Source organism: Hesperophylax consimilis, chromosome 11 (assembly GCF_061612785.1).
Source record: "Hesperophylax consimilis isolate HC1 chromosome 11, BYU_Hcon_1.0, whole genome shotgun sequence".
Taxonomy (NCBI): Eukaryota; Metazoa; Arthropoda; class Insecta; order Trichoptera; family Limnephilidae; genus Hesperophylax; species Hesperophylax consimilis.
Genome location: NC_142846.1, coordinates 21,060,038 through 21,348,395, shown reverse-complemented (window position 1 = coordinate 21,348,395; position 288,358 = coordinate 21,060,038). Strand labels below are relative to the sequence as shown.

General features: G+C 33.6%; 1 protein-coding gene across 1 annotated transcript; it reads right to left on the bottom strand.

Moving 5' to 3' along the window:
* Positions 1 to 129,260: 129,260 nt before the first annotated feature.
* Positions 129,261 to 257,395, bottom strand: LOC149419909 (uncharacterized). Its single transcript, XM_089637080.1, has 7 exons — positions 256,566 to 257,395; positions 213,631 to 213,669; positions 140,476 to 140,657; positions 139,522 to 139,623; positions 132,801 to 132,941; positions 131,675 to 131,836; positions 129,261 to 131,489 (listed from the first exon to the last, which is right to left on the bottom strand). The coding sequence occupies exons 3-7, from the start codon at positions 140,614 to 140,616 to the stop codon at positions 131,304 to 131,306; spliced, it is 732 nt and encodes a 243-aa protein (XP_089493206.1). The 5' UTR covers positions 140,617 to 140,657; positions 213,631 to 213,669; positions 256,566 to 257,395; the 3' UTR covers positions 129,261 to 131,303.
* Positions 257,396 to 288,358: the final 30,963 nt, after the last annotated feature.

Here is a 288,358-nt window from a genome sequence, read left to right as displayed (position 1 = left end):
TATATGACGAAAAAAATATATTTATGCCTGAACATCCACAAAATAAAATATAAGGCACTTTTTGGCCATGTTTTTTTCATGCATAAATCAATGCAATTTTTCATGCAACAGGCGGATGGTGTTAAGCGGGAATTTAAACCTTATCGCCATCTACGTAAGGGTTGTTATTGATAGCGGCTCAATTTAAAATATTACACGACGTAGTGCATCTCCTTAAGCAACGTTTCGATTCTTAATGATAATCTTTCAACATAGCAATACTGAAAGTAATGGTCTATGTCATCTCTGTGGGAAGCTGTGTGAACATTGTTTTTTTTTTAAGTAAGGATGGAGTGAACCTGAATCTTGAAGAAATCCATTTCGAAGGAGGGCGGAAAAGTAGTGGCTATCCATTAATAATTAAGACGTTCATCATCAAAATTAAATTTCACTAATGATAAATACCTATTTTTTTCCAAATCTTTGTCACACATTTTATAGCGATACCTAAATACAAGACTGCTCTGATATTCCAGAGAATAATGATTGGAATAATTAGAAAAACTGAATGACTATCCCAAGTGCAGTACCGCTGAAATATGGTTGCAGGCTAGATAAAGATTAGCCTAATGATGACCAACCTTCGAAGGTTGGGGCATTTGCTGCGCCTTGCACCGGCCCTATGCGTGGTGGGCGGTAGAGGGCGGAGAACAATTCTCTGCAAAAATATTTAGTTATACTGGTCGAAGAGCAACGGATGCGTAGATTCTTTCATGAACGGTCGAATATTAAACTCAAAATAATATATACATGATAGAATTCCAGCTTTTGAATAAAACTATCTTCTTCTTCTTCTTCGTCTTTCGTATGGTAATAAAATAATGATATACACTTACAAGTAACTTTTTGTCATGGCACTAATTTACAATCACTGATGAAACTTTCGCTAGATGACATTAGTTGGTACCTACCTAATTAAAATAAATAAAAATTATTTACTGTGATTTTTTTAATGTTGTTAAGCCTGACAGAAAACAACTGCTCTTCACGGAGAAAACTTACTAGACATTCTTAATAAATTAGAGAATCTTATTAGAGAACTTAATAAATTAGGAATATTTGTATCAGTAATTGTTCTCCATGTAGGAATGCACTAAAATGTTAATAGGAAACCGCCTGCAATCCCGTTTTCAACCGAATTTTAATATATCAGAAATGCTCATTTTTTTCCATGCAATATTGGAGAAAATAAAAACTCACAGTAATATTTAGCATTCAGAACAAACGTAGTCAGTTGGAAAATAATTCAGATAAAATTAAATTTTTTTTTTACTTGGGTTCAAGGTGAAACTAAATCACGTTCTTTGCATTAACTTCATCTTTAGGGGTCAAAGGCATCCTTGAAATTATTACCTTGAAAGGAATCTGGTTAAGGAAATCAACAAATAACGCATATTGTTTTTTTCCGCAGTAAGTCCGATTTAAAACTCGTAAAAGTTTATTTGAAGTATAGCCCGTTAACTCGTAAAGCTTACAATGTAAGTTCAGGCGCTTTTTGTCAGTATGTATTAATGATAGTTCCTAAAAAAAGTACAGTCCATAAAAGAGAAGATTTCTGACATGCTGTATATAATAAATGCCTTTACGCGAAGGGGCACTTTTAAAGTATCTATTTTTTTCGAGTCCATGTATTCTACAATTTGAGGCTGACGTCTGCGGCGTCGACAAAGCCTCGACTTTGGCAAAAAGGAGATTGAATGGCTGTAAAATTAAAAAGAGCGCGAAATTCATTCAAAAATTAGAATAAATTACATGCGCTGACATTCAAGATCTGTATTTTACGATCAGTGTTAAGAATTTTTTGTTGCAATTTTGTATTGGCTTCGTTATAGAATTTTACAATGTGCAAGCGTTAGCACTTAAAAAATATTTCTAGGTGAGAAAATTTGAGCACAAGTATCTACTTGCATTTCTTATAATTTATAATGGAATACGAAAAATGTAATGATGCAGACGCTTAATGCTAAATCACTATTTTGATTAATCTTTATAACGAATTGGTGTGCATTATGAATACAAAACAAATATGTTTTAGATAAATTGAAGGTTTTTCTATCGTTTCACTTTAGTAGAATACAAATAAAATAATAAATCACTCAATAAAAAAATATAAATGTAAACCACTATAAAAAGTATTTTTTCAATAGAAATGTATGAACGCGGAAAAGAAAAAACCTTAAAAAATACAGTATTATATTCGTAGCTTAGATTATCTGTGACAGTTTCACTTGATTAATTTTTTTGCTTTCTTATAAAATTATTTACAAAATAAATAAAAACTAGTTTTGTGCTTGAAATCGAACGTTTTTAGACTCCGTTTGTCAAGCGATTTTAATGCCTATTACCTAGTATACTAAGGTATACCAAGAAAATACACATTTTTGTCTTGTAGCTTCTTCTTAACTTCGTAGACTGCCCTCAAATGTTAAGTGCTATAAAATGGCGAAATCTGTCATCTATGGTAAGTTAGCGATATTTGCGAGCACGGCCAGGATATGATTCCGACAGTCGGCAGGCAAAAGCCGCGGCCCCCAAGGTGTCGGATAAGCTGTCAATATGCATAACTTTTCGCATAATGTCGTTCGTTATGTAAAATAACTGGCTTATTAATTAATGGAGGTAAACTAACAAAGCTCTTAGAATTGAAAGTAAACGTATACATGATCCATAGACATCATTTATTCATCTAAGACGCGATTAATTTATTCCTTTCTAGCCCGGGAAACCAAAAGCTGTAAGTTATGATGACTAAAGGACTGAAATGAAATATTTAACTCCCCTTTAGTGTCAAAAAGTACACGCGGACTTCCAATACACATTAAAGTCATTATTTCATTTCGAAATTGTCAATTTATTAGTATTTTTAAGTTTCAAGTAGCCGACTGACGTTTAAGAATGTCAATTCATAGAAAATACCTATAGTGTTGCCAGCGTGGGTTGATTTATTGCATTGTCTGGCTATCAACAACGCACCTGTGCACGGTTAATCGGTATACAATCATCGGTAGTTACGCCTATTGATCCGATATTGTAAAATTATTAAATTCACTGTACTAGACCCCCGGTCTACTCAATACTCAACTCCACCATCTTTCTCTGTGACAACCACAGCACGAACCATTCATAAAAATTACCACTAGCGCAACTTCACAGAACTGACAATACCCAGAGCCGCCTTTAAGCACACGCTAACAAGGATCCAACCCATGGGCCCGCCCCACAAAGGGCTCCCACCACAAATTGTAAAAATATTTTAATTTGGGATACACTAAAATAATAAATTTCTTAGTTTAAATTCAAATTTCATTCCACTATAAAAGAACTGTTTTAACCACCAAGAATAATGTGCAATGTTTTTGAAAACTTTATAAACTGTTTTTCATACTATTTCATGGTAAAGTCATTGATATTAAATGATTTAGCGAATTAGAATGACGATGAAATCTCAATATTTTACTTTATATATTATTATATAAAAAAACAAAAATCTCTTCACTTTATATGTTTTTATGATTTTTTTTCTCCTATTTATATTACATATTAAGTTTTTTTTATTTTTTTCCCTTTTCACACGAGTTTTTGACTCTTGTAAAGGAAAACATTTTGACTTTTATTTGAAATATGTTCTTACTATGTAAATTTAAATAAATAAAATAAAAATAGCAAATTCATTACTGCTCCTACAACACGCTGTGATCGAACCAATGCGCAATGCCTGGATTGCGTCCGCCAAGTTGAAAACAAATGTACTTAGTAAGTATTTTTCTACAACACTGTTAGTAAATCCGGTTGAATACTTTAATGATTTTATTTTTTTTTCTCATCATTTCGTCAACTTCTAAATACGGTGTAGTAAAATTTTTTACACTATGGAACTTCAGTGAAAATATTATGACTTAAAAAATATATTCATATGTGTCAATAAACACAGATTCTGAATATATAAGTTTAATTATAAATTATTATATGTTGAATTTATAAATCGTCATTCAAAAACAAGTAAAACACCATCACATTAACATGAGTTTAACTAGTAAGACTAAATGCATCACAACCAGTCTATAATATCCTATATACTGTCCAGAATATCCCCAATAGGTTTACCAAATTGTGGAGTGTTTCCCAAATTGCCCGGTAGGGCTCGCAACACAGGTTCAGCCTCGGGGTCTACAGATCCTAAATACGGCCCTGCCAGGCTCGCAAGAGACAAGATACTGACTCTAGTAAAGCGGGTAATGTACATGCATTATACATTAATTTGTGTAATATAAATATGACAATAAACACATAGGTTGCCAGCGAAAAACAATCTTTTCGACGTAATAAGTTATATTATTTTGGAAGGCGGGTTCGGGTACCGCCGTCGCCGTACCATTTATTGGATAACCAACACCTCGGTCATAGTTCACCCCAAGTAGTTTGGTACGTTTGGAGATTTAGAAAGAGTGCCCGGGTTCATCAGGTGAGGTGGGTTCGGGCTTTGGCGGCGTAAGCTCCTGCCCACCTGTGACGCATTTGCTTTGACCTCTCCAACTGGTCTGTCTCGACCCGTCGCCTTGTACCGCAGCGGGAGGTTTAGATTTATACCTCCGTCACTCCTGGACACGCTGATCCCGAGATGCTCTCACACAACTCATATCTTTTTCCTTTCTAGAACTTCCCCTCCCTCCTTTCCTTAAAAATATTCTCAACACTGCATCTCCAAAGATGAATTTGGCCATGAGTAAAATTATTTTCTTCAGGGACTCTTATGTGGGGAAAACCAAAATCTCTCCGTATCTGATATTACTTATGTATATCCACATTATTTTTGTAATGTCTAACCAATCTACCTACCCACTTCCTTTTTCGCCCGATTATTGATATGATTGTACTAGGTTTGTAGAAGCACTATGGGCGTTCAATAAATGAAGAATTATGTGAAAATACGTGTGGTAATTATTGCTTGATTAAAGATCCGTTACAATTTTTTTAAATCTAAACGTAAGCATTCAACAATGTCGCAATTTATTGCCCATAATACTGCGCGTTTCATGAAAGTTTCACCTGCAGACGGATTCTACAACTAAGCCAAAACATAATATTTTATCAAATCTACTCGCCGCTAGATGGCGGTAATAACTTGTTTTATTTCTAAATAAAATGCCGTTAGTTTGAAAAATAAAACGATTTACATTTTCCCTATTATTTCCTTATTGTTCCTGAATAATAAATTTATTTTTTCAATAATTATTATTAATTAATATTGCTACGCCTAAATTAGAGGCATCGATTCGTTGATAGTTTTAGGTATTTATTAGTTAGTAGGCATTTAGGTAGGTATATTATACTTGGAATATTCAAACTTTTTCTAAGTAAAGTAAGTAAATAGTACTAGTTTTATGCTGAGTTTGAATTCCTATTTTGCAGAGGCTGCTTTTCAGCCTATTACTGCAGAGTAGGAATGAAATTATGTTTTTTCCAACTTCACCTGTTATTAGCAGTAACTTCTGGATAGTAAAAAGTACAGTGTTTATTAAATTTAATGAAAGCGAAAATGTAGGAAAACAAGTCCTTATATTTTTGATAACCAAACAATTATTTTTTGGTTTTTAATTTTAACAAAGAAATATATTACAAATTAATACAAAATAGTCATTATTTAGAAAAGATCCTTTTCTAATTTTTGTGAGCATAGGAGCATACCGCACATAGTTTGGGCGGCCGGGCGAAAAAAGCCGACGAATCATGAGGCTGGCCGAATGAAACGTCCCGTTTCCGTGCAAAACCCATAAATTTATTTTATAAACATTATTGTGTTAACCAGGCCATACTGGGGATTTTTTTTACCTTACCTACAAAAAATAGAAAAAATTTAAGTTAAAATAATGTTTTAATGATCTGGGATACAATTAACAATTCTTCGCGGTTTGTTTAGGTACCTATTTCTATGTCAGAAATTAATTCTACGATAAACAGAAATATTTTACGTACAAGGTTAAACGCAACGCTCGTTGTATTCTACGTGTTTACAGATGGCGTTAATTGATTAATTTTGTTTAAATACGCTTTTGCAAGGTATTGCTTTACAGTATTAAGACAAATTATTTGTTTGCGCCCTCATATACGCAATATGAATATGAATAAATAGTTTTGTCCATATAAAAACTCAATTCTATCGAGAAAGGCATACAAATACAATATTGGATTGAATCATCGGTAAAATATTGTATTTGTGTGCATATTGCGTATATACGGGCGCAAACAAATGATTTGTCTTAATATTGTAAAGCAATACCTTGCAAAAGCGTATTTAAACAAAATTAATTAATTAACGCCATCTGTGAACACGTAGAATACAACGAGCGTTGCGTTTAACCTTTGATCAGGTATACAATTCACAATTCTTCACGGTTGGTTAAGGTATTTTTGTGTCAGAAATTAATCAAGTTCTCCACATTTTTTGTAATTTGAAAACTAAATTGCCGACGATTTGGTTCTTTGTTTTTTTTTCAATTCCTAATCCTAATCCCTGCGCTCTGGCCTAGTGCGGTCTTATAGAAACCTATTAGTACACTTTTCACTTTTTTTATTACCTACCGTGAGTGGTGTTTATTATGTACCTACCTAGAAAAAATCGCAAATCAAGTAGCAACGAAAGCTCACTATTGGCGAATCAAATACATGTTTATACCTTGGCCTTGGATTTCATAGGTTGTTTTTCCTCCAACGAATGATCGGGTTAATGGCAAGTCTCAGAATCTACGGTATTTGTTTTCGAGGATGCTTTGCAAAGAGCCTTCTTAGAAAAGAAATAGGCGAAACTAATTAACTAATTACACCGCTTGGAGAAAGTACAAAGAAAATTTCTTCGATACGTTCAATTCAAATTGAGACAGCCTGTAATTGATATCTGCTATAATACATTAATATCTGGTCTAAATCTACCACTTCTTTCTACCCGGCGAACTATTAATGACATTCTTATACTTTTTAAATTACTGAACAATCTCATAGACTGCCCTCAAATGTTAAGTGTTATAAATTTTCGTGTCCCTGTTAAATCAACTCGACTCCACCATCTTTTCCACAGTGACAATCATAGCACTAACTATTTGTATCATTCACCGTTGGCGCGTTTTCACCGCACTGCCAACACGTATACAGACCTTTTTGATATTTTCAAAACCTCACCGTCTTGCATCAAGGCAAAAATACTTGGTTATGAATGTAATTGATATGTTTGTGAAATGTTAAATGTCTGTTTGTACTGCATCATACTGACTGTTGTGTTCTTCTTTATGTGTAACATATATATGGTGTTCTATACATATACATTCCACATATATACATATATGTGAAATGTATATGTATAGCATCAATAAAAACTGCTTGTGGATGTATTATTTTAATGAAAAATGCTATTTCTAATTGTCAAGTCTCTGACAGCCCTGAACTGTGTACTTATAATCCCATGTTTCACATTACTGTAAAAGCCTTTTATGGCGTTTAATAAAAAAAAAAAAAAAAAAGAAACGGTGACCGGATAACTCATTAAAATGACAATTCAGCACACCTTCAAAAAGTTGTATTCAGTAATAAAAAATGATGAAAACAACTAGGTTAAATAGTTTACGTAGGTTTAATGTTGGTTTTATTTCATCGCTTTAAAATTACTTTTTATAGGTGTGTTGAATTGTCATTATTTATTTATTTATTTATTTATTAGGTACAATATTTTTTACAATTCAAGTTTTCCAGTAATGTAGGCCTCACTGGGTGGCTTGCCCGTGCTGAGGCCTTCACAGATTGTGTTTAGTTATCATGGAACCGGTTCGGCTTGCGGAAAATTTGTCCTTTGTATAAGCACTATTGGATACGGAGTGAAGATTGCCCTGCTAATAGCCAACTTCCAATAATAGAGAGGACCAGAAGAATTAAAAGTATAATTTTTGCACTTGTCTGCATATTAATATGACTGTTATTTTCATATATTGGCGATTCGAATTTTAGCAGTAAAAGCAATTAAAAAATGTTATTGCCGAAGAGATTAAATAAAGCAATTTACTCTGGAAATAATTTCGCGTAAGAGATCAGTAAGTACCTACACATGTACACGTGTTCATCAACTTACAGCCACATCCATGAAGCAATCTATATAAGCACTTCAAGTAACAACCGTTTTCAGTATTACCTGACTAAATAAATGTACCTAAATAATATTTTGTTGGACATTTTGAAAAATGCTCATTTTTAATAATGTTGTGATAATACTAGGACTTGCTACCGTATGGAGTTCTGCTGAGGCCATAGATGGTAGGAAATGATTTTTAGATATTTTAATGTTCATCGTAACGTACGTTTTTCGGGGGATAAGCACTGTCATAATTTTCAATTTACGATTTAACGATTTTATTTATTTATGCGTTTAGTTAACTATTCTAAATTTGAACTAATGAATATTGGCTATATATATTTATGTACATCTGATAATTTAGCCGAGTTTTATACCTATATATTTCTAATATTTGTTTATTATGATGGATAGTTATCAATGATTGACGATGATGACGGTGATTGGGAAATATTAACAAATTGGGGCCGATATTCACAAAATAAAATAAATTAATTTTGAAAGATTTTTTTGCATTATTCTTTAGATGTGGATGGCGTGACACATGGTTTATTCATCCCATAGAACATTTGACACATTGCGAATTCTGACGATATGTTAAATGAACACTTTTTATAATTGGAAACCTTTTTGAGGATTTTGAACAGTGATTTTAACATTATTTTGGATACTTCTGAGAGCTGCTTTGTGAATATGGAATATTATTATTATGTATATCTATTAACTTTTATTATTTACATATTTTCCTATACTCTATCTCAAGGTACTATAAAATTACATTAAATTTGAACACACCAAATTTATATTTCCCATGATTGGTTTTTAGTACCTACCTATGTAAAAAAAAACAATTATTCATCATCAATTTTTCTTCCTTTTTATTTTACAAATATAATAATATCATTCTCTCGAGAGTGCATTAAAAAAATAGTTAATTTTTTTGTAGAGTCAGTTTTTTTTTCAAGAGAGACGTTTCCGTTCAGTTTAATATCATAATACACCTTATGTTTATGCACCAGTTTTACCTATGCTACTTTCTCCAGATTATAATTTGTAAAAAAAATGTATTAAAATAATAAAATTTACAGAGTCTTTGCAAACGTTCATAAAAAGGGATGAAAACCCTATAAAGTATTTATGTTTTGTATTAAAAAGACACCTATAAATCACAAAAATAACAATTTCCGTGATTCAGAATTTTTTTCAGTAACTTAACCTAAATTTCAGGTACCCGATGTTTTCCTTTATGCTACATTTATCTAAAAGGATAGTAAAAAAAAAATCTCACAGACCATGACCGCGAAAACACCTTTTCCCAACACTATGCAGCGTGAACAGCTAATTCCACCCTAATGCTGTGATTTCTACAGAATTTCAAGGATTTTTAGACAGAAGTTTGCATCGCCAGCATTTTTACAAAAAATATATAGAATTTTGTTTCAGAGCCAGTCCAAGCATTCTTGATAAAATGTGATGCCGGATTGGTGCACCCTGATTGTCCGGATTCGAATATTACGTATGACTCCATAGCCGCTTATAGCAACCTTCTATACGAACCCCAACCAGTTCGCAGGGTAGCGAGAGATAAAACCCCGCTGTGGGTCAACCCTTGTGGACAGTCATCCGGAGAGCTTGATGTTGCAATAGCAACAGAGGTACCTATTCCAGTAAACTAAATCCAAACGATATTATAAGCCATGCCTGCAAAAGTGGTAATAAATAAATAATCAGAAACAAAGTGCGTGAACAATAGCCAATGTTTGCGTTATTGATCGTTTACTAAGGCAATTATTTAATATATATTTTTAATTATTTTATATTATACCCCCAAAAGCGCCCCATACGGTATAAAGACAGACGAACTATATCACTACCCGGTTGGGCAGCGTTACGAGGTGGCTTAAGGTAGAGGCTGTGGGAAGGGATTTTTAATGCGGGTCTTAAAGGGGAAAATACAGATAACCGGCTTGAATTGAATCATCAATACAATATTGTATTTGTAAGCCTTTCTTGAATGAATACGAATAAAACTATTTATTTATTATCGAAGAAACCAAACACTTTGTGGATGGACAGTATATAATTTTGTTTTTTTTAAACTTAACCACTAATTCGATAGAATATTTCAAAGCATCACTTGCAAAAAGTGTACTTTTATAAAATAATTAAATTAACGCCATCTATGAACGAGTAGATTATAATGTATGTTACAAAGTTCATTTTGGCCTTTATACTCTTTTTGCTATTTATTTAATTTCAGGACAAAGCCATAGCGGATAATAGAAAATTCTTGTTGCAATTTTTTATAGAGCGAACCAAGGCTGCCCTATCGTATATTGAGAGTTTTAAGGAAGATTATGTAAGTATCCGTAAGGTTAGTTTTAAACTTCTCTTCCCAGAGACTGAAATTCTGGTGTTTTCTGTATTTTTGTATACAGGAATGCGAGGATCGTTGAAGACGTTGAATTACGTACGTAAAAAAAAGATGATTAAAATAAAATGCCTTAAATATGACATAGTAAATAAGGAACAGAAAGACATGCACTTATTTTTTCAGGCCCAGTTAACATTCCAACTTTACTTTGATGAATTACACCACGAGTGGCAGCACTACTGCTTTGAATGGCTGCCACAGATCGAAAGCATTCCTAAAAGTCTCGGAATTCCCTTGAATCCAACTTATCTAACAAGCATTGAGGTAATATACTTTATTGACGAGGTAATTAGATAAATAGTTATTATTATGTCTTTTAACACTACGTAATCATTACTTTTGAAATGATACATAAGGTTTCTGTAATACCAACTGATGGCGTGAATAATAATAATAATTTATTGGTCTATGACGGAGGTTAGTGCAATCCCACACATCCCATAGATAATGTCAATACAAAATACATATAAGCAATTAATAAAAATAATTAAATATAATTTAAAATATATAAAATATAGTATTTACTGATTAGTATAGTACGAAAATTTTTAAATTAGTAATATAAATATAGTTGATGTAAATAAATAAATATAATCGATTAACTTTTCTTCGTCGTTATTGACCCACCGGATTGAATATTATTGATGCCACATTGATGGGATTCCGTTATGAGGACACTATTTGTGAAGTTATTGATCCTTTCTCACATTCCGCAACCCATATTGCCAATATGCGAAATCGTTCAAGATACGAGGGTACAAGTTCTTACCAATTTCATTAGAGAATTTCTAACATTATCTTCATTTTATTAACCCTTAATTTTTTTCTGATTTTTCTGTTTCACATTTTTTGCTTCAGATTTGTTAATATATTATCTTCAGTGATTAAATATTACAGTTTGAAGTTTTTCTCAAAGGTTATTCTACTATAAAAATATTAAATACTTTTTATATGAATTCAAAATGTTAAGTCATTAAAATACGCCTTTTGAAAGTTATGCTTTATAATCTTAAACTGAATTATTTCTTGGCACCCGTACATACGCAATATGTATATGAATAAATAGTTTTGTCTGTATAAATACTCCATTCTTTCAAGAAATGCATCCAATACCGACAAAACTACTTATTCACATTCATATTGCGTATGTACGAGCGCAAACAAACGGTTACATCATAACTTGCAAAAGCGTATTTTAATAACTTAATTTAACTAATGCCATCTATGAACACGTAGATTATAACGAACGTCGAAATTCGTTAGATAATATTTCTTACCCTTAGATGATGGACACGAAACGAATTATTAACTACTGCATTTCTTTCAGCATAAAATTTATAAAATAAGTAGATAATAAGAATTCCAAAAAAATAGTAAATTGTTGTGTACTCATCAAGTGATATATTTATACCAAAATATCCACAAACTTTAAGAACGGCCTCCACAAAACTTTCGCAACATTTCAAATATGTTTTAACAATAACATGTAATGATCTGCACTTTTCAAACTTTTCCTTCTGCGATGAATTTTCTTTAAGTTCCATAGGTAACTTTTCCATAAGGCTTTGATTATGTATATATCCGGGGTAGGAATATCCTCACTGCCGTCTGTACAAGCCTTTGCTCCTCTCTTTATTACACACCCCTTCAAGTGTGTGCATCCTAGTTTGTCTACGTGTTTTACGTTTGAACGTAATTATTTCACGTGACGGTTCGGTATAAAAAGGTCTCACCGAACGTTGTGTTGGTTTTTTGTTTCTCGGTATAGAAACCTGATTATTTATTGTTGTTGTTATACGCCCATAGGGGCTTTTACATAGATTATAAATAAGTTTTACATAAGTTATCGAGTTAGAATTTATACTAAGAGTTATAAAAGTGAAGAATTTTAAAAAAATATACAAGTAGTTTTTGAAGAATATGGCGTAAAGAAACATTTTAAACAACATAATATTTAACAATAACAAAGAACAAAATATAATATAAAACATTACAATAACATATCTAATCGTTAAATCTATTACAATAATTTGTATGATTCCACAAAGTGTTGGTTTAATTTGAATTTAAGATTATAAAGGGAATCATGGAATATATCTATAATACCACCAAACTTGTTGCCCAAATCATGCATCCTATTGGTAAGTGAGTTTGACTGATAGTTGGTTTTATATGTGTCGCAAAAGAATGTTGTATTTTGTCTAGTATTTCTTGTCGGTACATAGAGTTTAATAGCAGCAACGATGGCAGGGCTGTCAATAAGGTTGTTCATGACTCTGTATAATAAAATTAGGTCTGAAATGGTTCTTCTGTCAGACAGCGTAATTAAATTAAGTCCATTCATCAAATTTACATAATTAATGTTTTCTATTGGAATTTTAAGCTTGAAATTTAAGTACCTAAGAAATTTGTGTTGAACCCGTTCTAATTTGTTAGAGTGTACTTTATAGAAAGGAGACCAAATAGGTGAATTATATTCCACTTGGCTTCTAACTAGTGAAATGTAGAGTGTTTTCATGCAATCCAATGACTTAAAATCAGTTAGGGTTCTACAAAGGAAGCCAAGAATCTTTAAAGCCTTATTAGTTATATCATCTATATGCGCTGTGAATGTTAAGTTTGATTCGAATATAACTCCCAAGTCACGAATTTGTGATACTGGTGTTAATTTAACATTATTTAAATTATATTCATGTAAGATATGAGAATGAGTTCTGGAAAATCGTATTACTTGACATTTCTCAATGTTCAAAAATAACATATTTTGTTCGCACCATTTAAAAAATTTATCTAAATTAGCTTGTAAAATTAGGCAATCATATATATTTCGTATTCTTTTAAACAATTTTAGATCATCTGCAAAAAGTAGGACTTGTACATCTTTAAATATGTTTACAATGTCATTAATGAATATTAAGAATAATATTGGGCCAAGGTGGGACCCTTGCGGGACACCACTTGTGGCCTCGAATACATAGGATTCTATAAAATTAATCCTGACACAAAGAACTCTATTACTGAGGTAACTAATAATCCATGTCAATAAACTACCTTTGATGCCTAACAGTCGGAGTTTGGATATAAGAATATGATGTCGAACCTTATCAAATGCTTTACTGAAATCGGTGTATATAGAATCCACTTGTTGTTTCAGACTGAGCGATTCAGATATGTAATTATTGTAGATAGTTAAATTACTTAAGGTAGATCGACCTCTGATAAAGCCATGTTGGTTAGGAACAATAATATTGTTGATAGGTTTTACAATGGTATCTAATACTAATGACTCGAAAAGTTTGGGTAAAGCAGACATAATACAAATAGGTCTGTAGTTAGATATATCGCTTTTGTCGCCTTTTTTATGAATGGGCGTTAAATAACTCTTTTTCCACAGAGCCGGAAAACAGCCAGACGCTAAGGATTTGTTAAAAAGTTTATGTAAGGGATATATCAAACTATCAATGCAAGTTATTAAAAATATGGGAGGAATACCATCCGGTCCAGCAGATTTATTACTATCTAGTGCTTTTATGCTTCTTTCTATGGAATCTAATTTTATGAAACATTGACTTAGGTTTAATGACTCTTCCACTGACGTACTGGAGACTGCTTTGATGGGAATATCTTTGTCGTAGACACTTTTAAATGAGTCAGCAAAAAGATTAACTATACCCTCAATACTGTCGGCACATTTTTCTTTAAAGAACATGCTATTAGGATATCCACAGTTGTCTTTTCGTTGAGATTTAGTAAAATTCCAGAATTTTTTCACATTGTGATGATGTACCTCATTTTCAATTACGTTAACATAGTCACTATAGCACTTTATTGATAATTCTTTACATTGTTTTCGTAGTTTAGTAAATGCTATATAATCGTTAGAATTTCTGGTATGTTTATATTTTCTGTGGATACATTTTTTTTTATTAATTAAATTAGTTAGTTCCCTTGTAAACCATTTCGGATAATTAGATGATGTAAAGCTAACCTTGGGAACAAATTGTTCTATAGAGGTATTTAAAATCGAGTAAAAGTATTCTAATTGATCATTTATATTATTTTCCTCATCTAAAAAGGACCAATCTGTTTGGGCAAGGTACTCCGTAATATGATGGTATTCAGCTTTGGAAAAGTTATACGATGGGACACTTGTTTTTTTTGAAGATGTTAAAGGCCTATTTGTTATGATAATGTCCAACGGTGGGTGGTGTTGATCTAATGGTAATAATAATTCGTCGGATAGCTCAACCACTATTTTCGAATCACTTGAAAACACTAAATCCAACATTCGATTGTTAAAGTTGAAAATCTTGTTTGATTGAGTTAGTCCCAAAAATAAAGACATATCACGAATTTCACTACATTTAGCACACTGTAAATCGGCTTGGTTTGTAGCAGGTCCGTTGTCATCTTGGCTGGTCCAGTTAGGAAGGTTATAATCACCAGCAATAATGAATTTTGCTTTAGGATATTTGAATTTGAGTACTTCTATGTCCTCATTGTGATTTTTATACGTTTGCAAATCCGATGCAGGTGGGATATAGACACAGCCAATAATAATTTTTCCATTAGGTATATTGAGCAATACAAAAATTTGTTCAACACTTTTGTGTTTTACCGGTAATTTAGTAGATGATATATTCTTGGATACGCACAGCATCACACCTCCTCCGTTAGACTTTTTGCTCGTAATAGAATTTCGATCAGAACGATATGTGGTATATTGATGTAGGCCTAATTCTGACGAGCTGATATCAGCATTTAACCATGTTTCAGTTAAAAACAGAATATCGTGTGAGAATGAGAATTATCTATGTATGTGGTTTCCCTCGGTTCTTTTGAGATAGAGTGAGTTGAATCCATTACCGCTGTGTTTTAAAGCCATTTCATAAACCTTATTTTCTGTCTCGCCTGCTCTCCAACTAGCTACGTTATTCTACCTGTCGTAGGGTAATGTGAGTATGATAAAGTATTAGATTTTATATATGTGATATACATACGATAAATTTATGGTGTTAGTTGTCGGCGCCATCCATAAGTATATTTTGGGAGGGAAAGGAGAGGAACGGAAATGAATTTGTTCAAGCTAAGTTGGCTCCTCCGCTTACCAAACAAATCTGATGGATGATAATTAGAACAAGGCAATCGATATCTACGTGTCTGGGTATCCGAATCGGCCGGGTCTGACGGGGTCTCTCCTTGTTCCAAATTGGCAACCTTCACGCCAGAATAAAGAAAACCAGGTCTTCTTACCAATTTCAGAAATGCCTCAACCTCATTACACCTCCAGGAAAATCTACTTTACTGAATGTAGAAGGGGAAAACCATGACATCCCTTGTCACGAATCTAGTCGCGAAAATTTGACACATAAGGTCTCAAGTTACATGCCACCTCCAGAAAATGCTGTAAATTCCACGTCGTCGGGAACTTACATTCGTTTCTAGGTCAATAACATAGATAACACACGACGATCTTGTCGAAATTATGTCTGCTTCTATGGATAAGTTGTGTGCTTACCCATTCAGCCAATTATCATGTGAAATATATGTAAGGTTTACTTGAAATGTCAAATTTAGGATGAGGACTGTCTGTATTTTAATATTTAGTTCCAGTAATTATTTTATGAGGTTACTAGTTCCCTCGTGTATTAGGTATGGGTATTTTCTATTAAATACCTATCCTCTCAGGTAGGTAGAAACGGATAATTGGTTTGATTTTGGCATTTAATTTTATGAGGCTCCCTACCTCTCGAAAGGGACCTGATGAGAAAAGTTGTTCGGTTGGTAGTTTTATTTCGGAGGTTACCATCTCCCCTTTTTGACTTTAGATTTGTTCTTGTGTATCCCAATTTGTAGATTAGAAAGTCGAATGACAGATGATAAGTATTCATTTTTGTTCTGTTTGGTTCGCTTTCATACGTCATACGCTAGCAAAACCTCCCTCCCTATTCGACTGAGTGTATCCTGCGTCTTGTCCCGGCTGGTGGTGTTCGCTGTTTCAATTGTACGCCAGTGTTGTGATAGGTACTCTGTAGATAGGTATTTTTATACTGCGAATTTATATTGGTTGGACTAATTTGTAATAAGTATTTAATTTTTTCGTCGGTGATTCAATACCTATCGCAGGGACAACGCCACGATTTGATTAGTAGTGTTTTTAAAGAATAACAGATCGGCAGATAGGTAAATTTTTAATATGACCCCCGGACCGAGGCATTCCCCTAAATCAAATGTTATCGGCCTACATATGAAAGGTCATTGGCCCGTCTCCTTCTTACAGCTGATAGATAATCTTGTCTGGCGCATTCCTTTAATGAAAACATCAGTTGGGTGGCAGGTGTTGTAAACCTGGTTCCTGTTCTTCGGTTGCATCCGTCTTTTAAAGGGTCTTCTGGAATTTAATAAATAATATTAAAAAAACTCACCCTGTTAGCCATCTCCCAATCCCAGTATAAAGCTTACTTGGTTCCACCCTACATAGCTAAATCAGTTTAGTTTAACTTCTCTCTCTCTCTCTCGGCATCCCTTCCTCCTTTTAGCGAAGTCCTTGCAATTTGTTCAGTTTTTGGTCTCCTCCCTATGTCTATCGAAGAGTAATTAAATAATTCTGTAAATAAAATTGTACCTCCCGAAAACCTCTGTCAGGATTCGAACCCGCAGTCTTATGATTTATCTCAGAGCTACATAACTTCCTATTTAATGATTTGTCTGATTCCTTGGTTAACGGTCTCTGAAGATAGGACGCCATCTCGCTAATTATTAATTCCTCCCTAGCTCGATTAACCGATATGGTACAAACTTTCTACTGCTAAATACGTTCACTTTATTTTAAAACGCAATTATTATTATTATTATTATTATTATTCCTATGTTTTAAAGATAAGTAATTTTTTAAGTAACACCTAGTCTTGCAATCACAGTTAATACGAACGACGTACACAGGTACCTAAAAATTGTTTAGATAAACAAGACTAGCTAAGTACGTGAGAGCATTTTAAGAAAGCACTTTTTTAGTTTTTTTTAAATAATGCTTATATAAATTTATAAGTAATACATTTCAATTTCCTTTTATTTCAACAGAATCGAGAAAATGAAACTATAGCGGCATGTTTAACATTTCTACGGTCCTATGCCGTTGCTATGGAGCATGTTACCACCCACATGAAATTAGAACCTTCAAGCTTTACTCCGGAACAACAAATGAAAAAAAAGTTCGTGTTTGTCGAGTACAATCTGAAATCCGTACTTTGCGAATTGGAGGTAACTAATATTTTTTCCAGTTCACATAAACAAATTGATTCTCACACTCTTTTAGGAATCGAGGCGATTGGAAGTGGCTTCATTCTATATAATACATTCCGTTACTGTGTGTATTATTATTTCAGATGAGTAGATGGCATAGTTGCACACGGTGTCACCTCGTCCTCAGATTCGATAAATGCTGGTGTTCCATGGGGATCGGTTCTGACTCCGACTTTGTTATTGTTTACAAATCAATCACCTTTTGAGATGTGTACCAATTCATTCGTATACGGATGAAAGTAAAGTCCATGAAATCTGTTTGTTTAACATGCCCCCAAAAATCATAAAAACTCAAAACGCTCAAAGGGCTTTGAAGCAGAGAATGGACGATTACCTCGAGAGGTAACCTCTTGTGGTAAAAATAAACTCGTCAAATTTAATGTCTGATTACATCTAAAAGGGATCGAAATGACAATCTAGTCTCCTTCGACGAAAGCAATCTTCCAATGATAGGCTTGTTGTGAGTGACCGGCTAAGTGACCAGCTCAGGCACGGAGGTTTCCTCGAAGTCAGAGTTAAGTTAGCCTCTCGAAAAATGCTATGATACTTTAATAGTTCACAACGCTTTACCTCGTGTAAATTGCATTTGACAGCCGCCTCTGGCCTTGATCCTCAAAATACTTGAAAAAACCCTTGACTCTGCAGAAATGGACGGTCACGGTTTAGAGCCAGTTTCTCAATTGAAGATGCTTCGAGGAACTAGCGTCATTGATCCTTTTGTTATCGGTACTCAGTCTGAAAACATTTGTACACATCTGACTTGAGTCACTTGAGAAGGGGTCTTTTATATTTTTTAGTTCAACAGCTCATTCTTGAGTTCAACAGCTCGGCTATGGAATAATATGCCAGCCTCTATGTTTCCTCCCTCCTACAACCTGGGTTTCTTTAAGACCCAGGCTTACTCTTTCTTTTCCTCCAAAAAACCCTCCGCACGGCATTTCCAAAATTGACATATGCCTTGAGGAGAATATTTTTCCCTATCTCAAAAGAAGAGTTCACATTGGTGGAATAATATGAACTGAGTAAAAGCATTAGACCGTTGCGCCTTACTTGCTGATGAAGCTGTCATTTGTTGAACTTTTTTGCTGCGTCGGCGATCTTAAAAATTCTCTAACATCTAGGACATTTAGGTGACAGCCAGCTGATGGTCGACCAAGCAAAATTCACACATCAACCACTTGGGGCCGCTCGCGCTGGCTTTCTGATTTTGGTGCTGTGCGGTGACATAACAGTTAACAATACTGCGCCGTGTATCAGTTCTACTTTATTGAACTCCACACACGAAATAAAAAAATAGTTAATTATCATTTTTAATTGAACTTCACTAATCTTATCTTCCTTGCCTTTTGTTCATAGGCTCTCGTCTTTGAGTATCATGTAGAACATTTAGTCGCACAAACTAAATCCCCGCTTGTTCTTCCAAAAAAAGTTTTATCGAACCTCGACGGAACATTCACAAGCATACGTGATTGGCTAATCTTCAGAGACTACATCAACTTTCTGGAATACCTCATTCAAGTATTCGAATTCTACCTCTCCAACAGCTGGAAAACTAGTTAAGGATTATTATAGAACATTGGAAAAAATATTTGTAAACTGAATGTTACGTATGGATTTATAACACTCCAGTATTTGAAATATTATAACAGTTGCAAACAAAACCGTCCTTTTATTTATTTTATTTTTATAACCCTGGGTTTGTTTTAATCGTGCATAAAAACAATATTCAGATTGAGCTCGGCAAGGGCGTACAAAAAGCGAGGAGGTTGCTTAGGAAAAAAGAGAACAGATTACATTTCTGGAAAATGCATCAATATAATTTGCACCCTCTCTTTTCAATGTGATGTAAATAATATGTACGTTGTGGTAAGTAGAGGTCCCAGAAAACTTTCTAATAAATGTTCTCTCGTGCCCCCTGTCAGGGTCCAACACACCACTCATGTCTCATTTCACCACTTCAAAAATCATAGGACATGAGGTCCATGAGTCCATTAACTGTCAACAAAGATAGTGATAACTATGGTGAATATTTAAACATAACAAAAATAAATTCTTAATAAAATTAATTTATCATTAGCAGTTAAAAATGTTAGGCGGCATTTACTTGGGCTTCGCCCAGTTTAAGTGATGCTAAAAACAGTTACATTTAATAGGTACAGATTAGGTCATTCACAGAGAGAGGGTAAGTATATATTGTAAATAGATTATTACAATATAGCGCCTCTGAGGTGATATCTCACAAAAGCGGGGCTATACATATTGTCCATAAAATAAATAAATATAATGTTTACATTTTATTGCCTACATATGCATTGATATACAACGGAAATAGATAAAATAATGTAATCTTATTAAACTTTATTTCAAACACAAATAACTTTGATTACAACACTTTATTATATACAACCACTACATGTTTCATGAACGAAGTTCACCTCATCAGGAGAAAGTATACTCCGAAATCAAAAATTAAATATAGATTACAGTTGGAAAGAAGAAATGGAAGGAGGGGGGAGGGATTAGAGGGGACGGGGTTTATCAGAATTAGGAATTACAATATCGTTAGAAGGGAAAGACCAGTTGAGTGGGAAAATATTTAAAACAGAGTTTATTAAAAAAAAATCTTGTTAATTATATCAGCTTTTATATATATTTTTTTTATTTTTTTTTTTTATGTGACACCTCACAAGAGTGTCCCTGCCTGTGCAGTGCACAGACAGGGGAACTATGTCACCACCCGGTTGGGCGGCGTTGTGAGGCGGAGTAAGGTAGGGGCTGTAGGAAGGGATTTGTTGATGCGGGCCTTGAAGAGGCTCGGATTATAGGAGGGAGGAAAAACAGATGCCGGTAGCTCGTTCCACATACGAGCCGACTTACACAAAAACGAGTCGTAAAAACGGCCCGTTCTCATGAAGCCAACGTCAACCGTGAACGGGTGTTCAGTTCGTGTCCGTCGAGTTTCGCGCACGTGCACAGGTGCATCAGGAATCAATGCTGCTAGCTCCTTGGAGCAGGCAGCATTGATTATAAATGTTTTATAATTTCTAAAAATATAAACTTTTTATTTTTAGAAATTATAAAAATAATTATAAATGTTTTATAATTTCTAAAAATATAAACTATTTATTTGCGATGCTTTATATCGTGTATGAAGTATTTTGTTTGTCTTGTTAAGGAACGAAATTATATAATTGAACTCAGTCGAGATCTTAGAGAGCAGAGCAGATTCAAATAGTTTCGGGATTGATGACTGCATACATCTAGGTCTATAGTAAGAGATATCCGATTTATTATCATTCTTAAAGATTGGAGACAAGAAGCTTGTTATCTGTTTTTCCAGAAAGGTGCTAATTTCTGGAGATATGTTAAAAAGTTTAATTAGAGGATAAGTATTGGATTAATGTTATCAGTCTATATATTTTTAGGTCAAGGTTTGCTATCAATATATAGATATCGGAGATAATTTTGTCCTTGGTAAAGATGTATTCCCTGGAATATTGTGAATGATCAGAATTTTATCTCTGTAACATTTTCTTTCATTTCGGTGAGGATTTTGCAGACACTTTGAGTATCTGAAACAGACGAGGTGAGCACATTTGGGGTTGCATTTTTATGAGCTGTTAATTGGCCCTCAAGATTCGCCATTTTAGCAGCCAATTTTTCTTAAGATGCCATTGGTTTTCTTTGGTGAATTTATTATTAGAGTCCATAATCATGATGTTAGTCAATAATTTAACTGCGTCCTTTACCAGAAAAAATATATATATATACTTGAGCATTCATTTTGGAAATGTTTATTTAAAAGAAAATTCATATTATATTTTTATAATTATAAATTATAAAAATGATTAAATTTGGTTGCAAGTGTGGCTAATTGGAAAGCCTTGATTTCTCTGCGCTATTATGTGATGGACCAAGGTCCTTCCCGAGGTAGATGATATAAACCGTCATAGTAGAGCCATCTATCGGAACAGACACATATGAATTACAGGGAACTGCATGCAAAGGTGGGAGGTTTCCTTTTGGGTTGCGACGAAAGGGTTGGATTGCCCAATCATGAACATCGGAGAAAAGGGGGAGGCGACTTTCTGACAGGACAAAGGAAATTACAGCTATGGGGTGTGTTTAGGCTTTGATTTATGTGGCATCGACCTTGGAAATATTCTCACCAAATGATTAGGTGAACGAACGGGGTTAGATTCAAGGATAAATCACTTGACATTTTAGGGGTTCAAAACCTTTTTTTTGAGGCGTAGCATCACTCGGACGAAGCGAGATTTGGTGGCAACAGGTCTGTTACTCGAGGTTAAAAGAAGTAAAAGGGTTGTCGATTTCAGACCCTCGAAAATGTTGATTTTGGGAAAAAAATTCGAACATGGTTTTGCATCATTTAGACGGTAATAACAGTTAACGAAGATACTTAATTTTATACGTGGCTTATGGAAGACGAAAATACATTAAAATTAATGGATAAACGTTTAGCAGAGGAATTATGACCAAGTACATACGAGTTTATTTTGGCAGGGACTTGAAACCTCTGATTAATGTGAAATGAGTTGGGGGACGAAGACATAAGATGGGCGTGTGGAGGTATCGCCGGAGTTAACACCCAAAATTACAGAGAGGGGTCGTGAAAATCCAGTGATAATTCTTGGAATAAAACTGGCCAAAGAAATAAACAGGTTATCAAATCGAAGCGGACTTGGGCGAGGGACAAAAATAGCTGACATAATGTGTACTGGGGCATGTCAACTAGAGCGAATACCGATAGGAACCTGAAATAATCGGTGAGAGGTGAGATAGTTATACTAAACCACGGAAAAGAAAGGTGAATAAATGTGAAATGTAAGAGACGACCTTACGCATGGGATTTATCATACGGAGGAATGGGAATGTTTGTCAGAAGTGATGGATTCAGAAGGTAAAGGGAGGGACGGACGTGTACACCATTCAATTCGACAAAAGGCGAGTTGCGAGTTCTATTTTCACACGGAAGAAAGAAGACTGAAAGCAGGCTGTAGGAAATATCCACGAAAACGGAAAGTTAAGAGGAAAATTTTGACTAGTTACGCGTAAGAGGATGTCTTAGCGCACTAAAGGAAAGGTCATCAGAACACACATCACGGACAAAATAGGAACGCGAAAAAATTTAAATTAGAAAAACAGGTCAATTCTGACGGATTAGAAGGCACCTACCAGATGAGGCGAACTTAAGAATTTCACCAGTACGGGCCTGTGTTTTGAAACAGCAAATGCCCGTTTTTTCTGAGAAACGCAGAAGTATAGACCTGATAAGTTTTAAGTGACACAGGGGATATTGGGCAAGAAAGATAGGGCCGTAACGCTTCGATAAAGGTGGGATTGCAATGACAAGCGTAGTTAATTACTGTTATAAAACATCGTGCGCGGGCACAAATCGGGAGTTCGTCACAAGTCGCCGAGACCTTTAAGGAAGTATACGCGCCGCGCTACGGGGAATTATCACTTTGGTAATTTATTCTGGACTTCTGAAATTTTCTGGTCAAAACATACAGTTCAATTCAGTGTTTGAAGAAATTAGTCTCAGTGTCCTAGACGTAATAATAAATTCGGGTTGAAAAGTTTAATTGGTTTAAATTCAGTAATTAAAATTAATAAACATTAAAAATTCCTTCTAGAATAAAATAAAACGCAAGTGTTAAAATCTCTCGTTGGGGCTTCGATGAGGTCTCGGACTAAAGTCAAATTATAACTGAAAATCTATATACCTAAGTATCTTGCTACCGCGTGTTGGGCTCGATCGAAGCCGCGTTACAACAAAAATTTTTCAATAACTACTAGGTTAGGGAGGGAGGACCGAAGTACATTCGTTACGGCAAATAACGAGGGTAACACAATCAAAATTAAGGAAATAAGAAAGGGGGGATATCTCAGGTGAAGAAAAAATATTAGGTATAAACTTAGGGTAAATCTAGTGGTATTTGCGAACACCCCGCCAAAATGGCAACGGTTGTGTAAAACCCAACCTGGATGTTGTTATTTAGCGGATAGGGGCTTGGTAAGTTTTTTTTATTTCCAATTCAATTCAACCAAATTCCCAGATGGACTTGGAACGCGCGATGCTGATATTTGCCGACTGACAGTTACTACTAATCCACTTTAATATGTACATAAAACCAACATGTCAATTTTCAGGATTCCCCGACAATATCAATATAATTACCCTCAAGCCTTACCCCATTCCCAAATTTACCCCTCGACTAAACTTCATAGTTGGGTAATGTCTGATAGTGTCGCTGCAAATCCGTTTCTCACAAACACGGACTAGACAGAAGGATTTTTTTCTCACGCTATCACGTGAGAGGGGTTGCCAACGTGGGCGGATCGGACCAACGGAGCGCTGGGGGGGCTACTCCCTCTGACGGGGCCGTGTTGAAAAAGGGGCGCGAAAGTGGAATGGAAATAGTGATGCCAATTGGTAATGAACGGGAACATGGTCAGCAGTTGGGGCGTATAGTCTCAAGGCACTTTGGACGTCTGTGAAAATCCACGTGGGAGGGCGACGGCGTGAGATACGTGGGAATAAGTCCGCAGCGCTATCACATTATCCAATGGTTTCGACCGGGAAGCTGATGTAAGCCAACTGGAACGCTCCCTTGGCGGAATTACAGCAGCTTCTTTGAGGTGAATTGTAGGTCTGGCGGCGCGTGGGAGATTGAGCTTCATCAGGCAAAACCTACACGACACACTTTTCGCGTTAGTATCATGATATGGGATGCAATTACCTTCCCCATCTAGACTCAGTAAAGTAGTTCGTTCGGAGGAAAGGGCGTTGGAGCGATTTCGGAAATGGCGTGATGACTTAATTCGCTTTCTCTTGGACGTGAACGGATCCGATAGGTCAGGGTACCTTTATGAAATGGGTTGCCAGCTATGGGGTATAGTCTAGCCACGTCGGAGTCAGCGTTTGATTTCTGATCACCATCCACCGTTCTCGTATTTGGTCAGCGGAGGAGCCAACGTAAATTGCAAAAAAAAAATATTTCGATCATATAGTTTACCCTTCCTCCCCCCCCCCTCTCGTCCCTTCCCTATAAAAGATTGAGTGTCGAGTATCAAAATTAATATATGTTAAAATAGATGGAGGCGACCCCGGAGCTGAGATACCGAAAGCCGACGCCCTATGCATTATGCATGTCTATACTGTACTATACTAATTTGTGCAATAACGAAACTATTTCATGTTCTCGGATTTACTTAGGGTCAGGAAGGAAAAGTTGCGAGTGATTACCACTGTATTAGAGTTAGGCGTACTGCAGGGGACAGAAGTAGGCTAAACACGCGGTCTTATAAGAAAGTTTAAAAAAATTTCAATGATAAGGGGATCATTCACTCTAATTTAAACGAACCAGGATTACCACAAATATATGCATTAATAGCCCGTTCATATCTCATATGAATTTCAAAACCAAAAAAAGAAACACAACGCTGAAAAAGGGGCATTATTGCGAATTAAATCTTAAGACCTTTGCCGTATGTTCTATACGGGGGTCGAAAGGCTTAGTTAGGGTTTCCTCTTAAGGTAGTCCTTTTAAAGGGCGCCACCAACAGCTTAGGAAAATCGAAGGACAACGACCAGGATGTTACAACATTTTGCAGATCAGACAAGAGAAATAATCATTATTTTAACGTAGGTATAAATGTAGCAGGACGGAACCATTACAAGTAATACTGTTATAACAGTTCTGACACTGGGCACCATGCACGGCTTTATCTAAAACTTATATGTAGTGACTTACGACTAAGGCCTATAACTACTGACTTAACGACATATATTTACAACCTTGGCTTAAAGTTGCTCAAAGTGGGCTCAAGGTGAGATCTCTTCCAGAAGACTTCAGTGGATGCCGTGGCATCAACCGTGACATTCCAGAATCTTAGACCCACCGAGACGGAGTGGGCAAGCAGAGACCTGATCCAGCAGCAGTGTGCGTGTTTTTGGACTCGCAAGCGTAAAGAAGAGTTCTGGAGATAATTACTTTTGTTTTGGTTTGAGGAAAAAAAAGTTAAATAAAGACACGCGCGCACTTGTGTCTTCTAGAAGTGTGTCGTTCCGCCCGGTAAGAAATCAAATGAGTATAATTCTGAAGGCGTTTGAATCGGTCCGAGTCCGCAAAATATATTAGAATGAATCCGGATTCATTCACACTCGAACTGTGGGTGGATCTGAAATTAAAGCCGGAACCAAACATGTTGGTTGAAGAAAAAGTTTGATTCTACTCGATTCCTTGAGTCCGGCGAAATGACACGGTGAGTTTGATGCCACCGGATTTGGTGAGTGAATAAATAAATAAGTACTAACAACATACTATTATAAATTCGAACGATTGCTTGCAATGTTTTAGACGCATTTAGTGACCAGGTACTTTCCAACCCTCATCTTCTCTTCCCCTTATGTGTAGTTTTGTCTTGTCATTTCATGCACCTAATATATTGTTTTTCTATTCTCGTAATATAAACCTACATACATAATGGTCGCTGGACAAGTGAACGGACGCTCAGTCAGGCAATAGAAAAGTGGCTATAAATACCGCGCCGGCAGCCTTAAAATAACGCCGCCTCAAACAGTCAGCATAAGACCGAGCCTAAAAGGGTTAACTAATATTATAAGTACCAAATTAAAATCATCAAAACAATCATTAAATTACCTCAATATTTGAAATTCGTAGTCAGTTTCAAGCATATTAGTTAAATGATAAAAAAAACTTATCGTGCGGTGATAAAATAATTTAATAAAGAGAACTATATTGTATTACACGAGTCTAATGCAATATTCACGCATCTTTTACGCTTTTGGTACGGTTTTACCAAAATTTTACTCGTTAAAATGAACTTGGAACTTGGGTCTTGGAAATATATGTTGTAGGAGAAAGGAAACACAAAAGCTGGCAGGTCATTTCATTCTTCATTCTCTGAGTAAAATTGCGCGGGTCCTGGGTTGGAGTCCTAGATTTGACCGTATCTTTTTCTGATTTTTCTGTATCACATTTTTGTTAGCGATTCCTAACGCTAATATTGTCTTCAATAATTAAACAAATTTTAAACTGAACTCTATGACTTGAAGCCAGTGTAGGCAATTACCGAGAAGAGGAGTGATATACTAGTCCCAGAGAGAGGTCGTACTTGACTTCATTGTTTTAGTATCTTTTGCCTTTTTCGTTTTCATACAATACGTGTGATAAGGAAGATCATCGATGACATGCGTACGAGCTCTCTATTTGGCTACTTTACGACAGTATTTGGTGGCACTGCGTAGTGACCGGTTGATGGAGACACTTTGACCTCTCCTCGGTCTTGTACCGCAGTTGGAGGAATGTATACGCACGTCTGTCACTCCTGGATGAACTGACCAAAGATTCTTACTCACCACTTATACCCTTTTCCTTCCCATAACTTTATATCGTTTCTTTCCTTAAAAATACCATCCACTCAGCACTCCCAAAGACGAAAAAGGCATAAGCCCTGAATATTACTTGTACAAACATATGTATATCAGCCTGAATAGTTGCGTAAGCAAAATTGCGTAAGCAATGCGCTGTAACTTCAGACAAATGTTACAATAAGTATATAAAAGAGGTGTAAAACTCTGTAAAATATAATATAATTTTTTTATTTAATTTTTCTAGATCATCACAAAACAACCATTGTTCTATCTCTAGTATTATGAACTATGGTGGTAAGACTGAAGATATTTATAAATGCCGACTTTTTCATGTGTATAGATGTAAGAGGATTATGTTGCCGGTGATAGTGTTCCTGAATTTGTCACTGATTTTAACTTCATGAATATAGGTACAAGTAGAACAACCTCTATGAAAGTTCATCTTTTTTTAAACCAGATTTATCCATTGACCCATTAACTAAATATATTTATGATAATACAATTGAATTATGTAGTTATAAAACGGAATATGTACATTTTTTTAACTAGATACAAGTTCCAAGCCTCTCATGGTTCTTCTCCATTCCATATTTTTGTTATCTGCTTGTGTTTTTCTGCGTGATATCATTTCACACAGCAGCATTTACATTGTTATATTTTTCCCACAATACTCAACGCTCTCTTATTGCACAGCCTACAATTGGAAAACTGGTCCTTTCCATTTATGTTGGGTGCTCAATATAAGAACTCACAAAAAGGCAGGCAACAATTGCTATTAAGGCTGCCGTCAATAGATTACTCCTATGTCACAATAGGTACAAAACCCGGGTAAATGGGAAGTACCACCACACCCGAGATGCAGCATAAGGTTCAGCCTAGTAGGCCGATTGATAAGTCGGGAACTGCTTCCTGAGTTACTTAATAGGTACAAGGCTCAAGGAACTGGGAAGTTCATTTGAAACGCCCCCACTACATCCAAGATGCACTCTGGGCTTCAGCCAAGAAAGCAGATTGATAAGTCGGATATTTGTTCCATATATCAGAGTTACTTAATAGGTACAAAGCACAAGGAACTTGGAAGTTCATTTGAAATGCCCCCACCACATCAGATGCACACTGGGTTTCAGCCTAGAAAGCAGATTGGTAAGTCGGGAACTTGTTCCATATATTTAAATACACCTCTTCTTTCCCACCGGCAAAGAAGAGGTGTATTTGAAGCGCTCCCACTATCACATTGACCTGAATAAATTTAGAGTTAGTTTGCCTTTCATCATAATGAAAATAATAGCATCCTTTGTGACGAACAATCTGGATTTAAGAACAATAATTCATGTGAAACAGCGTTAAATTTAGTAATTGATGATTGGAAGGAAGATATAGATAAAAAATTGTATATTGTTGCGGTGTTTTTAGATTTTCAGAGAGCTTTTGAAACAATAGATAGAAAAAGAGTTATTAAAAAATTTAAAAAATATGGAATAAAAGGGAATGAACTGGAATGTTTTTAAAACTATTTAAGCAACAGACAACAAACAACAAAGATAAGAAACAATATATCAAATCCGATTGAAAATAAGCTGGGTGTACCGCAAAGATCTGTATTGGGTCCGATATTGTTTATACTCTACATAAATGATATGGTAAAAATATTAAAACATTGCAAAATTAGACTGTTTGCAGACGACGCACTAATTTATATTGCAGAAGATAATTATGAGAAAGCAATCAAAAAGACAAATAGTGACTTAGAAACATTGTCAAAATGGCTCAAACTAAATAAATTAAAACTAAATGTAAATAAGACAAAATACATGCATATAGGCAGAACAAATACGCATGAGGAACCAAAGGTTTCTATAAATGGAGAAATCATAAAAAAACTGGAAGAAATTAAATATCTAGGTGTTATTATAGACTCAAAATTGAACTTCTCAAAAAATGCAGACTATACAATTAAAAAAATTGCAAAAAAATATCATTTCTTGGTAGAATCAGAAACAAAGTAAATAAAGAAACATGCCAGATAATATACAATACAATTATATCACCACACTTCAATTACTGTTTAAGTATTCTTTTTCTCTGCAATAAAGAGAAAATGAAAAAAATGCAAATACTGCAAAATAAAGCAATGCGAATAATACTTAAGTGCAACATATACACACGGATAAGAGACATGTTAAAGGAGCTGAATATTTTGACGGTGAAGCAAACTGTTTATTTGAATGTACTTATTTTTATACATAAAATTAACATAGGGATGATGTCTAAGGAACTGAAAAGAAAAATTAATTACAATAACGAGATACACGGACACGGGACGAGAAATTCTAAGCAAATTAGATTGCCAACAAGAAAAAAAACAAGCACCCAAAAATCTCTGATGTACCAGGCCGTTCAACTCTATAACAAAATCCCGAAGGAAATTGCTGTGATAGAAAATATTAATAAGTTCAAAAATGAATTAAGAAAATATGTCTATCTCAATTATTAATGTTTCTTTTTTTGTGACTTTATTGAAATATTTAAAGAAAGATTATGTTTGCCAAATGTTTATATGTTTATAAAACTATTAGCACACACGAAGATGTGAGCTAACTTAAGATTAATAAATAAATAAATAATATTAAGCACCTTAAGAAAAACATAAAATTAATTAACATGTTTTTATAATACTACAATTGAATAATATACATAGGTATCAAATGCATTTTCATGCTTAAGGTTTAGTTTTTAATATTTCGCTTACTAGCCCCACCCAGGAATCCAGGAAAAAAGAAAATGCAGGATGCCTAAATCTTGAACACCCCCATATTGTAGCTGTCAGGTGATTAGCACTGTAATTGTTCCGTTACCATTTCCTGCCATTAATGAGATTCCCTGATATAATTTTTTAAAAAACTTAACGAAGAAAATTCTTTCGATTTCTAAACTATAAATAAATACCCATGGCGTTTGTGTAACGGACAAAAGTAATTGATTTTCGACGGAGATAATTTAGATGTAGGTAAAGCGGGGTAAAAATGTGTTACCAATAATATTTTTAATTAAATCGTAAGTCTCAAATATTAGGATATTTTAAATTAGTCCGAAAGCATTGTTAAACTTTGTAGATTTCGAAAACCACTATGGACTGGCTTTGTTGAGATAATAGCAGATTGGTATGTATGAGGCCATTACTGAAAGGTTAAAGGGGGTAGACAGATTAAGAAGTGGAGATACTGGAACGATATAGAAGGGCGTTGTAACTGGACTTTCAAAGGCTAGGGACTAGAGCCGAAAAGGTATATACGACGTACAGGAGATACGATTATTGGATTTTTATCGATATTCCTGATGCATGAATATGTATATATATATTCATACATCAGGTATAGGTATATTTATGTTTATTCAGTTCAGCGGAAGCAAGCAAGAAAGTGGTATTATTTTAATTTTGAAAATAGCATAATATTATTTTGCGAAAAATAAAACTCCCGCTCTATATATATATATATATAATATCTTGTTAAGATAGGTTGAAACCATGAAAGTCAGCGTAATATTAAATGGTGTTTAGGCCCCAAATTGGAATTGAACAAAGATGGATTAGGATAGCTCAAGGTAGACAGGTGAGATTCTATGTTTCGTCAGGGGTGGGAAACTCTCTGTTCAATTCCACGAGCCCAACGGTCAGTATATGGGAAAGGTCACTTCAATTATTACAAGCAATACAAGTAGGACAAAGGTTTATTTGAGTAGAAATTGGAGCACATATTAGCTTTAAAGAACACATATTATATCGAATTTTCTCTCTTCCTCAACAGGATGAATCGGTATCTAGGTGAATTTACGGTTTTGAACACAATGAAAGGGGAATATTCTGAAATTGCTTACTGTTTGCCATGTCATGATGAGTGCTCGTGGTCTGTTTGGGCCACACAGACGATGTATTGGACACAGGCGAATTTAGCGGTAGAACGACTCCAACGGGTCGAATATAAATATTGGATATTGGATGGCATAACCTTTGGTTGGGTTTATGCGTTATATTGGAAATAATACAAGACATGTGCCTAAGGATGTCTTACACAAGACACACATATAGCAAAAGAGACCTTTTTGGTTTTACTAACTCTTTGCTTACAAAAAAGGGTTTGTAGTGGTTTATTTAAGACCTGGTAGGGTTTTACCTACTTAAAATATATGTTACAAATTTAATGCAAAAGGCACCTAGAGACACAGGATGACTTGATATGAGTGAAGTATTGCGTCATGCTCGAGAGAGCGATGTTACGGCCGAGCGCGGGACGCTGTGAGCTAGGCTGATGCTAGCTGTGGACTGTGCGCTGTAGCTGTGTCCGAGGCCGAGGTTGGGTTCTGACTTCTGACTGAGGCGCACGTGCAAGCCGGCTGCCCGTTTGACCATCTGGCATGCGTGCCGTGTCCGCGGAGTGGGGATAAACATATACTGCTTCTAGGGTGACCATAGTTTATGCGTAATAAGGTGACCGTACTTTAATATAAATAGGGTGACTGTACTTCGTAACAATCTCTATATATATAAATATATTTGCAAAGTTAACGAAGGTGAATAACAAACCTTATTTTTATTTTTTGGAAAGTTTTAATGAGTTAAACCTAAAATTGTAATAATTAATTATTGAAGACAATATTAGCGATTCCTAAACGAAAATCTGTAACCGAAAAAAAGGAAAAAAATACGGTCACGTCTAGGACTCGAACTGTTGTGAAATTCATCCTAGACTTGCAGAAGAGTCAATAGATGTCGCACATTAAAATTAAAATAAGATATGTTTATCTAAGTCACTGTCTAGATTACATTTAGTTCGGGTTGAATCTTACGATTATCTATAAAGATAGTTGCCAATAAAAATGTGCGGTAAGAAAAATTAAGATAATGTTGGTAGTTCTTAGTCGAAGTATGATACAGTTAAATATGAACGAAGGAGATAGGGTCCCATTAGCTCAGTTGGTAGAGCGGTGCCCCGGCAAGGCAAGGGTACTTGGTTCGATTCCTAGATGTGACCGTATCTTTTTCCGATTTTTCTGTTTCATATTTTCGTAAAGGAATCGCTTCTATTTTCTCCAATAATTGAATATTACAAACTCTTTTGTTTAGATGCGGTACCCCGCCCCGACTTACCCTCTTAAATTAATGAATAGGTTTTGCAAATTTCATTTAAAAACTCCCTTTAAAACAAAGGACCGCAGTTCATCCATAAACACTGGTTGAGAGTTATTCCAGAATACCGATACATAACACAAGAAAAATAAATACAAAATGAAAGTTTTTAGTGTCTTAGTTTGGCTAGCGGGTTTGTCTCTCACGTCCAGTTCAGCGGAAGCAAGCGAAAGATTTCCTGAAAGTGGTATCTATAATATATTTTAATTTTGAAAATAGCTGCATAATATTATTTTGCTAAAAATAAAACTTCCGTCAAGTTGTGGAGTATATAATAAACAACAATATAAACAACTTAAATGAACTTCAAAAGAAAACGGAAAGGGATGTGGCCCATCCGGCAAACTGGCTAGAATCAAGCTGAGACCTGTTATTAAATAAGAAAAAAAATATTTTATATATTTTATGGGAAAAAATCATGTCTGGAAGATAGTTGAAATTTTTTTATTTTTTATAAATCATGAAAGTGTGTTGATTAGCATTAGGACAGCCATATACATCTTTAAAATTGAGTACCTGTCGGTTATCTGTAAATGAAATTAAGTAAATTTTTTAATACCTACATTTTTTTATATAATACTTTCATTTTGGTCTTCTTGCCTAGATTGTTTAATACATTAAAATTTTCAGAATGTCGAACATTTTCATAAAGCGATGTCACTAGCTTCGTTTAATTTTAATAAAATGCAAGCAATTTTTTTTCGTTTCTGATCTCTGAGTAGAAAAAGCTATTCATAATCATGATATTTTCTAGGCTTGTTGAAAATCCATGCAAAAGCTCATTGGCTCATAGGCTCGGATGGCTTTTGGGTAAAATTTAAAAAAAAAAGAAGGCGATTTTCTTTGGTAAAATTAGTAAGAATTTAATGATTCGCAAATCAAAATTAATCTCCGCATTAATGGTACAAATTATTTTTACAGATCTAAGCGAAGAATCATGTGACTTGGACATGTCTGACCTCTCTTGCGGCAAAGCCTCTCCCGATCAACTGATCGACTCACCCCAAGTGGGCTATAAACAATTTGTATACCCGCCAAGAAGCTCATGGTTTATTGACCCATGCGAAGATGACAACCAACTTGTACAAATTGATGTATGGAGTCTCTTACGATTTTTTTTGATCAATTACGAATATAAAATGCCAATAACTCTAGGTCAAATATAACACGAATACACAGAAAATAAAAATTTTACTTTGGAACTCGAACCCAGATCCTCCAGTCTTACTGGAACAAGTGCCTCTACCAATTATTGAGTTAATGAGAAATAATTTAACGGTCACAAATGGGACTCGAACCCAGATCCTCCAGTTTTACTGGAACAAGTGCCTCTACCAATTATTAAGTTAATGGGACCTAATAACATTCGGTCATTCCTTTGTTTAACGGTCGCAAATGGGACTCGAACCCAAATCCTCCAGTTTTACTGGGACAAGTGCCTCTACCAATTATTGAGTTAATGAGCACACGCTTCGTGGCCAGCAAATAATAATTATTGTTGTCAAACACCCAGGTAGGGTAGCTATAGAAGTACACTTGAACTACAAATATGCCACAGTTTTCCTGCCCTTGACAAAATTCAAAAACTTCCTCCCGATATTAAAACGACACGTCGGAGTTACTCGGGGTTAAGCGCGATTTAATTCGAAGTAAAGTTCGGACATTTTTTACCGATAGGGTGAAGAGTTCTCCTTATTACCACGGTTGTGAAAGCAGCGCTACTGCACTAGGTAGAACTGCGAACCAAGCGTAAATGAAGTTAACCCCCTTACCGACATTTTGGTAAAATATAAATAACTAGCTGACGTGTACCCGGCGTTGTTCGACTTTTCTCTACTTTCTATACATATAATATGCATGTATTATATATATAAACCTTCCGGAAGTAATTTTCTAAGTGATAGTAAAAACTTTATTAAAATTTGTTGCGTAATTTAGAAGAACTAAGCGTACAAACAGACAGACGCAAATAGGGACTTTATTTTACAGTATTTAGTGATATTATGTACCTACATCCAAATTTACAATATTAGATACCCACATTATAGCAACAATACATCTATTCAAGGAAAAAATCATTCTCATTGAAATGAGAAGCTCGCAAACAATCTACTATTTATTACGTTATAACTTTCCGTTATAAGTGTATTTTTTTGATACGCAGGATAATCCTTCTGAAGAAGCCAAAGTAGAAGTGGTCAAACATATCTCCAAGTTAGCCGTCCGAGCCCTCACTCAAATGAAGCACTTCTTACAAAGATATGTACGTACCCTTTTGTTGATCTTTATAACCAAACTAAATCAAACCAAACAATCTACATGTATATCACTAAATAAAACTAATATAAGTCGTTCAGAAAGTTTGGTTTTCATAGAAAATGCCTTGACGAAGCGATTGGTCCATTTGTTTTTTTTTATTTTTTATGTCCATATTTCACCATAAGTCCATTTTCATTTTGCTTACTATTACAGTTTTTTTCTTAAATATGTTTAGTCTGTTTTCTCTTCAGGCTTTCAGTCTGTACTTAATGTGTGTATAATTTATTATGTTGTAGTGTTCATGTAATTGTGATGTTTCTTTTATACATTTGGTGTTCGTGTGTGTAAATCCGTTATGGATTTTGTAGATTAATAGGCATATGTTATATTATTATAGTATATGGTTATAGTATAATTTTATGATTTTCAGTTCGTTTCTGTTTTTTATAACTTTATTCTGTATTATTTGCAAGTAGTAGTTCGATGCGAATGATGCGTGTGTTTCATATGTTTCTATTAGAATTTTTGGATGGTACTGGTAAACGACGAGCTATTCTATCGAATACAACAATAAGTTGGATATTTTTTTTCTTTAAATTTTGTATTTATTTTCCTCGAGTGTTTATCGGTTTGAAGTCTCATGTATTTTTCACTATCTGAAATTGGTAGGTCCTTTCCTTTTTTTGTAATGGTTTACGAAACCGCATTTTTTTCTGAAGAGCGTATCCCTGAGCAAACAAACTTAAATGCACAACTGGCGGGAGAGTTCCTAACCCTGCAAAAATAAAGAGCGACAGTATTGCACCACACAGATGTATGGGAGCAATTTCGAACACACAATCTTCAAACTTCAATGCCCTACAATCTTAGATCACTGTTCTCCAATGATGCCGAACCACTAAACGACATTGAAAATACTTTTAATATACTTTGTCCGCTTGTCTTGGGACCAATATATTTTCATTAATAGCATCTGAATAATCTAGTATTAAGATTTCTCTCATGATTAGCTATAATATCCTTGATCTAACTGATATATTTCCGAGGTGACAAAGAATTCACTTCATCCTACGAGGTTTATAGAAATCAAGATGTTGCTAATGTTTATTCTAACTTGTAAATGTTTTCCTTGCTTGTATACATATACACATACTCGCACGTTCCTAGAATATAATATGATACTATTTTCAATGTCTCCCCTGTTACAGGTTAGGAGCATATTCAATGTGGGTTTAAAGAAGGTACATAATTTTTGGAAGTCTAACTGCTACGATTGGCTGCCAAATCACATTATGATTCCAAAAAGTCTTGGACAACATTTGAGTTCAGAGTACCTAGACACTATCGTGGTAATAATATTTTTGATGCATGTGTTTTTAACACTAGACTATTATTTAAATGCATTTAATTGCAATTATTTTTAATAATATAGTGACGGACTCTTTATTTCTCGGGGGCAAATGTCACAATGCTTGAAAAAATATTATCAAACAATATTAGTTAAATTGTGAGTACATACGTAACATTTTTAACTTCAAATATGGGTAATTCTTATTTCAGTACGTGTAATGAATTTTTTCCGCCAATCTTGCAATATTTGGTGGTGCATAATGGTCAAAATATAATTGCCTTCCAAGCAGTTGATCGGGATTCGTTTATCTGCCGTGGCATTTTTCCTTTTTAAATTTAAATATTTTTACTTCACAGCTTTTTAGGGGTACATGTACAAGTTGTTCGTGGGTAAAGTACACAAACTTGGAGGGGTGAGTCTACATGATAGTATAAGCAAAAAAAATAACACTTTTTTTTAAATGCCAACGTTTTAAGATTTTTCAACGTTTTTTCAGGAAAAAAAATTGTTTGTATTGAAAAAAAATTCTATGGAAAAATATTTTTGTGTGTAATAAATCATATTTTTCTTGTGAAAAATATTATTTGCATGGGAAAATACAATGGAATTTAGAAAAAAACTTATTCATCTTTTTTACTTCTGCCATCATGTTAAATCACCTCCCGAAGTTTGTGCACTATACCCTGGACACCTGTATAGACCCTTGTTTGTCTTCAATTGATACAGCTACAGAATTTAGTGGTTTCAACATTAACTCCTTTTCACCGTTAGTGTTTGAAGTATCTCTACATGAATAAAGCACCCTGTGAGGCCAACATTATCAAATGTGTTAAAAAAGTTATTGTATCTATATATGAAAAATATAAAAGTAGTAATAAATACATAGCTCCTAAGACGGTCCACATGGCCGTTTTTAAGATAGGCTCTAATAAATTTTACCAGTGAAAAATGTTAGTATTTACCTATTTATCCATCTTTTATGTGTCAATAATTTTCATATTGACTGATTGAGTCTTGCCTTAAATCATAGAATTATATTTTGAAGTTTTGACAATGTTTTCTAATCTACATGGTTTTCGGTACCATTTGATAATATATTTATAAAGACATGTAGAACTGCTTTCTTAGAAACCATAGTCCAGAAGAGTGCAATTTCTAGTTTGACGTACTTTTTATTTCGCAGCTTTTGTGTAAAACGATAAATGGGTGCACATTTTTTATTAATATGTCTTTATTTATGCCAACAGGGAACCTTTCAAAAAGTTGTTATCAATGCCAGCCTAATTATGAAGGTCTTCGGTTATGGTTTATCATATATTATGGATGGCTACAATCTGACAACATCCCCTTTCAGATCTCAATTCGTAAATGCTGGGTGGCTCCTGCGAAAACTTCAGTGCGATTTGGAAGTAATAAATTATTTATTATATTTCTATTATAAGGAAATCCAATTAAACATTATGTATAAACCTATGTAACAGATGTCAATATATTTCTAACATATTATTTTAATCGTATAATAGAGGAAACTTAAATATAAAGGCGGGCCATCTTGCGTTAAATGGGGTAGTTATTACTTTTTGGTATTTTGTACATAACGGCGGCCAAGTTAAAGTTAGCACAGTTTTGCTTCGCATCGTCAGATATAGACAGAAAAGACATTAAAATATTCGGTTTTATGGATTTTTGACAAAGTATAATTGTGCAAATTATTTTTGAAACGATCTTCTAGATCTGCAGTCTTTTAAAATGACTTAGCTCCATATATTCGATGAAGAAGAAAAGCGGTTCACAAAAATCCAATTTTCTTTCCTTTTTTAACCGCTATAATAATGAACTGATTACAGGCTTCAATTATGTTTTTACAATCTACTAATATTATTTATAAATGTTGTCCCCAGGCAGTCGTCCTTGTGTTTAATGATGACTTGAAGGAACTCCCCCCGCTCAATTTAGATTTTCTACATTACCCCAGAGAGGCCAGCAAGGATTACAAAGCCGTGCGTGACTGGATACTCCTAAGAGAATACATGAACGCTCTGGAGTGGTTGATTGAAGTTTGTAATCATTATAGCGCCGTTCTACGTCAACAGAGGGACGATCTTATCGACAGTGACTTCATCATTTGGGACTCGTAAAACTCTAGTAAACTTGAAAAACAATATTTTTTTGTAATACCGCGCAACTTGAAGATTTCCTCGCAGGTCAATACAATGTTATGTATCTTCTCAAATGCTAGTTGAGAAATTTAACATATAATACGGAATAGTTTCGTGTCATTATATTGTGCAATATCTTTGTCTATCGATATACATGTAATAATGTTTTTTGTGATAGGCGTATCATTGTCAAAAATGGTAAATATATCAAAATCACCATATTTTTATTTATCTTTGACTCCTCAACACATAAACATTTTATTATATATATTTCTACAGTTTTAAACATGTGCAATACACGAGGCAGTTATTTAGTTTTAAAGATGAAAATTGACTAAGTCTCCCCACTTTACGGAACTCATCAACACATTTTTAACGAGATTAGCACTACGCTACGTATACACATGCGAACAGAAAGATTGCGCTTGGTCCGTTCTTTTCCCACAATTCGGAGTTCTACTCGCGGCTCGAAAGAATAAATATACCCAGCATAATACCCGCAGATCAGATTATTAATTAGCCCCAATCATGTAGGCTGTATTTCCGCCATTTCTTTCGATGCTGTTTAACCGTACAAAAATTAATCCTTTTTCTATAATAAATGATAAATGATTAGTTAAAATTAGTTTGAATACGTCTCCCGATCTAATGAAAAAAAGTAATAAGATTTCGCATTTTTACACCACAAAGGACAACAACCAGTTAATTAAACAAAACCTAAGAACATAATATGCATTACGTATTAAAAAAAAGTTGTTAAATTAAGGAAAAAAAATAGAGAAAGAAAGTTTATCAATACAAATATGTATACCTTTTATAAAAATAAATATTTTAAATTTGTAAAAGTTACAATAGCAATATTTTGTTAGATACGATATCTTTTTTGCCTCACGTTGGTATAATAATAGTAAAATATTTTTTATTCATTAGTGACATCTATACTGTCTGTCAGAAACATTTATGCATTAACTCTGGCGGCCGATAGATGAAACTCCATCAATCTACTAACCGCTATATGGCGCTAGTTTCAATAAAATATTCATTCTGATAACGAGAGTTGAGCTATCTCATCAGTCGTTTTGTTTTGGTTAAACGCTACGTTGGTCATAATCTACGTATACATAGATGGCGTTAGTTGTATTATTTCATTAAAAATTCGGTTTTTGGTAGTTACGCTTTACAATAAATATTATAAAAATACTATAAAAATAAATATTTTCCCTTCAGGAAAGGCGGACAAATACAATATTGGATTAAATTATCGATAACATTTTGTATTTGTATGCCTTTCTAGGAGGAAGTAAATTTTTATACGGACAAAACGAATTATTCAGATTCACATGGCGTATGTACGGGCACAAACAAATTATTGAAATGATTTAAATATCCGTAAGTACTCCGCTTAGGTACTTCTGCCCTAAAAATATCCGTAAGTACTCCGCTTAGGTACTTATGCCCTATAAATATAATATAAATATATAAATATTCTTACTATGCTTAGGTACTTCTGCACTAATGATTTATATATCTGCACTCCGCTTAGGTACTTCTGAACCAGAGATGTACTTTATTTCAAATAAATCCATTTCAAATGGAAATGCAAAATGCAAAATGGGTATTTTCCATTTTGCATTTTGCATTTTAAATGCTTTTCTCAGTGCATTTTCCATTTTAAATGCTTTTTTGCAACATTACTATCTCCACTCATTTTTTTTTCATAAGCCCCAAATATCAGTCGGTCCTCAACCTCGCTATGAGAGATAATTTACATTTGAAGTTGCTCCCTGGTAGAAGCCCTGGCAATTGAGTGATACCATTACAAAAAATACTGATTCAAATACTGAATATGGGGCCATGACGCTGTAATATTAAATGTTAGATAGCAGTTTCTATGTTTTTACGTTGTCAACATTAGTCCCGCGCAAATTTTTTGTGGTTTCATAATCTGTAGTCGTGGTGTTTTTGGTTTTACCATCATGTAATATGTTTGTTCTACATTGATATCCATTATTAAATGACAAAATTGTTTAAAAATTCTATAATTATTTTAATTGTTTAACCTCAGAAACCATTTTGCATTTTCAATGCATTTTGAAAATAGGTATTTTGCATTTTGCATTTGAAATGCTTTTCTAAAAACCATTTTGCATTTTCAAATGGAAAACTTTTGACCCATTTCCATTTTGCATTTCAAATGGTTTTGGGTACCCATTTTGCACATCTCTGTTCTGAACTAATGATTTATATATCTGCACTCCGCTTAGGTACTTCTGCACTAATGATTTATATATCTGCACTCCGCTTAGGTACTTCTGCACTAATGATTTATATATCTGCACTCCGCTTAGGTACTTGAACTAATGATTTAAATATCCGTCAGTGGCGGATCGTGACTTTTGGGTGTACCTACTAGAGTGCTTATATTTCAAAAAATTGCATTATTGATGTTATTTTATCCGAAAATGATTATTATTTTATTTAGATTTTTTTATATGAATATAATCAGGAAATCCGTGAAACTGAAATTTCCTGAAAATCTTCATACAAAAATCGAATTTTTGAAAAATAATTATAAATCTGCACCAATGATTTAAATGGCCGTATTCCGCTTAAGTACTTCTGAACTAATGATTTAAATATTCGTAGTCCGCTTAGGTACTTCTACACTAATGATATAAATAGTAATAAACTATATAAATAGTTTCAATCTAAATGCGAAAAATAAAATTATTTAAATTACCCAAACTAAGAATCTAATAATCTCTTTCGTGCATGCTTTTCCACCTCGTTTACAATAGTAGATCCTTGTAGAAACAACCGTACAAAATAGGGCACAGTATATATTTTGCCCTGAGGATGGAACGGTTGTTCCGAAAGTGGTCGGCGTATATTAAAAAAAATAAATATATACTGGCTTAAACAAAGTTTTCTTGTTTTATTTACTTATAATAGATAACCACAAGGATATAGCTACTTTCTAAAGTTATTTAAATGTTTTGTGAGTTTTTCTAAATTTTGGCCAGTTGCTTCACAAAACTGAAATAATAACAGACCTTGAATAAGAAATTTGATGAATTATTCAATTCCTGTGAAAAAACCAGTGCTTAGTGTTCTTCCCCAGGAAGAGAGGAAAAACCTTATATTTCTTGATGTTGAGAAAGAATAACCTTGTTTGTTTCCCCTTTTGAATACTTACTTGTGAAGGAAATTTCTAACCAAGTAAGGTTTAAGGTTCATCCCTCACTAATCAAACAATAACCTCGCGGGGCTAAACTTAAAAACAGAAATCTAAAGTCAAATCCTAAAAATAATAAAACCATGGTGTGCCATACTTCCTTGGACCACCACTCCGCGCCGCGCCGCGCATTTAGCAATAATATGGTAAAAACCAGTGGCGTGTAGTCCATAAAGACTGAAAAGTTGTGCTAACGCTAAGAAATAAATAAAAAATAATTATAGAAAATAAAATAATAATAAAAATTTCCGACGAAATCCTATATTTTTTATGAATTTAGTAAGGAACTCATGTATTCAGTTGGCCACGACATTCAAATATTCAATGCGCAATAATTCATACCCGAACATGAAAATAACTACACACAGACTACCTTTGGTCATGAAGCAATGCACGCCACTGATAATAGCAATTCCATTCATATTCCCACCAAACCTGGGACACCCGATACAGGACATAATTTAAGGACGAAATATGGCACGGCGAAACGTTTTGATCCTTGGCTTATTTTATTAAAAAAAATATCACGTCTTGACACGTTTGTTCAGACAAAATCACGCCCCCCGCTGCTTTATATATTTCATCATCATCTGGAAACTTTAAATTTCAACAAATAACTAAGGGATATGGAAACTGTGGTACGCGTGCCATGCTAAGATTCCATGATATTATAATTTTGGATTAAAGAGTGATAAAAATGTTTATTGTGTTGTAATTTTTTTTTAATTGATAATGTGTTATGCAGACATTGGGTTGATCTCATGTGAATTAACAAAATCCCCATTAATGAATAAATAATGCAAGGGGATTAATACGCATGATTTGTATAGCGCATTTCTTGTGCAAAATAACTTCAAGTGCGGTGATGCAATAGACTCAAAAAGTACCATCTAATAAATACAAAAGTGATAAAAATAGATAAATAATAAACACGAAAGAAAAAATATATTTACTAAATTGCTATAGAAGGTAATATAAGCAATAAGATAAAAAGTCCAAGATAAATGCAGAAGAGAAGAAGAGAGATATAGTTCTCTTTAGTAATCAAAATGAACTGGATACATTCTGCACATGATGATTGATACTGTTATGTTGTTCGAAAGGTTGGTTAAAGAAGGAGTACTCCCAAAAATGAATCACTGTAATACTTTTGGTCGTGAAAATCTCAAATCAAATCTGGATACTTCGAACTCATATTCTCTGGAAACATAGGTGGAATTTAGATGGAAATAGGAATGCTTAGAAAAATTCTATCTGGTGTATGTCCAATACTCCGAAATCTACTTTTGGCCTAATAAACGAATCCCCGCTTCTTTTCACGTATTCTTCCAATGGCCATGGCAAACGCATTTTGTTATGTTTATTTTATTTTATTTTATTTTATTTTATTTTATTTTATTTTATTTTATTTTATTTTATTTTATTTTATTTTATTTTATTTTATTTTATTTTATTTTATTTTATTTTATTTTATTTTATTTTATTTATTTTTTTTTTTTTTTTTTTTTTTTTTTTTATTTTTTTTTTTTTTATTCTTTTACGAGGAAAATTGACAATTTATGTATGTGAGTGTAACAGGATACATGGATAATAGCATAACTATTTAAAACAAACAATTCAAAAACTAATACAAACCACTAAAACTGAAAACAGGAAAGTAATTTTCTCGTAAGGTAATTTACTGATATTATAAAAGAGGTAAAATAATATCAGTTGTATCTACAGAAAAAAGCTAATTAATAAGTAATGGCAAATTAACAATGCTGTAATAATATCGAATTTAAATAATATGACCTGAAATGGTAATTAATATATTAATCAAGTACTAGCAGTTAAAAACCCGCTCCGCGGGTTTTTTGCTGCTAGGCCCTACGAGCGGCACTTGGTTGGGCTTCGCCCTGTTTAAGTGATACTAACAACAGTTAAATTTCATAGGTAGATATTAGGTCATTCACAGAGAGAGGGTGAGTATATATTGTTAAAACACGGAACAGGAAGGAGTTTATTAATAATAACATGCTCAATTTAGGCATAATAAGAATGACAAATGTTTGAATAAATGAAATTTTACGTATTTTTGATCGATTATTTCAAATGAAACACTATTATTGACTACATGTCTACAATTGATATTAACTGTTATCGTATCTAATATAATATGTTCGTAGGAGACTTGCAGTGCTTAAATATGTGTTACAACCGTCAATGTCTATAAGTTGAATCAATATCGTATAGTTTGTTACAACAATTAAAGATAGTTATAACAAAGTTGACTGAAATAATAGATTATTACATATTGATTAATTGTACCCGTGTTTATGAATAAAAGGAGGGTAATTGTGCAATGAGATTAGCAGTAGGTTTAATTAAAAGGTGTTAATTTCCAACTGATGGTAATTCTTTACCTACAACTGTTACTGTATCTAATAAAGCTTAAAGTTAGATTATATAGACACCTTCATCGGGAGAGTAAAAATCTATATATAAAGGTAGATTAGTAGATTGTTTTTTCAGGTCTTAAAATACTTCACTCAGTATATAAAGCATCGCAAATAAATAATTTTGTAATTTTAGACATTAGAACACATGTCAAAATAAAATTAGATATAATTAATAAACAAAAAAAAATTATAAAACCCAATTTTGAATATTTTCCCACTCAACTGGTCTTTCCCGTCTAACAATATTGTAATTCTTAATTCTGATAAACTCTGAAGAAATCTTCTTATTAAACGCTTGTTAATGGTCAAGTAATTTTGCATAACTATGTGTATTTTTACTGCATATTTAAATATTCGCGCCAGTCATTTGGTTCGTTCTTATACCGCCAGAGGTACGCTCTGTCGGCCATCTATAGCCGCCGTGCGCATGCGTATCGTCTGTATTCAATGAACGCGTGATTTTTTATAAACGTCAAACATAATCACGTAATTGTGGATAATTTTTACCGTAATGTAATTAATCCAATGGATTGTGAACTTTTTAAAACATATTTTCTTCGATATTATCCAAAAATTATATCAGCAGAAACGATGCTTTTGAAGAAATCTGGTGATCCTATTTTAGTATGAAATCGGGTCTTAATTTTCAAGTTAGCGGAATTTACCCGAAGCATATTATTTGAATTCGACCAATCAGAGGGCCCAGATCGTCCAGACGCTGGCATAATAATATTATAGATGTTCCATTGGTATGCTTGGTGTAACTCTGTGACTAGCTCTGATACTAGCTCTGATACTAGCTCAAGTTATCATCCCAATTTCTCAGGGCCCGCAGATCTTAACAATACACAACTGCTAACCACAAATCTTAGCGTCATCCTAGTGCCAAGAAGGAACTAATATCATTGATTCCTTTGGCGCCGGTGCATAGTCGGGAAACACGTCAAACGAGCGCCCAACGTTAGTACACGGTTGTAATTTTTCACATTGCAACCAGTCACGTCGATGACTCATTCTTCAGCTCGACCGCTCGGCTTTGCAACAATTTGCCAGCATTTGTGTTTCCTCTCGCCTGTAACGTGAGTTTCTCCATGTTTACTCTTTCCTCTCCTCAAAAATACCCTCCACACGGCATCCCTAAAGATGAAACGGCCACTGAGGGAAATTATTTCCCTCAGGGCCTCTTGTAGGGAATTAACATTAAAGAATATATATTTAGCTTTGTTTATTGTAACCGTTGTCTAGGTTGTCCACCCCCGTATAATAACATATTCCTCTTTGTTTGCGCTCTTAAAATCCCATATCTGTGTCTTTTTCCATCGCTGGTCCTTTATTACTCTTTGACAAGGACACGTTGGCGGCAAAAGTGGCAAGATCTTAATCAGCGCTGGGAACAAATCTCGATAAGGACTGGAAATTCTTTCTGCTTCAAACGAACAATGATGAAAAATATGTTTTAGATTAATTGAATGCTACGAAAATATGCGTAGGTTAGATAAATTGATCGCTTCAGAAATATTTGCATTTTAGATACATCGATTGATGCAGAAATACGAATTAGATAAATTGATGGCTACCGAAATATGTTTGAATGCATCGATCGCTACAAATAATGTGTTTTAGATATTATTGTTGATCGTTGTAAAATATACGCGCTAGATGATCACTACAGACTCTAACCTTTATATTACGTACGTATCGCTGTACAAATATGTGTCAGATAAAACATTTATTATAAAGCATTTCTTTATGGATTCAAAGAGTTTTGTCTCTCTACATATACTTGCTTGACACATTGTTAGCTGTTTGGTTGACTACCGATTATTGGTTGATTCCCCTAAATGTTAAAATCATCAGTACCTATTGGTTTTATGACTGCATCCGTGACAGCGATGTTATTTCAGATGCATTATTTAAGATCGTTGAGAGATCCCTGAGGCGTATGTGTGGTAAAACCATGTTTGATCGTGTGAGGAATGTGGAGATCCGCAAAGAGTGCAAGGCTGATGTAAGCGTAGTGAGTAAGATTAAGAAAGGGACGCTTAGATGGTTTGGGCATGTAGAGCGAATGAGCGAAGAAAGGAGTGTAAGAAGGATATATGATGCGAATGCGAATGATAGCAGAAGTCGGGGACGCCCGAGGAAGACATGACACGATCAAGTGAATCAGATACTCGAGTCGGGCCATGTCAAGAGTCAAAATAATAGAAGAGTATGTATCAGACGATGTTTGAATGTGAATAAGGCAAGAAGTGTGTGTCAAGACCTAGTTGTTTGGCGGTCCGTCCTCTCTGCCTACCCCTGCGGGGAAAACGGCGTGATGGTTAGTTAGTTAGTTAGTTAGTTGAGCTGCGTCCTTTAAATAACTGTAATCTTGGTTCGGGACATTACTAATTTTTGTTTTTAACCGTTGTTTATTCATTATATTGTCATATGCTGCTTTCGAACAATAGGAACACCTACGTATTGCCGTTCACAGCGCATCTGCCTAGTAAATGTTTTGTCACGAGCCTTCCTATTGCATTTCATAGCAGAAAACTACCGAAAATAAGTTTGTACTCCACGCATCTCCGATAAATGAAGTATGTCGTGAGTCTGAACATATCTCAGGCAAATTAAGTATTTATTTTTATGAAATCAAATAAAAAAAACCCAACCTCGTTTACACTGGTATTTTTAAAAAAATATTACAGTCGTGTTTAAAAATCAAAGGGTTGTTCATCAGGATACAAAGTATGCTTAAGATAAAGACACAATATAAGAATAGACAAGTAAGTTTAAATATACAAATAATTACAGAGACAAAATATTCAACATAATGTATGTATGTGTAGGTAACTACCTAAACGAAGTAAGCGGTGATTAATTAGTTTTTTTAAATGTATAAAATAAAGCAGAATTTTACATAATCATAACATAAAAGTACATAATGAAAGTGTAAATGGTGTAAACAGAGTTGGTTATTTTAATTTAATATTAAATGATGCGACAAAGTAATTTTGCAATTTATTTGTTTATTTATTTATATATATTTTTTACATATTTATCTGTAGAACAAAACATTTAGAGATGAAATTAAATGTTAAACAAACGTTCGCCGTATACAAAATTTGGGTAATGACTATAAAGATGTTGTTGATACATTGAACACATGATTCACCAAATATAAACAAGTCATTAAACAATTTATTTCGGAAGAAAATCTTCAAATTAAATATAATTTAACTATAGAAACTACGTAGCTCTGTTTATCTTACCAAGGCTTTGTAATTTTCCTAGTATTATATTTTTCCATCTTGAATGGTGTAGTGTCTAGTTTCCACTTTATTTCGTTTTTGACATTGTTTTGGTTTTAAAGGTTGTGTTTTATATTTTTGATTTTGAATTGTATTTTTATTTTTTTTATTTTGTTGTGTTTATTTATATGTTCTTTGTGAAAAAAATAACATCCAAAAGCCCAGCCGGGAGTGAAATTATAAATAACAGAAATTTAGAAAAATAGAGTAAAAGTAGGGATAGATTTAGGATAATAGAAGTGATGAGTCAACTAAAATAAATTTAGAGGTGAAAATGTTGAGTAGTATCTACCTACAAAATATGAAAGAATAAACAAAAAAATCTCCCCTTTATGTAATCACATACTCAGATGAATTATTAATGACGAGTTTATTTTCATATAGTTTTGCAAAATAGTTATCGATACCTGGTTGTTTATACAGGCACCTACTGGAATTATAAAAACGTTAAATTAATAGTAATTTTTATTTTTATTTGAAAGCGTCTAAGAGTAACAACTGATCCCAACCGTCAGGAACCAGTGATACTATGGCATCCCAAATTGGGGTATGTTGTGAGGCTGAAGGTAGTGTTGAGGGGAAGGAGATGTGGAAGAGAAACATGAGGAAGTACCTGGCTTTTCAGATCTGGTCATCAAAAAAGGCCAAAGGCATTTTAAGCAACGTTTCAATTCTGAATGGTGGTTTTACACCAAGGCGATACTGAGAGTAACTTCAACTCTGGAACGTGCCGCAGATATACTATGTATTATTTCAAATGCATGATTTGTGAAAGAACACAAATAAACTAAAATTTATATACGCACGCCGGGATTTGAACCCGCGACCTCCAACTTGCTATTCGAGAGCCTAACCCTTTGACCACGGAGGCGGAGGCCTTAACAAAACGAAACGTATACATTGTATGATGATTATAATAATTTGGTATTAGTGCATTGCATAGCAACATCGAGCGATGGATACAGAAGATACGGCGACCTCCCTGGTGGATGATACTTTTATTTAACTTAATTTAAATGTATTATGTTTTTATTTCATGTTATGTTATCATTAGGTATCTACCTATTATGTTTTTATTTCATGTTATCATTAGTTATCTAGCTATCATGTTTTTATTTCATGTTATCATTAGGTATCTAGCTATCATGTTTTTATTTCATATTATAATTAGGTATCTAGCTATCATGTTTTTATTTCATGTTATCATTAGGTATCTAGCTATCATGTTTTTATTTCATGTTATCATTAGGTATCTAGCTATCATGTTTTTATTTCATGTTATCATTAGGTATCTAGCTATCATGATTTTATTTCATGTTATCATAAGGTTATTTTTTATTTTCCGATTTAGTTGTCGGGGTTAAATCTTCCCCAAAGGAAAAACTTAACCCTTCCACTCACTTTTCCACAAATGATCATCTAGTCAATCAACATTATGTAAGTGCATTATATAAGCAAAATAAATACAAAACAATACAAGAACAACACGTCAACTCACCAGAGATCAAATGGGAAAATAATTCACCGACTCCAGATATTTTCATATCAGAGGGTTTGGCTCGGTAGAACTTCTAACAGGGCCTATAAATCCTACTGATCCCTCAACATAAATATTTAAAAAATCTTTTGTTATCCTACATGTATTCAAAATGACCGACTTTTGCATCTTTATATATAATTTTTTTGATAGATCTAATACGCCTAAATTTTTAATTAGAGAGCTAGGTATAATGCCAGTAGCCGAAATAACGAATGGTAATATTTTTATAGTCTGAGAATGCCAAATTCTTTTTATTTCATTTCCTAAATCTGTGTATTTTCTTATTTTTTCACTAACAGATTTTTGAATATTAGAGGAATTTGGAATAACGACATCAATGATATAAGTTATTTTTTTAATTTTGTCATGTAAAACTATATCGGGTCTATTATGACTAATCGCTCGGTCTGTTAGTATAGTTTTATCATATTATTTTTTATGTATTATTATTATTATTTATTTTATTTTATTATTATTATACCTATAATGTTTTATTTTATTTTTTTATTGTTTTTATGTAATATACAGGGTGTTAAGGGACGTACTTGATTTACTTTAACTAGTGTTTCCTGACTTTATTTAGAGTAAAAAATGCAAATTTATTTTTGGTCTCCAGTGACTTTTTGATGTATATTTTTAAAAATTTGTCAAAACTTTTTTTTCATTCTGGATTAAAATTTTAAGTAAATAAATAAAACAGTAATATTCTAGGTTTACCTAATGTGATAATTAAATTATAAACATTAATTATCTTTCGAATTATTAAATTACAAACATTATTAATGTTTATAATTTAATAATCGCGTACTTATTTGCATCAGTTCCATTTTTTTTCAATATTTCTCTCTCTGATGTAGTCACAAGGAAATTATATTATTAGATAGTAATAAGTATTTTCCAAAATTTTATTTCCCCGTTTATTTGCCGACATGTCTAACTCCGCCCGTCAGGGGTCAGCGCGACTGGCCGACCCCAGGAGACGAAAATTAAAATACTTGCCCGTAATCATGGGAGCCCGGAGACTAAAAAAATGAGTCGTTAAACAAAGCAGTGTCGCCACTAGGCTAGAGGAGCCGCGGAAGGTCCTTCGGCTTTATAATGTGAATACCGCACAAGATTTTCAACTGCTATCAACCGTCTGCAGCGCGTGCAACTATGTCGTCCAAAATTGGTGTATGTTTTGAGTACCTGGCTCTTCAGATATGGTCACAAAAAATACGCACGGAGAAAACTTTCTGATAAAAAATATTGCCGATTTATTAAGAACCTCTTCAAATTATTCCTATTCCTTTTTAAAACGGGATTGTAGGCTATTAAATAATGGAATGATATGTATCTTGATAAGCTTTAAGTAATATACCAATGTCTTGTCACGATGTCCGAACACGTGTTCATGAAAATCCTAATATTTTTGCATTACATCATGATTTATTATTAAATCAAACGCAGGTGTATGAACAGGAGTTCCCAAATTATCACAAATTTATTTGAGATTTATTAAAGTCCTAAAGGCTAAGCCATTTCAAGCTAAGTTTTTTTTATTTTGAATCTCAATGTTGGTATGTCTTTCACCAGAGAGAAATTGAAAGTACCCACCTATCTTTCACTCTGAAAGTGTTTTTTCTCAGCATGGCATATTGTTAATTTTTCTATGTGATTTTAAGTTCATAACGCACCAAGGCCTAAATAGGTACCTTGGCCTGCTTCAAAATAGGTCAAATGGACAAGGACTATTGACCTCTCGGGTATAGATATAGACCGGTCAACTGCAAATACGTTGGTGCATTCCATGTTACGTAATGTTCATGTACCGAAACTCTTTTAATAACATCCTGGGACATCATAACAGGACATTGTCTTTTCTAAACCTTTTTGAAATGTAGAAAGTTAACCCTAGAAGAGTAGTCATGTTTTTTTTATTGTTTGTTTTTGGGGTGTTATGCCGTGTTGCGCTAACTCCTTCTTCGGATCTACCGGATCTGCCCTGATGATGGACACTGCAACGCTGTCCGAAACGTCGGTTAAAGAAGGAGTTAGCGCAACACGGCATAACACCCCAAAAACAAACAATAAAAATGCTTTTGGCCGTGAGAATCTAAAAACTTACAGTAGTCATGTTGTTTAAGCGTAAAGACTCATCATTTGTCATTTTGACTAACACTACAATGACTACCACAAAATGCACTTTTTATTTACTAAAGTTTAAAAAGTCTACATATTACTAGTACCTAGTTATATGAACAGTAGTAAGGCAGCTCGCAATAGTCGCAACGCCCATACACTCTGGTGGAATAAAAATTTACTATCAAACTCGGCTACCATTTTGAAAGGATTGACCAGACAAGGAAATCACAAACAAATTTACAGTCGGCAAATTAAAAATTGTCGAGATAAAACATCACTCGCTACGCTTAGTCAATTTTTATTATAGTGACTATTTAAACAAAAAAATGTTGGTGAATAGGTATATGGATATTAAATTATATTTCATGGTCCTCTTCACTATGGTGACATGTGCTGAGGATAACTAAAGTTATTCAGTTCTATTTTATTTGTTTTTCTGTATCGTTTTTAATGTTTTTTCAGAGTTTTTCATTAATCTTTTTTTCAGCCAGATTTTTATTCTTGATTTGTAATCATTAAACATTTCTGTTTGCTTTGTATCTGTGCAAGGATGTTGCGAAGTTTTGTCGCAAAATCGAAATAATTTATGAAAATATAGATAACATGATTATATTAATTAAAACTTTATACAGGGTGGGGAGTCCCACTAGGTAAGTAACTAAGAAACATTCTTTTTTTTCTTTTCAAATATTAAAAAAATGTTTCGCTTGTCATCCGAGTATCCGCTCAAACCCCCATCCAAACCTTACTATCCGATATAATACAAACTAATTTTTTAATGTTTTTAATACTAAAAAAAAGCCACCGACGACCAAAAGGTCATCTCCATTTGTTACTCCAAAGAACCGCAGAAAAGAAAAGTCAAGTCTGGTACGTCTATTAAAACCCCGTACACTATGTGTACCTTGTGTCCTGTTGTGAGAAAACTTACTTTAAAAAACTTACTGAAAGAGTTCTTAACAAAGTATCAGTTCAAAGCGAATGTTTTATAAGGACGGTAGAACACGTGTTCCTACAAATACTGATATTGATACTGACATACGCATTCCATCATGATATTTATTAGAAAAGGAACACGTATTTTGGATATATTCTGAATGACTAATCTTTTATCAAGAAATTGGTATGTTATAACTTTTTTAACAGGATCATTTTTCTCCGTGCAGAAACCGTCAAGACACTTGGGCATCTTGATTTCTATAGGGAACCAAATTGCACAAAATTCTTGTTTTTATGTAAAACCAGGTACATATTTTTACGAAAAACGGCACTATACAATTCAGCTAAATATTATTTAAATTTTCATTCGTCGTGTCTTATTAGTCCCTTTCCTGGACCTCGAAATTATCCTCATTTTTTTGTTATTGCGATCTTTTCTTCTGGGGTTATGTTTTTAATTTGTTGAGAAGATGCCTTGGACTCTAACAACAACAAAAGATACACAAAGTGGTAAAAACATAAATTTGACAAAATCTCTAAAATACACACATGTGAACTAGATTTAAAAAAGTGTCATAGTGCGGTCATTCACTGCAAGACAATGTCTGGTACTGAGTTGGTACCAGCGCGATCGAATCATTATTTTTATAGCTACAGCATAAAATGCACACTGTGTTAGTCGAAACACCCAAGTTTAGTCTTCTAGGGTTAACTTCTTTGAAAGGAAACGACAAATAAAAATGTTGACCCATTGCAGTTTCCTCGGCGGAAAGCAGTTATTTTTCTTGAAACGCCTGGACAGAGCTCATATAGGCGGAATGGTGAACCCGTTGTGTTTTTCCTCATCCGATGCGACTTAATATTGTGACTTGTGACCGTATTATTAAGTTATCAATAAGAAAATACCGTAATTATTGTTTTGTAGGTTCTGAAGAGCTTTGCATTACGTATTTTACTAGCTTTATATTATTTAGATTTTTGCCTAATTTATTTAGTTTAAACCACTGAGCAGTAAATTTCAAGAAATGTGATCATTACTTAGGTAGGTACTCTTACCGATTTAAAAGAAAAGTGATATCGACAATTTACACAATATATTTCCACTCTTAGGTATTGGACAGCGGACAGGCTAATGAAATTAATTATCTGTTAAAATAAAAATTACGTGTGTTTGAAATGTAACGTATCGCGGGCACAGATTGTCGTCTTGACCTAGAAATTTGAGATAGAAAAGATCGTAAAAATTTCATGACACCGGATATTAGGTTCCTTAAATGTTTGAGCCACGTTAATAATAAGTCAAAGAGATAGATGCTATCCAGTGAAAATAATAAATTGATACAATAATACGAATGATGTGAAATTTGGTTCGGTGGTGAAATTGTAAATGCACCAACCCGGTAAGTAGGAAATTCCGTGTTGGATTGTTGGTCGCACTCAAAACATTTTTTTTCGCCGTGTTTTCTAATTCACATTAGGAAAACGTGATTACTTATTCACATTATTGCAAAATAATTAACGTCAAAAAGTAAAGAAAAATATGTTAAATTTATTTTATTTTTTACATACACCGCATCCACAATACGTTACGAAAGCCTCTGTTTGAAAGAAGGCTCCGTGAACAGACCGACGTAATTGAAACGAATATAGCACTGAAATGTACGCGATCCTTATCGGCCCAAGATTGATGTCTCGCGTCTAGAGTTATTTCGGGGTTTGTGGCTTTATCGTCATATTTTGTAATAATAATTCTACCCGCCTGTGAAGAATACGAGCGAGAGACGTCCCTAAGGTTATGCTAAGAAGAAAAATCTTCAAAATCATCAAGATTTTTATAACCATTTTAATATTAAATTTAGTAACTAAAATGTTCGTATTTTTTATTTTTCTGGTACGCTCTATTCAAGAAATATGACAAGATGTAATTCTATATTTTTTATAACTATTTTTATTCCATAGATACTTATATATATTAAATTTAATTATTTATTTTTATTTAATCATAAACGAAAAATAACACAGAACAAGACATATCAAATAGAAAAAGGTAACTGTCGCAATTGGGATTCGAACCTAAGATCTCTGTTTTAACGGTGCAACGTCTCTAACCACTCGGCCACGGTAGCCTAATTTGTTTGTTGTCGATCAGTGAAATTCATTTTTTCCCTTATTTTAAATCTAAGTATACCTTTAAGTCCTTGGGAAATTTTAGAAAACAAATAATCGTATCCACTTGAGCATTTAAAGCATTGCTATAAACCTATTAGATTAGATAATGACATATTTTTTACGCTTGATGTGAAGCAGTACACAGCACACACGTGAGGGAATGCTCGGAACAGAATTTTTTTATTACAACAGAAAGATTTGACCTCAGAAGAGAAAAATAACTTGTATTCTTATATTTTTAACGGTGTTGCATTTTCTTAAATAAATACCCAAGTACCCGATAAATTATTTTTCTTTCCTTACTTTTTAGTAAATACTGTTGAAAAATAAACATAAGTAAATCAATTTTATTGGAATAACTCATTTAAATACTTTCGAAGATTATACCCATCAATGTAATATTAATCATTGAATTAGGAGATAATACTGTTAAACCTCAACGCAACATGAAATATTACATAATTCAGAAAAATAATAAGCTAAAGTTCGCAATATGGTAAAAATTAGTTGAAGATAATGTTGTTAACTTTGAATTTGACATATGAGATTAGCAAAAATTACGTAAACACAATTAGGTCCTAGTGGCCGAATTAGTTGAGGCGTTGTCCCGGTGAGACAAAGATCCGGGTTCGATTCCCAGTTGCAACCGTTACCTTTTTATTTTTCTGTGCCTTGTTTCGTTTCATGATTCGTTTGTGTATTATATTCTTCTTCAACAGTTAGTAAGTTAATCATAATACAAGAATTGACAAACACTTTAACATTGCATCGGTTAGTTCGATCAATTGATTTCCAATGTGCTTGGTATGTGAGATTAATACCTATTTACCATGCGTGTTTGGAAGAACTATTATTACAATGCATGAAACTGCCAAAATATTATTTCAACTAACGCCGATATGTCGGCTCTAAAAGGGTCTTACTACACAAGTAAGTAACTAGGAAGTCAAGCACGACCACAAATTGAATGTCAACATTGAAGCGATAATATTTTTATTTATTTATTTAACTATTCATTTTCGGGAAATCGACAGTTTACATTTAATCAGTTGGTACATAAGTATTATATAGTAAAATAAAACCAATTATGGATTTACTCCTTGTGACTTTACCTCTACTGAGACAGCATAATATGGAAAACATTATTGGTGATTATTTAACATTATTAATATTATTGGTGATTAGTCTACATTCGTCAACATGTCCATTTAATGATTGACAGTTCTAATCGACTTAAATCTGCCCAGTTAACTGTTCATTTTTCTGGAGAATTTTAGCTATTGGTAAAATAGCAATCGGCAATGCCTGAATGATTAATAAAATTTTGAAAATCCTCGTATTGCATATTAATTAAAAGGGTAACTCAGGGTCTCGTATACATTTGTATATTCACACCACGGAGAGCTCCGTCGTGAATTCCCCTTGATAGATGCATCGTTTGTGAGCTTTCAATTTAAGAGGCGGATACGGGTACAGCCGCCATGGGAACCATTGGATGATCACTGCATATTTTTATTTTATTTTTGTTTATTGCAGAAACAAACAGTACATAATTACATGGATGACAATAGTTACAAAGTTATAAAAGTTAGTATAATAATTGGTACCAATGACATGTCGCTGACATATATACATAGGAGGTATATTATACATTTACGGTTAAGTTACATTTTTAAGTTAAGTTAATTAGTGTGCTTGGGAAGGAGAGAGGTGTGTGTGAGTGTTTGTGTGTGTGTACGTGTGCGTGTGTGTCTGTGTGTGGTTGTATGTGTTATGTTGGCGAATTTAGTGTGCTAAAAAAGTTTTTCTTAAATAGAGGGAGAGAATCAAAAAATATATCGGTACTTGTGCTTGTTTGAATTGAGTTGAATGTTTGAAGGATGCGAGAAATAGGGGAATTGGCTGCAGCGTTTGTATTATTACTAGTTGTGTAAAAAAGGTTGGTGTGTCGAGTTCTTTTAGATGGGGTGTTAAAATTTATTTGGGATAGAAGTTCTGAGCAGTCTATTTCGTTGTGTATTATTTTATGGAGAAATGTCATGTCAGCTACCGTTCGCCTGGATTTCAGGGATTGGAGAGTGCAGATATAATTATTGTTGTATTTATAACCTAGGTACTTAATAAATTTATTTTGTATGCGCTCTATATTATTGACATAGTAAGTGTATTTGGGATTCCAGACAGGCGATGCATATTCCAGTGTACTTCTGACTAGTGAGGAATAAAGCATTACTAGCGTACGTGGATTTTTAAATAATTTACTCAGACGCAGTATGAAACCTAACATTTTGTAAGATCTAGCAGTGATTGAAGAAATGTGCGTATTAAATATAAGTTTACTATCTACGTAGACTCCAAGGTCCTTACATTCGGTTTTTGAGATCACGGGTTCATCGCGGAGTGAATAGGGAAAGTTAATTATATGCTTGTTTCTGGTGAAGGACATAGTGTGGCATTTTGAAACATTGAGGTCCAAATAATTAGCTGTGCAGTAGTTGCAGAGCCTAACTAAGTCACTTTGTAGCTCTCTACAGTCCGATAGAGAGATGACCGTTTTATAAATTTTCATGTCATCTGCAAACATTAAAAATTTTGAGTGTTGGAAACATGAGCCTATGTCGTTTAAGTATATATTAAAGAAAAGCGGACCAAGATGGGAACCCTGAGGAACGCCCGAGGTTGCGTTTATTATTTTGGATAAGACACCATTTATTGAGATAACTTGACTACGATTACTAATGTATGACTTAATCCATCTAAATAAATCACCGTGTATTCCAAGACGAGTAAGTTTATTTAAAAGAATTGAGTGAATAACGCGGTCGAAGGCCTTTGAAAAATCGGTGTACATAGCATCGACCTGTACCCTTTCGTCCATATTGCTGTGCAAATAATTGACAAATAGGACCAGGTTAGATGTAGTAGACCGGTTTTTCATGAATCCGTGTTGGTTGTGTGTAATTGCTGTAGCGATAGTCGGGTAGAGTTGGTCGTAAACGATTTTTTCAAGAATTTTACTTAAGATAGGAAGTTGAGAGATAGGTCTATAATTTGTAACGTCATGTTTATCGCCTTTTTTATAAATGGGAGTTATTACGGCAGATTTCCACTTATGAGGAAACGTTCCTTCACTTATTGATTTTTTGAAAATTGCGCTGACCGGAATAGTGATATATTTACTACAGTTACGTATGAAGATACCAGGCAAACTATCTAAACCAGGTCCTTTGTTAATGTCAATGGATGAAAGATATTTGTAGGTGATGTCTTCATTGATTTTAATTGAGTTTATGGCTATATTATTTAGCGGATCAGGTTTGTTAACATCAGGTGCTAAATTTGGGGTATGATCAGTGAAGACGGTAGAGAAATAGTCAGCAAACAGGTCAGTGATCTCTTTACTGTTGTGTGCAATTTTAGAGCCGTATGTTAGGTGTTCCGGCATGTAGGGAGATTTTCTTTGCGTTTTGACAAAGCTCCATATTTTTTTTGTATTATTTTGTATGGCGTGTTCTAAGTGTGAAATATAATTGTGGTATGTGAGAGTTGCGATTTTCTTTTGTCTTTTTCGGAGCAGTGAAAAGGTTTGGTAATCTAGTGGGTTCTTGTGGCGTTTCCAGGCTCGAAAGAACTTCAGCTTTTCTTTTGTAATGTTAATAAGAGCCGATGAGTACCACGCTGGGAAATTGGTTGGTTTCAGAACTTTCTTTGGAACAAAGTCATCTATCAAGGCGTCGATGATTAGGTAAAAGCTGTTAACTGCCGTGTTAACGTCCTGTGCGTTTAAAACAGAAGACCAGTCAGTTTTTGACAGAGCGTCATTGACTAGGTCATAGTTGACTTTATTGAATAACTTGATCGTCTGGGGTGAGGAAGTGGTTGTGGGGGCGTAAATATTGAGTTCAATTATTAAGGATGTGTGATGTGCATCTTCCGGAACCAGAGGAGAGTCAGCAGGAGAGACGCAGACTGTGGTATTACAGAGCACTAGGTCAAGTGTTCTACCGTACCTGTTTGGAATGTGGTTGTATTGTTTTAAATCCGAATAAGATAGACAGTTAAGGAGGGTGGTGGAGCAGATGTCAGTACCACGGGGATGATATGCGGTGTTCCAGCTGATGTTAGGCATGTTGTAGTCGCCAATAAATATGGTTCGCAATGCTTGGTCACTTAAAAGGGATGCCCGGGTCCAAGGAGTAAGGTTTGTTCAGGACTTGCACCGCAGTGGGAGATGGATTCATCAGACACTACCCATTATAAATTTTCTTTTGCAGAATTTCCTTGCCTTCTTTTCCTTTAAAAAAAACCCTCCACATATGATCCCCGTAATAATGAAATACTGTGCAAAATAAAGCTTTAAAAAAACAGCCGTGTGCTTTCAGTTACATAAATGTATGCTAGGAGACATATCTATACACCATGCCGCAATATTATGCCTCAAAACACCATGACACCGATGGCAATATACCACATCTCGAGATGTCAGTTCCGCATAATTGGCGATGCGCGCGAATCGAGCCGAATGATCGGACGGCGCATGTGCAGTCACGTCTTCGGGCACTAAAATACCATGAAAAATGTATGACAACTTTTTGAGTGCGCAAAGAGGTGAGCGGCGGCTTGTTCGACCCGGCAATTCATTGCTACCACTGAAGGGATAAATCGATAGAAGTGTCCTGTAGGCGTGTGAGCAATTTAATTATTGAAGATAAGATTAGCGATTTTTAAACAAAAATTTGAAACAGAAAAAGATACAGTCGCATATAGGACACGAACCCAAGACATTCGCCTTGCCGTTATATTTATGAATGATCGCAAGATTAAACTCGAACTGAAAGTCTTGATAGTCTTGGATAAATATATCCTATTTTTATTTTAATGTGCGTCATCTATTGACTTTTGTACAAGTCAAGGATGAATATTTATTTTTAGAATAATAACCTCAAATTGTAATATTATTATTTTTTTAATAATTTAGCTTTTATATTATTTCCGTCCGTTCATAAGTTATTTTAACAAAATCGGTGAATAAGTTATTGTTCGTAACTTTTGATCTCAGATTTATAATCCATTTACGTTATTTTTAGTACGATGTTGTTTTCTAATAAGATTGACATGGCCCCTTCTCATGAAGGCTGAGAGGACGGACTGCCAAACAACTCGTCCTTGGCACACACTCCTTGCCTCATTCACATTCATATATACATATTCTGTCTCCTGACATGGTCCGACTCAAGTATATGTATATGTATCAAGTATATGTATTTTTATTTTACAAGCAATAATTGTTCGCCTGAAACACTCATCCACATTGAAAAATCTCCTGATAAAAGATACATGACGCCAACGGGACGTTGGATGAGTGTTTCAGGCGAACAATTATTGCCTGTAAAATAATTGTTACCCTTTGTGCTATGCATAAAAAATCTTGTCTTAAAAACATTAGTTTACCAAAAAATAATAATTATATGTATTTTGTTCACATTGCTAAATGTGAGTTAACAATGCTAATTATGCACCCAAATTTTGTAGTTATGTCGTTTACCTGTTCTTTTTGCTCATAATTCCATTTTTACATTATAAATAAGTTCAGCGTTTTAATTTTCATACTTACTTCATAGTAAGTATGAAAATTAAAACGCTGAACTTATTTATAATGTAAAAATGGAATTATGGGTGCATAATTAGCATTGTTAACTCACATTTAGCAAGGTGAACAAGATACATATACTTGATACATATGCATATACTTGAGTCGGACCATGTCAGGAGACAGAATATGTATATATGAATGTGAATGAGGCAAGGAGTGTGTGCCAAGGACGAGTTGTTTGGCAGTCCGTCCTCTCAGCCTAGACCTGCGGGGAAATGGCATGGTGGTTACTTACTTAATCAAACGCCGTTTCTGAATTTTGTCGCTGCATATGAAATATAGCCAATGTGATGTTTTTTGGCGAAAACGAGTTATTGAAGTCATTCATTATTTTTTTCTGTATCGTCTCCAATATATACCGTATGACAAGAATTTACTTAGTCTTTATTGAAGCTATATTATAAAAAGATAATGAGTTGATATCCTTAATTATTGTGTATCCGAATTAAGTTATACCAAAAATAGAAAATCAATTTCAGTGATTTGTGTGGGCGTGGAGTCAAGCAATTTATGATGTATTTTCTTTTCTTTGTAATCGGTATTAATTTTGTTCACAGTAACTAAGTGGGGACAAGACAACCTGAGGAAAATATTTTTGGGGATGCTGTGTGGTGGTTCTTTAGGAAAGAAAGGAGTGGAAGTTCTGGGAAGAAAAATGTATAGGAAGTAGGCAGGAATCTGAGTCAGTCAAGACCCGGACAAACCTCACCCCATAAACCCAGGCTAAATCAAGTAGCAAACCACTTGGGGTGACCTATGGCAGAGGTGTTAGCTAACCAATGAATGGTTCCCGGGGTGGTGGTACCCATACCCACCTCCCAAATTGAATAGACTTTATGAAGATTAATATAAAAGAGTGACATCAGTTTTCTTTCAGATATTAAATATTTCAAGGTGGGTACCTATGATATGTTTCCTTGTAATGTCTCATATGTGTTATGTATATTCAGTAATTACCGGGTGACGTGTGTAGGGTATAGGTATATGTGTGTATCTGTGACTTTGTGTATATAAGAATGCGCATTGAACAGTTATAATATTATTGATATGATGCCACTTTCAAATTTTAGCTGTGAATCCGAAAAATGTCGGTGTTAGAACAAATATTATTGAATGTATGAGGAGCACGGTATGCAGAATTAGACGCTGCATTTGTAATAATGCGTGTGGAATGTATGTCGTATACATCTCAAAAGTATGTTTAGATTAATTAGGGACAGAAGTTCGGTACAGTCGATGTTATTGTTTAAAATTCTAAGAGTTAATACAAGTGGCTTAAAAATTATATGTGGTTGACATTTTTTTACACGAGAACAGGATGTTTCTACTATTGGAGTGGACCACACTTCTACGATTTTCTGTTCAGCGTTTGTTGCCGTGTTGCGTGATGTTACTGGCGACATACACTATTCAGAAATATCTAATGTCTGACTACTTTTTCAATTTGTATATTATGATTTTCCTGCTGATCATGCAAAAGTATTAAGAAAATTAAGATTCATTTGAAAAACAACAAAATAACAGTAACTGTAACAATTAAAGTAACCGTAACTGTAACAACAACAACAACAAAAACAACATCAGTAACAACAACAACAACAGCAACATAAACAATAACAATAACAACATCAACAACAACAAAACAAGACACAATTAAGCTTGGGTCCAGTCAAGTCAAGTGAAAACAAGAGATTCCAGAAATCAATTGAATTTTTAGGGTCCATCGCCAAATATGCCACTACAGTGCAAATTTTATAGTTTACTATTTGACATGAACCCGGTGTTGCTCATGGTTATGAATGGTTTGGAGTAAAGTTTTGAGGTTGTGAATTCTAGTGTACGTGAAAACTAGGACTATTTTTAAGGTGGAAATATTATTCCAAATACTTATTATTCTAAAAAAACTACATTATATTAACTTTTATTCGACTCCGTATTTAATTCCAGTGCAATAAAATAATGCGTTAAGTCTTCTTCGGGCATCTCCGACTTTTTCTGCCATTAAAACTACTCTGACAATTTTTGAAATCTTACGCGAAATCGGTTGAGTAGTGTTTGAGTCTATAGGGAACAGATAAACAAACTACCAAACAAAAATTAATTTATATATCTATAGATAGTCAACACAATCGCACAATAGGTTGGAAGATGGTGAGTGTAATTATTTGTAAAGGAATATGGAGAGCTTCGGGTTTTCTTAGTAGACGGTAATTGATATTGTTTTTGATTGTGGCCAAGAGCGAAGATTCTGTATGGTTAATCATAATTTTGAAAATAAATTTCGTGTCATTTTTGTCACGACGTTTTATACGTTTCTAATTTGAAATATTCTATGGGTTTGTTATATTCGGTATAGATAATGTGAACAAATGTTAATGTTTAATCTATTTTATAATTTTACGTTGTTTAGTCGGTCTTAGGATTGAATTTCAAAGGCACAGAAGGTGGCTTAATCCATTTTACATAAGCACTTTCAAGATATACCATAAATCTATCAGGATTGCAGAAAGTGTCAGAAGGGGAGTTGGTAAAAGGCTTAGTCAGAATATTAAATAAAAAGGTACCTGGACCAAAAGGATGTTAACAGGGTTAACGGTGCCATTTTACAGAAAAAAAGTAATTTTGATAGTCTCCACAACATCACTATTGGGAAAATCATCACAAGAACCCAAGTAATTTTTTTTTCAATTATTGAATTGTCACTTTTTTATGAAACTTGGTAGGTTCCTGTGTATTATAATTGAATTTTTTTTTAAAACAGTGGGACAAACTTAGGTAGGTACGTAATAATAATTTAATTTGATACATTTATACAAAGAGAGATTTTTATTACATGGCAGAATCACTTAAAATACTCCTATATCCTGGGTAATCACCGCGTATTAACGGAATATTTTGACAAGCGAGAACAGCAGAAATATGAGAAAATTAGTTTAGTTATAATAATATACTAAATATTTGAGTCGAACCATGTCAAGAGTCATAATAACATAAGGGTATGTACGAGACGATGTATGAATGTGAATGAAACGAGGAGTGTGTGCCAAGACTGAGTTGTTTGGCAGTTCATTCTATCTGCCTCCCCCTACGTGGAAAAAGGGTGATGGTTAGTTAGTTAGTTAATTAAACTTAATTCTAAAACTTAGGCCCTGGGTCGGTTAAAACAAGTAAATCAAAATTTCAAATCCAGCAGGAATCTTTGAAATAAGTTTTCAATGGAATTTGAGAAGCTTTCTCATAATATATGTTAAAGGGTCTCTTAAATTAGGGATAAATACTTGACAAGATTTCTGGCAACATTTCCTAGTACTAGAAGCTGATCAATGACTTCCGCCAAATGTATTGAAGGATGATTGCTAGTTGGATATATTTGCATTATTTTCTCTTCCAGTTAAGGCGACCACCCAACCCCAAGAGGGCGTGTGAACTGCAGCCAACTATTTGCCTATACTGATGACGCACAAACGAGCGTGAAATACCAAAGAAAAGCCGAAACAATAATTATTCTAGCGGGTGACAACTCTCTTTAGAAAAATAAAACAAGAATGCACGGGGTAGGGACCAACCGACGGCCAACTGCGGAGCGAAAACGTCCACCAGTGATAAATAACTCACAAATGTGTCCAGATATTGTTAGAGCCCCAATTCAGAAAAAAAAATGTTTGACATCTAAATCATTGCTGGTAGGAGGTTAGTTTACTGGCCGTGTCTCGCTTAACTGGGCGGCTCCTACAAACGGACGAACTGTGAAATGGGAACCTCTAAAAAAACAAATAAAAGATTTTCTAAACAAGTCAGCATACTAAAATCCTGGCACGAGCAGGTAGCGTAACTAACTGATGAGCCTGTCAGCAATTGTGGTCCCAAAACACTCATGGGATTAGGGCGCTTTTTGCATTAGAATCTCGAGAATACGATCCATATTTCCTTCACGTGAAGACGTGATTAAAGGCGCCTCTTCAGAAGGATGCCATGTGATCAGATTGCCTTTTCCGCTTCTAAATTCTTGTTCGTTTGTATGGAGACCTCGTTAGCTCTAAAGTGCCATGCGTCAAGGGGCTCAAGTTGCCAAAGAAGTCATAAATATCCGATATGCCTCGCCACTCATAAAAAAAATGGCTTTTTGTTTGTGCACTGTGTGGGTCGAAGGGGCGTTAATGTTTTTGTGAAATAACTTTTTTTTCAATTTAAACTGCCACAATGATATGGCAGGTATTAACCGACGTGTGATGTTTAAGATAGAATTATTCAATTCACACATTTTAAAATTGTGTATTTGCAGGATGTATTATTGTGACTAACTACAAATAAAATTGTTTTAAACCTTCTTTTCAAATTCAAGAAATGTGGGTTCGTGAAAGAAGATTATTTAAATTTCAATTGAATCTTGTTTTGGTCAAGAAAACGTAATTTAGAACATGGACGGATAAGAAAAAAAACTGAGAGATTTTACAGGACTTTGATGTAAGATCTCTTACCTCTGTAATAAGTGATTGTATTGTAATACGTAGCATTCTGTCATCTATGTATACTAATAATTATATTACTTTATATGTTGTATATATACGTGTTTAACGTTTAAGCTTTTGTCGTATGTTCAGAGATATATACCTATATGTGTGCTCTTTGAACATTGTCCGCATTTAAGTGATGACTCGTTTGTGATAGTATTTTTGATAGAGTCTAAGCACTGTTTTTTAGAACAAATTCATTAACAATCAGTGACATGTGTTGGTGCTTATCTCTACTAATTAGTAATTGAACATATTTTGGTTAAGTTGACTTTCTTCCATGCATTTGAGAGGCAAAAAAATATCTTAGTAGCTATTGTAATTTGTGATAATGCACTAATACTCAAAAAAATCTAAATAATTATATAAATATGAGTTTACTTACTCAGGTTTTTATTCTTCCGTTCAATAAATATTGAATGACAATTTATTATCGAGTGATGAAAATGCAGGTTTGCTACCTATATTTACTACCTACCTGAATTAGAAATGCTTGAAAATGGAGGTATAGAAATTGTAATTCAAAAGGAAAGCGAGCATGAATGGTGCGCAGAAATCAAGGATGCCGCCTTAAAACACATTTGAAAAGCATCAAATAGACTTCAGCAAGTATTTTTATAAATAGGCAAGAATTATGTGATTGATTATAGTAAACTTATATCGTGATGGAAATAACACCTAAGCATATAAAAATCTCTTCTCACTTAAGAACTATTGTGTTTTCTGCGCGTACATAGGTACCTACCTACCTCCCAATATCTTATGACTTCTTTGCAATCTTTTTCATCCATTTGGGTGTCAGGAGTAGGTAAAAATGTCTATGTTAATAGTAGGTACCTCAAAAGTTGAACTAAACTTGATTAAATGTCACGTTGTTTTATTTATTATACGTAAGTACTGTTAATAAACTGTACAAATCTCAACCCCATCACATTCTGCGATATTCTAAAATATGTAAAATCCGTTTTCCCTAAAATTAAACACAAAAATTGTTCGTTCTTTCTAAGCTCCATGGCTCATGGCGGAAATAACTTTAGGAGGTTAAAATGTAATGCAGCTTGAATAGTCAGTGCAATTGTAATTTTGCGTACATTACATAAAGAGGTACATTGAACACGATACCCTACAATTTTATTGACGTACCTAATAACACTATTTGTAATCAAAAGCTTCTACCAGATGTGTACGTGTAGGTCGACAGAAGATTAAAAAATATCAAAATAGTAAGAAAATAAATTAATAATACATTTTCAAAGGTATCTAAAACATATCCAATTTTTAAATCATGTCTCTTTGTATTGCCCTCACGTCTCTACATCATAACAGGTATCAAATAATGTTAATGACGATCTCAAAAGAAAATCCCAAACCCGTTAAAGGACACAAATTAATGAATGAATTTTTTCTATTTTTTTCTTGTAGATAGCCTTTAGGCACCTTTATAATTTATTTAAGAAGCGTAATAAAGTGCCGCAGTTATGTGGCTCTATAACAACTACGTGATGAAACGTAATTTACATAAATAATTCTGGAGAGATGTTTTTGTTTTACATGGGTTAGGTTTATCGTATACCTAAACGTAATAATAACACATTTTTATTCGATTTTTGTTGTATGGGGTTTGCTATATTCAATTATTATACAATCCACCATATCAACTAAATACCTATCTTCGTAAATACTCAAGGGTAGTTAAAAAAACATTAAATATGAAGATATCTTTTTAAAATATATATTTGTTTATCAAAATACGAGTATTTATCTTCCTTCATCAGAAAGTTCGTATTCACAACATCTTACACATATAGTAAATCTAAAGAGGAAACATTTTCTCATAAAAACTAATCAAAGTGGAAGCTTGCATCAAGGCGGAACGTTTTTCATTTTATCTGATATTCAATGTCCACATTTAAGATTTTGGTCGACCTCTGTGGGCGAGCGGTTAGGATCCCTGCCTTTAGATTTGACACATTACGATAGTTTGTACTTCCATCACTCCAATATTATATCATTTTAAAATTGTGATACCCTCTACGAATAAATTTTTAATTTGTTTTAATGCATAACAATTCGACTTAAATATATTAGACCACAAATTAACACATAAGCTGTATTTTAATAAACTTAACAATGAGTAAATCATCAGTTCGTTCGTTTATAAATTGAGAAATAGAATGGGACCCAAAACGCTACCATGAGGTACTCCATGGGTAATTTATTTTTATTTTGTCACTGAGGCAGGTATTTTTTTGTTAATATAAACCATTTAAGTGATCAACCATTCAAAAGATTTTTAAGGTTTTCATAAAACAAAATTTGTAAGAATTGTGTCAAAATTCTTTACCCATATTTTTACGCGGTATGTAGATACTTTTTTCGTTAATACAAAAATAATTTGTGTATGTAATTTTTTGTTAAAGTATTAGAAATCATCATAATCAAAAAATAGCTCTAACTTCCCCTAAGAATTCCAGCATTCCACATTTGTTACATCAAGTATAATAAATTATGACTGCTTGTTTGGAAAAATAATATTAACACCATTTTTTATCCAAATATTATAGTTGTATTGATACTTTGTTAGGGGCATCCTCCACGATTGTCTATTGTACTAAGTATAAAGGGGGTTAGACCCAGGCGCCACCTAACGGGAGGTCCAACAGTTCCACAGTCTATGGCCCTCGTCTTTCATCCCTGTTTTATATAAATGCCGCCCTTAGGTATGCATAGATTTTTTGTGAATATTTCTGAAGTATATTTCAGCGTTTTGCGGAACGCGGGAACATTTATTGGCTGTGAGGAATGCCATTGTTAAATGCGGGAGACCAATAATTAGATTTTTATAGTCGATTTTCGTAAAATATACGTTGTTATAGTAAAAATTAAAAAATATATTTTAATCTGTTAAAGGAATAGGCCAATAGTTATTTAACTAAATTAATGAAAAATAAAGTAACCTTATGTAGTAAAACGATCATCATACCCATGTTTTTATCAACCAGTTTGTGGCATTTATATACTCGTACATACATGATCTCGGAACACATGTTCTTAAAAAATCTAATATTGTCGCATTTCGTTATTATATTTATCAGGAAAAGTACAGCTGCATGAACACTTATTCCGATATATTCTGAATGGACTAATATTTTACTAAGAAATGAGTTGCGATCGCGTTTTTAACAGATTTTTAATAAATCAGCCATAATCATTTTTCTCCGTGCAATTTCTTACGTTTTTGATAGCTCAGGTCAAGATTTTTTTTCAGATCTTTTCAAATAATTAAATTTTCATTAGAAGCATTGAATGTTTGATATTTTTATACCTACCCAAAAAAATTTCACAGTTTTTGATTTAATTTTTTTAAAATTTGATTTCAATTCACATATTTTTATTGAATAATAATAAATTATAGCGAAAAAAGATCAACCGAGGTGTTTTACTTAGCCTTTTCACTAGGGGTTCATGCGCCGAGGCCTAAAATAAATGTAAATGAATAATATACATATATTTTGAAGTATAACTACTAATTGAATTATTAGAGTTTCAAATTTGACAATGAGTGTTATTCAATAAGAAGGCGTTCGGGTCCCATTCTCATGGCCTGGCGACCCCTGCGGCGAGGGACCTCACACATTATTTGGCCCAACTCACGGCTGTGTTCTTGTGCTATTGCCGCCAGGGTCCTGTATTGAAGTGGAAACTTGGTCCCACCAGCCAATAGCAATAGTCTTATTAACAGGGTTGTCTTATTTTATGTGTTGGTTAAATTTCAAAATGGTAAAGCAAAAATCAAAAGGTTTTCGCCTTATTTGCATTTTTTAAATTTGAACCGTTTACGTTTCAATCATATTTAGTCTCTTGAACTCGAAAATATATTTTAAAGGACATTATCAAACATAGAAATTTTAATTGTCGATGCATGCGTTAATTTATATGTTCCTATGTATTCGAATTTCTTCGTGAAAAATTCACGTTCAATGAACTTTTAATTTTCAAAATTTGAACATTAAATTTTCATACTTGAACGGATTGTAATTCAAACAAGCCATAAAATAGGTAGGTACCAAAATAATTATGTTATGGTGTAGTAAATTTATTGTTATAATAAATTAATTAATAATTCATTATCTCAATGTGTGTTCCTTTTGTAAAAATTTTAGCCAGATATTTTTAATGTTTACAAACGGTGTTCATTCGAAAGGTTAATTTTCGACTTGTCAACAAACAAATATACCTCATTATATTATAAAGAAATTTGACATTATTTGAGTGTCATTGATCCAGAGGCATATATTTTATAAAGTTTTCTCCCAATCGTCACATCAATGTCTTCCGTATAAAAAATATATTCTTTAGTCTGTGTACCTACTTCCATACATAGTTTTAAATTAAAAATTCCGAAGTCAACCACCAAACTATGTTTAAGACTGCGATACTTATTGTTCTACATAGTTTTAGAATAATATGGCTATAAAATATTTTCGTATAAACGCAACAATTTTGTTAACATTTTTGTTATGTTAGAAACGTTCCTACCTACACTAGTAGTTCTGTGAACAGTAGACCGTGCCTCAAAAAAGTGTATTTCTAATTTTGTCTTGCTTAATAAAGTTATTCAAATCAAAATTTCTTCTGAAATCATAAGCTTTGCAAGTATATACTTACATACTTACATTACTTACCTATTTAATTATAAACCACATATTATAGTTTTTTTTTTAAATTATGAATTTTTTTTCAGCGCCCTTGAGGTGTTTTTGCACAAAAACGGCGCTATAAAAGTCATCCAGGTATTATTATTATTTACAATTTGTCTAAAGAAATATCACCATCTTAATGATGAACTCTTTTTTCATTTTGTTATTTGTTTTTGGGGTGTTATGCCGTGTTGCGCTAACTCCTTCTTTAGCCTAAAGGCTAAAGGCTAAACAAGACAAAAACAAATAAAAAAAATACTTTTGGCCGTGAAAATCTAAAATCTTTTTTCATTCATCCCTTTTTTACAAAGTGCAGGTAAAGATTTGTGGCAACCCTGCTGACGTTCAGTAGAATGTGAAGCTTGTAACAATAATCTATCCGAATTATGTTCTGAAACGAGCTGACGCTGCAGGTAGGATAATGTTAATGTTTTCACAGTGTCCGATGGACGGCCGTAATCCGTGTGAACATTTTATTTATTTCTTGTAATGTGACTTAAACAGTGTGTTTTTATGAGACACTGATAACTCGATTTCATAGCCACATTAAAACATTTTATTATGTGACACTTCCGAAGATCCTTATAATCTGTAACGAGCGGGTTTGAGTTTAAGGTACTGAATCGACAATTTTGTAAATCGAGGAGAGGGAATTGAGACAGATAAGGGAAGGTTGAAATAATGTATCCAGTCAATCCATGTAGGTAGGAGTAAATTAATTAAATTAATAGTAATATCGAACTGCGTTTTGTAACCACCCCAGCTGAGGAGTGCTGTATTTGTAACGAAAAATCGAAGTCGCGTTGTGCTATATCTTTCACCTACAGATGTGTCTTGACGTCCTCGTAAAACTCAATCGACAATGTTGTAAATCTGGGAGAGAAAATGGAGACAGAAAGGGCAAAATTGCTATGTATCTAGTTATTCCCATAGGTAGGTTTTGCATGAGTTAATTACTTAAATTAATCGAAAGTGATGTTTAACCATTTGGGCCACATAGTGCTTTATTTGTCACGAAGCATCAAAAGCCGCTGAGTCACGTTGTGCTATATCTGTTATCAACTGACGTATCCTTACGTCCTCATAAAACGCGTTCTATCTTATTTTATATTACGGTCAGACATCTGATTTGAACATTTTTCAAAAGAGAAGACATCAAGCTTTCTCTTAGCATTTAAAAATTTAAAATTTTATATACTTACTTTCAAAAATTTGAAATTGAATGTCTAGAGGGAATAGATCAAAATAAATCTCTAATCTGACAGATTAGTATATAATAGTTATTATATTGTCTAAAGTTAGACGCTAATTTTATTTTATGAGAAAGTATATACTAAGGGTATAATAGAAATAAACGGAATACCTAAATCGAAAAGTATTTAGCCGAGTTTATTATCCGTAGCCTCTCAGTCTCAGTTCAAAACCATTTACCAATTTAGGTATCACGAAGGCTAATCATACTCTGAACTAATACCATAAAACATGTAAGCAACTAATGACTTTTAACCTAAAACACCACCAATATACTTTATAATCTGCAGTACCTAGTGTGGTTATGCGCACGTTGGAAAGTAGAAATAATGCACGTGAGTCGTACCTCAAATTTGTTTTTAGTCATAACACTCAAGTAAAACGAGGATTATTCTTGAATGAACTCAGTATTGGTAGAGGCCCAGAAGGCAGTAAAAAAATCCTTTCATGCTGAAACCAAATCTATGGATCCTACTCATTCACAAAATGTCTGCCGAAACATATATTATATCGACTAGTAACAAAAACCATCAGCACCAAAACTTTGCCGCGAATCGGTTGAAAACAATGCAATATGTAACCTAAGACTTTATCTGACCACATTCCCGTAGTAATCAGGATGTTGGATATTGTTCAACACGCATAAAAAAAACTACTCCATTCATCGGGTGATGCAAAATCAACTGTGAAACTTAATGGAGTTGGCATCTTGGAAAATATTTGTGAGCAAAGGTATTGAAGGCTTGTTTACTTCAAAAAGCTGTGCAAAAAACAGATTTGGTAGATTTACGCTCCATTTATTCAGTAACTACTTAAGAACTATTCGATTTTGAACTTTATCATTGGTTCCTGGTTAGATTACCGCTAAAGTACGTTTGAGGTTATTGAAAATAAGCTTAGCTAATCTTTTCTTGACTTATCCAATGGGTAATCTAATATTATTGTCATTCCTCATATCTACTAAGATTTTTGAGTTTTTTCCCTATTATAATTCAGAATGTAAATAAGTCTACATCATTGTGTTTGAAAGATAGAGTACGAAAACAGTGTGCAATATAGTTGGGAATGATGAATACTTGGAGCAGGTGAATGAGTTTGTGTGTTTGGCAAGTATGTTTACGTGAGATGGAGCAGCCAATAAAGATAAAGAAGAAAGGGTAATTGCAGGAAACTTCATTATTGGAGGATTGAATGTGTTTGGCGCTAACACAAAATGTCTAAAGAAACAGTGTACAATGGAGTGCTGGTATCTACCCCTGATTTATGGCAGCGAGGCATTTAACTGGTAGAGGGTGGAAGACAGTAGACTGAATGCTGCAGAAATAAGATTCCTGGGGTGTAATCGTAAGTGAATGATATAAGTAGGGAACGCCCGAAGAAGGCATGGCACGATAAAGTGAACCAAATACTTGAGATGGGCCATCTCAAGAGTCAGGATAACAGAAGGGTATGTAGAGACTATCAGACGATGTATTAATGTGAGTGTGCGCCAAGTACGAAATGTTTGGTGGTCCATCCTCTCTGCCTACCCCTGTAGGGAAACGGCGCAACGGTTAGATAGTTAGTTAGCCTATATGAGTATATTCACATATCAAAGTCTTCTTTCGTGTTAATGCTTAGTTTAGTGTGTCTTAATTTCTACGCCGGACGGACGAATACATAAAGTTATAACAACAAATTATTCTTCACTAGTACTTCCGCCAATTTCTTTTCTCGAAGGGTTGGTTTCGGTAATACTTAATTTATCGGTTGCTTAAATGCTTACTCCACGATACTCGGAGAAAAACTTTCATTTACTTTATTTCTACGATTGTAGTGGTAATCTTGCGGTTTAACGAAACTTGCCAAAGCTTATTTGCTGTACGGAATAAACGGTTTTCCCAGGGATCTTCCAAATAACCAGAAATCTTGAAAATTAACCATGTTTAATTCATATAGGAAAAAAACCGCAGACTCTCACCTTAAAGTAAAAAATTTCACATCTGAAACGTTCTGAAAGGCTTTCCAAACCACACATAAATTTTTCGGCGGCTGTGTGACGGGTCCCAATTCTCGATAATGCTGACGGAAGTAAAATATTAATTATTATGTGTAAGTATTATCGTATATTATAGTATAGTAGTTTAGGGCCAGGATTTCTGTAAAATAAATTGTTAAAATAATGTGGTTTTCAGCGTTTAGTTTCAGTGAAGCCGTCAAGTATCTACAAGATACCAAGAACTATTAAACTTAGCCCCGTCGTCTCCATTAAAATTAATGAGGTTTTTGTGTATTTCAGTGTAAAACTTGGGTAAACTTCATATTTTTTTACATGATTTGTTATTTACTATTTCATGAGAAATATCACACCTAATTGCTAAGCTTAAATTTCATATGGGCTGTTCAAGACGCTTCCTTCGAAAATGCTCTTTTCTCGATTAAGTTGTATTTTGTAATTATTGAGGGCCTCCGTGGTAAGGCTCCCGACCATCAAATTGAAGCAGCACCCCAGTGTGCGCAGGTAAATTTTATTTCATTAAATTGTGTTATTTCAGAAATTATTAATCAAAAATAATATATTTGAGGAGAGTTACAGAGTGGAAGATACTATCAGTATCGCCCTGGTGTAACGCCAAATTGAAAAGTTGCTTGAAATGGCCGTTTTGCTGATCCCACCTTTGGTCATAGAGCGGTGCACCCCACTGACATCTACCTTCCTAATAAACGAAATAAACTGAAATCGGTAGTATGTACCTAGGTGGAAGTTAAATTATCGTGGGTTGTGACAAGGTTCCGACTTGTGGGAAATCTATCAGCGGCGAAATAATTGAAAAGAAACGGAAGGAATAAATTAGCACATTTGTAGGTACATAGCTTGACTAGCTCTGGCAGGTATATTTAAAAATATATATAATAGCGCTTTTGGATAAGACTCTCTGAAATACGCATTTTGAGAAAGAAAAGATGTGGAATCAGATGAAGGCTGATGAACTCGAGGAACTCGAGGAACTGGGCTGGGATGGATGCCCGTTTTCTAAGTGTTGCAGAAGAACGTGATACTTTCACAATGGGTGTCACTGATCTCCGGTGGGAAGTGGTGGATACCAAAAGAAAATATAACATTATTGGATGAGTCAAGTGTTTTGATGTTTTATTCATCCGATGAAGCGTAGGTCAAGTCTGTTTGGATATCCCCATATCTTCCTTTCGATTCTCTCACGACGAACTGTATCAGTTTCACAAAGACACCATCATCCAGTCCACAGATAATGTGTTTATTTTGCACCTTCATGACATCACTCCAATCTCTATTTGGGTTAGTACAGCGTTCTGATTTTTGCAAAACATAAATAATTCGACGGTTTACGATTATCTTTCGTGAACCGACCGCAGATGAACGTGGGTTAAATTAAGAGTATGCCTAAAGTAGGTACTTATTGGCGCTGAGAATCCGTTTGGATGTGTTTTGTAAAAGCGGTTTTTACCAAATGCTATAAAGCTTAAGCAGAAGCAAGGTGTAGATATCGACACACCAACCTACATGGGCACGTGGGTTGCATAACCAATGCAAGAATTCAGCTAACACCGACTTTTGTCCACTTTCACGGGGGAAATTTGAGGAAATTTCAATCAATTTGGCTCCACTTTGGTTAAATTTATTTTTATCGTCTTATAATGAATCTATAAGAGGCAGTGGAATTTCACAGTAGACGACACATGACGCACGTTTTTATTCGATGAATATTTTAGCTTCCATTACTCTTATTATCTATGTAGGTACTGAGTTTCTCAATTGGTTCGGTATGAAGGTGCTACCTCCCCGGATTAGATTTGGATCCTCTACGCTTCCACCAATATTTGCTAGCCATTCATTTCTAGATTTCAAGTTCTCGATTACCCTTTTGCCATCCTTCTCCAACATTTACTTTAGTGTCATTCATCAGATAGTGAATAGTTGTGTTCGCCTTTTTATAATTAGTTGTAATGTAGAATTTCCCACGTTCTCCATTGATTGAATTTCAAGTGGCACTTGAAATTCCTGCTTCATTATCAATATTGTTCAATGATCCACCTGAAGGTTAAAAAGCACAGTTATAATTTATAATCCTGTTACCTTACCTACAGGAGACTTCCTCTTCGTCAAATCTTCACAAAGGTGCCTAAGAAAGGTACTAATTGTCCACGCGTCGATTTAATTGTCCTCATTCATAACTAACAAGGCCTTCCACGGGGTGTTTTGTTAATTTTGTTTGGACCGAGACACTGAAGAAGGAGATCAGTTAGGTAGGACAGAACGCCCATTTGTTTTATAGCAATAATTCTAGCAATTTTCTCGGACTTCAGCCGAATTCGTTACGTCTCCATATAAGAATGTTAGGGGTAACAATGCCTCTTTGTCCACGGGCGAGCGTTAACACCCGCTCAGAGCTTCGGGGCGCACTGTTTTGACGTTCACAATAAGTGCCGCGTCGAATCGGGCCTTTGTGCGCGGAATGTAGTAAAATGTAGAATTGGTCCATTTGTTGGATTTTTTCAGGTCTTCAAATTTTTCGCACCTTTCAAGCGTTCGTCGCCATTGTGCCCGGTGCTGAAGTTTATTTTCGTTTGTAGCGGATGGCCCTTTAGTGGATCCTTGACAACTCTGTAATAGCATTTGGGTGGGCAAATGGCAGCCTGGTCTAACCTCACCTGCCTATATAATGTAATACAATTACATCGGAGATGTATTTCTTACAACAGTAGCGGTGGATATAAAGCACGCCTTAGATACAGGTTAAAAGCTAGGGGATGAGTTACTAACGTCAAATACACGCATGGCTCGGAACTATAAATACATTATCTATGGTTTCCAGATCAAAGGTTCCCAATATGTTTTTTCACCAATTAGTATAATAGGTACATTATTTTATGTCCAATTGGCGATTGACTGATAATGAATAAATAATGTGTTGAAAGAAAGTTTCATTTTTTACTACAAGCGGTGAAAAAATCTCAACAAAAGGATATAATACGAATAAAAAATTTTGAACTACTGACCATCGCGCTTATTGTTAAATTATTGCTTACCGATTACAAAAAACACCAAGAATATTTAAAATTACAAACATTAGATGAAAGTGGTAACAAAAATGACATCAAAATTATAAATACCCATCTGGAGTATTGTATAATTCCCCCTTGACTTACAACCAAAAACAATATTAATCACGGTCATCTACTAAAAACCTCAGAAATTTTCTAGATTCGTTTTCAAAGAGCCATCTTAACCTTCTCCCAATTTCTTGTGCGAATATAATATAAAACAAAAATTAAAACTTTCAAAAATTTCTTGAATCACTTGTGATAACTTTACTAAATCTTTACTGTCTATTGTTTGTGTTAGATACTAATTGTTGAACAGATGGTAGGTATTTATTCTTTGTTATTTTCTACTATTTTATTTCATGCTGACCCCTCTGTATGTTGGCTGTACATAATAATAATAAAAAAATCTTACCATTTATTTAGCTCTTTTTCTATACTTTCATTACATGATTGATGATTGATCTACCTACCTATAATTATGAGTTTTCCCCCCAAGAATGAAAGGTAATACTATATACGGTAAGATAATTTTATTAAAAAATATAATATACTTGGCTAATTTAGTTACTTGGTGACTCCCCCTCCCCCACCCTCTCTTTAAATTAAATATTTTTCATTCGACAAACTAAACATTATTTTTTTTTAAGTATTTGTAAGTAGGTACTGCAGTATTTCATTGACATTTTTTTTATTCTTTTCTAGGATTCGAGTGCTTAAGATCTAATTAATGTGTGCAGTAGAAATAGAAGTCCACGCACTGTCCGGGGCGTGGTGTCGTTTTAATAGTTTGGGAGCCCTTGCTTTGCGCAACAGCACACTGAACTAAACAATGTGACTTTATTTACTTTGTCATACGTAAAAACAGGATGCAAACACCTATTTTTTACCATTAATTAAAAACGAACTGTTCGTAAGCAACTTTTCGCTGAGAAAAGGGCATTCCTTGGGAAAAATATTTATTTACACTTTAAGAAATATTTAGATTAGAAAATATTTTTAAAAGATTCCTGTCCATGACTAGCAGTAATTTTTTCTCGTTTTCGACATTTAGAGTTAAGTTTTCGAGATTACATAATATGGTTAAATACATAATAATAATTGATGTCAGCGTGATTGCTTTTATATTTTTTAACTTTTGTGTTAACGTTATTGTATCTTTCTCAAATCAATTTTTAGTACTTACCTCTTTATGTTTTTGGGTGATAAAAACACATGTAGTAATTGAAAGAAAATTTTTAAAACGATTATAAACGCACTCGAGTTCGAGACCATTCAACATCCTTGATGATAGATACAAAAGGCTGTATGTACGAGCTATTAGCTCTCAGCAAACCGCAAACTGACCGAATTACAACAAACAATTAATTATACAATACCTTGAGTAGGTACTACGTCAAATGATAAATAATATTAAGATGTGACTACCATCACCCGAAGATTTCTCTTCATATACAAAAATAAACAAGTTCTCTTGAAATTTTTTTGAATCTGCTAGTACCTACCTTTAATGATTTTATTATTGATAATAAACCTAACCTAACTTAATTTGCTCATATTTACATTTTAATTATTACCCACTCTAAGTATACTTGTTAGTATTTGCCTATTTTTATTGTTTGTTGTTATTTTTTGTTAATAATTCATACTATACCTATTGTTATTATCAGTATGGTCACTCTATGACTTTGGCTAATAATCCAAAGCTGGTGATTTATAATACAGCCCAGCTGTAATTTTAGTAATAAAAGCTGTAGTGTTTATTTTTGTAATAAGTAGGTTTATATTATGTTAAGTTATAATAAATATACTATTATTTACTTTTGGATTATATAGTATGGATATTTAATTTATGCCTTATAATAGTTTATAAATAATAAATAAAAATACCGGGTCCGCCATCAATAGGTTAAGGTGCTCCCATAGCCGCTGTGCCCACATGATGCACAGATGGGGCCTTAAAGAGTTGGCGATGTGTGAATATGGTGCAATGCATACCACCGAACATGTGGTCAACGAATGCCCGCTACATTCATTCCCCGGCGGGATTGATGAGGTTCATATGGCGACGCCTAAGGCCCTAGAATGGCTCGCAGACCTAGATGTCCCCCTCTAAACCCCTTCTCCACCATACGAAAGAAGAAAAATAAATAAAAAATATGCCTGTTTTGTACTTGGTTTTTAAATAAAATGTTTTTCCAATATTTTTTTAATCTGGGTAAAATATACCTAATCTATCAAATTTTTCGGTGTGATTAATTTTTTTTCGGGGGGATAGAAAATGTATTACCCATTTGGGGTATATTGTAAGTCTCAAGGGAGAGGGATACATATATAGTTGGAATACACAAAGAAAATAAAATTTTACATACCTACATCACCTACATATAGGTTCAAATAATACCTTTGTCAAATGCATGATTGTATTCCGCCATTGTCATAAGAGTAATTATCATAATTTTGGTAGTTTGTTGTCGTTTAGCCGATGATAATATCCCATTTCCTTCAAACAATAGAAACGTTCTTTTAAAACATTTATTATATTGATACATATAGAGCTTACCGGATTTAAAAAGATAGATACGTAGTTAATATACACAAAAAAAAATATTTCACTTATTTATAAAATCAAATAATATCTTAAAAAGTTGTTTATTTTTTTTGTCTTTTGTATGAACTTTCTTCATCTGATAGTAGTAACCTTTCCGTAGGTACGCTAGACAGCAATGTCGTAATAGTTTGAGATGAAATAAAGCCGTGTTTGTATAATAGCTGTATCGAGTGTAAGGCCATGGAAAGCTGTTGTGTGGAGTGTCGCGGTATGTGGGCAACTTCCGTTCCGAGTCTCTCAGGTGATCGGCGAGCCTCGCTGTTAGTTACGGCGCAACTTGCCAATTGCCGATTGTCGATTGCCGCCTCTAGTTCACTGCTCTCATAGAGACAGTTCACTTTTTATACTTGGTGTCAAATTTACACTTTTTTTGTTAGTTGTAATTATTTATTTTCAAAAAAAAAATTATGTGATTTTTTATTTAATTTTAATACATATATTTATATATTTTTTTTTTTTTTCATAAGAACAAAAGATTATGCATAATGTTTTTACTAGCCCTCTTCTCAATGGGTTCCTGAGGCGGACTAGCTTTTATTTGAATACTGCTTCTTTCAGCTCTCAATATGATGTTTTTTTTCAAAATGTTGCATAGTTCCTCTTCTTTGATTTCTTAAGGATTTGATTAAGCAAGTATATTTAGGCATTTACGAGAGAAGAGGGTAGGTACTACTGGTTTCCGGTAAGTTTAAAACAAATTTCCGCCACAGCCTTACGGCTGCAACTGATACTAATAAGAAATATTAACACAAAATTTAAAAATAATAGAGTTCGAAAAATATACGTATGACCAGTGTTTTAACCTGCGATCTGGGTCACAAGCCAACGAGCTTAGATTTCTACTATGGAAATCTTCTACAATCATTATATCATACGAGACGAGGTACTGCAAATTAACCGTAGTTCGGCAGAAAGCATTCTTATTCGAAATTGTTTTACTTGAACGCTGCATTCAGAGATGTCTCATAAAACCAGGAAAATGATAAAATAAACATTACATAAGCCAGAAATCCACTAGGCTTGTTAAATCCCCTCGACAATATTTGCCACAAGTAAGGTAACCTACTCTTCCAACATTTCGCAACTATTCAACTCGGAGCGTCCGCGTCACACCGACCCGTGTGTTGGCTATTGGCAGAGCAAATATTATAGCTAGCAAGAAAACCACCTGAATCTACTATTTTGTTATAATTTATGCTGTTTTTACTATTACCCACTCAATTAGCTAGAAAAATAACTGTAGTGATTAATACAAATAATAAGTAAGAAAAAAAATTATAAAATTGGAGAATAAAGTCAGTACGTGTCTACAGATCCAAATATGATTAATTTTTAATCCAGCCCGACTAGGAGGATAGTGCAGTCTTAGACTGCTATATCACACGTAAATATGGCACAAATATATAAATACAAATAAAATATATGGTAGGTATTATACAGAAAAATAATTTGAAAATATAATTTATTTTATTTTTATTTATTTATTTAACGCCCAGAGGGCTTTTACATCGTTGGTAGTATAATTTTAATTTGAAAGATACTTTGAAACATAAAAAATAAGAATAAAATTACATTTGATAAAAGCTACGCAACAAGTCATACAAACACAAGAAACAAAAACAGAAAATTACAGCTATTTGTAGGTTTACATGATGTGTTTAGGAGTATTGTTGAAATAAATGTTTTAAATGATCCACAAAACTTGCCAAGTTGGTATTGAATATGTCAACATCACCCAAGTAATGATTTCCAATGGTGTGAAGTCGTTGTATCGGAGAGTGGGCAATGTAGTTACGCTTATGTGTGCTGCTGTAGAATATTGTATTTTGTCGTGTTGTTACTTTGGGTGTATGTATGTTTATAAGTTGCAGGAGTTCACAAAAGTCAAAATTAGAGTTAAGTATTTTGAATAAGAACGTTAAATCGTTTATTTTACGTCTATCTTCTAATGTATGTATTTTTAGAGTATTTAATAAGAAATTGTATTTTAAGTCTTCGACAGGGATATTTAATTTAAAATTTATAAAACGTAGAATTTTTTTTAATAGATATGTTTCAAATGATGTAATAAAAAATCATATTTTTAAGTAAAATTCAATAAAATTAAAATTAATGCCTCCATCACTCATTAAGTGTATAGCTGAGCCACTCGGATGCAGCCAAGAAGTTGACGTTTGTTGAGTTATGTGTCCTGACATAACTCAACAAGGAAGCTGACTGGTCAGTGGCGAAGTGAGGCGGGAAATGAGTGCATCCTCCCTTCAGCGAACATCGCGGAGGCACGGCAGAACCTTGATAGTTGCATAAGTTGCCTGTAAGCATTATTGTAGCACATTTGATGATTGAATGATTTTCTCTAATGACATGTTGCAATTTTATTATAATGATTTCTACTATTGCTTGCTTACTCGATAGAATAAAGAAGAACAACTTATAATGGCCCCAAACGCTAAAAACAGCTGACATTAAAAACTAAAACAATGAACCAATGAAACCAAAAAATAATAACAATTAACAATTGACAAAAAATACTTTTAAAAAAATCTAATACTTAATATTATTAGATTTACTTTGAAATAAATTAAGTGAAGGTATAATAATTAAGCACAGTAACAATAACATCCGTTACATCATTAAAAAAAACTGTAACTTCATTCAAACCATATTTCATCTATCAATGGCTGAGTTGGCATCGCTTTTGGGTTCCATCCAGGCGAAACCCAGGCGTCATGCGTTCAATTCCTCGGCTGGTTAAGTCATCCATCACGACACAAGCAACATTTTACGCTTACTGTGGTAATAGTAGGAAATTTTCAAATATTATCAAGTAATTCGTAACCCTGGATATTTGTCTGTAACTCCTACGCCAAAATGAGGAGCTTGTTCTCTTCATTGGCGTAGAAGTACCTACTTAAATAATATCAAATTTGACATTATTTTTTTGTGCCATTATGTGATTTTTTTTATTTATTTAGGTTTATTTTAAATAATTAAAAAAATAAAACTTTAAAATGTAGGGCACAAAGTTAATTATTTTTAAATAAATTTAATGGAAAGAATATATTTTTAATAATATTATAAATATATTTTATTAATAATGCAAATTTAAGATTATTTTATTTAACCATAAAAATTTTGTAACTGGTGTATATCTATTCTTAAACTATTTTTAAAATATTCTATTGTGTACCTACGTACTAAAATTTAGACTTCACAACAATGAGACATAACTATGTAACTGCAAAACTTTTAGCTTCCTAACATTTAAAGAGATTTCATTTTAAAACCTTTGTAATAAATGTTGTTTTATGCATTGAAAATTTGTATTAGCTAGCCAAAAATCATTCCATTGTTATTTAAAATAAACCTAAATTAGTAAAAATAATCACATAATGGCACAAAAAAATAGTGTCAAATTTGATATTATTAAAGTAGGTAGGTACTTCTACGCCAATGAAGAGAACTTCTCGTAGGATAGCTATGAACTGTACCATTAATACTAACACTTTTTAACATATAATCTGGTAACATTTTCAAATGTAATTTATAATTAAATACTAGGGTATTATAGACTAAACGTTGCCACACATACTTAGAAAATTGAGTAGGCGTTTCTTTGTTTTATCCTATTATATCTGATACATAAAAATATAGACCTCTTGCCTTTGATCTGAATTATTTTCATTATTTAATCTTTTATTGCTCAGAAAAATTACACTTGCGCAGTAATTCAGATGGGATGTTACAGTGGTGTTGTAGACGAATTTTCTTTAAAACCATTATTTTCCCAGAGTTTTCCGAAAAATAGGATTATGATAGTATGTGATTAAAAATATAATTTTGATTGTGTTGTAGAAAATATTTGAGCTATCGGAAAATAAAATAAATAATTTAACACCTCGGTAGAAATAATTAAATATGCGTCAAAATAAATTCATTGGGATAGTGGAATAAGATGAGTTAATTATATTCTAATTTGCATATCGGTATTTCGAGCTATGATCCACGGAGGATAAAAAAAATCAAAGGGATGAAGAAATACATTATATTTCAAAGTATGAAAGAGAATATTTGATATTCTGAAACAGCTCGGAGAGTCCTTGATCCTACGGTAGGTATTTGGAGAGTGACCGATGACGACTTCTCTGAACACATCATAACCCAACTTGCACACTTGTTAGATAGTATTTTTGTATGATGTAGAAGCATTGTATTTTATTTTCCGGTATCTAGGCTTACCTGTCACTTAGCGGTTCTCTACACACTGATAGAGGGAAATGTACTTCAGCTCAGTCTTGATATTGTTCTCAATCATCAAATAATTTCTAGCGCCACTCAAGTTGGCAAATATTCAGCGTAAAGCAATTAGTTTTCCGTCAGTCACTTCCTGGTCAAGGAGCAGCTTATTCGTAAACAAAAACATGAATGGGGATGCAAAGACAGCCGCCCCATTCTTTTCACGGTAAAGAATGCGAAAGGCTGTGCTAATGCATTAATCTGTAAAAAGTTAAACACGGAGTCCTCGCAGACACTCGGTGACTACTCACTACTACTCATGTTTGGATGTCAGCTTATAATACCAAACCTTTCGAGGTAAGCATTCGTGGCTAATACCATTTTAAAACCTTCGGCTTACTATCGAGCTGGACCATCTTCAGTATATTCTTTCTATTAGGAGAACACACCTAATCCTCGCCAATGGAACATAATGCCCAGGGGTAGATCGATAATGTCTATAATAGGGGTGAAAAGATGCAGAGGGCGGCTTCTTTGCTTACATTTTTGCCACGTACCCTGTGGTGTAAGAGATTGGAGATAAGAAAGAAAAGCTGGGATTTGAACGTGGAATCAATGGCAACGTTTGTCAAACGGGTACACAATAATAGATTTTCGCTTTGACAACAAAATCTATCATCCTCGCATGTAGTATTTTACCACCTAACAAAAAAGCTTCAAATTCTTTCAACACCCACACTTCTTAAGTACATTATCATTTAACATTTTTGACTGTGTACCACCATTTTGAGACAATTTTTTTTGAATACTTTTAGGGTGAAAATCCATTCTTCAAACTGCGGGGTGGGCGCTTACAATATTAAGTAACTCACAAAAGATTTGATGCGGAAGAACTAACATGGACCGTCAAAACACTTTGATTCAGTAAAAATGTAAGGCTTATTTGTTACCAAAATCGGAGAAAACTTTGAATGAATTGATACTTTTTACTGATTGCCACGCTTCCTAAGCAGGTAAGAACTTATGTATTGTGGCGTCTAAAATGACCATCCGTGTGCAATGGTGCTTTTAAACATCTCTCTTACAAATATAATGAAATTTTCTATGCTACGTAAACCATTCATTATTTTGTATTTCAATAAATGGGCTTTACATTTATTCATGACCGAAATAAATCACCTCCAAATAAAATTTGCGCGCCTATTGTAGGTACTTATCCCTGCATGCTTATTATTTGGATAGTATTATGAACAGTTATTAATAAACAGAAAATACCTAGTGTTTTTATTTGCTATAATAATAACATTTGGAAATCTCATTTAACGGTTTGGAACTATAGATTAATAAGACGAAGGAATATTCAAAACATATCTAACACAAGACGTGTGTTAAATATTTACTTTAATTGGATATTTCAAAGATACATAGCTCATTATGCGCACTATGACGCCAGCCTAAAAATATGTTCAGTCTGGAAATAGTTGGGCAATTTTTACCATCAGATACGCTCTCAGAAAAAGAAAGAGAGAGAGATAAGATTTCTCCTTTATTTAAAATCTAATAGATTTAGATATATTTTACTTCCAAAATAAAATTTTAGGTACATTTAGCAGAGCACGAAAATAAGGTTAATAATATTATTTTTCAATCCTTTTCAGGAAAAGGATTAGAAATGTCTACTTACAACTATTTCTTAAGTAACTTTGTTTAAAAAAGCATTAGAAACAAGAAGAAAAACATTTCTCATTGTTGACAATTTGAATATCATATCGATTAGGTCCCAAAAAACCTCTTAAAAATCAGAAACCTGTTTTTTCACGAGTATTAGTTCATCTATTATTATTTTTGTTTTCTTGATATGTGTTGCACCGTAGACTGCACATTTCAATACCACGTGGGGGCGACCACAAGGTACAATACAAGATCATCGAGACGATGATTACAATATTTGGAGCGATGGATTTTGTTAACAATATCACTAAGTGGAGAGCCATTCATTTTTATTACAGGGGATTTCAATTCCTTTAACTGTAATTTTGAAATGATCAATATTTAAATAAATATATTTTTGGTTTGATCAGTACATCTGTTTTGTGTAAATCTGAAGTTTGAAATCCCAAATTCAAACTCTCGAATGGTGAGCTCTGGCGTCTTACAGGAGAGACGAAGCTTATCAACAACCCTGAAATATTCACTAATTGTGAGAAAGGCAAGTCTTTTTGAAATTTGTTTTTAATGTTTAATTTTTGTGTTATAATGCTTGATTTTCGTATTAGCAAATTATGGTAAAAATTATTTACGCTAAAGACATTAAATTCGATTATACAAACTGTAGAACAAGCATTTGTGGTTGGGAACGATCATATAATAGTTTATGAAACTTTTCTTTGTCTTAAAATTACGTGTTATACGATATATATTATAGAAGTAAAGAAGCTGTTTTAAGATAGGCGGTTTTAAGACGATCAATTGTGTTTACTGTACGATTCGATTAAGATTTATCTGACTGCCATTTAGATATCCTGCTCAGCTTTTTTTTGAAAAGCTTATTGACTTCCTACATTGATTCTGACAGAAATTTATGCAGGTACCATACACCACTAAAATAAGTAGGTTTTTAATATGCATTATTATCCTGCGGCCTTTTGATGACCTCCCCTGGCCACAAATCGGCCGGTGGCCCGCGACAAAGCAAGAATAAAATAATAAAGGATGGGCCAAACAATGGACCAGACCTGGCGTCACCAGCCCGGACATGGGCCGAGGGCCAGGGCCAACTGACGGCGGGCCCAACAACCCAATAACCTCACAATCCAAACCCAACAATCGCCACCCGACACCAGGGCTGCCAATATGGGAGCCGATTCTGATACTATTTCGATGGCGGAAAACTCTCAAAAAAGACATATTTTTTTTTAGATTTACATTGGGTATAAAAACGAGAATAAGGATTTATATTATTTCTACATGACTAGTTAGCATTTAAAAGTCAACGCCTAAGGGGGAAATTTCATCAGAAGGGAGTCAGTTTTCCTAACACGCGTGAAATGATCGATGTCAAGTACGCAAGTCGAAAGCCAAAAATGTAATACCCTAAACGCTTGTACTGATAGCTGTATAAATGAAAGTCATATAAAAATTAAATTTGTACTTTTTATTAATACGTATATTGCTATTTAACATAGCAATCATGGAAAGTGACTAAAAACGTTACAAAAATTGGTGCTCTGGAAATAGAATAATATCGGTAGGTACGTACCAAAATGAAAGACAGAAAATTTAATAAAATCACAACGTTATTCAAGTAAACATGGTTAAATATAGAAAAAAATCTTCACCAATCGACTTCAGTTCAATCAAAACATAGTCTCAGAATTCACATACATAATTCATGTATTAAATAATACATTTTAAAATTTCTCAATGTAACGTTCTAAAATTAAAAAATACTTTACTATTATAATGAATTTATGCCGCCGTTCATGTAATAGTTCGCATCTTCATTTAAATTTTTTTTTTAAATTTTGTATTATGAATTTTTTAAGGGTGCGCTAGTAATAAATTAAATTATTTGCGAATCACCTCCCCGGACCGCAGAATTACACAGGGGTGTGCAGACTCCGAAGTAGGCCAGGTGTATCGGCAACGCATTGCCCGTTGTGACCACCGATCGTATCAGGGCGCAGGCGCTAGAGCAGATGAAAGCCTCGGTGACACTAAATAACGGAGTGATAGCATCTCTGAACCAGGACTTTGACAGGATTAGAAGGAACGCGCTGAAATCATTGTGCATAAATGAATGGCGATGTGCGTTATATCTCGGCTCTCGGGTTTTCACGACGTTTGTTGTAATCACCGGTGTTTTATAGTAAGCTGATTTAATCCTGGACACTCGGCAAATCATCGGAGATAACAACTCTTACAGTCGTGGCGCCAGTAAGGCTTGTGCTATTGGGCTAGCAGAATTAGTTTTTTTCATCTACAAATTATTTGATAGATGAAAATAACGTTTTCGTAAGTAAAATGCGGAGATTCTGGGTATTTCTTTACTATCCAACCACATGTAAAATAATATATGCAATAATTGTGATAAAGTACTGTATATCGTTTTCTTTCGCAGAAAATTTAAAAAGGCTCTATTTTTAAATTCTGGAAATACGAAAATAACTAGAAAATTAAAAAATAAATTCTAATTCCAATTAGAATTATGTTTTATTTTAGACGTAAAGGAAATTTGGATATCTCTTCATCAGATGTTTAGATATGCCCGAATAAAGCTTCCCTAGTACAGAGAGAGGAATAATTTAAATTTATAGGAATTTGTTTGATAAAAATTTAGTTGTGAAGCTTTTTGATAACCACAGAGTTAAAAAAATATTTAATAATATACACATGTCAATTCTTTCAAAAATAAATAAAAAAAGGTATTTACCAAAATACAATGTTTTATAGGTATTGTGAAAAATTGCCCATGGACGCTTTCCGGTTATTGACAAATGACCAAAAACAAGAACAATTTTTTATCTTACAAGTCAAAGGTAAATAAATATTACAAACGCCGTACTCAATCAAGTAGCTAATACCTAGGTAGGTAAATCTATGGCCTCAATCCAGTTTTCTTGATGGATCAATTTTTCTTGGTAAAATAATAATGTGTTACTGATAATTTATCATTTAATACTAGCGTAGACCCGTGGAAAATCACAAACAGTCATCATCAAATCAATTCTTATGTTGAAAACGGCAGTTTAAATATTTTTTTTTAAAATACTACATTAAAAAGTGGGTAAGTACTTGATCGTTGCATTGACAAAAATCAAAATAAACAGGTATCACAGTACCACACCAATTTACATAATTCACACAAATCGGAAAAGTAGAGACATGATAAAACGTAAAATGCCATCTATATTATTATTTGAATAACAATTGTCAAACAATATAAGTTACATCTATCAATCAAAACCATAATTTGCTTTATACATTTTATCGAATTATGTCGTCTCTTGAAACCTCTCTAAAAAGTGCGAAGATAATGCTAAAATTATTCAAAAATAAACTTGCGAAAATCAATTACTTCTTTCTGAGATATCAATGTCCATATTATATTTTTTAAATATTTATAGTTGGAGAAGATATCGATCAATATACCTAATTACGAAAGAACTTTTTCCGATCAAGTTCCTGTTAGAAATTCAATATTGGCATAACCTTCAATAGCGTGCATATCACACTAAAAATGATAAAGGAATATATAATTTTTTTTTGTTTTTTAAAAAGAAAGACAAACATTCCCGGGTTACGAATAACCTGACAATATTTGAAAATCTTCTACTACCACCACAGTAAGCTGAAAATGTTGCTTGTGTTGTGATGGAGGACTTAGCCAGCCGAGGAATTGAACACACTACGCACGAGTGGGACCCAAGCACGATGTCAACTCGGCCACATAATATCACATAAGATCTCTTTACCCGTACTAGAAAAAAGTATTTCCTTAAAATTTGTGCTGTTCATTTAATCCCAACCCCACCTACTCTTCAACTCAACTTTATTTGTTCTTAACAGCTTAGTTCCAAAATGACAATCCAGGGGATTTTTAATGGAAGACGTCGCAGAGTAAGATGCTCCACTTCAAGACTTCGTATTCTACGTGACTGGTACGAGAGCTATTCCGGACTACTGCCTATAGGGCGTAAGATGAAGATTACTCTGATAATAGCCAACACCAGACAGAAAAATAAGAATCACAACGACGTTTACTTCCGTAACTTCTTAGCTTATTTTTAGAGGTAGATTTAACTGGCGATAAAAATAAAACTGTTAATAATTTAGGTTTCAATTAGGCGCCATTTAAAACCGACAAAGCTGTTACCATGCCTACGCGAACACAACTGCATCCACCCTAGCAGAAAACCACTGGTCAATTCGAAATACAATGCTTTAATTTGCGTCCATTCAAGAACACCCATCCCATGGACAATGTACTCGTACGAGTCCCGATATTGTTAGCAAATTTCCCATTCGGCCTGTGTGTGGCACTTTCACACGTCTGGGGTCCGGGCGGGTCACGACTTTACCGGCCCAAGACAATAAAAGGCCTCAAAACAAAACCAGAGCTCTGGGCCGCTGAAGACATCATTAGGTTGTATTCGATACAAGATAAGACATGCTAAGAGAAAATCGCACACCAAACAAATAATGGATTTTTGTACAACTAGTGTTGTGGGATTGAAAGCTGACTACGTGAAGCATGTTTTATTTTGTAGTCTGCCTATAAATTTTAGAAATTTAATAAAATGCAACTATAATATTTCACTACTTTGGCAACAAAATTATTATTAAATTATTTTATTCAAAATACTTGACTCTAAATTCGACTATTGTGAACTCCTAAAACTTATAAACATACATACACCCACAGTAACAACACGACAAAATACAATATTCTACAGCAGCACACATAAGCGTAACTACATTGCCCACTCTCCGATACAACGAATTCACACCATGGGAAATCATTACTTGGGTGATGTTGACATATTCAATACCAACTTGGCAAGTTTTGTGGATCATTTAAAATATTTATTTCAACAATACTCCTAAACACATCATGTAAACCTACAAATAGCTGTAATTTTCTGTTTTTGTTTCTTGTGTTTGTATGACTTGTTGCATAGCTTTTATCAAATGTAATTTTATTCTTATTTTTTATGTTTCAAAGTATCTGTCAAATTAAAATTATACTACCAACCATGTAAAAGCCCTCTGGGCGTTAAATAAATAAATAAATAAACACTGATTTTAGAACAAAATATTTTGTCAATTGTGAGGTTACGTTTGACTTCCGAATCTGAAAGATGGACTAGGAAAGGAAAAATCACACGACAGGTTACTCGATTTTTTTGTTTTAATGTACGCGCTTCTTCCACATAGTTTATATTTACATTTATCTAACAAATGAATTCCTCGATATTTATTAATTAAAGGACTTACGTCCAATTGACAAAGCAATAACACGACATTTTATTAAAAAAATGATAATTATAGAGTATAGAATGGTATCTTAAAGACAAAGACAGGCATAATCAAAGAAAAAATTTAAAGTGACAAGTCAAGACTTCGCTAAAAGTCAAAATATTTATATATATAATATTTCTTCTCTTGTTTAGTGATAAAAATCATTTAGACTTTTACCGAAAAAATCAAGACTGACTTGAAGTGACAAGTCGAAGCATTCTGGAAAATGGTGAATTATAATCATTTATGTACATTTGAAGAACAAATAAAATGCATCTTTGTCGACAAGAATTAAAAAAAAACAACGAACAATTCGAATATTTAATTTCCTTAAAATATAATCTGAATTAAAACCACTAATTTCTGAACACCTTTTAAATTAAATAAACATTTATTTAATATACTATATGCAACGGAACATATTAAAACAATAATTGAACGTCACAGTTCTCAGTTCAGTCACAGTGACAAGCCTAATAAATTAATTGAAATAATTTGAAAAAATATCAATTTATTGTGGCATTTGATCGCACAATGATATCGGAAAGTAAGAAAAGAATACAAAATTTTGAAGGATATAACAGTAAGAGATTCAAGTTTATGCAAAACATATAAGTAGAGATAGATTAAAATAATGTTGATTAAAAATATGACCGTAGTTAGACAGCGCATTTAAATAGATCCGCCGCATCTGCGTATCTATTACTAACTTAATGTAATCTTGGAGTGTTTGAAATTCTCAGTCCTGATATTTTTATATTTTGGAACGAGTAGCTCTCGTAGGTAAATGAAATTTAATAAGATTAAGTATATCAGGATCGTCTATACTATCATTTACATGTTTTAACATAAATAATATTTGACGTAGATGTGTAAAATATTCGCTTGGACCATAGTGCTCTTTTAAAGTCACAAAAGTTTTCCTACAAACCATTTTGATGTTGTCATTTAAACGCTCGCTGCGCCCCTCAGTTTTGACTACAATTTCTTGACAGATTGTACACTTATATCGATAGAATACTTATATTGTAATAGATAAAAATTCAAAGCGAATCTCAAAATTCTTACCAGAAATAAAGAAAAATTGATTACGACAATGTGAAATTATGCATATTTATGTTTTACAAAAATTTTAGCATAAGCAAAGATTTATAATTACTGTACACAGTCGATTATATTACATAGTCGAATTAAGAATCTAGATATTACTAACAGGCGTGAAATTATAATATTATATTTTTCGTGGTAGAGATAGATATATTGATATGATTTAATCGTTATTTCTTGTAGGTATTTGATGTCGTACACAATAAAAAGTTTATTTTTTATGTTGCTAACTTTATTAATAACATTTATGCTAGGTATCATAAAAACTTTTTGTTTGTTTCTTTACTTCTCAAAAAATACAGCCACCGGACGCCTGGCAGATGTGAAACAACAAAATTATTTTGTATAAAAGAAAGTTAAAATGAAAGTAAACAAGCCTTTATATTTTTGAGAAGAAAAAAACATTATTTTATTATTAATGAGAAATATATTATAAATTTAAAATTCGTCTAGAATCGATCCATTGTCAACTTTAGTGATAATATAAGCAAATATAGCGCTAGTATTAGCGGCCGGGCGGAAAGAGCCAACGAGTCACGGCGAATGAAGCGTCGTTCCGTGCAGAGCGTCGTCCCGTCTTGCCACGCTTACAAGAGTCGGTTTTACTCCCCTAGGTGCGCCAAAAGATATTTCACATCAAAAGGACAGGAGTATACATACATATATTATACTATTTCAACACGATAGTTTTATAGTAAATTTATGACATATTTAAGTTTACAGTGTAGCTAATACAGTTTTACAATTAAAACTTTAGATTTAAATAATTTTAATTAAAATATACATATAGGTAGGTACTATATATGAAAAAGAACAATAAATAATAAATAAACCTATGATAAAAGTAAAGATTCCTAGTTACAACGAAGGAGAGATAAAATTAGGTCAATGGCGATCTTTTCTTCGCTCTAGGAGGTCGACACACATTATTTATTGTATCGAATTATTAAAACAAGCAGATAATTACTCAAGATTTTTCTTGTGTGAACATTTCTTCATTAATTATTGAAGTTTTTCACATTAGCTCCACATAGGAGACCCTGCGGAATAATTTTTTCTCAGGGCCTATATCATCTTTGCGGATGCGGTGAGAATGTTTTTTTTAGAAGAAGGAAGAAGAGAAAGTTCTGAGAAGGAAAAGGTATGAGGGGTGGGTAAGAATCTAAGGGTAAATGTGTCCAGTAGTGACAGACGTACAAATCCATCCCTCCCACTGCGGTGCAAGGTAATGGATCGAGAGAGAGGTCAAAAGTCCTCCTACAACGGGTATCTCCAAAACGACCCCCAAAGCAGTAAGTGGGCAAACGCATCTGCCGCCAAGACTAAGACAAACCTCATCCCATGAACACAGGCACCCTTGCTAAGTCATCAAACGTAGCGAACCACTCGGGGTAACCTATGGCAGTGGTGTTGGTTATCCAATAAATGGTTCTCGGAGCGGTGGTACCCATACCCGCCTCCCAAATCGTTCAAAATCAAAGTAGGTACAATATGAATTCAAAAAAGATTAATCATTATTTTTTTTTGGTAAACTAATGTTTAAGACAAGATTTTTTATGCATAGCACAAAGGGTAACAATTATTTTATAAGCAATAATTATTAGCCTGAAACACTCATCCACATTGAAAAATCTCTTGATAAAAGATACATGACGCCAACAGGACATGAACCCGTGTCCCGTTGGCGTCATGTATCTTTTATCAGGAGATTTTTCAATGTGGATGAGTGTTTCAGGCTAATAATTATTGCTTACAAAAAAGATTAGGTTGCGGCAAGACTTCAACTCCAAAACTTCTTCATCACGTGAAAACACGTATAGAAATAACTATAAAAAAAAATCGTTATTGAAAATTTTGAAATTTATTATTTGAAATACGCCTTTTTGTAAGCTTAAGCTAAGATTATCTTAGTAAACAACTGGCGAATATCTTAGACCCTTATTTAAGAAAATAGTTCGTTTAAGGGGTGGGTAGGTTGGCATTCAAATATAATTCTCAAAATTAGTTTTTAGAAATAATTTGATAAAAGATTCAAATTTCACTGTAATAACTGAATTGATAATAGATTCAGCACAGCCACCCCATCCTACAATACCATATATTGCTACGGATTGGAAAAGTTAATCGTCTATGATAATCACCAAATATTTTACTTCCTTTGATGATCTTAGGGTGAAACATGTGCAATGTTGAAACACACATTATATAAAAACACATATGCATTCGAATTGGAAGGATTGATATTGCATGCATTCAAGAAACCAAATGGAAAAATACAAATATAGACAAGTGCCGCTACCTAGAAACACAGACAAATGATTACAAACTGTATTACTACGGAGAAAGTAGTACCAGAAATGGAGTAGCCATAGTACTACAGCAAAGGTTTCATGAAAATGTGATAAAAGTAATAGCACCCAATGATAGAATTATAATGTTAAAACTGGTAATATGTAACGCTATTTACAATATCATTTGTGCATATGCACCACAAATGGGATGTGATAGAGAAGAAAGAGACAGTTTTTGGGACAAGCTGGAAGAATTAATCCAAAACATTCCAGAAAATGAAGCTATCACGATGGGGGCAGATATGAATGGGCATGTGGGGATGTCAAATAGTGGCCATGATACTAGCCATGGCGGCTTTGGATATGGAGCACGAAACGAACTAGGAGATGAGCTACTAAACTTCTCAGATGCATACGGTTTCACTATCGTGAACACATTCTACCAAAAGAAACCAAAACATCTCATAACCTACAAAAGTGGAAATGCTGCAACACAAATAGATTATTGGTTATGTAGAAACGAAATGAGAAAAATGCTGTGACTGTAAAGTTATCCCTGGTGAACCCCTTGCAACACAACATCGCCTACTATTGATGGAATTACATTTAACTAGACATAAATTGTATAAGGACAAGATAAAACCAACAACCAAAATTAAGTGGTTCAATATCTCAAAAGAAAACGGAAAACAATTAACGTCAAAACTCCAAAACTGGATGCTTGAAAATCTCCAAAATGAAGAGACACAAAACCCAACTGAAATGTGGAAAGCATTTGAACAGGTATGTTTACAGGAAGCCAAACAACATCTGGGAGTCTCCAAAGTTAAACTGAAAATAAAGAAGGAATCATGGTGGTGGACAAACGAGGTGCAAAAATGTGTAAAAGAGAAGAAAACTGCTTTCAGAAACTGGTCACAATGTAAGTGCGATAACGAGAAAGAGCAACTCCGGATAGTGTATAAGCAAATCAAAAAGACAGTAAAGAAAATAGTTGCCTCTGCACAACATGAGGCATTGAGAGAGCTGTATGATGACCTAGAAACACCCAACGGAGTGCAAAGAATATACGAAATCGCAGCACACAGGAGAGAAAGGGCCAAATCTATTAGAACACCCAAATACATAGAAAACACTGACGGTGAGTTGATTACAGACGAAATCAAAATATGTGAAAGATGGAAAGATTATTATTCTACATTACTGAACGAAGAATTTCCAAGAACAATTCATGTGTCAGAGAAATCAGTGCTGGGGCCAGTTGAAAAAATCACTCCGACAGAAGTTAAAGTAACCATATCACAAATGAAAAAGGGGAAAGCCGTGGGGCCAGACAATATTCCAGCCGAATTATGGAAAGAGTGTGGGGAAGTGGGACATAAATGGCTGTGCAACCTGTATAATAAAGTACTGACCGGAGAACCAATGCCAGAAAGCTTTAGGAAAAGCTATCTTCTTCCATTTTACAAAAATAAGGGAGACTCTAGGAAGTGCGACAATTATAGAGGGATAAAGCTTATGTCTCACACCATGAAAATATATGAGAGGATTATAAATACACGAATTAGGAATATTGTAAAAATACACGACGATCAATGCGGCTTTGTATCGGGGAAATCAACAATAGATACTATTCAAACAGTCAGAATCATAGTTGAAAAATATCGAGATGCAAAAAAAGATTTACACATGGTATTTATAGACTTGTAAAAAGCATTTGACAGGGTACCCCGAAGCCTGATATGGGCGGCATTGAGATCTCATAACGTACCAGAAGGATATGTGCTCTCCATACAAGATATGTATACAGACGTAGAAACACAAGTAAGATGCACATCAGGGATGTCACCAACATTTCCAATTAAAGTGGGGGTACACCAAGGATCTGTCCTCAGCCCATTGCTATTCATAATGGTCATGAATTACCTAACGAGTCAAGAAATGAACAGTATTCTCAAGACTATGCTTTTTGCAGATGATGTAGTACTGATAGAAGAAAATCATTGTGATCTACAAAATAGCCTGGAAAGGTGGAGAAAGATCCTGGAGGATAATGGACTAAAAATTAGCAGGAAAAAGACGGAATATTTGTATTTACCATTTGAAGACCCAAATGCTGTAACTCCTTCGATGCAATTGGATGGAGTAACATTAGCCAACTGTGACTCATTTAAGTATCTGGGCTCACTCATCCACAGAGACGGAGGATGTGCAGCGGATGTCAACCATAGGATAGGAGTGGGATGGATGAAATTTAGATCCGTAACAGGAATTTTGTGCGACACGAAAATGCCAATAAAACTTAAGGGAAAGACATACCAGACTATTGTTAGACCCGCGATAATGTATGGCTCCGAATGCTGGACTATGTACAACTCCTACTCTAGGCAACTGGAATCAGCAGAAATGCGAATGCTTAGATGGACGGCAGGAGTATCATTAAAAGATAAAATTAAAAGCTCACGCATTCGTGGTAGCCTGGGTGTCACTGACATAAACAGTAAGCTAGAGGAACGACAGTTAAGATGGTATGGGAAAACATAAGACGGAGACCACCAGACCACACTGTGAAGCAGGCAATGTCTATAGGGCTTCGAAGACAGTCATCCAGAGGTAGACCAAAGAACTCCTGGATGACCCAATGCTCCAAAATCCTACAAAGAAACGGCCTAGATGAAAGCGACACTCAGAACCGAAGAAGCTATAACCTGAGAACGAGAAGAGCCGACCCCAACAGCCTACCTAGGCAATGAGTTGGGATAGTGCTAGGAAGAAGAAGTATTCGAATGCTACGTTGTGTCAAAATTTCAAAGCAATTGGTAAAAAAACTTTCAGACATTTAAGATTTTGAACAAACGACCATTTAAATTTTTATTTATATAGATACATAGATAAGAAAATAAATATGACAAACGCATGATTTATCGAAAATAGAAAAAGAAGATAAAAAATAACAACATTGAACTCTTTTGTTCATTTATTTATAAGCTCATTGGGCTTAAACATACATAATTATATGTTTTTATGAGGAATATAATGGTTATAATAGTCTTATAAACTTAGTAACAACCTGATACGCTGAGGGATTATCGCAAAATCTTGTTGTGAGAAGCAACCACAGTAAATGGAGTGTAGTAGGTAGTTTAAAGAAATTTTTCAATTTATGTTGAAATTCATGTATAATTTATAGATTTAACAGAAGGATTTTTAAAGTAAGTTTGAAAATAATGTGTTTAGTGCTCTATTTTGGGATTTCAATTTTATTCTGCTTGCTGACATATTGAATTTTAAATTAATTATTTTTGTGAATTTGATTAATTTTTTTCTTTTTTTACATTTTGTCTATTGTTGGAACACTGAATATTGTAAAAAGGGTTTCGGTGGAAAATATGGATGATTTTTTGTAATGATACTTAAATTATTAAAATTATGACTCGTTTAGTTATGTTAAGTGAACATTCATATTTAAACTCGTAAGCATAGATGCCAACCTAACTAAACTGCAAACAGAAGGTGTATTGATAATATTGTTAGGTAATTTTTTTTATTTACGACTTATAAATACTTTAATTGAAATTAATTTCTGACCACAGATTGCGACTGGTAGTAAGCTTTATTCATAAAATGAATGAATGATAAATGACTAAGCAAGTGAGTGTTTGGCTCAATGGCTTAGCTTATCTGGTATCTCCAACTTGTTCCCACACGACGATGTTACTTCGCCGTTTTGTTAAACATTGTATCGTATTGTAGTGCGCGGCCCTCGCAGGCTAAATAAATAATCCTTTATCAGATGAGGACAGCGCCTGCTTGCCCCATTTCCTCACCAAATCAAAGAGGTCCCAGGGACCTTCTACACTCGGACATACCTCTAAGGACAAAACAAACAACACTCAAAGAAGGTCCCGCCATAATAGTAGCACGGAGCAACGTAACGATTTAAATAAAACACAGTTTTCTTTACCCAAAGATAAACACATCGCAGACCTCTTGTTTCATGTGAATGGATTGTCACATTTTTTTCACAAAAAAACATAATACACTTTTTCTATTGCCAATTACTAATCGAGGCAGTGTGTATCGTTTATTGAATAGCTGATATGAAACAAGTGTTCTTACCCTGAATGTTTGTGAACTTGTAATTTCAGATTACAAGTTCACAAACTTGACAAATGTAAGAGTGAAATTTAATGTCAATGTTAAATTAGTATGTCTACTCATGGTCACAGATCACGGATGAATAGTATTTATTTGTTTCCAATTCCTGCACACGGAATTATTAAAAATCTAGTCAAATTATTCGATTTCCTGTTAAAAACGGGACTGGAGGCCTTTAACGAATGATTTGACGAATTTTTAAAACAAAAATATTTTATTAGTAATCTTACGCATCACGCATCTCATCCATTATATTTATTCGTACAAGGGCACCTGCGTGAACACGTGTTCAGATATGTTCTGAATTACTAATATTTTATCAGGAAATGGTCATGCAGTCAAATTTTTAACAGTATCTTGATAAAAAAAGCCGTACTCATTTTTCTCCGAGCAAGTAGGAAATGCCATCTCCACTTATGGAATGCTACGTGAGATGGGAAAGGGGGAGGTTGAGAAGTAACTGGCTATTCAGAACTGGTCACAAAACACACTAATGAATTTTTAAAAGTTATCTCGATTCCCACTGCTGGTTTTTAACTAGGACGGTACTGAGAGTATCTACCACTCGTGACTTAGAATTTTTATGTATTAGTTCTAAAGGCTTTTCCAATAAGAGGTGTTATTTTGAATAGACCGCTATTTCAGTAGATGTTACTTTTGAAGCCGGGTTTTTTTGACATTTGACAAGTAGAAACTACGCCATTAATAAAAATGGAACGATACAAGCTTCAACAACGCATTGAAATTATTAAAATTCACTTGAGTGAATCAAATGCTAATCATCTTGAGTGATGAGGCCCATTTCCACGGTGGCTTCGTCAACAAGCAAAATTGTCGTATCTGGGGCTCGGGAAACCCAAGAATTATTGTTGAAAAGCCTCTCTATCCTCAAAGTGCGACTGTTTGGTGCGGTTAATGGTCCAACGGAGTCATTGGACCTTACTTTTTCGAAAATAGGCTGGAGCAACAGTTACGGTGAATGGATCGCTATCGAGAGATGATTAATGATTTTTTATGGCCGAAATTAGATTTTTTTTTTCATATTAACTCCACACAGGAGGCCCTGAAGAAAATAATTTCCCTCAGGGCCTATGTCATCTTTGGGGATGCTGTGGGGAGGTTCTTTTTGTGGAGAGGAAGGAGTGAACATGGGTCTTGAAGAGTCCCATGTTGTAGGAGGGAGGAAACACAGAGGCCGGCAGTTCGTTCCACAGCCGAGCTGTTGAACTCAAGAACGAATCATAGAAGCGACCCGTTCTCATGTGACAAATGTCAACCGTGTACAAATGTTGGGCGCGCGTTTGGCGTGTATCCCGACTACGCACCGGTGCGGAAGGGATCAATGACGCTAGTTCCTCAGAGCATCTTCCATTGTAATACCGGTATTGATCTGAACAACGTTTAATTTCAACAAGACGGCGCTACGTGCCACACAAGCAACGAAACCATTGATCTTTTACGATTGAATATCAAAATAACACCTCTTATTGGAAAACCCTGTATTATTTCAGGCCGCAGGCTGTAGTTTGTAAAATGCCCGGAGACGGTTAATATCAATTGTCAATGCTTACGTGAATTTGCGTTATCGTTTGTTTACAGGGCGATTGAAGCGATCGAAAAATGAGACCACTGACGGCGAAATGATGAGTATTTCGATTTAGTATATTGATAAGCAGCGATTTGATGGTTTCGCTGTGCGATTAAAGATCGTTCGGACCAATCGAACGTTTCAAAATTAAGTTTCATCGAGAATCGAGATATGTTTTACCACTGATTGCTTTTTTTGCATTATCCCCACACAGGAGGACCCGAGGAAAATAATTATCCTTAGGGCTTATGTCGTCTTTGGGTTGCTGTGGGGAGGGTCTTTTTAAGGAAATGAAGGAGAGGATGTTCTGGGAAGGAAAAAGGTATGAGGAGTAGGTAGGAATCTGGGGATCAGTGTGTTCAGGAGTGACGTATGAATATAACCTGCTGCGGCGCAAGGCAAAGGGCAGAGAGACCAGATGGAGAGTTCAAAGGGTCGCCCTAAACAAAACCAGCCTCCCTAACTGGCACGCAATGCAGCTGGTGCATCCGATAAACCCAAGCACCCCTGCTAAATCTCAAACGTAGCGAACCACTTGGTATGACCTATTGCAGAGGTGTTGGTTATCCAATGAATGATTCCCGAGGCGACAGTACCCAAACCCGCCTCCCAAATTCAAATTGCGATTGTCTAGTGAAGTGACAAAAGATTATCACCGTATGTACACACCGTTAATAATGTTTCTGCAAACGTCCACAAAGCAACTGGATGAAAATATTGACGGGTAGATTGAAGTTCCGTCAATCTAATATAATAATAATAATAACATAACATTTATATAGCGCAGTTTTGTGTTGTTTCACTTCAAGTGCGCTCAACTATAATAAACTTAAAATAAAATTTCCTATTGTGTTCCTTTAAAAAAAATTAATTACATAACATGAAATAAAGAATAAACGGTTTACACAAAAGCAGAGCATAAAATTTAACAATAACAGTGCTATTTTAGTAGAGGACAACAATAAAAGACAGTGACAGTGCACGAAAAATAAGAACTTTAAAATTAAAATATTATATAAAACAGGAAAATATCAAAATATTATATAATAGGTGGACATTAAACATAAAAGTATAATAAGGAGGAAACCGAAACCAAACAATTACCGGAAAACTTCAAAACCTGGCTTTTTATAGTATATTAAAAAAGAAGCTTAGATTCATGAGAATATAAATGATTTTAAATTATTAAATATGATTTTTTGAATAATTTTGTTTTTAAAGCCCGTTTAAATTCAGCCAAATTTTGTATATTGGTAAGGGCTGGGGGAAGTTTATTCCAAATGAGTGGGCCAGCTACACGAAAAGAGCGATCATAGTAAACAGCTCGATTTGACCGAGAAAGTTCGATTAAACGATTGGTAACATCTAGATCTGCTGACCTCAGAGTAAGCTGTCTATCGCTTAGGTTTTGTCGGACACATAATTCCGATATATAGGCTGGCGCCATTCCCTGTAATGCTTTGAAGGTCATTAAGCAGATCTTGAACTCTATTCTTTCAGGGCATCGAAGCCAATGAAGACGATCCCTTAGAAGCGGGGTTATACGACAATGCTTAGATTCACCAAAAATCATTCTCGCCGCAGCATTGAAAACGGACTGGATTCTGTTGAATTGTTTTTTAGGTAGGCCAGCATATGCACTATTACAATAGTCCATACGTGAGACAACGAACGAATTAATGAGTGATTTTGCTCCATCAAAGGGAAGGCATCTCCTAATTGATTTTATCTGCCTTAGATGGAAAAAGCCAGCACTTACAGTTTTTGAAATTTGCGATTCAAGAGAAAGACAATTGTCTAAAGTGAAACCTAGAAATTTTATTTCCGTAGAAGGGATTATATTTGTATTCTGAATACGGATTGGACTGGAGTCGATGAGGGCTTGTCTTCCAGGAGAAGCTATCCAAATAAATTCCGTCTTTGTCGGATTAAGTTTGAGTTTATTAACAGACATCCAACTTGAAACCGTGTCAATGAAACTAACCACCTCGTTTTTAAGGACGTCTTTTTCATCCGGGGAGCAAAACTTGAAAATCAAACGATCATCCGCGTAGCCTTGTGATTCAAAGCCAGCTGAGTGAATGAGTCGTTCGAGACGATTAGTATATAGAATGAAGAGAATGGGACCCAGTACAGAACCCTGGGGAACTCCAAATTCGATGGGAGTTTCAGGTGATGTATATTTATTGAAAGTTACTGAAGCTACTCGTCCAGACAGGTACGATGACATCCATTGGAGTACATCACCTCGAACGCCAAATTCGGTTTCAAGCAAATTTAATAAAATACTATGATCTACAGTGTCAAATGCCGCACTCATATCAAGAACAGATACCAAACCCAACTTACCTGCTTCCATCCCGATGATCAAATCTGAAATTACCCGCAAAAGGACAGTTTCCGTTGAATGAAACTGTCGATAAGCAGATTGATTTTTGGCAAATAGACCGGCCGAGTTCAAGTACCCCACCAATTGTTTGGCAACGATTTTCTCAAGCAGTTTTGACAGAAATGGTAGGTTAGATATTGGCCTGTAATTATCCGTATTGTCTGTATCAAGATTTTGTTTTTTTAGAATCGGAGTTATAATTGATTTTTTGAGTGTTCCCGGTACAAGTGAATTTACTAGTGACTTCTGGATAATTGCTTAATTATAGGCGTTATATCCGGAAGACATTTCTTTAAGAGCCAGGTAGGTATGGGGTCTTGTGTGCATTGTTTATTAGGACAAGACATCACAGCACGCGTGACATCTTCTTCCGTTACAGCTGCGAAAGTAGTGAAGTCACCAGAGAGCGGACTTGGTGCTGCGACAGAAGGCGATCCTACTGCACTGAGGGCCCGAATGTTTTCAACCTTATTTCTGAAGTGTGTTGCGAGGCTGTTTGCTTCAAGGGAGGAATCAACCTTGATGTTGCTCTCTCCAGACAGAGTCTTTATGTTTTGCCAGAGCTTTCGAGGGTCCTTTTCTGACTCAATTTGGTCACACCAAAAGTTTGATTTTTTCTTCGTCACTTCTTCCTTATACACTTTTTGCTTTGCAATCCAAAGCTGCCGATTGCTGAGAGTTGGGTTCCGTCTGTAAGCCCTCTCCAATTTACGCATTTCCCTTTTCCTTTGAAGACATTCTGCATCGAACCATTTACTGCAATTTCTAATGCGGCAGATCTTTTCTGTGAAAGGAGCATTTTTATCAATTAATGCCAGTAGCGTAGAATTATAGAGAGTAACTAACTCTTCTACCTGCATTTCGCAATACTTTTCCTTATCACAGAGAGGCGAGGTTTTTAATTCGATGCAAAATGTCTCGAAGTCGAATTCTCTCCAATTTCTGGAGATAATAGATTTAAACTCCAGTTTTGGAGGATCGAAGGCAAACACGGATGTGACGAGACGATGATCTGATAGTCCAATGTCCGTAACATCTACGATTTTCGGAGGAAAACCGACCCGGGAAATTATTGCGTCACTATAATTTCCTACCACTATAATTTGACTACCCGTCAATTGCAATGGATATTGATCGTTTCCAGCCGCCAATACAAAAGATTGTCTTGGAGTACTCAAACTCCTAAAAGGAGAAGCTACCCTAAGCTAAAAAATGAATAATAACATTCTAAATTTAAAAATATATTGAAAATTTGTGTACTTTTCTATTCCGGCAAACATCAAAACTCCCACGAAATAAGATATTGGTATATTGTTTCTTCATTGAGTGGAAATCCAAGAATGAGTTTCGTGTGATTCAAATACACGAAACACATGTGCCTACAAAATGACACCGTTAAAGTGATTCCCATTCAACACATTGGACGTATAGTAATTTATGGATCGTTATCTGATGCTCACATCATATTGTTACGAATATTATTTTCATTACAAATTAATTAGCAATTAGTTTTAACCACTTTAATTGTTTAAAAACAATCATGTTTTGAAAGCAATGCTTACTTCTTCACGGTTTGCTGTGTTTGAAGAAGTAAATAATATTTTATTGTCAGTAATAAGCTAAGTACCTACCAGTTTACCAAAACCCACGGAGAAAAATGAGTATGGCTGATTTATTACAATCCTGTTAAAAATGTCATTGGCACACCATTTCCCAAAAAACTGTCAGTGCATTCAGAATATATGTGAATACGTGTTCACGCAGCTGCGCTTATCTTAATAAATATAAAGAGAAAATGCGAACAAATTTTATGAATTCCGACATCCCACATCCTAAACCGTATTTGTGTTTTACTGACAGTTTGTTAGAAAACCTGTTGATTCATTTGTTAAAGGTCTGCAGTCCCGTTTTTAACAGGAATGCGAATAGTTTAACCAAATTTAAGTAATATAAAAAAATATATAAAGTATTATTATTAATACAATAAAGTATACAATAATATACTTAATACAATAAAGTATTATTATTTCATATCATAAAGTTTTTTCTTGTTGATTTATATGACGTAACAATTGATAATCCCTGTGGCAGAGCTCATTGCCTTCAGGATCAAAGAGAGAATTAATAAAAAATAATTCATTGGAGTAATTTCACATAAAACTTGAATTTTAAAATACACACTTTGTTGCACCCTATTCCAGAATAATAATAATAATATTTGGATGATTTATATAGCGCCGTTTTTGTGAAAAATCAACTTAAGGGCACTGTACAAATGTATTATATATTTCTACAATGATCAATCTCAATGGAATAGACTCATAATACGCATACCATGGTTATAGATCATTACATATTCTTAATCAAAACGATGTTTGAAATGGCTTAAGCTATTTTTGATTACCGTATCTTAATAGCTAGATAGGTACTTACCAACCTTTCTCTAAGTACCTCTTCCCAAAACCTTCATAATCCAACTTTTTTCCATTGATCTGCTTGGCGTAAATAAATTATCAATTATCGCAGGCATAGGGGCACAAACAAGAGTCAAGCTAGCATCTCAAAAGTTGGGCGAACTGTACAGGGCCCATAGATCCTTTAATAGTTAGCAACTGCTGACCCAGTACAAACCTCAAGTGCGCTCAAGTCTTAAATTTGTAAGCAACTGCTGACCCTGTACAAACCTCAAGTGCGCTCAAGTCTTAAATTTGTAAGCAACTGCTGACCCTGTACAAACCTCAAGTGCACTCGAGTATTAAATTAAGCAGCCACCTCTGATCTGAAGCCCTAAAAAACCCTTGATTTTGTACTAAAACGGCAATCCTTTTGATAGATTCCCCTATCTTAATAAACGATTAACAAATATTTTTACAGCGTATGCGTCGGGTGGGAAAGCTGTCTTTCTTTAACCGGTATTTCAATGGAAGATGCACCTAGGAACTAGCGTCATTGATTCCTTCGGCAACGAGCTTCCAACATTTATACACTGTTGAAATTTATCACGCGTAAGCAAATGTCACAAGAAAACGACTTGTTTATACGTATCGTTCTTGAGTTGAACAGCTCGACTATGGAACGAATTGACGATCTCAGTATTTCCTTTCTCCTACAACATGGGTGAAGACTCACGTTCACTCCTTCCTGTCCTCATAAAGGACCTCCACAAAGCATCCTCGAAGATGACATTAGAACTTGAGGGAAATGATTTTTCTCAGGTTCTCCCGGGTGAAGTTAATGTTAAAAAATTCCATAGACCTACTCGTCCGGGTTGTTAAAATTCTTGTGTGGTAGGTACCACTTAAAACAACGAAAAATATATATCGCGTTAATAATCAGGTGATAAGATATTCATAACTGTCGTTACACCTGAATGAAGGAACCCTTTGCTTTATTTTGACGTTTTTTATAATATGTTAATATTTGCCGCCAAAAAGCCGAAATGGGAGTGAGAAACAAATAACAATGGTGGCGTCTAGAGGAGTTTGAGAATAAAACAAAAAGGTTAACGTTTTTTTGTATTTGTTTTTTGTGATTTTCAGGTTATGTTAGTTGTAGACCACGTCTAGACTCGTGTTTCTGTCATGCTACAATTTATTAAACAGCGATTTGTGGCGCGATCTGACTTACCGACAGAGGGCTGTGTTTGTGGAAGATTTCGTTTATTACTTTATTATGCAGGGCCTTATAAATAATAATGTGATTGTTTATGGATTTTATTCGGGATATGTGATTATTGTTTGGAAAGAAGACGCGGGAAAAATCGCACTACCTTCATTCACACTAGCTTCCCAGTACATTTGTACGCGAAAATGTATAGGTATGGTATACACTGTTTTATCAGAAGGTCTATAGTACTTATGTACATATACATGATTACGTAAATATTATAACTTGTTTCAAGAGATATCTCCACAATTTCTGTGCCTAAAAAAAATACAAATAATGTTTGTTGATTTTTTATGATTTCATATTTTGTATTATATACCTAATTTAAACATATTTAATTATGTCTTGTAATTTTGTAATTTTAAGCTTAGTCTAAAAACATACTGATATTGTTGTGTTCCTTCAGTGAATGTGCAAATGTGAATGATGCAGACACATTAGTCTAGGGACATTTATATTTGTATGTTAATTTATTTTCAACTAACAACAAGAATGTACTTTAAATGTCCTGTTTGTGTCTCAAATAAAATAAAATACCTATAATAGGACAGTCAGCAGGCCAATCAGTAGCCCAGTAGTACCTATGTACATATACACGATTAAAGCGGCTTCTAGAAATTCACTCCGATGTGAAATTCTCAAAATGCCACACACACCATGTCATTTTTTTATTATTTTTTTTTTATGTGAAACCGCACAAGAGTCCCAACTGCTCCCAACCATCTGGAGAGAGTGAGATTATAGCGTCCCCATTTGGGGTATGTTGTGAGGCTAAAAGTAGTGGGGAGGGAAAGTAGATGAGAAAGAGGAAGGTGGGAAGTACCTGGCTACTACACCAGTAATGGTGGTCTTACACCAGAGCGATACTTAGAGTATCTTCCACTCTGGAACGTGCCGCAAATAATATATATATATATATATATATATATATATATATATATATATATATATATATATATATATATATATATATATATATATATATATATATATTATAACACAAATTAATCAAACAAAATGTATTTTCGCACGCTGGGATTTGAACCCGCAACCTCCAGCTTGTTAGTCGATAGCTTTACCTCTCGACCACGAAGGCTGTCGAAATCGCTCTTAATCAATATTAACAACTATCCCAAAATACAAACTTAAAATGCCAAATTATTGGACGAAATTATTTCAATATTAAATGCACGTAGAATGGACATGGAATATTAAAATTAATTTTAACAACGTACCTTCCAGTACTTATATGTTGCTTAAATTACACAATATTGTTAACATAAAATTACAGAAGATCCGCATGGAAGAAGGTTTGGTTGGTCGAAACCGGTTGGCGTGTTTTAATAAATTAAAAGACGTACCTACAAACAAAAAAGGTCTTAAATACGTATTTAACATAAATGACTGAATGCGCTAAAATGTTCGACGTGACCTCGATAAAAAATATAAGGATAAATTCGAAAACTTCCGGAAGTCACGTCCGTCAATATTGGATACGTCAAACATAAAATATAATAAATCAAGAACTCTATTTCACAGAAACGTCAACGCTTTGTGAATAAAGCGCTATGCCAAAAAGTGCAAACAACCAGTTAGTTTTATCAGTTTAATATTTAAATGACATTATTATGTACTACGCATTAAACGTAGGTACAGGATCTATCGCTTTTCTCGACTTCACCTTAACTACCTCCGACTAAGAAATTGGGAGGATGCGGGTTCGAATGCGGTCGCTTATTATTTAATTTAATTTAATTATGATTTCATTATTTCATTCAATTCATATTAAAAAGGTATAATGTTATATTGTGGAGGAATGTCTTCAATATCGGCAACCGTTAAAAATTTAATTGCACTAGCCATGTTTATTGACCATATAGGAATAATCAAGTACTTCCCAACCTTCCTCTAACAAATCTCCTTCCTCTCCCCACCCCCTCAGCTTCATAATATACCTACAGCGATTCGGCCATAGCTCCACTGGCTCCGGACAGTTGGGAGTGGTGCGGACTCTGGTGCGGTATTCAGATAAAAAATGAATACATTAAGGCGAAGCTTAATGCTAAGTCACTATTTTGATTAATCTTTATAACGCATTGGTGTACATTATTAATATCAAAAAATATGCTTTAGATAAATTGAAGGTTTTCCTATTGTTTCGTTTGAGTAGAATACAAATTAAAAATAAAATAAGTTACTCAATAAAAAATATAAATGTAAACTACTAAATTTTTTTTTTCAATAGAAATGTATGAACGCGTAAAGGAAACAACTTTTTAAAAATACAGTATTATATCTCAAATTCTCTGTGACAGTTTCACTTGATTAACTATTTGCTTTCTCATAAAATTATTTATAAAAAAATTAAAAACCAGTTTTGTGCTTGAAATCGAACGTTTCTAGACTCTTTTTGTCAAGCGATTATAATGCCTATTACCTACAATATAAGTTATACCAAGAATATAAACATTTTTGTCTTGTAGCTTCCTCTTAATAAGAATTTTATTGAAATTGCTTGATTCGGCTGATTCCACTACCAAAATTCAGTTCACCGGTAGTTGTTACTTTTGTACGATACAATTTTATAGTGAAACACGTAAAATAAGAGTTTGTCCTTCACCACAGTTCTATCAAATACCCTGTTATATTAATAATACGTCCAACAACTCTGGTCATTAGAGGCGCTAGTGTAGCATATTGACGTTGACGTTCCTTTCATTGGCCGCAAATTGAATTCATTTAGCACTTGGTGGCGGTGTTTTATACTTTCTAATTTATATTTTGATTAATATTGATTAAAAGAATGTATAAAATATGTGTGTGCAGTGTTTGGATGTAATAATTGCAATAAAAAAAACACCCCAAGTCGTTTTTCAGTATGCTTAAAAACGTTAACAGTTTAGTTATAATTGTGGGAATTGAAATGAATTAATAATAAATAATTAATGACAGTAAATAATAAATACCCTATAATCTTATTTAGTCTTCGTTAGAGCTTATTTAAATAGAATTATCAATAATACTTGTTATATTTATTTATAAAATATTTTATTACCTTTTAATAGCCGACAGATTTAATAGCCACTTTAATATTTTTTTTATGTATGGGCTAACTATGTAGGTTACCTATTTCATTTTTTTATTTTAATAATATAAACGTAAAATAAATAATATATTTCACAAAAAAAATTATCTCTTGGGAAGCGCTAGTGTATGTAGCAGAATGTTGCAATCAGAATGTATAAAAATTTCAGAAGTTGGAGGTATTATAAATATCACAGAGTATTAGGTTTTTCCTACTCAACGCCCTAAAATATGCTCCTAAATCTAATGTTTATTACCACTTCTTTGCACTTAGTAGCTTAAATCAATTACAGAAATGTGCTAGAGAAACGGTAAAAAATTTAACTAATTGTGTTTTGTTAATTTAAAATTAAAATTTGTAATTACAACGATTTATTAGTATATTGAAGTAGCACCTGTCCAAGACAAGCCCACCCATTGGAAGTTGTCTACACATAACTAGTATCTCGGAGGTATTAATACCCGGAGCGCAGAAACTAAAAGGATCATTGGTATAAAATTATTGGCAATAAACAAAGAGCACTCAAACGACATCACGAATGACCGATAAGGCAAGACGAATGAGTTGGTTTGGGACGAGGCCCATTCATTGAAATCACTTAGCATTTTGATTATGGTAGAAATATATGTGGGAAATTGATGATACGGCGTAAAAAATAGACAATGTTGAGGTTCGCGATGAAAAACAGGTTGATTTTTTTTTAATCTTATTGATTTTATATGTATCTAATCTATATGCTCATCAACAAAGAAGGTAATGTTAAAAACTCTTAATGAATTATAAAAGAGCAAAATAAAAAGGTAACGGTGACAAATGAGGCTTAAACCCAGATCCTCTGGTCTTCAGGGACCAACACCTGTTGAGCTACCAAGACCTAATTATATTCGGTAATTTTCATCGATCTAATATATTAATTTAAAAATTCCCACTAAAGTATCTTTGTAATTAATTATAAATTTTAATATTCATAATTACAAACACAAAATATTCTACATCTTGATACTCGCAACTCTTCTAGACACAAGCGCCAGCTTCTATAGAAGAGAAATATATATGTTTCAAGAAATATCTCCACGATTTCTGTTCTTAGAAAAAAAATAAATAAAAAAAAAATTGTTTAGTGGTTTAGAATTTTTTTTAATATATACTCTTTAAATTTTTCTACTTGCTTCAATCTTTGTAATTAAGTTTTAAGTTTTGTATATAAATACTGTCATTGTTTTACATGTTTGCGTGAATGTGCAAATGTGATTGCTGCAGACACATTAGTCTAGGGATATTTATAATTGTATTTTTTTTATTTTGTAATCCATAATTAATGTTTTTATAAACATCTTTTTTATGTCTCGAATAAATAAAATAAAAAATAAATAAAAATAAGAGGAACATTAAAAAATCAAAATCAGTGAAAACTAATTGTATGAATTATCTTTGTAAAAAAAATTATAATATATTTTATATTTTGCAGTAAGATGAATAAGCTTCAATAAGTTATTCCTAATAAATTATTCATCATAAAACATCATTTTAGGCAATTGCATTGACTTGTATTGTCAATTTTATCATCAACATAACATTGACATTAATAGAAATTTTCTCTCCACAGTAAAACTTAATGATTAAAACTATGCGATAAAAAATACTGCTAACTTAACAAAAATCTGGTCAAATTATTCGTTTTCCTGTTAAAAATGGGACTGCAGGCCTTTAACAAAGAATTGACAAGTTCCTAAAAAAGTATTAGCTAAAAGCAAGTGCTTTATGAGGACGCTGGAGAACAGGTGTTCATACAAATACTGATAATGATTTTGTCGCATACCGTCATGATATTTATTTGGAAATAAACACGTGTTCTTGATATATTCTGAATGACTAAAATTCTTTCAGGAAATTTACATCACTTTTTAACAGGATCAATTTTACCCGTTTTTTTTCATTATTATATTAGAATTTATTTGTGTTCTATTTTGTCACTCTTCTGTTTAGAACGGTTCTCGTCTTTAATAAGACTTGTGCATATTATATTATTTCTTTAAAGATACTATCATTAATTGACTATAATACAAATAAATAAAGAAATCCATGCTCTTTCGTAAATATCATCACCACCAAAAAGCCAACAGCGCCTACATTATGAGAGTTAACTACTATTCTAACACATAATCTAACTTATGTGTTTACAGAATGGTCAAATAAGAGAAAAGAGTTAATTATTTCTGTCAATATTAGTTTCCTGCTTTCTGACCGCGAACGGTCTCCCTTTATTCTGCTTCTCTTGACAAACTGCATTATTGGATGCGTCAATAAGCAACCCGAAATTTAATAATGTATTTTAGATTTTTTAGGGAAAGAAACGTTTTTGATTTGTTGTTCTGTTTCATTTTTTTACAATACTCAAAATGTAAGTGTTCGTTTGTTAAAATGTTAAATCTCTGTAAGAACAGATTCACCCATTGCCTTGACATTGGAACTGAATTTTGCACAACGCTGCATTCGAATATGCGTGTGTTTGTATATACTTAAATACTTATATTATAAAGATGTCACCTGTAACAGTTAAAGATATGCTTTTTTAAAACAGAGATCTAAAAGCAACATGTGCTATTGTTTTTCTATCTGCACAGATAGACAATGCGTGGCGGGGTACACCTAGTATGTAATTTTTTATTACCTCAAGAAAATAATTATTGATATCATTTAATGAAGTTATCATTGAGATATAATAATTAAGAGGAATGTTGTTAACTCGACACACTTCGCGTTCCTGGAACGATTTACTCTAATTAACAGTTGAGTATAACTCGCTCACATTCATAATGACAATGTTAACGATGACTTCGTGATATCGTACGTAAACCGCACCATCTACTAACTGATGTTGAAAGCATAGTTTTTACAAGAATGCACTGAAAAATATTGTATGCGTTCAACTCAGAGAGAGACTTCAATTATCATTTGTACCGGCCAATTTTCTTCTCAGATGTTGACTGCCGGCAGTAATTAACAACTCAACACCTTGTTTTTAATTGTAATTATGTACCGTAATGATATACTTCATATTGCGGATGTGCATAAGTTAATACACGTGACAGTGGCGTGCAGTGAAAAATCCAAAATATATCTAGAGTTAAGTAAGAATTTTTACTAAAAACAGGTAAAGATGAAATTTTCAATTTTTCTCCAACTGCACGGAGAATACTTACTGATTAAGGAAAATAGCACATGTTCTCCATATATTCTAAATGACTAAGATTTTAACAGGAAAATGGGATTCTATCACCTTTTTGACAGGATCATTTTTCTGCGTGAGGTAATCATCTCACCTCTTAATCTGAATGTAGTTTTTTGGTATGAACACGATTATGGGCTCTCTCTTTGCTCAAGTGAAGAAATAATCTTTTTTATCCCGACCTACACTTTCCTTTTTGAAAGCTTTATAACGTTTGATGTAGTTGCAGTGCTCTACCAAACACCTTCCAAACAAAAATAAAGTAGTGTTTTCTGTTCCTACTGGACTCTAGTCCATCAATGCTACAGTTTTGATTTATATTCTGCCTATACATCATCTTTTCGTTACCAACTTGATGACAAATCATTATTAAATTATTTATGAAAAACAGTTTGCATTATTCTAAAATTAACTTAATTATATTCCCATTGTTAATCTGAGTCGGTTTGAAGAAAGTCGCAACATAACTAGCCCAACGCAGCTTTTATGTGCAAATTTTTAAATAATTTATTTATTTATAATTAATAAACCCGATGCAGGTAACTCAAAACATTGAAAAATGTTGCACGTGGGATGTAAAAATAAGTTTTTGAGAAATAGGTAATTTTAGTATTAAAGATCTCTTAGATTTAATATATTCCCGCACGCCACTTGCGTGCACTCGTATCATTAAGGTAAATAGTTATAATTGTTTCTTAGTGCATAATCTTACAGAGGCACATAAATAAGAAAGTATTGGAAAAGAAAAAGTGAGAGCAGTGGCGGCTGGCGGTAAAAATATCTAGAGTAGAATATTAAGTCAGACAATAAATTTAATATTAGGGACACACCTATTTATACAGAAGCTATATTCTCTGCTCCTTTATTTGGCGAAAACCTCTATGACCATCTTCTTGAAACATCGTTGCAGTGCTTTAATAAGCTCTGCAGCGAATGGTTGCTGACAGCACAGTCAACCGCACAACATCATAATTGATGGAATTTAAAATGAAAGGGACACCTACTTGTGATTATTATTATTTTTTAATTTTTATCTATGTATTTTATGTAAATTTAATCCTGAATTTATATTTTATTTTATTTTAAAGAAATTTGTATTTATCGATTTATAACACATTATATTAAAGGCACTGCTGAAAACCAGCTACATTCCCGGAGAAATCCGGAATGTACAGCTGAGCAGTTGCCCTTTTGACAATATAATCATCTAAATGTATGTGTACAAACTATATGCAAACATGTAAAAAATTATTGTCAAATAAACGTTTTTATTATTATTATTATTATTATTATTATTATTAAATATGGATACTAAACAAAATGTATGTTTATACCACTGCTCAAATTTCACTACATTTCTCCCCTGTTTTTCCAAAAAACTTTTTTTATCCCTTTAATATTCCATTCCCCTAACATACATTCCCCTATGACTTCTCTCCAGACATAGCATCACTGTGAGATAATGTTGCTTGAAACAACTCTTCACTCATCACATAATGAGATTTTTTTTTTAAAAGAAAGACAAACATTCCCGGGTTACGAATAACCTGACAATATTTGAAAATCTCTTACTACCACCACAGTACGCTGAAAATGTTGCTTGTGTTGTGATGGAGGACTTAGCCAGCCGAGGAATTGAACACACTACGAGTGGGACCCAAGCGCGATGTCAACTGCGCCGCCGACCGGTTGTGGTATGTTGTGTCTTGTATCGAAGAAAGCTTTAGGTCTTAGACACATTACGCTACAATATTATGCGCGTATAAATTGGGCGCTATAATCTTCCGCGGTCAGATCAATTGGGGGACTGCCGTGGAAAATCATTTCTTTGTATGGGAGCTGTCACATCTTTGACATATGACAGTCGCAAATTGTTCTGACCCCTTCTCCTGCCTTAGGTAGGAGAGGGGATCGCATAATTTTCAAATGTAGCCCGGATAGCAGATCACAGCGCACATCGTCGCCACGCCCACACTTATAGCACATCGTATTTTGGGTGTGACAGGTCTATATGAGATTGTATGGCGAGCAATATGGAGTTATATAAAACTATTTGAACTTATAGCGTAATCTGTCACCCCCTTTAAGCGGAACATTGGTTGAAAAAGAGTAGATTTTAAATTAAAAACACAATATCGTCAACAATATGCACGTTCACAATATAATATATAATATTCACGTTCATGTTTAATGTATTTTTTGATTATTTTTATTTCTTGCTAGGGCAATCTAGATGAGAAACAGATTGAAACAAATAATATGCTACTATATGGATACGATACTGAACAAACCTTTTCTATATGGTGGTAAAAGTAAGAACGCCGTCCGCAATGTTCTAATATTGGGAAAGAATCGTATATATCCAAGATTTCCACTGTTCACAGATTATGCAAATAAGGTAGTAAAATTCTGGATCACGAAAACGAACTGCTACGAACACAGGCACAGTCGCTCTGCATTTACTTTATAAATAAAAACTTTCTTTCATTTCTTTACCTAACTAAAACACGAGAAACGTTTTTCTCTATTGAATTGGGTAGTTACGTTAAAAAGGAAACATTTTATTGTAATTAGTTTTTAGAACCATAATATGTTTTTCTTCTGTAAATCCGCTTCGGTGGCATTTCACGCCGTTTGCGGTTGCTTCGTTTCTTTCCCATAATTCGAGGCTCGGCTCGCCGTAAATTTCTCCTTTTTATACGCAGCCTTAAACACGATTAGTAGGTACCTAGCGTATGAGATTTTATAACCGAACCGACTTTCGTATTGTGATTAGGCATGTCGTGATTTTTTTTGGTTGTTCGGCGCTCGTGAGTACTTGGCCGCTACTGAGACTGAGCGTAACAAATATTAACAATGTAGTCGAATAACTTGCATATTATATGGAATAATATACGTTTTTGGAAATAGTAGGATCAGAATACAGAAGCTTTATTTTTCCTTTGGTGTCCTCTCCTATCGAAGGTCAGATATTAGCAGAGAAATCTTCACTCAACAGACTGCAGGCTGCAATAATGGGCGTTTTACACGATGCTTTTTTTCATCCAGTTTCTATTGTGGTCCCGATTTTAGTACGGTTTAAGATGGTGGACATTTTTTTTATATCTGTTCTGTCATCTATCAATATTTGTTACTTACCATTACTATCTTATGTGGAAATGTTAATTTCTTATTTTATTTAAAATATTTATATCGTATTTTATTAGTTCAATGTAGAACACAGCACAGGTTCCACAGTTACACAGGGCCGCCGGTACTCACACCTGCTTCCCTGCACGGAGAAAAATGAGCACGTATTTTATGTCACGATACTGTTAAAAATGTGACTGCATGACCATTTCCCAACAAAATATTAGTAATTCAGAATGTATCTGAACACGTGTTCACGCAGGTGACTTTGCGAAGAGATGCAAACATATTATTATTATTCTCATAACATATTCGTGGAGTAGTCACCGAACCTCGGTAGTGTGCAGTCGTGTTTACCAGTGCTCTGTGTTTGACGGCTTACTTTGACGGCGGCGCGGCGTACAGATAAGATTTATTTATTGTTACCTTTTCGTATTCATTATTTTTGTTTGTGTTATTGGTTTGCGACGAAGTTGCGTGTATTATTTCTATCATTTATTATTTCTAAAATAATAATTATTGTTTAATTTTTTTTTTAATTTGTTGAAATGGAGGAAGATGAAAATCGACCTCCGGACCCTGAGCCCATTTCTAATATTGTAGACGACTACGATACTGATGATACCCAGACTTCTGTAACCCTTCCTTCACGAAAACGACGTCCTCCGCTTTGCCTTGATGTACCTCCTAAAATTAAATCTCTTTCACAATCAAACGAAGCCCCAATCTCTCATGGAAGTTATAATGATACAATTCCTCCAGAAGCAAAAGCCATTGAGCTTATGTATTCTATTTCATCTTCAGCTCCATTTATTGTCAATGTCCAAAGGACTGAACAGGGGAAAATAATTCATCCCCTGGATTTTGGTAAATTTATTTTTAGCTCAAAACTCAATAACCTCGGTATTATAAATGGATCAATAAAACCGGAAGGTCGATACAAACTATCCATAGAATTTAAATCAGCCACATTAGCTAATGATTTTGTTAAAAAAATAGGTTCTCTTTCAAATAATAAATTTAAATCTTTCATACCTACATTCAATTTAACCAGAATGGGCAGAGTAAGAGGTATCCCAACCGATCTATCAGAAACAGAAATAGTAGATGCTCTTAATGACTCTCAATTAACTCCAAAAGTTTTAAAAGCACGTCGTTTGAATTTCAAGGATACTTCCACCGGCACCACTATATGGAAACCTTCACAATCCGTTGTTATTACTTTCGAAGGTCAAACATTACCATCCCGTGTATTTATTTATTATAACGCTCTTCCCGTTGAAATATACAGATTCCCGACTATCCAATGTTTCAACTGTTGCCGTTTTGGCCATTCAAAACCTATTTGTCGTTCCCCTCCTCGTTGCTTCCATTGCGGAGAGAATCATCCCTTTGAACAGTGTCAAAATACAACGAATAACCCTATTTGTATTAATTGTAAGGGCAACCATACTGCTGTTAGTGTGGCCTGTCCAGAGTTATCTAGACAGAGAAATATCAAACAGTCAATGGCTGCAGACAATATTTCTTACTTTCAGGCCTCTAAATTATTCGCTCCTACAAAAAAATCTTTTGCAGAGATAACGTCTAACGCTTCTCTCTTTCATTTTTCTCCCCCTAAATCCCCTCTATCATCTTCCCACAAAGAAACAATTTTCAAACCGATAAAATCTAATCCAAAATTTATTCCTTCTTTCGATAAAAAACTACATAATGAACTTTTACTTAACCCGAATGGGAATAATAAATCCCAGGCTCCCAATGGGACTGCCTTAAAAAACTGTTCCACTTCCGATATCTTCCCTAAAGTCACGATTGAAAATTCTTCTTTTATTCAAACTTTAATTACCCTATTAATTACGATCCTTTCAAATAACAATAAAGTACCGTCCAACGCTGCCGATTATATGAAATCTTTACTCTCTAGCCTTCCCGATGTATCCGCAAATGAGCAAAATACTTCAATGGAATAGTAGAAGTCTATTCGCCAACAAAATTGATCTTGTACAGTTACTTGATGAACATAATATTTCAGTTGCTGCCATCTCCGAAACGTGGTTAAAACCCTCATACCAATTTAATATTCCTGGATATCATTGTCTAAGACATGATAGACTGGATGGAAAAGGTGGCACTGCTCTTATTATACATAATTCTATCCCTTTTAAACAAATTATTTTCCACACTCTCTCCAATAATTTTCAGATAGTAGCTGCTGTTATATCTGATATTACATTACTATCAATATATATCCCTCCCTCTACAATTTTTGTTGAAAACGAATGGTCAACATTTATATCCCAGATTCGTCCCCCGTATATGATACTTGGGGACTTCAATGCTCATTCTCCTTCTTGGGGCAGTGAGTTAACAAACCGTTCTGGCCATAATCTATTAGATTTTATGGATACCTATAATTTATGTATACTAAATGATGGATCTCCAACTCGTTTCACTGCCCCTCAACATCGGAAAAGTGCAGTCGATTTATCTCTTTGCTCATCTTCGGTGATTCCCATATGTTCTTGGAACATTCTTAAAGATCCCCTTTCCAGTGACCATTTTCCTATAATAATTACCTTCCACCATATATCTTCCACGCATTCCTTTTTGATAAACAATAGTTTTAAATTTAAAACGAAAGACGCGAATTGGAGAAATTTTTCTTCAGAATTAGACTCCATTGTTCAAGAATCTAAGTCTTCCGTTGTTAACACTAGTTTACAATGTGAATTATTTCCTAACATGATAATAAAAGCTGCAGAAAAAACACTTAAAAAACGTAATATTAACATTAAGATAAAACATTCCACCCCATGGTGGGATGAAGAATGCACTAGTGTCGTTAAATCCAGAAGAGAAGCAATTTCCATTTTCCGTAAATGTATGTCTTTCGAAAATTACCTTTCTGTGAAACGCGCCCAGGCAGAAGCGAAACGCGTTTTGAAAAACAAAAAGCGGTCTGGATGGCGAAAATTCTGTGAACGCTTGTCTCCTGAATCTCCCCAGTCATCCGTATGGTCCAATTTAAAAAAATTCGGTTCGTCATATACTCCGCAGCGTTCTAAAAATATTCCAGAAGAAATTATTATAGGTTTTGCTGATAAGATAGCTCCTCCGTCAGTTGCCAGATGTGAGGAAATGCCTTCATTTATTTCTTATCCATCTCACTCTAGCTGGCTGGACTCTCCTTTCTCAATAAGTGAATTAAATCGAGTAATCAATTCCCTTCCAGACTCTTCTCCTGGCCCTGATGGAATCTTATATAGTTTCATTAAAGCATTCTCAGACATGTCGGTTGAATATTTTTTATCCCTAATTAATTACATGTTCGAAACGGGATTTATTCCGGAAGTCTGGAAAGTTCAAAAAATCCTTCCGATTTTAAAACCTGGCAAAAATCCATCTGAAATCTCATCCTATCGTCCTATTGCTCTTTCGTCATGTTTAATGAAAGTAGCAGAACACTTGATAAAGAACAGATTGGAATGGTTTGTTGAAAATCACAGAATTATCTCTCCTAATCAATATGGCTTCCGGAAAAAGAAATCAACCATAGATAATTTAAGTGTGTTAACAACAGACATCCGTATATCTCAGTCCCTTAATTCTTGCACTCTGGCCACATTTCTTGATCTTTCGTCAGCTTACGACGATGTATTAATTAAAATTTTGAAAGAAAAATTAATTAAAATAAAAATTCCCTTAAAACTAGTTCAATTTATTATAAATTTACTAACAGACAGATCCATTACTATCCACTTTTCTTCAAAAACTATAAATCGCAAACTATGGAAGGGGTTACCTCAGGGGTCCGTAATCAGTCCATTATTATTTAATATATATATAAGTGATTTAGACAGTGTAATTCCTTCATCTATCAAGCGACTTTATTTTGCTGATGATTTCCTTATATATTTATCACACAAAAATCTATCGCGCGCTGCGAAGGAATTGAATTTGGCTTTACATAATATTAAAGTTTGGTTGTTGACAAATGGGATGAATTTAGCTACGTCTAAAACCAAAGTAGTGGCTTTTACGCGCAAAAGAAAAATACCCCCCTTTTCTGTCTGCTTTGATAATGTCCCTCTTCAAATCGTTAAGCAAATTAAATTTCTTGGACTACTTTTGGATCATAAACTTTCCTGGCTCCCGCATATTCAGAACATTTCGGCTAAGTGTGAAAAGGGTCTAAATATTATGCGAGCTGTTTCCAGAGTGTGGTGGGGATCTCATCCTACTACTCTTAAATTAATGTATGGTGCTCTAGTGCGAAGCCATTTGGATTATGGAACATTTCTTTTTGATCCTCTTCCTAAATATTTGGACAAAAAACTTGAAAGAATTCAGTCCAAAGCGCTCAGAATAATTATTGGAGCGATGAAATCTTCTCCAATCAATTCTCTCCAGGTAGAAAGTGTTGATCCCCCCTTAATTTTAAGAAGACAATTCCTAGCTGATAAATATATTTTTAAATCTTTTTCTATATCGCGTCACCCTTTAGAACAAAGCCTTGATTATTTGTTCAATTACTTAAATAACGAAAAAAGATCGACAGATAAAAATCGACTTCCTCTCCTTCTAAAAAGTTTTCTTTCATTCAAATCTCTGTCTTCTTCCCTCCAAAATCTACAAAAAGATCCTATCCTTCCTATTTTCACCATCCCATTTGATTCTATCAATTATATCCCCAACGTTATTACTTCAGACTTCCGAACTGATATTTTAACCTCATCTAATCAAAATGTTGAGGAAAAATTTAAAAACATTACATCTTCTAAGTTTCCAGAATTTTCTCTCATTTACACAGATGGTTCTAAGTCTGATAACAAAGATTGTGGAGCTGCGGTACACATTCCCGAATTCGATTTAGATTTGTCTTATAAATTGCCTAAAGAAATTTCCATATTTACTGCAGAATGCTTCGCAATTGAACAAGCTTTGAGCCAAATCCAGCTTTTCAATATTCGACGAGCCTTACTGTGCACTGACTCACTAAGCGCAGTGTTGAAAATTTCCTCAAATATCCATAAACCAGAAGACTATATTATTTATAATATCAGAAACACCCTTAAATCTTTAAATGAATTAAATTTCGAGACAATATTGGTTTGGGTCCCTGGCCATTTAGGAATTGAGGGTAACGAGAAAGCCGATTCTCTAGCTAAACTTGGAACAATTTCTGGCTCTAATCCTTTAGATTTTAGAATTCCTATCTCTGACGTCATCCCAATTCTTAAATCCAACATGATCCGCTCCTGGGAAGAAAATTGGACCAATACGAAAACCCGAACTGGTGCTTTTTATGCTGGAATACAAAATCATATTCCAAGTAAACCTTGGTTCCACGGCAAGAAAAAATCCAAAAGATTTATATCCTGTATCTCGAGAATGAGAATTGGTCATTGCTCCATTGCATCCCATTTGTTTAAAATCCGGGTCCTAGATAGTCCACTCTGCCAGTGCGGCATGGAAAATGAGACTCTTGATCACGTTTTCTTTAATTGTAAAAATCATTCATCCTTCAAAGGCATTTATCGTTTACTTATAAAAATCACCCACCAATCTCCCCTTAGTATTCCTTATTTACTTTCTCTCAACAATTCTCGCATTTTCTCAGTTCTATACAAGTTCATAGACTTGAATGACTTCAATATTTGAGATTTCCTATTCCCGTATAGATTTCCCATAAAATTATAACCATCTCCCTTAACTTTAACGGCACATAGCACTCTCTTTAGGGTGAATTGCCTAATACAAAAAAAAAAAAAAAAACATATTCGTGCTTTACTGATTGTTATGAAAATTGTCAATTCATTCTATATAGAACTCCAGTCCCGTCTTTAACAGGAAAAATTTAATAATTTAATTTGACCAGATTTTTAATAAATTTAAAATATTTCATCATTAAGTTTTCTTCGTATTGTTACGTAACCTCTATAACCCTGGTTGAGTTCAAGATGTTGCCATTTTTTTACGATTTAGTATCGTCCCAAAATATCATTTATTCTGTAATAGCAACCATCTTTTTGAAATCATTAGTATAAAAATGATGATCGCATAGAGCAAAGATTTTTCATATGGGTCTGGATATAGTGTCGAGGGAACGGTATGAAAAAAAACATCGTACGAAATGTCCATAACTAGGAAATGTACTCGTCACAGTCACGGAAAAATTGAAGCCGTGCGCTTTCTTGTACAAGTCTTCTATTGCAATCTTTCTTGGATCATCCAAAAAATTTTGAAGACTTTTTATTCAAACCCATTTAATGTAAGTAGGTACCATTTCACAATGTGATCGATAATGTAATGTAACCTAATTATGTTCACATTTGAAAATAATTTGCAGTTACTACAGCATTCATTGTATTCTGATGACAACCAAACCACTCGAAATCACCTGCTGCAATAATGTCATTAATAACAATCAGATACTTTAATTTTATTTCCGAAAATACGGAGAATCATAAATCGGTTAAGTAATTAACGGGATATAATCCTGCCAATGCGAGGCCGGAGAAGGGTTCATAATTGTTTCTTAACTCCCTCACATTCAATACTTAGAGTAACCTGTCGCTTGAATGAAGAATTTATGAGATTTTAATTATACCTAATATAATAATGAATGAGTTTACAAGAATGTAGTGTTCAACGCTAATATAATATTCAAGTGAATTTGTTAATCTTGTTCGCATATGAGAGGTGTACTTAAGAACAATTTTATGAATTAGATTATAATTTTTAATTGATTCGTGCTAGCTGTAATTTGAATAATTTAAGTACAATATAAAATACTATTTTTTTAATTAGAATATATGTCAGGTAATTGCTAACAGTTTTCAATTTTATTATTAAAAACATTTTTTAATTCATAGCAGTTTTTTCACTCATGAACCTAACTGTTTATTCCCATTTTTAGATTTCAATTTGGGAGGCGCGCATAGGTACCGCCGCCCCGGGTACTTAACTAAAATGGAGGTATGACCCCTAATTCATACTCATCCTTGATATCTTTTTCTTTAACACAACATATTTCCTACGCTTAGTAATAATAATTTAATCATTTGTACAGCATTCCTGGTGATTTTTTTTTTGTAAAAAAGACACTCTACACAGCATCCCCGAATATGAAATAGGCTTCTAGGGAAATTATATTTTTCTCTTCTCTGAGTGTAGTTAATGTAAATTAAAAGATAAAACATTTTTTAATTGATTTGAAATCTTCTGCAGGGCGCGGCCTAGCAAGAAAGCTAGTAGTTTTATAACTTAAATCCTAAATTTCTAACGTTATAGTATGTAACGTCGAAGTTGTTATAATAGTATACAACTCAGTAGTTTGGTCTCCCTCTTACAAAATTCACATTAATAACATTGAGCGAATACAAAAAAAATTTCTGTGTTTTATAAATTTTAAATTAAATATCCCACTAGAAGACTAACAATATCATTTCTTATTAAACACTCTAAAAATACACACATTGGAAGACAGGCGTAAAATAAACGACTTAAATTTTTTATTCAAGATTCTAAACTCTAGATTCGACTGTTGCGAACTTCTGCAACTCATAAACTTACGAATACCTACAATAACAACACGATAAGATACACTATTCCACTGCAACACACATAAGCGCAATTACATTGCGAACTCCCCGATTCAACGGTTCCACACTATGGGAAACCAATACTCAGGTGATGTCGATATATTTAATATTAACTTTGCGAATTTTGTGGATTACGTAAAAGACTTACAATACTTTTCCCAAATTCAATACTTTTCCTAAATGGAAGTTATATTTTTGTAAACCAATCAAATCGCTGTATTTTTTAATTTATGTTCTTGCTATTTTTTATGTAATTTCTTACATATATTATATTTTAATGAAATTTTATTTATATTATTTCTTTCTTATGTTTCAAAAATGTCATTAAAATTGTACCACCCACATGTAAAAGCCCTCTGGGCGTTAAATAAATGAATAAAATAAAAAATTAAAAAAATAGTTCATTACGTTCAGGAGTTTCACTCATCTTCAATTCAGATGTCTTCATAAAAACTCTCGGTGAACTGGTTTTAGGGGGTAAGCATTTGATCTGTTCCCTGCCAGGCTAATTTCAACGCATATTCATATTCATGATGGGACAGCCCTGCGATATTGAATTAAACTGCCCTAGCTATCTTCTTATTATTTTTTTATGTAGTGTGTATTTTCTATCGATTGTAAATATGTACTAGTATATGTAGTAAAAAACGCCGTACACAGGGGCACTGGAGGGTCCAGATAATATTCCATAATAATTAAATTTAATGTGTCTACGTTTCATTAAAAAAAATTGAGTCATGGTGTGTACGATTATGGTGGTAAATAATCAGTTTCCTTATACCGTCGTTGGGAAAAAGGTGGGCCCCTTCAATATAGTTCATTAAGTTATTTAATAATAATTATAATGATACGGACATATTTTCATTTAATTTAAGAACATTTAAAAAACCATAACATTGAATGATTTATAAATTTTAATAATTTACCGCAAGTTTGATAACTTAAATAAATATTACAATATAATTTTTGCTGATATGAATCTCGTTCAGTTGCATGCCATTCATTTTATAAACATTTGTTCAGTCTAGTTGCAGTATTTTTTGAGATAAACATTCCCGGGTTCCGAATAGCCCGACAGTATTTGAAAAGCGGAAAATGTTGCTTGTTTTGTGATGGAGGACTTGGCCAGCTGAGGAATTGAACATACTACGCCTGGGTGGGACTCAAATGCAATACAAACTCAGCCACTATGCGGTCGAATATATATTAGTGATTATTGCTGTTAAATATTTGATAATAATTGTTTTTTTTTGTGTGTTCTTGTATCTTATTTTATTATATTTTTAATATTTACAATTTTTTTTTTTTGTAAATATTTTAGCCCACGGGTACTGGACCCTTAGTTTTTTTTTTTTAATTTGATGTTTATGTGAAAATCTGTCATTAGATATTTCTATGTTTTTTTTTCCGACATTATGTCCGGGTTGAATCTTCCCCACAGGAAAAACTAAAACCTTCCACACACTTTTCCACAAATGATCATATGATCATCAGTCAATCCACATTATGCAGGTGCATTATATAAGCATAATAAATACAAAACAATACTAGATCAAACATGTCAACCCACCAGAGATCAAATGGGGAAATAATTCACCGACTCCAGATATTTTCATATCAGAGGGTTCGGCTCGGTAGAACTCGTAACTGTAATCCTACATGTATTTGATATGACTAAAAAAATAAGATTATTATTTATGGATATAATTTTTTTTTTTGTTTTTATTAAATTTAAAAAAAATAAAATATCAGTTCATTCATTTTCCGACCGCTGAAAACTCCAATGAAACACTTGTTTATTGATTCACTATACATTTACAAGAAAAATAAGATGTTGTAAATGAGTAATCAGCGGTATGCTTATAGTAATTATTGCCAGGCGTACATAAAATGGAAATAGGTACATATACCTGAAAAACTTTCAATGGAAATGATCATGTCGTCGTTGTGCTTTTATAGAATACTGAAAAGTAGTGAAAAGGTGTAATCCATTCTTATCGCTAGCCCGAAACCGTAATCCTTCTGTAGGAGCCGAACGCGAAACTTACGGTAGGCACTCCGCGTTGATCTCATTCAAGGAAACAATTTCAATTATGGATTTCGAAAAATACACTGTTATATTCGAGAACGTGGGTAAAACCTAACAAGTCAAATCTTCCTTTCATAACCATAACCATAATGATTGTGTTGGCCACCTGCATTTATGCGGAACCTTACACACCCAAAAATAAAACACACGCAAAATAGTTTATTAGCGACATGTAATTGTATTATGCCTACACGAAAATCATTATTTATTAACACTATAAATAGTACAATTTAACTATTGGCAGTGATAACAAGCGTTCCCAACAAATATTTTTTTTTGTCTTGACCGTGCGCAAATATATATGCATTTCGATTATCGACCACATTCGCAATACTGTGAATGATGGATTTTCGTATCTTATTTTATCTCGTACCGGATAGATTTTTACTAGAGGTCGGACTGTCTTTTAAATAACATCGATTCTTTCTTAAAGTCGGTGCATAATTGTAAAAAACTAATGGTGAAATTTATCATCTTTTTATAAAATCGGGAATGTGTCGGAAAGTTTAACGTAATTTTTTTCTTTATTGCAGATTTTTTTTTTATATTACCGTTATAAATATACCATACACTTGTCACAGAAAACAAGCATAATCAAACACTAGTAATAATTTTAACAAAAATAACAATTAAGTGTGGCGTTTGATCATAAAATGACGACAGAAAGTATAAAATTAATAAAAGCTCTAGAAGGAGGTACAATTACACACCAAATATTATACAGAAGTATGAGTAGACGTAGGTTTAATTAATAATGATTTAGAAGTTTTGATAGTATAGCCTTTTTGTACCTAGCTTCTGTGCAGTAAAACAGATTCGCTACATCTGCATACCCATTACTAACTTCATGTAAACTAGGTACAAGTGAGTGTTTGAATTGTTCAGTTCTGGAATTGTTACAATTAAACAGGGTTTTAAAACGAATATATCTTATGGGTATATGAAATACAATGAGGTTAAAAATCAAGGCTGTCCACTCTATCATTTACAACGTTGAACATAAATATTAATTCGGATATAATTCTTCGATCTGAGAGTTTAAATAAATTTAATTTTTTCATTAAGTAAATAAAGTGTGTAAAGCATTCTTTCAATGGGAATACCGAGCTAAAATTAATGTGTCTTAGGATGTTTAAGATTACACTATTTCTAATTTTCACTGCTACGATGCTTTCAGGTTTTTGTGTTGCATTCACCTTAAAATAGTCAAGTAGTTAACCAGATCACTGTTCCATTAGACAAAATTTGAAACACATATTTGTACAAAATAACGCTACCTGCAGTAAATAAATCAATTCATTGATTAATTTGTAAAGGTTCGGTTATCTTTCCCACTGTACAATATTGATTTTAGAATGCGCGGCAGAAGTGTAACGATAAGATTCCAAGTAACAAAACCCATCTACAAAATTATCATATAATAATAAAAAATTAAAAGAAACTAAATATCTTCCCAAGAACTAGAAATGGTAGTGTACTAATTGCTCTACCTTCGAGTGTGCCTGGTTTTCCCCAGTTCCGAATGTCCCCGCTGCTGTTCCTATAGGCATTGAAATATTTATAATCGTTTTACTGAATAGGTATTCTAAAAAAGTACTTAAATTAATAAATAATGCATAGCCTGATTCTTACGAATACGTAGGCATTTGTGCTTCTTTAATAAATATGCTCTAAAACTTGGTTTGGACGCATCTTATCATTCATGCGACCTTTCGATTGATCAAAATTAATGAATGGATCCAATAGTTTTTTTTTTCCGATAGTATTCACAATATACTTCATCAATAATCCTGCATTTACCGGTAACCTCAGCCTAACCACAGAACAAGTGGAATAATACCTGCCTAACAACCTGTCGGTAGTCTTAATCTGCGATTATCGCCAATAAGTAAATTGTCTGTTGCCCCTTCGATAGGTAGGCAATTATACTCCAATTCTAGGATTTTACGCCTAAGTGATGTTCGACAACACCTTCTTGAAAGTGTACTTAACGAGGGTCATTATGAACACTAAGTACTCCAGTGTAATTTTAAGTAGAAAAGCTTCCCTGTCGCCGGATTGATCAAGTGTTGCTAGGTGTTTTATTACCTGTGCTTCTGTGAAACAATTCCCCTTTGTGCAGGCGAATGGAATATTTATTGCGGTAGTAAGTTGTTTCTTTTCACTTTTGATCCGTCGACAGTACAAAATTATCAATAAACTTTCTATAAAGAAGTGAATCCTACAAAACATTTTAAGTCGATTTTTAGATACTTACAACTTTTTTGAGTTGTTCCAGACAAACGCGTTGATCCGGCTTCAAAAGATTTGTTAACCCTTTGATTGCTGAAAACAAATGGAAAAAAGTAAAAAATAAATACGAAATACTCGGATCGAAAAAAATATAATTTTGTGTTAGTTATGTGATGTTGATTTCCCAGTTTACCCTTTATACTACGAGTGTCCGGATTCTCCCCCCCCCGTGCTGTTTTTTTGTTGTTGTTGATAATTTGTATAGCGCCGTTTTCAAGACAAAATCATCATTGACTGCTCGGGACCCGTCGGCCTGGTGATTTAAGCCCTCCTGAACCCTCCTCCCGGCGGCCTTTTCTACGGACATGAATACCTTTTCTACATAAATATATAAACTAACCGATAGTGATAAACGTGCAAACTAGCATTCAATGCTGTAAATTATTACGGTAAAATCATAACTAACAATTATTAATAAATACAAAATGAAAACTTACTTTAATTGATACAAAAAAAGACAAATATGTCAAGTGTCTACTGCTATATCCTTTTTTAATATTATAACCTGTTGCTGGGGGAGTGGGGCGATCGCCCTGTCAGCAATTAGGGGTGCATTGCATAATAGGGTGCAAATCACTGCACCGAGAGAGGAGACTTTTTGAAAATATTAAGAGCCCCGGCATACAGTCGATCACCCGAAATGCGCGCTAGGCTTCAGCATAGTGAGCCCAATGGTAAATCGGGCCTTGTGTATAGGTCCCAACACCTTCTACTAGAAAAACGAGATTTTCTATGCATTCCGAATATTTATTATAATCCTTTTATACTTGCAAATTTTTTGTTACTTTAATTTAACTGGTATTATTCTCATTTTCTTAAATGTCAATTCCCAACTGTCACAGCTGCCCAAAGCCAGTGGGTCTCTTTTTTCTCCATTTGTGGTATATCGTGAAAATCAGCAGCGTGTAAAGGAGAAAGAGTTGGTAAGAGGGAGGTTGGGGATTACCTGGCTATTCAAATCACGCCACTTAACACTGCTAAAGTCATTTCATGCAACATTTCAATTCTTAATGACTCTATGAATCTATTATATATGGTTACTGACGGCCTACGTGGTCGAGATGTAAGGCTCTCGACAAGCATTAAAGAAAATTTTATTTGTTGAATTCCCGTTACTTTTTCTTTGTTAAATTAAAATAATATATATTATACTGGCGGCACATTCCAGAGTGGAAGATACTCTCAGTATCGCCATGGTATGACCACCGTTCAGAATCGAAACGTTGCTTGAAATGGCCTTAACCGTGTTTTGTGACCAGATCTGAAAAGCCAGGTACTCCCCCACCTTCTTCTTTCCCATCCCCTTTCCCTCCCCCTACCTTAAGCATCACAACATACACCAATTAGGGATGCTACAGTCTCACTGGCTCCAGATGGTTGGGAGTAGTTGGGATTCTTGTGCGGTATTCAAATTTTAAAAAAATCAAAAAGGTTATATACCTATCACTTTGAAATGTCTCAAAAATATTGTTTACATTCTCTTATAAAAATTCGAAATAACTCATTTCAATAAATTAACCAAAATGTATCTTCGCACACCAGGGATCTTAACCTTCCAGCCACGAAGCTACCAATATTACATATAAGATATTTTTCATCTCATGCAATCATAATTATTAAAACAATAGCGCTTGTTGCTTTTACGTCTAACAGATGGAGCATTTTTTTCAAAATGCTTGGTTGTCCAATACGCACTCTGTTTTAAAAAAGCATGTTTTTACCTGTCACAGTTGACATTTATATAAAATAGATAAAATTACACGCGTATTCGAATACAAAGTTGTGTCAAAATTTCAAAGTAATTGGTGAAGATCTTTCGGAGATTTGACATTTAGTACAAACGAACATTAAAATTTTTATTTAGATATTAATTATTTATATTATCGTCCTTGAAAATCATTAATCTGTGATTCAAAGTAGGTACCTACGCCCAGGAGTCAGGTGATGTAACCCGATGATTTCAACAAGTACATTTGATGATTTTGTATAAATCATTATTGATTGAGTGGTGCCTATTAACAACCTGGCAACACTGGGACGGAAAGGTGACTAGCAAATAAATTGTATACAGTAATAATAATAAAATTATGATTTATTCTTTTTTATATGATGACCACACTTACAGTCTCACCATCTTGAAGATGGCACCTTTCTCACCAATTATTGTTGCAGGATGTTGCGATGCGTAAGACAATTATCGGAGATCTTTGCAATTCAGATATAGACACTAAAACACTTAGTTAAAGATTTAAGGCGATGCTATACGTCATGTAATATTTTTAATCGAGCAGCCATCAATAACACTCCTTATGTAGATGGCGATAAGGCTTAAATTCCCGCTACACACCATCCAGCTGTTTTGATTTAGGCAAGAAAAAAATATGGCCAAAAATTGTTTTTTTATTTTATTTTGTGGATGTTCAGGCATAAATATTTAAATGTTTTCCGATCATTTTATAAATAACTTAATTTGCAACATTATACAATAAAACCATAACCAAAAATGGGTTCGTAAGTAGGAAATTTTGAACTTTAAAGCAGTTTTCATGGGCCTTATAAATTATTTTTTTCTGGGCTTATAAAAAGACTTACGTAAAAAATACTCGATTATTTCAAAGGCCAAAATGTATTATACTCGCGGTATTTATTTAAAGCATCTGAAACATTTCTAGGCGACCAAATTTTCAAACCAAAAACACATGATTTTGCATTACTACGTATGGCATTGCCTTAAAACCTTTTTTTTGGTTTACTGGTTGATCCTGTCGCTGATAGCTCCACTGCAACCTCTATTTCTGTAACATTGAGGAGTAAAAGGATACAATTATGTCGCTACTAGCTGAAGTCCCTTCGTTGCCCGGGAGCATTGTTTTTTTTTAAACAAACATAGACAATAAATTTTCAATAATCTCGAAATGAAAATGTAGATTTGTATAAAAATCAAATGCATGTTGCCCGACTGATATCCGCCGCACTGCCGTCCGCCTCTATAACTCTTCTTTAAATAAATAAATAAATTAGCAGCACAGTTATATCGTCTGCTCTGAACATCGTATATTTTCTCTAGTACAAAATATATTTTATGAAGATCCTAGTAAAATAAAATTTGATCTGTGAGCTCTTGCATAAAGCAATTTTTACAGCTTTATCCACTTGAAATAATTGCTAGGTTACCGCAACAATTTTCAGTCCGTGATTTCCATCGAAAAGATTTTTATTTGTTTCACATAAAAAGTCGGGTGAAACTGGGTAATATGTTCCCAACAATTATTTTATAATTCTCAAACTCTTTTCTAAAACTCACTTAAGAGCTGACTTCCACGAATGCTGTTTATCAATTTTGGTCGCTTGTTAGAATAGTTGTAATGTCAGCTTACTGTACAAACAATACAATTTTTACATTTGATCTGACCACTATATTTTTTAGGCAATCATTGTGAATTCAATACGATGGACTGCGGAAGGGAAAGGAGTAATGAATAAGGAAAAGAAATACGGAGTTGTTCAAGAAAAAAACTTTGTTTTACGAGGAATAATCTGTCTTTGGTTTAAAATTATACATCTCATTCCAATAGTATATATCAATTACATAAAATAATTTTGTTTAATAAATTATATATTTACAAGGGTTTTTATAAATATTAACATAAATTGTATTAACGTCGAATTATTTATCCATTCATCAATAAAATTTATTTAGTTTATCGGCTCGATACAAAAAAACATGGAGGAGCTTTTTCCTTTTGCGCACTAGTCATATAATGAACCAAAAAGAATATTTAAACACACAAGAATAGTAATTAAGATAACATAGGAACATTACGATTTTGTAATGGAAAAAATTTAGATCAAAGAACAAACAGTTAATTTAACATTAAAAATAATAAATGAATTATATATCACAGACATAGTTAGCGAAATCATCGATAATATTCAATGTTTATCTTTTTATAGAAATCATTAGATAGGTTGGCAGAAGGAAAAATATTACATAAATTTAAATTAATTTAAAAACACTTGTGCACAGCCCGTATAAAACGATGTTTGATAGTTTAATACAATACAATGATTCGAGTTAGCCCTTTCTGTTTAGACTTTCCTTAGCTGCCTGTGTTTGCTAGTATTTAATATGTGTATTATCAGTTAGATGCAAGCGAGTATTTTCAGGGGTCTAATCAAGGAAGCAATTGAGAATAATACTTTAAATTGGTCTAAATAAAGCAGCCGTATAAATACTGATTAGCATGTATGGGATAATAATCGAATATTACATATAAAATAAATAACCTAGTAATAATTTATTTAAATAACATCTCTAAAACTATCTTAAAAGCGAACAACTTACATTTCAATATAAATAAATCGTTGAATTTATAAATGAATCAATAAATATAATTAATACAATCCATAAAAAATGAAATCAAATTTATAATAATTATGGCCATGTTTCGATGTTTTAGTAGGAGATTGACTAAACATATAATTATATTTAAAATACTTCAATTTGTCTATCGTAAATTACCAGTTATCTATAATGTTAACGAGACCTGAGTTCGTTTTCATTGAGGAGTGAGTCCTTAGGTCTATTCAAGTCTCGTCAACTAAGTACTGCGTTTTAAAACGAGTATGGCAAAAAATGGCTCAACAGTCTAAGGAGTAAAACAAGTTACCGAACGACACAGTCCATTCAAAATTTTAATAAATATCTACACTAAGGCATAATTCATTACTGTCAAAAGGATGCTTCTGAAATGAACGCCTTAGTATGATCAGTACATACATGAAATATTAAGTAGCATTTCGATACATTTGTTATAACACCGATTCACAATAACACTACATACATCAATTAGTCTACAGCCCCAGTCATCGTTTCCAGACAACCCAATATTAAAAGTCTCTTCCTGCTAAATTCACACCTTATTAAATGAACAAAGATCTAGTATTATGCTAGTATATTATTATTTTACGAATCTAACACAGAAATAGATTTGAAAACTTTAATGACACCCGATATAGAATTTAACACTAGCACTTCTGCTAAAATATCTACAATATGTATTTACAGCTACGTTTCATAACATGACACGTATATTTTTTTATAAGACACCATAATAGTAACTTTAAGTTGAATCGGATTAACAAAAAACTCTTTTTAAGATTGGGAGAAGTACTCGAATCAGTTCTAATTTTTTTAACTATCTTTGTTGCATGATACATATAAATATATATATTTTAACATCTACACGACATCAACGGTGAGAGCTAAATTTCCACACTTATTATTATATGTACTCATTTTAAAAAGGGTTGTCCATTTTAATATGCAAAAACCAAAAATGAATTGCATTCCAAGCAAATCAGATTAATAGAGTCCCAATATTTTATAGAATAAGCATTAGTTGTTCAAAACAATCTGGGGAATATTCTACAAAGGGAAATTCGGTTATTGTCATTGGACTAATCCATGTAGATGAAACAGTCCAAAAATTTCAATTTAAAACTGAGAGAAGGATGATTGTGTGTTAGATCCGCCTATTTTTCTGTTGTTTTCAAATCTGGCGTTCTGGATGAAGTCACATCAAGAGAAGAGAAACTGAGCCTTGTTGCTTCGATGAATGATTTAAGGCATTTTGGAGCTGTAGAATTCGAAGACCTTGATGACGTACTCCAAAGCGTTCATGTAGTCTCTGTAGATGAACCAGTCACGCAGGTTCCTGTAGGAGTCGTCCAGATTACGGAACTCGTCCTTCATGATGTCGCGAGTGATGTCTGGGCGGCGCTCTGCATTGCGCTCAATGATGGCAACCTGGAGAAAAAATAACAATAACGTTAGTGGAATGTCAAAATAAAATAATAAGTGAAACATAAAAAGAAAACACGTCAAAATGCTTGAGAGCGACTAAAACAGACGTAAAGAGATAATCGAGTATACATCACATAAGTTAACTGCGTAAATGATATGACAAAAACAAACTCGTTAAAGATAATTACCTGAATTTCGCAAAGCACAGCGCGCAGTTTGTACTCAGCTCCAGTGAAAAGGTCTTTGAATGGAGATGCGTTGTTGCGCTGATCCCTGGCGACTTGTTCCAGACCCACGGCAAAGGTCTGGAGATATTCGTAGGAGTCAGCTAGAGTTCCATCGAGGTTGTTCTGTAGAAAAAAAATTGAAATAATGTTAAAGAGAGCTAAAGAGTTTTTAAATTCAAATATCAGAATGCTTGTCTCGTGTGCATCTCGACACGATTTCTTTGAATATTTTTGTGATTCCTATTAACTATGGTTTAAGTCCGGCTGTTGCTTCGATAATTGCATTATGATTGCTGGTTATACGCAGACTGGAAAATGACAAGTGTCTGAAGTGGCATTGCGTGACGGAATTAATGAGAAACAAATCGTACAAATGACGGATACGGAGTAGTCATGTTGCATCCAAATGATACTCGGGATGCATGCACCACTCATTCAAAAAATAAACTAAAACATACATCCAAAGAGTATTCCAGCCAAGGTTACTGGATGCACACAAATAATAGCGTGATACCGATGGCGGCGAAAAATTTGCTCCTCAACGCTGTTAACCATTGATAGACAAAGTCAAAATTTACATTTCAAAAGTTTGATGTATTCAAAGCTGAGGAGAGACGTCTATAATTATTTTTGACGGAGATATGATGATAGAGATCGTCATATACCGTCAAATTGTCTAACACTGCACGCACACCTCGCAGACATCAAATTAAAGTTTCCCAAAATGTTTCACGCCACAGTCAATCGGAATATTCACCTATCCATATGAGACTAGGAGATTTGCAGAATGCAAACGGTTAATCGGTGCCGAATTTATCTCTGATATTCGTCACGCTATTAAAGTTATATTGGTATCACAGCCAAGGTCAAACTAAGTCAGGTCAAAGCCTTGTGCCATACAGCCCGGGGCAAGGATCACCCTCCACACTTTTGTGCTTCTTTATGTTCCCCAGAGACAAAAAATGATTACATCTATTGCTCATATCATATGAATTAGAAAAGCTGCCATCATTCCAGTTATTCTAATTAGATAATCTACTAACATTTATTGATATGGGGTTGGCATAAAAGGGTAAAAAATAATTACCTCAATTTTTTGAAGATGATCGGCTGGCACTTCTTCTCCCAGAACTTTTGGGATCTTCTCGTGGCTCGGCAGCCAGTCGTAGTGTTGCTGCTTCCACGACTTATGATGTTCATCGTAGTCAACTTTGAAGGTTTTCTTAACCTGTAACAAAGAAAACAATAAATTAGTTTCAAATAATCTAATAAGCGATAATTATTTCCAGGCAAGCCCGTCCCATTTTAACAAGAAACTGTGAATAATAATAATTCTTTTGATTCCTCGGAAATTTGGTTAAAAAAACTTTTCAGATTACTGGCTTCGGTGAAAAGTAATCAACAGATTGAACCCTGGTAGCAATTTGCCAATTTGTAGAGTATGGTTCACTGAGATGACTAACGCTTTTCCGCTAAAAGAGTAAAACAATATCCAGCAGACAAGCGTGACTATCGCTGAGCTTCTGCAGATTAATTTACTGATGCACTTTATGTGATTCCAATGCGTCAACGCTCGACGCCAGTTAAATTATAGCTTGGGTATCATGCAATGAGAACTGTCACAAAACATAAATTTAAAACTATTAATTAAGCTTGGTGAAATACAACAAGTTTTGTATTTGGTATGCGCATAAAAGATTTCACGGTGCAGGTTAGGAATGAAGGTAGGTAGATACCTGTACAGTGACACGGTAAAAAAGGTAAGGATATAAAGCGTTCATATAATATCGCCTAAGGCTTCGAGCATCGTCAGTTTCCGAGAAAAATCCGTCGATTTCAAACGAAACGGGCTTGAATTAAGAATCAAACCTCCGGTCGCGAGAGAAGGTCGCGGGTATACGTAATACTAGGCAACAAAATAAACACTTAAAATGTTATTATGTGAAGTGTGTGCCGTACGTGCGTTTTTTGTTTAATTTTCCCAAAACCGTGAAAATAATAAACATTGGCCATGTGACCTAAAGCTACTCACGCCAAGATTTCGAGACAGTTCACGTGGAAAGCGAATAGCTGTTATTATGTTAGCGGCGTGTATAGGTACCACGTTACTTGGAAAGTATCGATTGTAGTTTAGTCACTCTCTTTATGATGTCATGGTAGTGGATATCTGAGAAACGAGGCCTGAAAACGCGAGCGGATAAATAAAATCGGTTCGATGGAATCTTTAATATTCCCACATACTTTCTTAGCCTAGGTTTGGGTGATGTTGTGATTTGATAATTCGCTTTGCTGATTATATTGAAGCGTATTACTCAAGTAAGTATTACAATTTTACTGTAGAACATATCTACTTATTTGCATCAATAACAACGTCGTTAAAAGTTATAACATTAAAAAACTCGAAGGTAGATATCAAATCTTTCTCACTACTTCTCGCCGACTCGTAATACTGAGAAGCCTGCCTACATTCTATTCATTCCTAAAAAATTATCATTTTTACTAATTGCTAATAGATAATAACAAACATAAGCATTTAAGCATATTTCAGCTTTAGCCTGTTGTTTTTCTTCTCATTTCCAAGTAAACGATCTACAGGGGATTTCTTACGAGCGTTGTTATCCTTATCGCAGTCCGAAATTCCACAGATGTTTTCTAAAGAAACGCCTCATGGCACTATCGTGAACCTGTGAATGGAATTCTCTTGTTCGATTGTGCGTGGGATTTGGTGCCAAGCAGTCTGCAAGCGTCTGGCTGATAAATACAATGTTTTGCTCATACGATTATCTCTACTGCAACTCAATGAAATTCCAAGCGAGCGACGAACACATTTCCACGAAGCACTTCAACACATTTAAATCTTATATAAAATGATACATTTTCGTGGATAGACTCTTGTTTATACTGGTGTCTTATAACGAGCGAATTGTAATTATTTAATAAAGTTGTTGCGAATGACCCGAAATGATCGTGTGTGGTATTAACGTCGCTTTCTCAAGACAATGCAGAGTTCCGAATAGAATTCCTCCCGTCAGCAGTTTGGTTTCGGCTGTTAACACCTGCAACTGACAGTGCTAAAATACTATGGCAGAGCGCCTGGCTAATTTGGCATCTTTGAAGTAGGTACTTAAAGACGAGATTGTTGGCGGTGAATTTTACTGTCATTTATGAACTGCGATTTATAATTTATAATCATTTACACGTGCTTTAGTAATTTTATGTATTATGCCTTATGTAATAAAACATGAACTTGAACCTAATACATCTATTGTTGATCTTTAAGTCAATTTTCAAGATGTGAGATATTGAGAGTTTTTTCTTCTGAGCCTAAGATTCCGAATTATTTGGTTACATGATAAAGAACTTCTAAATTAGTCACCCTAACTGTCCGAAGCATTCTGAGATTGCGCCGAATAAAAATCGTTAATACCTAATAATATTAGGTTCCAACTCGATTTTTTGTGACTCCACACATAAGATATATTAATGAAAAGTGTTTACTCTAATCAAAAGCGAGTACGATGAATCGTTTTATCAACAACAATTATACGTATGCAGTGTTTACATTGGGTGCCGGGGTAACAGAATATGCCAAGAGATAAGAGCCCACGTTTGTCGTTCGTTCTGCCAGACGCAATGTCGCCATGAGATTCGCGGCACACAAACATTCACACACACACACACGCACACTCTCGCACACACCACCGCGTGAGACGGCGATAGATCAGTATTTCAACCGACATACCAATATTCATATCACATCATAATACAAGCAGTGCTTAAGTTCGATCATTGAGTAACTTTATCGTTTCTTACTCATACTAATAACAGGCATCGTTCCTATAAATCCACCTTACAATGTGAAGATGTTTGATCGATTTGTGTAATGACTAATGACTAATGAGCAACATTCCTCGAGATATCGTTTACTTGTAAGAATATAACACCAAGGCAGCTATCATCTAGATTAAAAAAGTGTTAAGATAAAACAAACACATTATTTTATGCATTCATGCTGGCCCTTTGTACATTTTATACTCATGCATTGTTGAGATTATCGTAATATGCTTTGAAAGACGGTAGTCACTAAAGATTGAAACAAAGTTGTCAGTTTTTTCTATGGGAACGGATGCGTTAATATTTGAGCGCGTCGACTTGTGCATTATGCAGGCGATATAAAAAATTCGCAAGTGCAATCCCACGAAATATAAGATAAAGATAATAATCTATAAATACGCCACGATTGACAAGTCAATTTGCGAAATGACAGTTTCCTTTAAAAGTCAGCGCGTGCGGAATATCAAGTAAGTACAAAAGTCTGTAGTCTGTACCTTGTCTGAAAGACTGAACTGTCTTGGGCCATAGCCGAATATGCCCAAGTCAATGAAGTCAATGATTGCACTCAGCCCGGCCACACGCGATTACAAAACAAAATCAAATAAAGCAGATTAAAGGCGGGCATTGTGGAAAAAGATCAACGGGCGTTACGGCGACATAATACCTAAAACAATACTTGTTGGTAATTAGTAGCCCACGTACATGTGAACGTGGTCGCGAGTCGGTGATTATTATGGTTATTCGCGAATGCGTCACCAGGCAGCGTGTACCACATTACAGCGAGATGAAGTGCATTATACATTATTCATGCATGAGGATCTATACACTGGCAGCCAGTCAGCCAGTCAGCCTGTTTCCACGTTGGAAATCCCCACGAGTTCAGCAAACCAATCGTTCGGAGAGGAGCCTAGGAATAATTTACTTTCCCACCTGACAAACGATCATAATTCTAACTCGAAACGTGAAAAAATACATAGAACAACGATTCCAAATATTGGGACATAAACAAATTATCAATCAACCATGAAATTCTTGGTGTTTCCAGGGCAATGTGTAATGTCAATTGTGTACACTGTCATGTAGTGGATGTTAGTTAACTATGAGACGTTGGGGGGGTTTGATCAAGCTAATGGAACGGTTAACATTTATTGGACAATAGAAGCGGGAATCACGTTAGAAGGACAAGGCGTTACATCCTTCGCTACGCGGATAGGAAGCTCATTATCTTTTTGGATATCTTAACGTCCGCGCGACGTGCCGAGATGTGGTTGAGAAAGAGGAAAGACGAAATACTTTGAAATTGCTGCGGCTAGTCTCAGCCTATTGAATTAAATAGAAATCATTAAAATGGACGGAGCCAGCGCGTCACAGCGAGGTGATAAAGACAATCCGAAAATTCCTTCACATATGCGCGCTAATATGACAGGTGAATCGTCTTGTAGACCAGCCTACGTACATACATCACTATGTCTGTGTCGGAAGAAGCAGTGTCCCTTCAACGTAACGTACGTACACACGCACATGCGGATATATTTTTCGGCATTTAATTAATTGAATAAAAAATTACAGAACCGAAATAGAACACATCAATGAGTAACGAAACAAGTTTAGATTTAAAAAAAATACTTCAATGAATCATTGAATTTTATTATTCAAAAGGTGCTTCCAAGCTTAGTGCCAAATCGAATGTCAATTGACCAAAAACATGGACGTCTTGTGATTTGAGTGAGAAATGCAAATAAGAGTCGGTGCGCTTTTGATGCTGGATGCAAAAGAGAGGTCGATCACGTAAAAAATCATGTAAACATAATAAATGGCCTGTTTTTCAGGAGGGTTTAAGATTGGGAATCGCAGTCCAGACTGCGCCTAACCCACGTGGGCGCACGTGCGGCGCATGCACAATCAACTGCGGAGGAAGTCGGGGACGATAGGCTAGCTGTTGGCTGGTCACTGCGAGCTGCTACCAACAAATCCCTAACCACAGCGACCTCTTACTCTACTATCTACATGCAACACTTGCTGCAAGCATCATACTGTTGCACTTGCACGCCAACAATAAATCCACAACCTCAAGTACCTGTCAGTCAAACGAGCTCTACCGCGCTAATGTATCGAAACGGAAACAAAAATAGATCTCAAATTTAGCCCGAGCTATGAGGCATCGGAAGTATGGAATTGACTTCCAGTTTCAATACGATTGAAAAATTTACAGTTTAGTTTGGTCGGAATCAAAGTAATTGAGTTCTCATATTTCTGCGCAATCAAAGAGTTTTAATTACCGTCGGTTCACGTGCTGCAGAAGTAACAGAATTGTGCAAGGCGGAGTGGGTTCACTGCTTTGGTGACTTCCGTTTTGTCGTTCTTTCATTTTTGGACACATTAATCGTTGGCGGGAGGTGTAAATATGATTATAATCCTTAGTCGCTTCCCTTTCTGCTCAACTAGGCGATGGGCGATGGCCAAACGGCCGGTACAGGATACTACGGGAAATGCTTTTCGGAAGTTAATATTTCTTATCATTGATCCGGTTTGTGTGAACTGATTTGTTCTATCAAATAGCACAAATATTAAGGACGTATCATTGACTACCTACAAAAAATAAATTGTGTTTATGATACATTGTTTGAGATTGAGACTAATCCGAGCAGTAATCTGGATTAGATAATAAAATCTTCCAAAAAGGTTTGAAGTACCTCGATGTGTTGAATCGTCAACAACATAATTTTGAGTGACAGAATATAGTTGGGATTCCCTATGCCACAACCGCGAAGTAGTCAGGCAGAGCATACTGATAGCATTACATATGTAGAATCTCAAGAGAGTTTAAATAGTAACATCGAGTCACTGAACAACTGTAACGTACCATTCGCTCGGCGTCTTTCGAAACACCTGTATTAGGATAGTCGCTTTTTCCCGCAGTGCCCGGCGGCTCTACCGTGTTCTGACAATAACCCAGTTGGACCTTCAACACTCGCGGATCCGTAGAAATTCGGCCAAAACTCCAACAAGTGAGTCACAACAACTGGTGGCTGAGTAACGGCTACGGTGACCTCAACTGAATGGAGTCAATCAATATGGTATCATTGTGTAATACTCTTCCGAACCGATTGAAGTAGCTTTGCTGTCAACACGTCTATTTTCCATTGGATGCATTAGCGATTTAAATATCTACGTCGGTTGATAAATGTAAAATGAAGAAGAAATTCAATATTTTGTTATTATCATACCAGTGCACGGTTTTAACAAATCAATGTCCTGGGTTTGTCTTTAACACGGTATGCAAATACAAACATCGCGTGCATACAAATTTAAAACGCGGAAGTAAATACTAACTAATTTTAGTTAAGGTATAAAAACAAGATTCTATTACTTTATCGCTATTTTCTCCCAGCTTTCTAAATGAATTGAATGACGACTTTGATCATACGAGTCATTGCACAATGATTTCAAGTGTGTTGTAGTTGTATCTTCACAATAAATTATAGTGTATATTTGTACAGGTGATCTCGGAATAAAGCTGTGACCGGGGAATTAGGATGAATTCCTAAGTTTCGGTCTGGACAGGACAAGACGCAATAATTAACGGAAAGGAAGCGACTCGCGACCGGATGCGACCGGTGAGAGAAGATAATACCTCGTCTTCCATCCGATGAAGCGAGACGGCCACTGCCTAGACGCCTTGGTCAGGTACTCAGGTGGGAGCGGGACGGCGCAGCGGCTCACGCAAATTAGACGCGATATTATTCAATAGACGGCCGCTGAAACGACCATTGTGTGTCTGACTCGGGCTCTTGCGCGTAAAAACTTTTTATGAATGAACCGGCCGGTAAACATAGCGGACGCGTTTGGCATCACCTGAAGACACGGCTAATTATGTGCCAGTGGTTTACATTTTGGCGGGAATGCTCTCACATCATCTGGTCATGCAGAAACCTGGCCTTTAAACGCTAATATATAATAATCAGGGCACTTACATAGTCTGCTTTGAATCGGTCAGCTTCCGACAGGGCGTTCTTGGCTTGGACGACAATTTGGTTCAACAGTTCCTTGTCGCTAACGTTTGGTATTTCGGCATCCTGAAAATCGAGAAAACAAATCAATGACAGCCAAAATGAAACAATAAATTGTGATAACATTAATTTTAAACAAGATTTGTCATTATAAACATAGGCAACAAGGGGAAACATATAATTCATCAACCCATATGATTATCTTGCAAATTTGCTGGTGATTTTTCGGAAAGATTTAACAATTAATAATTATCGCTTTTCCATCGACATTACATATTGATATTGACCGTTACATGGCATTTTTTTCAACATAGCTCAGCTGTTGTTGGCGAGTTTATTGTTGTGTGATTTCAAGTATTCTGCAACTTGTTGGGACAAGCTGCGGTCGTGTTTTTACTCCCGTGGAAGCTGTGAGGTCGCATCGAGACAGATCACAGCGGAGATAAAAACTACTACTTTGAACATCATCTAATAAACCATTCAGAAAACAAATGTCTCACTCAAAATTTCACCGAACAAAGTGAATGTTTTAACAGCCTTTGTTTCGAGTGATTCTAAAATAATCCATAAATTTATACTTTCATCCTACATTGTCAGAAAACTTTTACAAAATAATTGAATTGAAAATGATGTTATCAGTGTAATTCTGTATGTATACAGTGAGGTGAAGAGTAGTTTAGAAAGAATCTAACTGTTCAGATCTACGCAATAAATACAGATAAATTCAGATTCTGAAAGATGATCTCCTAAGAGGTTGATGGTGAGAGCAAATTCTACATAGAAAGAGTTCAATGAGTTACGAAAGTAATGTCTAATTGGACCGTGCCGGACTATGATCCTGTGAGCTCTTGGTCTATATCCAAGTACCTTTACTGTTTTGAAGGTTTTTTAAACTAACAAATTTAAGGGTCTGCATACCTGGGGCATCAAATCTTCCGCTCCAATTCCGCAGGGGTTGATCCACAAGGCGGCTCCGTTTTGAACCTCCATTTTGCCGGATTTCAGGGGACTGAGGGCGGGATGACGAGTGGGGGCCGCCCTTGCGCAGGCGGATTGCATCAACCCTAGGAGACACCCCCACAAGATGACCTCGCTTAGCTCTGCAAAAAACACACAAAAATGTTAAAAATTAGCTAATTAATTGATGACAAATATTCTAAATCAGTTTTCGGAAGATTTTATAAATGGAAGACAAAGTTCACCCAATCTATCAATATCACGGGGTGGCGTATTTGGTAGGGAGAGAGGAGCAGAGTTTATAAGACGGGTTGAGTGTCTTAAGAGAAATGCCAGTTTGGATGAATGGGAGACGCTAAAAATCGACAAAACTGGAGTTATTTGACTGAGACCTACACCTAAAGTTGGATGTCTGAAACCTTTTGAAGAAGGGTAAGATATTTCAGATAACGTTTTTGTAACTTAACCTAACAGTAGAAACACAAAAATAGCCGATAAAGTTCAACATCAATGAAAATAAATACATCACAAGGTAGGGTTAGAGCCAAAAGGCTAACAATACCATCGACCCAAGATGTGTCAGTTTTTAAAACAGGGTTAATTTTTTTTAATCTAAACCCGAAGGCGGTATCGAAAAGGATCCGAAAACAATATTTAAGATTCCAAACAAATAATGTACCAATTAAGACATCACCTTGTTAAGCGGTCGGAAATATACCATTGTAATTAGCGCCACCGCACTGTAAACTGTGAGGGGTTCTATGTTAAGTGAGACGCTGCAGGGCTACCACAATTTATAAAATGTATGAAAATAATTTAACAGTAAGAAAAAAATTTTAAATCACAAAATTTTTCTTTGTTTATTTACACGAGTTAAAGACTATAGAACGAAATATATCGATAGTTTGAAAAAATTTCAATTTATTTTTTGCTTTATTTCATTTTTATGTTTTCGAAGCCCTGATATAGGCTGCGGTTGTGTTTCCCTCTCATCCCAGAGGGTCTAATCGTCTTATTAAACCGTGTAAAACAAATCGACAGGCGGTGGGCGCCTTATGCACTAAATTCTCCCAACAAGAGTAGAGGAACCGAGGTGCTGTGTGTCTTTTATTACCCTTTTTTATAAAAGTCAAACAACCAAATAGCTCGAGAGGCCAAACTAGAAAACAAAAGATTGCGCAACTTGATGACGTTGTAAATATTTATTGTGTTTTTTTATTATTTGTTGTTAATCGATTGAATAGAAATTGCTTTAACAGCTAATAGACACATGGCATTATCAAATTGAGCTATAATTATCGACAAAAATATGAGATTTCTAAAGAGTTTTTTAGAACAATGTTAAATTTGCATCAACGAATAATTCATAGTGTCATTTACCTATAGGTAAAGCAAATAAAAATAGGCTGAAGAAATAAGTCAATAATTATTAATGATTCTTATTTAGTTAAATTTATTTGCAATTGTGTTTTGAAGGTTAGAGGTTGTGTCGTAAGTCATAAACATTGTGAGATGCGTTACATAATTTACGTGACAATGTGTTCCTGATGAAACTAATTATTTGCTCAATCTATTATTAGCAAGTATTTGTTCCAACTATTTTTATTATTGTGTAGAGAGGAGAAAATCAAGTAGTGGTCCGGTCGGCCGCAGGTAAATCCGGACACGGGTGAGTTCGGGTCCCACACCAAGATGCCGCGAGGACGCAAAAAGACGAATGGTGTTTTAAAACGTCAACTCTAAAGATAAAAGTGCACCTACACAAAAATACTAAAGCCAGTTAAAAACGAACAACAAAAAACGCATTCTATTTTTAAATCACACATAAATGGGTAATTTTCATAAAAGGTTAAACGTTTTAACACATTGCTGAGAAGTTGTGAATTTACTATTGTACTTAAACACACAATTTTTGGAAATGTATAATTTTTATTCATAAAAATATTTACTGGTAATTATTGGTATTTATGATGGGAGAGATACAAAATGAAACTAATTTCTTACGCGTCCATTTTTTTAAATTTGACACAAATAGCAAAAGATGTAAAATTAAAATATAACATAATAAAAACTAATTTGACACAGTTCGGCTACAAGTCAGCACTAAATATGATCTCGTAATCGTAAAAAAGACAATGACCACAGCTGTCGTAAGACGTATCTCGTATTGTTCTCTTTTTATCGTGAAAACATCAATAAGCTTAACGGTCATAAAATTATGATTCTTTTATCTCCTTTAGCGTCTCGATCACAAACCTCCACAAAAAAATGCACGTAAGACCTCCTACATCAAGCAAACAGGGCTGGAGATCTCTCGCCATTATTATTTATTATATGATGAAAATGACTGAAATTTGTCTCGATAATCACAAATTAATATTAAAAAAAAATTGTTAAGAAATGATTGATTATTTCTATCAAATCATTTCATAACTAAAAACAATATTTTATACGCTACAAACAAGAAATTTTTAAACTTAAATAACTAAGTTGGGTGTCAAAATTTCTTGCCTAAAGTATGTAAAATGTGATTTTGAGTTATGAATCGAGTTGATAGAAATAACAAAGCATTTTTTTACACCCCTAGAAAACAAAAACAGGACCTTACGAAACGAGGTACCTTGTTGGGCATAAAATAAATAAATATATCCAATTTATAAAGCTCAGATGATTGTTAAACTAATAATCTCTACCTATCGTAAAACTTGAGTGCCTACCTACTCGTACGATGATGTTAAAGTCCTGGGACAAGGATGGGAACCCTAGAAATTTTTTACTGATGTTGGTTATTAACGTTAATTTTATAGGAAGTACATAACGACGAACTTAAGTGGTAACCTCGCGATTTATTACTAAATAAAGTAGTACCTAATTTTATGACCAGTGTTCTAAATTTGAAAGTAATAAAGCTGATTTTTATCAAAATTATCAATGTTGATTATGTTTCATGTTGAGACATAAAAAAACTGAAAGTAATTAAAAATATCATTTTCCCATTTAACATTACGGATGTACATTTAATTGGGAATAGTGCGCTTTTTTGTTCTTGCAGAATTAAAGATTAAAAAATAAATTAATGATCGCTATCTCGAGTACCTATGCAGAGCTATTTAAAATGAAAAAGAGCCGATTGAAAACGATAAATAGATCGAGTTACTACTAGACAAAGCAGAACTTCTTAAAATGGAATTCGCACAGTCAGTATAAATCCCTACCGCACACAGCCTTCGGATGTGTAAAAAATCTAATTGGATAAACATCAAGAATAATGCACTTGATCTTAAAACGAGAGCGGCTTTGCTTTGTCAATAATTAATCGTGTGAAATGATTCCACGTTTTTTACATAAAACTTAAAATATTCTCGTGCTAAAGTAAAAGACATTTAGTAGATTCATCATTGCCGATTATTGTATTTATTTCGTGTAATTTTTCATAAATAATTATTACACAATTCAAGCTGAAACGTCTTATGAGTACATGCGATGGCTGCATCAGTTAGCCTGACAAAAGAATGCAACAACTTTAACAGAAGTTCAATCCGCATTTCGATGCGTTTCGACTACATTTCCCGGGACAAATGAAACGGCAACTCGCCTTTTTCACTGTCCGCTTAAAAACCGACATCTCGATCTACGTTAGTGTTAGTGCAATACGTCATGTGCGGGATACCGATCTCTCAAATGTATATCGTAATTAATTTAATGATCGTTTTTAATTGCCAATTCGTATTCCACTGCAGACGGGTTCAATTTTAAGAAAATTCCAACAAGTCATGCAACAGAATCGACTTGAATACTTCCCGGTCCGAACGAAGTATACCTTTACCTACTTGCTCAGTATTTACAGTAGGGATATATCTGCAATACAACATGCACTAACCCTGTTTGTATTGAATGCTTTACTGGTAGAACTAAGCGAATTCGTTTGCTGCAACTTTGATAGATTATTTCTTAAAAGGTGAGAAAATGTGATAAAATTTGATGCATTTATGATGGTAGGATATTAAGTTGGTGCAACATAAAATAATACTCTACTGTCAAGCCAGATGGAGTATGCATATAAAAAGGTTTGCTGGCAATAAAGAATTTTATTGTAGCCTCTTCGCATTGCCGCTAGTAACTAGTGACAACTTTGTACGCAGTAAAATGCTTGTAAAATTGTCTAGTTATGCCTACCTGAAAAAGAGTGAAGAGGAATCGCGCGCAGACCGCCGGGCTAGCGACCGCGGCGTGAGAATATGATCCGTCGTTACACTTATAATTTCAAACCGGGAGAGCGGCATAACCTGGCAGGTAGTTAGCAGTTGTAGTAGTTAGAACAGTGGATAGCCCACACGCGGTCATCTAGCCGCGGCAAAAAGCTCGCATTGCTGCAAGCGCGGAATGCGGAGTATGCCCCGCTAAACAGAGACCGCCACCGCCACCGGCCGAGAACGATCGGTGGCGGGCCCTCAGGAAGGCGAAAAAACCGCGGCTAGATGAGATGAATGTCAGGCCGTGAAAAACCAACAAGAGAGCCAGATAATTATTGATAATACTGCTGTCATTGCACTCGGCTAATTAGATAAGTGCATGCTTTGCCATCAGGCATTTAGCAGTTCCGCTAAAAAGTTAAATCAATTAAACTGGTAATTAACACAGTTTTATCATAATTACAGACAGCTTTTCACACACACTGCTTCTTGGAGACATTTAACTCTTTCACTACAAATAACGTTTTCATAAACCTAACCTAACCGAGAAATCATTACATATTTTTTTTATTAATTCGTATTATTCAAAGGGTAAAACTACACTAGAGAGAGAGGGGTGACTTTCAGTTGCGCTGAAATCCGGCGGTTACGGATCTAACCGCGCGTTGATGTCTCCGCGGTTACCTCATAATATTGCAGTCCACTGAGTCACAAATTTCCGACATAATATTTACAAATGTTATCGTGAAGCATCATATTTAATAATTTATGTGCGTGAGCAATTCGTTTGGTGTTGTAAAATGTACATAGGTATGGGAAGTAAACTAAAGTTAAAAAAATATGTTGATAAAAAACGCAACGCAACTTGCTATTACTGTAATTCATTAATTTTATAATTATATACATATAAATACTAACCGAGTTAAAGACATGAAAAAATATTGCATGTATTGTAAATTGCCAAATTGACATATTTCACCTGCACCTGTTAAATTGCACGGATATGTAGCGAAAAAATTGCGTGACAATATCAATTCAAATGGTACAAATTACTTAATACAGTGAATGGTAACACTTACTTGGACAATAGAATTTTAAAATTGTATGACTGGATCTTTTCGTGTTGGTGGAACTCTTAGTCGAACTTGACTTAAAACTACTACAACTCGTGGAAAATCGTCCAGCTTCAGTCGTGCTCCCTGGCGCTTGTGATTGTCTACAGCTTTCGGCTGGAAACAAGGAATTTAAAGGGCAACAGCTTGCGGAGTCGAAGATCATGCTGGCAGTGGAGTATACTTGGTTATCACAGGTTGGCGCATTCTTTCTCCTGCCCTCTAGGGATCTCGTTGGGGCGGATTCAACTGGTGCTGTGAGGCGGAGAGTCACTTGACCCAGATCTCTCTTGGTCTCTCCGCGGGCCTTGGCCGTGGTGAGGGCGGTCCTCTGCTCTCGGCACAGCATTCCGGGTAGGTGGGCAAAGTCGCACCCCCTGCAGCCTACACTCAGGGGCGGGTCGCCTTCGAACGTTGAACACCCCATCGCGAAACTTATATTTTACAATTTAAATAAATACTATAAAAAATACCGATAAAACACTTATCGCACTTGTTACAAAAATACAATTAATCACAGTAATGTTTGTTTAAATATTAAGTACAATTATGTAATAGATATTAACACTGGATTCAGACTTTCGAAAGTTTTCAATTTTAGCACGGATTGTTTTTTAACTGTCACTGTTATACGATACGAAACGTCAAAAAATATTCAGAGTGGTGGTTTAAGTGTTGGTTTATGTAGTTGTTTGCGTGCTTGCTATGCGCTCGCGGCTCGTGTCCTACTGTGACGGTGTCGAGACGTCAACTGAGTGCCGGTCGGGCCGGGCGCGCGGGATAATCTCGGCGCCCCCCCTCTCGGGCCCACGTGGGCCGGCGGTGACGAATCCCTCGGGGGGATTTCCCCCGGCGACCAATCGCCGGCCTGTGGGAGGGGCGCCGGCTTCATTCATGCCGCCGGGAGCTTTTTGCCACTCGCCCGCCCGCCATCTTACAACATGGCGGGGCACGAAGGAGCCTCCGAAGAGGTCTCCAAGATGAACCGCACAAATTCGCGTATTCATATTTATATATTGATTCTTATCTATCAGCTGGAAAGACAGATTCGCTTACCTAAAAACATTAGTTTATGTCCATGGGCAGATTAGATAATTCCTCAAAATCATAATATTTGACTAAAGCACCCATGGTAAACCACTCACTAAAGCGGTTCATGGAACATAGTATCCGGATGTGGAAACCTTCATACAATTTAAAATTTTATTTTCCAAAAGCAACATTTTTTTAAAAGGTAGGTACTTTTTCGGAATATTTGTAGGAATATTTAAATCCCTTTGCATTTTAATTTTTATTTTCAATGCTAAAAATCATTTTTTGTTCGTTTTGTAGAAGGATTTCATTTAAGTTATCTAAGAATATTTTTGAATATTTTTTTATTCATACGTATCTGTTAGGTATCTTTTTTTCCCAATTGTAAAATAAATATTAAAAAAAAAATTAATCCTCTAGTCCAAAATACGCTATGCTTTGAGCAAATTTCAAACGTAAACATGATCATCATGATTGAACCCTTCTACAGATGCTGTTTTTTGGATCTTGTTCGCGATAAGATTGCCAAATACCTACATGCATCATGAACGCACCCCGATTTAATTCTTTAAATTTAAGTAATGTTCAGTCATGTGTTTTGTTTTGAAAATTTAATCGCCTAAAAATTATCGCTTTTAATTAAATACTCCGATTATAAAACATCTTGGTCTTATATCGGGCGTTTTTCGATAAAAGTATTTATAAGTCTAGAATAAAAAGTGTCAGTTCTAAAAATGTTTTGAAGTGTAAAATATACTATTTACAAACACATTTTTCGAAATTGATTTATTGCATAATGTAGAAAATTAAGTTATTTAAATTGAATACAAAATAAAACGTCATTATAGCGATGTTTCTTTTGTGAGCGATTTCAATGTTACACGTCGAAGTGGATTGCCAAGGATTTCCAGGATTGAGTTGTCAATATTTCCTCTTGACCACCTCCTGTTGAAAATCTTTTCTTCAAGATGGAGCCTGGGCAGATCACATTATAGAACTTACCTAATCGAAAATCACACTAAAACCAGGTGTCCACAATAATGAATTAATAGATAACTGCTTACTCCCCAATGTATCGCTTAACGTATGTAAAGAAGCATGAAAAATATCCATTTCTTTTATTCTTAAAAGGCGTGCAAACTGTAGATTTTACTACTAAAATTCAAATGTATATTTTTTCCACATACATCATTTAATCTTAAGCTTTATACAAAATTTCCTACGATACTACCCATGCATAACTGTGCTGCTTTTGAGAAGCCGTTGCAAAATTGGTAGAAAATTCCAGTGCCGCACTGTTAAGCATCATCGTTAAAGCATTTGCAGTACAATACCTTTATAAGGTCTTAGCATATTATAGTAAAATGTTATATTTAGGTGATGCCATACGTATTAATGCAAAATCATGTGTTTTTGGTTTGAAAATTTGGTCGCCTAGAAATGTTTCAGATGCTTTAATTAAATACTGCGAGTAGAATACATCTTGACATTTGAAATAATCGAGTATTTTTTAGATAAGTCTTTTTACAAGCCCAGAAAAAAATAATGTAAAGGCCTATGAAAACTGCTTTAAAATTCAAAATCTCCTACTTATGAACCCATTTTCGGTTATGATTTTATTGTATAATGTGGCAAATTAATTAAATATTAAAAAGATCGAAAAAAAAATTTATACCTGAACATCCACAAAATAAAATAAAAGGCACTTTATGGCCATATTTTTTTCTTACATAAATCAAAACAGGCGGATGGTGTTAAGCGGGAATTTAAACCTTATCGTCATCTACGTAAGGGTTGTTATTGATATCGGCTCAATTTAAAATATTACACGACGTAGTGCATCGCCTTAATGAAGGTGTGAGTAAATATATATATATCAACCGTATGTGGGTGCTTCATAAACGTAATATTAAATACCTACATTAAGCACTAGGGAAGTCCTCACGAGTAACCTTCCGTGAAACGCGGAAAACGCACATTCGTTACAAAATGATAATAATACCTTTTACCGTGAAATAGGAACGTTGTGTGCCTTACCGTTGACGCAGGCTAAAATCTAGTTCAAATAAATCGTAAAATCATTTCCAGTTTACTAAATTGTTGTTGCATTCTTTTGGTAATCTTGATCAACGTTGGAATTATTCTCAGTTCTTAGGCCCTAAACACCTGGTTTTGCAACTGATAGGAGTACCATCAGTCGTCTTATCTTGAATGATTCATTAATATGTATCAACACAGTTATATAGCGGCCGTCTTATTTTTGATGATTTGCTTGATTGATATTAGATACAGTTGGAATTTTACAGTGTCTTAACGATTTATATTGTCATAACGATTTTAAATATTCAAGATGGTATATAAACGCTTCTATTGGAAATATTGGTAGTATTTTTGTGGTTCGCGTAGGTTTCGTGGATAAAAAAGAACAGGAAAAACGGGATGAATTGGATATTTTATTATGTGACAACGAAAGGAGTTGGTTGAATATTTTGGTTAAAAGAAGGCTTCGTTTATTACCTACGATAAGACATAATTATGAACACCTACTCTTAGGATCGCTCTTGTGAAATACCACCATTCAAAATGGAAGCATTTGTTTAAATAGCAAGAACCGAGTATAGAGAACAAATCTGAATAACCAGACACTCCCAAACTAACTCTAACCCATCTTGTTCCTCTTCCTACTCTTTTTAGCCTCGTAACATATCCCAAGTAAGGATAACGTAGTCCCATTAGCTTCGGACAGATGAGAGTAGTTGAAACTAATTTGCGGTATTAAAAAAAGTTTTTAATTTATTTAATGATTCGATAAAATGATGTTTGGCAATGACATCGATTTGAACCGAAGATAAATTGGCGCCTGCAAGTCAATGTATCCACTTTGAAATTACTTCCCCAGAAACATAATCTTTTCATTCATAAATTCTTCAGATAAGAATAGTTGAAGAATTATCATCTTTCCAGGACGTGACGTAGGATAATGTAAACTCTCGTATCTATTTTCTGTGTGTTGTAAAAATCCAACTGATTCACTTCCGATAAATATCTTACGATTCCAACCTACCTTACTTCATAATATTATAAATAAGTCTCGGATGCCGTAAAAAACATTGTTGTTCTGTGACGATACGATAGAACCATCCAGTTAATCAGATTACGGTGTGACGTAGAAAAAAAATAAACATTACCTACATTCGTATTTCATCATCACCTGGGTTATCTAATGCAATCATAGGTTTCCTTTCGGATCGTGGCAATGACATATTCGAGATTTGATTGCAAGAAAGTTTAAAATGGTCTTATCTGCAATGCAGTTACCCTGTTTATTTATCTCAAGCATTTGAAGTAATGATCAAAAGAAATAAAACCAATTGCTCAACTGTGTCGCGTAGCTCCTAGTTTTTTTAACAGATGCTTTGCTAGTAATTTTTGGAAGACATAATAAATAGCATTTTACGTCTCTAGTCCCGTATCACGAATTTCATCAATATAGTTAACTTCTCTTCCTAATTTATGTTGACACCATCATTGAGGAGATAACGTAATATTTAGATAGTAGATGAGTGTACAAGTATAATAAAATAATTAGCGCTTTATTAAATTCAGCTCCCTTTGCTTTTTTCCTTTCTATGTGTTGTATAACTAGTATTTACACTAAACGTAGTTTTGTAGTATATGCAAACGTTGCAATTTTATTTATATCTAATAGGCATCTGGATAGGTATTCTTTGGTATGCCGATGATTAAATCTTTCAAAGGATACTAACCAACTTGCTAACCAATTCTATGAAGGAACAAAGCAAAGGGACAGACACCTTACTGACCTGTGAAGTAACTAAATGACGTCGGTATAGTTTTCTTACCTAGGAACATTGGCAAAGCCTTTAGCAGTTCATCAAAGCAGGCTTAATACAGGTTTCAGTTACCGAGAATTGAGGCAATTTGCTCTAACTGTAAGGGTATTTATTTTGTTATTTCTTACTAGTTGCTTATTTCGCTAGGAACTGATGGAAATGCTTTGGACGTATTATGCACTCTGTGATGTGGATTTTAAGGATGAAATAAATGTTTTGTAACAAGCAATTGAAAAATTAATCACAGCACTGGGTTGGAATCTTGAAGAAAACTATCGATTTTACACGGAATAAATATAAATAATTAATTTAAAAAAAATTAGGTGTGCTTTTTTTTTTTTTTTACAGTAATACCGCACAAGAGTCCCAACTGCTCCCGTCTGGAGCGAGTGAGACTATGGCATCCCCAATTGGGGTATGTTGTGAGGCTGAGGGTATTGGGGAGGGGAGGGAGATGGGGAAGAGGAAGGTTGGGAAGTACCTGGCTATTCAGATCTGGTCACCAAACACGGCTAAAGCCATTTCAAGCAACGTTTCAATTCTGAATGGTGGAATGCTTGAAGTTTTTATGAAGGCATCAAGGCATACGGTTAAAATGTATTGGTTAAAGATGAAATTTAACACAGTAAGGTCGCCGTGGCCGCCTTGCGATCGGATGTCATCAATTTTCAGAAATCAAATTTTTCCGTTTTAGGTACCTGCAGATATGAAATTTGACTAACAATTAAAACAAATATTTAGGTACGTAGGTGTAATTCGATCCAGATGTATTAAAAGTAGGGATGTAAGATGACATCCGATATAAGAACCTACCTACTAATAACGCTATATTCTAAGTTGTGTGGTGCCTACTGAAAAAAATACCCAGCCGTGTTGAAAACGGAATCAACTTAGTAAAACTTACTTGAAATACGATCATAAAAATGAAATACGCTCATCATTTTAATTCTGAATACGTCTTGAAGCTAGCTTACCCTTAGTTAAATAATCATGTGAATTAATGTAACAGTTTTAATTCCTAAAAGATGAATCTTCATTTTAAATTATCATGAAAGGCATGAAAATATGATCTTTCATGCAAAAATGTGATTAAAAAAATTCCCAGGACAATCATCGTCAGGTGATAATAATATGCAAAAATGCAAGGCTTACTACAAAACACGATAACACATATCTCTGAGTTGGAATTTTTTTAAACCATGAGTTAACATTGACAAATCTCATGCATAATAGCTATTGTCGCCACTATTAAATTCTATGTAAGTACCAAACACAAGACAAAATAGAAAGAGTAGATAGTAGAAACACAAGACAAAATATAATTTTTTTTTGAAATACATACACAACCAACTGTCTGACACACTCACTTACCAATAGGATGCATGATTTATTGAAATATTTACTAACACCATTTATATAACTAAGCGTAATCTATACCAGTATTTTGTTTAATCCTACAAATTATAGTAGCATTCGTAATGTAGTTTTAGTGATTTTTCCAACATGCAGTATTGTTCTAGTTTCCATTTTATTTTGTGTTACTGTTACATGTTTAACAAATACTATTTCATATAAATTTTATCAGTTTAATGTTATTTCATGATTTAAAATTTTAGTGTATAATTTTCGATAGCTCACTAAGTATATTCTGTTCTTATAATCCATATAAAAGTCATATGGGCGTAAAACTAAATACAATAAAATGATTAATTATCTATTTAAATTTAACTTGTGAGATTTTTGCATTTAACTAATGGCTTTTTAATGAATGAAAACTGAATCCCCTTTAGTAACACCATTTTCATACACCCATTGATTACTTTGCCCTTTACTTCTGTAACAGCACCCACGTAAGAGAATGATGTTAGAAAAGTAACATATTTTCATAACCAGATCAAGGAAAAAATATGTCACTTTGAATATTAATCAAGGAATTTCTTGTTAAAGTGAAATAGGTATCTATTTAGCTTTAATCGATATGACGATGACTGATATAATTTTTAATCGTTTGTATTACAAAAATGACGATTTCGCGAATATTCTCCATGATGCAACAATCGGCTATGATATAACTCTAATTATAGGTTCCTATGTGTGTTAAGGATACAAATATTAAACTCTCTGATCGCGTCGGACTTACCGACCGCAGTTTTCAGTGTAATTTCTCGCACCCAACGCCCCGGGGTACTTGGTTTAGTAGGCACCGCGTCGGTACGGCCAATTTTGCTTTTGCCTATTCACAGATCTCGTATTATCGGATGTATCAATCTCACTCGGTCACAATACCTTGGAAAAACAATTACCATTAGTAATGAAAGCACTATCACCGAATTAGCGAATATTCTCGGTAAAAAGGATGCAGGTTGTCGGATAAAAAAATTCGTTTGTGTGGTATGACATTCAGAACCCAAATTTGCATGTTTTTTTTAAATTAAATCTTCCGCACAAGAGTACTTACTGCCCGATGTGAGCCAGAGGGGGACCAGAGCACCCATCATTTTTAGGAATGTGAGGATAAAAAAAATGGCCATGGTAAAGAGACGAGGAAAACGAAAAATTGTTAGTTGGTTTTTAATATGTATCAAAAATTGTATGGAAAAATTGTTGATTCTGTAGATATAAGATGTAAATTATAACTTATAAAAATGTATATGAAACTTAACTTTAAGCACTTGTTGACAAGCCAATTCAATTGGCTTAGCAAGACTTGTTTGTTGATATGTATTAACTATTTATTAAATAAATAAAAAAATAAAAAATAAAAAAAACGATTCCAATCAGGTAACTAAACAATAAACTAACTGAAGCTAAGGGCACAGCTATAGCATACACATGGAGGGGGTTTGACCCTACAGAGAGGTGGGGGGGGTGGCAAGTTTTTTGCAACTTCTACTTACCAAAACTTATTATATACAGCACTTACCAAACATACTTACCAAAACTTATTATATTTTGAAATTCCAATGTTTATTTTTTCATGCAAAAATGTTTTTCCATAGTAATTTCAAATGTTCATTTTATCATACAAAAATCTTTTTCCATAGAAGAAGATCCATAGATGTTTATTTTCTCATACAATTTTAAGATAGAAAGTCACTGGAAGTCGCGGACCGTCACTAGTAGGTAGGTACCTTCATGGGATGAGGGTTGAAGACATCAACTATTTTTTTGAATATACAAATCAATCAAACTTCACGCATACTTTCAGAATTATTTTTTTTCCAGCGAAGTTAAATAAAAATTTGTGCCAAAACGAAATTTCCATTTAAATTTCAACTAAAGCAAAAAGTAGGCACCTAGGTGATACATCCGGATTAAGTTTATAGAACCCCATAGAAAAGATCATCAGCAACACAGTGACATCACAAATTGTTTGTTTAACCTTATTTTGCGTTGCCTTTCTTCACACCGTCCAAAACACTCCCCATAAAAGGTCCACTACATTTCACAGGTCAACAAATTCGTAAAAACGACTACTGTTTGAAAGTGTGCCTATCCTAAATTCTTAACCACATTTAATGTCCATCCTAAATCCTCAGAAGAACTTTAGTCTAACACAAGAAGTTGTAGGAGGTCAGGCAAACATGTGTTTTTGCAAGATTCATAAGTGCGTCGCGAAAATCACTTAATGTTTGATGATAAACGATGCGCCATAAATAGCCGAAGATCAAACGCGAGATAGGAATACGAATGACCATGCTTGGTTACGATATATAAAATTTAATACTAATAATGTGTAAACAGACGTGTGACCCGCATACGAAAACCGTTCAAAAATATTTTTCTTCTTCATTCAGATCTTCTGTGCAGGAAGTTTGGTGAATATTTTTTAAATAGATTTTTGCAAAAGCTAAGATAATATTTAGATGTTACATAAGGTATGTGTTTTAAATATTTATTGCAAGTAAATCAAATTATATAATGTCGTTATTAAGTTCTGCAAGTTTTTATTATTGTGGCAGCTGCTTCGACGTTCAAAACCATTATCAAAGCCAATAATCGAGATTTAAAAAAAAAATCCGAGGAAGTAATAAATTATTTAAAATATCACATGTACAAAAATGGAAGCAGGGAAATATAAAACATTTAAATAAGTTTCCTCAATGTGGTTTAACTACTATAAATAAAAAATAAATAAATTTAGTAAATTTAGTCCTACGAATTAACACAATTCCAATAAATAAAATATTATAATATTGAGGCAGGTATTATTACCATCAAAATTTTTGTTATGGTTTATTCCCTTTACGTCTTATTTGCCTTATTAATTTAATTTCATTTGGTATCCTTCCTTTAGTTTGAAAATGCTTTCAGAACGCGAAACAACTGTCACGTGTTGTAATAATTACATGGTAGAACTTGTTTGTAAATCATATTACTGAAAATATAAAAGAAAAACATTCATAAAATAATTAAAACACTTTGTTTTTACCACGATAATCTTTATTTTTTATATAAAATCAACATGTTTCGAGAACGATGTTCTCTTCATCAGGACAATTAATGTACTTAATTATCGTAAAACGTACATTTATTGTCCTGATGAAGAGAACATCGTTCTCGAAACATGTTGACTTTATATAAAAAATAAAGATTATCGTGGTAAAAACAAAGTGTTTTAATTATTTTATTAATAAAATGGTGCCACAAAGTGAATTTGCAAAATTTGAAGAAAAACATTAAATTCAAATGGAGTTCTACAAATTAAGTATAGTAAAAAAAGATGTTAACAAAAAATTGAAAATCCCCTTAAAGTAAAGAAACGAATTTATTTACTAAAGTAACTAATTAATTTTTGACATGAAGTAAGTAGATACCTGTTTGATTACGAATTTCGGTGAGCGTCCCCATCTATAAGATGCATAACAGCCCAACAACATTAGGTTAGTGATTTACTTCGGCCGGGAGACCTGTCGGTCTTCGGCCCCTTAAGAGGAAATTACAAGCCAAAAATTTGTATATTCTTGGTATACCTTTTATTGTAGGTAATAAGTATTAAAATCGCTTGACAAACGGAGTCTAGAAACGTTCGATTTCAAGCACAAAACTGGTTTTTATTTATTTTGTAAATAATTTTATAAGTAAGCAAAAAAGTTAATCAAGTGAAACTGCCACAAATAATCTTAGCTAAAATATTGTATTTTTCAAAAATTGTTTCCTTTGCGCGTTCATACATTTCTATTGAAAATGTGTTTTTTTTATAAGTTAACATTTATATTTTTTAAATATTGAAGACAATATTAGTGATTTCTAAACGAAAATCTGAAACAGAAAAATCAGAAAAGGAAACGGTCACATCTGGGACTCGAACCCAGGACCAGTCCCAGATGTGACCGTTTCCTTTTCTGATTTTTCTGTTTCAGATTTTTGTTTAGAAATCACTAATATTGTCTTCAATATTTAAATATTACAATTTGAGGTTTTACTCAATAAAGTTATTCCGAAAAATAAAAATGTATATTTTTTATTCAGTAAAGATAAAGTTCTAAATAAATATTAATATAAATATATTATGTGCACATATATATATATTATATATTATTGCCATTATTATATAGGCAGAGGGACGGATCGCCAAACAACTCGGTACTGGCACACTTCCTCATTCACATTTATATATCGTCTCATACATACTCTTATATTATTCGGTCTCTTGATATGGCCCGACTCAAGTATCTGATTCCCTTGGTCGTGCCATGTACTTCTCAGGCGTTCCCGACTTCTTCTCCCATTCAAATTTGGTCATATATTCTCGTTACACTCTTTTCTTCGATCATCTGTCGTTGTTCTCTCGACATGTCCAAATCATCTAAGCCTCCATTTCTTAATCTCATTACGCTTACATAAGTCTTGCATTCTTTGCGGATCTCCACATTCCTCACATGATCATACATAGCATTACCCCACATACGCCTCAGGGATCTCGTTCCTACATCATTCAGTCTCATTTAAATATTGTTATATATTGATAAATTTATTTTTTTAGCTGGTATTTCTTGATGTACGAAAAAAACTTATACTAAGAAAAAAAATTGCAATATGAATAGATTTCTTAATTTTGTTTAAAATCCGTGATGCATGCTATCCTTGAAAATTTTTTTTTGTAATGTAAATTTAGCTTATTTTTAATAGTACCAAAATGATTATATTTTTTGAAATATTTAAAGGTATTAACACCATTTTTATAAACCTATTTATTTTTTAATCATTTTTTTTTATTTATACAATACATATATAAAACAGGACACACAACTTCAACCTACATCTACTTATTCGTGTGTTCCATATCGCTTTACTAGAACTACTAAACCAATTCAAAGATTCTGCTTGACAAAATTAGACAAAGACTGTTTAAAAAAACAGTAGACACCAAAATGTGTGTTAGCCAGTGAATTGATCAAACTTTTATTAGTTGGTTCCCAAACATTTGATTTAAATGTTGAAACGGTAGTATTCATTCCCCATAGTAGTCATAGTAAAAAATATGTCACTGCTCATTAGGTTGTTTACTCGGAAAATTCAATAGTGTATGAATAATATAAAATAATGTAATTGCAGAGATGACAATCAGTGGAAAAAACAATAAAAAGCATGTGACGTATTTCGTCACAATGCTTCAATTGGTTGAGTCAGCTGTTAAAAAATCTCCAGCCTTGATCGCATTTTTCAATTTTGTTACGCTGTTAAATCACTGAACATTGCATAAATTGAATAACTTATACTGGTATATTATTATATTTGCAGGAAAACGTAAAGCCCCCTGTATCGGAAACGTAATTTATGTTTACGTGATGTCACACAATAGCTGCACAGAACTGATATACAGTTACACAGATCTATTCCGCCCGATGCACGTATTTGGGGTTTTTCAAGTGCATAGATAAGATAAAGCTGTGCTTTTTTAACAGGATATATTATGTTTCTGTACAAGGTTGATATTTATCACATGAGAACGGGATATTTCGACTTGTTGTGTTAACTAGCCTGAATGTGGAATGATTTGCCAGCCTCTGTTTTTTTTAATCTTACAAAATTGGTATGTTTAACCTTGGTTCACTTCTTTCCGTACTTGAAAAAGACCCTCCACACAGCATTATCAAAGATGACAATTTTGATTTTCATTTAAAATGTCTGTACTATAATTGTATGCAATTGCACTCTCCAGTTAAAAAAATAAATATAAGGGACTGAAGCTTGCAGGAAGAAGATCGTCCTGAAAAAAGTCGGCTATAGATAAAAGAGGGCAATATAAAGAGAAGGAAATGAAAAATATAGGAAAATTTGGTGATTCTAGAATGTGGGTATAAGCCATTAAGGAATACGTGGGCCGTGGAAAACGATTAATCTGACAAAAAATGTTAGTGGGCCGTTGGCCCTATGCCATAATGTGAACTTCTCACGTGCTATAGAAATCAAAACGCTGGAGTAAAATCCATACTACGGCTTGCACGTTACAAAACATCGACGTTTACGTGAGTCACGCAACTGGGCGGCGGTGACGTAACGCCGAATCTGATTCCGGGAAACTCAGCGACTAGCGAAGGCTTCGCGGGAAACTCGCCGAGTAGCGGAGGCTTGCGCGAGGGCGGCGCTGATTTACGAGCTTTGGAAAGTTTCGTCCTGTGTCTAGACCAATGCGTTGGGTGGATGGGGGGGTGGGGGCGTGGGGGGTCGCAACGTGCCGACTCGAACTTGACGGTTCCGGAAGTTCAAGGGCGGCGGAAGTAGGCTACCAAGGGCGGGTCAATGCCTCATCACCCCTATTGTTTTCGTTGAAATGCTCCACTGCACTAAATTATAATAAAATGAACACGTTATATTCCAACATGTAATATTATAATCAGTACTAATACCTTATATTACGGTATATTAGGAACCCATACATCTGATTTTATTTGAAATTTTTTAATCACCCTTATTTAAAAAAAATATATATCCCACACCCAAGAGGTGAACTGTTGGCGTGAAGGAAATTTCATATTAAAGAAATATTTAAAAATGTAATCATTGAATACAATATTAACGACTCTCAAACAAAAAAAATGTGTTATAGAAAAGGCAGAAAAGATTCAGTCTCATCTAGGAATTGAACACAGAACCTCCGAAGTGCTCTGACCACTGAGGTAATTTGACCATGTAAATATTTGTCATTTATATTTTAACAAATATAAATATTTTAACTGTATCATACTTCGACTGAAAGCCTTCAACACTATCATCGTTTTCTTAACGCATATATAAAATTTCAAGAAAAATCAACCTGCAGAAAACAAAGTTTTTTTAATAATGTATTTAAAACTGATTTTGGTTTGACCGAGTATTGAACATTCCTCCCCAGAAAAATTGTGTTATGCACCTTTTTTTGGTTTACTCAGGATTGAACTTTCCTCCCCAGGAACTAAATTCAACCGCGCTAACAACTTCGTCAAATTCCGATCGTGTAGGACATTGGGACGTTGTGAACTGCTGTAATATCATCCGATTTCAGAGAAATCATTAATTATTTCCCGCGTGAAATCGGGCGTCAGGAAGTTGGTTATTTTCCGCTTTCAAGATTTACATTCAGTCATTACCGAAAACAAAAGGGGACATCGAATACACGAATTTAAAAAATAATCAAACAATGGCAAATTAAAAATTTGTTTACGAAGAAAGCAATGACTTTGTCGCTCAACATAATATTATTAAATAAAACAAACCCTTTTTTGTTTTTAATTTATGATTTTTACTAAAATAGTTCTATTATAATATATCTGTGTTTTGTAGGACATGTTACAAAAGTAATTTGATTACTTTTACAGGAAGAATTATATTAATAACACTATAAGTGTACATAAAATAAACTTAAAATTTATATTAAAATTAACCAAGACAAAGTATTTGTTTCATTCAAGAAAAAAGACATTGCATTAGAAGCAATTTACAAAAGTATATATTGTACTTTGTTTTTGTGTAAATCGTGTTTTCTTTATGCTTTTAAACAATTAAATATGAGTGATATTTATGTTATCACGGTTATTATTTTGGTACAATCAATACAAGTTTAGTATCAAGTGGCATCATTATATGATAAATGATGCCAATGTAATTTAAATTACCATCTGATAAATTCAAGCACCAATCCTTAGTAATTTCATATTAGGGTTAAATGCATCTACAATCATTCTTATCTCGTAACGCATCACTAAGGTATGTAGGATGTAAAGAAAACAGATCATTTATTAGTGATAATATTATTAGAACACGTACTTGTGATTACGTCAGTATTTTGCTACCTCTTTGAAGGTGTAATATTTGTTTACTTGTTAAGGAAATCCGGTTAATCTGTAGGCATTAAAACATATGTATCACCGAAAGGAATAAAAATAACTCAAGATAATGAGTGTCATTATCTATGCATAGTACCTGCTTGGGCTGTACCATCAAACAAACGAAAGTTCGTCATACGAATTGAATATAATATAACTGCTATTATTATTGAAATTGATGTGACAATCTGAATCAAAGAAATTCTTAGTAGCGAAACTATGGGAAACAAAATCAATGATTTCAGCGTTCGCGATTTGTGCACAAATTGGAACGGATTCCGGAACACAGAATTAGAGTAGGGTTTTTTTTTTAAATTGATGAAGGTTAATCACTTTTTATTTGATACGTTCAAGGGTCCTTACTATTAAGAGCCAATTGAACATTAGCTTCCCGATCTAGTGAAATATTGGTAGGCTGAAGAAATTGGTTTAGGAGAAAGAGGTGAGAGTTATTTAGATTTGAACCCGCGATCTACAGAGATAAAGGGCTTATCATTAGACGAAATATTGACTGTAGTTCGACAGAAAGTAAAATATTATAATTTTCATTGAATCGATTTAGAGTTAGATTAGTTTTGGTTAGGCATGGTGTTTAAAAAATGCTTAAGTAAATGATTTGATAGATAGAAAGATATTCTATAGTTTTATGTACGGCACGAGTCCATCACGGCACCGTATCATTGTGATTGTTTCGAATAATTCATAGAAAACTGATCATCGAAGTTCGAACAATACGAAAATACCCATGGAATTCAGATGACCTTCAGCTATGGATTTTGGGTTTACTACAGGTGATAGGAACTATATCGAATAAGAGCATTTTAACTTAGTTGACTTGAGTCATGAATTGAAACTTTAAAGATCAAAACAACTGAATTACCTTCAAAATTCGAGTGGTGCTACACAGATTTTCACCGGAACTGCGATGACACAAGTCCGTTGTCTGAAATAAGGTTCTGCCAGCCGAGACGCGAAATACCATGGCACGTATAAGCAGTGATCGAACGCTTTTTTCGCAGAAAACTGTCGCTCTTTCATCACGTACTTACTTGCTAGACAAATACTAATCGGGAAGATCCTAATCCGTAGGAAGGTTTTGTGAAGATACTCGGATGATTCAGGTTTGCGTGAAACGCGAAACGATTTCAATACAATACTCTTCTTTGAATTCAGGTGAATGTGACGTCACGTGCTATGGGTAAATGGCGTACTTTTATTGATTGTTAACCCATACTGCCTTATATGGAATTTAATATGGATGAAGCACGCTTGCGATAACTATTATAGGTATAACAATGTTACGTGGTAAATCTCAGAACCCAAAAGAAAAGGTTAGGTAACACATTATAAATATGGAAGGCGTAGTGAAACCTTAGAAGAGGAACCGAAATCTACCAGTCACCATCCAGGGTTGGACGCTGACCACAATACCTACACCCCTGTTCATACGTAGATAATGACCTACTTTTGTGTCTTGCTTTAAATAGTTAATCGCCGCAAAACGTTTCCAAAAATCTTAATTTACCATCATTAAACTATATAATTTCGGATGTGAGTACGTAATATTATTCTATGATATATACAATTCTTATATCTTCAGAACAAATAATTAATTTTTACCCTTCTTACAATAGTTGGTGCGGTAATGGTCAGCATAGTTGCATTCAAAACAATTTATTGAAGTTCGATTCTCGGCAGTGGGAATTAATCACAGACGGATGGCGAGGGGTAAAATCAACTGTTGAAAAACGAAGGGAGTGAAGCTGACTGTGATTCGTCAATAAATCAATCTGACAGTAAATAGGCATCTCGCATTATAATATCACCATTTACTTCTTAAAAGTAAAATCTGCTTTTGAATGAATAGACATTTTTACATGGGAGCGCAAATTACTCGCCACGTTATGAACAAATTTGCGAAGTCCAAATTCGGCAAAAAAAATCGGTTCTATTTTCAGAGTCGAATATTTCGTTTAAGTATTTAGTTAAGACACTTTTATAAATGTTCATAATTTACTTCCCAGCAACCAACCAGCTTTGTGTTTCGCGTCCAGACGTTTCTCGATGTGATAGTAACAACTGATTCATATTATACGATGTGAATATGCTTAAAATAAAGTAAAATAATGCTTATATATGGAATGTAATACGACAATTGGGTTTATTCTCTTTTTCACATCTATTTTTACAAGTTTTCATAGTACAAGTCAACATTTTGCCTTGTTATTTCGTAAAATGAACCGATGATGCCTCGACCATAGTTCGCACAAGAATGATGACGTCACGTTTTCAAATTTCACTTGAGGCCATACGCGAGCACAGCCGGCTCCAATGGAACCGGAATGGGGAGTGGGGATAATACGCTTTTAATCACTTAGGGCAGGTCTACTAATATTCATATGTCTATGGAATTAATAAAAAAGTGTAATTTTTTTAATGTTATATCGCGCAATTTCGCACGGGTATGCGCTAGTATTCAACAAAGTCACCCAAATAAATATTTTTAAATTTAAGAACATGAAATCCTTGATTTTTTCTTTACTTTTACATTTGTGATAAAAAAATAATTTGGCGATTATTAAACGTCAAAAAACCACATCCGTGTAAAAACGGTTATCTTACTTGAAGTTGGTTAAGAAGGTTTCGCGTTCGACTTAGTTGTATCTTTATAGAAAACTAATTTATTTCTGGAATAATGATTTTTTTACATATTATCCTAAGACTTTGTACAAGAAAAATGTTTTCACTTATTTTTAGTTAGTCGTTTAGTCTGTAGCTCCAGACATCCCGACAAAACGCATTGTTTTGAGAACAGTAATAATAAATACAGCAAGTGTTCACAATTGACACACATAATATTATATTTGGCAAAACAAAGATCCAAAGAGGAGCGTGCTGCAGCTAATGGTAAAACAATCCGTCACCATAATTCCTTCAATCGGAGCATTTAGTTCGTTGTTCGGTCGAATAGCAGCGAAAGAAGGTTTTATTGTTCGGAACTGTCGGTAATTTTGGAATACTATAAGAGTGACAATGGAACAAGAGGCTTTCAAGGGCCTGAAGTGACACAATAAAAGCGCAAAAGCCTCCCAGCAGGCACAATAATAAGTACGGGGACGCGTTTGAAGTCACCCGTAATAACGCCACCAACGGTAGTCTTTACAGAAAAGGGCGATGGCAATAAAACAATAAAAATTTCACTTCCACTCACAGAGGCAGCGCAACACATTTTAGCACGGAATGCTATAAATACAACTTTTTCAAAAGCTAACAGATAATTTATTTCATTAGAAGATTAAGAGCTACGTTAAATCTAAACCTACCCCAAGACTGCCTTCATGACAAGGTGGTAAAAATTACGATGAGTACTGAGAATACAGATTAAAAATCGTTTGACTTATATTCATTTAACTCACAGTCCATTAACGACAGCATAATGCACGCGAATTTCCAAAAATTAGTTCTTCCTCCGGAAACGTAGTGAATCAAAAATACATTGCAAATTAATCTATAGAGAAGAAATCGGAAAGATTCTCCAATTAATTCATTGTTTATCTAAAATACGATTTAAATTATTTATTGTGTACCTACCTACGCATAGAAGTTTTATTTGGTCTCAAGTTTGTTCGGTGGGTTTTTAACCCCACGACCTCTGAGTTCACCTCTCACTTGCCGATCAGTTAATTTAATTAGATATCATACGCTATTATTAATATTATCTAATAAATTACATCTTTATTTAATGATGTCAGTAAAGTCTGCATAGGTATACTTACAGAGGAATGACATTTTTCTTATGCATAACATGTGATCTAGTGAGTGAAATAAAATAAGTAGGTAAATATAATTAAAACTCGTTAACAATAAAGCACGCCCCTGAACGATGTTATCTACATCCAAAGTGAGAAAATATCCAAACAAGGTGTAAAGACAATATAAAAATATTTAGAGAAATATACCTCCTCGACATAGTAGGTGTAAAAATTTTATATTCTTGCACCGATGGACCATTCATCGAGAACAATAAACCTTGCTCCTTCAATGGGCCTCATAAAACATTATTGGAGGCTGTCCGAAAGCTCCTTCCTCCGGGATACTTTTGATCTGAGACACCAACCTAGATATTTCAGAATAATATGTTACAAGTAACGGAAGATAAAAATGTTTTTCTTGCCGACCTCGACTTTCACTTCATCAAAATAGTGGATGAATTCAAAATTAGGCAAAAAAGAGTGCTTTAAAGATTTATATCACAAAATATATACTTAACTACATCTCTTTCATTGACGCATGTATTTCGCACTCACAAAATCAGTAAGCTTTATGCCATTTCCCCACAAGGATATACTCGTATTTAGTATGTCGAGATGAAAGAACGTAATAAAAACACATATTGGAATTTACCCTTATTACATTCACATGCACACCTCATCTTATGATATTCCAAATCTTGACACGATCCGACTCAAGCACTTAATACATCGGACCGTGCTCTATCTTCCAGAGTTCTTCGTTCGTACTCTTGCACGTCATATTTTGACCATGTGTTTAGTACCCCTAATTCAACACACTTTCTCCGACCATCAGCACTACACATAAAAAAATATTTAAACGTAACGTTCTTAATCTTGTTCAACTCTTACATCAACCTCTCATATACCTCGATACGTAATTCGCACGATCCACATGTGATAAAGATCACCTTGCATTTAGGTACATAATATAACGCAATATTACCAGTGATAAAATAACTGATCTTTAGAAACCACAGAAATGTACATTATATGAACAAATTTTAAAATCTTTGAAACAGAGGAAGTTTTAAAAAGCGGTAGAGTAGTTATTTATCGGTGGATGTAACACAACAAACGTAAGACCAAATCTTAAACAATGTCAGATATTTGAATGCCACAGCCACACACTACGAAAAAAATGTCCAAACCTGTCTCAGGAGTCCAAATATTTGTAAAGAAAGGAAGTTGAGTGAACGCTGAGGACATAACATTTTTTTGCATTCTCACACGGATTACCAAAGTCCTCGGCATCCTCAAACCGTAGACTTAAGGTTTGTAATTAAGATTATCTCTGCAGGCTACCCGGTACTTGCCACTGTGGGTACCGTTATTTTTTGGAGTTAAAGTCATAATCGATTCAACAAATTACAATTCTATAAAACAAAGGTTGAGGGTGGGTATAATCCTTCTTAAACCTAAGTGGCCAATGGTCGCCGGCTCATAATAAATCTTCGGGCATACGATAAAGGTCTGAGAAAATAGTGAATTATAGTTATTGGAAATAATGGTTTTCTAGTACCTAACCTACTCACCTATAAAACTATAAGAATGACTATAGTACTAATTTGACACCCAAGTAATAAGAACCTATTTCAATGTCAGTATTCACAAATAAATTATAAAGCAAATGCGCCAATTAAACAAATAAATATTCAAATGATATTAACACGATTTTAGGATGCAAAAAGATTATTTCTAATAATTTAAATTATTTTAATCCATTGTAATGGAAGTAATTATTATGCGCAACATTGTTTAATACTAACCTATACCCATTTCACGTACCGAATATAAAATATGGGAGTTTAAAAGAGTAAAGTAAAATAAGATGAATACATATATTTAGGTAGATATAACCACTTAGGTATTCTACTTATCTAGTCATTGGATATAACTACTTAGGTATTCTACTTATGTAATCATTGGATGTAACTACTTAGATATTCTACTTATCTAGTCATTGAATATAACTACTTAGGTATTCTATTTATGTAGTCATTGGATATAACAAACTTCGAAACCTCTTCTGCCTAATGTGACAATAAAGCAAAAGCAAAGTTTTGCATCTAAGGTACAAAACTTAAATCAGCTGTCATGAAATTTTCAGATACTTTAAAAATTTCTAGTTCAGCCTGATCATCTTCAGCTCGGAGCGTAATTTGTCAAATCAAAACAAAAATTTCTATTATTGAAAAACGATGCAAAACTTTTGAGAAATAAGAGTTTTGATAAAAGATCGGGGAATAATTAATACCTAGTCGTATTCGAGTAGTAAAATTAGTGATGAGCATATAAATTATACAGGTGTCTGGGGGTAAAGTGCGCTAACTTCGGGAGGTGATTCTACATGATGGTAGAAGTAAAAAAGAAAAACAACTTTTTTCAAAATTCAAATGTCCATTTTCTCATAGAAAAATATTTATTTTCCTAAACAAACTATTCAACTGTTTTCCTAAAAATTACCTTAAAATATTGGAATTTAAAATAAATTATTTATCTTTTTTAATTCTAAAATCGCGTAGAATCACCCCCACGAAGTTAGCGCACTTTACCCCTAGACACACTGTATTGATTACCAATTCAGAACTTGATTTCTTACACCGAAGTGAATCTTACACCCGAACAACAGAATATGCACTTGTCCAGAAATATCTTTTAAAAACAAACACACCATAAAATCTTCTAAATTACCTACACTTTACAGCAGCTCTCGAAGCTACCTTAGTAGTTAAGCGGCTTATAACAGGAGGATCTACATCCTCCAGGTTTATGCAGGTCCTGTCCTGGGTGATGCTGCCAATAACCGCCTCATATAAAGATGTCATGTTTTGTACTTGTTATATTGAGCGGTTGTCAGGTAGGGATGATTTAAGAATAGCATCATTGTTTTTTTTTATTCGCATAAAATCTACCTGTCACACTGTTAGCAAAATATTCCGATACACGGAAGTTTGCGGTACTCGCTTTGGAGTTACTACTATGGCTTACAGTGTGTAAAGCGGATTATTTCTTTTCAGGGGAAACGGAACAGGTATCTTCATGTTTAGAAATACTATTGGCGCTCTTAGAAAGCTAATCGTGTTTTGAGAATGCGTAAATATGAGTGAATTATTATTTGAATAATTTTCTGTAAGCCACGGTGAACCGAGTTTAAAAAATCGTAATGACCTACCGTGAACCATTCATGTCCTCAATTTTATTTGTAGCTAAAATTTAAATTTAAATTGAACTTAATATTCGGCCATTGATATAAGTATAAGTTGTTGAATGTGAAAGGGAATTGCAGAAGAAGTCTGGGACATACGAGGGAGATGTGGCACAATCAAAAAAATCAAATACCTAATTGAAGTACGTGTATGAATTCCAATGAAGTCAGGAGTGTGCGCTAAGACAGAGTTGTGTGAAATAGCGTGATGATTTTCAATTTAAACGTTTTAACAGCTGATACCTATTTTTTCTTAATTTAGGAATCATACAATCGTTGTAAATAAACGTTTAGAGAATAAAAATTTAAAAAAAAAAAACACTTGTATTATATTGGAGTTATTCTGCTTGACGACAGTTAAAAAGCGAATAAATTATTTATTCACTTTAGGTACCTAATCTAATAAATAAAATTTTATATACTATAATACAATCAAAATTCTAACGGTAGTTTAAGCAATTACTTGAAAAGCACTTGTCGCGATATCGTTAATGTTATTTTAATGATCAATGTACACCTGCCAAATTAAATTTTTATTCTTTACAAGGAATGCATTTTTATCAATGAGTGTTTAAAGCGAATTTAATACAATCGGTAGAAAAATAATGAAATTGGCTAATGGCAGAGAATGTACTAATTACTATCATTAATGCCCCCAGCTACCGATAGATTTCAAATCCGAGAGAAATGCAAACGTGTTGAAAGTAACGCAGTGTAATTATTAGTCTTTTAATCCCTTTTATTTTGTTCGAGTCTTAGAACAGGTCGTTAGTACAAGTGCAATGATTGTCATTTCTGAGCATTTCTTTGTGTACATTATGGCAATATTTATGGATTCCGAAAATCGGATTAGCAGAATATATATTTTGTGAATGGACGGCTTGTTGCCATGCCGCCAATTTCGGGTGGCAACGGCAATAATTATTTCAGAATGAAATTATAATTTAAATAACGACACCCCGATAGTTGAAACTATCAGCGATGTAGGAAGGTAATTAAAATTACAAAGTTTTTAGCTATGCTTTTTTGAACGTAGCGTTATGGTTTAAATTTGACTGCAGTTAGATAGGTACGTGTGGAAACGAATGCGGATAAATTAACCCTTCAGTTACGCGCATATTCTGTCAGAAAGTCAGAGTATTTCCGCTTTGCAATAAAATCCAAATAAACAGAATATTTCTAAACTTATTAGAAAAATAAAAACTGTTTTTTAAAGATGATGTAATATGCTATCATTTTATTATTAGAATTTACCATATAATTTTTTAAATAAAAAAAAACATATGTTTAAAAATAGCTCAGCTTAACTAAAATTATTGATAGTAAAAAAAATAAACACACACACATATATATATTATTGGACAAACCTATTTTATAAACGTTATAGTCACATCACTTTTTAAATATAAATATTTTAATAGGCGTTTAGATTTACCTATGCAGGCAAACCAAAAGATGAAGTCACGAACGGACTAAGTTAATGTTTTTTTTACCAGTAGATGATCATAATATTTACGGTAGCGAAGATTCTTACCACGCAAATATATTTGTACATATTTAGCTAATACCACCTACCAAATTATCTTCAGATTCTATTCGTGATATATAAGCATAAGTCAAAACTTTAAATTTTACATAACTGATAAAAAAACAATAATGTGGGGTATTGCTTTGTCAGTTGGGTAAAATTTAAAATACGGTATTAGTAAGGCCCTAAGAATATAATACATGAATACAAATGGGCGTGGTCATACAATCCCATACGACCACCACAAAAATAATATTATATTACCCGTCTGTGATAACTGTATGGGATTGTATAGCGAGCGATATCGTGACACAGGCCACGCCCACATATTATAATCCTTGTGAGTCGTTAGCGTTACGCTGCATCAGTACATTTCGAGCAAATACTAAGTTAGGCGATTTAAAAAAAAACAAAGTGAATTGATTAATGTATTTTTTCCATGTCACGAAGACCAACTTTTATATAAACGGTTAACATAATATAATATCATATACCTACCTATATGTCCTTGTTCTTATTATTCTACCTTTATTTTTTATTTGACTGCTATTCTAGAATTTTGTTTTCAAAGGTGAATACCGCACAAGTCCCAGCTGCTCCCAACAGACTGTAGCCAGTAAGACTATGGCACCCCTAGTTGGGGTATGTTGTGAGGCCGAATGTAGTGTAGAGGGGAAGGAGATGGGAAGATGAAGGTGGAGAGTTACCTGGCTATTCAAATCTGGTCACGAAACACAGCTAAAGACATTTCAAGCAAGGTTTCAATTATGTATGGTAGTTTTACATCAGGGCGATACTGATAGTATCTTCCACTCTAGAACGTGACGCAAATACACTTCATGTTATTCTAATGAAAAAAAAAAGTGAAATATCATACATTAATCTAATAAAATTTACTTGCACACGCCGGGATTTGAACCCGCGATCTCCGTATTTCTAATCGAGAGCCTTATAAAAATTGTTAATATCACGTGATATTTTATTTTTAGCAGTCGATCAGCATGTTTGGAGAAAAAGTCCATAAGCCATGTTCTGTTCTTCAAAAATAACTGTTGTAATGCCGAAACGAAACGAATTTGGTAATCTAAATCGATAATGCGTTGATGTAAATAAATAATAAAAATTATCAGCATTATGCAATCGACAGGTGTTTTGAAATCTTGTAATAATATATCGAGTCATAATCGAAAGTGCCTTTTATGGGCAATTCATTATCGACTATTTCAGCAAAGTAAAATATTAATTGAACTCGTTGTTTGCTCTTCCGATTAATCACAAACATGGATTTTTACAGTCCTGTCAGCGCGTGTGATTCAGTGTTGGCTCGTTCTCCCACAAAAGTGACACATTGGCTGTTTCTACATCTGTCTAAATAGTTGACAATGATAATATTCATCAGTTCTCCGCTCGCAGGCACCAATTAAAAGTTGGTCCGCTTCGCGAATTGGCCATCTGAATCACTATCAAATCAAAAGCAGTAATAACTACTTATCATTTGGATGGCTAAGCGAAAAGCTAGAATATATTGGATTCAATCTAAAATAGGGAGCAGAAATTTTATTAGTTCGAAGCTGTAAAAGCTGTCACCAGGAAAAAATCATGCCGAAAAAATGATGATGTTTATGAATAAAATAATAAATTACCGGTCACCAAAATACTTTTCAAACAAAATTATACAACCACCGACGTTCACAGACTTAACACAAAAACCACCAAAATAAATTTGACTAAAATACCTACCTATCTAACCTAAACTGGACATCGGATATGAGAAAGTATTTTTTGTAATTATCTTGCCCATTATTTTTTTAACAATATTTATTATAAATCCGATCTAATTACTATGAATTATATTATGAAGCCATGAGCTCTGGCGGAATAAAGCCCGCATCGTTTTTAAGTTCAGCTTGCGATATCATTTCTATCACGAGCTGGGAAGCTTTAAAATACCGATTTTCTAAACTGAATATAAAACAAGAAGAGATATCGTAAACTTGTCTTAAATGGTTGAACATGAGAGGAGATTTATCCCGTTTATTAGAGTTGCATGGAATTGGCGTGTACATTTGCGCTATTTAAACCCATTCCAAAAATTACTTCGATTTCAAAGATCGGTGATGGCGACGAATTCGAGTGTTTGGTAATAAAACAAACGAAAAATGGATCAATAAAATTATTAAACCTGCAGTTATTCACAATTCCTGTTAAATTTTTAAATGAAGTAATGGAGCATTGACGTCAAACAAGTGGTTTAGAATAATAATGAAACAAATGTCATACATATATTTTATATTAGAACGGAATAAAAAATAGATTTTGAAAATGTACTTGTCTAATTATATAGCGTTGCATAAAACTGACACCGTTCATCAAACCATTAAGAACCTACCTACCGATTACGATTACCTACCCATTTATATTAATTAGTAGGTAAGATAACTATCTACTTGCATAGTAATTATTCACAATGGGCGTGTAGCTGATATCTCCGTTGTAAGCTCTCCCGTTTTCTCATAAACGACGCACTTAGCAAGAGAGAGAGGTAACTATAGAGCTCTAGGCGAAAAGACATTATAAAATTATTAGTTTTCAGAGGGGAAGATTTAGATAATTTTATATAATGAGTTCAAAAGTAAAAAAAAAAAAATTGTGATAACTTCCTCACGTGGAGAACCATTATAATGAATATGCAACTAAATATTATATAAAATGCTCCTTGAACACTTCTCATTAATTAAACGCCATCTGTGAATATTTTAAAATATGTATTAGGTTTTAAATTCGCGACAAAAGCCATTTTCCAATAATAACTTCAAAATTACGTCCCAAGTCTTTGTTTGTCAATTATTGTTTGTTAAGTGATTTATAAAAATAATTTTATTTTCACCATAAATTAATACTCACCCTAAAATGATGATTAGTCCCACCTGGTGGTCAGTTGCAGAACTAAGAATATAATAAAACTAAGGGTAGATTTCATCGCTATGTCTAGAGTGTATTAAGGTTAAACGCAACGCTCGTTGTATTCTACGTGTTCACATATGGCGTTAATTAATTAATTTTGTTTAAATACGCTTTTGCAAGGTATTGCTTTACAATATTAAGACAAATCATTTGTTTGCGCCCGTATATACGCAATATGAATATGAATCAATAGTTTTGTTCGTTTAAAGACTTAATTCTTTCGAGAAAGGCACACAAATACAATATTTTACCGATGATTCAATCCAATATTGTATTTGTATGCCTTTCTCGATAGAATTGAGTTTTTATATAGACAAAACTATTTATTCATATTCATATTGCGTATATGCGGGCGCAAACATATAATTTGTCTTAATACTGTAAAGCAATACCTTGCAAAAAGCGAATTTTGATCAAATTAATTAATTACGCCATCTGTGAACACGTAAAATATTACGAGCGTTGCGTTTAACCTTAACAACATTTTATACCCGCAGCGTAGACAACGGAAAAAAAGCTTATTTATTTATTTGTTCATGTTCTCCATTAAACGGTTATGCACCAATTCACTACGGAGAAGATTATAAATTTGAGGTAGTTACAAACGGTTATGGGGCAGTTTTACTAATTAGTGATAAGCATCAAAAGGTATTTGTTAAACTGTCACTGAAGTGTGTGTATGTTTTAAAAAATTAAGGCGATTTTTTTGTATGCGCCCGTATAAAATGTAGTTTTGTCCGTATAAATCTGAATTCTTTCAAGAAAAATACAATTTTGTACCGATGATTCAATCCAATATGGTATTTGTATGCCTTTCTTGAAAGAATTGAGTTTTTTACGAACAAAACTTTTTGCTCATATTAGTACGTATGTACCGGCGCAAACAAATAATTTGTCCTAATATTGTAACGCAATACCTTGCAAAAAGCGTATTTTAATAAAAATAAATTAATTAACGCCATCTATGAACACGTAGAGCATAACGAGCGTCGCGTTTAACCTTAAGCAGTTGAGTCGTTCTGTTGATTGGCGCTGGAATTCCGACCTGGTATAATTTAGATTTCTTAAATGCGTTACTCGATGCACTTGAAAGAGTTGTTGAACTAGAATAAAATCATTACATGGTTTCAGGTGTGGTGCTCCTGCAGATATTAGTATCCACGCAAAAGAGAAACGTTTTTACTATATTTTGAACCGAACGCTATGATTTATGCTATGTAACTTAAATTTTATTTTTCAAACATATTTTGCTATGCTTTTTTTGACTGACTAACTCCACATTGTATTTTATTTATTTCTGTACCCTGGTAATATAAAATTAGTTATAACTTTATAAATTTTTCCGCTTATATTTTTTCTTGTCGGAATGATACTGGAACCTTTGAATATATTTTTACTGATTTATTTTACTGGATAGAATCGAACTGTTTCTTCGTCTGTACTCTTACACCCTCCCCATAAAGTGGTGGAATAGCCTCTTATCGCTGCCTGGCACAGGCGCTGCCTGAAATTTCAGTATTTTGTAAGCGCTTAGTTTCCTTCAATGTTCACTGCGCCAACCCTTACTTCGTTTCCCTTCGACCTTAATCAGTTTCCTGGTGGTCCTGACTGCTAGATTTAATTATTTAGTCTACAAGGTTCTTCAAAAGTCTCTTCTTCACTATCCCACTGTCTTCATAGGGGCCACGTCTGGCCACTGTGCTTCCAAGGACGGTGTGAAGGTTTCGAATTCTGTCCTGTCGGGACTACTCTTGTGGTGCTTCAGAAGCTAAAGCTGTTCGTGTTTTTTCGCTTCTATGGGAACGTCTTTAAATTAGATTTCCCTTTTTTATTATGTTCTTCTTTATAAATGTTGTCACTCCACTAGCTTCAAGAACAAGAACAAACTACGTTGGATGAGAACATTTAAACGTTTTTGGTTTGCATAAATGTATTTTGTGCCGTGCGGACAGTTGGAGGATTTTAGAATCAATAAATATTAGCTTCGTTATAAAAACAAAAGTAGAGTCTTGAAGTGAGGGCCGAAATAGAGACCCATCTGGTCCATAAAACGGTTCCGGAAAGCAGTGGCCGCCCATAATCCATGGCATGAAATAATGCACGGGATCTCTAACGAGTATACTTGTTAGGTTGTATCGGTTGTTTATGTTAAGAACAGTGATGGATAGTACGGATTTTCTCATATATTGATGTAATGCATAAATATATTTTGTGCTTTTTTTTTATTTCTAGGATTTCTTTTCAGAAAGGGCACAAATAATGAAATTATTTTCCAGGATACTGCGAACAAGGACTTCATATGTCAGAAGAAGCTATTTACGTCGACATTATTTAATTCCGTAATTTTAAGACCTAATATATGTTACTTTATCCACTCCATAAGGATCAGTAATTAAATATAATCTGGGAGCAAAGGTTTTATCAGCGATAGAAAAAAATAACATCAATTAAACTGTTATGATTATTATAAAGAGACCAACTAAGCTTTAACTGTGGTACCATCTGGTACAAGGAAAAAATCTAGTTATTATTTACCTATGAATTTTATGTATTCAATAATATTCTTATTAAAATTATAAAAACAGAGTCATTGTAAACAAGTTCTGTTGTGTAATTTTATTACCCGTGATAGCTGTTTCGCCTTTTGAAAGCATTATTAAACTGTCATAATGCAGTGATCATGCGTAATGACAGTTTTATAATATCCCCAGAAGGCAAAACTACTGTTACGCGTGATAATAATTACACAGCAGAACTTGTTCATAAATAAACGAAGTTTTTTTTTTGTAAATTTAATATTTTAATTAATAATTTAATTGTGTATGTAAAAGAAAACTTAATATTCAAATTAAAATTGATAACAATAAATTATACATGGCATAAGTCTCAAATACACGATTTTCGTACCCATTGACCATCGCTTTATCTTAGATGGAAATGCTAAGTCGAACTGGACTCCAATATGGGTATAAAGTAAATTTATTAAAAAAAAATATTTAAATAATGTCGATCCCAAATCGATAAAATACATCAGCGATCTAATGAACTAACTGATTATTATTAGTAAAGCAAATATTCCTCAAGAAAAACCATGATGTTTCTTCTTCTAAGAAGCACATATGCTACGTACTGCGATACTTGAAGAACTTACTTTTTAATCGGACCATCATATTTGACTCTCACCTTTCTTGAAAGTGTAAAATTAAAATTTAGGGGATCCAATTCCATTCCATCGAAATCACGCACTCTTACGCAAATGGCGATTGGGTCAAAATTCCCGCTGTTTTGATCGATGTAAAAATACAATACGATGTGTTTTTCGTAATTACTCTAAAATTCTTAATTTTCCACAATATCCAATAATACCATAGCCGAAAGGGGTTCGTAAGTAGGCGATTTTAAACTTTAACAAGTTTTTATAGGTCTGTTATTCTTTTTCTGTACAATTCACAGACCAAACAAGATGTGTGTTTTTCTCACAGAATTTAATAAAAACATCTATAATATTTCTACGCCATCAGAGATAATAATGGTACAGAGAAATCTAGAGTTGTATAAATACCAAATATAACTGAATTTACCTAACGAACTTCGTTCAAACTAGTTCCTTGTTTGATATTTTGGGCAACGTTCTTTTGGACATCCTTTTGTAAGTAGGAATATGAATTTAGCATTCTATCCACACCCGTTGGGTAAATCTAGTTTTTTTTATTGTTTATATCGTCACTAATTTTTATAGCTGTACATTGTTTACTCAAGAAGGCTGGTAGGCAAATTATAATTCCAATTTGAATCAATTTGCATTTATCTAATTCCAGCTGGTTTTATTACTAGTTCAACTTGGGTTTATCAGATGAGATATTTCATTGTTATCATATTATCAAGTTGAGATCTTGTTGATAGTGTAATTTTTATTTACATAAATATTATGAATTTTAAAAATGTGCTAGGTTATTTCAACACCTTGTTACCGTGGGATTAAGTGGCACCAAATAAAAATAAGGATGGGTTTATTATCTAGAAATAAAAAATTTAAGGATTCTTACATGTATTACCACAAAAAAGACATAATGAAAAAGAAATTAATTAGCATCCTACTATATAATCTGTCTGGCAAAGGGCTTGCATAGGTAAAATGAAGGTGTGATACCAGTCCGTTCTTGATGCGAAGTAGTAGATTTCGGTTCTTCACAGCAACTCCCAGTTTCTAAAAGGGTCCCTCTAACCAATCAGGATAGGCAGATGCCACCGGATTCCATCAATCTAATAGTCAATGCTCCATATGCAAAGCTGACGCTCACAAAAATTGGCCAATTTGTTTCTTCAATCCTCAGCCAAGAGGAATGCCCGCTGCTCTGGGCTGGTGATCAAAGAATGGCGACTGCTTCCAATGCAAATCACAGATCCTTGCTCCCTCAGGTTTGGCAACTCTCCAAGTAAAAATTCCAGGGCTGACAATTTGACCGATAGCAAAATGAAAATGTGTAGGTACTTAAAGGTCCCACACACAAAGACCATAGATGCGATGTAAGTAAAGTGATGCATACACACCTTTTTACAAATCTTATATGTAACAAGCGCTTTGAAACGAAGAATAACTAGGTATCCGTTTTTGAATACAAATTTATCAACCCGTGAAAAACAAAGTACATTTTACTAATATACATCTATTTTTATGAATCCATAAAATAAAAGCATTCAAAAGTACTTTTTTCTTTGACTGAGGATTGAATCTTCCTCCCCTGGGACTCTAGTTAACCGCGCTAACTGAATCAATCCCGATCGGGTAAGACCGATTTTTTATTTCTTTTTATTAATCTTTCTGCCAAGTTAAGCTCGTTCGAATTTTGGGAAGTCGGTTAGTTTGTATTTCCAAGATTTTCTTTCATTCATTCATTCACGAAAACAAATTCGAAATTCAAATACCCAAAATTTAAAATACGTAGTTTAAAAACCTCTGAATTAGAACTTTTTACATTGCACTGGATAAGAAACAAAAAAATCTTTTTTTGGTGTTTATTTTAGCCGGTAGGTAGGTATTAGTTTATTAGGATCAAGGGGTGGAATTGATATCATCGCCATTATTGCTCAATGCTGAAATGTATTGCATATTATTGTATTCTGATTGAGATAGGTAGGTACACTTTTGTTAGTCGGGTTAGTTCCGAGATTAAGAAAAGCAATAAAAAAAGAGGTTTTATGTTCCTGATTTCAGTTCCAAAAATAACTTATGCCAAGTTATAATTACATTTTATTTTTATATTTTACGTGATAAACGTGATACAGATGAGGACTCTTCATTTATGTGAAAAAATAATGTAATAAAGGAAGGCAAAACTAATAAAACAACATTTAAAGAATTATAAATTGAAAAAACAGGAAATTAATAAAACTTCTTAGGAACAACTTCCCAAAAACCTTCGATATTTTAAAAGCAGTAATCGGTTTGTTCAAGTAATTAAACTTTTTACGATTGCTTCTAAATTAGAGCACTGCGTGGACGGAATAAAAACATTCAACATTTGGAAAATTTATATGGAAAAAATGAGAATTGCAAATTTATTAAGAATCTCCGGTAATCCGGTTAGAAACGGGATTGCAAGCCGTTTTCCGACAAAATTTTAGTACCTATATTCCTAATACGATTATATCGAAACACACATTAAAGCACCTGCATTTTCCATCCTGATTTTAACCGGATTACGAATTTGAAGAGATTAGCAATACTTTATTCTCCGTGTACCCACATAAAATTATTTAAATGCTTATTTTGATTTTCACCCCCAGCTGGGCTTTTTTAGATGTTCATTTTTAAGACCAAGTACATAAAGTGAACAAAACAACAAAAAAATAAAACGTAAAATAGTTGATGACCAATAATAAATAACTTAAATAAATCGAAACCCACCTAGACAATTTGTTCAATTAGATTTGTTGTTCTGCTTGAAGATATAAAATTTTCTAAGATCCGTTTATATTTAGTGAAATATGTCAACATCGTTATAATCACCACACAAATTCTGTATACGGCGAACGGGAGTATACAATTGTGATTCCGTGTTGGAATTGTCGCAATAATATGGTAAATAATATTGCTTCGATGTTGGTTATGTTGGCGAGGTATACGGAAATAAATCAAGTATAAAACAGCGACTGTTAATTATTAAGAATATGGTTTTATATAAATAAGTTAAGTCAAACTCTTCTACTTTCTGATTATTGTAATAAATTTTAGTTGACACAGTAGATAATAACACATTACATTTGAGCACCCATTTTGAAGTTATCAAATGTATTATTTTTAATTCTTTCTATCATGAATGAATGAACATCATAATTATGATATAATATGATCGATTAAAAAAATTCCCACTATGCTACTGTGTGGAGATGAAATTTTCAGTCATGGAAATCAAATGAGTAGAAATAATGCTTTCGAATACTATTCGTTGGGATGGAACAAACATTGTGTCAGATCAATCCTTTTCGTAGTTTGTAGCCTACCGTATGGGCATGGGAAATATTCCCACGATGCGTTTAATGGTATATGTACTATAAAAACTAAAATATTCCATGACATTTTGATGGTGATGCCAACTGCGAACTGTGTTAACTTTTAGTCATCTATCCTACCTATAGAAAAACCCTCCATCAAAAAATAAAACTTATTGGAAATTCAAAATTTCTAATTGTTCAAAAGTTGTCTCCACGGACCCACGTAATATATATAAAAATGGCCCAATTGAAAACATTTCTATCTGGCACAAGGGGCACAAAGTTTATAAATTTCATAAAAACAAAAAAAAATATTTTCAATACAAAAAAATAGTATTGTTTGTCACTCGAAAAAACTCGTTATATTCTTTAAGATTTTTCGTTCCCAGAAACATTGACACTAATTTATGAAAATAAGATAAATTTGCTAAAAAAGCTTATATTTCACATAATATTATTTAAAATTTTCAACAATGGGAAAAAATCATTTTTTTAAGAAAATTATAAACTTAAGGCCTCTTGTGGGAGACCTAAATGATTTTTAACAGGGCTAATTTTTCTGGTACGATATGTGTGTTCATAGCGACAAGTTTTCAACAACTTCAAATTTTTTTATACACCCTACTACATGAGGATATTTATTTTCAATTAGATTAATTATAATGGTTATACAAATTGGTAAGGTATATATCCACACGTTTTAGGATTTACTTGGATGTATGATTATAAAGTTTTTTTACAATTGACAGGCTACATAACTACGCGTTCAAGAATATGTCTTTATTTGTATATATATTCGCTGGTTAGACCATAATTATGAGTGTTTGATATTAATAAACGTTTTGGCCAGATCTACAGATGCCATAAAACCTACAAAAAACCCAACATCCGTGTCACCTTTTTATTATCATAGATTTGGGTTTTATTATAATTGACTGGATGACAAAAATAAATACATTAAAAATTCACAGTGATTCACAAGTTCTTGAATTATATTTCATAACACTTTTTTCTTAGACCCTGTTCTTGTTTCGTCTATCTTATATTTTTTGCATGACTTTATTTTTATAACGCCGTATTAATATTGTCCTTCCAGGAATGAATCAATCCCAACTCATTGATAGTATCCATACTTTTAGTTTTTTTTTAATATGCATTATAATTTATGTTATTATAACAAATCCAGCATCTGCCTATAAGAGTATTGCTAACTAACAATAATAAATGAAAGCGTTTATCGTTCCACTTAAAATCAAATTTCCTCTTAACGTAGCTACCAGAACGTTGAATGGCTATGTCAGAATTCTCGTTATTATAAGAGCGTGTTTAAATATCCCACAAACGCTAAACCAAAACGGAGTCGAATCGTTGTATGTACAAACGATTGACATCACAGTAGTTCTTCGGTAGCGCTGAAAACCCAGCCTCCGCGCGGCCATCCTTGACCTAGAGAATTCCCACCGCGTGCGTTCGACGCTCAAACCACGCAGATAGAACCTCGCAGTACCACACCAAACGTTCCACATGAGCGGTTGCCGAGAAATATGCTGGACCTCTCTCTCTCACATCTCGCACCGTTTACAAGAGCGAGAGAGAGATCACAACGGGATTTCATTTTGATGGGTTCAAATGACGTCACAGCTGCCACTGAAAGCAAAGATGTACCTCTCTTTCTAACATTTTTACAGGTTTATGGGAGTGAGGGAGAGGTCACAGCGGGATTTTTATTGGTGAGGTATTATGACGTCACAGCGTCGGCTAGTGCCACCGCGGCGAGGTGAGTGAGCAACGCCAGAGCATTTCCCGGAAAGAGTCGGATGCGACATATGGACCCGCGGCGCCGGAACAACGTGATTCATAAGCGGCCTGCTGAAATTACATCGATCTTCATCAACCATAGCGTTGACTAAGTTGTAACTCAATCATCTAACGCGTGGGCCCGGCCGGTTTCCAATCTATTGAGATCGCGAATATAAATAATTACATACATTAATATTATTGTTTTTACATATTGTATTTTTTAAGCCGGTGTCTGTCTATCTCCAGACATGTTTTTTTCCCCATAGGCCATGTATATATATATTTATATGGTTTTACAATTGGTTATGTATATTAGTGACACATTTTTTGTGTGTGTATGTTTTAAAATGATTTTGAAAGATTTAGTGATAGTTATGATCTGGGCGAACGTTTTTTATAACGATATTCCATCTTATAATTATTAATTATTATTAGTTGAATTTGCCGGTATTTACACCGAGTTTTTTCAAAATCTCATGTAGACAGAAACCTACCTGTTTTGAAGATCAAGTATGCAATATATTTTTGATTTATTTACAAATCAAAACCCGCCCGCAATTAGCTGAAATCCCTGATATGTACACAGAGTTTTTTAGAAATCTCGTGTAGACAGAGACCTACCTCTTGTTTTGAATGTCAAGTGTGCAAAATTTCATCAGTCTCGGAATGAAACTGTTGATTTATGATTAATCAAAACCACGCCGCCCGCCACAGACACTCTTCTTTATATAACTAGGTATTATTATTTAAGAAATTTATAAACTTGCGACACTTTTAAAGATGCAGAAGAGTTTGTTAATTAAATGTAACTAACTAACTAACCATCACGCAATTTCCCCGCAGGAGTAGGAAGAGAGGACGGACCGCGAAACAACTCAAATAAAATGTACTTTCATTATATTATAACTGGGGAGCATAAAAATTCTATCTGTGAGGTTTGGCGTCATAAAATTTGGGTAAATTTTTCTCTTCGAAAAGTGTTAACTAAAACACCATTTTTGTCGTGAGTTACGGAGCTTGGAAATATCTAATATTCAATCAACTTCAAAAATAAGACAGGACTCCAGATTGTTATATTTTGAAATATTATTTAGTAATTATTAAAGAAAAAGTTTTTAAAAAAATAGTTCGACACTTGAGTGAAACCGGTTAGTAATTACTATTTGATTTGATAATTAGGGCAAGACATATTGTGCAAATTTTTTTCAAAAGAGAATTTTTTCTTACTTAGAGGTTCGACATATTTTTATTTACAGGAATATTGTTGGTATCAAAACGAGTAGAGAAATGTATGCGTAAGACATTCATTCAGTTTCAATAAGAATGCTTGTAGGTGGAATCGTAATTTCATCCGACAACAAACCACCAACGTGAAATAATAATGAATGTCAGGGATTCAAACAGTGTTATGCGTTTCTATTTTGTAACTTCTGCCTAACCTAATGGAATGCTGACCATTAAAAATACAGTTTAGTATCCTCATAAAATGATTCTAAACTGGAGTATATTTTCGTATTTTTTGGCCCACGCAAATTATTTTTTATGCCACTCCACAGAAGTGTTTCAACTGCTCAGATCCTGTGGGGCTATCGCATTTCTCTTGTTGATGATTATTGTCCGACTGACAGAACAGACTACCGTAGGAAATGGGGAATACGTATATTTATAAGTCCATTAATTACATCGCCTTTAAAGTAATTTTTCACTTAAACTGCGCTATAAGAATTATTCAATCAATATTATTCTGTTTATGTTTCCGCTCGTACAAACGCAGTATAAATATGAATAAATAGTTTCGTCCATATAAAAACTCAAATTTTTCAAGAAAACATACAAATACGATATTTTATAGGTGATTCAATCCTCAATTGAATTTTTTTGCTACTTAAAAGAATTGAATTTTATACGGACCAAAAAATATTAATATTCATATTGTGTATGTACGGGGACAAACAAATAATTCGTCTTAAGTGTATTATGATAAAATAATTAAATTAGCACCGTCTATGAATTCGTTGATTATCACGAACTTTACGTTTAATGTACAAGTAATACAAGTGGTACAGTAATGTCTTGAAAATGTAGTATAACCCACTCTACCGAACCTCTGACGCCTGAAGACATTTCACATCACAGAGGCAAAAACATAGCGTTATCCCCTGTTGCTGTATCGTCTCTCCTCGGCTTGTCTAGGACAATCAAAATGTTTCAACGAGGTGATTACAGTCAAATCATAGACGAATTGTCCAAAATAAATTGGGAACTCGAAATTCAAAGTAAAGATAATGAAAAAACTGTGTTAGACTTCTACATTATCATAAATGACCTTATACATACATACATCCCCGAAAAAAATTAATGGTAACTTAAAAAAATTGTAAAGGAGAAATTAAAATATCACCATAAATGGAAAATCATCACCAATCTACCAATCCTTTTCAGTACTGAGAAATCGTTAAAAAAAGACATCCCTTGAATATTATGAAAACTAAATTTTGACGACAAAAAGTTAAAAAAAAGCACAGCAAACGTTTCTGGTCAATTGTTAAATCAAAGTAATCTTATCCGATCTACCAAAAAAAATTACCTCCTGCACTGATGGACAATCCATATGCAACCATTATGGTGACTATTTTAGATCAGTTTTTGTAGAAAATATCAACCCGTGCTTCAACCCCATAAAATCTGACAATATTGACGATAACTCTAATCTACATATACACACCATTAACTTTAATCAATCTTATGTACTTAATTATTTAAAAAAAACTTGATCCGAATAAAAGTGTTGGATCTGATTTAATTCCATCCATAGTTTATATAAAAATGTCGGAACCAATTGGCCTATCCTCTCTCTTTATTATTCAAAATATCATTTGGCAACTTCCCCGACGTTTGGAAACAAGCACTCATTACACCTACCTACAAAAACGGGAACAAAAATAATATTACCAATGACAGGCCCATCTCTAAACTGACGATTGTCTCCAAGGTCATGGAAAAAAATAGTTGTTGATCAACTTTTTCCAGAAATACAAACAATCATATCAACAAAATCAACACGGCTTTTTCAGAAAACGGTTGGTTGAGACCAACCGGCTGAAATACACAAATTTTATATTAAATTCTATGGGTAGTAAAAATGAAAAAGACTCAATCTACACGGATTTTTCGAAAAGCCTTTGATAAAATTAATGATTAATGGGGACCTTCTAAGATGGAAACTGAAGACAACCAGTTAGAGCCAAGGGTTTCTCTTCGAGTTTCTATAACACATACCCAGGAATTCTACAAGGATCGCATCTTGGACCTTTTTTGTTTATTTCGTATATCAATGATAAGAGTAGTGTTTTAAAAACTCAAGATTCCAAATTTTCGCTGATGACTCTAAAATTTAGAAAAAAGTCACTAATATCAATGACTGTAATATCAACAACCAACTGATCCTTAACCTGGAAAAATCTAAAACAATATCTTTCACCAAAAATATTAACCCTCTAATATTCCCGTACAAAATCAATGACGTGGAAGTAAAAAGATGTAGTGAAGTAAGGGACTTAAGTATAATAATGGACTCGGGAATTTCTTTCTTTATAATAGTGACAAAACCATTCAGATCACCTCATGTAATAAAAATACTTTATGTCTCTGTCGATCGCTCAAAATTAGAATTTGGTTTTGAATCAGTTATATGGAATCTCCCAATATAAAGTTAATATTGAAAGGTTAGAAGGAATTAAAAAAAGATCTTAAAGGTTCAAATCCTTCCAACCAACCCAATATTTAAAAGACTCATTAGCATTCCACAAACTATCAACATTAGAAGATAGAAAAGATATATCTAACAAACCATCAAACAAACTATTCCACATCCCACACTTAAATACTAACTACACACAACATTCATTTTTCAGAAGGTTCAGAAGGAAACACAAAATACAATGACATATTTTCAGTTGCCGATATTTTCCACTTGTCCTTTGTTCAGTTTACTAAATGCATATTGGACAAAATCAAATCAAATTGTTAATTACGTACCCTCTCCTCTTACTGTGTTATTTTCATAAAGGTGTTTTTATGCGTGTTTAATATGAATTTTATGTGGAAACTTCGCTGGTTAATGTAAAATGTAATTATTGATTTTAAAATTGTAAAACTGTTTGTTTCCCCAATACACAAAAAAAATACTTTTTCAGATTGATGTGGGCTGGTGATAGCAGTTTAAGGAGAATAATATATGAAAAAATTACACTGTAGAAGAAGTCGGGGACACCCGAGGAAGACATGGCACTATCGAGTGAATCAAATAATAGTTATGTGGCGGTCCATACTCCTTGCATACGCGGCCTTGAAGTTGTGTTTCATAATAACGGCTCCATTCAAATTATTCAATTACTACTATTATTACTAGCGGAGACCCGTGAAAAAACACGAGATATTGTAAATCCAATATTCAAAAAAATGTTATGGTACAATATTATATTATGGGTTGGTACCTACATCCTTTATCGCTCGTTTGATTCTTTCACACAATCAGTTCCAATTTTGAAAAACACAATTAAATATTTTATGGTAAAATATAAAATTATCGGTTGGTACCTACGTCATTTATCGCTCGTCTGATTCCTACACACAATCAGTTCCAATCTTGAAAATGACACTTAAATTCAAATAGAATTTTAGTTCATTAAACCAGATTTTACAGGGACGCAGAGACAACCGAAATTAGAATGTTTTATATGCGCCAATGAATAGCCGGGACGAGTCAGCGCTACCAGAGATCGGACAACACTCTTGTCCAGGCCGTTGCCCAGTGGCAGGGAGCGCCTCTACACCATAGATGGAGAATTTCACTCAAGCCACCATGAAGTTCTAATGTGCTCATCAATGTATTCATTTTTAATTATTTTTATTTATTTCTTTATTGTATTTCTTTTTTATGTATGTATTAACTTAAATGTAAACTTTTATGGCAGGCAGAGCATTGCACAAACCGCTCTGTCCAGCTTAAATAAACATTATTATTATTATTATTATATCACAGAAGAATGTATGCATGTCTAAAGTAAAAATTAAACAATTTATCCAGTGAACACAATTATTGCTATAAGAACTAAACATTATTCAAGGTGAACAGGTGATTGTACTATCATACTAATATATATATAAGAACTGTACGTGTAAATATACACCAGACATACAATAATAAAAGTGATAATCATCAGGTAAGCAAATCAGGAACAAAAAAAATCTCGTACCATTTCCTCGACTTCACGCCAGACAATTCGGTAAACTCGAATAATAGTAATTTAATTATTATAACTGGTCGGTTAGGAACATTACTCACGAGGAACTTACCGAGCCATGAATTGTTAGTGACGTATATTCATTCATAAAATCCGAGAAGTCAGTTATCGTACGTGGTACTTGCTTACTTACGAAAAGGAATGTTGCCAAGGTAACCCGGCGATAATGCAATCTGACATACATACAAGATGGGTTATATAAATGTACTGGTTTATAGTTTACGTTGAAGACAAATATGTATTTTTATAATATTTCTATAAGTAACTCCACACAATTTAGTACATTAGGAACTTATGACTACTAGGCCAGGCACATGCCCGTAAGAGGCATAATGTGTATGTAAAATCTGAAAGTTTTCTGACAAATCTTATTTTATCTAACTTATTAAGGTTTCGCTAAATAACTCTTAAAAATTTGGTCCTACGAAAAAACAATTATTTTTTGTAGAACGCAGTTTTTTTACAATTTGCCGTCATTATTTATTTTGAAAAAATAATATTTAAAAAAAAAACAGCTTCAAGGAACAAAAAAAAATAAAAGTTACGGAAAATTACCATAAAAACACAGTTTTTTTAGTTTAGTTTTTTCCCAGATTCCATGTTTATTAAATTTACATTACTGCAATAGAGTATTGTCATAAACTATATATACAGTTAAAAATGCGTGGAAGATTCAAAGTTTATTATTCTGATTACGATTTTCGTACTATAAATATGTATTTTTAATATTTTCATTCATAATTATTGATTGAAAGAAGGATCTAAAACGGTTCCAACTAGCTACAACGTCATTATGACATAGACACCGCCACTGGCTGGTAAGACCGCTGTCACCAATGTCGCCTGGCGTGACATCGACGCCGCCGAATTCACCAATAAAAACGATCATGTCGTTTAGACGGCAAATTATGAATGGCACATTTTAAAATTGTTATAGAAAATTTATTTACCAACGTGAAAATAAAATAAAAATACCTTTACTATCCTAATTTTTTCTACAATAAAAATAATGAAAATACCCTATTAAAGACAAACTAGTAAATACTCTGTGGTTTATTTAAATGTTTATAAATATATTTACAATTAAAAAGGTGTATTTGAGAGTGTCACAACTCTTTTCCCATTGTGGTACCAAAATTTTCTTTGAATTTGTTTACATTGAGAAATCCTTATAAGTACTAATAACTCTATAACGGAGAGCCCTGGCGTCTTCAAAATTGAACAGATTTTTCTACATTTCATTAAAATGCCAATGCTTTACGTTTAGCTAACAGAGTACTTTACGTCAAGAGCTTTTAAAAATTTGTGGAATAAACTGACTGAAATATTAAAATAATATTACAAATGCCATTTTGTTTTTATTCACTTTTTCATTAAATGCTCAAAAAGAAAATTGGACAGAACCTGGTATTAATAAAACTATTTATGTATTAATCACTATATAAATATATCTATAATAAAAGTTCACCTCAGCTCCTTTCCATACTATAGAAAAATAAGTACAGTATAGAAATTTTAAAACATTTTGCGTGGTGAAATCTCTGTTTGGTGAACTAATAAACTTTGAAGTGACCAATGTAACATATTATGATTAGTTATTGCATCATTCGCGGTAGTGCAATCTATGCGTAATAATGGAAATCTCCTCATCCATTCAAGAAAACTATACGAAACATTGATCTCTATGGAATCGTCATAAAACCCCAAAGGAATGAATTATGTTAAGAAAAAGTGATTCAATCATAATGAACCTAATTTTCCATGGGAATTGTACCTTTATGGATATCAAAAAAAATACAAGATAAAAGCATTACATAAGTAAATATTGCAAGTCATTGATCACCATCGTTGATCCTTCGGTGTTGTTTTCTGAAGGTAAAGAATCTATTGGTATTTCTGTAATTTCCTATAGGAAATTTACCCTCTTTCTGGAAATATTCTATAGGAAAAACGACCCGTCCGGTGCTAAATGAATATTGTTAATTGATTTTAAAACGAGTGCTCGTACTAAAAGAAAAAACAAACGAAATATTTTCGAATGTGATATTCCAATATTTTCAGCACATATCAATCTATAATGAATTTATTCGTCCGTTCTTAAAATAGTTGAAGTTATAATTTGTAATGGTCAACGTAGTTGTCAAGCATCTGGTTATCTAGCACGGTCGATGGATAAATATTTTATCGATAATGTCGGTAACTTGTCATCGTTTCTAAGCATTACTACAATTCGCCAATAAACAAACAACAGTTCACAACAACTAAGTATTCTTAATTTATTCGATGTGAACTGTCGTTTGTAAGTTAGAGATCTGCAGTCATGCTCGGGAAAGATAACAAGTTATCGACATCAATGATAAATACCCAGATAGAAGGTCGATTCTCGAACGTAGCACTATTATTTGTTTATATTTTATGAACAATTTTTTTTAAGGTTATAAGCATCTATGTAATATATTGTTTATGAAAATTATGATATTAATAAATCTAAGCGAAACATGAAACAGAACAAGATACAGAAAATAAAAAAGATAACTGTCAAAACTAGGGATCGAACCCAGATTCTCTCGTCTCGCCGGTACTTACTGGGTTCGATTCCTAGTTTTCAACGAGGAAAAGAACCCAGTAAGTACCGGTAGGACGAGAGAATCTTGTATCAATTCCTAGTTGTCACTGTTTTCTTTTATTTTCTGTGCCTCGTTCTGTTTAATGTTTCATTTAGATTTATTAACATTTTCTACTTCTTCAATGATATTTTATGTTTATGTAACGTATTTAAAAAAACTTTGATTTATAAAAATAAAGACTTTTTTAATATACCTACGGTGATTTTTCTCGAGTCTGTGCTACTGTATCAAACTATAAAATCTTGGTTATTGTAATACATTATTTTCCGACATTTATTTTGCTATAAAGAAGTACGAGATATAATCCTGTAGGAGATTTTACCCTAACAATTAGATACATTTTAATTGGGAACAATACATAGAATTTATAAATTTTTTTATCGCTAAATCGTTTGAAAATGATGCAAACATTAAATAAAAAATGCATCAGAAAATCTAACACGTTATTGCCATTAGATAAGACGTGCGAAATATTTATGGCCATACTCAATTAAAAGCAATATAGTTCATTTGAACGTACAGTAATCGCAAGATGCCCCATCCGAGATTTTTCTTTAGGAACGATATAGAAAAAACTTATTTATTAGTTATCTAGCCGATTTAGGACGAAATATAATTAACATTATGAATTGACATGGGCTGGTGTTTCAGTTTCTTTTTAAGTTCAGCGAGCCCTGGCAAGGTAGGAGTCTAGTTGTGATACCATTATTAAAAATTACTGCAAGCACTGCGATGATATTATTTTTTATTTATTTTTTTTATCATCATTATAAAGTTTTTTAGAGGTTTTTTTTTGTCTGTCTCACTGGGATAAACCTGTATCGAGACAGACGTATTTGTTACATGAATTAATTTTTACAATTTTTTTTGATACATAAAATATTTCATTACATTAAATGACATTGTGAAAAATATAAAAAATAATAAATAATAATAATAAATGATAAATTTGTTAATCAGCATCTAGTTGGAGAACATACGTATGTAGTGATTTTTTATAAAATTTTTGATCATGGATCTGTCTTGGCTGATGATCCAAGACTTGATGTCTGTTTTATATTTAAAAAAAAATTCGTTCAGTCTAATGGCTAGTAAGAGAGCATTATATAGCCTTGTTGCAAAGTATCTAAAATTTCTCTGGCTAAAAGTTGTTTTAGCGAAAGGGATTTGTAAGAAATTATGTCCTTTGGTTCTAGTATCACGAGCAGTTTGGATATTGTCAAAAGTAGTTTTGTGTTTGAAGACGTATGTTAGTATGTTTTTGGCATAAAGTTGCCTAATGTCCATAACACAGATTTTCCTAAAGATTTCATCCGAACTGCTTGTGATTGGTAGTTTGAGGATAATCTTTATTATAAGTTTCTGAGCTTTAGATATTGGATCAATGGCGGCAGCGTTTGCTCCTCCCCATGCTATGATACCATACTCTATTAAATTAAAGTTATACTCGTAAATAATCACTTCCATTACGACCCTAAAGATTTCACTTCAACTATGCGACTATGAGTACCCTTATATTATTTAGTGTTGAAGGAATTAATGTTGAAGTTTTATTACGTACTGTAATCGATTTCATACGGAACTTTACACTTACAATTTGAAAATTTATATGGGAAATAGCCTAAGACATATCGGTCAACTTCTTACAATTAATTAAACATTAGTAAATCCCGTCCATCAGATAAATCACTAACATTTTTTTTGCAGGAATGATTCAGAGTAGAAATAATCATCTTTAGGAAAAGTACTCTGCTTAGTCTCTAACTGGAATTGGAAAATTGGAAAAATCAACTAATTATCTACTTAAATTCCCTCACGAAAGTGTGGTAAGTTTTACTATTTCTGACTAAAATCATTATCAGTAAGTTGTGGTTGCCTGGCGCCACACGAATCTCAACTGCTGAATTAGTCAATGTCGGGAATCGTGTAAATTGACCTTAAATGCTTGATTACTAGTTTATCGAAATGTCGTCTTCTTCTAGTCAGAAGGAATCCCAATCTGACAAATATTTCTGGGATCTAAGACTATGGGTTTCCATGATGACATTCTATTAATATATATACACCGATATTCCAGGAAATGTGGCAAAAATAGAATGTCAAACTAATAAACATGGTACGCGACGCTTAAGTCAAATCTCCCAAAACTCCAAACTTGTTTTTTCTCAGCATTCAGAAGCGTCCTTGAGCATGGACTATGACTCATATCACGTGTACTGATATGTTTTGGAAAAATAATAAAATAGCCTCTTGAGTAACTCAACGCATTCAACGCGATCATAAAACAGAAGGACTGCTCTGGAAATCTAGACTAATACGTACTAAATACGTTACGATGCCAAAAAAACTTATAGTCTGACAAACCAATATAGCCTGACTTAACAGTAACGGAGTAAAATAGTTGATATAACTAAAAAAAATGTCAAGCATTTAAGTGAAAGTTCTTCATGGCTTCATGAAACAAACGAAAACATTTCACGAACCACGAATAAATATATGGCAAGTTGACATTTCATTTTTTTAAATTAGATTCTAGGTACTGGGTGCGTTCTCCCAAAGAGCCTGCTGTCCTAATACATGTTATATTTTGAGATTTAGTACATTATATTCAAGGCATAATAAACAAAATAAACAAATTAATAAATATATAAAGGTATTGTAACTCGAATGAAAATTGATACACAACCTGAGCAAGTGAATTTCAGCAACATTTTTTAACATCATGGTATGTTTTAAAAGGGGGTTTTGAGTTTTGAGTTTAAATTACCTTTCTTGCTATAGAGTTCTGCAATAAATGTGACTAACACGCGGCAAATAAAAACCGCAAGAATACGCGAACACTACGGATTATATCTGCATAAAAATTAAGGATATCAAAATCGAAGTAACGACGGTCCAAAGAATTCTTTCTCGGTATTTCTATTTGAAGTGTTTTAACAATCCCATCGAAACAAGACAATTAAATTTATTCTTAGATGGACGTATGCAACTCGTTTCCTCTCGCGACGCGCCTCTTTTACTACGAAACGATAGCTTATTGTACGTCACTCGTTATTTCGTAAGGCCCGCTGGGATTTTTCGATACACATTAAATAGAAATAAACTGATAGATGATGTTGTCTATAAAAAAAGAAAATTATTTTATCACGATGACGATCTCTTTTACATTTGTGAATCACAAGTGCTTCTTTCCTCTTATTTCTTATTCAATCGTTTAAAGTAAGCAATCCAGAGTTGAATACCCTCTCAATGTCGCCCTGGTAAAAAACCACCATTCGTAATGGAAACGTTACTTGAAATGGCATTAGCCGTATTTGGTGACCAGATCTGAATAGCCAGGTACATTTCAAACTTCATCTGCCTCACCTCCTTCTCCTCGCCATTAACTTCAGCTCTAGTTGGTTGGGAGCGTTTGAGATTCTTGTGCGGTATTCACATTTAAAAAAACACCGGTAAAAACTTCGTAGTTCACCATTAAAATAACGTTTATGGCTGAAAATAGTTGATATTTTAAATAGTCGATCATTCAAGATTCACAAGATTTCTTAAAAATATTTGCAATTATTCGAACCGAACGTTGAAAGAGAAGGTTTTTTCTTTTCGTAAAAAATGGTCAAGGCATTTAAAAAACTAAATATTGTTATTACATAGAATACCAAAAAAAAACATTGTCTGTATAAAATTTCGCAATTGAAAAGAAAATAAAATAATTATTCATATTTGATTAATTTTTAAGGAATTAATATAACACTTTTAAATTTTAACCAAGCTGAAGGTTAATTATAAAGTTACCTACCTTTAATATGGAAATGCTTCTCTATAACGTAAACAGTAATTTTCCTTACGACAAGCGTGAAGCCAATTTTGTTGGGTCTATCGAATATCGATAGTAAAACCAAACTGGCAGCGCAAATGTGTATCAATATATTTTTGCGGTGTTCCGGGAATCGAACGCATAAACCACTTTGCTACTGCGTGACCTTATCACTTATCTCTCGGCTACAATTGCAACACACCTAAGTAAAGACTTCAACCAGGAGTAGATAGAAAATGATTGATGATGATAATTATGGATCTGCAATATACGCCGCAATTGATTTTATAAGTTTGTGCCAATTAAAAAAATATAGCGGAAATGAATTGTTTTTTACAAAAAATCTGACAGTTATTAAATTAGACCTAGAAAATCTCGACAGAAAAATTTTACGGTGACAAATTTCAAAACTCGATTTTACTCTAGTTTTAACAATCAAAACCTTCGTATAAAATTATCCAATTTTTGGTACGTATATGGACATTTAAAACCTCACCAGAGAAATGTGGAATCAAGCTGCAAATAGCTGTATTCATCTTGGAATTTCCAACAAAAAACCTGTTAAAATTTTCATGTAGTTGTCTATCCGTTATAGCTGCTCCAGTTTTTGTTTTAGGTAAACACCCAGATGTATGATTTCCTTTTCTTAAAGCACTGCCCAATAATAAATAAATTGCTTAATATGACCATACAAAAATTGCAACTTGATCTATCCCGCCTTTTTTTTTTTAAATTTTTTTTTTTTATAGTTAATACCTCACAAGAGTCCCAACTGCTCCCGTCTGGAGCCAGTGAGACTGTGGCATCCCCAATTGGGGGATGTTGTGAGGCTGAAGGTAAGTGGGGAAGGGAAAGAGGAAGGTGGGGAAGTACCTGGCTATTCAGATCTAGTCACTAAACACGGCTAAAGCCATTTGGAGCAACGTTTCAATTCTGAATGGTGGTCTTACACCAGGGCGATACTGGTAGTATCTTCCACTCTGGAACGTGCCGCAAATATACTATATATTATTTTAATTAATTAATTGTGAAATAACACAAATTAATCAAATAAAATTTATTTGCGCACGCCGGGTTCGAACCCGCGACCTTCGGAATGGCAGTCCAATGCGTTACCACTGGACTATGCCGGCCGTCTGATAATAAGAGAACACTGGAAATATGCCGAATACGTGAGCAGAAAATAGCTGCGTTGGCCTATTCAGACAGAAAAACTCGTAAAAATTTAATGACGCAGGAATTCAAAATAAAAAATTTGCTCACCACACAAAGTTTCTAATTCGATAGATAGATTCTTCACATTACAGGTGAACGGCCCGCGAACTTCACAAGCGCGGTCCATTCATCATAATCGCACGTCCTTGCAAGGCCAAGGTCGTTTGCTTAATCGGCAACCGCCACGAGTTTATTGCTCACGGCAGGTGTCAACAATATCGGCACAGAAGGCCAATTGAACTTTATAAAAAAATAAAGACATTGTTTATAATTCAAACACTATCCGACTGAATGAAATCTCATCTTGTATACTTTGAATGAATTCAATAGTTGAAGGTCAATATAAAAATTTAGGGAGGCAGTTACATGTGGATTGAAATGATAAATTTATTAGTTGAGGGAGGGAGTTACATTGTGGATTGAAATGATGAATTTAATAGTTGAAGGTAAATATAGTAATTTAGGGAAGGAGTTACATTGTGGATTAAAATGATGAATTTAAAAGTTAAAGGTAAATATAATAATTTAGGGAGGGAGTTACATTGTGGATTGAAATAATGAATTTAATATAATAATTTAGGGAGGGAGTTTATTTATTTATTTATTTAGTTATGTCTATTCTTGAATACACATTTTACAAATGATTACAGTGGTTTCTATTGTAGTACAGAGAAAAAAGTACAGAAAGAAGGAATAAAAAATAAAGAACATAGGTTGATGTAGGTAAAACTGTGTGTGGGTGATATTGTATGTTACGTGAACACCTCACTGGGAGAACCTGTGCTGAGAGGTTAACGTGTTTGTGATTAAGCGTGACAGGTATTCATGTGTTGTGGTAGAAAGTTATTTTATTTTTTTCACATATATTATATTGAAACATTAAAACACACATTTATATGTGAGTGTATGTATTTTTGGATAATTCATGAAGAATGTGTATAATATTTATTACTTATTATATTTTGATTACATCGTGGATTGAAATAATGAATTTAATAGTTGAAGGTAAATATAATAATTTAGGGAGGGAGTTACATTGTGGATTGAAATGATGAATTTATTAGTTGAAGGTAAATATAATAATTTAAGGAGGGAGTTGCATTGTGGATTGAAATAGTGAATTTAATAGTTGAAGGTAAATATAATTTAGGGAGGGAATTACACTATGGATTGCCAATGACCCAACACAATAAACTTATTTTATACATCCCTATCTCTCTATTTCGACAGTACACTTACGACGTCAGAACAAAAAGAACGATTGAAGAAAGAAGAGTTATTTATAAAAAGAGCAGTAAAAAACTATGTTTTAGAAAAGTTGTTTTCATTTATGGAATCAAATTTTTATTTCTTGTTTTATTTTCAGACAATTTATTGATTAGAGAAGACAAGACTTTGTAGCTAAACTTGCAAATTCAAACCACAAACACAGATATAAATAAGAAGCCCTTCCAGACCTCGAAGGGAAATAAAAAATTAAATGACACATAAAAAATAAAAAAAATAATTAGCGCGCATTTAAAAAATATGTTTTTAACACCCACGTATTTCTCTGATTTTTAGAACTGCAAACAAAATGTCAAGTAAGAAAGATATTTGCGGCGCCAGAGTATCGCGCAAACGTAGATAATAAATATATTTATAATCAGTTTCATTGACCGAATTTCACGTTGAACTTGTAAAAAAATGTTAGATAGCGTTGCGCCTAGTTGTGAAATAAAATGAATGACTCAATTACGCATTTTGAAATTATCTTCAGTTGAATAATAATGTAGGTTGGAGGTGAACTTTCGAATTGAATCGCGACTCTTTTTCAATATTTGCAATTGTATATTATGGCCATTGAATACTTTATCGTGGACATTTCATATTCATGACGGTGACGGAGCTAATTTTGTTGTCTGTTGATAGTGTAATTGTTGTCAATTTTAGTGAAATTTGTAAGAATGGCTAACGCGTAATGGAAACGTTAAGAAAAGCGGTACAGACCGGATAGTATATCCCTTTTCTTATCTTAAAGTAATGTGGTAATGCAAAGAAAAGAGGAAATTTTGGGGATATTTTAGGCTTTCCCAACGGTTAAGTTAGGTTAGGTACTAAACTAACGTTATGCAGGATGTCCGGGGATAAAATGCACTAGCTTCAAGGGGTAATTCTACACGATATTAGAAGTAGAATAGACATATAACTTTTTTCGAAATTTTAAAGTTTTGAGGTAGTTTTTACGTAAAAAAAGTTAAATTGTTTGTGTGAAAAAAAAATATTTTAGTGAGGAGAAATATTTTGGTATGGAAATAAAATTGTAGTTTCTAAAAAGTTTTTTTTTTACTTCTATAATCATGTAGAATCACCTACCGAAGTTAGTGCACTTTACTACCGGATATCCTGTATGTGGCAATGTAGAAGGATGACGTAATTTTAACTTTCCTAGCCAATGGAATTTTCTTAACGTATTTAGGATAGCAAAAAAATTACGTAAATATGAGCAAATTTCCATATAAACCAACTTTTTTGCGATCGCAAAGAGAAATAAAGGAATAGATTTGTGTAGTACATTTTAACTCAAAGAGACAATTCATTCAAAATCTACACGATTATGTGAACTTATGATAATTATTAGATTTTCAAGAACCTTACAAAATGTATTCCTACAAACTGATTTCACACATCATGTTTGTCGAATCAATGTACCACTTTTTTTACTTGTCTATGCTATTAATAGCTCTGTTCAGAAAATAATAAAATGTTAGGCGCCGGTAATTTTTGGCGTGGGAGACCGCTCGGTCATCACACCGAACGATAGGCATTTTTTTGCGACAAGCGATCCGACAAGTGTCAGATAGACGTTTAAACTTTGAGAATTCAATATACGACGCCAACATTTTCTTTGTATGTTTTTAGTATACGAAGAAATGGTTTGCCCCGTGAATAATTTATATAATGCGTGTTGTTATTTTTTTACTGAAACTAATGCTGATACAATTATCTTAAACAAAATAATCATGGATAATATCACAATAAGATTGAATAATGGAAGTAAGTAATAATGGAAGCAACCCATTAACACGAACCCAGGTAATTAAATACTTAGGAATTTACATTGACAACTATTTTAGATGGACAGAACAAATAAATAAAACAGCGGGTAAAGTTAGAAAACTGATATATTTCTTTTAAAACATACTAAAAATATTGCAAACGAAGACTATAAAAACAATATATTACGCACTAACCCAATCAATTATCACTCACGGGATGATTGGCTGGGGTGGTGCTGCTAAAACTAATATGGACCCTCTTGTCAAAGCGCAAAAAGCCTTAATTAAAGTTATCACAAAAAAACCTTACAGCTTCTCGACAATACAGTTATTTAACGACTTCGCCGTACTGAACATACAGCAACTATACATAAAAATTATAACTCTATATTACCAAAAAGACAAACTTAACCATCATACTATACAACACAATTACGAAACAAGAAATAGACATCAACACATGACCCCGAAGATAAATACCACCTATGTACAAAGACATTTTCATAATCTGGCCCCAAAAATTTTCAATTTAATGGAAAAAGATATTAAAGACCTGGCAACAAGTGTAAATATAAGACACAAAATCCACACATGGATAGTCAACAAAGGCATTGTATACTTCGGACAGATAATATCTACAATACCATAAATTATAGCACACTCCACGCCTAAATTTTTCTCTTTTGTTCTCACTCATTTAATTGTATTTTCATTATTTCTTATGTTTTTCTTTTTAAAATTCTTATCTTTCAAATTATTAAATATATATTTTTTATTTATATTTTCTATATCTTTTTATTTATATCTTTGATTCTATGTAAATTCGCATTATATAAATTTAGATCAAACTCCCGCCACCTCAGAACAGGCTCAGCCTAGTGAGGTGGATTATACCAAAAAAAATGTATGTTAATTTATTGGTTAATAAATAATAAAAAATAAAAAAAAGTCATCGATAATGAAATAAATATGTGAGGCTAAATTCAGAAAAAAGAGTTAGTATAACGCATGGAAAAGCCTTACCACCAAATCGTACCAAATAGCTGGGCTACAACTCTCTAGTGAACGCATACAAATTCCTTTTAGAATTCATAAACAATTAGAAACCATCATGTATTTTTCCAAAAAATGCTGGTGTGAATGAGGCTTATTTTTTATGTGAATATTAGCAGGTGGTAGGAATGATTCGGGGCCTCGACCTTTAGGTTGTAATTATATGTCTTTAGGTCAATCCTTGCATTATCAAAAGCTATGCGCCGTCCGAAACCGCACAAGAGTCCCAACTGCTTGGATCCAGTGAGATTATGGAATCTCCAATTGGGGTATGTTGTGAGGCTGAAAGTTGTACGGAGGCAAAGGAGATGGGGCAAGGGAAGGAGGGGGAGTACCTGGCTATTCAGATATGGTCCCCAAACACGGCTAAAGCCATTTGAAGAAACGTTTCAATTCTGAATGGCTGTCTTACACCAGGGCAATACTGAAAGTATCTTCTACTAGTGTACTATTTATTATTCTTAATGAGAAAATTTGTGAAATGACACAAATAAAATTTACTTGCGAACGCCGGGATTCAAACCCGTGACCTTCAGCTTGATAGTCGAGAGTCTTACTCCTCGAACACGGAGGCCGTCTTAAACTAATATCTAGGATATCACAGTTGGGAAGAACTTGATTCATATCTGGTCTTAGTTCTTCGTTGTATTTTATGTAACTTAAAAGTTTTAAAAAATCCATTCTTCACATTTTTACATTCAATTTATTGCGTGGGAAACAAAACAATGAGGCCAAACACTTAATTAATTATTGTATAATAGGAACTGATTAAGGAAAATGCGTGAATTATTATGCTCGGCGTAAGCGTAATTACTTTTTGACTAATGGCGACGAACTTTTATCAATGGAATAATAATATCATTAATTATCTGAAAAATATTGTAGCTTTCGTAATAAATTAAACTATTACTCATGCCATACAAATTATCAAGATTTTTCATATTCAAAATGGGAATGCCATAATTCTCTTATGTGATTTAAAATAAAATTACTGTAGTAACCATTGACATCCATGGTGTCAACTAAACTTTATCTACTTCGCAAACAACATCTTCCAATTCCCTTATTGTTGTTATTTAGTAATAAATTTATTAAAAATATTTTTTTAGGTCGTTGACCTGCTTAGTCATATTTTGACTAGTCATCATAACACAAACAATGAAGGTGTGTGTACAGCAATCGATTTTTAATACAAAAAACTTCCTTTTGAACATTGTGAATATTGTGATAATGATAAGAAAATACTTGAAATTTTATGATATTAGAAGTTACATACGGGCTAGCGGCTCCGACCGAGTTTTCACAATGAATATTTTGTGGTTTCTTTTAATGCTTTTATAGATTTAAGTAGATATTTAAAATCTTCACAGCTCACCCAGGAATTCATATTGCAAATACCCGTGCAAGCGCCATCTTCTTGCCAAATATTGCGGCTATGCTCGCTGTACAATGTACAAAACATTACGAGGAAGAATGTAAGGTAAGTTTAAGGAAAACATTTAATGGTTTAAAACAACCAAATTTTATAGTTAAAATTGGAATAGTTAATAATTACGTAGAAAGCATAAAAGAAACAAAAATTCTGTTAATGCAATATAATTTTATTATTTAAAGTTAAAAGGACTCTATATTTATTATTAATCTCAAGGGTGGTCAAAAAGTCGTAGATAATTTCTTAGAGTAATGTTTCAAAATGTCACCACATTAAAAGTTAGTCAAATAATTAATGATTTTATATGGCGCCAGTTTGTTTCAACATAACAAACAAGCAATTATTTAAATAAGCTACATGATAATCCAAAAAAAACATGATTATTTGTACGAGTCGAAAAATGTTGAGTCGCCATGATTCGACCTGGGGGCCTACTCTGTATCTTCGGGTTAACAAACCAGTAAGTTCGTGGTTTAACCTTTCCTTGCCGGTGCAGTCAACCGAGTGAACATATCTCTAATCAATAAAATATCTCTGTAAATATACTAAACACAGGGTTCAATTTTTTGGTATTCCTCCGCAATACATTTAAATATTGCATTAGGTAAGTAATTACAATATATATAAAAAAATTATCGAGTGAATAGAACCAGAGGACGTGAAATTTTTGAACACCGCAAAGGAAAAGGGTTAAGGCGAAGCTTAGTGCTAAATGACTATTTTGATTAATCTTTATGTCGAATTGGTGGACATTATAAATACCAAAAAATATGCTATAGATAAATTTAAAGTTTTCCTATCGCTTTGCTTGAGTAAAATACAAATACAATAATAAATGACTTAATAAAAAATATAAATGTAAACTACTACAAAAAATAATGTTTCAATAGAAATGTATGAACGCGTAAAGAAAACAACTTTTAAATAATATTATTTGTGGCAGTTTCGCTTGATTAACTTTTTTGCTTTCTTATGAAATTATTTATAAAATAAATAAAAACAAGGTTTGTGCTTGAAATTGAACGATTCTAGACTCCGTTTGTCAAGCGATTTTAATGCCTATTACCTACAATATAAGATATACCAAGAATATACATATTTTTGGCTTGTAGCTTCCTCTTTACGGGTTTGTGACGTGGCTAAACAGGCGGCAGGAAAGTTTCGAAAGATACAGAGTAGGCCTCATGATCTACTCGTGTCTGTAACGTATTCCTTGCTGCTCTGCTGGAACTGAACTCATTATTACAATCATTACAAACTCCAATGAGAATTTCTTCACTTGCCACTTTCGAGGAGGCGTTAGGGAGCAAAGCAGCAATTTCAATTGCCGCGGCACCAGACGTGTGTCTGGGAGACCGACATACCTGGAGTCAGTCGGACCGCACAACTGATTCATCATCTCGCCGTCACGCGACGGTTCCGCCTCCGACACTGTTCCGTATTATTGCACAGTGAATCACCCACTTCATACTATTTGAATATGTAATTGACTTTACCGCATCTAATAAAGCAAATTACTGACGCATGTGTGTGAGTTTTTTTTGCGTTTTTTTGGAAACATCGACGGTTTGTTTACATTCAGTAGGTAAGCATTTAGAAGTCACAACACACAAATCGATGTTTGCGAGATTCAAACTGTTCACCATTTAATTTGCAGGTAAACAGTATTTTATGAAAAAAAATTACTGATCCTAGTTGTTGTGACAATTTTTTAAGAATTTTGTAATGATGAAAGGTGAACAATTTACGCACTCATTTAATATGCAATAGTAATATTTGTAGGTAAAAAAGCGTAACATATTTTTTCGCTTCATGTCTTTTCTAAATTTAATGGTTTTAAGGTAATCTTAAGGTAAAAGGGTCAAATTTATTGTTTGTATGAAAAAATCTTCTAAAAAAATATTTTTGCAAAATAATAGTTATTTAATTTTTTTTACTTCTACCATCATGTATATAACCTCCCGATGATAATGAACTTTACCCCCGGGAGGAAATATAGAAGAACATCGTTTAATAAATTAACTGTTTCAAATTTTAGCAAAGTTTTGAAACTACAAATATTGGTCGGGACGTGCGATTGGTAATTTATCTTACATTGTTTTTGTGTAAAAAATGAAGAGATTTACCTATTTATGACAGTTCAACATAATATGCTATTTTCATCGGATTAAATGGATTAGCGTCCATCGAATACTCAAAAGAATTCACTTTTTACTTAGATTTTTTATTATTTTTCATTACAGTTATGATCGAAGTCCTTCAAAAATCGAATCACACGATGTGTTTGTTTTTAGTTCTGACTGCACCTAATGGGATTACCCGTTTTTTCAATACAATAATAATTTAAGCGACTTGTCACGACATCTTAAGTGATCGACATTTTCAATTCGTAAACATGTTTTTAATGTCAACACTAAAAACCCAGTTCATCTCCAATGTTTGAACACATTTTTTTACAACCAGTGTATTAGAAAAACTATGAAAAAACTACAAACAAATCGACCTGCTGCTGAAAATGAAACAATACATCTGTTTCTGGAAGATAACAGAAGAATAATATGATGTACCCATAATAATATCAAAAAAATCAATATTAATAAAGCATTTTATATTTTATCTGATTATAATAAACTTTCCGTATCATTCGTATCTTATAATACACGTAACACATGTCTCAGATAAATTTAAAAAGAGGAAATAATACATAGCTTTTGCGTCACAACTTCCTCAAACATTTATCAATTATTATTGTGTAAATAAGAACCGGTACTTAGAAAACCGACAGGAATAATCTTGCATTATTTAAAGTATGAAATAAACAATGTAAACAACATAGGAAAGGTAATGCATTTTCTTGTTGAGGCATGTCGCTCAGGAAGTATCCACGTCCTTTAATTCAGTGTTTACTTAACCACTTGTTCAATCTCGAACCTTTTTCCTTATCATGGTTTGAAGCGCGCAATTCGCGAATAAACTAGACATTGTTATGTCGCCTCTATGTGTGGCTCGGGTAAGCAATGATACTGCGGTTTTAATTGTAGAGAAGTTTTATTGACATAGGATACTACCACAAGGAATTAGGAAGTAAGTATTATTCATTCATGATTTGTAAAGCGATATTGCATCGCAAAAAGATATATTCAAATTGGCGAATTGATTTCACTGCCCGGGCATTTTTTGTGTATTTATCTTTAATATCCAAATCACATAAATATTATATATATACATATCTTCTTATAATTATCTGTTAGTGATATAAGTTGCGCCTCTCTTGAAAGAAAATATGTGAAGATATATATACACTATGTCTACTCACTACAAAACTTATGTTGTGAGACGTGTTGAATTGAATAATAAATTGGCGGGAAATGTGGAATGATTTAATTTCAAAGAAAAACGAGAAAATTGTGAACATGGTTATTGAATAAACTTAGAAAATAACATAATTATTGAACAAAAATAGGCTGAGGAAGTTGGGAAAAGAAGGATATAGGGAACGGGGAAGTACCTTGCCAGTCAGATCTGGTCACTAAACATGGCTATTACCATTTCGAGCAAAGTTTTGATTTTGAATGGTGTTCTTCCACAAGAATATCTGTCACTCTGATATGCTGTAAGTAAAATAGTTCTTCTTTCTCATTCAATCATCACCGGTTTCATAACTGCTAGGTATTTAAAAAACAAACACAAACAAAACAATTTTCAAATTTTCATTTGTTTCCCTGAAATTATTGAATTGCTCATAATTATTTTTAATACAAAATGCAATAAATGTGTTTTTTATTTGGCAGATGTAAATTGAATTCCTCTTGACTCACAAGATTGGATTTTCTTAAAATATTTATTTGTAAACAAATATTTCTTAGGTGAGCAACACTTAAACATTTTTAAAATTCACTCCCGAAAGATAATTAATACTTTGAATTCTGTATTTTTCCGCAAGAAAGGGTAATTTTCGACATTTTTTTCGAATAGTTATGTTTATGGAGATTTTTGCTTGTATAGTGGTGAACAGGATGTATAAAAAATAATCTTTATTTTAATTTTGAACTCTCTAAGTTTGGATAGCAATGTTAAATAAAAATTTATCTACAGATTAAATATAATGTATAAAAGGTATATAGCTTTCACATTTCATCAGAGAGAATTTTATTGTATGTTGAAAACAGTCTATTAAGACAACCATTTTGGTTTGAATTAATTATTTTTTATTCGGTAACGTGTAAGTACGTTCAAATGAATTGTTTTTGATAAATCATCACAGACACTAGACAGTAACTTACGATTAGCTTACGATTTTATAAAGCAATATCGCATCTGAACATTGTCTACGTACACTCAATGAATTAATTTTTTATTAAGATAATTATTAAATCGATTGTGCGATTTGTAAGAAATATATTTTATGAATTTTCATAGCCAAATATATGACTAAACATATAATAGCCAAATAAATCAAGAGCTAATAGCACTTCAAGAAGCATTTCAATTATTAATGCTTTGCTCTCACCAGTACGATACTGAGAGCAATTCTATTTATTTATTTTCCAGTGTCTTCCACTGTAAATACCTAATATTCTAACATCTTCTTCCATGGACCCATATACTATTGATTAAGTAATAACCATCAAATAACGTTGAGATACACCCACCAAATTAATTTATCATTATTAAATGCATTTCCGCCGCCCCTCGAGGCAAAAAGCCCGCGAACCGCCATCTTTGGCACGCCGAATTCAAATATGAAATTCGAACGCCGAAAAAAAATTGCCAGCCGAACACGCCACTGGCGGTCAAAGCGGCCGCCGCCGGCCATACACTACATATAACTGCCCTCACTACATACTTCTACATGCACAATCTCATACCCGCCAAACGACATAATTCCGCTTGCCGCTACATGCCAACAGATTTGTAGGAATACCCCATAAACATGAAACATAGAGGATATGTTATAAACTCGCATATATCTGTTTTACTCATTAAGTTATTGCAAAAATAATAAAAATTTCATCTTAGACTAGCAGAAAATCCAATAGATGTCGCACATTAAAATTAAAATAAGAAATATTTATCGAAGACACTATCTAGATTGCATTTAGTTGGAGATGAATCATGGGATCATTCATAAAGAAAGCAGCCAGCTAAGAAAATGAAGAAAATGCTGGTAATTCTTATTCGAAGTATGATACAGTTAAATATGACTGAAGGAAATATGGTCGGCTATTAGCTCAGTTGGCAGGGCAGCGCCCCAGCAAGGCGAAGGTCCTGGGTTCTAGTCCTATGCGTCCGTATCTTTTTCTGTTGCAAATTTTCGTTTGAAAGTCGCTAATATTGTTTTCGATAATTAAATAATCCAAGAGTTATTAGAATAGATCCCTGAGGTTTCAAGGCGTGAACTTAAAGCTTCTATCTAAGTATCAAGTAGTTTTTTTAATAATACTACCACCACATTAAGCGGAATATATTGGTAATGGGGCACTTAGCCAGCCGAGGAATTAAACTCAAGACGTCTGGATGGGACCAAGACGTAATGCCAATTCAGCCACTGACGCCCTGAAAAAAGGATTAACTAACTAACCATCACGCCGTTTCCCCGCAGATGTAGGCCGAGAGGACTCACTGTTAAACAACTCGGTCTTGGCACACACTCGTTCATCGTCACATACATACTGTTATTTTATTCTGTCTCTTGACATGGACCGACTGAAGTATCTGATTCACTTGATAGTGCCACATCTTCCTCGGCTTCTCCTACCGTTCGCATGTGCGTCAATGTACTCCTTTCTTCCTTCATTCGCTCTTTATGCCCAAACTATCTGAGAGTCCCTTTCTTAATCTTACTTTCTCTGCCAGTTCCATGCCTTATTAGCATACATCAGGGTAGGTACCAGCACCCCGTTGTGTACTGCTAGTTTCTCCTCTTTGGAAAGTTTTTTGTTGGCTCCAACCGCGTTCAATCCTTCGTAAATGGAGTTACCTGCATTTGCCCTGCTTTCGATTTCTCATAAACATACTTCCCAAATACACAAACTCATCCACCTGCTTCAATTATACATCATTTACAACTTAGTGAATAATCTTTACTCGAATGCGAGATTATTGTGAGAAACATAAATATATAGGACCACAGAAATAATAATTACAAATATAAATAATAAATTGTGTAGTAATTTATTGTAGTTAATAATCTAAAATATCAATGCACTGCACGAAAAACTTTCTATACCATTTCTGCGTTCTGCAATCTTATAGCAAAGTTCTTTCATCGTTGCAATACCTCTACAAATTGCAAGACCCAAAAACTGACCAAATCAAGCAAAACAAAACGGGCCTAAAAAACAAACAGAGCAATAACTAATGTGATGTATTGGCTACCATAGTTAAGAAATAACATTTTGATTAAGTGCCGAGGACTTTTGTACAAATGCCGCAAAACGCCTGAGCGATGCACACGAGATCAAAATCTTTAAAACTAAGGAGTAGATTTTTCTCTACCACCACGATAAGCCTTATGCATTATTCCGACACATCCAAGCATGTTATCCAGTAAACTGGTACTTCATCAAATTAATATTAACAACACAATCACAAAAAAAGAAAGCACGCATCTGTTTTATGTCTTTTGATGAATGTGTCGCATTTCCTTCATATCTTTCCCAGGTATTGGTCAAAATCAAATTCGCGGTCAAGGCACACATTCGTTGGTGGCGTTAATGGCCTTTGAGGCCTTTTTCTGGCAATATTTGATTTTAGCAGTGGCATTTTAGAGCGCTCAATTACCTCTGAGGCGGAATAGAGGCCATGTTCTTCTCCCTCTGTGGGTGGGCGGGCGTAGGTTTTTTCGTAACACCGGCGTTTATAGACCGCGAATTTTTGAACTAAAACACTAGGCGGCCGAACCTAACAAAGCGCTTCAGAAATTGCTGTTTCTTACCGATATTTGAACTTTAATGAATTAGGATAATATTTAATTGACTGAGCAAATTTATGAAGTAAATTAATTCATGTGACCAGAAAAGCGTCGTTTGGTTCCGTGTTACAGCGATACATTATTTTATCCATAAATTTGAAAATTTGTCTCCACGAAGACTCTCGAACGATAATTATAACCAAAAATTATGTGGTCATGTACAATTGTAGATGGAATTCAGTGTTGGTTGAAGGTTGGCGAAAATCGCGCTCAGTAGCATAGGTGATTCTGCGATCGAGCTACATTTATACTTGTAGTTTAATGTAATTTCAATGTAATCGGCCAATGTAATTTAGCGATAGCGACAGCAATTATCCCCTTAGAATTTTTACTAAGTAAACTACTAACTTCACTGCCCGGTTTCAACCGAGTTTTAACATTATTAAACAGTTAAATACTTATAATATGACACTTTGTCTTAGTATTTTGAAAGTTAAGTGGAGACTTAAAAAGCTTTATGGCTCATGATGGTGATGATATAGCAAGCTTTAAAAAAACTAAAAATTTAGGCAAATATACTGACGCCAGAGCACAGAGTTTTCAGTGTCCTTTCCTGACTCAGATTCTACTTTAAAGGTGGTATGCTAGTTTGACATATTTACATCAAGGATAATGTCAATTTTTCCTTTCCTACTTTGCGTAGTAGATTTTAAAAACGTTTTTAGTACATTAAACTATCTATGACCCAATTATGCACTTGCTAGACGTAGGTACTCGACAAGCAATTGAGTAAAATTATAATAGGCACCTAGTCAATTCAAGCAGAATTCTGAAACCGGAGAAAATTACCATACGAAGGATCTTCCATAAACGAATCTTTCACTGACTCATAAGCTTACTTAACTTCCATGAGAAAAGTACCTAATCACGTTTCATCGTAACGGTTAAACATTCAGTAAAATTTCCTTTTAAATATTAATCATGGCGTAAACGATAATCTCCGACATTGTTCGAATGCATGTATGTGTAGCGCAAATAAACAATATCGGTGAATTTCTCAATGGTTTTTATTCTTAGGAACGCACGACCTAGTAAGGTCGTCATCTCATATGACACATCTATGAAATTTTTGCCATGAAATATTAATGATTAAGTAATATGATTCAGATTTTATGAGCTTAAAGAAAAATATTTTCTTGAATTGTTCACTTAAAAATGCGGAAAAATCCAAGGTGTTGTTCTTCGGTGTACCATTTTTGTCCTCGTGGAAACAAACAAATTTAACACTAATCAATTGCAGTTAATGATAAAAGTGTCCAATTTAAATTTGGGAAATTTGAGTTAGGTATTGGAAAGTACTCAAAAATGTTCCTGCTTTTAATTTAATTTTTTGTTGTTTTTATATCAGCCGCTCGAAACGAATAACTAGGTACGTCAAAATGTTTACTTAAAAAAATCAACAAACGATTTCCTCTATTGAACAATTCAAATATTTGAGAAAGTCACTTCTATTATGAGCTCCTAGATACAAGTGTCGTGTCTTCCTGGGGCATTCCCGACTTCATTTTCCATCAAAGTTATGCTCTTATGCCTTAAAACACCCTTTTTGTGACATTTGTATACATCCATACATCCTTTTTGCATGACCATCATGTGAACATAACGTTTCCATTTTTTTCTTGACGCCCACCAAGCCGATTGATTATTTTCATACGTAATGAGGAAAAAATACACGAATGCTGACTTACGTAACGGACCATGCATATGTAAAATGATTTTTGTTTAGCGGAAAATGGTCAATAAAATATGATTTTCCTATCAATAATCATTATTTAATTGATAAACTAAATGTGTACGTTAGATCACCCAACGATGTGAGTGAAATATCGTAGTAAAATAGCAATTTGAAATGGCAGTGAATGAAAAAAATTATATTTACAAACGAATTTTCATAGTAGACAAAAATTTATTTAATGAATGAAAAAGATTTACCTGAACATGTAGGTTTCAGTCGAAGACGCATTCAAACAAAGTCTCTTGAACCAATTGAGAATCCCTTCAAAGCCATCCTAGGAACCTGGCAAGCCACACGAATTTCAACGAAAATTTAACTCTTGAACCGAAAGTCACTGCCACAGTTGACATCACAAACGTCAGATTGAAATGATTCTGTCTTTTGTTAAGAAAATTCAAAATACGAAACAAAAAAGGTATTAAGATAAATAATATTCGTATGACTCTCTCATTTAAAATGGGTAGGTACTTGATTTCGTTTTAGCCCCAACGATTTATTCTCATTCTGTAAAAATGATCCGACCTTGGACCTGTAAATTGTTACAAATTAACCTTCGAAATAAATGTTTAAGTACAGGGTTTTCCAATAAGAGGTGTTATTTTGATATTCAATCGTAAAAGATCAATGGTTTCGTTGCTTGTGTGGCACGCCGTTTTGTTGAAAGTAAACGTTGTCTAGATCAATACCATCCAATTCCGGCCATAAAAAATCATTAATCATCTCTCGATAGCGCAATCCATTCACCGTAACTGTTGCTCCAGACTCATTTTCTAAAAAGTAAGGTCCAATGACTCCACCAGACCATAAACCGCACCAAACAGTCACACGTTGAGGATAGAGAGGCTTTTCAACAATAACTCTTGGATTTTCCGAGCCCCAGATGCGACAATTTTGCTTATTGACGAAGCCACCGAGGTGGAAATGGGCCTCATCACTCAAGATGATTTGCATTTGATTCACTCAAGTGAATTTTAAAAATTTCAATGCGTTGTTGAAGCGTGTATCGTTCCATTTTTATTAATGGCGTAGTTTCTAATTGTCAATGTCAAAAAATGACAACTTCAAAAGTAACATCTACCGAAATAGCAGGCCATTCAAAATAACACCTGTTATTGGAAAACCTTGTACATATTTGCGATTTCACCCGAGCACCGAACACTTTTAAATTAACGAACTATCGATAAATCAATATGGATGCAACGAAAACGTTTTTTTTTCGCTAATTTAAAAGTGTTCGGTGCTGGGGTGAAATCGCAAAAAAAGACAGCTTCAAAAGTAACATCTACCGAAATAGCGGACTATTCAAAATAACACCTCTTATTGGAAAACCCTATACATATTTGCGATTTCACCCCAGCACCGAACACTTTTAAATTAACGAACTATCGATAAATCAATATGGATGCAACGAAAACGTTTTTTTTTCGAATTTGATAGTTTAAAAAAACTTTTCCATATTACCTTATCTTAACATTTAAAAATCACGTGTCACTGTGTTCGTACACGCTAATCTCCGAAACCGCCCAACCGATTTTAATGAAATTTTTGTGTATAGTTTGTTCCATCTTGACATACAGAGTAGTTTTTGACCGGAAAGGTGACATTTTAAAGGTTTTTTCTTCGTCATATTTCTCATCCGAAAATACATACAATCAAAAATTTTAAGTTCCCTACGTAGAAGGCGGTCTGTGGCAGGACAATGTTTATATTATAAAATACAGTTCAAATGGCTTAGTTAAATTCAAACTGGTTTCTAATCTTAATATATTAAAATTCATCCTGCGCATTTTTGTGATCGAAAACTCAAAATCTGTCGACCGATATCTCTGAAAATTTCAAAATTAGTTGAATTAAAGTTGATGTAATAGTTTTTGTAACAGTCACATTGTGGTATACAGTAGTGAATGGTGGAAGATGTCGGAGGCGCCCGAGAAAGACATTAGCAATAGCGAAGCATTGCAGAGGATTCAGTAATCAATTATAAAAAACCTACACATATTGAAAAAGTTCAACAAATTCAATTGATTTTTTCAAAACAAACCAAAGAAACCCGCAACCTCTGGATTATTATGAAATTCTGCGCACCGTAGGCTCTGCGGGTCTAATTCCAAGACATCTCCCACTTATTCGACGAAAACTCTTTTAATTATTTTAGTTGAAACACTTATAGTTCCATTATATTACCCACTACATCCGAGAAAATGGGGTGCCAATTTCATATTAATTTAAACCGACTTCAAATTAATAAATTTACCTCCAACGTCGCGCTTCCTGCATGAGAAAAAATTAAAAAGGGTAACCAACCCAAAGATGAATCAGAAAAGTCGATGAGCTCTTTTGTAATAAAACACCGCGCGCCAATCATTCAGTAATAAAAACACCGCTTTATTTGATCAATCTCCTCGATCCAGAAATTGGATGCAAATAAATCAATCCATAAGTGATTCTAATAACAGAGCGGCAGCCTCTCAAATATTTGAATAACGAACGGGCCGCCATCTCTCAATTTGCCGCTGGATTATTGGCTTACTCGCATCCGTTTCCGAATTCTTAGACCGTTTTGTGTTCATTTTATGCTGAACATACGTAGAGGAATTGCAATGTTATTATTTTGTAGCAAATCTGTTGTGGATAATTGAAAATGCATTCTCTGAAAATGGCTTGTGTAAATATGTATTTGTGGACGCAGCAGTATTGACTCATCAAAATTTATTTAGAACTTTAACTCTGGGTCGATAGACACCGATTTGACTTTCAACGATGAAAAAATCAATGCTTGGTATTTTTTTATTTTTTTTTTATTTTATTTATTTATTTAATTCAAAAAACAGTTTTTACATAAAAAGCATACTCTGCACATCTCACTAGGGCATTCCTGTATCAAGATGTGCAGCTTTACAGCTTTACAATAGTATTGTATTGGTTATGCGATTGTCACAGTCTAATCACACCTGAAGGAATGTAGGGAGGCTTTTGTCTAGCAGTTAATCGAATAAGGCTGATTAAACAAAAATATTAAGGGACGCAACCTCGATGTGTTATATTCGGAATCAGGCGAAATCATGCAGTCTTTACTCAAATTGACATTTTGCGTTTCATTGATCCAAACGAATTTTAAGGGGCCCATTATCGTCACATTACTTGTGAAAAATTGCTTTGATAGCGACATAATAGTAATAATAATTAGATCATTTGTATACCGCTATTTTTCTGTCGAAAATCTTCTCTAGAGCACGTGTAAGGTTATTACATTCAAACACATCAAGAATCGATGCCAACATAAAGTGCGAATACCGAAGGACGATGATTAATAAAATCCTTGTAGGTATCTTGTTATATTAAATGATCACGTTAGCACACCATTCGTCCCTTATTATGGTTTGATAGTCTGCAACCAAAAGATGGGGACACAGTTTTTTAAACAAGGGTTTGATAAAAAAATGTTAATATTTTGTACGAGTTAGTCGCCTCAGTGAAAATTGATAAATTTGGAAAATTTTAAATCAAGCTTATTTTTAAGGTATATAAAAATATATTTTAATTCTCCATAGTCAATAATTGAAAATAACTAGCGAGTTGAAAATACTAAAGTCGTCCTGTAAATTGTTGACACAATAATAGTGTGTAATCTGGTGTTTTTATTTTTCGCTGTCAAGACATGATCCACGTTTTACATAAAATGATCAACTTATTACCGTTTTTGTACAACGACGGTCAAACTAAACAAATAATATCAAACACAGAAGAAAAAAATGTTTATACGTTCAGGAAAAAGCCTTACTAAAAACGCGGTGTAAATATTACGCGGCGCGTAAGGTCAGAACAATGAAAAACTTAACTTATCACCAAGGCGTTTGTTTGGTTAAAACGGTCTTAAACCAGACTCGAGGCCAGCTTTACCACTCAAATGTTGAACGGACGTCTACGAATTTAGTAAAACGGTAACATAAAAAATAATTACGGAGATAACATGTACACCTTGATAATGATAATACCTGTAACATATAACAATATATTTGCTCGGATAGGCGGTCTTCATTTTTTTATCGTGTTGATTTTTCACATTTGCTTAGTAATAATAACTAACCTAACTTAACCTAACCTACAATTGGTGACAAATATCAACACATAGTAAATCAAATATAAAGAATAAAAACGTTATTTTTCACGAGAACTGCGCTATTATAAAATATTACAATTAATAAATTTATCTTTTTTAAGACAAACAAAATAACACCAGAATGGAAAAGAGTTTAATACGAAGACAGTTAGAATTTTTTTTAATGAATTAAAAGTAGGGGCGAATAAACCCGACACTTGTATTAATTTTCACGGCAATAAAACAAACAGGCTAAACCGCAAACAACAGTCAGGCCATCACGAGAGCAGGGGGGGGGAACCGTTTATCCAGTTGGTCCATTCCTCTCCTTCATCCCGAATATCATCATAGCCGGCTCAACCCATTCTCAATCATACTAGTTAGCTCAGAGATCGGAAACTGTTAGGATCGGAGGCTGGGAGCTTTTATAAAGGCTCTCAAAATGTGTGACGATTAATTATTTTTTGACAACTTAACAACTTAAGTTTGTTATAACTTCAAGGGCAACTAATTCGTAGAATAGTTCCATTTCAATACGTCACGACAGGAAATATTTTGTAGGCAATAATTATTCGTACAGTTATTAATTAAATTTAATTTTCACTATAAATGTTTTTTCACCACAATTTATTGTATTTTATCTAAAATTATTTAATAAAATAACAAAATTGATTTTTTTTTCTAAAATGTTTTTTTTAAGAAACTAGTTTCTCAAAAAAACTATTTCCTCAAATTTGTTAGGTTCTCTATAAATGAAATAATTTAGACCAGTTTGAGAATCTTACAAAAGGTATAAAAAGTGTTGCCTTTTGCGCTCGGACCGCACGCCGCCAGAAAGGTCAGATTGGTGTAAAATCTGCCCGTTAAAATTAGGACAGCCTTAAAAAAACGTCTCTAGACGGCCGCGTCTAAATAATTGACCCACGGCGGCGATTATTAAAATTATGGAAAGGATATTTTTTATTTGTTCAGAGAGGATTTTATAGGTTGCCAGGTATTGAATTCCTATTGTTTTTTTATGTCCTCGAGACCGTTTTGTATTTTGGGTAAAATGTCATTCATTCATACAAAATGATTTTGGTTTTACAGTATAATTTTTGTTTTATTTTGATTCCCACGTTTCTATGTAGTAATTAAATGTACATCCGTTTTTAGCATATTGTTAAAACATCTATATATAGTGAAATGAACAAGTAAGCTTATGAAAATAAGTTATTAACATATTAATACCGTCAATTGCGTAGCGCCTTTTTGTTAAACATGGGAAGTGGACAATTTTCGTGACTAAGGAACTGAACCAGATAAAATGCCCATTACATTACTTGTGCTGAAAAATAAACATTCCATACATACTATTTGCTTGAAAGTATTTGATGTTATATTTAATTCTATTTTATTGAATTTAATTAATGATAGTAGTAAGAATAAAGAATGAAAAAATAAAAAATGTATTATTAATGATTAGAAGTCGAATATAATTGTAAATTGAAATATCTATACATATTTACACAATGTTTCACACTGACAAAAGTCACAATTTGTTATAAAACAATTCATCACAATATAAGCAATAATCAGGGGCTGGATAAAACTATTTCAATTATTTGATTTCCATACATAATATCTGCTTAACGGCAGTCGTAAACCTCTTACATGTTTCGTATTTTTCCCAGTCCTTCAATACAAATACTATCCATCAATTACAACAAAAAACTGGGTAATTTCGTACATTTGCGCCATGATTAAAGCTTTGTGTAATTACCTGATCTAACATGTAAGACGTGATGCCAATAAGAAGAGTAGCCGACTCTTTTATGGCAAATTTTAATCCTAAATATTCTATGGGGATTGAGTTCTCCTATTACACCTCTAATTAATAGGGAATTGAACCCGATGATCAAAATGCATCCAACCGCTCATGACCACATAGCATAGCCAAACCAATGAACCTAATAAACTAAAGTAGTTTCCTAAAAGGTCGGAGCGTTTTGGTCCCAAAAATGTCGACCGCCGCTGTTGTTTGTATGAAGTTGTCACCGTGAAAATGTTTCCTAGCGAAGATAGGTATGAGGCAAGACGTATCGCCACTCGCTACCTCACACAGGAATGTTGGGATGGTTTATCAGATCATTAAGGACATCGGAGGTAGACCAATTTTAAAATACATTGATTCTTTATCCCATTCATAAAGGTTAACGAGGAGTCCAATCGTTTCATTCATGGTTATTAAAAAATATATTATTATTTGGAACAAGAAAAAAAACTCGAACCTTTTTCGTGTTCTACATCATTCTTTGTGTTATTCTCGGTGTGATATTTTGTGTTAACACAACTACATCAAAATGAGTAAAAAATCGGGTAATTTGGTTTAAAACGTGTCGATCGCAGAGCACTACTTAATGGGGCTTGAAGAATAGAAAATCATTGTAGGCATACTATCCGGCAAATTTGGTACATGTGATATACCATATGAAATGTTATTTAATCAGACAAATTGTTGTGAAAGACTTAAATTAAATAAATTAATTCTAGAACTCACCTTATTGAAGCAACAGCAAATCTCAGCACCAAACCGAAACTAAAAAATAAAAATATTGTAAATTAATAAAACACACATTTAAAAAAATTATTTCGTAGTGTGTCATATAACACAAAATATGAGGTGTTCATAATATCACGTTTTTGTCGCTTATAGATACGTATGTTCAGCGTGGTCTATTGTAATCTGAAAGCACAATAGAACAGAGGGATTTCATTTACTCATAGGGAAGCACTTATGTAAATGAGCTATGTCATCTCGATTTTAGGAATCGAATGAATTAAATTAGATACGAATAAATTACGTTGAACCAGGATAAAGTTTATTGATGGTTTTTGTGGTAGGTACTCGTACCTACTTAATAGTATTTGACTTACAATATTAAACGCGTGGAGATTCAATGAAATACACGTTTTAGACACCTTTTATTTCTTCTTGAATCCCAAAGATCCTGATCCAATTATTGCATTATGGCACCCTTAACACTGGGGAAAGAGAGGCATAAACGAATGATGAAAGAGAAAGGTTAGGATCTCTTACCCAATATGACAAGTTACCTAATAAAATTTAAATCTGAATATAAGGCGAAGCAGTACGAAGTAATGGAAAATCATGTGTTTTTAAAATACTGCGAGCTTAACACAAGGCGAGGCCTTTGAAATGGTTAAATCTTTTTATAAGCCCAGAAAAAGGTATAAGGCCTACAAAAACTACTTAAGTTCAAAATCTCCTACGCACAAACTATCTTTCGGTTATGGTTTTATTGTACAATGTGAAAAATTAAGTTCTTTGGAAAATTATTGTAAAACATTTCAATATTTGTGCCTGAACTTTGCAAAATAAATTTAAATACTCTTTTTGGCGATGTTTTTTTTTCTAGCATAAATAAATCATTAAGTGGGAATTTAAACTCTATCACCATCTACATAAATAGTGTTATTGTTAGCGGCCTGATTCCAAATGATAAACAATCGCCTTAAGGCGATGCACTACGCCGTGTAATATTTTAAATTGAGCCGCTATCAATAACAACCCTTACGTAGATGGCGATAAGGTTTAAATTCCCGCTTAACACCGTCCGGCTGTTTTAATTTATGCAAGAAAAAAAACATGGCCAAAAAGTGCCTTTTATTTTATTTTGTGGATGTTCAGGCATAAATATTAAATATTTTTGATCATTTTATAAATAACTTAATTTTCCACACTTTATAATAAAATAATAACCAAAAATGGATTCCTAAGTAGGAGATTTTGAACTTTAAAGCAGTTTTCATAGGCCTTTACATTATTTTTTTCTGGACTTGTAAAAATACTAAAAAATACTCGATTATTCAAGGGCAAGATGTATTTTCACCTGAAGCACCTGAATCATTTCTAGGCGATCAAATTTTCAAACCAAAAACACATGATTTTGCATAACTACGTATGGCATCGCCTTAAGTAGTATTTAATACGGCTTCTTTTTTGTGAGTACAGGACAACAGTCGATCTGCTCCCAACTTTGTTGAGCCAGGGAGGCTTTGCAATCTCCAATTGGGGTTTGTTGTGGGACTGAAGGTAATGGGAAAGGGAAGGAGATAGGGTAGAGGGGGGGGGATGCATTTTTTCGACGTAATATCTACACTCATTTTAAAAGCATAGTAAAATAAATAATCGTAATGTATTTTTTACATCCCTCTAACTCACAATCAACTAATCGATCTATCAAAAGAGACAAGTAGAGAGCATTTTACATTACATAACTCTGATTTGGCGGACATATCTTGCTTCATTTATATTCATGTGTTCTCTTCTGTTAATTATGGCTTATTATGTATAGCCGCCTATAAAAATAGCTCAATCAGGACACCATGACACATCTCCAAATAATAAAATGATGCTGCAAGAGATGACAGTTCCATTGAACAGTTAGATAGTTACACATAAATCCTTTCTAACAAATTCGGCAAAGAAATCAATCAGCAAGAACACAAGAGGAACTACATAATGCACGTTATTATGTTATGACCTAACTCTTTCCCCTGATTCATAGCGCACTGAATACAATTTACCCATTAAACCCCTTGAATTCAAATATGTAGGTAATTTCCGCTATGGCGTGCTGCCTTTATACTTTATACCAATGTACGTTATACATTATGCCAGTTTTGGGATTACACACTTTTTACGTGCTGAGGCTCCACTGACGCCATGATGGACCTCAGAATGATGAAGATGCAGCGAACCGATGAAAATTACGTTGTTTCAGTGAATCTTTGATACCAATATTTAGAAATGATTTAAAGCACCGTTTGTAAATTCTACATTTTTTGTTACTTTGGTTCAATTCTTGTTTTACAGTTGCGTAATTTGTATCTCAAGGTTTATCTATTCGAAGCATTTGCTTGTGGATTAAAGAAGAGTGTACACAAATGCAAAACACATATGTACACATATGGTATAACTCTGTGAAGTCACAAGTACATTTTTTTATGTAATATAGGTTTATTTGCCATAACTTTCAACACGTCTTTCACTTGAAATATTAAGGATTACAATACATGTAATGTCAATATTATTCACTAGCGCAGAGTCTTAAAAAATAGATTAATATATAAGTAGTTAGTATAATTAAAATTTTGAAAACAACAATATATAATCATAATTTATATATTGTTGATTTATTGTTGAAAACGCACATTTCTGGGTTACAAATAACCTGATATATTTGAAAATCTTCTACTACCATCACGTTAGGTGGAAAATTTTTCTTGTGTCGTGATGGAGTTATATTATGGATTAACTAGCCAAGGAATTGAACTCACGACGACTGGGTGGCTACCAGACCCGATGCCCACGCAGCCACTGATCGGTCACATTATAGTAAGGTACTTTATCGTTCGTCTGAATTTCTTAAAATAAACAGTTCAAATTTTAAAAATGACACTTCTATTCAAAGTAAATCCGAGATCTATTTAGATTTAATTGAAGTGGTGTTACAGAAACACAGCCGAAATTAGTATAGTTAATAGGTTAACGAATAGTCTACAACCCTTATGACAGTTTGTAGATACTGTTGATAAGTTCCTTTACTCTTGTACACAAAAATCATGTTTTTTTTTAAGTTTTGAAATTTTTATTAATATTAGATGCACGTCCGGAACATGAAATATCCAACTAAATTTACATATTCATTTCAAATCTTGTTTTAAAATGTTTCATCGGTGTTTGTGCTTCAAACTTAATTAAAAAAAACGTTATGCACTTTAACACTTTCTTGTTTAAATACGCCAAAGAATCACAAATAATAAAAAAAAAATATTGGTCATATTAATTGAGAGTTTAAATCTGTAAAATAATAAGATCTGAATCTTTGTAAACTTTAACCAGTGTCCATGGTGTGCAGTGTAACACATCTTCCATCATTTATGATCCATCCATGGGTCGTTCTGGAGAATGAATCGCCTAAAACAATGAAGATCCCGAACCGAGATTTGACACAAGAACGCCGCCATTTTCAAAGCAGGATATGAAATGTGTTCATTTTGTCAAAGTTCATCTTATTACCGCAGGTATTTAGTTGACTCACAGAGGCTCACCATCGTTTCTACTTACCTGGAAAATCTGAAAACTGTTTTTTCCTAAGCGCGAATGACACAACAAACCGCCTAATTATATAAAAATAAACCTTTGAAAAACGAAGTTTTTTTATGCTTTAATATATGTCCATCTATTTTTGTTAATAGATGTAATTAAAAACACTATTTTTACTGATTATTGAACTTTTCTCCACAGGGTATGGCTCTTAACTGCTGAGAACTTTTAAAATGTATTTTTAAAAATCTTTTTTTTTTCTTGATTAGGGATTGAACGTTCCTCCCCAAGGACTGGAGTCAGCCGCGTTAATAACTGAACCAAATCCCAATTGGGTAGAACCGACATTTTTTTTGTGCATTGACAACTGTAATGTCATACAATTTCAGAAAAATGCGTATATGTCCACATGTGTATGCTTGATTGCCACCAAAATTTTATAGAATGCATTCTCATCGATAACGAGTATATCTGTCGTGTTTCAGCATGATTAGATGTCGGAAATTGGGTTAATTTCTAATTCCAAGACACCTTTACACACTTCATTCTTGCATTCATTCAAGAAAACAAAAGTTAAATACAAATAGATGTAATATCGACGGATTATTTTAGGTTTTTAACTATAATCCTCTATTATATACTATGTTACTGTCGAATGGAAATCACTATTTTTTTCCTAAGCGCGAATGACACAACAAACCATCTTATCACCTCAGGCTAATTTGTTTGGTTTTTTGAACCAATATCTCTAATCCGTAGAGTAGATTTGTTCACTTTTCGGAAAAGCTCATATGGTCCTATAGAAATCGTTGTGTCTCCTTAACCGTTTTAGTTATAAATATGAACTTAACGGTGTTAGAAAGAAAAAAATACCAATCTTTACTTCCAAATAAGTTAACCAGAGAACAAATAAAATGGACACCTCAATGAAACCAAGGGTTTTGATCGCAATTTGAGAAAAATTTACGAAACTTTGTCGATATTAAAATAATTAATTTTAAAATGAAACGATAAAAAGTGAAGTGGCAGTAATGTTTATAATGCATTTGTGTTTTTTCATTACAAGTAAATTTTAGTTCAGACGAAAAAATGTAGGTGAGCCATTTTAAAATGTTTTATGTTTCCTTAAAAAAAATATATTTAAAAAATATTAATATATTTATAAAATTTGAAGGTATATTTCATCACCTTTTAAAACAGTTAAGCCATACAATACACAAAAAATTCTCCAACTTTCTGATACCATCTTTGATAATGTGCCAGAGGCCTTAAGGGTTAATCTAAAAATCATTGGCAGTGCTTATAGGTTTTGTTATAATTTTTAAATCTAGCCCACTAATTATCTGGTTAGTGTCGTTTCGTAAACACAGCCCTCAAAACCTTGTCGTGACGGCTTGAAGGAGACCGGATTACTAAATTCTTGTATAGTCCTTACTAAATATAGAATCTTCTCATACTTTTTTATGACCTTATATAACTACGTATATTTATTTAAAATGGTGTTCAGCAATTCAAATTATCTCATACACCCTAAAAAGGTGAAATCCTCTCATAATATTTTATGACCTTATATAACCACGTATATTTATTTAACATGGTGTTCAGCAATTCAAATTATCTCATACAACCTAAAAAGGTAAAATACAATTTTTTTGGTAATTTTCCTCAAAATTAAGTGAAGCCTACAGTAATTACTATGGTAATTTGTGAAAATTTTCTCGAATGGTCATGCATATGATGAATCGCATCCGTCTTTATTTTTCTTCTTCATTTTCTTATTTCATCATAAGTTATAAAATAAGGATGTCGATGTTGATGTCGATTCGGGTTCCTTAACTCAGCAGGCCAGAACCAAACCAGAAATTCCTTAGCAATGAAGTTCAATTTTTTTCTGTTTTATCGAACTGATTTGATTCCTACTCCTGGTTTCTCATTTTAAGTACAGATTGCAGTTAACATATTTATGTTTTTTGATAATAAAACGATTATCCAAATGGACAAATCGATGGTTTAATGGAACAAATGATAATATTTGCAATAATTTCACCATTTTTGACCAACTCTCTACAGTGGTCGTAATTAATAATAAATTATATTAACATTTGATTATATTATTTTGTCCAGAGAATAACAATAATGAACCCAAAAATATATAAAAAATGTTTGTACGGTATACGTTAGCTAAACAAAGTAAAGATTTTGTCCCGAAAATTTGACAAGGCAATGAGAAGAAAATAGGACTTAAGATTAGCTTTTTAGTATCTGATAACAAAAGTAATTCACAATAATTATTCAGATGTGAGGAGTAGGATGACTAAAAAAACATTTTTATTTATTATTTCTAAAATTAATTATAATGGTCTAGCTTTTCTCCAAGTCTTGTAAAATATTGTAATTCAGCCTGGTTATTTTTGGCTATACGACTGTGCATCTTTTTAATGCCAACAATCCATTTATGTTTCAGCCTATCTTTCGTGTAGATTTTTTTTTCAAGTTTAGCAAATAAAAACATTCTACGGCGTTCTTTCAATCCTTTCCATCGATATATTTGGATGCTGTAATTCCAGTCATTGATCTAAACCTCGTCCCACGAGACTGGGAGAGCAAAAATTCAGCTAAAATAAACAATGTTGTAACTGATTCATCAGAAAATAAGAATTTATTACGTATTGTGTAAATATCTCTTTATAGCCACATCCTAAAGATACGTTATCGAGATGTTTTCCGAGTGTCGGACGTCTATAAAAGTGCTGTTGACCATCCATAATTCACAATTCATATTATTGCTATTCGAACAGACCATTTGTAATGTAATTATTATTATTGGAATTCCCTACTTCAAGTACTAGATGTTAAATGATGATAAATCGAATGCAATCGACGAAAAAAATTTGTAAATGAATTGTGTACATTCTGTAAAGAAGTGAGTGTACCATTTTAAATACTAATATCTTACAAGATACATACGCACGGTGATTTGTCCATTCTGATAAAGAGTCTCCACTGACCAGTTTGATTTTGCAAAAATTGTTCTTTCTTGATAACTTGAATGGAAATTTATTTATTAGCTTGTATACTTAATTATAATATGATATAGCAATTATTGCTTAAATCACTACCAAAATAATTGAAGCACCTACTTAGGTAAGAAGTGTTGTTAAAATATCTTGAAAACCCGCTGTCTTACGTAACCTGGTGATTTTTTTCAAACTCATCGAGGGTTGAAACATTTTAAAAATGGTTGAAGCCTTATAATTATTATATTGTTCTGAACTCATTGCAGAAGACTCATGCATTTGGAATACGAGAAAGATTTTGTTGGGAAGAAATTCGGCGAGAGGATGACGGCATAAGAATTGCAAAAAATGAAATTCTTCATTGTGACTCGTCAATTCTTTGGAATCCAAGGTCCGGTGTTTGATTCCGAACAGTGAATGTCACGAAAACCATGGAGTTAATATTGATTCAAAATACCGTAGAAAAAAATCAATAACTAACCAGTTGAAATATAAAATTACTAGGAACAATCTAGAACTAAAATCAATGACACCATTTAAACCCGTGCTCTATTTACTATTTCCGCATTTCAATGCCGTATTTCACGCTCGAGGAAAAACATTAAAAATCATTTCCAGTCGACTAAAATAAGGCCACCGCTTCACAATATCCGATCATCAGAAAAAGTCTATTCCGTTATGTGTTATTTGTTTTTAAACCGCTTTACTCAGTGCCATCTGAATTATTGACATTTGCAATCAGTCAGTATTGATGGCCTATGACAAATATTGGGAACGTTTTTGTATGTAAACGAGCGACCTTGACTTTGAAAACAGTGGTTGTTGAGTCATCGATGATGTTACTGACTGGTGTGATAAAATGAATGATTATTAAATAACTATAAAATAAGTGCTTTAACGTTTTTTAACAATGTTTTCTTTTGTATGTAAGATCCACCAATATCAACATTATTTTAACCAATGAAGGCATTCACTATTGACTCGGCGACTTTAGGACTTTTTTTTGTTTAAATATGTATTTAACGGTTCCATGATAACTCAACACAGTGACTATTCGACACACCTTTAAAAAGTGATATAAAGTCATTAAAAAAGTTGAAAAAAAAATTTAAACCTAACCTAACCTACTTAACCCAGATAATAAAGTTTTTGTTTCATCACTTTCCATGACTTTATATAACTTTTCAAAGATGTGATGAATTATCATTTTGATGATTTATCCGGTCACCGTATTTAACTACCTTTTCAATCAACAAAGCCATGTCCCATAAAAGCTCGCGTTGGCGTCATTAAATTTGCAAAATGTTTTGTTTGGAAATTCTAGATCAAACTGAGTATTTGCGGCTCTCGACGATCACGAGCTATGAAGCTCTGAAAAATCATTGAGATTTCCAAAAATATTATAATTAATATTATAAATTAATGATCATGCTTCATTTTGAAATAAGAGCAATGTGTTTTCTTGAATACCTCGGGCAGTTATCTGTTACAATTATTTATGACATGATGTATCTGATATCTATATCTGTTTCATCACCTGCTAGTCAAATATCAATATTTTTCTAATGCGTAAGAATTCCTAACCATGATAGCGGTACATCAAATATATAAAAAAACTTGTCACTGCCGACACGAGCCAATTTGTTGATTGATGAAAAAAAAACAATCAATCTTGATGCAATATCAGATAATTCCATCAAACCGGTTGAATGCGGCCGGCCTTGCTTGGAATGTGTAATAACAATATGATATTTAAAACTCTGATTATATTTTATTTTCTAGGAACAACCAGGTAGGTTGGGAAAGGTAAGTTTTATGCTTAGTTTTTACTAAACCACAAAATTCTTAAACCTGCGATATGGGTGTCTTTGGTTTGCGTAAGCGGGTACATAAAAAGGTGATAACCACGTTTAATAGCCGTGTTTTTCGACGTTGGGTATAAGTACAATTTTTTTATCAAAACGGATTTGACCAGGTCAATTCAAAGTCCAGTCTAACTACGTCACGATAACCGTTATTGGATAGTGAAATATAACATGCTTCAATGATAACAATCATTAGATTATTTCGATTGCACAATTTGTATGAAATATTATTTCAATGACGTTCAATAAAGCTACCTATATGGCAACTACTGTAGACTGTAGTACCTGTGGTTAAATTTTCTGTAATAGATTAACAAAGTTACGATTTCGGACTTTTTGACTGAATTTTAAATCACTAATTCAGATTTTTTTTAAATTTCTTCTCTCATTTCTATTTTAATTAATTAATTTTTGATGCGGCCTACCACATATTTGTCCTTGAGACATTGTTAAATAAAATTGCCGAATATTCTGTTTTGTCATGTGTACCATGGGTGTGGTGTGGATAATTCTACCTTGTAAATAAAATAACGGTTCCTTGACAACTCAACACAGTGGCAAATCAAAACACCTTTTAAAAGTAATATACAGTAATGTAAACCTTATCTAATGTAACCTATTGAACCGAGTTTCCTTTTCAAAGGTGTGTTGAGTTATGCAGTTTCCTTAAAATAAGATATCGACAGATTTTTATAGTATTTTTTCTGGATTCATCATCAGTACCGTCACATTTAGACTCTTTGTAACCATCGGATGGTTATTTGTTCTGCGTTTTATCATAGGTACCGTCAATATTAAACAATCAGGGATATAATTACACGTATGTTTAATTGTATAGATTGGAATCTGAGTACGGCGTAACTTGGAAATACCGCCTGTTTTGCACTTTGCCCATGGTTCTATAAATGTTGCCGTCACACATAATATCGGTCATCACTACGTCATCGCAAATGACTTGCTGTTTTAACTGGACAGTTGAACCAGCGCTGGTCCGTGGAGAGGGTTCTACTTTCTCTGCAGGCCGCTCTCTACCACCTTGCATCATGGTGAAACAAGTGTTTACATCGTGCGTCATCAATGATTGCGGATTCTGCACCGCATAGTAACCGGGAGGCTTGTTGGCAGATAAAGATCCGAGATGCGGACAAGTAGAAGATGATTCATATATTTGTAAATATGTTTTTTGCTTGTCAACAGGAGGTGGAGCCAATAGGCACTGTTGAGTGCAAATCATTATAATTATTCATCTGTAAGAAGTGTGAACATAATAATATTATGTTAAACAAAATTGCAATATGTTTAGAAAATTGGGAGAGTCATCAGACGATTTCCCTCCACGAGGAACTAATTATTTTAATTAATCAATACTGCAGTGTACTGCAGTATACCGCAGCATTGAATGATGACGGTTTACCAATCCGGAATTACAATGATTATAAAGGCTTGTAGAGTTTTCCGATGTAGGTTTAGTTTTTAGAAAATATAAAAACAAATTATTTTTAATTATCTTAAAATAGAAAAGCTGTAGGCTAGGGACTGGAAATGATTTAAAGATTAAAAATATCTCTTTACCTACTGAAGACTTACAGATGGTGTTTTTAAATAGCACCCCATCCGTTATCAGAGGGAAGCTATGCTCACTCCGAATGCGTTAATTGAGCTTGTGAAAAAACAGTGAATAGTAAAAATAAAAATTGTCGGGGCTCCTTCCTTCTACCTGCGCGTATATTTGTTGAGTTTTGACATACTTTATCTAGGTAACGAAACTAGGAGAGCATTCAATTTAAAAAATAATTCACATTCACAGGCCTTGCAAATTTCAGTATTTTTTTCGTACAGAGTTTTACTAAACAAACGCCTTAGGAATTACATTTCTACTCTGTTCAGCATTGCTTCATAGTCTACCATTAATGCAATAACTCATTGCCATATATCAGGGTTAATGTCGACCTACGTTGTGGACTTAACATAACCTAACCTCATTTTTATTCCACAAATTCTTATCAGTTACTTCGTCATTTAACACTCGCGTATTTAAATCAGCCACACTCCAGGCGAAAAAGAAGTCAGGAACATCCTAAAAAGACATGATACCTTATGAATCGGGTTACGTCAATAGTCGACGTAACAGTAGAGTAGCATTCTTTCCCATGTCTACTACAGCTAAGGAAATGCTTGATGGTTAGTTCGTTGATAACATCATCGTCATCCTTCTTTTTTCTTGCACAAATACTTTCCAACTAATAAATGAATTAGATAATTAATAAGTGAACCGGGATTATATGCCTAAAGCCAAAATAATACAAGAACATGTATGGATGCAAATTAAGTATTCTAGGAAAGAGTAGTGTGGCATCCAATAATTAATCCATACCTACCACCGAGGGGTAACAGAATGATGATGAGTTAGTCATTTATTTCGTGGCTAGACGACTCTGCGTGCGTGTCAAGGAGCCCGTATTTCTATCTTGAATTGGCCTGGCAAAAAGTAAATCTTTACATAGTATGCAAGTATGACCAAAATGAGGGCAGATGTAAATGTGAATTATGACAAAGTAACGGAACATTCCTTGAAATTGCGTCAGGACAGATAACGATAAGATCTCTTCGACATCGGAAATTCAGCACGTAAAAGAAATATTATTATCGCTGGCGCCATGCCATGCCTGTCACATATCACCTGCCTACGTCAAGTACGAGTAACTACCTGCCTAAACGTATCACCACACCCGCCGCTTTGCTGTACGTATAAAATTATGTACACATACGTGGACAACTACAGTTTTTCAGGAATCGGAGATTTTTTATTGATGATATAGTCTGTTTTGATTCCCGTAAATGGCAAAAAAAAAAAAAAAAAATTTTCTGGTATGTCACATTGTGGGAATTTTCTTTTAGTGTAGGTTATATACCTACCTAAATTATGTTTATTTATTTCAGAAATACATTTTAACAATCTTGTGAAAGAAATTAAAAAGTGTTGCAAAAAGTGTGACAAAATGTGAAATTATGGAAGTATTTAAAAAAATTATATTGTATAGAGACTGCCAATCCGGAGGTCGCGGGTTCAAATCTTGGCGAGCACGAAAAAATTATTAATATTTAAAAATTATTTCTACAATAATATAAGGTGTATTTGCGGCACGATACAGATTGTAAGATATTTTCAGTATTGCCCTGGTCTCTATATACACTATTATTATAAAGTATTCACATAAAATTTAAAAAAATACTTATAAGTTTTTAACCCGCCGGTTCAGCGTTGGTATATTCGACCCAGTCTTAAGCGTTGCAAAGGTCATTTTTGTTTACATCGTAATTAAGGAGGATGTGTGTTAACGCTATACAGCAGTCCTGCATTCTTTTCGGATCGCCAATCATTTCTAATATGGTCATACGTGATTTCACCACACAAGATGCCCAAATTATTTACCCCTCATGGCCTATTTTGTCGGATGGTCCGAGTATTTCCGCTTTGCAATGAAATCCAAATAAACGGAATATTTCTGAATGTTTCCTAAAACTTAAAACCGTTTTTAAAATGTGATGAAATACACCTTAAATTTAATTTTTATAAATGAACATATACTTTTTGAAATATTAAAATTTTCTCCTTAAAAACATAAAAAAATATCACCTTACGTTTTTTCGTCTAACAACTGATCTAAAATCATCTTTAAATAGACAAGTGTATCAAAAAAATTATTGAAACCTTACTTTTTTGTGGTACACTTTTTTTTCATATAGGTGTTCATTTTACACTACTTTCTAACACAGTAAGAGAGAGACAACGATTTCTGTGAGACCATGTGAGCTGTTCCCAAAAGCAAACAAATTAGCCTGAGGAGTTACATAATAGAGTAATCAGTCAACTTTGTATTTCTTCTTTCCGTCCAATCTTCTTTCAGTACATCGGGTTCACATCAGTACTCCACTGTGGATTACTAGCCTGCAACTTTTTGGTAGCAACAATACATTCATGTTCGAATATTCATCGTCGTTTAAAATTTCATATTATTTCGCTCCTCGTAACAATTAGTGTATATTATTATCTCTAAGTTAAATAAATTAAATAGTGTCGCAAGGTGATTGCAAAACAATTCGTGCTGTACAAAAAACAGTGCTTATTAGATATACATCTATAAACTATTAATAATGTCTACGGAACCTTCCAGAAACCACCAGAACTTTAAAAGAAACAAGCTCCATTAAAACGAAAAGGCGAGAAAATGCAAAACTAACTAAAAAGAGACTAGAAGAGACGAGAAGCGGTGGTAAGAAGAAATAAGATTCAAGAAGAACCAAGAAGAGACAAGACCAGCCAAGAAGGAACGAGAAGATGCAATATGTGGCAAAATGAGTCAAAATGAGAATAGAAGAAATAAGAACGATTGGTAAGACGTAAGAATATGCAAGAAGAGGCAATAATGGGGAAGAAAATGCAAACATTAGTAAGAAGAGCAACTAGAATTTACAAGAAGAGACAAGAAGAAACAAGAAGAAACAATAAGAGACAATGAGATACAAGATGAACCGGGAATATGCAAAAAAAGCAAGATGTAAGAAGAGGCAAGAAGAAGGAAGCCATAAAGAAGAAACAAAAATGCTCAATCAATTCCTTTTACCCACTACTAATATTCCCAGTGAAAAATAAACACGATCACTTGAACTTTCTTCCCGTTAAAATACAGTCCATTCCAAATACCGATCGTCGGTACGAAACATTTTTAAATGATTCTGCTTTTAAATAACTTGTCCCCTGGCATAGATATTTTTCAACTCAACATACAAAAAATTAAAAATCGTTTTATTACTTAACTAAATATAATTTATAAATATTATTGGTTATATTAACTGTACATTTACAAATAAATAAATATTTCAGATCTCCATTAATAGAGTGTCCTGCATTCACCTTTATTTAAAGTAATAATTATTACAGATACAAAAATATTACACGGCCAAATAATGTAAGCAGTGATTCCCCTAATGATGCTGTTTTGTTTTTATTATGTTGTATTATTTTTCTCCTGTGGTTTTAGCATGCACCACCATCAACGAATAAAGTAGACGAGTGCAATGTTCATAATTTTTTTAAACAATTTTTAGTTCCTGCTAGACAGAGCGTGATGATTGCTTGAGTAATCTAAAACATATGAATCACGTTAGGGTAGAGTATGTCACGACAAATTGTGGAAAAAACATAACCCATTATTTAATCATTCGATTTGAACGTTGAATGATAAAATTTCCGCAAATGTTGTTGTTATTCCTCCATGAAAAGTCATAATATAGATAAAGGAAAATTTTATTGTCTTGTGAAGGATAATATAACCTGAATCATGTAATAATATACGGAAAATTTATTAAAATTCGTCTAACCGCACGAAATCGTTATTTTAATTCCGATGTAAGTAATCAATATGAATGCTTATGTTGTGGTTTATTTATCAGTATCATGACTTGAAGAAAGGGACATAAACACTTAATTACTTGATTAAAATTACTACTTTCATTATTTTATAATCAGGAGAAAGGAACGTGATAAAAAACATGAATGAGTTGACTCACAGGAAGTACCGTAAGGAATTGTTGAAAATTGCCTGATTTTTTCCTGGATGGTTGGTTTGCAATGTATGCAAGCACAATAATATTGAATATTTATCGATCATAAATAAATATAACAGTGTAGTGTAAGGAGTGTAGAAGTAGAGTGACAAACATTCCCGTGTTACAAATAACCTTATGGCCGCCGCGCAGTGAGGAGACCCAAGACGGATGTTGCGGGTTCAAATCCCGGCACGCGCAACTTTTATTTGATTAATTTGTGAAATTTCTCAATTTACTCATATAAAATAATATATAGTATATTATATAGTGCGAGATCACTTAGTATCGACCTGGTGTAAGACCACCATTCGGAATCAAAGCGTTGTTTGAAATGGCTTTGTCAGTGTTTGGAGATTAGATTTGAATAGCCAGGCACTCTCTTCTTCCTTATCTCATTCCGCTACCCCCCGCCTTCAACCTCACAACATAACCCAATTTGGTATGCCATATTCTCACTGGCTCACTGACGGTTGGGAACGGTTAAGACTCATGCGCGGTTTCACATTTTGAAAATACCTGTCATGTGAATTATTTGATCCCGCGTGGGTGAGAACCAGATGCTTTGACCACTCGGCTACTAAATGCAAGTATAACTAAACACTTTCTTTGGTTGTCGGTTCATGTGTAATGTGATATAAACCTACATATACCTACTGCTGAGTAAGGCGTGAAATTATTCAAGTTCAATGAACTTTTAATTGTCAAAAAGAAAAATTATAAATATAAATTATCAGAAAAGCGATTAAGTAGGTTCGAAAATATTTTATAAATTTATAATTCTTTATTTGACATGTGTGTAAATGTTTGATAGATGCGGCTATAAGTCGTAAATTTTCAAGTTTACTGCCATTCGAAATGTATCTTCTTTTAAAAGACAATGATCCTGATACAAATATTTTTTTTTATAAATGCTTTCAGCTATATAAATTCTACAATTATTTTATCCCGTGATTTTTCATGGGTTTGCGTATATATATTGAAAAAAAAATTATAGGTTTGAATATGTTGAAATATATTTGTAATTTAGTTGATATTTTGTGACTGATATTTGAATAAAGCTTTTAGTATATAAATTTAATAAGATGTTAGCACAAGAAATAAATAATAACACTAAGATAAAACAAGTAAAACTCACACACAAAGCAAAAAAAATAAACTATGGATAACACAGGGAATATAAAAATGTATTCGTAAACGAGACAAAATTCACAAACAAATTAAAAATACACCCTACGACATGGAACAACTTAACTACTACTATAAAAGATATAGAAACATCTGCACGAAAATTATTAGAGTGGCTAAGGAATTGTAATATAGAGAAAAACTTAAAAAAGAAAAAAAACAACCCAAAGGAAATATGGAAAATATTAAAAGTAGTTACATAGACACAAAAATACAAACAGAAAAATACTATAGAAAATCTAAATATTAACTCAAAAAATTAGATGTCAATACAAATACAGAAACTATAGCAAATCATGTGAATAACTTCTTCGAAAACATAGGAAAAGTTTTAGCAAACCGTAAATTGCATAACACAAACACACTAACAAAAAAAAATAGATCAAATATCAATAAAAAACCGACACAACCCAGATTTACAATAAAAACAACCTCGGAAGAGGAAATTGACAAAATACTCGTAATAAACACATTAAAAAACCGAATTGCTCCTGGATTAGATGAGATAACAACGGATTGCATTAAGATATTGAAAAATTAACTTTTAAAACCTATAACACAATTAATCAACCCTAGTATAACACACTCCTGCTTTCCTAGTACTCTTAAAAAAGGACTAGTGATCCCCATTTATAAATCCGGAGACAAAATGGAAATAACTAACTATAGACCAATCACTCTGTTAAACTCGCTTTCAAAGATTTTCGAAAGAGTATTAAAAAACCAAATTATAAAATACCTAGAAGAAAACAAATTAATCTCGGATAACCAATATGGATTTAGAGAAAAAATAGGCACAAAAGAAGCTTTGGCATGTATAATAGATTTTATACATAGCAACTTAGATAAAAGGTACAAATCCATAGCGATATATCTAGATTTTGCTAAAGCCTTTGACTCAATCTGCCACAATTCACTTTTTAAAAAATTAGAAAACATGGGTATCAAAGGCAAGGAACTCCGACTATTAAAAAGTTATATGAGTAACAGAACACAACAAGTCAAAATTAACAACCATACTAGTAAACCACTGCCGATTGCATATGGAGTTCCACAAGGAAGCATACTAGGGCCCGTTCTTTTTACTATTTACATAAATGAACTTTGCAGCATGAAAATAGACGGTTAAATAGTTAGCTATGCTGACGACACAGTTTTACTCTTAAAATCTAAGGATTGGAATAATGTATATAACATAGTGAATCTTAGAATCTCGCAAGTAAAAAACATGGCTAGACTCAAACATACTTACACTTAACATATCAAAGACAACATTCACAACATACAGTATAAATAGCACGGGACAGCCAAAAAACAACACAAACACCATAAAAAATACACGAATGTTTAAACACCAACATCTGCGATTGCCCTCCTCTAGAAAAAACTGAACATATAAAGTATCTAGGAATCGTAATTGACCATAACCTTAGATGGATACCTCACATCAAAAAAATCACAAATAAACTTCTCAAAACAATACACATTTTCCTAAACATAAGAAACATATGTAAAATAAAACAGTTGAAAACAATATATTTTGCACTCTGCCAATCAATAATAGAATATGGAATTATTGCTTGGGGAGGAGCAACAAACTCGGCTATCAATTACATAGAAACCGCACAGAAAACGATCTTAAAGGTAATACTAAAAAAACGAAGACTGACTGATACAGACCAAATATTCAACAGCTGTGACGTACTAGATATACGCCAATTATACGTTAAAACACTACTAATCTACATTTTTGACAAAAAAAATAAATTTCAACATACACAAAATAACACTAACAGACCAGTTAGACAAGCGTACTAAGAAAACATAAAAACTCCGACAGTAAATTCAAGCTTTGGACAAAGACACTACCAATACCATGCTATAAAAGCTTTCAACAGTGTAAAAATTGAAATTCACACACAAAATTACAAAATGGATTAAAGAACAAAAAAGACAATATTACCAAAATTTCATAGCATAAAATAAAAATAAAACCTACACGTAACACACAAACATAAATAAACACACATCACTCACAAACACACAAGATTATATATTAAATGTATTATTTTATCTTATGTTGTAGATTGTATTTAGATTATATTTTCATATTATAAAATGAAGGCCTCAGCACGGGCAAGCCACCCAGTGAGGCCAAAATTACTGGAAAACTTTGAAATGTAAAAAAATCAAATAAAAAAATAAAAAAATATATTAGTTTGTTGTTAACAACAAACTGTTTACTTATCTCGCGGCTTGTACTCTTCTGTCGGAAAAAGAATCTGTTTCTGACAGGTTTTACCATAAAAAAACATTTATTTGTCAGATAATCTGACACATTTTTTTAATGATATGAACCAGTTAATTGTCTATCTATTAACCTACAAATATAAAAATTACATTCTCCTAACAGCTATTAGTTATAAAAAAAACATAATATTTATTGGTTTCACTCATTATTTTCATCATTAACTTATCCTTAATAGGTATGGCGCGTGCCGGCGATTATTTTTTTTGTTAATTTCGCAGAAAACTTCAAGTATTTTTCACGCACTATATTATTAATTAATTTCAGGAATCGCCTTATCTGATCAGGCGCCGGCGCCTGGTATCGAATCCGGTGCGAGGTTAATAGTGATTTTAGGAAATTCTTTAACTTATGAGAATGCTTAGGATTTGGGATTCAAATTGTATGCATTTATGCATTATCCTCGTGTGGTTATCCTTAAACGGTAATACATTCGGTTTTATGTGCATGTCTGGTACCGTGCAATGGAATTTAATTGCTGTAACCACATTCAAGTTTTTTCTTGAAACTCTTTATTTTTAATGACCTGTGCTGATCTGGGACAAATATATTGTGCAGTAGGGAAGCAGAAATTAAATTTTCCCTGAAAACAGAGTATTTATTTTATTTAGTAGCTCCCTTTTTGGATGCTCGTTTCGGTAAAATTGTTCCTATTTTGCAACATTGTTCAAGTAGGCGACCACCAGAAAACTCGCTGTATTAACGCATTCGCCGCAGTGAGCTTTTGTTACAATTACAATTACATAGGACTGGTCCACACATGGGAGTGATCGGCAATGAACCAATTAAAACAATTTACTAATTAGTCTTCATTATTTTTAATTGGTATATAATAAATTATCACTTTTGACTTCTCACTGTGACTTTTTGTGTTAAACTCTTTAAAAAAATGTTTGTTTTCTTTTCACTACTGGCCCTCTGGCATAAAAAATCAACACACTGTAAAAAACTCAAAAATTAAGATGCTAGTGTATTAATGTCGGAAAATTCTAGCTTTATGATGGTTTAACGCAACTCACCTTCGGATTAGTAATTCGAATTAGTTTACACCAATATTGATTTTATTTTTCATTGGAACTAAACATCATTTTGTATCACTCCAGGAAACACTGATCCTTAGACTCCTACCCAACCTTCATTCCTTTTACTTTCCTAGTATTTTTCCTCTCCTTCATTTCCTTTAAAAAACTACCACACGCAGCATCTCCAAAGATGCGTTAAGGGAAATTATTTTCCTCAGGACTTCCAGTGTCGAATCTCTACTATAACACTGCCAACGATTTGACATTCTATATCGATTCGATATCTTTCACAAAAGTGTAAGCGACATGAATTAATTTCATCATAACGTAATAGTGATGCATCAAACCGGCGAATCCTTCAAATTCTTGTCAATGTTAGTCTATCAAGGATCTAACATAGAATTATTATTAGAAGAACGTTGCCAAAAATGGTGCAGACAAACATTCTTGGACGATTGGTCAATCGATTAAATCATAATAATAATAGTCAGATGAGATCTCTATATGTGTATAACCTAGTTATAGACCATAGGCTAGACAGGTAAATGCCAGTCTTCTGACTCAAAGGTCGAAAGTGTAAAAGCAAGCAATGGAAGTAACATGACTAACTCCTTACTTTTGGTGTCCATCAGAATTCGAAGAATTCGAGCATTTTCCGAGAATCCGCACTTGTTTCCGAAGAAAGTGGGCCAGGAATTCTCAGCTCTCAGCCAAAGTAGGACTGTTACATATTATACTAGTATTTATACCAACATTCGTGACTGTTAGCAGATAGTCCCAATAATACGCAACTCAGTGAAATGCGGATCTGCCGATTTCTTTGACGTGTTGCGAATCACCTGACTTAGACAGCAGTTACTAGTATTTATTTAAACGTATTTGCACAGTGATAAATGAGTAAATCATGTTGCATTTTTTGTGAATTGACTTATTTAGCTTTAGGAAGATTGATTGATAGGTGTGGGATTATCAATTAACCAATATAAGATATTTTTCAATATTATTAATAAGAAAACTGGGTTAGTGAAGTATTAAGGGAAAAGTAACAATATCAATAAATGAACAGGATTGCGTTTAATACTAAAAACTTGAATGTAACCTTGACCTAAATCAGAATTTATGAATCAGAATGACTATTTGTATCTTTTCTCTAATTTTTTATGTAATATAGACTTGACCTTAGACTAAGTTCTTTACCAAGATCTGTGAGCTTTCGAAATTTTGATATACAGGGTTTTCGAATAAGAGGTGTTATATTGATATTCAAAAGAAAATGCCATTTTTTAATATAAATGATAGAATGTTTATTTCGTTATAAAGAAGAAGGTATGCCATTAATAGTGAAAAATAACATCAGTCAAATGACCACCACGACCACGACGCTTACAGGACCATATCCTTTTCATGAAATTTTCCATAACCAAATCGCAAAGTAGTTGCCTTATGTCCTCAATAGCCTCAAGAATTCCATCTTTGAGGTCTTGAATCGACGCTGGGCTGTTGGCGTAGACCTTCTCTTTCACGTGGCTCAAAGGGAAGAAGTCGCAAGGTGTTAAATCACAAGATCTCGGTGGCTAATTGTGATAACACGGTCCGGAAACTTTTCCCGTAAAAGATCAATGGCTTCGTTGCTTGTGTGGCACGTAGCGCTGTCTTGTTAAAAGTAAACGTTGTCCAGATCAATACCATCCAATTTCGGCCATAAAAAATTATTAATCATCCTTCGATAGCTTTTTGAATATCAAAATAACACCTCTTATTGGAAAACCCTGTAGAATATAGGTACCACGGACACACCTTTTCAATATCCTGGTAAAATGGAGTGAGGAGTGCCAAAATTTATTGTTAAAGCGAGTGTCAAAATATATAGTTAAAGCGTGAGACGTACGTCTTTCATATTTAATTTCATGACTTGGTCGTAGTCACTTAATAATGTTATTATAAATTTGTTTTCCAATGATTAGAAGAAGACTGGCGCCCTTAGATTAAAATAATGACATTGCTTTGAGTTCTTGATTTTTTCACTTCGTGGGTATAGGTAATTTTTGTATGGTGTAATATTAATTTAACAATTTTTTTAGTCTCTTCGAGACAAAAACCACGACTGAGGTTAGGAATTATAATTAAGATTATGCCAATATATTTCCCGAGAGTCTCATGTAATAATCGTGATTTTACAATAAATTTTATATTTTTTTTACATTTCATAAAAAGGTCTGGGTTTTCATTTTTAACCTTATTTAATATACCCAAAATAATGTTACAATATTACTTTGAAACTTATGTGATTGGTACGAGTGCAGTTGTTACCGGTTTACCTGTCAAATTCAGGATGCAAAGATAACCTCACGTCTTAATGTAGTAGATTTGTTCGTCAATAGATGTTTTCTTGCTACAATTCTATGACTACCCTATATGGACCCAGTGGAACTACGGTATCTGTAACTGGGGTAAGTTATGAGACTGAATAGAGTAGAAAAGGAGGGAGATTGGGCAGGAAAAGGTCACGAAGTATATTACAGCTATTCATATGTGGTCACTAAATACGGGTAAACTCATTTCCTTCCATCTGGTTTCTATGGTAGTGAAAAACGAAGAACTTTTTAGTTTATTTCATATCATTGTCAGAGTCCTGTTTTAACTAGACCGTTTGGTACTTCATCTATATGCAAATTTGTTTGTTACGATTCAAGATGGTGGCCGCGTTGGATACTACATTAAATTTTATCCCGCACGAGTTCGCATTAGCGTTGTCTTGCTATAGAATAGTCAATATTATGATATCTACCGACCTGAAGAATGTTTGAAAAAAGAATTTCCATTGAGATTGTGACATGTCTTTAGACAAATTATATAGTTACTTATTCGAATAATTACATAAAATATTTACGGTTTTTAATTCAGTAGGTATTTAACTATGTATCTACTTACAAATCTTACGATTTCAGACTAAATTTTATTTTTGAATTAAAGTAAGAGAAAATTCTAACTATTACGCGCGAGGTCTACTGACTGTTCACAGAACTATTGGTAATTATATGTATACGTATTATATTGATTTTATTTTCACCTTAACATACACATACATTCAAAGATTTTGGTTGAAATGATATTGCACAGTTCAGTATTGACGGTCGTTGACTTTAAATGGCAGATTTGTGGATTCGGGAAACACCATCAATAACGTAAATCACGTGAAAGAAAAATTCTATCATTTGTCTAAAATTTTCCACTGGAGCCAATTATTTGCAAGTAGTTGATAGTCAGTACATACCAAACCGAAAGCCTATATTTCCCATGGACCAGGATTTCGGGAAAACCCTCGTACCCAGTTGTTTTCCATTTACGTAACGTAAACAGTAACCGTATTAAATGGCGATTACGGTAATGCTTTGTGTTTTGTAATGATACACAATACTAGGCGCATCCGCGTGGAAGTGATGCAAGTACATTCAAAGCGAGTAATCATTTTACCCACCTGTCATTTCCATTCGCCACTGTCACATTTTTGGAATGCGGATATAAAAAAAAAATCGAATGTCTTAGAAAACTTTTGGTTTTACAATCGTGAAATTTCGAATAGAATTTGGGAACCACTTAACTTAACTACTTGATAAACGCGTTTTATTGACAAACCGTTCGAAAGATTGCCCTCTCTGATGCTATACCAGCATTGATCCCCTGCGTGCCTGTGCACCTGCGGAACATGCTTTCACAGTTGTTGATGTAGGCTTTCGGTCTTTTCTCTTTCTGGGTTTCTTTAAGTCCCGCATCAACAAATCCCTTACCCCGGCCTCTAAATTGACTTGACTCACAACGTTGTCCAGGCGGGTGGCGATTTAGATCAGTTGTCTGTACACCGTAAAGACATGGGCGCTCTTGTGAGGCGTCATATACATTTAAAAATGAAAGTAGTTTTATATTTACATTAGCTCCACACAGGAGGAACCTAAGGAAAATAATTTTCTTTGAATTGAAGCTGTGTGGTGGGTATTTTTAAGGAAGAGATGGAAAGGATGTTCTAGGAAAGAAAGAAATTTTAGAGTTGAGTAGGAATCTGGGGGTCAGTGAGTCCAAGAATGAGGGAATCATCCCCCCAACTGTGGTGCAACGTGATGGGTTGAGTTAGTCTGGATCTCTCACAACCTGCCTATTCCAATCCGGCCCGCCACGTGCTTGCTGAGCAAACGAATACGCCTCCAAGATATGTGAAAACCTCAACCCATAAACCCGGGCAGCCTTACTAAGTCACCAAACGAAGCTAACCATTCGGGGTGACCTATTACAGAGTTTATTTATTTGTTAATTATTTTACAGTTTTACGTTTAACGACAGGTTAAACGAAAATTAAATGATAATTATAAACCGAAATTATAAAAAAATAATATCTTGACATTATTTTTCGTTCAAAATAATTTATTTTTAAATGTAGTAAAGTGCAAAACCTTGACTTTCTTCAGAAACAAAAATCCTGTTTTATTCGAATATTCCATCAATAACATAGCTTTAGAAAGAGTCACGGAAATGAGAGATCTTGGAATTATTTTGGACGAAAAACTAAGTTTCACAAATCATATCCATCAAATTGTGAACAAAGGTATGAAAACACTAGGCTTCGTATTAAGAACAACTAAAAACTTTAATTCTTTACAAGCCATTAAACTATTATACGTATCTCTAGTAAGAAGTCTAATTGAATATAACTCAGTAGTTTGGTCTCCATCTTACAAAATTCACATTAACAACATTGAGCGAATACAAAAAAAATTTCTACGTTTTATAAATTTTAAATTAAATATCCCTGCCGAAGACTTAAAATACAATTTCTTATTAAATACTCTAAAAATACATACATTAGAAGATAGACGTAAAATAAACGATTTAACGTTCTTATTCAAAATACTTAACTCTAAATTCGACTGTTGTGAACTCCTGCAACTTATAAACATACATACACCCACAGTAACAACACGACAAAATACAATATTCTACAGCAGCACATATTATAAGCGTAACTACATTGCCCACTCTCCGATACAACGACTTCACACCATGGGAAATCATTACTTGGGTAATGTTGACATATTCAATACCGACTTGGCAAGTTTTGTGGATCATTTAAAACATTTCTTTCAACAATACTCCTAAACACATCATGTAAACCAACAAATAGCTGTAATTTTCTGTTTTTGTTTCTTGTGTTTGTATTACTTGTTGCATAGCTTTTATCAAATGTAATTTTATTCTTATTTTTTATATTTCAAAGTATTTGTCAAATTAAAATTATACTACCAACAATGTAAAAGCCCTCTGGGCTTAAATAAATAAATAAATTACAAAAGTGTTTAAATATTGATTATGTGACATTGAAAATTTCGATATCATTTGTATATTAATATTATTAATTCGCTACAAAATTGGCCGATGAATGGTGACATTGAAATAGGACCTTATGCTTAGTGTGTCGAGTAGATACTCTTAAATTGACCAGACTTTGAATTTTGAAATTGAAAAATTGGTCGCTTATCCTACGCCGATCCTCCAGTGTATTTTTTTTAAACTATTTAATAAATATGTGTACTTAATTTCTTCTGACGGGATGTTTAACTTGAAATTATTAGATCGTAAGAACTTTCGCTGAATTTTTTCATCATTTTTAATGTGGATTTTAAGGTGAGGTGACCAAACAATGGAATTATGTTCTAATTGGCTACGAACTAATGAGTCAAACAAAATTTTCATGACAGGAAATGAAATAAAGTTTTTAATGGTTCTCAGGAAAATCCTAATGCTTTCATACTAATGTTTGTAATGTGATTTATATTGTCTATAAATTCTTGTTTTTCATCAAATATTACTCCGAGGTCTCTAATTTAAAAAAATATCTCTAGTTGTATGGTCTATCGCATAATTGAATAGTATTGGAGATTTGTTTCGACAGAATGTTATTTTATTTTATTTATTTATTAATCTTAAGTTAGCTCACATCTTCGTGTGTGCTAATAGTTTTATAAACATATAAACATGTACATTGTTTGGCAAACATAATCTTTCTTTAAATATTTCAATAAAGTCACAAAAAAAGAAACATTAATAATTGAGATAGACATATTTTCTTAATTCATTTTTGAACTTATTAATATTTTCTATCACAGCAATTTCCTTCGGGATTTTGTCGGTTGATTGATTTACATTTGTTAATATTAAGAAATAGATTATTCCTTACACACCAATTACACAAGTTATTTAAATTTAATTTAAGCTCTTAGCAATCATGAATAACGGTAATTTATTTTTCTTTTTTATGTCAGCAAAGAGTATAAATTGAAAATTGTTGAAGCTGGATGTTATATCATTAGTAAAAAGTAGGAAGAGTACAGGACCTAAATGGCTACCTTGCGGTATGCCTCTAGTGGCGTGGAATTTTTTAGGTTTGGTTGTTTTCACTTTTACAAATATTTTTCTTTCACTCAGATAGTTAGCGAACCAAATTATCAATTTTTGCTGTGCTGGCTTTAGTTTGCGAAGAAGTAATTTGTGTGATATTTAATAAAATTCCTTGGTGAAATCTGTATATTATGTACTGTCCACTTGATTTATTTTTATAAATGCATTTGCCTGTAATTTTGATTTATAAAAAAATTGTGGGTCGAACTTGTGGTTATCGAATAAATGGTTCTTAGATGTAGTGCCGTAATGATGATGTTGAATTATGGCTCATGAATTTATTTATTTTTACTACATTTGGACAAATGTTTCCTTACTGGGATACCCCATGATAGAGTCACACTATACATGGTTATATGTATAAATGAAAACATGTTATTAAGTGCAGTTGTGAGAATAATAATTATTTTTATTTATTACGTTGGCTTAGGGATCAGGGAACGCAGTATTTATCAGATGAGGAAGAACTCATTACAAGTAGGATAGGTACGCATTAAAAATGTAGCTAAAAATAACAATTCCATTAAATAACTCATAACTTTTTATTAGTGGTGAGGTAATTAAATTGCATTATGCATTCATAAAATAGTCCTACTATGCATTGTCTGTGGTAGAAAAATACAATATGCATCACTAATTTGTACGCATTTATCATAATTTATTCAATAATATACAAATCTTTACAATAGTACCAGCGGCGCAAAATCTGTTTTATCCACAAAAAATTCCACGACTTTTGTGATCTTTGTGGTAAAGAAACTAATCGAAATTTAGAAGTGTAGTAAAATAGGTGTTATAAGAATTAGAAAACTCGGAAAAAGATTCAGTCACAATTCTTTTCTGAACATTTTTCTGTCTTTTCAATTTGACGTTTTTTGGTTGAGGATCATTTATATTATCCTCGACATTTAAATGTTTCAATATGAGTTTTTATTCTTTAAGTTATATAATGTTAATGTTCATTTTAAGTATCATGTTGAGGCTCAAAATTTCATTGACAACCATCGGAAATGTTGTACCGTCCCACTCTTAGATGTGTTCAAGTGGAGAGATGGCGCCAGCACATGACCACATCATTTTATATATTATACATAATGATATATACTTCATTATATGCACCAGCTAAACTTCCAAAGCAGTTTGTCAGCAGGTAATGTTCTCAATATTAATCATACACTAAAGCACACATATAACGAGAAACCACAAAATATATACAGAAGAATAAAATTGCAAGGCAATAGGCATACACACACTCAAACCCACAAGACATGCTTAAGACCCTCATGGGCATATTTATGCAATTACAAGCATACAATCAATATGGCTACGTATGTAAATAATATCAATATTGAAAATTTTGTTCCATTAACCATTTTTTAGCTTTTTTAGTTTAGTTGTGCAGATTGATTTGCTTCATCCATTGGCACTTTATTAAATACAGAAGGCACAAGATAAGTAAAAGTTCGTCGACCGTAATTATTAGTAATTTTTGTAGTGGACATACCATCATTTTGACTGAATCTTGTGTTGTGTATGTGATATAATTTCTTTTTATATCTGGAATCCGACAATAGTTTTTGGCATACAATTTTAAACCATAATATTCCTCGAACAGTTAATATGTTATGTATAGAGCTTTTATATTAATTTTTGTTTAAAAAATTATAAATAAATAAAAAAAATTAAAACGAATAAATGGTTTTGAAATTTTAGGCAATGTTGAATAATAAGAATAATGCGATATTTTATAAAGTGCACAATTATCTTAATTGATCAAAATAACCGTTTTATTAAAATGTTACACCGTGTAATAATAATCATTATCATTCGAGAAGTTCATACGTTACTTCATCGATACTTTGAAATGTATTCAAATATATTTTAATGTATTCAAATATATTCAAATGTATTCAAACTTTATGCTCGCAGATTGTCAAAACAATACCAATTCCAAATAACTATTAAAAAATCAAATCTTTCCCAAACACAACAATGAAATTTGTAATAAATTTAAGAGACATTTTACTAGAACTTATAAAACATTTACATATTATTTATAAAAATCTAAGAGTTCTGTCAGTACTGTGACATTTTTCAGAATCGAGCCGGAATTTTTTCATACGTAAGAGAAACGGGTATTTTCTGTGTACCATCGTCATCTAGCGGCAAATCGGCGAAGCATTATATAAAATTTCCATCGCGTCACGGTTCCAAAGGTTGCATCCACTTCCTTAAGTCCGGTTACTTTTACTAGGAACTCGCGAACGGGGATAGGCCGTTGTGTGTTCTATACGCGATACGTTTTGCGACATCACTGCTCTGTGATGTCACGACGGTATCGTACGTAATGACTGCCGAGAAAACTATTGTTTATATTATAATTATTATTTTTTGTGGCTTTATTTGGAATTTGTTATAAAAATACAATGTATTAGCGTACCATTATTGTTAGTATAGTATTTTGTTACCAAAATACACTACATTGGGTTACCTACTATTTATAGTCCTACTATTTATAGTGGATAAAAGTTTTCAATATTCTATTGTTAGTCGTGTTTTTTTAATGAATGATAGATAGGTACATAATGGCTTGTTGTTACAATATTTTTTTTATTGAAAAAACATTTGTGAGGGAATTTGAGTATCTACCGTAACTGCACTTTACTTAAATTTTTTTGTAACGGCGAGTACTTTTCAAACGACATTTTTATAAATTTTTGTATATTTTTACATTTTTTTAAAGCAATATAAACATTTTCATATCACCACATCAATCTTCAAATGACTTAATCCTGTTTACTGATCAGATCTGAACAGTCAGGCAATTCTAAACATTCCTCTTTCCCTTTTCCACCCTTCACCACTTCAATCGCATCACAAAAATTCGCAGTTCTCAAAAAAAATGGGAATTTCATACAGTATTATCGATGAAATAAGCGGACCTACGCTGCAGTTCCGAGCAGTTGAAATACTCGTACGTCAACATATAATATGGCTGAAAGCATTTGGATTGTCAACTCTTACAAAATCACCATCAAGCCTAAAACACCTTTCTTTTGCTAGTTAGTCGTATCGTTATCGATAGACAGGGAAACCCATAGTCTACGCAAGCTATTTTTTACCATTCACAAAAACATTATTATTTATTCTTATTATTTTTTGTTATGTAAACATGATGTATTAGAATCCGGTTCCGAATCGTTGTTGCTATTTTTAGATTAATAAATACATGCTATTGAACTGTGTTATAAACTCGATGTAATTAATGACAGTCACGATGATGATACGTTTTATAAAGTTACCCGTGGTACTATTGTTAAATCATTGCATTTATTGTGGATTTTTTTTTACACACTAGCTTTGTTCATACAACTCATGTAAGATTCGTTTTTAAATTTGGAATATTTTTACCCATTTAGTAATATTTTAGGGCTTTTAAAAGGTGTACTTACACCTTTTGATTTTGTTTATCTTCTTTTCTTTTAATTATTTTTTATAAAATGTGTTTTAAAACTCAATTCTTACGACCACCAAACTACGCACGGAGAGAAATCGATTTTTGACTTCACGACAAATTAACAGGTCCTTATTAATAAAACATATATTTAAGAATGTTTGTTTGATTTGCCTTGACGATATTTACATTTATCGTGACGATACAAAGAAAAATATATTCAGGATTTTCACGAACGCGTGTTTCAACATGATGATAATATATACGTAATTTCCAAAATTTTTGACTATATTCTTACTTGCATCCTAGTGCTTATTATTTTGCAACATCTTGTTAATTCTGTCTGCAATCCCGTTTTTAACCGGAATTACCAATAATTTGAAGAGAAATTCTTAATAAATTAGCAAAACATTTTTCTCCGTGCGGTTGTTCATATGTGTGCTTATAAAAAAATATTATTACTTGCGTTTCCTAGTGAATTGTCTACATTTTCTGTTGTTGTTGCTTTCCCTCATTTATTCTGTTATATCGTTTCCTAGTGAATTGTCTACATTTTCTGTTGTTGTTGCTTTCCCTGATTTATTCTGTTATATCGTTTCCTAGTAAATTGTCTACATTTTCTGTTGTTGTTGCTTTCCCTCATTAATTCTGTTATATCGTTTCCTAGTGAATTGTCTACATTTTCTGTTGTTGTTAATTTTCCCCATTCATTCTGTTTTATCATATACCTCCTCCTGTCATGTTGTGTCGTATTTGGCAAAAACATCAATAGTCGAGTTTTGTCATGTGGCACCAAGTCATCAAATGATATATCCTCATAAAACTCATTCTATCTTCTTTTCCATCATCTTATGGTCAGACATACACAATTTTAGAAAGAGAGATCAGCAAGTTTTCTCTTAAATTTAAGATTTATCATGTCTAATACTAAATACATAGAAGAAAAAATAATTAAATCATTATCATGGTAAAATATATTAATTTCGGCTGTGTGTAGGTATAGTTTGCGAAACTCAGGTTCATTGAACTCTGGAACTCGGATTTGCTTTGAAATTAAGTGTAATTTTCAAAAACGGAACATAATTATTAATGAATTCTTCACACAAGCGATAAAGTACCTATCCACAATTACAATATTATAACAAATCAATGATTTTTTTTGTCGTTTTCAAAATATGAACTGATTTTTCACGAATAAAATAATAATAATAATAAATTTATTTCACATAAAAATCATACAATAAAACATGCGGAAACTTTGACTAGCCAGCTAGGAATGGATCCTGTTAAGGCCAGTCAAATTGACAAGTTTAGTTCATATTATAATTTAGTACTTAATATAAAACAAAACTGGTAAAGTAAATAACAGCCAGATAGTAGTAATAAAAAGACAGATCACCACAGGAGTTGTAAGGTAGAAAAAATGGGAAGGGTACTTTATAAGTTTATAATATAGTTGGATGATTAGAAAATAATCGATAGCATTGATAAATAAAGTACAGATTAATACAGAATTGACAATTGTGTTCAGAGGTGATAAATATGTGTTTTTGTATTGTATGTACTTTAAAAAATTTTGTATCAGTGTTTTGACAATAATGTACATATATATTTTTTATAATTTTTTATAGTGGGATTATCTTTTGATCAACATATCATCACTTTTTACCCTCCCTAAATCATAATAAATCTCTAATCTGAGATATTTAGTAACTATCGTGATTCTTGGTATCTTAGCTATTGGTACTTGGTATCTATATTGTCTAGAATCTAGTTCGAATTGTTTAATCATGATTATAAATTATAAGGTTTTTTTTTACATTAACCCCGCACAGGAAATCTAGGTCATCCTTTGGTATGCTGTGGGGAGGGTTTTTTTTAAGGAGTTCTAGTAAGGTAAAAGGCATGAGGGTTGAAAAGATGATTGGTCGAGAGACCAGTTGGAGAGTTCAAAGGATCTCCACAAACCAGCCTCTCGCGATCTGGCAAGACCAGCAGTTGGTGGGCAGACGCATCCTGAACACCCCTCACCCGATGAACCTAAACTGAACTGCTAAATCACCAAAAGTAGCGAACCACTTGTGGTTACATCTGGCAGAGGTGTTGATTATCCAATAAATGGTTCCCGGGGCAGGGGTACCCAAACTCGCCTCCCAAATTAAATTATTATTAATATGATTACTCGTTATTGAATTTTCCTACTTCCCTATTTGGTTGTTTATCAATGATTGTTTCATAATTTTCTAAACAATTTAAATTCTAAATCTATTTTTCTTTTTTAATACCTTGCCTGCTGATTTGCAAGTCATGATTATTTGGCGATTTAGGATTGACTTATGATCAAATAAGCATTAGTCACCCAGGTAATGTGGTACCTTCGTGCATCCTTCCTATGATTTAACGTTGTTTACTCTCACAATTAATTTACACATCAACTACAAGTATTAAATTCGTCATACATAATAAATCAGTTACTACTAAACCAAATTTTTTTTTTTTTTAATTCTGAATTATAATTGAAAGATGTTAAATAAAATAATTGAAATATAAGTTAAATAAAAACGTATATGTACTGTACCGTGGTTCCTATAAAATTCAAGATCCCAGGAAGGCCATGTAGATAAGGGCAGCTCTGTGCGGGTGCAACTGAAGCAGTCCGCTCCGGGCGCTGACATCCAAGGCGCCAAGGAGCCAAGGCACTGATAATACCTAACACCTAATACAGCACCCTTGAGGTTTTTACTAGCGCCAGGTACCGTTTGGATCAGGCCTAGTTGTAGGTTTATTATTATCAAATACAAAAAAACATATTATTGTATTTCTTTCATGAAAAATATATTTATTTTCGAGTACCAAACTTTTCTCTCTCGAGAGATTTTTGATTAATGCATATTTTTGTGCGGCTGGCTACATTTGCAGTCCAGTGAAATTATGAGTACGTTTAAGGTGCAAAGTGCAATGTGTAGAGCTAGGTTTAAAAAAAAATATGCATATTTTTATTGTTCATGAAAATTCCAAAATGAGAAAAATTATTTTGTCGAAGCGTATTATTTTAAAACAAATTTTTGGTATTTAATTTGGTTTTGACATATTGACAATATTTAACAGACAATAAAATAATAAATATAGTGAGCTAGACAGGTACCTTACCTACTCAACAATTACTATATTACTCTTCAATTTGTTTAGCAATTTTCACTACGTTGGTATGAAATTAATTATACCTCATTTTTGTGTTTTCAAATATTTACTATGATAAACAATTCCAATTAATTATTAATAAAATATTGTATAACTTTTGACAATATGTGATTAAAGTTATGAATGAATGTTCAATATTTATGGCAACAATTGCGGCACTAGCGACATCTATTAAAACATTTGATAAGCTAGAGAACAATAGAGGTCGCAATTCGTCGATGTTTTGCTAAAATAAATATTCCAAAACCTTTGAAGTACTGACATCTAACGGCGAATAGTTAAAGCTTTTGAGTAATTTTAACACAAGTAAAAAAATAACATTTTCACGTCCAATGGTACGTACCTAATACAGATACAACTATAGATACGTGCTTGGCTTATCAGCGGTTGTCAATTTTAAGCGAAAACACCAACAGAAATAAAATTACAAGTATGTAAAGGTAAAGAACGGCATAACATGTGGGGGTGTAGTTGTTTTTTTTTAATATCGTTGCTATTTTGATATAATGGTTGACTCCCACTCCAAAACCCAAGGTTCAATACCAGTCCGTTGACTCTAATATGCAGGGTGGAGCAAAAGTAATCACCCTATTGTAAAACGCCATAACTTTTGCAACTGGCGCCAAATGTCAATTCGGTTTTGACATTTGTGAAGTAAACAAACGCAGATTACAAATCGATAAGAAATGAATCAGTTTACAAACAATTGAACGAATTTCACAAGCAGTACCAAAGTTTATAATAAAAATAAATTACTGCTAAAGCACATCGGGTGATTACTTTTGCCCAATCCTGTACTTGTTTTTCTAACAAAGGCTGTGTGTGGTGAATTATTGAGAATTTTGAAAACTTTTTACTAAATACCAAGACAAAAGTTTACAAAATGAATATTTCAGAATTTTTGTGTGTTATTTGCAATACTATACCTAAATACGTAGAATTTTTTTTTTTTAATTTCATTATGCATGTACCGTAAACTTATGGAAAGTGTTTATTACCAAATGTAGCCTGAGATTAAACACCTTTTTTGAAAATTTGTGTCATATAATTTGTTATAATATTGAATGGTGGTAAATGGATATTTCAAAACCCCGTGTCTCAAATTGGAGTATTAGTATTTAGTGGATCACGCAAACAGGTAATATTAATTTAAAATTATTTAATCTGATGTTTAAACAAGTTATTTGATAAGATTACAGCAAATGTGCAAGAAAAAATTGGCCTTGGATGTTTATCATTTCTTGCCATAGACATCCAAACTAATAGACGGTCCAATCACAAAAGGGGAACAATCCAACATGCCTGAATCACCGACACCGGTAAATTTCTAAATTTTATTACAAATATATGTATTATATATATATTTTATTTTAACGCATTATATATTTATCCAAAATATGATGTAATAGCATAGGTAAAACTAAGTGCATAAAAATAATGTGTAGGTACAAAATTGAAACCAAAGTATCTCTCTCGGAAAAAAAGCTCTTTTACAATTAAAATAGTTTGTTCTTTAATACGATTTTCTTGAATATTTTTTCAATTCACTCTCGGGAATGTGATATTATAATATTTGTAGTATCTAAAAGAAAAAAATTGAATCATTGAAATAATCTTTAGGTATGCAGGTTCCTAGTTACTTAATACAAACTTAAAGAAATTTAAAATTTGTTTGGTCGAAATTTTATTTAAGGTTTTTAATATTTATTTAATTCTTCGAAGGTTTTTTAACAGTACGTGTATCCTTACTGGAGTACCTCATGACTAGTTCAGATGGTTTTAGATGTAAATTAAGTTATTTTGGGTAAGTAAAGTGAAATAAATTAAAATTATAATACTTTAAAAGAATTTTAATAGGTAATCAATACTTAAATATATAATGTAGGTAAGAAAAAATATAAAACATTAGAAATTTGTTCTAGAAATTAACCTAAAATATTTAAGGAAACATAAAGGACTGTCGAATGATATAGATTTAATTTACATTTGAAGAGATAGGACATATATGTTTGTAAAATTCGGTAGTACCTATACGAGAAGTTATTAAACGAGTTATTTTGAAGTTGTAGTACCTAGTAGTATTTAGTACCAATATCGGTTCATTTTTTGTTAAATTACTTCTTTCACTATGTTATTATTACTTTTTTGAACCAATATCTACATTAAAATAAACAAGTTCTTTGGTGCATTTTAAGATCATTTTCAAACTATCGAATTCAGTCTTTTCAACGCGTGAAAATAGATGCCGCCATAAAAGCTGAGAAATGCAGTCCAATACGAAATTTTGGAAAGTTCTGTGAACAGTACATACTGATCTTAATCCGCCGAGAGATATTGTACATAATTATTTGCAACAAGGGAACGCCGCACAGTGGGCTGAAAATCGCCTTTCATAGACATAGAGACTTGAATTTTCAAGGGTATTTTTTTTGGCTAGAAATGGATTCTGCTGATCATTACTATGCTATAAAATGTCGTACGAAGCAATTGCGTGTACAAATGAAGGAGTTATAATTTTTTAAAGAAAATTTTGTATGGCGCTGACATTAAAAATGAGGCTATCTCTGGAATCATAAGGTTGGCCGTTCTATCCTTACACACAGATGATACTACTATTTATTTGTATTTTTTTGACATACTTCATATTGTGGCGCAAGGTGCAATTTTTTTTTTTAAATCCTCAAAATTGAAAAAAAACCCTTTTAATGTTGATGATTCATTTTAATGCTTAAATGCTTTTATGATGTAGTTTTCGATATTTGTTTTGTCGCCACTCTTATAGATTGGGATAACCGTAGCATGTTTTAGTTGGTTGGGGAAGGTGCCACTTTTGAAACTTAGATTAACAATGTGTTTTAACGGTGTGGTAATGAAGTGAGCTATGTGTTTTAGTATGTAAGGTGAAATTTTGTCATTACCTGCAGCACTATTTGTTTTTATAGAAAGTATAGTGTCAACAATTTCTTTGGTGGATGTGGGGGCTAGGATAAGTGTGGGATGTAGAAAGTTCTGTTGTCTTACCCTTGAAGCTAGAAAATTTTGGGTTTTATTTGTGGCTTTCAAAATTTTGTTGGCTAAGTTTGTGCCGATATTACTAAAATAATGGTTGGCGTGATCAGCTAAGGTTTCTGGGTCTTCGTAAACTTGGATATTTTTCCCATTTATAACTAGTGATTGAATGTTGAGTGAGGTTTTTTTATTTTCTGATATGTCGTTGACTACGTTCCAAATTACTTTGCTGTCATACCCTGATTCTTCAATTTTTTTCTTATAATATTTATGTTTGGTTATTATTATCAGGTTATTGCAAATGTTACGATACTTTTTATAGAATCGTGAGAATTGGGGGTCAGGGTTATTTAGTGCTTGTTTATGGAGTCTGTCTCTTTTACGTATGCAGAAGATAAGGCCGTTCGTAATCCAAGGTTTCAACTTCTTGTTTTTGTTGGAGGCTGTTTTGGTGGGGAAAGACGCGTAATTAATGTGGGCAGTTAGTGATAGTCTATGAAAGGCGATTTTCAGCCCACTGTGCACAGTGTTTTGGCTTGCAGTGTAAATAAAATATTGTAAACTAGACAAAGCATACTCATATATAAAGCATTTAAGCATTAAAACGATTCATCAACAAAAAAAAGATTTTTTTTCCACTTTAGGATTAAAAAAAAAAAATCGCACTTTGCGCCACAATATGAAGTATGTCAAAAAAAAAAATGATTCTAGAGATAGCCTCATTTTTAATGTCAGCGCCATACAAATTTTTCTTAAAAAAATTATAACTCCTTCATTTGTACACGCAATTGCTTCGTACGACATTTTATAGCATAGTAATGATCAGCAGAATCCATTTCTAGCCAAAAAATACCCTTGAAAATTCAAGTCTCTATGTCTATGAAAGGCGATTTTCAGCCCACTGTGCGCCGTGTGTGTACATTGATTGCTGTTTAAGGTGATTGGTGAACATTATCACCAAGTGCGCGCCCCGCCATTCACCGAACATGCAGCAGAATCATCGAACCTGGTAAGTGCGTTATTACTTTTTGTGTTAATCGTGGCATCGTGATCCTACCGGAATTTATTTATTTATTTATTTATTTACGGACAAATAGTCCATTAACAACATATTAATTACACGAATAAGTTTTATAAACAGAGATGACAGTGAAAGGAGAGCATATATAAATGAGGAGCGAAGACAATAACAATGACAATAATAATATAAAAGTAAGAATGGGAGATAATAATAAGTCAAAGCATGAAGATGGTTCAAAGGGCATTAGAAATTAGACATTGCGTATTGACTGTCGAAAGTCATTTAGGCATATACCACAAAATTCAATGACAAGTATCCCTAGACAGAGAGAGGATCGAACTCTTTTCCCTGACCCAGTACGGGATGCGAACTAAAGCGACATCGTATATTAAAGAAAAACTATCAACATTTAAATTACTTCAAATATAGTCAAGTTCCTCAAAAAGTATTTTCAATGATGAAAAATGTGAATTCCAATATTTCGTCCAAATTCACGATGTCTCATCGGTTGTATGGGATGAAGACACCGTGCGGCGTGACCGTCCCATTTTCGGTGAGTTGTCAATAAATTAATCTGATAGTACACAGGCAACTCGCATTGTAATATCACCATTCGGTCCTCGAAAATAAAATCTGCTTACAAATTACTAGTCCTTTTTATAATGGCGCAAATTGCTGGCTGCTTAAAAAAACTGTCTACATAATCGGGTAAAGAAAAGTTCGGGCTGTTTCCAGTTTTTTTATTTGGTTACTATTCAGTTACATACTTTTACAGATGTTTTATAATTTACCCACCTCACTCAATCTTAGCGTCGCTACACCAGGCGATTTGTTTAAGAATGAACATATATGATTGTGTGCATAAAAGTCTCACAATGGACAGCGCTGCAAACCTTTGGCTACTATTAGCGAACTTTTCTTTTCTGCGCAGGGTTTGGTCATTTCAAGGGGCGTTCTTCAGTGATCTTCGAACCTTCCTTCAAGTACCAAAATGGTGACTTGGTTTGCCTTCAGCTTGTCAAAATGATATCCAGTTTTAATGTCAAGGCAAGTCTATTACTTTGGATGTCTATTTTGTTTCATAACTTTCGTGGAAGAACTCATATCTCTATGTAAAACAAAATGACTTCCTCGCGCAATTTGATTTGATACATCGTATTATTATAAACGATTGAGAATTTTTTTTAAAACCAAGTGGACCACTTTTTTTTGTTAAAGACGAATTAAATTTACGATAGATCAAAAAGCATAACATGTTTCAAAATTATTTTGACAATTTTTTAACGAAGAGTAGAACCATATTCTATAAAAACATTTCGGCACCATTCCAAAAATCTGAAACATAAATTCGTCTGATCGTCGATAAAATATTTCTTTTTCTAATTCCTAGAAGTTCTTACATAAATACATTAAAGTGGAAAGAAGAATTTAAAAAAAGATCGTGTTCTAGCCTCAGAGTGTTCCAGCTAAGCACTTCACATTGGAGCAGAACAGAAATTATTGTACCAAAGCCGCAAGGAAACCATAGAATATATTATAACTTATTGATGTTGATACTTGGCGGCAGTGGCGTAGAATATTAAATGATTGTAAAATAAAACCTTGGTAATATGCGTCGTATAGTTTAGAAACATAAAAACATTACAAACAGTACCTAGGCATTGGAGAGTCAAGGGCGGGACGGAAGCAAGGCGGTTACTAGGCTGAGTGATCAGTTTTGTTGTTGTTCGTTTTTGAAAAAAATCAACAACAACGAAAATGTCTCCGGAGGCCACAATGCCAACAACATTTTTCACTCCCCTTGAATCGCTGGGTAAAGTTTGTCAAGTGTGGCCCATAAAGTTCTATACAGGACCGGCTCTGTGTCAGCGGAATTGTAGTCATCCGTTACGGGCGCTGACTTGTCAATGCGCTCAGGAACCAATGAGCCAAGGTGCTGATAACCTAACCTAATACAGCGCCCTTGAGGTTCTTACTAGCGCCAGGCACCGGTTGGCTCAGGCCCTGCCCTGCCTGAGTATCATGTTGGTATGTTTCATCGATAATATTTAAGTTATATAATATAATTTTATACATTTTATTTTTTTACTGAGTAAAGTACTCCAAATAAACGTTCAAAAATGTGTAAATGCGAGCAAAAGTAGCATTCTTATCTAAAACATTAAAAGTAGGGGAAAAATCGAATTAATCATCTTGTAGTGTAAATATTACAACATGATTAACGGTTGATAATACGTGAGCGTATTGGTAGCATCAAGGGCGCGTGCTGTCACTATCGCGGACATCGAATTGGATTCGTATTGATTTGTACAAAAACTGGTTGCTATTATTTTTTTCTAAAATATGTTTTTAATAATGAATTAATATTTAATATTAATATAGCCTTTTCTTGTTATTTAATGTTATGTAATAATAAATGTGTTTTTCCCTGATTATTTGTGTCGTCATTTAAAATAATATGTACTGAGTCGTAGATACTTTCAAAATCATATTGATGGACCACCCACCACCAATGGTTTTATCCGTGTTCGGTGACCAGATCTAATTTTTTCCAGGTACTTCCTCACCTTCCTCTTTCCAAACTTCTTCTCCTCCCCACTTCCTTCAGTCTAACAACATCCCCAATTGGTGGATGCCGTAGTCTCACTCATTAAAGAACTTAATTTTTAAAATTTTACAGTAAACCATATACGAAAAGGTGTTAATGATATGGCGATAAAATTTTCAAACCAAAAACTTATGATGTCGCATTACTTTGTAGTGCTTCGCCTTAATCTACTGCAATTATTTCTCGATGCATCTAACGCCACTGGCCAATACTTATTTCTTCGACGAAACTAATACCTACAGCAAAAATGAGCACATTAAAGCTAATTCAAAATCTGACCACATAAAATAATTATGATTATGTCAGAAATTGTTTGGTAATTTATTTTCCGTCTCGTATATATTTATTCCACGCTTGAATTGTTGCTACGAAATTTAATCCATTAGGGAAATAAAATTCAATCGAAACATTAAATTCGGACTATTTTATTGTTGGTAATATCGATCTATCAGTAGCGTCAAATTATTTATAGTCAAGTAAAGCACAATCAATTTTATCAACACGAATTATCAAATCAATATAATTGTACAGTAACATCTATTTTTGCATTCACTCGACCTTTTCCATTTAACGTCCATTGTAAATTTCTTTGAAAGGTCAAAACAGTTATGGTTTCGTTAGAACAGCCAAGTTTAGAAGCCGCAAAAGTATTTAAGGATTTTTCCAAGTTATTAGGTGAGAATAAAATATAATGAATATAAAAAAATTTAAAATACAAGATCAATGACTTTACAAAATGTATAGACGCGCTATAGAAATCTCACGGTGGCAAAAAGTACGTCAATTGTAGTGCATTCGATTTCGTATTTAGTAATAAACCATCACGCATCGCTCAAGGTCGTGTTCTAACTCTGTAAATTAGTAAATTGCCTGAAAAAATACCAAAATGCCATCGTAAGTAATGAAAAAACATTTTAATTATTCGGCAAACACTAGTAAAAGACAAGTTTTGTGAGACTATAATAGGTCTAGATGTATTGTAACATCAATGGTGAAGATAATATGTCATCTACAGAAATAGTACGATTAATAAATTCATGAAGTCATGAAATATAGTAATAATTTCAAAGAATCGTGAATTTACCGATGTGGTTAAAAATAATCAAAAAATATTCAGTTGTATTAAAATAAATTAAATAATGCTACGTAAATAGTTAATTGCTGTTCAATGACTTCATCCTAATCATTGAAAATTTACGTGACACATTGACCAATAATAATTAAAATATGTGAAATTATTTTGCTTCAATTCATGGCATTCAATTGATGATTGCTGTTTTAAGTCTTCTAGCAAATTTTATTTCGTTTTCAGCTATATGTATAATTTTCGTTTTTCGATAGAAAAAAAAAATGTTTATGCAAGAATTTATTCGACATTTTTCTAAACAAAACGAATTTATTGTATTACTGTGCGTTATTGCTAATAGAGTAATCAATTTTCCGCTATCCAGATTTCGTTCGAACAAAAAAATTAAAGTCTGTTACATATTTCAAACCTATTGAGCTGTGACCTGCGAACCCAGTGATTCCCAAAGTGGGCGACAATCCTTCCCCGTTGGGTTGCTCAAATGTAAAAGACATGGAAGACATAATACTAAGAAATCTTTTTAGATAACATTCCTTTTAGATTCGTGAATTTCCTTAGGAAATGGAGCCGCGTATTATGATGTCCAATCCATTAACCCAATAGCTGAGTTCTTATGTCAGTTGATCTTTGATCCAATTTCAAATGCTATTTTTACCAATCAATAATTGTAACTATTGTTATAACGCCCTGGTGGTGGCTTGATCGTATCTAAAAAAGGCTGATTATATTAAAAACTTGATGGGATATATAATAATAATAACATTTTGATAATATGTACAGCGTACAAGGCCGTTTTTCATGAAAAATCACCTCAAGGGTGCTATACAAATATTACTTGCCAGGACATATTTTATTTTGTAAAACAACAGATAGAAAAACATTACCTTAAGATAAATATATAAAAAAATCTTGACTTTTACTTATTTTCTTCGGTACAATAATGCGGACTATAAAAAGTTTCAGATTTTTTGTGCGAGTGTAGCAGTAGATCGACGTAATTGCGCACTAGTACAAGAAATAATTTATTATATTCTGTAAATGACGGCCTACGCGGTCGAGGCGTGTGGCTTACTACTAGCAATATTGAGGTAGCGGGTTATAATCCCGGCGTGCGTAAGTAAATAAGATTAGATAAATTTGTTTTATTTCACAAATGGAAGATACTTTCTGTATCGCCGTGGTGTAAGACCACCATTCAGAATTGAAACGTCGATTGAAATTAGCTTTGGCCGTGTTTGGTGGACAGATCCGATTAGCCAGGTACTTCGCCCCTTCCTTTTCCTATCTCCTTTCCCTACCCACTACCTTCAGCCTCACAACATACCCCATTGGGGATGCCATAGACTCGCTGGCTCCAGACCAGGGAGCAGTTGGAACTCTTGTGCAGTTTCACGTAAAAAAATAACTGTTTAGATACTAACCAAATAGCTTAGGTTTGCAACTGTGCTATTTATAAACACGAATTTTGAAGACTCTAGAGTCTTTTGAAGACTATATTTATAATACTACACAACGGTATTATATTTTTTTTTAGTTATTGTGTGTGTATCAGGGAAATTAAAGGATTGATAGACGAACACAGTTTAAGAAACATTGTTCTGACTTACAGCGATAATTACGTGATTCATTTGCAAGCTGATGAGTCTGTAATAATATTGATGTCTGTTATGTTGTCTCTGCACAATAGTTTTCTCAGTGTACGCATAATAATAAACATCACGCATTGATCCTAACCGACCTTTCATCTCATGCTCTGTAAGCAGACAATTCTCGAACGTATCTACAAATTGTGATACAGTCGATGATTTGATGTATGTAAATACTTGATTGTGACCTACGATCCGGTAATTGAAGATCACAGATATTCATTCTTTATGTCAGAATTAGAGCGACTTTTAAATTTAAAAATGGAATTATCATGTCGTACAAATATGGCACCAACAACCCTTAAATATTGAATTTCGAAGAGGCCAGAATAAAGTTCAAGGATGTTCATGATGTACTAATTCTGAGCTCAATAGAATTTTTTTAAAGTACGATCAATAACGTGGATAAGCAACTCATTCGACACAACGATCTTCGTTTTAGATAGATTACGGAACAAAATATTGTATTAATTTTACGATTTTATATTACTATAAATAATTACGGCCTTCGCCCAAGTAGGTACATACCTACTCAATACGGTGTTGAGACTTATTTTTATAATAAAATAGATATTTTAAAGCTCCATAGTATCTAATCGATAACACAGTAATTTTCATGACGCTGAACCTCATCGTTCAAAGGTTTTAAGTTGGACGAACGAGCAGATTTTCTACTTTATAATTACAATACTAATTCAATAAAGTGACAACCATTTGATCTGCACGTCCAGTAACTGTGTTCGATTGTTGCCGATTGATGACCTGTAAATTGTTTACCTTCTATTTTTTTTCCTCATTTAAGCTATGACCTAAAGGCCGGGAACGCTTGACCCAGTGACTTAATAAGTCTCAAGGCGATGCCATACGTAGTAATGCAAAATCATGTGTTTTTGGTTTGAAAATTTAGTCGTTTAGAAATGTTTCAGATGCTTTATTTAAATACTGCGGGTAGAATACATCATGGCCTTTGAAATAATCGAGTATTTTTTAGATAAGTCTTTTTATAAGCCCATAAAAAAATAATGTTTAAGGCCTATGAAAACTGCTTTAAAGTTCAAAATCTCCTACTTACGAACCCATTTTGGGTTACGATTTTATTGTATAATGTGTCAAATTAAGTTTTTTATAAAATGATCGAAAAAAATTAAAGATTTATGCCTACACATCCACAAAATAAAATAAAAGGCACTTTTTGGCCATATTTTTTTCTTGAATAAATAAAAACAGGCGGATGGTGTGAAGCGGGAATTTAAACCTTATCGCCATCTACGTAAGGGTTATTATTGATAGCGGCTCAATTTAAAATATAACACGTCGTAGTGCATCATGTTCTGTCAAATCAATCAAAATAACTAATTCATATCCAGCACGCAGACGCCAACGCTCTGAAGTATATACCAGTAAAGAAAAAATATTTCTTGAATACAATAAGTTGGTACCTAACGACGAGTAATTCATCAGACTTTTTTCAATTCAAGGCTAAGCGCTAAGATGTACGCTGCTAAGATTTTTATTATTGGATCTGTACATTTGTATAGAATTATTATACATTTCTTCCTGTGCTTTTCAGTTAATCCACTTTTACGTTCCACCAATATGTTCGAAACAATATCTAATACATAAGGGACAGTTCTTAGACGCGTGTAATTAAGATATGTTCTGGAATTTTACAGCTTGAAACAGTGTTATAGATATATCTTATCACTTAAGATAGGTATACCACAATCGGAAATTCTTACAAATATACATTCAAGAAGGTTTGACGAAATCTTGTTTTTCTTTCTGAGGATGCGTTCAAAACATATATTCTTCAAAACAAATAATCGAAATAAAGGGGTTGGATTATATAATTAATTGTTTTATAAACTTAAAAACAACTTACCTTCAATGGAATCAGCTAACGAAGATTTTAAACTTTCAGAAAGTGTAAACTTTGGAAATATTCTGAAATTCCATATACGATTTTTAAAATGCACGATGAACAATCCACCGGTATACCAGCGCGATCAAAAGTTGTAACTGAAATATTTAGTTTGAACCGTAACACAAACAGCTTCTTGGTTCAATCACTTCAAGGCGAGCTCCTCGCTAACCCACGTTCAAGGAGAAATCCAAACAAATATAGTCAACGAGATTCACGAAACTCCCACAGTTCAAATTCAAAAGCACTCGGCTCTGTATAAACCTGACACAAACGTGATAATGTCTTTTAAAAAACTTGATTTTACCACCAGCCTTGAGACACTACACTTTGCTTCACACTCAGTTAACCAGAGAGACAACTTATACAAATTTAGCGTATGCAAGAACGAGACAAAACCAACTGGCTAAACTCGGATTCAATATAATATACACTTTATGTTGTAATGAACGTAGAGATTTGTAATACTTTTATGAACACAATATTATCAATAATTTCTCGTTTCTCTAGTTTTGACGTTGCTGAATGCCACTGATTCTACAACTCAACTGAATTACGTAATTTCAGTACGCGACTGCACCAGCGATGCAAAAGATAAGATCTTTGACCAGTAGGCTGGCCGTATTCCAAAGTATTGGGAATGTGTAATATTTGTATACAATACGCGGAAGCCGGGACGCTGGCGAAGACTGCCGGAGTGTGCCGAATTTAGCCGAAGATTGAGTGTAGGGAAATGAAAGGAAAGCGGAAAATTTGTTTGGAGAGAACGTTGGGCGCCGGCAACTCTTCACACTGGCAGCAAAATCGCTAGTAGGTTTATTTTTGTCCACGCGCCTGAATACTGAATAAACTCTATTCCAGCGATCAGCAACCATCTTACTTGTGTTATTTATTTCTTTTCAATACCCAACGCTAACGTTTTCATTATAATATGTGAACTTCCTTCTAATTATATCGTAATCAGTGATGATCAAACCATTTTTAAAATTTGTATGTAAAATTTAAAATACGAGTCTCAACTGATCCCAACCATCGGGAGCCAGTGAGACTACTATGGCATGTTGTTAGGTTGAAGATTGTGGGGAGGGGAAGGAGATAGGGAAGGAGATATGGTCACCAAACACAGCTAAAGCCATTTCAAACAACTTTTAAATTCTGAATGGTGGTCTCACATCAGGGCGATACTAAGAGTATCTTCCACTGGAACGTGCCGCAAGTATATAATATATTATTTAAAATGAATAAATTGTAAAATAACACAAATTTATCAAATACAATTCACTTGCGCACGCCGCATTTTAACCCGCGAACTTCGGCTTGCTAGTCGAGAGCCTTAACCTTTGACCGGAAGGCCGTCCTTTTTCATTAAAATAAATTATTCTTTTTTATGCGCACTACCTTTAATAAAAACATAATGAATTCAAACAGATGAAATAGATATATTTAACATGTAAAGTGGGTTCTTAATTTATTTGATCTCTAATATAATATTTAAAATTGTCAATATCGTAATAAAATAAATAGTATCCAGTAATTTTGCGTATATTTCTTAAAAATTTATGTGAATTAAGAGAAACACATGAGAAGAATTTCATTGTCATAGGGATTTATTTTACTTTCCGTCTAATCAAGGTTTAATTATCCGTTATTCCTTACAAAAAAAGACGCTGTAAAAATCCTGCCTCCACAAATTAATACGTAAGCATGAATATGAATTGCTTACTATGATGTTAAGCTAATGATCCAGCTAAATTTTATCTTATATTTTAGGGTTTAAAAATGTTTAAAAAATCGTGAAATTGTGATTTATTTTTATTAATTAGTAGGTAAACAAACCATTTCTTTTCATATTATGAAGTAGAATACAAGAAATGCGATGAGTGTGTGTTTCCCGTAAATATCTAACCACTCTTTGCTTAACATTTTTTCAACATCATTATAAATTTTTCATTTCAAGTAAATGGGATGGACTTTAAACTGTGTAAGGCAAGTATAAGAGGGACATGTATTAAATCACTGGCGATATTGGTTTCCATTAAAATCTACATAAAAAGCATTGTTAGTTTATTATATATTCGTTCAACATTAAAGCGCGCCGTTTCCTGACTCCTGCAAACCGAACGTAAATTGTATGAAATACAGTATGTTCAAACATTCGTTTCATCTATTATGTAAATAAAAATCACCAATAAAAACCTGTTTGTTTATGATTACAAATATTCATATCTTATTGACTCTGAATTGTCAATTTTTAAATTAAGCAATTGGCCTTGGATTCTTAAGGTGTGTCTTGAGAAGTGATAAAATAACGAGCTCAATATAACATTATTTTATTTTATTAAAATGATATTTATATTTTATAGCGTAATTTTTTATGTGACATATAAGTAGTTTTCCCGGAGCCTAGTGGAACAATGGCCATTCCCCAATTTGAGGAATGTCGCGAGGATGTTGTAAGTGGAGTAGGAAGAGAAAAGCGAATGGTAAAGTAATAATACACCTTAATGTTATTTTATTTTAAAATAAAAATATATGTGAAATAACAAATTTTAAATACAGGGTGGAGCAAAGGTCCTCACACGATTGCCTGAGGCACCAATTTTGTTTGTAAATAAAATTATAACAATAATTATCTATGGTTTGTCACCGGGTATTCTGCTTCGGTTTACTTCAGAAATGTCAAAAAGTCGTGTCGACATTATGACTTTTACGCCACCTGGGTATCTAGCACGGTCGATCGATACAGGTTTTTATAATTTCAGTATCATTCCCGTTAATTTATTCGACGTGAACTGTTGTTCGTATGTTACTGATTTGCAGTCGTGATTAAGAACAATGCCGAGTTACCGATATTATCGATAAATTCTTATCGAACGACCATGCTAGATACCCTTGTATATTTATTAGCGTTTAAATAATATGTACCCATATAATGTTGTGTATATTAGGGTTCTTCTTAAGTGGCACTTTTTTCAAAATTCCTATGGGGTTTCTTACTATTATTATGTTCTACGAGCCGATGAAAAAATAAAGGTGCTGGCCGGTGAAGATGTCGCAAGGCCTAGGCGGGACTGTGAGTTCCCACGGAGTCGGTAGCAAATTTTAGACTGACTTAATGTCTGAGTTCTAAGGACTGATTGGTAACGCAGCATGGCTGTGCTTATATATAGTAGAGTAAGAAGAGCCGTCAACTACGTCCGAATTATTTTTCCTTTGAGAAAGTCCGCAATCCAACTATGCAGTGTTAATTCAACTACGCAGTGTATGCCAACTATCCAAGCCTGTGTTTCCTTTAAATTTGGCAATATTGAGTTCATCGTGAACCATAATTAATGGAGGTGACTTCAATGCGCGCTCGCTTTCCTGGTTTGACTTTCGCGGAAATCGGACGGAAAGATCCTATGCCCTCGAAGATCTTATCTCAGCGCATGGTCTGTTCATCCTCAATGAACCAGGTTCATTTTTAATATTTCCAGGAGCCGGTGGCGAAAGCAAGATTGATCCCACTCTCTGCTCTGGATCTGTTGCGTAAAAAATATCAAAGTGGACGGTTAATGAGTGTGCAATAGTTTTTGATCATAGATTGATAACTTTTTCAGTGTGATTTGCAAAGACAGAAGCTCTCCAATCATCTTGGAACTTTAGAACAACTAGGGCGAATTGGGATAGCTTTGGGGATGCGCTCTGTCAATCTTTAAGGGGTTTTCATGACGTAACCGCTAGGGAACCGGACAACTTGGGGAATTTCTTCAACGCGGTGGTAGTATCAGCCACTAAAACTCAGAAACTCAAACCCAAAGAAGGTAATTAGGACGCCGTGGTGGATACAAGAGCTGATATTGCTAAAGGGGCCCACAAAAAGGTCTATAGGGGCCTGGTAGGGGTTATGCGGAGTGTATGCTCGCCGGAAGAAACGAGCTGCATGGCACAGTTGGGTAGATGAGGTGGGTAACTCCAACCCGTGGGAAATCCACAGTGCTGTTGAAAACTCGGGAAATGGATCAGAATAATATTTATCAAGCGTTGTGATCGGTAATAACGAAGGGAAGGCAGAGAGTGTTGACATAGTCTCCAGACTTGAGACACTTCTGGGCAAGTTATTTCCTCTAGACTAATAGGGAAAATTTTCACCATCAACAGGTAAGAAACCTGTCACGGTTTCCACCTAGGTACCTCGCTATAAGGGATGGCGTACCACCATTAAGTAAAACAGAGGTTGAAATCATAATTAATAGTTTGGGAATTTTATATATTGAACTGCATAATAGCGAGGAAAAGTTTTGGATCCACGATAAAGAGGAGTTATATCAAGTGTTGGAAACGTGCTTGCATAGAGGGGTATTCCCTACAGATTGGAAGAAATACGTGCTCCGGATTATACCAAAGGAGAATAACAAGCCAATAACAGATATCGGGGCCTTCAAACCCATTACTTTACTTCCAATCTTAGGTAAAATACTTGAAAAAATCATAAAACATAGACTCCTGGAATATACAAAACAAAACATAGATGCTTAACCCTGTCTCTGCCCTGCGACCGCCAATTCAGCTTCGTCCCCGGTAAGTCCATTGAGAACGCCATTAAGTATGCGCTTGAATGGGTAAGGTTTTTTTTTATCAAGAAGTATGTAATTGGAATCCTGTTGGACATCTCTGGTGCCTTCGATCATGCATGGTGACGGATTTAAACTGAGTTGAAACGTCGTACATGCCCGCTTTTACTGTTCAAAATTTTTAGTGATTATTTTTGTAACAGAAAGGTTATTGTGATGTGTAATGATGTTTTCATCATAAGTGACGTCTTTGGACATAACCCGTGTAACATCTTTTTGGACGACTCCTCTAGGTTACCCTTGCCTGGAGGATGTATATCGGTTAACTACGCAGATGATGAGTTTTTTTTGTATCAAGGAACAGCAGAAAGGAAGTGGAAAATAAAGCAGAAGAGGGTCTGTGTGAATTTTTTGAATGGGGTAAGAGAAACAGGTTGAACTTCGCTCCCCATAAGACTGTGGAACTCTTGATGTAAGTTATGCTCAGTCGTGCCTGAAACCCTTCCGTTAGAATGGAAGACTCCACTATTTGTTTTATTTATAGCACCAGGTAGTTAGGCATGACTTCAGATAGATCTTCTTCGTTCCTAGCGCACGTCAAGTGCGTTTCTAGCAGGGCCCAGGCCTTATTCTTGAAATTGAGAAAGCTCTCAACGGCTGAGTGGGGATTGTGGACTCCGGCACTTTGCCTCCTATATAGGGGTGTGTACGTGGTACATGTCTCATATGCCGCCTCTGAGTGCGAGCATCGGCTGGATAATGCATTGATCCACTTGGCCCTCAAGCGGGGCCAACGGACTCTCCTGTTGGCGCTTTCGATCGCATAGGATTATGGCTAATGATTAATGGCCGGTTCCGGCCGGTTTTCTGCCGATTGACTTCAAAATTAGGGAAGTTTTGACAAAAAAAGGCATTGACAAGAGATGGTGTGTCCACTTGGGAGTCGAACTGACACCGAGCGGAGCAGCTTATTGAGGAGCGGCTTATTGAAAGCCATGCGAGGCAGAACGAGTGTATGGCAAGATGGGATAGGTCAACGAAGGGTGGATTGACTTTCTCTTTCTTCAATTCAGTTAAAAACAGAATAGAAGGAGTGTACATAAACTGGATCACTATATGACGCAATTGGTGTCTGGTCATGGGGAGCTCAGGGGACGGCTACATAGTCTTAACTTGTCTCCTCATCCGAACACGGTTTCTCCTCCATCACAATATTTCTTATTCCTGATTGCTTTGTATTTTTTACATACTCTTTGTTTTCACTTTCCTTGTGTTATGAAACGAACTTTCTTAAAATTAAAACATTCAACCCCGTAATATTTTCTTAAAATCAAGTACTTTGTATTTTTAAATTCTTTCATATGGCAACCCCGTGGCTGCGTTTAAAGTGGGTGTGACCATTTCTGGGGGGGGCGGGGCGAAGCCGCGGGTCCCCAAAGGTCCAGGCGGGTAGACTTTTCTTTGATTTTAGCTTTCGTAACGAGAGGTTCTTACGCTCTCCGCTTTGAATTCGAGACTTGCTTTGCTAAAAAGTGTTTTGAAAGTGTTTGTCAATTAATTACTAGTATATTTCGATTCATTTTTTCTACTGCCTGCCCCTGGACGTCTACAAAACTACCTGCGGTATCGTTCCATGGTTTATTTTATTAATTTCTGTCTTTGCTTTCTTACCATTAATTTAACATCATTTTTTTCATTCTTTTAACCGTCCACAAAGAGATTTAAGCTTTTCCTACACGTAGATTCCAGTGCTGTAATATAGGTCTTCTTGAAGGCATTTAAAAGCACCACAATAATCGTGTTTTATTTCCAAGAAATCCCTTTGTTCTGTCCACTCCTAGAAGGCGTCTAATTTCTCTTAACTCAAACAAACTAAAATCACGGTACCTGCTTGAGCTAGCCAGGTATTCTTGAATATATATTACATTTCTATACGCGGTTCGATTCCGTGGAAACCCTTTATCTAACACTTGTCTTGTGGCATGATCGCGATGCAGTTATTATTTTGTTTGTTTTATTATATTTTGTGTATATTGGCTTTTTACACCGGTTTTTCGTTCTTTACACTGTTTATTTATGCATTTACTTTGTCTATATATTATTCTTTTAATTTTGATTACTAGCCCTATTTATTAGGGACGCTTTGATAATTATAATAATGTTTCTTTTTGTGTTTTTACCTCTTTACTACTACGTTAATCTTTTTTCCCTTCATTTTCTCCATTATGATCGCTAAATTTTTTGATGATCACAACATATTTTCTACGTTTATTATTTGCCTTTTTACTACATTACTGACAAATTGTTTTATGATTAGGTTGTCGTACTGAACTCTATCGTACTGTATTTTTCATTTCCAGACCTCAGAGGCGGATAGACCCTGTTCCTGCATCCAGTCAGGTGACAGTAATCCGGTGTGGTTGTCCCACAAACCACCAATCCAACCCGACGGTTTGATCTTCTCCAAAACGTTGCAAATACCGCCCCCAAATATATGTTACATACCTGAGCAGATCGCCACACGATCAGTTTTGATGAAATCCATATTGCCGATCGCTTAGGATGTTGTTATTTTCGAGGTATGTGAGCAACTTGTTATGAACTATATTTTCCAATACCTTTCACCAAATTGATGTAATGGCTATCCGGCTGTAATTGAAAGGAACGGCCTAGGATTAGGGATTGGGTGGAAGATCGCCCTTTTCCAAAGATCTGCCACCTTTTCACTTTTGAGTGAGTTTTTCGAAAAATTTTGAACACACCGGAGTTTATTTTGCAGAACACTTCTTAAGGACCAAGGCAGGTATTCCGTCTGGCTCGCTGGCTTTTTAGATTTTTAACTCATTCAAGACCAGGAGAACCTCCATGTTCCAGATCTTTGGTTCCTTCATGTGGGAACCGCAGTGCGGAATGGAAAGGATAGTTTCTCCGTTATCTTGAAGAGTCGACTTTTCCGAAAAAAAATACCTAATAACTCAGCTTTCTCGCGGGCCGAGTTAGCCAGCCGGCCATCGGCCTTAAAAGTGGTTCTGCAGAAATTTCTCCCAATTAAACCAGCGAACGACCAGAAAGAATGGCTGCCGGTGGGGCAGTCTGCCAGATTTTTGGAAATGCTTTGGTCGCTCTTAGTTCTGTTTAGGGTTATTTTGCAATCCTTTGCCCGTTTTCTGTATTCAGAAAGTTTATCAAACCAGCCAAATTTCCGGAGTGCATTATAAGCCTTGTTTTTTAGTCTGACCGAGCTGAAGCAGATCAGCGGATTTGACCTACCTCGCGTACACAGATTGATGGGTCCTCTAAGCTAAAGCAGACCGCTCTCCAAGGAAAGGCACTGAAGAATGACCGCATGCCGTCCCAATTTGCTGCTCTGTAGTATCATACCTTTCTTTTAACATGATTTTCAGGTTGTCTGTTCATGGAGAATGCGACGGAGGTGGTAATCAGGCAGCCATATAGAGAATCACAAAGACGCTGTAACCTCCACACCGGGTAACGTCGGTATCAAACGTCTCACCAGCCAGTGCTGTTATTTACGACAATATGACGTTGTAGCCTGGTGGAACCGTTTCGGAATGCGCTGTTTTAGATCGTTTTTGAAATCAATAATTGTGAATGAAAATGACATATTTTTGGAACAATACCTAATCATAATTAGAAATATAACTTTAAAAATCTTCCATACATTTTTGACGGTATTCATAGTTTGTGAAAATACCCCAAAATAAAATTAATAAATACATTTCTGTTTATTTTGATCACAGTTTGTCCATCGGAATTTTGCCGTAAAGACACGTTATCTATGATTTTTATCACTCTTGTCTAAATAAATATATATTTTGAACGTTTGCTATCTATACTTTACAGTCCTCGTGTGATTAATGCTGTACAAGTTGTTATGGCTCGTGATGCGAAGCCACATTACGACCACCTAGCATTTTCAAGACGGTGATCCCGAAAAGACAAAAAAACAGTCTAGTAACACGCACCTAATGAAAATGTCAAATTATCAATATGCCCTCATTTTTATGTACTTTTATTAATTATAATACCTTATGTTGACTTAGTGGGTGGAGGATTAAAAACTTTTATACTAGCGAAGCTTTTATGTTAGATCGATCCATAAATTCTAGGATGCATGAAAAAATATTAATTTAGTTTTAAAATGAAAGGCGAATGCGAGCACTTTGTAAAAAGAACCGGCAAACAGACAAATAGCATCTCATAAATGGTGTTAACCTTTTTTGTATTGTTTCAATGCAATCCATGAACATTTTCCGTGACATTGAATCACAATACGATATTGTATTTATTTAAATAGCTCACATAATATATTATTCACCGATCGTTCAATTTATTACTTTTCATTAATATTGAAACGTAATACTGTAATCAATACTGTGATGAGATTGAAATACAATAAAAAATTGAGTTAATAATATATAGTAATGGCAGTAGGCATAACAAATGTGTATGCAGAAGAATTCAATTATGTAAGAATAAATAGTGACAGAAATACTTATTTGTTTAATTGGGTGTTAGAACAGCTGGAACATTTTGTGCAAATATTATTCACGTTTAACACATTCAAACCTAAATAAAAAATTTTAAGTTTTTTTTTTAATGTACGTTTGGTAAACTGGGGTAAATAGTTAAATAGCGACAGTTTTCAATGTTCTCAGTGCTTACTTATGTTCTTGCGAAACGCCACTGAGAAATAGCCATTTTTTCTTGGTTACATAAGTGTATCTTTACTTTAACAAAAAAATTATTCAATGTAATTTTTTTATCAGTGCCTTTTGTGAAATAAGAAAAAAATCTATTGAAGACTGAAAACCTTGTACCAAAAACACGGTACGCAACAAATCTTGGGTGTTGTATTCGAGGAAATAACTATGTAGGTACACGGAGAAAAACGAGTACGGCATTTTTTAAAATCAGGAAACTGTTAAAAATGTGACCGCGTAACTATTTTCTAACAGAATATTAGTTATTCCGGTTATATCTGAACATGTAATGGACTACATGAGAAAGTATTATTATTTTGTAGAACATGTGTTCCGACTTCCTGATAACATATTCGTGCTTCACTGATAGTTTGTTATGAAATTTATCGAATCATTCGTTATAGGCTTGCAGAGTCACTTAGGAAAACGAATTATTTGACCAGATTTTTAATAATTTACCAATATTTCATATCAGTAAGATTTCCCCGTGTACGTACATTTAAAAAAAACACTGGCAAAAAAGACTGAATGAAGTTGCACTGCAGTTTCATTGAACCTCGTACTTTCAATCTTTTACCGAAAAATATTCAAGTGGAATACTAAACTTCCTCAATGTTTAAAAGAGTTAAAATTATGGCTTTTCGATACAGCAGTTGAAACTTTTTTTATTTAATTTGCATCAATTTATGGTTCTCATAAAATATTGACCATATATTACAATAAACACTTATAACTTTACTATACACTATTGTTAACACTTTTTATACAAACCACTTAGACAAAATTTAATCTTGTTTTTGTTTTATATGCCCACAGTTTGTTTATTTCTAGGCACAATAATATAATAACTTAAATATATTACCCACGCACAGGCTGCGCCTTAGTGGGTTCCCATTATTCGTATTTATTTATATAATATTGTATGAAATTAATGTAAAAATTGGGAAAAATAAAGGAAATAAAAAAAAAGCTAAGCACTTACTAAGGTTATAAGGGGTTTAAAAAGTTATGTCAATAAATAATAAAATAAATTCAGATGATATCAGAATGTTGTCAGCAAACATGCGAATGTTTGTAGACAAAATTATCACCTCGCTTAACACCAACTTGTAAAATGGTACAACCTATACGAAAACCGAATAAAAAATACTAGGTAGGTTTACCACTGAAAAGATTAACCTGTAGACGTGTGATGTGGTCGCGTTCATGCGCCCGAAAAAGCAATATTTTTCCTTATTTCTGTTGAAATTGTAAATTTTGCAAATACCGAAATTTCTTTATTGAACAGACAGTCTGTCTGGCGACACCTATCTTCATTGGCGACATCAGTTTTATTGTTTGGCTGATTAGCTTCTACGGGTCAGCTGTTCAGTGGTTTTACCTACCTACAGTCCACACTAATGAACCTAGTGGTTGTATGGTGAACAATTACAACAGTGGTTTTATATTGAAGTTGATTGATACGGCCTTCACAATAAAAACTAATTAAAAGTGTCCATAAAACTAGATATTTTTAGATTTGTGTCTGTGAAGTATGTGTGGTTCTAGCTGAACTTTATAAAATTACACAATTTTAACTAAACAGTAGCATTTTATTACGTAATGTAACTTTAAATTTCCACATACGTAAATATGTAAAGATTGTTTCAATGTTTCACGAAACCAAAAAAAAAACTATTTTCCTATTTAATAACTTATTAAAGCGAAGAATCTGTACGTCTAAAGCAAGTAAAACTTATTGACAGTGTGTTTTAGTGTTATAAAATTTTCTGCCTAGATTTTCAAGATCAACAGAACTACTTTTAGATCACCAAATTGTTGCCAACAAGAGTACGAATGTTTTGAAATATTCCAATCTGCCAAAAAACAAGGCAAAGCGCCATATTATTATTTGTTTCATGTGATCATTAATATAAATTCGAACATTGAGAATTATTGACGGTTCTTACGGGAGAATATAAATAAATCATGATCAGATTGTTGGCTTCTCTTAAAAAACCTTTTAGTTTGAGTTGGTAACACGCACGTGGAAACTAAGAAAATTAGCAAGGTGGTATTTTTATAACGCACAAAAGCCTTGCCGTGGTCTCTTCGCTCAATATTTTGTTATTCATAAATCTTATTTTAACAAGGGGTGTCAAATTAATGAAAAATAGTCAGTTCTTTACATATCTTCAAACATTTTTGTACTTCTTTAGATATGAGCTGTAGGGGTGCAGAGGTTAAGTATCATCGCTATTTCATCAAATCGATATTGTATCGTGCTTGACGTTTCACAAATTCCACCATGTTTGGTAAATGTTGTGAAATAGGCCACACTCTTTCTAGCGGTAATACGTGAAATAAGACCGACAAGACGACAAAAACTTTCCTTCAAATTTATAATAGTTTTTTTATAATTACAAACATTCCTTTCAATTTCGTATGGTTTTTACAATTACAAGCTTTCCTTTCAATTTAGTATAGTTTTTACAATTTCTAGTTTTCCTTCCAATCTAGTATGGTTTTTACAATTACAAACTTTCCTTCCAATTTCGTATGGTTTTTACGATTACAACCTTTCATTAAAATTTAATATAGTTTTTACAATTAAAAACATTCCTTCCAATTTAGTATAGTTTTTACGATTGTAAACTTTCCTTCCAATTTATCAGTGCATCTGATATTCCACTCATTTTTATAATGCATTTATTTTAATAATAATCCTGATATTCGTCATCATTCATCGACGATGAATTATAATTTTGTGTAAACTTTTACATACTACCATTCTTAGTACGCAAGTTTTTTTAAACATCACTTCAACTTAAAATGAAAGAAACCCTCTACCTTCCAATCTAGTATGGTTTTTACAATTACAAACTTTCCTTCCAATTTCGTATGGTTTTTACGATTACAACCTTTCATTAAAATTTAATATAGTTTTTACAATTAAAAACATTCCTTCCAATTTAGTATAGTTTTTACGATTGTAAACTTTCCTTCCAATTTATCAGTGCATCTGATATTCCACTCATTTTTATAATGCATTTATTTTAATAATAATCCTGATATTCGTCATCATTCATCGACGATGAATTATAATTTTGTGTAAACTTTTACATAATACCATTCTTAGTACGCAAGTTTTTTTAAACATCACTTCAACTTAAAATGAAAGAAACCCTCTACAGAGCACCAAAAGAATAACATTTTCTAATATTTAAAAAAAACGAAAAGTCTGTTCAAAAAGTATTTGTAGGTACCTATCTGAAATTTTGTCAAGGAATTAAAGTGCAATCCGGTGGTCAAGGATTTGAAGGAAACTACAAAATGAAATTGCCTACCACCTTAATTTTATTAAATATTAATGAACCTATTACATTCCATAAATGTGCGTTGGTTGTTTTCAGGTATTATAAAATACGCCTGTAATTATTTTAGAACGCCCTGTGGTGCTTGAAAGGCGGCGTTTAGCAGAATTGATAGAAATCTTTCATTTTGCCTCTATTTTTGTAACAGCATTGCGTGATCGCACATATTTTCGATTACTTCAGTCCGGTGATAACAAATTCCTTCATACGAACGGCCTACGCTCCGCTCTGAAGAGATTCTTTGAGTCATATTTTCTATTTCTATTATTCGGCCGTGTAATAATGTCAAAGATTACAAGTAAAAAAATGTTTGTTATTTCGTTTAATTTACTGTTTTCGAAAAACAAATTTAAATGACATTCCCATACACACTAACTTAAAGATCTTTGATTTATATTTTATTTTATTATTTATTAAAGTAATGTACAAATATTGCGAATTATAACTAACTACATAATTCAAAGCGATATTATTTCAACATAAAAATATTTTTTTTACATAATATAAAAATAATACATAATATCCTATATTAAAATCATCCCACATTAAAGTCCATTAAAATGTATAGTTTTTTTTTATTTATTTTAACTGTTTTGAGTGTGTGGGAAGGATATTGTTAGTATGCATACCCTCACGACCTATGCTTCTTTTACCACTTTCCGTCTTTACTGTATTATTTTGCAATAATTGTACTACCTGAATTAAATAAAGCAATAAGTGACAAAAAATAAAATTTGACTGTAAAAAAGGTATGTAGAAATGCTATATGTGCCATCGCCAATACCCCAAATAAAGATACACGTGCCAAAAATTTTTTTTTGTTGCCATAAGACCTGTAGCAAAAACGAAAAAGTCGCATGTACCAGAGGGTTTCTCTTTCAAACGCACTAAGTACCGCTAGATATTGGTCATGTTATGCACTAAAATGGCTGGTTGCGATACGTCCACTCATGAGGTAGCTATCAAAAGATGAAGGAAAAGTGGTGGAAAAAGTTAAGGTGAGAAAATGTTTTTGAATGAAGGGAATAGAGTATAAGACTTCAGAGGATAAAGTCCTATTTTATAAATGTTTTATTCATGTCCATTTTGAATTTTGAATATTAAAAGGCATATGTTATATTCGTGCAATTTTTAGTTTTGTTCGTGGAGCTGTGTGGGTTATAATTGACGAGTTTTTTTTTATAACTTTATTCTGTACTAGGTAGGCGACACATTGCGCTACATACATAATGGCTTAGTCTATTTCAGCATATCGCTCGTCATACACCACCAATAAGAATGTATGGCGAGCGATATGCTGAAATAGGCCAAGATCAAAAAATATAGCTCACTTATAGCGTGGTCCGTCACAGGCTTTATTTGTAAATCGTTTCAGTTTGTAATGTGTGTGTTTTCTCATAATTTAGGTGAGATTGGATAAAGCTAAAGGCCGCTCTTTACTTTTGTTGGTAGAAGATGAGCTATTCTACCAAATACACCAATTAGTGGAATACCATAATTATTGGAATGATTTATTCTATTAGTTTTTCTACGTGCTGTTTAAAGTTCAGATGTTTGTCAATACGTAGGCCAGGTATTTTTTGATGTTGAAGTTCTATGGTTTTTTACGGTCCTGCAAAATATCATAATGTCATTATAAAAAGCGATGAATATAGATAAGTCGGTACTTACTTAAATTATTCAGCAATAAATATAATTGAAAAAAGAAACATTAATTTTCATTTGACATTTGACGTAAGAAAAACGATCTATTATAGTAATTTTTAAAGTTTTACAATACCTTATGTAATTTATTTTATGTCACGAATGGCGTTAAATACTTGTAAATCATAAGTAAACCAGTTATTAAGCAATTTGGACTGTCGAAGACTGTTCAAAATGCAAGAATCCTTTGATGTTTTGCCAATTTTCATGATAAATTTCGTGGCCAGGAGAGAACTGACAAGGTTATCATTTGAAAACAACGAGAATTTGAAAAACGAGTGGGAAAAATACATAAAATCATATAACTTTGTCCAACACAGTCCAATGATTCTACCACTGTGTAGGGATCACCATTTCTACATGTCTAACGTCAGGATGAAGCCAGAGAAAAATCTGCAGAATCGTGTGGAGTACCTGAAGAAGTTGGCGTCTGAACCTTTCTGGGATGAGAAGGGAAGAATTCCTCTAGCAAATGAATTCTACACGAAGAAAACAAAGACGGTGAAGTGTCCTAAGACAAGAAGAGATTATAAAAAGAAAACTTAATATGAATACTGCAACACATTCTGCCATTTTTTTTTCTCTTGATTGTCGGTGTCCATAATTTTGGATTTAAATTTTTTTATTTTATTTATTATTTGTATTTTATAATACACATATATATATAATATATACAATTTTTTAATGTTATACAACGTTGTAAAGGAACAAATATATATTTCGAGTTTATTGATAGAAGAAATGTTTCGTGATTATTTTTATAGTAAATTTACGCCAAATTTTATAGTAAGATCTTTTCTTTTTAAACTTCTCGGGTTGGAAATGTTGACCCATAGTTTTGATTGTTTAGCAAAAATAAATTTGCTAGTCAATTTAAGGAAGGATACGATAAGGAAGGATCTCAATACAAAGGAATATACCATATTAAAATTATTAAAAAAAAACTCCTCACTTGTTCGAATGAAAGTTATACATATTTTCGTTCCTTCCCACCTTTTTAAAATTCACGTGCTTGACTCCCCAGATTGTCTTTCTGTGGTATAAAAGTGGGAACTTTAGATGACTCTACAAATGTCCTATCTTTTATAAGGCCTTAGAATTGAACTTGCCTCCAATCTTTCGTGTAATTTATAATTTGCCCATTTAAATAAAATTAATTTATAAATTCACCTTCCCTCTCTCTTAATTTAAATTGATGGCCTAGAAAACCCTTGAAGGGTGAAAGCCAGAAACATTTGAAATGAAAAAACAATCAATAAAGAACCCACCTTTTATTTACTGTAAAAGGTATTAACCCTTAGATTTATATAAGCCACAGTAATATTTAATTTATTTTCCACATTTTAAAAAGTAATAATAATAAGGAAATGAACTCAAATTGTTCATTTCCACGATAATAATATAAGCACCTACACAAAAACACAGTAATATTTGTTTCAACATTGTTGTTATTAGTTATTTTATAAATGTACAACGTCTCTAGTTTATTACTTAATCATACCGTTATACATTGTATTTATTTTGATTTAACTTTTGCGCTCCGTGAGTTCCCTAGGAAATTCAGCAATGAAGGGAAATTGAATTGAAATTTGGTTGGTTTATTATCCGTTATATCGATCGTCGCGTGGCGCCACATTATTTATTACACTTGGCTTACGCCCTTTCCTGATGAAGTTAATGGTCTGATGAAACTGTTTTATCGACACGTCAAACTCAATGAAGGTAGATATTCGTAAAAGTATCTTCCCAGGTAACTACTTAACCTTTTCCATTAACATCTGTTGTTATTTTTAATGAAGGTTTCAGAAGCCAGAATAATTTAGATTTTGAGTATATTAGTGTACAAAAACGTTAACATAAAATAAGAAATATCATCCGATTAGTTTGAAGTTGTCATCATTTTCGTATAACCCCTTTCAATGTCTTCATAGTTTTTTAAAAGTAACACTGGTTTTGGAATATATTTTTTTAAGAAATTTAATATATAAACTGAGGAATAATATTTCCTCCAGGTGTAAATCATTTCATATCTACCCTTGCTTGAGTAGTGGTTTACTGGATGAAAAAAAAATTTCGACCTTTGGATGCAAATTCTAATTTAAAAATATATTTTTTTTTTAAATATACCTACCTTATAATATCTTCTGTCTAAATTTAAACGGTATACACAGAGAGTGAAAATAATTTATCATAAATAATAATTTATGTAATATTTATTTTTACAAAAAGACAAATTAGTTAGTTTACATCACTTAATTTGTATATATAATACACAATCAAGTGTAAATTTACTCTTGATGAAGCGAAAATTTTTCGCGAAACATGTAGATGGTGTATATAAAAATAAAGTGACTTTAACTAAATTTTTGTATTTAGTTAAAGTCTCAATAACTTAACTCAAATGGTAATATTTAATTATTGAACAAAATAATAAAAATAACAAAAAATCTGAAAAAGGAACGGTCACATCTAAAGCAAGGCGAGGCCTGGGTTCAAGTCCTAGATGTGACCGTAACATTTTCTGTTTCAGATTTTCGTTTAAGAACCGCTTATATTGTCTTCAATAATTAAGTTATTTGGCACTTTATTCAAAACAATAAATTAAAATCACTGTATTTCTCATAAATATAATAATAAAAAATAAAATTCAATAAAGTTGATAGACACTTCGTTTCTTTGGGCATTGCGGAGTAAGAGGGGACTAAGGAGAGGGTTAAAAACTAGTTCGAAAATCTAATTAATTTTCGGTGCTCCCGGCATGAACAGTAACATCCGCTTTCAGTCCTCTCTTACCCCACAGTAGCCCTACGATACAATACACTACTACATTTAGGAATACCTTTAAAATGATTCTACTATGTATCCAGTTTTATTACAATAAAGATAACTAAAATTTGGTCCTCATTGGGTACTCCCTGCTTAGGCCCTTAGGGCTTCATTATGATAAAACTTCTTTACAAATTCACCATTTGTAAAGAAGTTTTATTTATTAAATTATTTCGTGAGGTGTATTCATATCGGCTCATGACTATCGGGCAAAAAAAGTTCAGCTTAGTTTTCGAATAGATTTATATGATTTGATTCTAGCCGGCCAAAAGTATTATCGTGACTGCATATAATCACAAAAATCAATGACGATAATAATTAGGTTTTCAATTGAATCTTTTCTTACTGTTCTACAAAACCAAAAATTTTTACGGCTTGTTTGTTGTTGCTGTATTTCATTGATTGAATTTTTGACATAAAATAATTACGTAAAACTTCTAAATACAGTGTTTTCCAATAAGAGGTGTTATTTTAAATAGCCCGCTATTTCGGTAGATGTTACTTTTGAAGCTGTCATTTTTTGACATTTGACAAGTAGAAACTTCGTCATTGATAATAATGGAACGATACACGCTTCAACAACGCATTGAATTTATTAAAATTCACTTGAGTGAATCAAATGCACATCATCTTGAGAGATGAGGCCCATTTCCACCTCGGTGGCTTCGTCAACAAGCAAAATTGTCGCATCTGGGGCTCAAAAAAACCCAAGAGTTATTGTTAAAAAGCCTTTTTCTACTTAACTTGTGACTGTTTGGTGCGGTTTATGGTCCGGCGGAGTCATTGGACCTTACTTTTTCGAAAATGAGGCTGAAGCAACAGTTACGGTGAATGGATTGCGCTATCGAGAGATGATTAATGATTTTTTATGGCCGAAATTGGATGATATTGATCTGGACAACGTTCAATTTCAACAAGACGGCGCTACGTGCCAAACAAGCAACGAAACCATTGATCTTTTACGATTGAATATCAAAATAACACCTCTTATTGGAAAACCCTGTATATATTAAACTTTGTACCTGCCACCGTACTTAGGTACATAACAGCTACAAGATTTGTGTACATTTTCGTATGCTTAAGGGAGTAATTTTAGCAATTCGTTATTCTATCTTGTATAGGTATCAATTTATACCGTAAAATCGCCATGTTGCGATGTAGTACTCGTTTTTTACTGGAAAGATAAGCAAAGGAAGATGGAACGAATGGGGAACTGTAGGTCTTGTTTGCCTTATCACATTTTTCCCCGTGTTACCTTATGTTAATTTCATAATGATATTTTTTCCATTGCCATTAAATTTACTAGAAAAGGTAACTTAAAAGAAATTAAAAATATGCTTATATTAAACACTTTTACTGGCGTTCTTTTAAAAGCAGAGAAAATTTTGTGCAATAAATTATGCCAATATTTGAAAATGTTTAGCGTTGTCTGCAACCAACTATAATTTGTAGTTTTATTTTAAGAAACAGCTGTGTAATTTCACTTACCTCCAAGACTTTGTTTCAAAGGCATAGAAATAATCCAAAGAAGTAAAAACTCAGATATTCGCCGAGATTTAAAAAATACAATATTTTATACGAAAATATCTAAATAAAATGTTTTCAATTATTACGTTTCTTTTGCGATGTAATGAACTATTCTCTATTTTAATTTAAATGTGTTAAACCTTTTGACGCCTTTCTTATTTTTTTCTTTTAAGCTAAAAAACTACTAATCATCTGGCCGTTTCTACGCAAGCGTAGACAGAGAGGATGAACCGCTAAACAACTTGCTCTTAGCACGCACTCCTTGCTCCATTCACATTCATACATACATGCCCTTACGTTATATGTCTCTTGACATGGTCCGAATCAAGTATTTAGTTCACTTGGTCGTGCCATTTCTTCCTGGGCGCCTGGGCTTGCCATGGGCGTTCCCGAATTCTTCTACAAATCACATTAGCGTCATACATCGTTGGCCCAGGGCACTCCAACGTTATAAGAATCCAGGTTTATAAGAATACTCCAGGTTAATTGTAAGATTTAAAGAAACAAAATTAATGTAAATAACCGCTTTTTATCCATTCTAGATGAAATGAGAAATGTAAATTTCCCATGAAACATATATTTACAAAGTAAGTAATCATAAAAAATGCTTTAAAAAACACACTTTTGTTTTTACATAAAACTGTACAACATTATATGTGCGTACTCTTTTCACTCCTTTCTTCTTTAATCCGTTATTGATACCCAAACCATCTAAGCGTCACTCTCTTACTTCGCTTACATCAGTCTTGCATGCTTTGCAAATCTTCACATATTTCACGCAATAATGCATTGTTTTACCACATAATCGTCACAGGGATCGCATTTTAAAAGCATTCAATCTACTTTCATGCTTTCTTTGTCAGTTACTAACATTTCATATTACCTGTGCCGATTTATCGGGAATAATCTAAAATGCGGAATAATCTTTTAGCAATATGAAAACGTTAATTAAAAATCATATTATATGTAAACATCCTATGGGGAGTTTATTTATTTATGGGAAAAATAAACGTATTTTCTATAAATAGTATCAATAAATCAAATTAGAGTAACGATTAAACATCGATTTTGATTTATTGGAAATAATCTTGTCGTTATCCGTTTGCTCCAATAGAAAATTAGTTCAAATAAAAATTATGAAGAAAAAAATACATTTATGATGATAATTCACTGAAATTAAAAATTTGTAATTAATTAAATAAACATAGAAGATTATTTAATCTTTCATTTTTATATATCATCCTGTTTTTATCGGCTGCGTTTACTCAAATCACTAAAGTGTTAATATCAATCTTACTATAGGATTAACGCTTAACCCACTTAAGCTCCATTGCAACCTCTCCCTCTTTCTCACAAACGGCTCGTGAGTAACAGAAGAAGAGGTTAAGGTGGAACTCTCAGCAGCAGGAGCTAACTGGTGAGAGTGGTGAGTAGGGGTTAGTTTGACCCGGCTAGGCGATGACGCGGTGTAAACCGCCGGTGTTTAAAGTGGGCACCACGGGGCACAATGGGGTGCCAATATAAAGGGGTACATCGAACTTTCTTGAAAAACTGCCGCGGCCGCTCGCGATTCCCGGAAGTGCGGTGCATCCAGCGATGCTGCAACTTTTTTAGGGAATGCAGTAACATTTAAAAATCATAACTTTTTTAAAGGTAACCTCAAATTTTTATTTCTACACGATAAGAAAAGTTTTAAAATGTTCAGAAATAAATTAGTTTGTTTCCACCGAGGGTACATTCTGCGTCGAACGTTTTTTTTGTTCATTACTGACTCCTTCCATTTACAATACAATACAATATAACATAAACTACACATTTTAAGATAATTTATTTAATAAGGAAGACATAAAAAAGAACACAGCATACGAGTTATAACGGTTAATGTCTAATGTGTCGCTATTAAATGCCCCTTGAATCTTTTAACCCTAGAGTGGGCGCGTCTTTCCGTAAAACGTTAGTGGGCGCGTGGAGAGCATTTTGCCGCTCGTTTTCGTGGACAATTTTAAGTAGGAATACTGCAATTTAATTAATTTATTTTCTCAGGATTTAAGTAAAACACAAAGAAAGAATTAAAAATCGACATATTTATTGAACTCTGCTTAAGAAACTTTGGTTTTCAGTCGACTTTATAAAATTTAACATTTTAATTTACTTTTTTTAGTTATCCTACATTATCCTTTTATAATATTTATAAAATGGAAAAAAATAACAAAATTAAATATTTTATAAATCTACAGGATATGCTTTGGTGAAAAAGTCATCACATAAGTATGTGCAAATGTTCATTGCACAGCAATTTTGAGCATCTGCAATACCCTTTTTTCGTGCGCCTATTTTTCTTTGATGGAAATATCCTGCATTTTCCTTCCTTCTTTGAAGATGATGCTTGTTTTATACGAACAAAGCGAGCAATTTGGTTCCTCAGAGGAGTATTTAAAGTGTATACAAGAGACCTTGCGGTCATATATGACTTAACGAGGACCATCGCAATCTCCTTCAAGTACTGTCAGCGTAGCATAAAGTGTTCAGTATTGGCTTTGTAAATTATTTGGCTATTTATATCGGCAATATTCATCATTTAACCTCATTTACGTAACACCCTTTTTTCGTGCGCCTATTTTTCTTTGATGGAAATATCCTGCATTTTCCTTCCTTCTTTGAAGATGATGCTTGTTTTATACGAACAAAGCGAGCAATTTGGTTCCTCAGAGGAGTATTTAAAGTGTATACAAGAGACCTTGCGGTCATATATGACTTAACGAGGACCATCGCAATCTCCTTCAAGTACTGTCAGCGTAGCATAAAGTGTTCAGTATTGGCTTTGTAAATTATTTGGCTATTTATATCGGCAATATTCATCATTTAACCTCATTTACGTAAATATGAATTTTATTGAAAATTCTGGCATGGTTCTGGACACGTATGATACACTGAAAAAAAAGGGCTTTTTAGTTTTTACAATAAAAATATCATAGTCTACATTTCAACTTGTAAATAAATATGAAAAAAACATACACTTAGTAAGACACCACTTTATTTTTGAATTAATAACAATAGCCAACCGGGTTTCGCTTGTCCCAAGCTTCATCAGGACTAAATATCAACTAAAGCAAAGTAGATACAGGCACATATAAATATAGGTAAATGAAAACAATGAGTGAAAGAGATACAAAACAGATAGAAAGAGATGCAAATAGAAAATGTGGAGACAAATTATTAAGGATGATGAGGAGGGTGGGGGGGAAGGAAATAACAGTTTCAGCGGCGGAATAAATTTAATATGGGACTATCAGATAAATTAATTTGTCTCCACATTTTCTATTTGCATCTCTTTCTATCTGTTTTGTATCTCTTTCACTCATTGTTTTCATTTACCTATATTTATATGTGCCTGTATCTAATTTGCTTTAGTTGATATTTAGTCCTGATGAAGCTTGGGACAAGCGAAACCCGGTTGGCTATTGTTATTAATTCAAAAATAAAGTGGTGTCTTACTAAGTGTATGTTTTTTTCATTCAATATGTCACACCCCAAAGTATTTGCTTCCTTCGAAAATATGTAAATAAATAGTTCTTATTTAGGTAAGTTTTTAGATTCTCACGGCCAAAAGCATTTTTGTTGTTTGTTTTTGGGGTGTTATGCCGTGTTGCGCTAACTCCTTCTTTAGCCGACGTTTCGGACAGCGTTGCAGTGTCCATCATCAGGGCAGATCCGGTAGATCCGGTACATCTTCGGATCTACCGGATCTGCCCTGATGATGGACACTGCAACGCTGTCCGAAACGTCGGCTAAAGAAGGAGTTAGCGCAACACGGCATAACACCCCAAAAACAAACAACAAAAAAGTTCTTATTTTCTCTAAGCATAATAGAATGTCCAATTGCTATAGACTTGCGTTTATAATGACACGAAATAGAACATTCACCTTTTAATTCTACACACAATACTTTAATTTATTGGTGAATTAAGAGTGTCCGACTATTTATTAGTTTCTTTATTTAGAAGTGCCTACTATAATACTTATAAGTAATCTTATATTTAGTTTTAAGTATCACTTGTATTTTTCATAAAAAGTGAATAGTTTTCATTTTGAGAAAATAAATGGGCGCGCAGTGAGCAAATCGCCGCCGGACGTCACTTGATAGTAACAACCTCTTTCTCAAGCAGCCCCCTGCATACCAATGGCTTCCAATCTTTCGGCACGGGTTGCGAACGATAGTGGGGGCAGCTACTAAAAAGCGCGGAAGTTTACGCGCAATAGATTTAAGAATTATCAACGTTTTTTCGCATAAAAATGCACAACGCACGCCCACTCTAGGGGATACTGTCAAAAATGTCACCAGTCTTGGAAACATTATTTAACAGCGCCATACCTCGTGTCATGCTTGCCGAGCAAGTACATTCGTTCTGCTATGTGAGATACATAGCAGATCATGGTGCCGTCCCTGGCTGTAGTTGTTCAGTACAAACAGCTCATAGCATTCCATGAGGTATGAGCTATCTATTACAATATTATTTATATTGTGATAATCAATGAAAAAATCATTTACCAGCATTTACTGGTCGTTTACCTCTTTTTACTTCATAACTTACAAAATAAGTGTCCCTTTAAATTATTATAAAATCGTAATTCGTGTTATTATGTCAGTAAATGTTGTAAGTAGGTAAATAACGGTATCTTTAAAATGGAAAAAAATGCAGAGACTTGAAAAATCCCGAAATCTTGCTTTACCTTTAAATATTATTTCTAAGAAATTTAAACGAAATAAATACATATTTCAAATATATAACAATATTTTTAAGGTAAAAAAATATATTAAAGGTGAATAGTACTTGATGGCTTGTCTCAATTCTTGACAATTACGTAGCAAATGTGAAAATGACAGTTAAAATTATTAATTTTCTGTTATATTATTTTTTTCTAAGTAGGTACCTACTTTATCGTTTGTTTGAATTTTTGGCAAATCTGTTTGACAATGAGATCTACAAACGAAATTACCATGTTTGATGAATTATTTTCAAAGTTTTCGAGCACCCACACACTTTTAGATACTTTAAGTATCGCCCTGTTGAAATACAACTATTTAGAATCGATACGTTGCTTGAAATGGTTATTGCTTATTTTACTGACCACGTCTTAGTATCCAGGTACCTCCGTAAATTTCTCTTACCTATCTTTTCCTCTCTTTATCCCCTTTAGCCTCACAAAATACCTCAATTGGGGACGACTTAGTCATGTAAAAAGTGAATGTAAAAAAAATCAATAAAATATAAGCTCATGATACCTACTTCAATTTACCAACATTGTATTTAAGTAGATACATAATTTCATGAAACCTCACTTTTGACATTCATTGTTACCTACGGATCATTTATCAGGAGTGAGTCCCATCATTAGCCCTCGGATAATGCGTGAAGAGATGATGAGAAGATTGGGAGCCGGAGCGGGAATGGGTACAGAATGTCTGGTCACCGCAGTTCCGGGAACTGGTGACCGGGGCCATACTGGTATTGTATTATTACATTGCTATTGTAGCATTTAGACAAGAGTAAACTGTTATATATTATTGAAACGAATTTTAGTACAGACAATGCGACATACTTATTTATTTAGTTAGTACAGGTATAATAGAGTTTGATAAATTAATGACAACATTATTGCATTCATAAAACTTGAACTTTGGTAATTTATGACGAACATCATGCAGGCGCTGTTGGTGTACGCGGTTGATTCTTTCTCTGCAGCAGCTGGACCAGTTTTCTCGCCACCTGGGATTCTTGCTCCAGAGTCGCCATCTTCTATCTTCGTGTCACCTGTTCCTGTACTTCATTTTACTTAACTTAACTTCACTTTATTTTTGTAATATTTATATTTTTTGTAATACCTGCGTCAACTGTAAAGCGCCCCTGAGGTGATATCTCACAAAAGCGGCGCTATACAAATTGTCCAATAAATAAATAAATATCTTGGCAGTACAAATATAGATCTGCAGAATCCACCCAAAATAAATTGAAGGATCATCTATAAGATAACCTTCATTATTTTCAAGTGCATTTGCTAAAAACCTATCTTATTTCAAAAAATATTGATACTATACATCATTCGATTTATAAAGTATGAAAACATAGTTAATGATACCTCACTCGACCTAGTTTGTAAACGAGGACGAGTTTTTAGAAAATCCCCCCCCCCCTTTCCCCTAGAGGGGTGTTCCATCTCCTATCCACAACCTTCGACCTCAAAACCCAGAATCCCCAAATAAGGATGCCATAGTATCGCTGGCAGCAGACGGTTGGGAGTTTGGAAGCAACTGAGGCTCATTTGGGGTATTCACAATAAGAAAAAAGAAGGTTGTTAATCATCTACGTAATTAGGTTGCATCACAAAACACAGGCAATACTGAAAATCTGGAAATGGCGATAAGGGGAAGGAGAATGGGTAGACGAAAAGGAAAATTTAAAAAAAAACGAAGGTTAGGAAAAAATTGGATCTGATTACCAGAAGTTTTTAGATGAATAAAACCTTGATTCTTATTTACTTTTACCAAGGTTATACGAGTATATAGACAGCATATTTATTACTCAAATATTTTTTGTTTCAGTGCAGTAAAAAAAATCAATGTTGAAGTAATTAGACCTGTAAATCTACCCGCTGTTCCATAAAATTAGTAAATAAATAAGATTTTTTTAAAAGTAAATTGTGAATATCTTTTACAATGTTAAGTATAAAATATAAGTACTTGCAAAGATTTTACCTACATACAATAAATTGAAATTCCAATACTAATAATAACGTGATAATGGGAATACATTTGAAGAACTTGAATTTTTGCATTTTCTGAGATCATGACACAGGCAATGTTTATAAAAATAAAACGCAAAGTCATCATCGTTGATTTATCCTTAGTGTGAGTAATTTCTCGCTCCTTTTCAACAAAGGTTCTATTAACTTTAACGCGTTTATTTTGTGTCCTGTGTCCCTTTTCACGGTGTATTTAAAGCCTTCAATCTAAAACCCTCGATTTTACCCATAACACCTTAAAGCTTAGAGCCCTGAAAGAAAAACAAACTTACCTACCCTTTAAGCCTTTACCCAAATGTAAACAAATTTGTCACGAACCCTGCTCTGACAACTCACTATTGGTAAATTGTTCTGATTGATAGACTTTTCATATATTCCACATTTTTCGTTCAGATAATAAAATATAAATGAAAAAATTTCAATCTGTTTTCAAAAATATATTTTAATATTCAAACAAAGAAACATTATTTCTTAATGGAAAACAACAAAATTATAGATTAATTCAAATAATAATATATTCACTATGGATACCGTTCAAGAAATTGCTTTCAAAATAAGCACATTGTTAATGAAACCAAATTACCTACAAGTTAACTTTATTTTTATGTCAGTACACACAGTGCCGGCCCTGAGCAAAACGGAGCCTGGCGCAAATTAAATTTTGGCCGCCGCGCCCTTGTGAAAACCAGTAGACGCCCAGGGTATCGATTCTCCAATCCAAACCGCTCGCAATACCCGTCGAAAGTACATTCATTGGTAGAAAGTCTTATTCTTGAGTCTCGTCAAAGGTACACACTTACATAAAAAAAAGTGGGTGTGTCAAGCCTACGCAAGACAGAAGTGAAACTTCTAGTTTCAGCTGATGCTTGGCGTGGCGCAGTTCGCTGGTGTCTGAGAGAGAGGAAAGAAGAGAAGAGAGAGAACGTTCGTGAGCGGCTCCCCCACCTCAACAAGGTTTCACTTCAAAAATGCCACAGCCGAGAATCGAACCTCGCTTAACTGATTGAAAGCCAACCACGCTGAGCACCAACTGTAAGCAAAGCCGCATAAATTGATTATATTATGTAGGTTCTGAAAATATGAGAGCTTGTTATGTTTTATAATGTTACCTACATCACACCCAAAATATAATATATTTTTAAAAATAATGTACAATGTACAGAAATAGAATCCCACACAAGATCGCGTAGTGCGCTCTAGCGAACGGATATTTTATCAGAGGGAGATGGTTTTAATTTTTTTTTCTGTAAATTATTACATATTATCAAAATAAATAAATTAATTAAATAAATGTAATACAATTATCATAATATACGGATTAGATAATAATTTTAATCCAACACAATAACGCAAAGCGCGCTCTAGCGGAGTAATGTTTTATCACAGTGAGATAAGTGTTTTTATTATTTTGCAATATTATTTTCTTTTAAAAAATGTTCTGACCTACTAAAAAATAAGATATTGAATGAAAAAGGCGTTAAAAACAAAAAAATAATGTGCGATGGCCGAGAATCGAACTCGGATCAACTGCTTGGAAGGCAACTATGCTGACCATTACACCACCAACGCCAGTTGTCGGGATGAGCTAAGAAGCATTTATATGTTACTTCAAAACTTTGACTAGATCAAATGAACTTTAATCGGTGGTGGGGGTACCCGCATTTTCGTTTCGGTCATGAGTCGGTTTTACTCCGGTCCTCGAAATTGCATGACGCGCGTAAAGAAGTTTCACTTCAAAAATCTCTTAGATCACAAGGCCGTAACACTCATTCAAAGCAGCCTCCTAACTTTTATGGGATTTTACAAAAATGTTCTTTTTAATTATTTTTTCAATTTATCTTATTTATTAAAACATCTTAAGATATTTTGGTTAGTTTAAAAAATAAATAAAAATGCGTTTTTTGGAGGTTCCCATACAAGTAAGGAGGCTGATTTGATTCAGCGTCCCAGCCTTGTGATCTAGGAGGTTTTGCTTACATACGCCAAACCGCTGCCTTAGTTCTTGTATGTTCAATAGACCATTTAGCAAATTTTACAGGAGACGTTTTTTTTGTTTTTACAGGCAAATTCTAAAAAATTCTCGATTTTGGTCATTTCGTTTAATACATATGTGTAACAGGAAATTATTAAAGATCATTTTTCGAAGATTGAAGCTATAATATGCCCATATTATGACTTTAAAGGTGGACGTTGAACATGGCTTGAAAATGATGAATGATTATTTTGGATATTGAACATATCGTCTGGAGATTGAACAATTCGGCTCCCATAAGTTTGAGGTATTTTTTGTTCAATTAGCCAATTAGTGGTAAATTGTATATACAGAGTGATTTTCAGATTTCAAATACTTTACTTTTATCTTAGTTTAGTAGTTGACTTAAAGTATTACTTTAAAATATACAACAGAGTCCTTGAGTTGATTTTTCACAAAAACAGCTCTGTATAAATCATCCAATATTTTGGAAGTTTGAAAACAATGCACAAGTACAAAGGTACCTGCCGCTAATATACTACTATCGGTTGTCGGTGCATGCGTGATGTGAAATATTCTTACATTGTACGTATTACGGACTCCATGGTCTAGGGGTATTCTTGACTAGAAATCCGGAGGTAGCGGATTCAAATCCCGGCGTTTGCAAGTAAATTTTATTTGACTCATTTATGTTATTTTCACAAATTATTAATTTAAAATAACATATAGTCTATTTGCGGCATGTTCCAAAGAGGAAGATATAGTGTAAAGACCACCATAAGAATTGAAATGGCTTTAGCCGTGTTTGGTGATCAGATCTGAATAGAAACTCACATACCATCTCTCTTCTCCTTCATCCTTTTTCCTCTCTTTCTCCTCACCATCTCCTTCCCCTCCACACTTCAGCCTCACAATATACTAATATACCCCAATTTGGGATTCCATAGTCTCACTGGCTCCAGATGGTTGGGAGCAGTTGAGACTGTGTGCGGTATTCCATAAAAAAAATCCCGAATGATGCGTAAAACTATTGAAGTTCAATTTTCAGATGAAAATTTGTTTTATTTTTATTGTTTCGTTACCTACATTTGATGAATGTAATTTTTAAAGTTTACTTACTTTAGAAAGATTTTTTTTCTTTCAGAAGGTCTTATTTGCCGTGAGCTTATTATTTATGTTGATTATCGTGAATATTTTTATTTTTTTTAAATACTTTCAGCTCGTAAAATCTTAAAATTATAATATCCTGCGATTTGGGTTATGGGTGTGCGCTATTTAACATTACATTTATTGTTGTCAGTCGTTTGCCTAGTTGGTTTTATTGTAGTTCCTACATAAGAATATGTTTATTGTTTTTTATGTGCCTAAAAAAACAAAAAATTAGAAACTTTTAATTGAATGAATTCAAAATTGAAATATTTGGACTTCGTTTTCATCAGCGATCTCAGCAGTGATAACGGACTTAATATGTGTCGTAGATGTCTTTCAATCAGACAATGAGGACAGTCGACTTTTTGCACATTTCCATGTCCTGGCTCTTTTGTTGTATTCCTTGAATAAAAATAAGTTTTAATGCACTAATATAATTTATTAATACTCATTTTAGGTAAAAGTCCTTAGTTTGTAATTAAATAATTTAATAAATAAATAATAAATGAAGCTTACTGTATATTTGCCTTTCAAATTCAAGAAGTACGTGTAAAATATGGTGAAAAGGCCTATAAATGACATAATTTTAAGACTTACCTTTCTATTTGAGCTACTGTTCTAAGGTTTATTGATTCTGGAGTCGGTGAAGTCATTTTTTAGTTCAATAACAGTATAAATTCGCAATTAAACGTATTTTTAGTGGAACAATTTAGATGTTAGAAAACAACTAAAAATCAACATGGCCGCACATTTTAACTAGCCGGCTCCTGATTGGTTGACAGTGGAGATTGAACATTCAAGACCTCAACGTTCGGCGGGATGTTGAACAAATATCTATGAACTTTAAAAAAATATTATATTCATAACTTTGACTGTTTGAATGTTCAATATCCAGGAGATTGAACAAATAAGAACTGAAACATTATTCCGTGAGTGGATATTGGCACTCGAAGAATGCTTAAAATGTCACTTAAAAACCAAAAAATATGGTTTTTGAGCTTCATTAATGCGCAATAGGCTAATGAACATATTGGCATTCATAACTCAGTTTTGCAAAAAAAGGTCTATTGAACATACAAGAACTAGGACAGCGAAACGTCAAAAGTCATTCCACTCGAACATCGAGTGGGTCAAACCAGTCGTTGTTCGAGTGGAATTACTTCGTCGAGAATCGAGCTCCTGGTAATATTCGGTTGATTTGTATTTTTGTGTAGTTTATGAAAAATAATCTTAAGGGTCACATGTTAGGAGTGTAAGATATTGGGTATATAGCGCTATGGCGCCTTGGCGCCCAGAGCGGACTGCTCCAAATGCGCCAGCATTTAAACCCCCCCCCCCCGTAAACACCTCTAAACACCGTGATGTAATATATCTACTTATGTGTTACTTAGAATTTATATAATATAATTAATGTTGTACAAACAAACTTAGAGGGATTCTTTAATTCATAAAAATTGACTCGCCCAAGTGTGTTTGAATTTCAGATAGTTATTTACAACAATTTCTGAGGAATACTGGAAACACGATAAAGGAAGCAGCTACGATCAGAAAAATATACCGGTACATTGCGGATAGAAATAAAATTTATCTAAATTTACCATAAAAATTATTATGTGTTATGTATAAATAACTCCCCAACTCAAACACGAGAAATAATTTCTCAATTGAGTTGGGCAATTTTTTGTTAAAAATTTCCAATTTTTTCGCAATCAGCCTCGAAATATCTACATTTGTAAATTATTGTAATGTGTTTATATATTCAATAATAAAAAAAATATCTATTAAATTTTTAGAAAAATGGTATATAATCTTAAAATTCTAATAAAACAAGTGTTTTTTAATAGAAAAAATAATAAGGGACTTAATGAATAATCGTAGTGATGTTATTCCTACTTTATGGAAAATATCAGGTTATTCCTTGGACACGTTCAATATGCAATATTGGTTTACCAATATATACCATTTGTTTCTCGACAAAAAGACAATTATTTTTTTACACTTCAGTATTAATCGTATTTTTTTTACTGTTAAAATGCAATTTACTGTTGAAATCAATGGATTTGTTCGGAAAAATTGTAAAATAGATGTATTTTAAATAAATGAAGACTGGCAGCATTTAAAAAATGCTGGTTTTCTCGACAATTAATTATTGGAGTTACACCACTATTATCCTAAGCAACAAATATCAGCAGTCACGTTTTCCAAGTGAGAGGTAGGTATTCTCAGTATCGCCCTAATGGAAAACAGTGATTGAGTGTTAAAACTTTGCTTGAGATGGCTTTATACATGTTTGGTGATCAGATCTGAATAGCCAGGTATTTCCCAACCTTACTCTTCCCATGCTATAGTCCCACTTGCTCCGGACAAACGGGAGCAGATGTTACTCGTGTGCAGTTCACAAGCAAAAAAAGTATTTTCTTGATCGTATTAAGAGGTTACGACGTTTTCTACTGGACTGACTGAAATTATAAACACGATCAGTCAAAAGGATTGAATTTTATATTATCATACATTTTACTAACTTCGTTTTCAGATTACGCTCAGTGAAAAGGTCTGTACGTTTTAATTCTTTTAAAAATATGAAATGTTTCGACCTTCTAAATAATCCAGAGAAACCCAAGGCTACGAGTGAAATCTTTCCATACTAATTTATTTTTATGCGAGTATAATCGTTAAAAATATTTTTTACAACTTTGAGGTGTTAGATAACCAAACCGTGACTAGATGTTTTCGGGATACCATTCTAGTTTCACTGTTGTCCGGTAGGTGGTGCGCCAGCTGGTTCGTGTCTTCGCTAATCAAACACGATCGGCGTTCCAATGCGGCACGACGCGATGCTACTAACTCCGAACCTACAATGTCAGGCACCTTTGTGAATTAATAAATGAACAATACTTATTACACCATGAACATCTTTATTTTAGCAGATATCTATGGGAAACAATATGATTAATTTAACAAAATTTTAGTGATGCCGGTGATGCTTTTTCGGATAAGAGGGTCATCTGGCTAAGTGATTTTTTATCAATCTGGGAAATTTTAAGGTTTGTTAAACTTTTAAATAGAGTATGATAACGCTTTATATTATGTCGGTAGATTCACAATCAACCTACACATATAATAGACGTGTGAATCCAAATGGTAT

Excerpts from the sequence above, each read along its gene's own strand:
- LOC149419909 (XM_089637080.1), bottom strand. The coding sequence starts at position 140,616 with ATGCAATCCGCCTGCGCAAGGGCGGCCCCCACTCGTCATCCCGCCCTC. Across the intron at positions 132,942-139,521 it reads ACCGATTCAAAGCAGACTAT|GTTAAGAAAACCTTCAAAGT; the intron begins GTAAGTGCCCTG and ends TCTTTGTTACAG. Across the intron at positions 131,837-132,800 it reads ATCATCTTCAAAAAATTGAG|AACAACCTCGATGGAACTCT; the intron begins GTAATTATTTTT and ends TTTTTTCTACAG.